Source organism: Daucus carota, chromosome 8 (genome assembly GCF_001625215.2).
Source record: "Daucus carota subsp. sativus chromosome 8, DH1 v3.0, whole genome shotgun sequence".
NCBI classification, from domain to species: Eukaryota; Viridiplantae; Streptophyta; class Magnoliopsida; order Apiales; family Apiaceae; genus Daucus; species Daucus carota.
The window spans coordinates 23,580,620-23,858,975 of NC_030388.2; the positions used below are offsets into that span (position 1 = coordinate 23,580,620).

At 33.2% G+C, this 278,356-nt stretch overlaps 25 protein-coding genes and 1 long non-coding RNA gene across 41 annotated transcripts; 18 read left to right on the forward strand and 8 right to left on the reverse strand.

Moving 5' to 3' along the window:
* The first annotated feature begins 7,208 nt into the window (after positions 1–7,208).
* On the forward strand, positions 7,209–10,030 carry LOC108197872 (laccase-12). Its single transcript, XM_017365604.2, has 6 exons — positions 7,209–7,367; positions 7,451–7,602; positions 7,702–7,946; positions 8,264–8,392; positions 8,484–9,440; positions 9,672–10,030. The coding sequence occupies exons 1-6, from the start codon at positions 7,266–7,268 to the stop codon at positions 9,800–9,802; spliced, it is 1,716 nt and encodes a 571-aa protein (XP_017221093.1). The 5' UTR covers positions 7,209–7,265; the 3' UTR covers positions 9,803–10,030.
* A 3,420-nt stretch (positions 10,031–13,450) lies between these two features.
* On the forward strand, positions 13,451–14,526 carry LOC108198394 (dehydration-responsive element-binding protein 2C). The gene has a single exon (XM_017366145.2). It carries the CDS (start codon positions 13,451–13,453, stop codon positions 14,408–14,410), a length of 960 nt encoding a protein of 319 aa, XP_017221634.1. The 3' UTR covers positions 14,411–14,526.
* Positions 14,527–18,946: 4,420 nt separating this feature from the next.
* Positions 18,947–23,272, reverse strand: LOC108197486 (uncharacterized). Its single transcript, XM_017365120.2, has 6 exons — positions 22,871–23,272; positions 21,801–21,996; positions 21,609–21,681; positions 19,924–19,973; positions 19,460–19,573; positions 18,947–19,359 (listed from the first exon to the last, which is right to left on the reverse strand). Exons 1-6 carry the CDS (start codon positions 23,106–23,108, stop codon positions 19,230–19,232), a joined length of 801 nt encoding a protein of 266 aa, XP_017220609.1. The 5' UTR covers positions 23,109–23,272; the 3' UTR covers positions 18,947–19,229.
* A 1,227-nt stretch (positions 23,273–24,499) lies between these two features.
* LOC108197047 (uncharacterized) lies at positions 24,500–44,544 on the forward strand. Of its 4 annotated transcripts, none has more exons than XM_064083081.1 (12): positions 24,502–24,666; positions 24,923–25,073; positions 25,597–26,116; positions 27,042–27,201; positions 28,066–28,176; positions 32,068–32,157; positions 35,908–36,244; positions 39,167–39,433; positions 41,133–41,202; positions 42,197–42,378; positions 43,077–43,143; positions 44,205–44,544. In XM_064083081.1, the coding sequence occupies exons 2-12, from the start codon at positions 24,930–24,932 to the stop codon at positions 44,357–44,359; spliced, it is 2,103 nt and encodes a 700-aa protein (XP_063939151.1). In that variant the 5' UTR covers positions 24,502–24,666; positions 24,923–24,929; the 3' UTR covers positions 44,360–44,544. The 4 variants fall into 4 exon arrangements, with proteins under 4 accessions (XP_063939153.1, XP_063939151.1, XP_017220014.1 ...); XM_017364525.2 differs by having other exon boundaries at positions 35,932–36,244; XM_064083082.1 differs by lacking the exon at positions 32,068–32,157 and having other exon boundaries at positions 35,932–36,244.
* Positions 44,545–45,953: 1,409 nt separating this feature from the next.
* Positions 45,954–49,926, reverse strand: LOC108197857 (uncharacterized). Its single transcript, XM_017365582.1, has 4 exons — positions 49,830–49,926; positions 48,623–48,834; positions 46,411–46,573; positions 45,954–46,304 (listed from the first exon to the last, which is right to left on the reverse strand). The coding sequence occupies exons 1-4, from the start codon at positions 49,867–49,869 to the stop codon at positions 46,192–46,194; spliced, it is 528 nt and encodes a 175-aa protein (XP_017221071.1). The 5' UTR covers positions 49,870–49,926; the 3' UTR covers positions 45,954–46,191.
* A 2,329-nt stretch (positions 49,927–52,255) lies between these two features.
* On the forward strand, positions 52,256–59,387 carry LOC108199765 (phosphoglycolate phosphatase 1A, chloroplastic). Its single transcript, XM_017367730.2, has 11 exons — positions 52,256–52,710; positions 53,475–53,542; positions 53,756–53,848; positions 53,943–54,014; positions 55,404–55,475; positions 57,406–57,465; positions 57,639–57,691; positions 57,822–57,919; positions 58,654–58,753; positions 58,923–59,026; positions 59,115–59,387. The coding sequence occupies exons 1-11, from the start codon at positions 52,434–52,436 to the stop codon at positions 59,219–59,221; spliced, it is 1,104 nt and encodes a 367-aa protein (XP_017223219.1). The 5' UTR covers positions 52,256–52,433; the 3' UTR covers positions 59,222–59,387.
* A 3,078-nt stretch (positions 59,388–62,465) lies between these two features.
* On the forward strand, positions 62,466–71,567 carry LOC108202055 (protease Do-like 10, mitochondrial). Of its 2 annotated transcripts, none has more exons than XM_017370430.2 (8): positions 62,466–62,845; positions 62,968–63,213; positions 63,523–63,718; positions 64,176–64,435; positions 68,248–68,375; positions 69,568–69,771; positions 70,510–70,560; positions 71,125–71,567. In XM_017370430.2, the coding sequence occupies exons 1-8, from the start codon at positions 62,512–62,514 to the stop codon at positions 71,344–71,346; spliced, it is 1,641 nt and encodes a 546-aa protein (XP_017225919.1). In that variant the 5' UTR covers positions 62,466–62,511; the 3' UTR covers positions 71,347–71,567. The 2 variants fall into 2 exon arrangements, with proteins under 2 accessions (XP_017225919.1, XP_017225926.1); XM_017370437.2 differs by having other exon boundaries at positions 62,482–62,845; positions 71,229–71,567.
* Positions 71,568–72,152: 585 nt separating this feature from the next.
* LOC108202009 (L-ascorbate oxidase homolog) lies at positions 72,153–74,618 on the reverse strand. Its single transcript, XM_017370371.2, has 2 exons — positions 73,140–74,618; positions 72,153–72,787 (listed from the first exon to the last, which is right to left on the reverse strand). Exons 1-2 carry the CDS (start codon positions 74,504–74,506, stop codon positions 72,481–72,483), a joined length of 1,674 nt encoding a protein of 557 aa, XP_017225860.1. The 5' UTR covers positions 74,507–74,618; the 3' UTR covers positions 72,153–72,480.
* Positions 74,619–75,508: 890 nt separating this feature from the next.
* LOC108202019 (signal peptide peptidase-like 3) lies at positions 75,509–88,667 on the reverse strand. 6 transcript variants are annotated; one of them, XM_017370419.2, is made up of 14 exons: positions 88,415–88,667; positions 87,799–87,957; positions 86,825–86,936; positions 86,146–86,265; positions 85,184–85,341; positions 84,407–84,574; positions 83,375–83,409; positions 83,124–83,280; positions 80,923–80,976; positions 80,757–80,849; positions 79,735–79,877; positions 77,095–77,165; positions 75,985–76,068; positions 75,509–75,855 (listed from the first exon to the last, which is right to left on the reverse strand). In XM_017370419.2, exons 1-14 carry the CDS (start codon positions 88,517–88,519, stop codon positions 75,686–75,688), a joined length of 1,629 nt encoding a protein of 542 aa, XP_017225908.1. In that variant the 5' UTR covers positions 88,520–88,667; the 3' UTR covers positions 75,509–75,685. The 6 variants fall into 6 exon arrangements, with proteins under 6 accessions (XP_017225908.1, XP_017225894.1, XP_017225879.1 ...); XM_017370405.2 differs by having other exon boundaries at positions 86,825–86,939; positions 88,415–88,652; XM_017370390.2 differs by having other exon boundaries at positions 87,784–87,957; positions 88,415–88,652.
* A 3,828-nt stretch (positions 88,668–92,495) lies between these two features.
* Positions 92,496–104,904, forward strand: LOC108199796 (plant UBX domain-containing protein 11). The gene is made up of 10 exons (XM_017367773.2): positions 92,496–92,667; positions 93,762–93,861; positions 95,907–95,959; positions 96,057–96,138; positions 97,926–97,991; positions 98,077–98,144; positions 100,755–100,967; positions 101,047–101,515; positions 104,016–104,291; positions 104,486–104,904. The coding sequence occupies exons 2-10, from the start codon at positions 93,762–93,764 to the stop codon at positions 104,701–104,703; spliced, it is 1,545 nt and encodes a 514-aa protein (XP_017223262.1). The 5' UTR covers positions 92,496–92,667; the 3' UTR covers positions 104,704–104,904.
* Positions 104,905–105,875: 971 nt separating this feature from the next.
* On the reverse strand, positions 105,876–111,936 carry LOC108197122 (AUGMIN subunit 1-like). 4 transcript variants are annotated; one of them, XM_064083546.1, is made up of 10 exons: positions 111,658–111,936; positions 111,354–111,486; positions 111,138–111,272; positions 110,838–110,961; positions 109,593–109,730; positions 109,025–109,488; positions 108,275–108,770; positions 107,408–107,584; positions 106,393–106,506; positions 105,876–106,251 (listed from the first exon to the last, which is right to left on the reverse strand). In XM_064083546.1, the coding sequence occupies exons 1-6, from the start codon at positions 111,881–111,883 to the stop codon at positions 109,381–109,383; spliced, it is 864 nt and encodes a 287-aa protein (XP_063939616.1). In that variant the 5' UTR covers positions 111,884–111,936; the 3' UTR covers positions 105,876–106,251; positions 106,393–106,506; positions 107,408–107,584; positions 108,275–108,770; positions 109,025–109,380. The 4 variants fall into 4 exon arrangements, with proteins under 4 accessions (XP_063939616.1, XP_063939618.1, XP_063939617.1 ...); XM_064083548.1 differs by lacking the exon at positions 108,275–108,770 and having other exon boundaries at positions 109,286–109,488; XM_064083547.1 differs by having other exon boundaries at positions 107,408–108,516; positions 109,286–109,488.
* A 1,027-nt stretch (positions 111,937–112,963) lies between these two features.
* On the forward strand, positions 112,964–138,556 carry LOC108199723 (uncharacterized). Its single transcript, XM_017367666.2, has 13 exons — positions 112,964–113,432; positions 113,838–114,009; positions 114,126–114,343; positions 116,732–116,792; positions 121,281–121,353; positions 121,958–122,035; positions 124,113–124,270; positions 130,300–130,468; positions 132,133–132,595; positions 132,697–133,077; positions 133,773–133,976; positions 136,321–136,454; positions 138,216–138,556. Exons 1-13 carry the CDS (start codon positions 113,079–113,081, stop codon positions 138,385–138,387), a joined length of 2,637 nt encoding a protein of 878 aa, XP_017223155.1. The 5' UTR covers positions 112,964–113,078; the 3' UTR covers positions 138,388–138,556.
* A 1,578-nt stretch (positions 138,557–140,134) lies between these two features.
* On the forward strand, positions 140,135–149,081 carry LOC108197059 (3beta-hydroxysteroid-dehydrogenase/decarboxylase). The gene is made up of 12 exons (XM_017364540.2): positions 140,135–140,556; positions 141,396–141,485; positions 141,572–141,705; positions 141,808–141,978; positions 142,358–142,474; positions 142,554–142,633; positions 143,316–143,514; positions 144,311–144,428; positions 145,736–145,910; positions 147,283–147,439; positions 147,901–147,967; positions 148,568–149,081. The coding sequence occupies exons 1-12, from the start codon at positions 140,337–140,339 to the stop codon at positions 148,780–148,782; spliced, it is 1,743 nt and encodes a 580-aa protein (XP_017220029.1). The 5' UTR covers positions 140,135–140,336; the 3' UTR covers positions 148,783–149,081.
* A 6,001-nt stretch (positions 149,082–155,082) lies between these two features.
* Positions 155,083–167,821, reverse strand: LOC108199896 (CMP-sialic acid transporter 2). Its single transcript, XM_017367918.2, has 16 exons — positions 167,556–167,821; positions 167,150–167,358; positions 165,420–165,536; positions 164,689–164,745; positions 163,634–163,711; positions 161,661–161,705; positions 160,203–160,262; positions 159,886–160,008; positions 159,610–159,687; positions 158,327–158,396; positions 156,925–157,032; positions 156,614–156,747; positions 156,456–156,535; positions 156,118–156,166; positions 155,928–155,990; positions 155,083–155,396 (listed from the first exon to the last, which is right to left on the reverse strand). Exons 2-15 carry the CDS (start codon positions 167,315–167,317, stop codon positions 155,940–155,942), a joined length of 1,218 nt encoding a protein of 405 aa, XP_017223407.1. The 5' UTR covers positions 167,318–167,358; positions 167,556–167,821; the 3' UTR covers positions 155,083–155,396; positions 155,928–155,939.
* Positions 167,822–170,726: 2,905 nt separating this feature from the next.
* On the forward strand, positions 170,727–179,909 carry LOC108199570 (eukaryotic translation initiation factor 2A). The gene is made up of 13 exons (XM_017367448.2): positions 170,727–170,883; positions 170,972–171,320; positions 171,715–171,901; positions 172,169–172,403; positions 172,490–172,558; positions 173,176–173,277; positions 173,429–173,469; positions 177,034–177,167; positions 177,641–177,704; positions 177,783–177,879; positions 177,959–178,077; positions 179,245–179,267; positions 179,467–179,909. Exons 1-13 carry the CDS (start codon positions 170,859–170,861, stop codon positions 179,555–179,557), a joined length of 1,536 nt encoding a protein of 511 aa, XP_017222937.1. The 5' UTR covers positions 170,727–170,858; the 3' UTR covers positions 179,558–179,909.
* Positions 179,910–187,539: 7,630 nt separating this feature from the next.
* Positions 187,540–192,663, forward strand: LOC108197156 (COP9 signalosome complex subunit 5a). The gene is made up of 6 exons (XM_017364678.2): positions 187,540–187,993; positions 190,543–190,824; positions 190,903–191,050; positions 191,177–191,259; positions 192,059–192,136; positions 192,255–192,663. The coding sequence occupies exons 1-6, from the start codon at positions 187,595–187,597 to the stop codon at positions 192,342–192,344; spliced, it is 1,080 nt and encodes a 359-aa protein (XP_017220167.1). The 5' UTR covers positions 187,540–187,594; the 3' UTR covers positions 192,345–192,663.
* A 548-nt stretch (positions 192,664–193,211) lies between these two features.
* On the forward strand, positions 193,212–196,306 carry LOC108197751 (uncharacterized). The gene is made up of 7 exons (XM_017365446.2): positions 193,212–193,553; positions 193,988–194,059; positions 194,149–194,216; positions 195,025–195,172; positions 195,285–195,368; positions 195,821–195,913; positions 196,069–196,306. The coding sequence occupies exons 1-7, from the start codon at positions 193,317–193,319 to the stop codon at positions 196,084–196,086; spliced, it is 720 nt and encodes a 239-aa protein (XP_017220935.1). The 5' UTR covers positions 193,212–193,316; the 3' UTR covers positions 196,087–196,306.
* A 1,985-nt stretch (positions 196,307–198,291) lies between these two features.
* On the forward strand, positions 198,292–202,729 carry LOC108197411 (transcription factor bHLH153-like). 2 transcript variants are annotated; one of them, XM_017365019.2, is made up of 6 exons: positions 198,292–198,489; positions 200,400–200,524; positions 201,211–201,276; positions 201,500–201,565; positions 202,115–202,162; positions 202,390–202,729. In XM_017365019.2, exons 2-6 carry the CDS (start codon positions 200,429–200,431, stop codon positions 202,516–202,518), a joined length of 405 nt encoding a protein of 134 aa, XP_017220508.1. In that variant the 5' UTR covers positions 198,292–198,489; positions 200,400–200,428; the 3' UTR covers positions 202,519–202,729. The 2 variants fall into 2 exon arrangements, with proteins under 2 accessions (XP_017220508.1, XP_017220509.1); XM_017365020.2 differs by having other exon boundaries at positions 198,349–198,489; positions 200,365–200,524.
* Positions 202,730–203,845: 1,116 nt separating this feature from the next.
* LOC108200096 (BAG-associated GRAM protein 1) lies at positions 203,846–222,714 on the reverse strand. The gene is made up of 18 exons (XM_017368160.2): positions 222,432–222,714; positions 221,948–221,998; positions 220,626–220,723; positions 218,804–218,879; positions 215,024–215,152; positions 214,897–214,943; positions 213,716–213,839; positions 213,460–213,576; positions 213,250–213,279; positions 213,046–213,145; positions 211,557–211,663; positions 210,634–210,765; positions 210,450–210,554; positions 209,760–209,906; positions 209,604–209,657; positions 207,578–207,641; positions 204,546–204,607; positions 203,846–204,373 (listed from the first exon to the last, which is right to left on the reverse strand). The coding sequence occupies exons 1-18, from the start codon at positions 222,594–222,596 to the stop codon at positions 204,257–204,259; spliced, it is 1,725 nt and encodes a 574-aa protein (XP_017223649.1). The 5' UTR covers positions 222,597–222,714; the 3' UTR covers positions 203,846–204,256.
* Positions 222,715–229,394: 6,680 nt separating this feature from the next.
* On the forward strand, positions 229,395–234,625 carry LOC108197026 (uncharacterized). Its single transcript, XM_017364498.2, has 6 exons — positions 229,395–229,523; positions 230,266–230,664; positions 230,898–231,208; positions 231,301–231,357; positions 233,150–233,613; positions 233,952–234,625. The coding sequence occupies exons 2-6, from the start codon at positions 230,294–230,296 to the stop codon at positions 234,276–234,278; spliced, it is 1,530 nt and encodes a 509-aa protein (XP_017219987.1). The 5' UTR covers positions 229,395–229,523; positions 230,266–230,293; the 3' UTR covers positions 234,279–234,625.
* Positions 234,626–235,427: 802 nt separating this feature from the next.
* LOC108197780 (uncharacterized) lies at positions 235,428–237,355 on the forward strand. Its single transcript, XM_017365478.2, has 2 exons — positions 235,428–235,717; positions 236,661–237,355. Exons 1-2 carry the CDS (start codon positions 235,680–235,682, stop codon positions 237,202–237,204), a joined length of 582 nt encoding a protein of 193 aa, XP_017220967.1. The 5' UTR covers positions 235,428–235,679; the 3' UTR covers positions 237,205–237,355.
* A 13,533-nt stretch (positions 237,356–250,888) lies between these two features.
* Positions 250,889–255,213, forward strand: LOC108199732 (protein IQ-DOMAIN 14). 2 transcript variants are annotated; one of them, XM_017367676.2, is made up of 6 exons: positions 250,889–251,232; positions 251,933–252,030; positions 252,551–253,000; positions 253,455–253,682; positions 253,923–254,054; positions 254,397–255,213. In XM_017367676.2, exons 2-6 carry the CDS (start codon positions 251,956–251,958, stop codon positions 255,120–255,122), a joined length of 1,611 nt encoding a protein of 536 aa, XP_017223165.1. In that variant the 5' UTR covers positions 250,889–251,232; positions 251,933–251,955; the 3' UTR covers positions 255,123–255,213. The 2 variants fall into 2 exon arrangements, with proteins under 2 accessions (XP_017223165.1, XP_063938945.1); XM_064082875.1 differs by having other exon boundaries at positions 251,100–251,222; positions 251,931–252,030.
* Positions 255,214–256,564: 1,351 nt separating this feature from the next.
* On the forward strand, positions 256,565–258,638 carry LOC108199880 (stearoyl-[acyl-carrier-protein] 9-desaturase, chloroplastic). Its single transcript, XM_017367889.2, has 3 exons — positions 256,565–256,778; positions 257,066–257,564; positions 257,891–258,638. The coding sequence occupies exons 1-3, from the start codon at positions 256,651–256,653 to the stop codon at positions 258,452–258,454; spliced, it is 1,191 nt and encodes a 396-aa protein (XP_017223378.1). The 5' UTR covers positions 256,565–256,650; the 3' UTR covers positions 258,455–258,638.
* Positions 258,639–261,463: 2,825 nt separating this feature from the next.
* LOC108199881 (shewanella-like protein phosphatase 2) lies at positions 261,464–262,999 on the reverse strand. Its single transcript, XM_017367890.2, has one exon. The coding sequence runs from the start codon at positions 262,881–262,883 to the stop codon at positions 261,711–261,713; it is 1,173 nt and encodes a 390-aa protein (XP_017223379.1). The 5' UTR covers positions 262,884–262,999; the 3' UTR covers positions 261,464–261,710.
* Positions 263,000–271,376: 8,377 nt separating this feature from the next.
* Positions 271,377–272,219, forward strand: LOC108199183 (uncharacterized). Its single transcript, XR_010286093.1, has 2 exons — positions 271,377–271,910; positions 272,009–272,219. It is a non-coding gene; the product is annotated as an uncharacterized LOC108199183 (long non-coding RNA).
* A 2,352-nt stretch (positions 272,220–274,571) lies between these two features.
* Positions 274,572–277,140, forward strand: LOC108197831 (uncharacterized). 2 transcript variants are annotated; one of them, XM_017365544.2, is made up of 4 exons: positions 274,572–274,859; positions 275,129–275,266; positions 276,731–276,937; positions 277,030–277,140. In XM_017365544.2, exons 1-3 carry the CDS (start codon positions 274,731–274,733, stop codon positions 276,926–276,928), a joined length of 465 nt encoding a protein of 154 aa, XP_017221033.1. In that variant the 5' UTR covers positions 274,572–274,730; the 3' UTR covers positions 276,929–276,937; positions 277,030–277,140. The 2 variants fall into 2 exon arrangements, with proteins under 2 accessions (XP_017221033.1, XP_017221031.1); XM_017365542.2 differs by having other exon boundaries at positions 276,731–277,140.
* The last annotated feature ends 1,216 nt before the right edge of the window (positions 277,141–278,356 follow it).

The window sequence follows — 278,356 nt, forward strand, 5'->3', positions numbered from 1 at the left end:
ACATTTTCAAAAATACACATTTTTTTAAGAAAAAATATGATAACCAAACAAATTCAAAATATTTATCAAATATATATGTTATCTTAAATTCGAGGTAAAAGTGCTTTTAGAACTTTTATCCATTAAATGTTATTTTATCGTAAGTTTCACTAGTAAATAATTTGAGAGCTCGGATGGAGAACAATGTATTGAGCACTATGCTGATAATATCATATTTATTTAAGTTAGAAACACTAATTTCATCTAACAGCTAGAATTAAAATAAATCTATGAAATCTTTGGATAATTTTTTTCTGTTTTCAAAAGAAAATATATGCGTACTTTTATTTATGTCCCAAAATATATGCGTAATTGATTTTACTAGTAGGGGGGGATCTGTATTGACAGGGAGAAAGAAGGTCTCTTATATGCGCTTTGCTCCTGAAAGCATAATATTGTCTGTGCCCCGTCAGTCAGCCGTAAGCACGCAATTCTACTAATTTCAAAACATAATCACGTTTATCACGAGTACGGAACATACATATTTTCCGCATAAATGCTGCTTCACTAAAGTATGGGACATAGATGGTAATGTGTTTGCTTTAAATTTTACATATATCAATATATGGTAATGTGTTAGCTTCACATGAGCAGGTAGTCCGTGTTCAGAGTTATTAATTACATCAACTGATATTGAATCAACAAATAACTCCAAAACATGAACAACGATATAAAAGACGAGTTATTGCGATATTCACCATGGTATCATATTTGATACAAGTCTTACGGATCATCCAAAATATCATGTAAATCCTTCTAAGAAAACATTATCGAGACTCATAACAAAACACACAAAAACATCAAAACAAAAACAAACATCATTTTGAATAATTTAAGTTTTATTTACATAAAATATTAATATCAAATATCATATGAATCATATAATTACTTAACAATCACCTCTAATCGGCGTAACATCAAATCCAAACTCCTCCCTAATCAAGTTATGATATCACGAGAAATAATTAATCTAAAAGTTTATAATTATAAACTATTTGAAAGAGAGTCTCAAATAAATCATATATTATTTGACTTGCGAAATTAAATTTTGTTAGAAACCTATGAGATGAATTGTACGCATCATCACATGCAACTCGACACGTGGAATATAATTAGGCTAGGCTAATTTAAGCGAACAAGTGGTAAACTATCAAAGAAAGTTAAAAAAAAATTGCATGGATTGAAAACTTATGGGCGTAGCTTAATATATAGTTTTAGATATGTATATATGCCCGTTAAAAATGAATGGTAGACAACTAGGTTGAACTGTAGTGGAGTTTGAGTACGAATCAGAAATTGTTCCTTGCTTGAACAAGGCGATTACAATATCGAATCGATCTTCAAGGTACCATTCCTTTTCACGCAGGTGCTCCATGTTAGCTTCCAATCAATTTTGACAGCGACGGCCTATCTATCTGCACAATCAGCCTGACCTATTTTTATAGAAATTTTATTTAAATTAATAAAATGATTTTTAAGCAAAAATTCTGAGTATACCGCAATCTGCTTCTATTTTTTTTTTTTTTTTTCTCTGTTGTGTACTCCCTCCTTCCCAAAAATAGTGAGCTGGTTTGACTTTCAAGGAGATTAAGAAAAAGATAATAAGTTTAGTTAAAAAATAGGTAAAGTTGTGAGACCTATCAATATTTAAGTCGAGCAAAATAGTGGGTGTAATAGTGTTTATTTAATAAAGAGAGTGTTTAAAAATAATAAGTATGATAGTTCATTCTTTTTGGACGTCTTAAAAAAGAATAATGATATAAAATGGGACGGAGGGAGTATATATTTTTACTTTCCCTCGTGAGCTGTTTTCTGCGAGTACCACCAAACATATCATTTCATTCAATTTGTTTGATTCATGTCTTTCTTTTCCCTTTTTGTTTTTTCAATAATCAATTGATCGACCGGATATCCAACCCTACGTCCGGCGACTAAGTAGGTACCTTATCTATATAAATGTTTGTAGAAAGCACTGCAAGTTGAATTATATCTAAATATGTTATAATTGGGTATATAAGTTTCCAGTACCTACAAGAGTAGAGACTCCTAGACTAAATTATTCACATATTTTAAAATTTATGAATATCATACCATCCGAACACTCAAAAGAATATTGTTGAGAAATTCTCCCAATTTTATTAACAAAAAACTTAATCAATCAGATTTTATTAGATATAATTATCGAATCAGCATTCTTCATTCTTATAATTATACCTAATAAATATTATAACTAAGTGATACTAATAGACAATATTTTTGGTTATTATTAAAATAATTATATAAAAAACTATCTGCAGAACCAGATTTACCAGCCTGACCTAAATTCCATTTTTAGTTAATAAACTGATTTTTAAGAGATAAAAAATCTGGGGTATATCACAATTATTCAAAAAATCTCCCCCAGTTCTAAAGAATTTCTAAATTTCTCTCATAATTTCTTTTAGAGCCGTCATACGGTTAGAGAATCATGACTACGCTATAAGTATATGCTATTGTGTGTTTTCTTTGTTCGCTTATTTTGTAAAAAATATTGAATAAAAAACATGTTCAATTCGGATGCATTAAATTTGCATCCTCAAGAAAAATGAGATGTTCACTTGGGATGCATGAAATTTGCTCGTGAAGAAGATTTTGAATGTGATGAGAAAGCCTGTGAATTCATTTGCCTAGAAGAGGCAGCTCTGCAAACAATGTCGTGTGGATGATACAGGGTCCCTATCATGCAATCTGCTATTCCTTAATTTGCTATTGTATTTATATATGTACTTACCCTCATGAGCTGTTTTTGCGAGTACCACCAAACATATCGTTTCATTCAATTTGTTTGATTCATGTCATCACTTTCCTTTTTGTCTTTTGCATGATCAATTCATTCGGTAAAGGTACAGGATCCTTCCTCTAAGTATTTTAAAAGTACAGATTTCAGTGCTACAACTCGAGTCTGAGTCTCTCCATCCCATATGTGAGGGAGAACTCGAGTCCGAGTCTCTCCGTACCAAATTACGACAATTTACGACATGTGAGTGAGAACTCGAGTCCGAGTCTCTTCATCCCATTTATTCAATTTAAATATATATTACTCTGTGTCCCATTTAATCTATATAGATTTTTTTTAATATTCGACACGCATTTTAAGGTGAAAATAAAATTTACTTCCATAATTTTTTAATTTTTATTAAAATTTTAAACATTAACTTTTTATTTTAAAAAACTAAAAATAATTAATGGAACTATAATTTTACGGACCGTTAAGATGCGTGCCGAGTCCCCATCCTGAATGTATTCTTTGGAATGCGATGGAGAGCGTAATGGTTGTACATAGAGTATATAATCTATTTCAATATTAATATTTAGAAGAACATATTAAAACTGAATATTCATTTGTACTACTACGAAAAGTCTCACTAAGCTTAGCTATATATATCTTACGTTTATTTATAATTATGATCCTCCCCTTTTAGTTACTACTTTGAATTTGGTTTGGCCAGAAAAGTGGGACAATTATATCAAAATTTTATATAACGGTTTTTCTATGGTGTGCCCATGGGCACATGCTAAGCGCGGAAAATTTTATGTTTAGATCATTTTGATTGGCTCATTTCTCTTGATAATGGTGGACCCCCCTGCAAATACACCAACCACACCAATCAAAATCTCCCAATTACAAAAATTTCCGCGCTTAGCATGTGCCCATGGGCACACACTAGACAAACCGTTTATATAAAAGGAAAATGATTCTTTCTTGTAAGCCACGACTGCACTTCGAATTCTTCTACTTTATGGATTAGGCTAATTACACTAATTCCCCAGATTGTAAAAGGCTACAAGGTTCCACCTAATCCACACTTTGGATGCAAAGCAAATCCAGCTCAATGGCTGATTAAAAGCACAAACTTATATGCACGATGATATATATACCTAATTCTCTTTGAGCAAACCATAAATATACATAATATTCGATCTGGGAAACTTGATCTGGTGGATTACATGTCACATTCAGCCATTCAGTTTGAGATTGGGACATGATTGATTCTATTAGTAGAAACAATATTGATATATTATGGTGTTATTTGATCACCGGCCTACAGCCTAGACCCTACCTCTACGAAAACAAGGGCTCTCGCTGATATACTGGCAGGTTTCTGCGCTGAGAATCGACAATTTAAGCTTGAGTTTTTTTATATAACAAAAGGTAATAATACTTCTCAAGAATGTGAAAATCAGTTACATATTTGACATTATTAGGATTTTTTGTTTTTAATTTATAAATTTATAGTTGTTATATACATACAACACATGGCTTCATTGCAAGAAATATCAATGTAAGAAAAGCCGCTAAATTCGACCGGCGGCTAATTTCGACCATTTATGATTGAAAATAAAAATAGTCGAAATTAGCCGATCAAAATAATTAAAAGCGACTAAAATTGGTTGAATTTAGTAACGGTCGAGAAATGGCGGTCGAATTTATCTTCCAAGTTTTCCCGTCCGCTAATTCGATTAAAATTATTTTCATAATTCCCCCGCATTTTCCAATTATTTTTTTTTTTGCAATAGTATCCGACCTTTTCTTAATTTCGATCAGGAATGATCGAAAAATGTATTTTTAAATAGTCAACAATATATATTCAACTAGGTCAAGTTGATCAAATGCAGTCGACTGGTTTCAGTCAAATATACATTTTTTCCACCGGTTCTAGTTGAAAATACATTTTCGACCGTTTCTAGTCAAAAATAGTTGTATAAAATCAATTGCCCTGGTCTCCTTTCCTTTACGTCCTTAACAGTAGCCTTTCTTTCCCATATCTGTTCTTCCTTTTACCCTCATTTTCTCATTTTTTGCCTCTTTCCTTCCACCACAAATTCGTGATTGACGCATATGAAATCTTCATAAAATATCAAGAAAATACATTTTTTTGTCATTCATGATGTGTGTATATATGTATGTATGTATCTTGTTGACAGAAATGCACTTGCTCGTAACGAGATACATCAATACTCCGACGAGTTCTTTTTCATTCAAAAAACTCATTATCTAACTGAAAAACATGAAAATGTCTCCGGAAGTTTAGACAATAATAAAACCTAATGTCCGAAAAGAGAATGTCCCAACTTGTAAGACCACACTACCTAAAACAAATACAATCCATTAATAACAAAAAATTAATAAGGTATTTAATTATTAAAAACAGTAAAGTCCGTCAAAAGAAGATAGTTTGGATGAAATAATAAATATTAAAACAATTTGTCAAAAAAAGAAGATAATTATAAAAGAAAACACAAAAAATATATCTAACCAAAAGGAGACCCTTTGGCTAGATATATAACAAGCTAAATGATTACTAAGAATATAAGTAATAAGAAAAGTATTAAATTACATATTTATAACTTTTTCATGTTTTGGGTGCTTTGACCATATAGCAAATATTAATATTTTTGTAATTTTCTTTTCCTGAATAAAAATATAACATAAATATTTTTATTCAGAAAAAGAAAATTTGAAAAATATTAATTTTAAGCATGTGGTCAAACTTTCTAAAGATGCGTGTAAAAAGTCAAACACACTATATAATAGAACAGGAGGAGTATTATTTTTTGTAAGAGATGAGTCGATATTTAAATATTATATGTTTTCAAATTATAATAAAATATGTTGATCGTATTTTTAATAATAGGACTCTAATAATAACATAAATTATTAAATAACAATTTATTATTAATTAAAAATTAGTGGATTGAAAATAATAATAAATGTTAATCAAAATTTTGATATTTTTGACTTCAATTCAACTCTGAAAAATTCAAAAAATCTTATTTGAAAAAGAGAGAATGAGTATGTATCAAAGTGATACTAGTGCTTAAATTATATACTAAAAGCTATATAAACTGATATCTCATATATGAGAAAGAAACCAAAAAATTATTATTAGAAAGAGGTTATTGCTAAGTGTATATAATTTTGAATAAATAGATGGGGTAAGAAAAAGAAATTTAGTTATTATAAGATACTCCCTCCGTTTCAATTTACATGTCCACTTTCAAGAAAATTTTTTGTTCCAAATTACTTGTCCACTTCAACTTTCAATGCAAAATCATATTTCCAAAGTCAATTCCCCTCCACATATCTCTTATTTATATTTCCTAGATCAATCTCACTCCACATATTTTGATCATTTAATGCAATTAATTTGTGAACAACCACTTTTCTTAAACTGTGTGATTTTTTTAAAGTGGACATCTAATTTGAAACGGAGGGAGTATCTATTCTGCTCAGGAGATATTAGTGTATTAAATTATTCACGGAAAAATAGGGTTTGAGTCTGACACCAATCCATAAAAAATGGGCGACATAATTCTGACAACAATTAGAGTCTCGATAATTCTGACACCAATCCACTAAAACTCTGACACAATTAGAGTCTCGATAATTCTGACTCCAATCCAGTGTAACTGTAAGGCTTTAGCAGTGTTTTGGCTGTATACATCAACCTTTGACTCTAGATTATAAAAATCAGTGCTATAATCTGTTGTTTGCACATTGAAACTGTTCTTCTAATACAATTTCATAAACTGATGAATTTCACCGAGTAGAACTTGTGACTAGACTCTCGGGAAGAATTATAGAGTACGTTAAATGATCAAATTTCTCTTGCGTGTGCTGACTTCGCTTTGAAGAGGTATGCAGCTCTAGAACTAGAGTGGTTGTGGGGTTTTTATATATGGGCTTTTGACCAATGTACTTGACAAGATCAAGAGAATAGAAGGTCATGATGAATGTGTCTTCGCAGATGAATATTCATGCAATTCGAGTATCTTTCTCTGTTGAGAAAAATAAGTCCAAAGTTTAAATATCGATCCACCAAAATATGTAGTAAGAATTAGAATTTGGTTATCTGATGATTTTAATCTTTAAAATCATCAAACCTATGATACATTTCTAGACGAAATTATTTTTTGAAATAAATCACTCTAATTTGGAAGACTTGTAGAGCAAGCATTCATGAAAGTTTTGATCATTTTGATAGCCCAGTTGTTGAACAAACATCTGAATAATTTTACAATGTTTGCCTTCCAATCTGGCCATCTTGCTAAATCAAAACCGAATCTGCCAACTTTAAACCACCTTCACAAACAATTTCTTGTGTTATAAAAGTAAATCCCATCTCTCACTGTCTAACACGACCTAATCACTTAATTAGCCCCAATTCACTAAAACTGAGCAAAACATGGAGGCTATGAGCTCCAGCCTATTGCACTCTTTCTTCTTCCTAAGCTTGTTGTTTTCACTCGCCAATGCGGTCCCAAGAATTCACTACCATGACTTCATTGTACGTCCTAGTTTCATTTTTTGATTGTTTTTTTTTAAATTTCTTATTCGGTACTAATTAAGGGAATGTTGGGCTTGTAATAGGTTCAATCAACCCCAGTGAAGAGATTGTGCAATACTCACAGCTCCATTACTGTGAATGGGCAATTTCCAGGACCGACCTTGGAAGTAAACAACGGTGACACTCTTGTCGTGAAAGTTGTTAACAGGGCTCGATACAATGTCACCATTCACTGGTAAGTGCTTCAATGCACGGTCTTAGAAGATTTGAAGTCTCTTAAGAGAATGTAACTTTTTTTTAAACTAGATTTGAGCATGTTGTGATAAAATTGCAGGCATGGGATTCGACAAATCAGGACAGGATGGGCGGATGGACCCGAATTTGTGACACAATGCCCCATTAGACCAGGGGGGAGTTACAAGTACCGGTTTACTGTACAAGGGCAGGAAGGGACACTATGGTGGCATGCACACAGTTCATGGCTTAGAGCCACTGTCTATGGAGCTCTCATTATTCATCCGAAAGAAGGAAATTCCTATCCATTCCCAAAGCCAAAGCGCCAAACACCCTTACTTCTTGGTACTTTTCCACTTCTTAGTATTCTACTCCCTCTGTTTATATAAGTCGTTTGACTTTTACCGTGCTTTAACCATATAGCAAAAATTAATATTTTTGTTAATTCTCTGAATAGAAATATAACATAAATATTTTTATTTAGAAAAGGAAAATTTCAAGAACACCAGTTTTAGATATATGGTCAAATCTCCTAGAGATACGTGTAAAAAGTCAAACGACTTATATAATGGACGAGATCGAGTAGTAACAAAATAGTTCAATTCGAGAAATTTCTCTCAGTCAATTGATGTACGTATAATGACTCTTATACTAATGATCAGGTGAATGGTGGGATGCAAACCCGATCGACGTTATTAGAGAAGCCACAAGAACTGGTGGAGCTCCTAATGTGTCTGATGCATATACCATCAATGGCCAACCGGGTGACCTCTACAATTGCTCTAGTAAAGGTTTGTTTCGATAACTTCAAATATTCGGCCAACTAATATCAATTTTCTCATGAAACAATCTGCTAATTAATCACAACTTTTACCCTAACAGAAACTGTGATAGTTCCAGTAGATTCAGGGGAAACCAACCTTCTGCGAGTCATCAACTCAGCACTAAACCAACAACTATTTTTCAGCATCGCGAACCACAAAATGACTGTTGTTGGAGCTGATGCTTCCTATGTTAAACCCTTCACTACAAACACACTTATGCTCGGACCAGGACAAACAACTGATGTACTAATAACAGGTGATCAAATACCGGCTCGATACTACATTGCAGCACGTGCCTACGCCAGTGCACAAAATGCACCTTTTGACAACACGACCACCACAGCCATTCTTGAATACAAAAGTGCACCTTGTCCTGCAAAAGGCGCCTCCATTAGGCCTGTCTTGCCTTCTCTTCCCGCGTTTAATGACACCGCGACAGCCACAGCATTCTCCACCAGCTTCAGAAGCCCGGGAAAAGTTGAAGTGCCTAAAGAGATCGATGAGAGCCTCTTCTTTACAGTTGGTTTAGGCCTCAACAGATGCCCCTCAGGTGCCATGTCTAGTACATGTCAAGCTCCAAACGGAACACGCTTCACAGCGAGCATGAACAATGTTTCATTTGTGCTACCATCAAGCTTTTCCCTTTTAGAAGCACATCATCAAGGAATTCCAGGTGTCTTCACTACTGATTTTCCAGCAGCTCCACCTGTGAAATTCGATTACACCGGCAATGTCAGTAGCTCATTGTGGCAGCCTACTCGGGGAACTAAAGTGTACAGGTTAGAGTATGGATCCAAAGTGCAAGTAGTATTACAGGGGACAAGTATAGTCACAGCTGAAAATCACCCAATTCATCTCCATGGATACGACTTTTATGTGATAGCAGAGGGATTCGGAAACTTCAATCCTGAAACAGATACATCCAAATTTAATCTGGATGATCCACCTCTTCGTAACACAGTTAGTCTACCGCTCAAAGGATGGGCTGTCATAAGATTTGTTGCTGACAATCCTGGTAAGAATTACTCCTCAGTACGTCCCAACCATTTCTGTACGGTTTACTCCAATTCTTTACATTTCAAAATTTACTAAATATAGTCCATGAGTCCTATCACTTTCCCACTTTTCCTCTCTTTACGCACTAATTTTACTCCACTGTCAATTTCTGTAATATTATAATTATCTACAGCATTAAATAATAAAAAAATAACAATTTTTGTAATATTTTAATTATTTGGTGTGACAGGAGTTTGGATCATGCATTGTCACTTGGATGTTCACATAAGTTGGGGTTTAGCTATGGCTTTCTTGGTTGACAATGGAGTTGGGGAACTAGAATCGCTGGAGCATGCTCCTGAAGATTTGCCTCTTTGCTAATAATCACAGGCTCACTGCTCATGCATTCATGCTGTTGGCTTAATAAGGCCTATGTTAGTTGAGCCATATTGGGGCTCTTTCCTTCTTAATTTCCAGTAATCTGTATTTTTGGTAGGCAAACAAACAAGTCAATAAATATTAATATGAAATTTTTTTGCTATATAACATATTATTATATTGTATTTTCATATTTGAAATATGAAATCATAAAATTACTTTTATTTCATACATACTTTGCACATCTATTTATATGCAATTCCAAAGAGCTGATCATCTGTGAATAAAAATTTATAGTTGTTTGTCCTCATAATGTAGCGATGCTAAACATTATCTAATACTATGGATATTGGATAAGGTAACTTTTGCAAAATGTGTAAATGAAAATAAATCAAATAATCAAAAACATTACTTAGTTGTTTCTAATAATTTTTTTTTAAATAATTAAAATAATATTATTCATATATTATTATACAATTGAAATTTTATGTTATATCAATATAATATTTGATATTTAATATAAAATCCTAAATTATGAGCCATTTTCAAATTAAGAGCTTGTGTGTTGGAGCATTTAGAGCATTTCCAATGAAACTCTTAAACAAGCTCTTAAGTTCTATCTTTAATTTAAAGAGCAAATCAAAAAATTGTGCTCCAATGAGTTCCTAGACTAGAAGTTCTTTAAAGATTTAAGAGTCTATTATCTCTCTTCTCTTTTAAGGAGCATCTTATAGCTCTTAACTTCTTTCCGTCAAAAAAAAAATAGCTCTTAACTTCTTATTCATGAATATTATATTAATTTTTTACCCACTTCACATCCAACCTTTCTCTCTTTTCACTATTCTCTCTCATTTATACGAATAAAACCCGCTTCACATCCAACCTTTCTCTCTTTTGACTATTCTCTCTCATTTATATGAATAAAATATGAATAGAGAGTAGGTATAAAAAAAAGGATCAGAGTTGTCATCATTTTTAATGTCCTAACTCATTAAGAGCCACATATTATATAATATTTTAAAAAGTGATTTCATAGCACATTGAAGATGCTCTTAGTACTAGAGCATTTGTGACTTCACGACAAATAACTTTGGGTATCAGTGTCTAAGGAACAGAAGGACATCACTTTTTGAAAAATATTTGTAAAAATACCATACTGAAGGATGTAATTTCAGTTAATTGTCCGAGTTTGCGAATATAGTTAAATGTGGTTACAACAGGTTACATACAATATTTTTACGAATATTTTTAAAATTTTGGTATATATTTTTGCAAATATATTAACAAGATGTAGTATTTTTGCAAATATATTTTGAACTGGGATATTTATGAGAAAACCCCTTTATAATTTTGTTTTAAGTATATATATATGTGTGTGGGGGGGGGGGTAATAAATTTGCATATCAAGATGTATTCTCAAATTTCAAATATTTAATTTAAATTTTATTTATTATTAAAAGTTTTCTATATAGCTAAGTTTATCAAATAATTTAATAATATATAAATACAATTTACTATATAACTTATAAATTTATATTTACCGAACACTCTATTTGTAAATAAACTTATCCAAATATTTGAATAACTTAAAAAAATCTATAAATATGGACTAATCTCTTTTATAAGCTATTTATTATTTAAAATATAATGAATAATTTCTTTAAATATAAACCAAACTCACATAATTTTATCAAGGATGTTGATTGAGGAGTTTATGACCCACAAACCTTTTAATGTGTGTGACTCTTGGTTAAAAAATTTATATAGTAACCTAGCTAAGAAAACTCAGGTCGTTTAAAACTTTTTAGCTTTCTTGGATACTGTGCTTTTGATTTAAAAACTTGTACTCCCTCCGTCTCTTAATACTTTTCCTGTTTCTCCTTTTCACGCTTGCCAACACACTATTTTGATCATTAATATCTTTAATTTCGTATCAATATTAAATATAAAAACTTCACCGTATTAAAGTATTCATAAATACGAATCCAACAAGATCACTCATGACTATATTTAGTCTTATAGATTAGATGTAAATGAGTAATTTGTCTCATGTTATGAACAGTCCCGACATATCAAATGAGAAAAGCTTTTAGAGACGGAGGGAGTAATATTTTTATTCATATAAGAGAGCTCAGATGACGTCAAAACTTTTGGAGGCAAGTATGTGTTGTGTTTGTGTATGTTCGTACTAGTTTCCTCGAACTGCACGGAGTATTCATCGTTATATCTCCACCGCATGATACTTCAAGGGCAAACATTTAGTGACGTTGTGCATGGGTTTGTCCGACACGTGGCAGCTAGACATGCACGTGAATAGGCATGCACGACCGTAAGTATTCTAGATCTTCCATTTTAAAATGATAAATCAGGATTATATTAAATTCATCAGGGGAGAGTTCCTTCAAGATGAAGGTGAAAGAACCATAATTGGTTACATTGAATACCCATGAGTGTAAAAGGGTAGACTTTTTATTTTCAAGACTAATATTGAACTAAATTGAATTTTGAGGATCACTAGTCATGAAAAACTCTCTTTTTGTCTTTGTTATATAGTATTTCATATCATTATTTACTAAATCAATTATAAATTGGTTAAGTATATATTTAATTCCGAATACACAGGTTCGACTCCCGAAGGGAGCAATATTTGTGATTATGCTTCCGGGACCAACTACTACGTGAGCTCGTGGGTGTGCGCACTCGAATGGTAGCGCTGCGATCAGTTTTTGTATACTCATTTCTTTTCATTTTATTGTCTTAATTGTAGAAAAAGAAAAGTTCATAATATAATTTGTTCTCTTATTTACCCAATATAAATTTTATACAAGTTATCGTATTAATTATTATTTACTAATGCCACCTTTATAAATGGAAAAATATTAGGTATACTCCAAAAAATTATGCCAAATATAATATTTTTTCAAAATGATATGTCGCAGTCTAGCTTCATCCACTCCAATAATAATGAGACTCCTTGTAATACGTCAATCACCCAATTGCAATTTTCCACATGCAAATGAGTGTTGAGTTTAAGTATTAATGGGTCTAAATTAGTATGAAATAACATGATCATTGAAATGAGTGTAAATCATTGATATGAGATGTTTTAATTTGACTATTATATGAATACATAACTCATTTCATTCAAAATTTAACGCATATCATTTTATAAAAAAGAATTGTATTCCATTTTATGCCCGAAACAAATTCGGAGGAGAAGGAAATGATGCAGGGTACATAGACCGCCTTGGGGAAAATGCAAGAACCCATGAGAGTCTAGGGTAAGTTGACAGACACGTCACTCCTGTGGCTCCCCCTCCAAATTTGTCCATATTTTATGAACAGCCCATATATACCTCAAGTACAACCTAGAGCCACGAAGCCTCAACCATTTCAGTGTTAGAAAACTTACACTATCTCGTCTCATTCCATTCACAAAGTTACACAATCCTCGGTAACTGAAAGGTGCGTGTTTTTGTATTTATTATCTGTACTCCTATGTGATATTGTTAGGGCACTGTATAGTAAAGGCCAGAGTAAATGGTCTGGTCTCTTTCAATATTTTAGTTAGTAGAATCCAGAGATTTTGTATCAATCTATGAGTAGTTTTTGTATTAATTGAAACTCATGTGAAGTTGCAGAAACTTTGAGATGGCTTATAGTGGTGAAGGCTCTAGCTCTCATATTCATTATCACTCCATTGTGCAAGAGAACAAGTCCGGATTCAAGCGCACGGATGTCGCAGAGACTATTGCTAAGTGGAGGGCTTCCAATGATGAACTGAATGCTTTATATGGTGCGGGTATTCGAGGACCTAGAGTCCCTGGCATAGGATCAAAGAAAGGTTGTATGAAAGGTAAGGGAGGACCGCACAATGGATGCGTCGGATATAGAGGTGTTCGACAAAGGACTTGGGGGAAATGGGTGGCTGAGATTCGAGAACCAAACAGGAATAAGAGGATCTGGCTTGGTACCTATGAAACTGCTGAAGAAGCGGCTGAAGCTTATGATAGAGCTGCCCTTGCTATGTATGGAACTTCTGCACGAATTAATAACGTGGAGGGGTACAATTTATTGAACCAATCTTCTATTGGATTGCCTTCAATTGCTAGTATGTATGCGGCCTCACAAGACGGGAGGTCAGACTTTGGTGGTTCATATGATGGATATGGTGGCTGGGACGATCTTGTAATAGTAGACAGTAGTGTGCCATTTTTGACAGCCGAGGGTATGGCGATAGAGGCACCCAAGGAGTTTGCAGTAAGCAACAAAGACGGAAATGGAGAAGAAGAACCAGAACAAGAATTAAGTTTGTCGGACATAGAGGATATATTGAATATCTTGTATTCCAGTACAGATACTGATGGCTCCGGCCCCAAACCTTTTGTAGAGAATCAGGGGAGTGAAGTTTGTCACATGGAGCCAAATGTTGAAAACGTAGTGTACCCTGCCGCAATATCTGAGCAGCTAATTAACAATAATGCAGATGCCACAGGACTACTCCATGGCAATAGCGAATTTGATTTTCTGAAACCAGGCCGGCAAGAAGATCTGAATTATTCCTTGGATGAAATGGGGATGCTCGAGTTCTACTACAACATGGAGGGCTGAAGTACGTCGGTTCTTGTAGCTACCAAAATGCTGCCGGAGATGATAATTACTAATTACTAATGAATCAGTGGCTCTTTGATTGTCTTTCTTTTAGATGTCTGTTTAATCTTTGTTATGAGTGTAATATGCTAAATGACTTTGGTACGGTGGAATGAAGTACTAGTGTGTTTTGGTTGTGAGCTAGCCCAACTAGTGTCAAATAGCTGCGGCTATAAATGATGTAGTAGTTGTCACCAGGTTAGAACTTTGAGTGTGACTAGAGTCATGTGTTGCTATGTCTCCGTCTCTAATATCCTATGTATTTCTATGGTCAATGAAACATCTTCAGTTGCTTCACTCGGATCAGTCGGATGGATAGACATATTGACTCGAATATTATACTCACTCCTCCATTATGTCTGATCTCGGGCTTGGAGATCCTTATCTCACCCCAAACAAGAGGCAAGAGGCGTGAACATTAAAATAAAGATTTAAATGTTTAGTTTTCGGATGTTGATGTTACTTAATCCCGGAGAGAATTGACGGAAGATATTCTATATTTAGATAGCATGTTGAAAGTAAAACTCACAAAACGGTGAAATATGAAAATATCATTACTCCGTTAATAAAATAACTACTTATAGTTGTAGGTAATCATTACGTTTGGCTAAATAACGGAAGTATGTACTAAATTTTCATGTATCTATATTATTATTATACTATAAAAAGCCAACATGGGTATAATTTGTAGTCGTACAGAATTTTGGTTTGGTACTCTCCTCTAAAACTAAAAGTCTACATGTAGATATCTATCAAACAATTTCATATACTAAAAACACTCTTTATGTATATTAATATCTTTTTAAATATAATTTATAATTAGTTGAATAAAGGTGAAAACTACTGTTAATAACATATATTAATATTAAAAAAATACTTATAAATAAATGTATAACTAATTATAAATATACAATTTTGAATATCCTTTGTCTAAAATACATATAAATAATTGAAGACGCTACTTTTTAATTATAACGTATTCTACTAGAAATTTAACTCCAACGTGTTCAAATTCATTACAAACACGAACCATTACGTAACATATGACGATATATGAGATACGAAAAATTTGATTTAAAATTAATTGAATAATAAACTGTCACATATTAATATCAGAAAAATATTTATCAAATAGATAATAAATTGTAAAAGCTAAATTTCAGTTAGAAGATATATAATTAGTTGGTTAATATAATTTAATTAAAATCCAATTTATTAATACTAAAATACTAATAAGATGGTGTTAAGATCTAAATTATAATTAATAAATATGAATTATATACCCGCCCGTGCTTTGCACGGGTTAAAGGCTAGTTTATTATAATAATGAAATAATATATATTATTTATAATATTTATAAATAATAAATTATTATTTTAAAATATATATCAATAACACTAATATAATTAATCTTATCAGGCAATTCAACAGATACTAGTCTATAACTAATTTATATCAGTATAGCTAAACAATCTAATCTAGTGGTATTTTTCTCACTTTGGTCATTCAATACCACTCCATCCCTTCCATCATTTATATATTCTACACATTCTTTTTCCCTTTCTCAATTATTTACATTTTAAAATCTTTTAGAAATAATAAATATATATAATATTAAACTAATCTCACCCACTATTTTCATCAACTTTCCCAATCTTTCAATTAAATATTAAGTGATCCCCGCTTTACTCGTTTTCTTTGCTCTTTCATGTTATTTTTATTATGTTTATACGGTCACAAGTATATATTTAATATAAAATTAAATCAGCAATTTTAAAATGTAAAAAATTAATATTTTAAATTAATTAGAATGATTGATGCCATGAAGCCGGGATATGTGGACAACTTGAATTGATGTCATGTGTCTAGATGATGCATATATTTACCTAAACTCAGGTATGTGGATAACTCGAATTAATGTCACGTGTTTGGATGATGCATACGTTTATCTAGGCTCGGATACCTGGACAACTCAAATTGATGCCATGTGTTTAGATGATGCATAGATTTACCTACGTCGTATACCCGTGTGTCTGAAGTGTCATTGTGTTCGGAATCATTTAGTAGGTGTATATTAATCTCGAAATATTCTACTTATTTTATTCTCATAAATAATTATTATACGAATATTAATATTCTTTTACGTTGATGTGCCTCCAAGTACCACTTTAGGATCACGTGTGTTGGATTCATGGGTTGTTCCTGTTTTCGAGTTCACCTCTGTTATATACTCCCTCCGTCCCTCCCATTTCTTAATATGTATAAAATAATGAAAAAGAGAAAGAAAAGTGGGTGTAGTGGTGGGACTCATTGATTTTTAATGTATTAAAAGAAGATAGTGGAGTAAAAGTAGTGTGAAAATGAAAGAAAAGTGAAGAAGTGGTGGGACTCATGGACTATTTTGGGTAAGTTTTGAAATGTAAAGAATTGGATGGGACACCCCAAAAAAGAAAGTGTAAAGAAATGGAAGGGACGGAGGGAGTATCATATCATTTGTCTTCCGCTCTCTTGTGAGGATTTCTCCTATAGGGGAATAGTGTTGTCCAAGTAAAATATGATCTTCCCAAACTGTCACGATTATGTACAATCTTCTTAAAAGCTTGATCTGTAACTACTGTTATTTCTCGGTCTTGTAAGTATTAACTTCTTTGTGGAGTTCACAAGTGCATAAATGAATTTCTCCAGATCAGGTACGTGATTTCGGCATTTTTTTGGTATTTGTCTCACATAGTAAACTAGGATCTGATGTCCATTGCTTTCTCAAAACATTTCTTTATGTTAAACTCCATATTGTTCTTCCTGATATTTTCAAAACATTCTTTTGATCCTTGATATGATCTCGGATGGTTTATACTTTGATATCATATCATAAACTTATGATTCCATATTACTCCCGAGTTGGCTACCGACTATTTTCTTTGTCATCCTCTAATAAGTTATCCCGATATTAATGAGTCCGAAACGGTAGGTACAGCTGGCATAATTTGGAAATCGTAAACTGCCTGGTAGGTGATGAACATCGTCTTAGAAATATTTTTCGACTTCATTTTGACTTGATTGTATTTGGAGCATGTCTCGCGGCTGCGTTAATAAGTTGGTAATAGAAGTCGATGGGTACGAGTCATTTATATAGGCCAAGTTCAGGCATGTGCAGTCAATTAAACCACATATGACATTCCCCATTCGGCTTCTTGACTAAGACAACGTTCGCTATCCATCCCACGTACTTTATTTTACATATGATACTTGTCTTTAGTAAATTCTATATTTTGGTGTCATTAACTTGTTGTCTTTTCGGGGTAAAGTTTCTTCACTTATGCTTGATTAGTTTTTACTAGAGACCGAAATCTAGGGAACACATTGCTACAGATTTATCAATTTCGGGCATATCCTCTGGATTCTATGCAAAAACATATGCATATTCTTACAACAACTCAGTTATTTTGGGAAACAGTTTCGAGCCCCTTACCAGTTCTGACTTTTTTATTTGAGTTCTCAAGCTCAAGATCTATTTCTATCCTTTGAACTACATGTTCCACTTTCTTCCTCTTTTTTGCCTTTCTAGGGTCTGTTTTGCAGCTTGACTCTGATGTAAGCTCTATGGTAATCTGGATTCAACTTTAACAATCAATATACTTATACAAATGAAAAGCGAGGGGCGTTTAGGTGTCGTCTCTCACAATCGCTCCGTTCTATTTTTTTAATATTCTGGAATTTTCGGATAAAAAATATCAAAAATTAGAACTATTTTTTTTAGTTTCAGATATATTAGAAGCAAGTTTCAGAATCTGATTTTCTTTCAGATTATTTATGGAATACAGCAGCTTAAAAATTTTAATCTGATTTTGTTTCGGATTATTTAATTATGGGAAAGAGTAGCGCACAAGTCTTCTTGCACCTATATTTTCTAGTTTTGTGGAATTTTCGGATGAAAAATATCAAAAATTAGAATTATCTTTTTTAGTTTTCTGATATATTAGAAGCAAGTTTCAGTATTTCATCCTACAAATATTAATTTTTAATCAATAATATACTTTTTATAGACAGTCACAAAATTATTGCATTTTACAAATATTAATATTAAATTATTAATATATTTTTTGGAGGCCGCCGCAACGCGCGGTTTCTCAACTAGTTATTAATTAAAATCATTATTCCAACTCTTAACAATTATTAATCAAAATAATTATTCCTCTTATTAATTATATTATATGTGAAACCTAGCGTCTTACGATTTATAAAAATAATTGTAGAAAATGTTGATCACATTCTACAACATTATCTTCAAATTTTCACATGAAAGAAATTAAATTTTAAATAATTAAATTATATTTTACTATTTTTAAAAAAAGCAAGACTCCAAGAGTCCACCTTTCAGGTGACAGACACTATATAACTTTTTTAATACTTGAAATCTTATATGAAAAGTGAATATAATTATAGTTAAATAGTGTAAACCAAATACGTGTTTTATCCATGAAAGGCTATCCAGCAACCTAGTTTCAAGAAATTTCTGGTTACCTATTCAACCACAAAACTGGTGAACCAAACAAAGTCAAAGTATCAAGGTAACGACAGGGCCCAAGTCTGCCTCTTCAAGACATACCTAGAAACAAATCTCCTTGCAAGAATATGAATGTCTGCCTCTAAAAAGGGAAGACAAGTAACAAAGACATTTCACTTGCTATACAAGATCCTGTCAAGAATAATATCACTTTTGCAACACTACTAGGCCTGCCTGGGGTGGGGGATCATGCAACGTTAGCTACTTTTAGTGTCTTCAGTGATCATTAATAATTTTCTTCTTTCCCCTGGGAATGACTGGTGTTGGACCATAGAGGCAGATACGAAGATCACCTTCCAGTACTCTTTGGTGAAAGTAGCTTTTGTACAAGTCCCAGAACTCGTCTCTGTTTTTCATAAATTAGAAGTAAATACAAAAATACACACACACACACACAATATCTGTAAAGACTAACGAGATGAAGATGAGAATCAGAAACATCAAACCTGATTTGAGGAAGTGAAAGTAATGAATAGCCCTTTACATCTGTGTGCATGTCAAGCACGATAACTTTCAATCGCGACAATCCTAAAACCTCCATATCAATTAGCTTCTTGATCCTATAAGCATGTGACAAATTATCAGTATCTAAAGTGTTGAACTCTTTTGAGGAGTTTCATGGAAAAAAACATGTCCCTGCTAAAAAGTTAAAAAATAATACCCCATATATACTGTTATTATTATTTGATTCAGATTGAACATTTTTTAGCTATATTCAGATTAAATATTTATTAGCAATAAATTTCAACCGCTAGAATATTTTCCTCAATTTCATACTAAGTATTAAACTTTTTCATAAATATTATTTGTATATTCAAAGGCCTAACTTTTCCTATTAAAAGTTTGATCATTCAAAAACTGTGTTCGAGCTTTTTCCAGTTTAAATTACACAAAATAATTACGTCCATACCTGCTTGGTGTGCCAGTCGCAATATTAACACGATTCTTCAAGGTAGACACCTGTTGTCCACCGGTTAGAGTAAATAATTAGTAAACAGATGTTCTGAACTTAAGAAAATGTAAATCTAAAACTATAATTAAGTTGATCCTGGCTAGTCAATTGATCTAGACCCAGCAACTTTATGCACAAAATGAATATGTAGTGTTTGTTTTTCAAGTTGAGTATACGACACGAAAAGTACAAAAAGTACATGACCCTGATACAGGGTAGTGTTTGCGTTTACCCTCTGAGACCACGACATACATATATATACATTTCAATAACAGAATTTATAATAGATATATGTATATTTATAGTAAACATAAATAATTCTTTAATATTGTATGTAATTTAGCTAAAAAATTAAAAATAAGCCAAAAGAAATAATTTAAATATGTACAATTAATGTATATATCTATAAAACAACCTTAAAATATATTTTTTTCCCACATGTATAATTATTTATTAATATACTATATTTATATAGTGTCAAAATTACAAGACAAAGGTATACAAACACAGAAGTACATGACCCCTAAATGGGTTGTGTTTGGGTTTAAGCATTGAATACGCAAAACATAAAAGTACACAACATGAACGAATTACCAGGTCTACTTGATTCTAGGCTCTGGATCTACACCAAATTATAGAATCAGAATTATTTCAGGAAATCTTGGACCTGACAAAATCATAATTCCTATATCCCAAGTAATTTAAAAGATATTTAAGTAATCCGATTATTCAGCAGTGCAAATTTTACTTTCAAGTATGCAAGTATTTACAATATTTGGCTTGTTGTGCCTGTCAAAAGCTCAGATTACACAAATATCATGATTTGCTCATTCAATTAAATTTACCAGATTTTTAAGCTCTTAACTCTAAACTTGTTCGGGGATAGTTAAGTAACATTATGCGAAATATTAAAATGGCTTAAACCCTCAAAGAGATCACCATCAAGGCTCTCAGCAACACTTCTCTAGGTGCCAAGAGATTTTTAACAGAATGATCTACATGTCTGACAGTGATTACATCAAATATAAATTTCCGAACATCCATCAATCTTAAAGTCCCCTCTTTTAAATCTTAATAATTTCAAAAATGTAACAAGTTAAATGATGATATTCTAGATCATGAAATCCATGACACTCCTCTAAACAGGAACTTCAAAAATCAAACAACATTCTGTCTCAATGGGCTAGTGCTACTGATACAAAGAACAGTTAATCTCAGCTTATTCATCTATATGCCCGATGTTTACACATTCTAACTTGATTTCTAGAACTCGTCTTAGAATGACAACTGAAATGACGACTAACTTGATCAGTTTTACTTCTCCCAAATCCAGATTATTCAATTTAGTAAGCAAGCATTATCTTTAATTTCAACATTCACATGAAGCATGTCAGTAATCATTCTTCTGCTTCTAAGTGAAAGATAAACATTACAATATGAAGTTTCCTCCTCTTACATGACATTCTTCTTATAAAAATTTTCTTCTAAGATTAATCTATGCTTGCTAATCAACTGCAAGGATATATTCAAAAGTCACTTAATATGTTTGCATTGAAACACCACATAACCAAAAAAAAACAGTCACCACACAGTAAGAACTTTCCAGCTTCAATATCTTTTACAACTAAGAATATATAATATACCTGGTCTTCGACCTTCATATGCTTTGAGAAAAGCTTTACGATAGGACATTCCTTACTGAACGGTCTTAATCCCCTACAGTAGCAAAAGGACCACAAACAAGCTACTCAAATTGAATTTTCTTTTTTTAATTTGTCAAAAAATATAGAGTTGCATACAATATTATTATGAGAAAAATAGGAGAAGCATGAAACCTGTATAGTTCCAATGATCTCAAGGCAGACAAACTAATTACAAGGAGTGCTGGATTCCCAGGTTCAATCTTTCCTTCTAAGATCTGTTTTTCACAAAGCTGGTGTCTCCAAGATTGTCCAAAGGCAGCCTTCATATGTTCACATATAGTAGAGGCATCCTGAGCTAGTCCCTGAGGTAGTTCCAGAATACAAGTATCTGCAAGTATCAAACAATGTTACCACTTACTCACAATAAGATGTTTCTTTTATTTCCTTTTTGATACATAAAAAAATATGCAATCTGAAAACTGAAAGATATATAGCCACTAGATAAGCCTTTGTTGACAGATCAAGAAAATAGAGGAAAATATTTTGAAATCCTGAAAGGAACAAACATATACTAGTTAAAACTCACCACTAAATAAGGGATGTATATCTATTTGGACAATCCTTTTTAACAAAGATAAAATAAGAAGTAATTAAGTCTAAAACCATATACTAACTCATAATCACAAATGTCCATATCTATGAACATGCTTTACTTTAACAACTCTCACAACGAGTTGAAAGGTTGTAACTTGAAAAACAGCATAAGATCAGTTTGTAAGCACGGGAGGTGCCACAAGTTGAACATAAATAGATTCCCAACTGAACCCTTAACAGACATAGAATATAAACTGATGGTCATAAACAAATTATCAGGACGCACAAAAACTAAACAAAGGAGCACCCCGAATTCAAGAACATAAAGGAGATGCTGACTTTTAACTTAGTAAAAACCATACTTAGAACTTATTCTTCAACTAAAAAAATCTTTTTTTTGTCTCCTTACACAATACAAAACCTTGAGGCAAACAAGCTTTTGTTTCGCCACAAATACAATCAACTAATTCTTTGTTCACAAAATATTGCCAGAGCTAAAACAAATATAAGAGAAGATGCGAATTTAACTTGATTCAAAGGAAAACTAAACAAATATAATAGCAGTTCATAACTAGCAAACCCAGAATAAAATCATACAAATTATCACCATTCAATTAGTGCAAAACCATAAAAAAATAAATTGACCCAAGAACCCAATAATATCGGACCTTTAATAGATTCGAGCTCAAGAGAAGAGAGTTGAATTCTGTTCGTTGACTGGTACTCGTTAATGAAGAAAGACAGTTGCTGTGGAGGCGTGATTGCTTCTGGTTGTGGTGCTGCTCCATTGTTTTTGTGAGCTGGTTTGGTTTGGTTTTTGTTTGGTTTTTTGAATTTGGGTTTTTTGGGGGCGACTGGATGTTTGTTTTGTTTCCCGGTTTTGGAATGTTGTTTGCCGCTCACCATTTTTCTCGGCTGCTACCTGGGTTTTAGTTTCTTATGAGCTTCTAGGGTTGCCCACAGATTCCCTGCTTCTTCGCCTCCGTCACAGCGTGGGATGATGTTAGCATAACATGGGATTAATCGGATTATTTTTTGTAAATAGTTAAATAATTACATACATATTATTTCCGACTCAACAGTCTTTTTTACGTTGATATGTAGTCGCCTTAATATTATTATTTACATGTATCTATATATGTAAATTGAATAAAGATATAAAATCAAACCAAATAAAAAACTTATATTATAAATGGGTTCCAATCCTCGACACGACACGTGTATGCTATAATGTACGAGTATTTTATGAATATCTAACGATCTCGATTATAACATTTTTTTTAAACATGTTGAACGTTTTCTAATCAATGGACGAGTAAGTGATTATATGTCACTCCAACAATATTTTTAGCTAAACGATCGAAATGAGTATTTTACCCGTCTAACGATTTAAGAGCATCAAAAATATTTAAAAAAATGTTATAATCGTGATCACCACATATTTATCCCCAGTAAGGATGACAGTTTTACCCGACATGATGGTTACCCTACCCGTTCCGACCTGATTAGATCTACCCGAATTCGATTTTTTTGGATCTGGATTCGGGTTTGGATCTTACTTTTAGACCCGAAAAAGTTTGGATCTGGATCTGGATCTTCTATGTTCCGAACTGAGACCCGACCCGAAACCCGATCTAAACTCTAAACCCGAAAAATACCCCCGTACAAATATATATATATATATATATATATATATATATATATATATATATTATACGTTAAATGTAAAGTATATATATAAATATTATGAATTATTATGTATGCATATTAACATCTTACTTAATTTTATATGCACAATACAAGATTTATATTTATTTTATCAATATTTTATTTTTCTCAATTATTGTGCATTAAAAAATTTAAATATAATAAAATATAAATGATAAGTTGAATAATTGTATATAATTAAATTAACATGTTTCAAGTGTTTATTATAGTAAATGAAACCTGTAAAATCCTTTTTTATATCCCTAAATTAAAAATAAAATAAAATAAGGCATCACATTTTTTTATAGATATATAAATTTAATTTTTATTTTACTTTTTAAAATATCCAAATTAGACCTAAACCCGAACCAAAACCCGGAAAAATCTGACGGATCGGATCTGGATCTTCATTTTCCAGACCCGGATCCAGACCCGAACCAAAATATAATAAATCGGATTTGGGTCTCAAGAAACCCGACCCAAACCATCCGCAAGTATGTCACAGAAGGAGTTCGAGCGGACACGGGTGACGGGACCCACAAAACATATATTAATGGGACCCACAATACATATAGCAATAAATATTTTTTTATATGTAACCCCGACAGCAGCGAAGAACAAATTTAGTCTGAGAGTAGACACCGCCTTTATACTCTCACAAGCTCCGCAGAACATGCTCACTGTCTGACTCCTTGTTCAGGGTTTAGGGTTTGTGGGCGCAAACACTCAGAGAGACACATTACACATACTATACCAGGTCTCATTGCTTTTATTTCGATTTCTTACTTGTTTTTATCTTCCGATTAAGCCCCTTGTCATTTTAATTGCTTATATATTGCCCCTTATGATTCTGTGTTGTGTCGCCGTTCTATATGATATGATCATATGATATGATAATGATTGGCCAATGCTGCACTGTTAATTCATCTATTCTCACTTGTTGTGTCTCTTTGCTTTCGTAAATCATGCTTATTGCAAAACTATTGATATCTAACCAGCCACCCTGAATTCAGAGTTGGAATGGAAATGCCGTCGAGCCCAGAACCGGCGATTACAACGGAGGGTTCTATTGCAGCATTCATGGAAATGATTCTTTACACTGCTTTGCCCTTGAAGCCGCTTGATGATCCTCCGATTGAAATGCAGCAGTTAATTGCCAAACAGGTGGTGATTGCAGTTCTTTTTTTTTCAATACGTACTTTATTTGAAGATATTTTTTGATAATTATGTTATCAAGCACATTTGCAGTAAGTTAAGGTTGTGGCTGCATGCAGCATATATGTCTTTTTTGATAATTTTAATTATCTCTTGTTTGGCAAAGTGTGTTTAATGGAGAACTAGAATTTGAATAAACCTTATTTGGGATCCACAATTTGTAGGTCATATCTGTTCAATGGAAGACTTTATCATGTTTAGTAATTTTAATTTAGCTTACAAAAGCCTTCTCTCCTTAAACTATATTTTCTTACTTACATATGGAGGATATAGTAAAGAAGAGAGTAAGATGTATGCAGTAAAATTCAGTAAAATTAGATTAGATTAAAAGTTAGCAAGATAAAGATTATTACTTGATGTGTGACCTAATGATAATTAATTGATCATATTCCTATAGGCTGTAGAGTAACAAGTTTTTTACTTTTATCTTCTATATCTCGAATTAACTTGGTATAAATAATGATATGCTTAGACTCACGCTGTGGTGGTGCTATACAACTACTACCAGAGGAAAAGACATCCAGACCTCAGGTTTCTTGATTTTGAGTCATTTTGCAAGCTAGCAGCGACTCTGCAACCTGAATTGGTCCCATATATGAAAAACATGCATCAGTCTGATTACAAGTCCTCAGATGTCCCTGAGGATCAACTTTCATTAACCGAGAAGGCCATAAAGGATGCATGTAACACATGTTTGGCTCTGGATGATGTTCCTGAAGATATGCCGATCAAGGAGGATTGGCCGATTTCCAAAATCGTGGTTATGTTAGTTGATCCCACTAAAGAAAATTGTCTCTATATCTTTGGTTCTGTAACTAGAGGGGTCTGGTCGTTTCTGGAGCAAACTATTGACAATCATAAGCTCAGTTCAGATGGTGCAGTTGCGAGAAAGAAAAGAAGAAGAATTAATAAAAAAGATCTGGTGGAGGAGCAATATACTACTGAAGCTGGATATGAGCAACTTGCGGTTCCTGCTATAATGAATTTTACAGGTTTACGTCCTAAAGCATATATGAAATGTCTAATAATTTAAGATCATCTGAGGGCATGTTTGTTTTACCTTAAGCGTAATTTATTACTTGTTATGTTTGTTTTACCTTAAGCGTATTTTAAAGATAAAGGTAGGTTACAATTGTTCTTAAAGCTGGATTTTGAGATGTAGATTATAGGTACATTAATTACTCATTTGTTATTTGTACTCGAAGTTGACAAAAACTAGTGTCACTACTTCAGCTTATAAGTTCCATTTTTGAATTTAAGTAACAAGTAACATTGTTTAAGGTAACAATGTTACTCTTTTGGACCAAATTATCTCCTGTCATGTATTTACAGTCTCATCTGTTGGGCGACACTTATCAATTCAGTTCTTATAAATAGGTTGCCATAATCTACTGGTATCAAATGTCCTAAGATTTTGGGTGACACTTATCAATTCAGTGTAGGGGCGTTTCTTTCTTTCTTTTTTTTTTCTGTGGACAAACAACATTCTGCCTTCAGGATAAAATAAAGCCTATTTAAACTTGCAAAGACTGTGTTGTATTTATCGTTTCATCATATATTTAATTTGCATTCTCTTATTTATGTTGTGTTTCGCTTCTATATGAATTCTGTCGATTATACGGTGCTGTAGCACCTTGTTAACAGGTTTAGTTCGTGCAATACAAGAATTGTTTTTACAGTCCTAATTGAAATCTTACTGGACCATCAAATATAAACATACATATATATATATATATATATATATATATATATATATGTATGTATATATAATTCTGACTAAGGCTTTCTCAGGCTTATATCTTTTTTGCTATCCATATTTTAAATCTTATTATTAATATAATGAAATATGACATTATATCTTTTTTTTCTTTACTTTTAGGATTTATTATACCTTTTACTGTCTCACAACTGGTACAGGTTTGAAGAAGACTGATCTTGTGCTCTTGGAGAGCCATGTTGTGTACTCTGTAAGCAAAGAAAAGACTGCTGCAAACTTTTTTATCGTGAAGTGTGCAGTGAAATTCCAAGAAAAACTCAACATAACGTATTGGGTTCCTATGAAAGAAGTTGTTGAAAGGTCTGGCTGGGCATTTTTTTTTTCCAGTTTTACTTTGGCAGATAAGTAGACATTCACGTGTTATATATGCTTGCAGTGGATCTTGAATTTTGTTTGGTTATGTTTTTCTTTTTCTCCCTAACAAAGCAAAAAATCTAGTATGAGTGGGGTACAATTACAAAAGCAACAATAGTAATAGCAATAGTGACAATACTAATAATACATTTTTTCCTTCCCGATAAGCAAAAAATCTAGTATGAGAGCAGAGTGCAATTTACTAATACTATATTATGGTTGCTATTGCTGTTTTTAATATAATACTATTGTTGTTGTGATTATGATCCTCCTGATTGATCTTGCTATTGCTGTTGATAAATAATTTTATTGTTGTTGTTGTTGACTTAGTTAGCCTGTTAACTATACTGATTACCTCAAGCTGCAGCACACATCGACACATTTGGAATTTAATTAATTCATTAGAGAAAAAGTTGCATTAGTCATCATGATTGCATGCATTCCTGAACCTTACAATTAATTTAGGTTTTTGTTTCACCATATCCCTGGCATTGGTATGAATGTTAAAATGCTAGTCAAGGGTTGTGCACACCCGTGTGTGTATGTATACACAGTTATTTGTGTACGCACACACGGACAAGTTTGGTGATGTACGTGCTTATGCTTACTTTGTATGATTTAATAATTATGAGTACCCGGCAATCTCTTTTGCAGTTGTGCTAAATTCGAATTCAAACTGTGTTTTCATTATTTTATTAATCTTCTATTTATTATAATCTTTCGGACTAGTTTTGCGCTATGTTAGTTGGGTCTAGAACATTTATGTGATATAGTAATGATTACCTGATACCATACTCATTGCTATGGTAGCTTGCAAGGTCCATTGGCTAATTGGCTTATAGGAAGTTGGACACCGACTTCTGTGACTCAGAGTTATCATTTGCTTCCTTACTCAGAGATATTGTCAAACTATTTTTCCAGGTAAACTTATATAATTATACTCTTTTTGCTTTTAGTCAGTTCCTGTTTTGCATTTGTTGTATGCAATTGTTTGCGTGTTGATGCTAACAAGTTAATAAGTTATGTGGTCTGTGATCTGGTTGTTCATGTCTCCTAATTTTTTTTATTGTATAAAGTATAATAATGGTTCTAACAGCTCTGAACCCCTCAAAAACCTAGACTCATATAAATTACCAACACAAAATAATGATCAGGGGGAGAAAATACGGTAGTTTTGTAAACGTATACTTATATCCATATTAAAGGAGATGGACAGAATATAAAAAGAAAATGGAGCACCCGTCATCCCCATGGTCTCATCCACAAGCAAACAACTTGGAACTGTCTGAACTAAACTTGACTTTTCTTGCTTCTAAAGCTTTCCTTTAGTGATGCAAACTTTTTCTTGCACTGATGTACAGTTTTCCCTGGAACTGCAGTTGCCCCTCACTCCCAATGCTGCGTAGTTTCCTTGGGAAATGTTTTCAGTGCTTGCACCAGCGCGTCTCTTGAACAGAAGACCGAACATCCTGGTCTGTATCTGCAGCATCCCTTCCCCTCTATTGCAACTCTAAATCCAACTGCTAACATATACCTACACCTTACATATATACCCCTGCCTCCCTCCATCTTTCCCTGCGCCCCCTGCACCTGCCAACACCGACAAACCCCAACATCATCTCTCTCTCTCTGCGCATCTCTCCCAGCTTTCTACTCTGCCTCCCCTCCTCTCTCTCTGCCGTTGCACGTACATCCCGACACCACCCACAACTTCACTCTTTCCTCTCTCCATTCACTCTCCCCTCGTGTTGCCAACCACCGTCGCCCCTCCATCAAACTTCCATCTCTGCCTCTTCTGTACCCTACCCTCACAAGTGATTGACATTAATAAAACACATGGCAAACATAAAACTTAATAACTCAACTATATAACTTTGAAACCTTTAGGACAGTAAAACTATCAATGATTCATATTCAATGAATATGACAGGAAGTAGATTAGTTATTGGCATAGAGTCCGTTTGGATAAACTTATAATTTTGACTTGTGACTTATCGTTGCTTAATAGTGCAAAGTGAAAGTAAAAAAAGTTTAAGTTAGTATCTGTTTAGGTAATTTTTTTATTTCATCTGACTCGTTAGTTACAAAAAAATGTGAAAATATAAATAAAATCTATAAGTTGTATATGTGAATGATAATATTAACATTTAGCAAATAAAATTACAAAATAAAAGAAGTTGTTCAAAAAACTCATACTTCCGGCTTTAAGCTGTTTTCTCAACTATAAGTCGCTTTTTAAATTATTACACAAGCACACATTTTCTTAAACTTAAAGTCATCACTTTAAGCCGTGGAAGACTTCCGCAAACTGGCTCATAGTGAATGCTTTTGTCATATTTACTGTGTCAATATATCATTGTAGGTACAACTCCTTATCATCTCATTTACCAAATCATATGCCATCTCATTTACCTCAAGTGCGTCTACTATAACCCAGTCTTGACACTATCATGTACAGAATTAGTGTTTTCTAGCGACAGCTTATACCTTAATATTATAGATATATCCTATTTAGTTGTTAAGCATTCAATCCTAATTAGAATTATAAATGCAAGGAATCGTTGACACAACTACGTTAAGTTGATCGTAGAGATTAATTAAAAAACCTACTATAACTATATTAATTTGGTCCGATTTAGGGCACTTAATGAACAGTTATGAAACATTTATCATCTATCCGAGCAATCTATTAAATAACCCTAAACTCCAAGCTCTCTCTTAGGCTCTACACGCACACAAACAAGTAATAAATCCTTGACACCTAGTCATGAAAACAACATTAAACATTTGGCTTGCCACAAAAGGGAATGTGCATAGAAATCTCAGACAAAAGCATACAGGTCCTAACTAAATAAATCTTTGCATAACTAATAACAAAAATTGAATAAAAACCAATATTCCAATTCCTCCTTTCTCATCGACGGAAACAAGAACTTACTTGAATATTTTTTAAATGGGACGTACAAGATTCACTCCTCAATGAGGGCTTCCTTGTAAGTAGATCACGGCGAATATGACACGGAAAAAATAGGTCCCAACCTATGTTACCCGGACTCTTCATTTTGTGTCGAGTACCCGTGTCGGACACTCGACACCCGGACATGGGTATGGACACTCAGACACTTATTTTAAGCCAAAAACATGTAACATTTTCAAATTATTGTCGAGTCCAACACTCGGACACGTATCCATGTTGGACACTTTTAGCCGAGTCCGGGTAACATAGGTCCCAACTTGTATTATTAATCAAAACCGTTATCAATAATACAATCAATCAAACTTGGATACTCAAACCAAACAATACTCAAGCATCCGCAAGCGATGCCGTTCAGCCTAATACAATTTCATAATAGAAACATCGGTGGCCACCAAGACATGGACGTCCATCCACCAATGCCTCCCCTCGAACAAGAATCTCCTCTATCTCGTTCTTCCAAACTTTGAGTATCAACAAATTCCACTTTAATGAGCTCCCGACCACCATTCTTCATCATAACAATATATCCATCTACAAAATCACGTGCATCAACCACGAGTGCCCTATTGAATCACCCGATCCTTGCTTTCACAGTCCAAATAATTCACCTGGTTGATCAAACCATTAAAACCATTGTGATGATCCCTTTGATCTTCTTATACCTCGTATCCATCATGATTGATTTATGGTGCAAACCAACTGTCATACCTGTCATACCGCACGTAACTCTCTAACCACTTTCGTAGCTTATTGTTAACAATACCTTTATCGTACTTTACATTCTCAATGAAATCCCGAATTTTCTTCCAACCTCATCAATCATGATCATGACCTCGACTCTTGATACCACTTGTTAGGAATAAAATACGAAATTCAACTTCTAATGCAAAGAGCACACACAAAGATATATGACATGGAAAATCCACGTCCCAACTTGTGTTATTAATCAAAACCATTATCAATAATACAATCAATCAAACTTGGATATTTAGGCCAAACAATACTCAAGCATCCGCTCTCAAGCGATACCTAAGTCTACTAGATCTTGAGCACACATAACAAACACAATATGAGTATGTATCTTCTACATACTTCCGATACGTTTTTGTTGTCTCAATGTCAATATCTGATTATTACGATCTCTTTGTGTATGCAAGATGCATATTCAACATAAAAGTTACTAGGAATTTAACTATTTATTTTTTATTTTTAGGTTTACTCTATGAAATATTCACATTAATTTATAACAACCCTTTAATTTTTTATTATACTATTGTTATTATCAATATCTAATCTTTTAGTATTATGTTACATCAAATGAATATTATGTAATTCTAATGCTGTGATATTAAATTTTAGACGTGCTTTAATCTTTTAAATTACTATAACATAAATAATTTCATATAAATATAACATCAGCTAATTGCTATTAGACCGACAGCCTAGAATGTTTCTTTGTCCCTTAAACTAAATCCACCCTTATTTTAAGCCCTGATTAACGAACTCTAATTGTATGGGCCATATTAAGCCTTCATCTTAAATATTATGACAAGATATTAAGGGTTTATTTGAGCTATTGTATATCATAGGGACTTATTCTGTTATAAAAAAGACATTGGCTTTTACCCTTTAACCTCTACTAAGTTAAATAAAATGTGTTCATTTTGCTTTGGAATGACTACTGCCATGTCGTCCTATAGTAGATTTAGGACTTAGCTCAACTTGTTATCGTATATAACAATGTTCTGTGCTTTTTATTAATTTCTGAATTCTCATGCATCTCAACATATATTAATAGTTCATATTAGTAATATATACATTTTTTCCCCATGAAGACTCAAGCACTCGTCACATGAAGGAGAACATCAAAGGACAATTGGTGACAAATCCCAATCATCTCAAGAACTTCGCCCTGAAACAGATAAGTGAGTATGGAGAAAGTTAGTTGTATATCCTTTTCTCCTTGTGCTCTTTAAGAAGGCAACATATAAGTGAAAATATTACATGTGAACATATTAGTAGATGTTTTGTGAAGCAGTTTCAATTGGACTGATGTTCAAACTGAGTTCAAGTGCGAGATTATATCCTGCTCGCAACTAGATTACAGATGTAACTATGATAATACTGATGTAACATCTATTGCATATTTGTCATCATTTAGCTCTGTAGGATATGTATGTGTGTATCCTAACTTATCTGTCAAGGATGATCTAATACCTAACCCGGACTTCTGGATCTTCATTTTTTTAGTAGGTCCATTGGGCAACAACAATAGTCTGTTTCTTGCTAAGTTAATAAGTTGATAGCAAGAAACAGATTGTTGAGTAACCATACATCCATCTCCATACACATAATAGTTATTAACTCTGGATGCTTATATCATGTATTCATGTTTTATAAGCAGTAGTCCGTCTCAGGTTAGCCTTTTTCACTGTGTGATTTTTCAATGCCCTACATTCGCTTTAACTATTTTACCGAGTATCCGTTATATAGTATGCGTGCCAATCCTTGTTGTCTATCTTTTTAGATCAAATCATGTACTCCACAGCCTTCAGTAGTACTGGCACTTACAGGTACAGTTATCATTTTTGAAATGTTGTGGTATCCTTCTTTTGTCCAAGAAATTTGCTAAAATGTTGCCTGGAAACCTCAATTCTGGAAAAGGCTTTGGTATGTTAAGTCGTAAGCTTTACTGAAGATGAGAAACAGGAAAGGGAAAGAAACTAAAAGGAGTCTTATATTTATATTACTAAATAGTTTCATACTATTTATATTATGGGAATTAGTGTATTTATTTATTTTGTTCTATGTGTGGCTTGTAGTTTATAAAATAGGTTATTTAATATAAGCCCAAGTGCTAACGGGCCATAGTCTATTAGGTTATGTTTCAAGGTTCTGATCCCTATATAAGTCATGTAACCCCACATATAATAATTAGACATGATTTTTCAGATATATGTCGAATATTGGATTGGGTATTTTATGGGTTGCCATCCATAGTTTTTATCCCTTCTGCGGCTGGGATGTCTCGGGGTAGTGGGTCTTTTGTGGTTTATCTAGCCATGTTTAATCTTCGTTATTGTTTTTATTATATCATAATTGTTCTTTTTATAAGTTGTACTGCATCAACTGAGATGCAAGTTATTACTTGATTTCTCATGTGTCATTCAAAGTTGCAGCAACATTGTGTACTGAGATGGTAAATCACTGTGATATCATTGTAACCAAACTTTGGTGTTGCTTTGTGGATCAAACCTCTTCTTTTTTTTTTTGGTCATAGGATCAAACCTCTTTGGTGTAACATAATTTATATACATATATTTATCTTTAAACTTGCACACCTTTCAGTTGGTCACATGTGATTCGAAGATCTTAGAGAAGATCAATGGGTACCTCATTTTATATGTCTCCGTGTAGAAAATTTTTATGTAACCCTTTTTCCTCTAGGAATAGTTAATATGCTTTTCAGTGAGTGTGTGCCCCGGCACTAGTGTGTCCGTGTCTCGTGTGTGGCAAATATGTAATTAACATCTGGAAAGCTGTAAGTATAGATTGTAAAGATTGCATGTTTTGCATCATATATATTTATAGATTGTAGCAGATTCTTTGTGAATTGAAGTATTGAACTGTCTATGATGGTATATGATCAGATATATTGTCTATATACAGATGTGATATAAATTATCGGTATATACTTGTAAGTAAGTAAGAACAAACTAATTATGTTAATATGTATACATAAATCTATATATTAACCAGATCATTTGTGTGAATGTACCTCAACTTATATGACTATTGTGACTACATGATATTATGCATTAGGAAATGACTACCAGTAATAGTGATTTAAATAAGGGTATATACTTTGGTAAGAAAGTATAGCCTTAAATCTCTTGGCTTAGTGGTAATTTACCTGCAACCTGTTAATTTTCCTCCCAATGGGACGAGGTTCGCTAAGAAACTGCCGGGTCCTTTTTTCTTCAAAACACTATTTTCTTTATCATTGCTTCCATCTATTTGGGACTGCACAGTGTTTTTGTGTTGTTAGCTGTTAAAGGCGCAGTAAGGAGCACGAAATTCTACCTTTTTGCTTGAGGAGTGGTGACTTGAGAGAGGTGCGCACCTCACCTAACTCAGGTTAAAGGTGCGAAGACACGCAAGGGGCGCCTCATTACGACACGTAGTTTGACCTATGTCAAGGAATATATCATGGACCTATCCAGTTCTCGGATTCTATTTAACTATGTGCGATTCGTTAACTATAAGTATATATATATATCTATCAAAGATGCAAAACTTTTTAGTTAACTTCTGTTTATAAACCATTGCAACCATACATTTTACATATATATATGTACTAAACAACCCTGAGTATTTTTGCTGATAATTCATGTGACAGAAGTGTACCAATTGTAATAATTACAAAATCCTACAATGTTTTTAATTATTAGATACCATAAGCACACATAGTTTTTTTTATATTTTTTTGGTGCGTGTTTGCCTTCTATATAATATCTTACTTCAAGTTCCTTTTTTTCAGTAATACTTCTGTTATCAGGATTATTATGAGTTAAGGTGATCAATTTCATTATACTATTAATCATGTTTATAATATAGAATCATGTTAATACTCCTGATATGATATGCATTTGGTTTGTATATAGCTTATACATATGCCTCATTTGGTGGTTGCTCGGCTTATTTATTGATTAGTCTAAATGCGTATACTATGTTATTCAGACTCGGTTAAAAGTATCCGACATGGATACGTGTCTGAGTGTTGGACTCGGCAATAATTTGAATATTTTACATGTTTTTGGCGTAAAACAGGGCCTCAAAAATTTGAGGGGCCCCAAAATTTTCAAGCCCATAATATTTATACACTTATATAATTAATTTTATTTTTCATCATGTGTTGATTAGAATCTTTTATTTATATATTTTTTTGATAGTTAGTCGATTGTCATTAATATTATCATTATATATAAACTGATATAGTGATATTATATATTCTTATGTCAGTATTTTATTTTAAATTTAAGTATTGTGTATTAAATTATTTTTTGACCATCTTATATTTATTTACTAAATATTCTTAGTGAATAATTAATATATAATTGTTATTTCTTATCACAAAATATATATTATATTATTTATTTTTAGTGTTAAATAAATTAATATATTTAACCTAAAAAAATTAATACGGCTCAGATAATGTACATGTTTTATTAAATACTTTTCTTGTTTCAAGTTCTAAATTAATTTAAAATAAAATAAATCTATATGGTGTGCATTTTATTAATAAAAGGGTCCATATTTAAATTTAGCACAGGGCCTCCTTTCTCATTAAGCCGGGCCTGCTGTCCGGAGCCTTAGTGAGGCTCCAGTGAGCTCAAGGTGGATTGAGTGGGGTCTGGGGTGGCCCTTGGGTGGGTGATGTCATCAAGGGGGTGGGTGATGTCATATTGGCCTAGTTTTTCTTGGTTTGTATTTGATCACTGGCACACACACACATTCATATAAAATTATTTATGTTTCAGATCCAGGCACTGCGATAATAGTTCCAACTTCCTTTGATTTGTACATGTTCATAATATTTGATTGTGCAGTTAATTTTTTGATGCACCTAATCATTGTACAATTTTTGCTGGACTCCACTAATTAACACATTTTAGTATCTGCACTATCACCTGCTGCAGCGATCTATCTTTTGGTTGTTTAAACAACTTCAAAGTGATGGTGAGCACCTCTAGTTTCAATACAAATGAAGCAAATGATGCAACTATCATATCTCCAAATATGGAAGATAATATTGAAACTGGCATGGCTGGACCGACCTGTTCTTTAAGTAGTCTGCACACTGTGGATAGTGATGAAACTGATGCAGTTTCAATCTGTAAAGAGGACAAAACCAAGAACAATGTCTCATCAGGAAAGATTTATCAGCAATACAGAAAGAGAACATCGACAAGGAGAGATGTTACTGTTTCAACCTTGAGTGTCAAGGACAAGGTTAGAGGCATTAGTGCTATATATAAATCTATAATTAGTTTCTTGTTTTATTTTGAATTTTGTTACTATTCTGCATGTCCGACATTTGACAATATAAAATTTTTGTGCTAGACTTGCTACATGGGTGGTAAAATGAGTCTGTCAATTATTTTGATAGTTCATAGTGCTTAAAGTGCAATTGACTTACGTGTGTGCATATAATTGGAATGTATATTCAGATATAATAATCAAACTAGGATTAAGATTTTACATATATTCTGTCTACCGACGTGATATTTTTAATAATTAAAGTTAATAGAGTTTTACAGGCGAGCCACACAAGTATATTGATATGGGGGCCCATCATGGCATGATATTGCCCTCTTAACGTTGATATATGAACATTAAATAAGGCACGGCTCAGGTTCTTAAAAAGACAACCGAGAGAACCAGCTACAAAAATCAGCTTTAAAAATTGATTTCTAATTCAGAAAAAAAAAAACTTCATTGCTAGGCAAAAATTGAGTAGTTGATATATATATATATATATATATATATATATAGGGGATAGTTCAATGAGTAACTCGTTTGTTTGGGTAACTTGGTAACTTTTGATCCTAGCCATACAACTCAGCATGCAGGCTCCAGACGCTCGAGTATAAGAATAACTGTAATACCTAAACACCTAGTCATGTGTTTTATGTTCTGTATTTTCAAAACTCTTAATATATAACTGTAATACCTATCCACGTGTTTACACAGTAGTCCATATAATCTGTATTTTAAAAACTTTCAACATATTTTAGTACAAACATAAAACATAAAAAATGTTATTTTACTCTTTGAACACACAACAAAAACTCAAATATATAACAAATATAATACAGAACATGTGAAAACATATAAAATAAAATATTTAAACAAATAAAAATACAGCACAAGCTAAAAATAAAAAATAAATGAAATAAACAATTCCATATTTATATATATGAAAACAAATAAAATACTAAATATGTGAGAAAATACAGTACAAAAATACAGGACATTGTATTATAAATTAAAGAACAAACATGTTAAGAAATGTATAATATAAAAATACAGGATATTATATTTGTTGTATCCTGTATTTTCATTATTCTTTCAATTTTTTTTATTTTTTAACTAGTAATATGAACAATATTTATTTGATATGTGTCTGCATAACTTGTAGTACATATTACTAAAATAAATCAAATCTACACTAAAATGGTACACATTTATTTTTATTTTTGAAAAACTTATGTCCTGTATTTTATATAATTTAAATTCTTTATTTACAAAATAATCTTTAAGAAAGTAGAGAAATATATGTTCTGTATTGAAAATACTTATAACTAATTTAAAATATAAATAAATATTATAAATCAAAGAACAAACATGTCAATAAAATTTAGAGTAAAATAATACAGGACATTGTATTTCTGTATTAAATATTTTTTTGTTCTTCACTTTTTATTTTTGTTAGTACGTGTCTACACAACTGTGCGTGTTTACAGAACCGTGTACCAACAGAACTTGACTAGGTTTGAAGAGAAGAAACTGTTTTTCTTATATTTGCGCCGTGTCCTTTTTAAGTCTTAGAATAGTTCCTAGGTTACCATTTTATGGGTTACTCAAGGAGAAGGCCCCTATATATATATATATATTTGTAAATATGACTTGTAACACATTAAATAATCTGTTTTAGAATCTCGGGCATAAATCTTTTCTTAAATTAATTAATGATAGTATTGATTTAAATTATAAAGCAATTATGGTGGAAATGAATATATGTAGTTTATAAAAACAATCATATAATATCTTACAATTTATTTTAAACATCGTTCTTAGATTCTCTTTTTGGACACACACACACACACACACACACACACACACACACACACATTTACCATGAAATATTTGGAACAATTTTCTTGTTTGTGCTTCCACTGAAGTATAGTATGTTATCATTAAATAAAAGTATGAATAAAATTTTAACATAAAAGTATGAATAAAATTAGCACCTATGGTATAAGTGAAATGTAAATAGTGAACTTTATAACATATTATATTTTTTTTATCAGATTATTATATTATCTATGTGATACACTATTAACAATGACGGTTTTTCTATGTTAAGAACTAAAATTTATAAGTTTGACTCATTTTGATTGGCTCATATTTCTTAATAATGGTGGACCCCCCGGCATATACAACCACCACACCAATTAAAATGAACCAAATATATAAAATTTAGTGCTTAGCATGTGCCCATGGGTACATGCTAGACAAACTCTACCAATGATAATGATCATTAATTATACAAGACACAGTAATTGCATATGCCTATATGAGTCGGATTTAGTGGCAAATCACCTTAGCGCGAGAATTCGTGAAAACTGTCAACTACACACTTGTTTTATAATGTATTCTGCAATCAATTTATATTAAAGTATATATTGAGGAATAATATTACAATTTTGATAAAATTTAGTAACAAATTTTGCAGAATCAGTGATTCGGCACCCTTTTAAATTTTTAATAACAGTGATTCTACATATTTAATGCCAGCAATTTTTGCTAGATTTATGTTTTCGAGGATACAGAGGATATGGGATTTGTAGTAATTAGAATGTAATAATAAGCATAAAGGCTGTTCTAGTACTAGTTAATAGTTAGTATGTACCTTTGAGAGTACAAGACTGGGGAACTAATTAATTTATGAGAATGCAATAAAGTTAAGTGTACTTGCGGTGCTATATTTATTGGCATAATCTTAATTTTCTTTGATCTAACTCTACATATTTTGATCTGGGATAAAGAATTACTTTAGACAGCTTTCATACTTGCTTAAGATATACATAGTGTTAAGTTATTATGTGTATACTATCATGTACCTGGTATAACACCTTACTTGATATACAGGAGGCAGCTGACCTTGAGGTTAAGCGGAATGTACCGGATTTCAAAGCTGACAAGCTGGATACAGTGAAGAATACAGTTACTGGTTTGGAAGTTGACAATGTGGGTACTCTGAACAAGAGCTTCAACAATAACTCAGTGAAAACAAACTCCCCAGAAAAGGTTGAGCCTACATCTTTTGCAAACGAGAAGGAGTTGTATGTGGCTGATAAGGAGAAGGAGTTATCTGTGGCTGCTTTTAGGGTTCTTCTCAGCAAAAGAGAGAGATTGGTATCACTAATTTGGCTTTTAAGTTTTAAAATGTGATTTCTGTCCCTTGCTTTTCTTTTTATTCAGATCGGTTATTCTTTTAGTTTAGTAGTGTCACTGTATCCATTATTTAGGAATTGCTCCCCATATGCATGTTTTCTAAAATTTAATTGAAGTACATTATGCAAACTGAGAAGACATACTACCTATCTGAACTCACAACCCAATGTGGACTATACATTATCTGAAATATATCAAGGCGTCATTTTGAGGAAATATATTCCCGGTAAAGAAGTTTTAGGACGGGTATATCTTAGTCACAGCACCGTAGGGCTATTACTAATATACAGACCTGGGAAAGAGGCGGTAAGTGGGGGTACCAATTGATTGTGATGGTAGTGCATTTCAGGTATATCAGTTCCTTCATTAATTGAAAGCCTGGAAATGTTTCTTTTAGAACTTTCGCCACGTCTTCACGACCCTAGGGTTTTATCCTATTTTAGTTTCTCTCTTCCTTTTATTACTTTCGTCTTCTTTCTTTTTCCCTATTTAATTTTCATTATTGTTTAGGATACTTGTAAAGGTTTTATTGGAAGAAACTTCTATTGAATCAGATCGCAAGCTAAGGATTTAGATCTCTATGCGTCAGCTTGAGGGAAAACGGGTGTAGAATATATATGATTTGTGTTCATTTAAAATCTCCGTAGAATATTAAATCGAACTGTATGTTTGTTTTAGTTATATATTTGCATTATGTTGGGTGACTTGCGTGCATAGAATATTCTGCTTTTGCTCCTATATATCTGGTATATATTACTATATATAGCCTATTTGAAGGATTTACTGTCTACTATATAAATCTATTAAGCCTAATTTTCTACGTGTCAAGGAACAATATAAAGTATATCATCATATTACCTTTAATAATTAGCCCATTTGATTATATATATTAATCTTTATGACTTTTGAGTCATGCACAGAAAGAGAGCACCTTGTGCTCCTCATAAGTACAGCTATGTTTGCTTACACTACTCTCTGTGCAAAATCCTCTTACTCAAAGTGAGGGTGCGAATTGTTAGTGCCCCCTTCTTCGACATACTTCTGCAGGTCTAGACAGGGAAGTAGAGATCTAGTGACTGACCATATTTCGTTTTTTTAATGGCACTTTTCAACTGTTATACACAGCTGGCTGCCTAGTATCATGCAAATTACCCAAACTTTCCTCTTAGCCAAACATCTCCTGATTTTAATGAATGGGAGGTTATATAAATTTACAAAGTTTGCGGCTCTACGACTGAAATAGACATCTTGACACTACCAATATGACAATAGAAACTCTTCTACTATGTTGATGTAATGAACTCCGTATTATGTGATGCTTAAACCAAATATGATAGTCCTTACCTCCTTTTAGTATGTTATTTTATGCCACCAAAAAGAAGATTAAAGCATACACCTTAAAAAGGTTGATCAAAATCTGATGCTACTGAAGACTAATTATGTTCCTAATTTGTATTAGGATGTAGTGCCGCTGTTTTTGGCCAGTGATGAGTGTAAATAGTATAGTTAATGGCATGTGGCTCCACAAAGACATGTTGGTTAGATTTATAAGAATGTATTGTTCGTTATATCTAATATCTTACTCAATAAAAGCACCTCTTTTTTTTGGCTCCTTCAAATGTCGATTGATTTTAATTTTGTAGTTCATTTGTGTTTGCAGACTCATCAATTGCGGAATTTAGGAGATGAGATTGCTATATGTGATAAAAACATCCAGACAAAATCAGATGGTGTGCTATCTCTAATTTTCTTCTTTTCTATTTATGCATGCTCTAAACTATCATTTAAAAGAATACTTCAATCTATATAAAGTGGAGAAGCTGTCCGGTTACAAATTTATCTGATGTTGGTGCTCCGATTTTTGCTCATTGTTTATTTAGACACTGCATGTACTTCCATGTCAAATCTTCGATCAGGGTCCCCATCACCTTAACCATTCTGTTCATGTCTACTATTTGTTTGAATGAAACATATATGTACCAGATTCGTAGAAAGCACTCTCCTTAGCCTTTGCGTGAGGTTTGTTAACTTTAAGCTGCTCTTCTCCATATTAGGGCTAGTAGCTATACTTTGGAGAAAGTTATCGTGACTCAAGTCTCACATAATATTTTTTGGTTTTCTGGGGTTTTGGTTAATCACCCATATTATTTCAGAATGGTGATGGTATGATATTCTTTTTGAAGTTAAACAGTATGTTACTACTATTGTGGAGTAAGAGGAATTGGCCAAGGACATTATGTTACACAGTGAATAAAAATATAAAACTGTTAATAGTGGATCTCCACTATTGTTTTACAGATGCTCAGAGGTAGAGTAGAGGTGTTCCTAATTGGTGATAAAAAGCTATAGAGCTTCCACAGATCAGCCAGTAATAACTTTCTAGAAGCATTACTGCCAGTTGGACTGAAAATATGTCAAAGGTCACAATCTGTCCTGAGTTTCAAAGCTATGAGATGCAATGTCATTTTAGTTAAAAAGCAAATGGTGATAAGTTAGTGTATGTAAAGTATCTTACTCCTAAAAAACCACTAAGCATAAACTTAGAATGTAGATTATATTAAACAATATATTTTTACCACTGATAAACTTTATAAATCGCTATCAGTATCAACGTAGTCATCTAGAATTTAGATACCCGGTACGGTACGTTTGCCATTTTCTATGCACTGGTAGGATTCCGAGTATATATTTTATTCTGCTAATAAATTATTGCACTTGTAATAGGTGGTAAAGATTCCTTTCCCCAGAAGACAGACACTTCTATTGATTTTCGCACTGAAGTATGTGTACAAAGAGAAGCATTTCAAGACAGCACTTGTCAGCATGCAAAAGATCAAGTTTCCTCTCAACAGGTGAAAGGGAAGAGCATTATTGAGGCTATGATTCCTGATCAAATATTTTGTCAGGCAAGTTCCTGCCTTTAATATTTTTATGTTTTTTCTTCATATATTTATTTAGAAGTCCTCTGAAATTTGATTTTGCACATGGTGATTTAACATCTTTCTCGGAGAACTATATGTTACCATCTTAATACGATTGGAAAGAAAGTATTCTTCTATATTTACCATGGAGTTGGAGGGATAGTATTTTCTTGTTTGATCAGTCATAGTCTCTTAGAAATTGGAAATGAAATGACGACAAGTTTTTTCGTATCAGTTTCTTCTCTTTCTAGTGTCTTATGAGGGGGCATTGTTTATTGCCCTCAATGGCCTATGATATGTAGAAGTGTAGACTGTAAACGCATAAGGTGTTTGGTGATTCATCGTCATTGTATTATTGTAAAGGATATAAATTTATGATGTGTTTTTCACTCACTCTCTCTCTCTCTCTAAATATGACTTGGTAATTCTGCATCTTTGTTTTATATTGTAAAGGATGGTAATTCCTCGTTCCATAGTGTATCAGTACGACCACGTTAAAACAGAGTAAAACAAAAGTGTAAGAAATAGAAGAGGGAAACAGTTTACTCAGACTATTATGTTTCTCAATGACACTACTTTCAACAATTATTGTTGTGCACAAAGTTTGGATCTCTTTGATTGATCTCTTGATGCTTTACCATGAACTTTCCTAATCATTTTATTAATCTATACCATCTCTACAGGTTCTGGATCGGATATGCCATGACAACAAATGGACTTCGCCAACATATTCAGTATCTACATGTGATGGTGAGATAGACATAGCTAGTACATGTCTAATTGACACACTTCTCTTAAAATTGCTAATTCTGGCAGTTGTACTATCTTTATTTCAGTTGTGCATATACAAAGAGTGGTCTTGAGCTAAATACTGATCCGCAAACTGTTTTTGAAGAATTTATGTTTCAAATAGGGAAACCTTATCCTAAATATAATTTGCTGGTCTCCGAAAGGCAAATTTTGCCTCACTGGGAAATAATTTTGCCCTGGGTGGATTGAGTGGGATCATGGGTGGGTCTCTGGCGGGGATGTCATTTTAGGGGTGGGTGATGACCGATGACATTTAGGGGGTGGGTGATGTCATATAGGGGAGGTTTATGTTGGTCACCCTTTTGTTCTATTTTAATTGTTCCTCTTTGATCATCTACATATACATATACACACACATATATATATATATAGGCTAGTGATCCAATACAAACCAAACATTAAATAAAAAATAAAAATCAATATAATTTAGTGATATTCTCAATACAATTTAGTGATATTTTTTTTAGAATTTAGTGATTTCAGATTGATGATAATCTGCGGATCTGTTGGACAGGCCCCAAAAGATCATGATTTGTTGGTGCAATTGATAGTGATACTTATGCTTATAAACTGAACTAAAGTTTTCACACTCAATGTGGGACTGGGATGTTACATTATGAGCTTTGATAGTTGAAACCGCAACTTTCTGGAAAATAACTTTAGGTTCTGATTCTAAAAGTAGTAATTTACATTGCCAACAGCCACGAGATGCCAGACCCCTGGTACTAAATGATCATTCCTACCCTCCTTTGTTAGTCAAACTAGGCTGGAAGTGTCTACCATGATACGCGCCCAAGTGGTGGACTTATTTCCTTTCCTACTCTCCCTACATTCCTATTATATCTTATATAGGGTTCCCAGAACATTCATTACATTTGTGGCTCTTTTCCATTCTGATAATTATAGTTTTAATTAATTGTGTTGTCGACGGTATATGTTGTAGGTAAAAAGTCAAAAGCTAATATGAAGCATCTTCACCTATTGTTGAACTTTTCTTTCAGGTGGCTATACTGCAAGTGTAACTGTGAAAGGGGAGGATTTCGAGTTGTCAGTAAATGTCAATGATACTGTGCATCCAAGTCCGGGTGCAGCAAAAGACTCGGCTGCTGTTCAAATGATCGATAAACTACGTCGTTTTGTGGGCCCGAACAAGTAGTTATATAGAATTATCATGTGTGATATCAGCAGCATCTAACTGTTAAGTCCAAACATGGATTGTGATATCCATTGTAATATCCCCTTCCAATACTTTGTTGCCTGTAACTTGTAAGTATTTATTAACAATCACAATCTGTTTTTACATGAATGAAAAAAAAAAAGGGAAAAGGAATATTCTCTCTATTCAAGCCGATAAGATAAGGCGGTTACTTGTGCAGCTCCCCCTAGGCTCAAGATATGGGGTGTTGCCCCAGTTAAAAGAAATCTATATCTTAATGACCTGAATCTCACGATCCAGATAAAATGGTCTTTACTATTATTTAGTGACGATTTATCCAGATAAAAAGGTTCTTACTATCATTCATTGAAGTGTTTTGTATTCGAGGACAAAAGCTACATCGTGTAGCGTCTTAAACCAAAATGAAAATATTAACACTGTATTTATGTAGCATTTTTAGGTAAAATGCTGCATTATGTGGCGTTTTTTATTATTCCATAAATATTAAACTAGTTTCTTAGTTTTAGGGTCTTGAGGGTTTAGGGTCTGAAGGTCCTAAACTCTAACCGTCAGCCAATTTATTTTTTAAGCATAAATAAATCATTCTAAAACCCAAATATGACCCTAAAATATTAATTACCCGTTAATTTACGTTCCAGTTATTATCTTACTAAACTCGTTCCTCGACTTTAGGAGTTAGGATCTCACGGTCCTAAAGCCATAAATTAATTAGAGTTTGGACTCTAGGGTTTAGGGCTAGAGGCTTTAAACCCTCAAACCTAGACTCTAACCGTCAATAATTAATTTCTAAGTATAAATAAATAATTCTAAAACCCTCAGAAAATATATTATAATCTCACAAAAATAAATGAATCCAATCCCATAAGATTATAATTTAAAAAATAATATATTTATCTCTTCAAACAACCACAAGCCCATAACCCTATAGTTCAGCCTTGATCAATCATTTCAAAAAAGCTGTATCTATAAAATATTTCGACATCAGATTTTGTAGTGCAAATATGAAAGCCCATCACTGAATGTCCGCGTATCAAACAGGTACATGTTACCTTGAAAGACCGGGAGCCGTATTAAAATTTAAAAACAAATTTATTCACTGCTCTGCTTCTAACAGGGATTCATGCTTACGAAAAGAAGAAATGCAAGTTACACACTTCACTCTCAAGTACTGCCACCTGTCAATTTATACTGAAAGAGTGGCTTCCTGGACTTGAGACAGACATGCTAGTGTTTATACTGGAAGAGTGGCTTACTGGACTTGAGACAGACATGCTAGTGAATTAGACGGATACTCCCTCCGTTTTGAAATATAAGTCACTTGACTTTTTGACACACATTTCTAAATCGTTTGAACGCATAGTTATAATAATTATTTTTAAAATTTTGTTTTTTTAAATTATAAAATTCATCGTATATTTTTATTCAGAAATTTTTTTTAAAAAAATAATGATTTTAACTATGCGATCAAAAGACTTAGAAGTGTGTGTCAAAAAGTCCAACAACTTATATTTCAAAATAGAGGGAGTACTTATTTATTACTATTAGGCTACAAAGATGAACCAAACACTAAAAATGTCTAAAACCAATAAATTTATAGCTCAAAGCACAATGCAACTCCAGGTAAAAACAGTTAGAAATGACTATTTCACACAATACAAAGATTGTGATGAGCTAGGAAGCATGACTTCCCATAGTACAGTGCCCAACTAAATATCTAGCTTGAGCAATACAACTACTAGAGACTGTCCTTGACAGATTCTCCAAGACATCAGTTCAAAGCTTAATTATACCGATTGCTTGTATCACTAAAGCTATCTAGAGCGGGTGATAGTATCCAATGCTGCCCCAAAAACTCTTCCCCTGTTGTTATATCCACTGCCTTGATAACGTGATGATTGATATGCACTAGATTGGTTTAATGGAGCTGGCATTGAAAGAAAAGGAAAAGTTAAGCAAATGAATCCACGAAAACCCAAGGCTTCCAAGAGAAACAATAATAAACAAATCAAAATACAAGAAAACTGCATCACCTTGTGCATAATTTGCCTGTTGTGCTGACGAATTAAATGGTGGTGGTGATCTCATTGAGTGAGGAGATAACCCCATATCATTACAGGGTACAGGTTGAGATCTTGCATTGAAAGTCGGCCTTACTGTGGATGTGCTTGACGAGGACTTGTCTTGCCCAGAGAACTGTATTTATAAATACACGAGTCAATATACATAAAAAAGTATAAGAAACTAGGCCAGTCAATGTCAAAGTTGCTACAGTGTATTCTACAACGTAAACAAGAGTTCTAGCCACTTCCAGATCATAAGCAATAAACAGAATCCAACAAGACGAGTATCCTAAAAGCAAGTTAACGCCCTAGCTTCCATATAATGATCGAATTGTCCAACACAGTGGCACCAAGACAGTTAGAGATGTATTCAATAAATAAACATTTATAAGAATGCAGCCCTTGGAAGAATGCAAGAATTTGGTGAAGTTGGTTATATGGATTGATTAAGATATATTATGATGTAATAGATTCATCGAATATTGTTTACCTTTTTAGATGCAGTTTCAATATTGCGTTTTAGAAGAGATTTGACTTCCATTCTTCTTGCCAAGGGTTAGAAGCTTTAATCATTCCTTGTATTTACTGATTTTATCCTTATTTTTCTATCTCTCCTTTAGGAAAGAAGATCTATTATGAATAAAATTTGGAGTTTTGGACAAGCAGATCTTCACGCTAAAAGGTATATCCTAGTTAGAGACTTGGTCAAGGACATCTCTTTTACGCTGAAACATAGGCCTTTCCAGCAGGCTGGGAATATTAACAAAGGAAACACAAAAGAATTTACAGTCCAGCAGCCCATATTGAGATCCTTGACTCAGGCACTTGATGAATTGGTAGCACAACCAATAGTTGTGGGAAAATGACTAGAACATAAAGGAAAGGCTCAATACCTTCTTTCAACAAACAAAAATCCAATTCAAAGAACCAAGAGAAAGAGAAGTGACATCTTGAAATTTCCCATATTATCAAATTATAACATTCACTTAGGGTGATGGATGCTGTGGTCAATCTAAACAATATGGGTCCACTGAAAAATATAAACAGCAGTTCCAGACATCAAGAGAGAGGGTAGCCTTAGTTTAGGTGAGTTTGCTTACTGCAGTGTTATAAGAACTACTGTTGAAGTGCAAACGCATCCCAATCATATAACCACCGGCTCAACACAACACTTCGAGAAGAATGTTTCTTAAATAATGTTTCCTTTAGGAGAAGATTTCAATATCCCTCCAGTAGAGGGGAGATGACTTTTATTCTTCCAGCGGGTTGAGAAATTTTTTATCTATTGTCAAAATTTAGGGTTTAAAACTACTTTCCAACTCTCCTCAAGAGAGAATCTCAATTACACAAAGGACAAGAAGAACTTAACTCCTAGGAGTATTTCTCCGCTAGAGACTTGTGGGGGTGTATTCAATTCGGATTCTTAAGGATATTTTTTGTACATGAAATCTAGATGTATTCAATTCAGATTTTAAGAAATGCATTAGAATATTGGGGTATTCTTAACTATGATATTTTAACCTCAACTCTGCTAGACTCCGCATAAAACCATAAAACCAAAATCAGGTACAATCCATTAAAATTCAAAAAAAAATTATTAATCCATTAAAAACCGAATTGAATACACCCCTTAGCACCAGATAATTTTCTACGATTTCGCATGTGAGTGGTTGTAATTAATAACTTGATTGTTCAACAACACTTTCGGGGAGCCTATTATAGCAAAAAGATTAGAGGGCTGCCAGCAAATTCCAAAATAAATAGAAATAAATAGAGGACTAGAGGTCGGGGCTTATAAGTAAGGAACATACTTGTATGTGTAGGGTTTGGGGCAGGAAGAAATTAGATCGAACTGTGTGTGTGGAGAGTGGGTGGTCTCTTGAATACCACCTACGGTTGTGTTTTCAAGAGTGCCAATAATCTGATTTTAGTCAAAGTCCTGTACTCTTTTTAGGCTAATATAACTATAAAGTACTTCTATTTTATCAGTATATTCCGGTTCCTAACAGAAGGAAATATTGTATCCTTCATATTCTCATATGTTATCGATTTTGGTGCATATATCAAATATAGATTTTATATTCAACATGCATTAATACTCATTTTCCAACTTCTATTTCTAACCCCATTATGATAAAAACTAGTTGCCGAACATCAATTAATCAAGTGTGACGAAGGTTACCCCAAATCTTAGAGTACGGTTGTAGAGAGTGACAAGACCAGAGAACAGCCTGATAGCATAGTCAGCAATCTCCTCACTTTCATATTCAGCAAAGGCAAAACCTTTTGGCCTATCCGTTTCCCTGTCCTTAGGGATAATCAGATCAACAACACGCCCAGCTTGAATCAGAATATCATACAGAACCCTGTCTGTCACCCTCTCATCCAAGTTCCCTGCACGTAAGGTATATAAAAGGCAGTTAAGAGAAGATATTATATTGCAGCTATGAGATGTAGCACCCTGTATGCTCTAATTCTTCATACAAAATACATATATTCAAAGGAAGATATATTGTGATTGTAGTCGAGCAAACATGGATTGTATACTCTATGACCAAGCAGAAATGAACTACAGATATTTAAATCCAGTAAAGTTCACGTACTCTCAATTATCCACATAATTGTCAAGCTCTAAAGGTGAGATTAAGGAAATTTCAAAGAAGCTAGGGAAGGTAAAAGATAGATTTAATCAAAAATCACAAAAAAGGAAATATAAGATAAATAATCTAAAGAGGAACAAACAAAATCAATCAATTAATAGAGATAAACTGAGACACTTAAGAGAGACGGCTTCCATATACACATTCCATCATAAAGGGAATGACAATTACATTCGAGTTTAGGTTTCCCTAGCTTCACTCTTACTCCTAATACAACTAGAAAGACATAGGTATTTTAATTTGTTTTCCTTTAATGAGATAATCTAACAAATTTACTATTAGTTAAGCTAGGAGCCTCAGACAAATTTAGTGTGCATCTTATCGTATTAGGCACCAAAATGAAAAACTAACACCGGGAATTGTCAACTAATGTACATTCCTTTTTTGTTAGTAATAAAATGTCGGGGAATGGGACACAAACGACCGCGCCTGAAGCCTAGGCCGGCACAACCCCCTCCTTCTCTACCATTGCGCAGAGAAGACGAATGTGAATACGTATTTAAATTCACTTAATTGCCGGTTAACAAAAGAAACCCTCATCAACATCTTCTTTTACTCGGGCACAAACATACTAAGTTTTGCAAAACCATTCTAAAACATCAGATTTAACACCATTAACAATCTTGAAATCACTAAACTGTGTCTACAATTCGAAGTAAGAGTCAATTATAAATCAACCAAACAAAACTGAGTGGGCGAATGAATCAAAAGAGGGCAGAGTGAAATTACCGATGTAAACAGTGCGACTCCGAGCTTGGTTTCCGGACATGGTGATTTCCAGGTGACTAGCCAACTGTGTGTGTGTGAAATGAGTTTACCACTTATATCGGGGCCGGAAACGGAATGAAAAATTATATGATTTTTTTTATATTTGATTTTTTTTAAAATTCAAAAAGGTCTCAAGAGTCAAATATATTTATGTTTATAATTCGATATATTTTATTGTTTAAAAATTTCATTAATTTTATAAATATCATTACTTATAAATTATATTAAAATAATTTTTAATATGTAAAAACTAAATTAAAATTTATTTTTTGATCTTCAAAAATATTTCACATATTACTTTTTAATATTAATGATTTCTAAAACAAATTATAAATGAAAATAAAAAAGAAATTCAGGAAAGGGAAAAGAAATACCTGATGGGGAGTGGGGAATGGACTATGAGGCATTTGGGGTAAACTTTAAACTAAAAAAAGGGAAAGGGAATGACAGATTTTATCAAACAAACAGCAACAAAGGGAATGAAACTGGTTGTTTCCCTTTCCCTTTGTTAGTATTAAATAAGAACAGTCGGATCTTATTATTTAATAAACGATCGATATTATAATATAAAAGTAATAAATATTTATTTAACTCTTACGTATAATGTATAAATATAAAAATTTATATATTAATATTTTATATCAAATAGAAGCAGTGTTCTAAAAATCCTCGATTCAACCGATTAATCCCCTGCAAGGTCGGCCACCGATTCGATTTTTGAAATCCGATTAATCCTTATATATATTTCTTAATCGAAGTATATATGATAAATTATTAAAATTAAAATACTATATTACTTTAAATATGAATAATTATAGAATTTATGAATATAGCAAATATATTAGTTACTAAATAGCTAATATAATAATAATTAAGTATTAAATAATATTTTTATATTAAAATAAATCCGATTTTTTACTCCGATTAATCCTTCCGATTAATACTTGAATCGGTAGCTCAACCGATTAGGTCCGATTCCCGATTTCTGTAACACTGAATAGAAGTAGATTTTGCAAATAAAATATATTCATTATTCATTATTTTTATTATATTCTAAATACAATAGAGGTAGGCTTTATAAAATAATAGAAGCAAGTTTTGTAAAATTCAAATGCGACCAAGTCTTCGGATTAGAATATTATTTTTATTTTTCATATGTTTAAAATATCATAGTATAAATATGAATTGTCAGATATTATTATTTGATAGACGAATATATTCATAAAAATAAAGATATATTTGTATAATATTTGAATATGAAAAAATATTTTTATTTTTGATGATCTAAATCAATTAGAAAAAGTTTTAGCAAATATATTATTTCTTGTAAGTTTTTTTTTTTATAATTTTACTATCTTCTGAAAATAAGTGTGAATATATTACACTATATAATCCTAACGACTTTCTCTTCTCCGTTTTAACATCACCCTATTTCTTTTTCTCCTTCGAGCTGCAACGACTTTCACCACCATCCCCTGTCAACTCTTCCACCTCCGTCAACCACCTTTACCAGCTCTCACTCTTAAACACCTACCTCCATTTTCAACTCACATCTCCACCTTCCTCGTTCACCATTACAAATTTCGCCTCGATCTCCTAACTTTTCATCCATTTCCACCCCCTCCAAAGCCTATCTATGTAGACGTAGAATATAATAACCGCCTAATGAACACATTGATGACAGATGGTGTTGATAAATTTGATCTTATGAAGAGTATAGACATGGGATAAAAATGGATGCTTTTAATTGATTTATAGTTGTTTTTAATTGATTTTCGTATTGTTTTCGTGATATTAGTATTGGCTCGAAAATCACTCATTTTTCCATTTTTGAAATCAGTTGTAATTTATTATTTAATTAAATGTAACTTTCAACAGATTTTTGATGTGAGGTTGCTGTCAATTGCACTGTATTTTTGCAAAATGTTTGAGAAAAATTGTTTTTTTGCTATTTTTCAGCTGGGAGATTGTATTTATATAATTTTTCTCAAAAAATTATAGTATCTTTGCAAAAATCTTTTTAAGTTTGGGTATTTATGAGAAAATCCATGTTCTTTTTATAATTTATATAATAGAAGAAGATTTTGTTAAAATCAAATAGAAGAAAGATTTGTAATTAGAATATGATTTTTATTCTTCCTATGTGTAAAACCAAATAAAAGAAAGTTTTGTAAATAATATGATTTTTATTATAAAATTCATAATCATTTTTTCACTTTTTATTTATTGTTTTAATTAAAATATGATTGTAAAATTATCATTAAATTATTTTACATAAAATCAATCAAATAATTTTCGTTCCGTTTCCGTATCATACCAAACGAAGTAAAAAAATTCTTGATCAATCCTTTCATTTTTTTCTCCTTTCCGGTTACAACTGAGTTGTTGGGTCAGACTGTCAGACAGGGTCCACCAAGTCCTCAGTTTCCTATAAATGATGGAGTTGGTTCTCTGCCACTGAAATGAAGGTGCCCTTGACGTCCACTCAAATGTGGATAAAATAAAAGCAGTTCGATCCCTTAAAAAAGAGAAAAAAATGAAAAACAGAATCATTAAATACACAAAATGCTGAGCAAAGCTGCCGCAGTGGTCTCTGTATCAGCATATCTCTTCAACCCACAACCCAAAACTCCTAAATTTCAGGGGAAGCTGTCTCTACAATCCAACCCTTTAACACACTCCAATTCTTTAACTCATACATGGGGAAACAATTATTCTAGTAATATACTCAAAATGGATAATGGGTCATCTTCTGCTTTTGTTACTCGTGCTTCTGCAAATCCTCTGCAGAATGCTGATGAGTTGATTGACTCTGTAGAGACTTTTATTTTTGATTGCGATGGTATATATTTTTACTACTTCTCTTTGTGTTTTTGTATAAATTTTAGGCCACATATCAGTTGATCATGTCATTTGGAGCTAGTCAGTTTCCTATTTTCTTTGTTATCTCCTCTAGTAGATGTATTTTGTCAAGCTGTTATAAGGATTGTGTAGTTTCAAGTGGTTTAAGACAAGTTATTTTGAGTTCACATCTTGTCTGATTGTCCTTTGACTTCAGATTTTTGGTAATTTGGTATGAATGCCACACCCAAGTGTAAGGCACTCGAATTGTGATGGATTACTGGAAGGTCTGGGGCGGGACTACATTTATGTTATGTGGGTTGCTGTGAGCTGTGGCAGCCATATATCGTGAAAAACTAAGGAGGGCAGTTGTCACTCGACGTATTTTATGATACTATATGTCAGACTTTGATATTACAAGTTAATCAAATACCAATCTAATGATCATGATGATATTGCTTTCGTTATATGGTATGTGTATATTACCAATCAAAGTTGTATAGGTGCTCTGCATATGATTACAATGTCTTTTGGGAGGACTGTACGGAGCAATTTATTGGAAATCAGTATGAAAACAGTGTTAAGGCTATGAATGCTTAAACCTATATGTAGTACATTAAGTCCATTGTGCTAAAAAGAACTTATTGCTACAATTACCAAAAACGAGATGTCAATTTCTGTTTGAATTTGGATGGAGGGGTGTGGTTTGGGTATATCATTTATGTTACTCGAAAGAACTTATCATTGCTTGAAACTCCTTCACAGGCGTCATATGGAAAGGGGATTCACTGATTGATGGAGTCCCAGAAACTCTTGATATGCTTCGGGCAAAGGTCTGTCTTTGTGATCTCAATACATGCCAACATAAATAACGACAAATAACATTACTTATCTATACATTTTAATTATGTTATATCTTTCTGTATATTTCTTTACTTCGTTTTTTTTACTTTAAACTGTATAAATGACCTGTGTGATGTAAAGGTTTATGTATACATGGCAACTTGTGATCACCACTCTTTACATCTCATTTTTCTTTCCTCCAGGGTAAACGATTAGTATTTGTAACGAACAATTCAACAAAGTCTAGGAAACAGTACGGGAAAAAATTTGAGACTCTGGGTCTTTCTGTCAATGAGGTTGATTATATTCTACTCCGACAATTTTTCGACACTTTTCATATAACACGCAACATGTGTAACAAGTCTGCTAACTAGCTAAGCACTTTTCTAGGAGGAGATTTTTGCATCATCTTTTGCAGCTGCTGCCTACTTGACTTCAATCAATTTTCCGAAAGATAAAAAGGTATGCACCTAAGGATCTCGCGTGTCTTTCAATTTGGATGAGTAAATGATGAATTCACGTCGCAGTATTAGACATGATCACTTGTGTTCTCTTTTTTTTTTTCCCGATTATTTCAAGGTGTATGCTCCTTGGTCCGATTCTTCTTATTTTCTCTTCAAATCCTTTGCAAAATATTTTATTAATATACAAGATACATTAATTCCCGAATGTATATTGTTATATCCATATGCCTAGTATCTACCAATTCTACTTAAAAGAATAGCATGCTTCACAATTCAAACAGATATAACAAAATTCAGAACGAATCGACTGGAATTTATTATTTTTAATTACAAATCAAACTACAACTTTAGATTAGTAAATTCGAACCAAAATTCTAGTTTGATTGGTTGGGTTAAGAGTGTTGGTCGGACTGGCAAATTTATCTTAAATCTCACAAGTTTAAAAACTAAAAGACTAAATTATAGCAGCATCTTGTGTCCAATCTTCATAACATTATAATCTTATAACACTCCAAATTAGTAATTATGTTTGAACTAGTTCTTCTTACAATTAATATAATTTCAATTAAATATTTGTAAATAGAGTATTGTCTAAGTCACATTCCGTACTCCATGTGCTCAACCATCAGAATGCTATACCGCTAGTCTAGTATGGAAATTTCTTCAAATATAGATCATATGCAGACTTATCTGCAGACACTCAATAGTCATTTTTCTTTTTTATTCTCTACTCGCTATTTTTCCTATCATTTTATCAAAAGGAAATACAGTTACCATATGATAACTTGTAGCAATGTGTGTTGTACTGCTGCTTTGGGTGGGAGCCTTTATTTTTTAAATGCAAATTAGAACCATACCTTAACCACCAGATATTCCAAATACTCGTACTTAAATAAACTATTATCGCTATAATTCCTTTTTGTACTCGGTGTAACCAGACTAATCTATCTTATAAAGCATCAGCTTGCTCAGCCTTTTCTAGTTCAATAATATAGAATGCATGAACCTTTATCTGCTCTATTAGTGCAATTATATAAAAAAATTCACAGCCTTGTTGTCACAAATATGCTGTATTGCTTGCTCTTAGGTCATGTACATGTTAAACCAACATATGGTGAATCTTTTTGTTTTGATGAACTAGGTGCATATAAAAAAAGAAAACTGTTACGACTTTTGGCTTCAGTTGTCATACTTTTCCATGTCTATGGTGATGAAGAGTTGTCTTAAGAGTTTCTGTTTTTCTTGCTTAATAGGTCTGGCATTGATGTAAATGTTGTATATGCAATGTATTGTGAATCTTTCTGGTAGTATTCGCTTGACTACATATTGATTTGATCCAACTAATCAATAAAGAACTGGCTTATATTGACTGCTTCATTTTTTCAAGGTTTATGTGATTGGCGAGGAAGGCATTTTGAAGGAGCTTGAGCTTGCTGGCTTTCAGCATCTGGGGGGACCGGTATGTATAAAGGCATCATTAGGTCAACATTCATACTTATTTTTTATCTCACATTGTGTATTTGTCTAATACAGCAGTCAACTTTATAGTAAGGATATGGACAGACTCTGATTTCCAACATATTGAAAATAAACTCGGAGTCCAGTTAATTTTTTACGTGTCATCTGTTATGAATTCTTATCGTATATGTATGTGGGATAGGGGGAACGCGTGTATCTGCAGTGGCTAGCACAAATGCTTAATTTACTTCTGTACTAAGTCACTGGACTTCACGAGAAGTGTCTAACTTGAATAAGTGTCAAATTTTCAGATTCGGAAATATTTTGCAAATATTTCATGCTTTGGGCTCAAAATAAAGTGTTAAGTGTCCATACTCATGTCCAAGTGTCGAGTGTCCGACATGGGCTACTCAAGGTGAAGTAAAGACTCGAGGTTATAAAGCTTCTGTTACGATCTTAAGAATTTTAATGTACATAAGTACAAAGTTATTATTGTTTAAAATATGCTACCAAATAATTTAAGGTGGTACCCCTGTTACTAGTTCAGTCGTTCTTATGTATCCATGTTGGACACTTTTAGCTGAGCCCGGGTAACATAGGTGTTACAATTTACTGATATTGATTACGCATAATGTGTGTTTGTGGTTTCATTGTATAAATCCATGCACTGCAAACTAAACTAGCAGACAGTGTACCAAATTAGATTTATGTCTTAAGTTACTGGTTAATTCAAAAGCTTTTGGTGCTTGGATTATGATGTGTCTCTAACTTCTGACTTCACCACCTATTAAACTCCACAAATTCTATTGACTTTTCAGCAAAGTGACCTAAACAAAGCAGATATAAATAGTGATGTAAACAAAATTTCAACTTCAGCATGAAATGCTGAACACATGATACAATAAAATGAGCTCTTAGATAATGGATCCATTATTGTTTTGAAATCTGACGCTGTTAGAATATAATATGATCCTGGTAAGCCCTCCTCCCAACACCTTGAGGTTTTGGGAGAATTGGTCACTAAATATGTTATCATAAGCCCTCTCAATCTATAGTACTGTGAGAGAAAGAAATAAGTTGCATTTACTTAATTGTATTATAGAGGAATCTGTTGAAAATTGTTCTCGTCTCGTGTAAACAAAAGACATAAAAAAAGCTGTAAAGTTTTTTAATTTTGTCATCTGAAATTTACAAATTGCCAAAAACAGGCTGGATTTAATTCTTCGTGGAATCTATGTTACAACAATTAAACAAAAAAGTGCAGAAGACTTTGAATATATGGTTGTGGGGGTTGGGGGGGGGGGGGGGGGGGGGGGGGGTAATAGTAAAGTACAACAGGATTACATGCTAAACTAAGTTTCAGTCATAATTCTCAAAAGTTCACATGTTCCAGAAAAGGCAATTCTGCATTTCAGATAGATAGACGATCAATATTCTGTCTTGAGAAATTATATTAAGGTCATCCCAAAGGAACATAAAGGAGGTATATTGTGATTTTTTTTTTTATCTTTAAAATCTGTGTTCATCTTTAGGCCATTGCAATTCAAATACAAATATTTTTTCATGTTAGCATAGTAGACGCTGCAGAACAAACTTCTAAAGTGGTCTAACATTTGCAAACATTCTTCACATGACTATATAAATCGACTTATATGATTTTAAAATTTAAAAAAAGGATAACAATGATGCATCTGAAATGAACTCCCATTTTGGGTTTCATCATTGAATGATGCTTATTTCTGGTGTTGGTGTTTAAACTTTCTTGTGATGTATATGTTTTTTATTATTAAATATTTTCGTAACTACTAATATCTTCATATCTTGTCTGAAATAAAATGTTGCAGAACTTTATATGTCACACTATCTAGCATTTGCTAGTTATCCTTAATCAAAAATGCAACTCTTATAGGCTTCAGGTTTCTGTTTCGCAGGATGATGGTGGAAAAAAGATAGAGCTTAAGCCTGGATTTTATATGGAGCATGACGAAAATGTCAGTTATTTCTTTGTGTACATGCTGCTATTTTAAGTGTATCTGGAATTTACAAATTGTCCCGAAGAAAAATTAATTACATGTTCCTCATGTAAAAGAAATTTACAGCTTGTATCAGAAGTTATGTGGTTCCCACTGGTCCCTTGCTCAAACCAATTCTTTGTCCTATACAGGTCGGGGCCGTTGTTGTTGGATTTGATCGTTATTTTAACTATTACAAAGTCCAGTAAGTTCGCCCACCATTCATATTTTTACCGTGAAAGAAATTTTTTTAAGCTATCATGAATAACTTAATCATTTGACTAATCTATTTAATTTGAGGTGAATAACTTTTTTTTTTGCCGATTAAATCGTAGGTATGGTACATTATGCATACGTGAAAACCCAGGTTGCCTTTTCATTGCTACAAATCGTGATGCTGTCACTCATCTCACAGATGCACAGGAGTGGGCAGGTCTATTTCTCTTTTGATAATGTTTAATGGTGTTTACTAACTTATCTCTGCTACAAGCGTCAAAATTATTTTCTTCTAAGTTTGTCTAATTTCACGAGTCCGTAATATAATAAAAGCCAGTACTCATTAAATATTATCAGTATCTGTGTATTTTTTTTAGGACAAGAACAAAGATTATATATTATCCTGATCCTCTTGGCCCTCCATTTTGTTCCTCGAGTACTTTTTTCGATCTATCTTCAAAATTCTGATTTAGTGTTGGATTGTTTTTTAAGAGGTTGCATCTCCCTCTCAATTCAATCCTCCACAACTTTGAAACTCTTAGGTCAGAAGTCATGGCAATGCACTCACACACCTGCACTCACAGATCTTTAAGATCATTGAAGCTCTGAGATCATGTTGGTTTTTTCATAAAAAAAGTAAAAGATATAATATTATTAGGTAAATGTTTATAATTTTATTAATTATAATACTCCTTATTGAGTTCATTTCAGACAAACTTGCATGATTAGTGCCATCTAAATAACCTAATCAATTAAAAATATTTTACGATCGAACCACATTACAACACAATCAAACAATACTAAAACACAGTCAACCTATTTAATTATTCAGTTACAATTTCAAATCAAAGTTTCCAACAATCTACCTGTATATATCATTTCATCTTATAGAATTAGTTGTTTCTAGCATATTTATATATCTAAAATTTCTTTTGCTGTTTGATGCGTCAGGTGGTGGTTCTATGGTTGGTGCACTTTGTGGATCTACCCAACAGGAGCCGCTTGTTGTTGGGAAACCATCAACCTTTATGATGGACTATGTATCGGACAAGTATGTTAGCATGTTTCCTTTTCTATTTCATTGATCATGTTCGTTATTGCAGTATAGAATCCACAATTATGCCTGGTTCTCTGTCAAAAATCAAGTAACGTAAGTGATTGAATAGATGTGTAAGATATGACATACGATTCTGAATAGCATGGTATTTGAATGACAACAGATTTGGAATCACAAAATCCCAAATATGCATGGTTGGTGATAGACTAGATACAGATATTCTCTTCGGACAGAATGGTGGTTGCAAAACCCTTCTTGTTCTCTCAGGTGACCGTTTTTTGCAAACTCGTCTGTATGATTTCAAGCTTCAACATATTACATTTTCTGACAAAGATCTCCTATTATCATGATGTAGGTGTTACGAGTTTGTCTATGCTTGAAAATCCGAACAACTCCATTCAACCAGACTTTTACACCGGCAAGATTTCTGACTTCCTATCTCTAAAAGCTGCCACCGTGTGAGTACGCAAGGAGTCGATGTGTATTTTAATCCTCCTCCATTCTTTATCATGCAAGTATTATCACGAATTCATAATGTTATAAGATATCACATATGTAACTGAGTTGTTTTTCTGAAGTGTATGTATGGTCGACAAATTGATAGAAAAGAACTGCTCTTCTTACTGTACTTTCTGCCACATTGCGATGACCACATTTTTTCGGTGTTACAGAACTTGAAAGAGAAGAGGACAAGTGTTATAGCCTAAAATATCTTCTATCTATACTGTTACTAAACGGCAACTGCTGTTGCGCCAAAAAAATGTCCGGGAAATCTCACAAAATCTAGAAATAATGCTCAGAATGACGGAGTTGTGAAAAATGGTCCCAAATACTAGTTATTAACACCGGATAATTTAGCGTTTTCAATTTGGAAAGAAAACGTCAGATCATTTAGCGTTTTTGTAACATCCCGACTTTTCGGAATATTAAAACTAAATCCAAAACTAAATTACAACGAATTTATTAATCTAAAATTCTATTACAAAGATGACTATTACAAAGGCGCAGCTAAAATCTATAAATCCACGTGTCAAACTTATCCGAAATCTCATATCATCGAACTCCAATTTCAATGCACATCAACTCGCTTTTAAATCAAACCTGAAAAACTGTAAAAGGGGATGAGCTACACAGCTCAGCAAGTAACAATTTGACCAACAATTAATCTCGAAATCAGTGGGTGTTTTTATAAAACATTGCTCCTCAAAACAATAATAATTTTAAAAACACTTGTAAAAGCAAATCCAACCCACAGTTTATATTTTAAAAGCAAACATAATTTAAAACAGATCAGAAACAAAAATCTTATCAATACCACAGTCTTGCTCTACGGTCACACTTTCCCAGTGACCGGGATCTTATTCTTATTCTTTTGCCACACTTACCCAGTGACCGGGATCTAAAGTTCAATAATCACGCGCCCTTAGCAGGTATCTAAAGTTGCACACTTGTGCGCCTACTAAGGGTATCTAAGGCTAGTTCCGGAACTATAGCGTAAATTACGAACAGGTTCGAAACGTAGAGACTGGGTCTTCAAAGATTCTCATATCTTATATCTTATAAGCTTCGAAACAAAATTCTTATATCTTATAACAAAAATCTGAAATTTGCGAAATCAAAATATCTTTTCGAAAATAAAAGTAAGTCAAAAAGTACTTACCTCAAAGTCGACACTTAAAATCCGAAATTAATAACCCGAACAAAGCCTATACATTTAATTAATAAACAAAACATAATTAACATGTAGTACTCCTTAAACAATCAAGAGCAAGGCACATAACAAGACTTAACAAAATTCAAACTTTAACAACTAAACACAATTCAATTATCGAATAAAGCAAATAACAATACATGCTGTTACAAATCTTAATATTAACCAAATATAGCTTCAGAATATGAGAAAATAGTCAACTGGAGAATTAAAGTACATTCAACAAGGATTCCAAAATGTCCATATTCATAATAAACCGACAGATAACGAATTAGTTATGAATTTTAGAAGTTCAAGTAACAGAGCAGAATTTTACTCAGGAGCAGTTTACATTCAAAGCAGATTTTCACAAAGCAAACAAACTGATATCAATTAGACTATAACTAAACACTTAAAGAGCATTCTCCGAGGTTTCAGAATTGGTAAAGATCACAATTTTATGACAAATAACGAGGGAAATACAAATTTTTAAACACGGAACAACTCAGCAGAAAGGTATAAACAGCCCTGAATCTTTGTAAGTCAGTTTAGACAATTAGATAAATTAAAAAAACAAATGGGTATGACTGATAACGAAAGAATATATCTCAAGCTTTTCAGATTGGTATCAGGAGTAAATTTTCGACATACGATCAATTTATAGCGAATTTTTGAACATGGGAAAAAGTCTCGCGACTAAGAACAGAAGGGTAACAAAGAATGTGATTTTTAGCATAGATACACTGCTAATTTCGAAATAAGTCCTGAGACAAAAGTTGTAGATAACGAAAGGAGCTTTTCAGAATGTCCAGAATCAACAAAATCCGATCAATTTTCAATTTACTACGATTTTTACAACCCAACTGATTCACAGAAATTGCTATGTACGAATTTCAGCATAAACAAATAGGCAAACAAGATATATTCACATCAAATACACATGACAAGAAACAAGAAATCAATATCTCAAATCAACATATACTTGCAAAGATCGAAGAGAAAAGAAAACATACCCGTCCACGTAAAGTACTGTACGACTTATTCGGATTCCAGAAGGATTCTTATATAGCACATAAAACCAAATTGCAAATAGTAATTTCCAAACTTGGGTCACAATTTTCTCCACCTCATAAACCAATTTCCAAATATAAGGTCTTCTCAAAAAGATTTCAATTTTCGAAAATAATTCCACACTTCTTTCCATCAATAAAGAATCTTCTCTACTTTATTATTCAAAATAACTAACACGAAAATAAATTCTAGAAACTTCCAATTAATACTAAAATTTAAATATATAAATACAAACAATCTAAATCTAATATCTAACTCATAATAACAATACTAATTAAATAGAAATATTTAAATAAATAAATAAAATCACAGGATTTTACAGTTTTGTTGTTTTAATCCCAACAAATTCTTTTCACCCTACCACAAGCATTACGTTCTTTTAACCCTAAGAGAACTCCACGATATGATTTTTGTTGAATATCTAAAACGTTATATGATAAAGAGTTAATAAATCGTATTTGAGAGTATTTTTTCGGATTATGATGTTCACGGCATTAACGATGAATATAGTGATAACTGGAGCCAACGCAGTCATCACACAGAGTCTATGCTTAATATACAGGTGACCAACCATTTCTATTATCACTAAATTTTTATTAACCAACTCATTGTAATTTCATTTTCTTTAGATAAAATAGTAGAACCAGACTATATATATCTTATCAAATAAAATAATAGGGACAAAAAAATTATTTCTCAGTCTTGCAATATCATAAAGAAAACATGAATATCGGTGAACTTTACTAATCCAAACAATAAGTGCTTAACTAATATTAGTTTATTTTAATATCAACACGCATATATTTATTTTAATTAATATACATATTCAAAAAAAATCCAAAATAAATAACTGATTTTTCAAAAACGAGATAAACCAAACGACATCAAAAAAAAAAAAAAATTACTCGCAATGTGTAGCCGTAGCCCCGTAAAATGATCTACATTTAAATATCCATCTATTTATTTATTTACAGTAAAATCAATACAGAAGATGTTCAAGTCTATAGTTATTCGCAGTGTTCGCAAGCTTCAATTCACTTCATCTCTCAAACTCACACCTCATTATCATCATCATCATCATCGTCCCACTAGCTCATTTACCAGCAATCACATTCAATCTCCAAAAAAACCGCGTCGTTGTAATTACAGCACTAAAACAACACTAGCTCCTAGTGCTGCCAGAGCTGGTGTGATAGTCGATAATGATGTTTATGCCGCTGTAGAGCTCGCGCTTGATTCCGTCGTTAAAATTTTCACGGTTGCGAGCAGTCCGAATTATACTCTTCCGTGGCAGAATAAGTCTCAGCGAGAGTCTACTGGTTCGGGTTAGTCAGCTTAGTGCCGCTCTTGTGTTTGTGAAAATGCGTCAATCAATTTCTGATTTTTTTTTTTTTGTTTTTTTGATTGCTCGTATGATTTTGAATTTATTTGAGTTGTGCATTCGTAGGCTTTGTTATACCTGGGAGGAGGATTCTTACGAATGCTCATGTTGTGGCTGATCATACTTTTGTGCTCGTGAGGAAGCACGGTTCTCCAAGAAAACATAGAGCCACGGTCCATGCCATTGGCCATGAATGTGACCTGGCTATTCTGGTTGTTGAAAGTGAAGAGTTTTGGGAGGGGATGAATCCGTTGGATCTTGGTGATGTTCCGTTTTTGCAAGAAGGTGTAGCCGTTGTTGGTTACCCTCAAGGTAACATCCTACACAACTCGCATAACTCAAGCAGAACACATAATTGTTTACCCTTGAATTTATACATTCATCAAGTAAGAAGAAATGTTGCACGAAGTAAAAGTATATGTGAAACGCTTTTTAGTTCGCCTTAGATTGGGAAGTCATCATTTAAAAATTCTAGTCAATTCACAATTGTATGCATTCAGGTCATTTGCAATTTTTTCTCACACAGCAAATATGATATAATGCATATATTGTCATTACGAATCAGCGTGATGAGTTACATAATGTCTGCTAATGTATTAAAGATTTGACTCAATTTTGCAGGTGGAGACAATATCTCCGTTACAAAAGGGGTTGTTTCCAGAGTTGAACCTACGCAATATGTACATGGCGCTACACAACTCCTAGCAATACAGATCGATGCTGCTATCAACCCAGGAAATAGTGGAGGGCCAGCAATCATGGGCAATAAGGTTGCTGGTGTAGCTTTTCAAAACCTTTCTGGTGCAGAGAACATAGGGTGGGTATTGTACCTGGTCTCCTTTTGCCTGTCTCTACTATTTGAGAGGATGCCTGTATAATATTGTGCATGATAAGTCACAGTACAGTTCAAGTTCCACTATTAGTTAGCAAGAAACCTACCCATGCACCATTTGTGAAATAATCATTTATGCTTAACACCAAGTATATATTTAAACACAATCAAACCATAAATGAGCTTGTTATACCTAACTATGTAAGATATTGACAGTCACAAACTGAGAGATTAATAAAAACCCCTAGCCGATCGTGTTTAAAAACCCCTAGCCGACCCACACGATCACACCAAAGACTCCAAGATGTATTTTATCTTGCATCATTTACTCTCTTGTTTAGTTTTATTTCCACATTCTATGTCCTACTTTTTCCATATTCATTTTTCTAATTTTGTTATTCCTGACTAGGTATACACATCTTTAATGACTTTGTAATTGCAGTTATATTATACCAATCCCCGTCGTTGAACATTTCTTGGCCGGTGTAGAAGAAAGTGGAAATTATGTTGGATTTTGTTCCCTGGGTTTGTCGTGCCAGCCAACTGAAAATGTTCAACTTCGTGAATACTTCCGAATGCGTCCTGACTTGACTGGGGTGCTTGTGAGTAAAATCAACCCACTCTCTGATGCACATAAGATCTTAAAAAAGGATGACATTGTGCTTGCATTTGATAGTATACCCATAGCAAATGATGGAACAGGTGCACCTTTCTTTTAATAATTTACGGGTCTTTAATTTAATTTTAGTATGTCAAGGATAATGACTAAGCACATTTTACTGTTTTTTTTTAAAACTTAAATTGACTTTGGAAATGAGGAACTATAGTTGATTTCTACATATTTGTAAAAGTCTCTTCACAAATTCAACCAGTTAATTGGTAAACTTTTAGTAATAAAAACGAGAAAAAAATTATAAGAAGTTAGAAGAAACCAATAGAAAATATAATAATACAGATGAAGAGCTATCCATTACACACCGTACACATGTATAAGAAGCTATAAATAATGGATAACAAATTCTAAGACACTGGGGTCAAGATAAAGGAGTATGGCAAGCTGACTGTGAGCATAGCTATCTCTAATCTATCATATGATACTTGGAAACCTAGAAAACAGGGGTAATTAGGTATCCTAGTGCTTGTTGGACGGTTGCACAATCTCAGTTTTAGTTTTTATTTTTACAAACTGAACTCGAAATTGGTAGCAAGCAACTACTTCACATAAGCAAAGTATTGATGTTAATTAGCAAATAAGATAGTATTAGTTCTTATATTCACGTCCGCCAAAACGAGAATTGTGACTTGAATTCTTGTGTTTTAGACGATTGAGTTTTGTAAATTGCATCAGTTTTAGTTTTGTTAATATGTTCTTTTTATCATATATAACATCGTATTATAAATTTTACGTATGCCATGACCCACCACTCCCCCACCACCAGCGGCTCCGTACCCTTGTTACTTAGTCAGAAACTGTAAATACATGTTTTTTTAAAGTTAAAGGTTTTGTGTTGTCGCTGGTTGATACTACAGACATGTACAGTATTGTTATCATTTTTTTGGAGTTGTTTACTTATCATTCAATCATAGTAGAGTTGTACATACAATTTTATCATACTAGGTTTTATGTGGAATTACTTAGGACTATGATAAGTCGAATTTTCATCTCTTAGTACGTCCATGTCCGTGTAGTTGCTTGGTTTAAATACCTCACATTTTGCAAGCTTTATCCACACAAGGCTACTTCTATAAGAATAGAGGTAAAGAAACCATTATACGGGTAAGAATCACTTGTTTATATTTAGGTTATACTAAACACTCTCTATAAATTGCTGTAGACACATTAACTGCGGGGTCAAGATCCAATTCGAGACACTAGGCAGAAATGCACAGAAAACAAACACACACTGCAGTGTTTATCACATGACATGATAGAACAGGGAAATAACTAAATAAGATCTATAGTTTGAACTCTATTTTGATACAAGAGTGCAGGAGTACAATCTACTTTTATATATAGTAGCCCAACACGTTCGTGTCAAGCCTCCCTCCTGAGCAAATAAATTACCTAGCTCCGAACCTGAGCCTATAACTCCGAACCTAACTCTTCCTCATACATATAAAAAAAATGTTATTAATGGGACTCGAACCCAAGCCCTCTTCATTACAAGTGCACCTCTCAAACCATTTGAGCTACACATGCAATTAATTTTTTTATTCAAAAGCATTAAACTCATACATTAAAACTGTTGTATTTATATTTTTTTTCAATATCATATTTATTTGAGATAAGTTATTATTTCAGGTAAGTCTCATATGTTTTTTACATGATAGATTAATATCCATAAATTAATTACTTACGTAATGAATTTAAATTTGAAAAAGAATTTGAACAATTGGGCTCGAGCCATGTTACAGACTTCAAAAAATGGATATAATTCATATTTGAATAAAATTGGACGAATTCAAATCTAACTTAATGCTTTAAACGAGTACTGATACAATATTAGAAAATTTTAAGCCATGAATGTGAGAAATAAGCACAAAAACTAAGATTTCGGTGAGCATCTTTGAAAGGAAAAATTGATGGACTTTCAACATGGACTATGTCATATTTTTCTTTTAATTATAAAAAGTGACTTATAAAAAGATTACAATATTTTGAAGAACATAAAATAAGATAACTGAAAGAATATTTTTATTTAGATTACTTTTTTATTTTAAACTTATGATGAATTCAGAATTCGACGTGTAACCAAATCTTTTCAAAATTTTTTTTATAGATATAAGAATAACGACAAAGACATCAAATTTGGTGTTAGAATGTCTAAATGATGTGATTTTGGTGATATATGAATTTGAAATATTATAACTTGTGATACAAAGGTGAATTTGGGGAATTTCTATATTGTTAATCAAAAGTCAACCAAATAATAATAAAACGCGTTTACGAGACCTGCTAAAAAAATTGAGTTATAAATTTTACTTGTTTAAAATAAAATAACACAGAGAAATAAGTTATATATATATAAAAATCTTAAAACTATAATTTTAATATGCCATCCATCAATGTATAACATACGAGTTAAATAAAATGATTCGAAGTATAATTAAATTAATTAATCAATTACAAATTAAACTAATAAAATATAATTAATTCTGAAATGGATAATCCGACGTTATAAGGTGAAAACTAATATCTGATTAAACGGGAATAGAACAAGAATAGTTTTTCATAAGCCAGAATATCGAACACCTGATTTGATCTTTAACAATTGAACATGATATGCTACATTGCTCACCCCTAAGAAATAAGAGTATCAAAATATTTAAAAATGTGAGTTTGCACAAAGCTAAAAAAGTAACTATGCGGCTAATTAAACTAAATATTTCTTATTTTTATAAACTTCATGGTGCCTAACTGACATCTACTCTATTTTTGCTATTTGAGATCTGGTTTATTACAATTACATGAAAAATCATTAAAAACCTAAATCAACAAGCTCAGAAAACTAATGATAAAAAATTAATATTTTATAACAAGACAATATTATAACACGCGGTATCAAAGTAATAATCATCTAATATTTTAAATTAACAAAAAAAAAATATAAGACATTGAAATACTATATAATTGATATGAAAATTAAAAGGGTAAGCCAAATCAAACGTGTCGAAATTTTTCGGGTACAATTATAAGGTTAATAGTTCAATGGATGCTTTTATAATAAAGTAAGGTAGGGTCTTTTACATACAATATATATTTCAATTATTATTTATATAAGGTGTGTGCAACATATGATAAAAAAGAATGTGTTGATGGTATGTCCATCATATATCACTTAACTATTACACAAACGTACGCTCAAAAAAAAGAGAAATAAATATAAAACAACGCGGACCACACATCTTCATCTAATCATGATTTAGGATATCGTAATTCACATAAAGAACAAGTTTTCATATTGGATGAAATTATTTAATAATTTTCAACAATAAATTACAGATCTTTTTAATGAGGTATAATATATTTAAATTCTAAAAGTTTCAGTATTAATTTCGAGTATAATTTTGAACATGTAGATAATATGGTAGTGGCTTCTATATCCTAACGAATTTGAATATAGAAAAATCAGTTCAAATGTTGTTTTTGATCCATAATTTTTTTACTATCAATGCTATTAGATTGCAAATGTTACATTTCATATTTACACATTCTGTTAAAAAATAAGACGTAATAGTTATGCTTGAAATAATATGATGACACACGAATATTATTTAAAATACAACAAAAACTAGAGTCCCGTGCCTCGCACGGGTTTTTATGCTAGTTTGTACTAATAGCTGAACATTCAAGATACTTTACGAGATTCATGTGTGTAGTTAGATTCTAAGTATTAATATTAAATGCAAATACATATTCATAAAATTTCTGATGCATGAACCTGCAATGCTTGATTGACTTAGAGAAGTTTGTACAATCTATTAACACTTACTCCATTTTTTGAATTAAACAGTTCATTTTCGAAACAGAGAGCGGATAACATTTGATCATCTGGTTTCCATGAAGAAACCGAACGAAAAGGCTGCAGTTAAAGTATTAAGGAACGGTGAAGAGCATGAATTCACCATTACCCTTCGTCCAGTAAGTTATTAGTGTCATAGATTCATTACCTTCCCAGTCGTATTTTTGTGTATCATTTGCATGAACAATTACTGAAGAGTAACTGCAATGATCTAAATAAATCTACTAACAGCTCATCTGTAGACGCACTATCTTTTTATTTTTATGAGAACCTTCTGTTAGCAAGTCAAACAATGTCCTAGTGTGTTCCTTATAGATAAAATAAACAATTGTGTCTTGGTGATTGAGAACATTGTTTTTGTATATCAACTATGACGATACTTGTTAGGAATCTGATGTTAGTAGTGCAAAATACATGTTAAGAGTATTAGTAGCATTTAATAGCATAAAGTTACTAGCTGAAGTAAGGGTAAACTAGTCATTATAGACTAGTGTAGGTCTGAATCATCATCTGGGATGGGAGAATGTTTTTCCACCATCTCTCTTTCTTTAAACTCTCAGCAGTTTCTCTCTCTATAACAAACTTCTCTCTCTGAACTTCATCTCTTTGTTTAGTTTTACTCTAAATATATCAATTCTTACTGTTTTTAGCCTAAACCCTAGCTTTACTTTTCAGTTTAACTACTGTGTTCTAAGTCTGTGATTGGTGTTTTATTGCTACAAGGTCCTCTACTTTTTTGACTTTTATGATGCACAAGTGTCTGCCTAAGCAATGTTCCCAGCTTAGATCAAACTAAGTCTTGATAAAATGTGAGTCACGCTCCTGATGCGTAGGTCCACCTTGCAATAAATGCTGGGGTTTCCGCAACATTTAACATGCTTGAGGATTTATCTATCATAGTAGTGTAATATTGTTTTTCTGAACCTTAAGAAAGTGATCGCCTTTAGTAAATATTCAGCAAGGTACAGGGAATTCATGAGAATAAACTCTCAGGTATATGGACTGCCATTGGCTTTTGGATCTTTAGTGAAAGGGAATTTGGTGGCTGCAATGTGGTTGAAAATTGTATTTCAGTAGGTGTTGTCACCACATCAATGTAATTAATTTCTTTTATAATCTTGGGACTAATATCAAGAGCAGTTTTGATTGGACATGCTGAAACTATACTTATGCCCATTAGTATCACAACCTCATTTTACTTTTTTCTCAACTCATTGTGAATGTTTACACTTTATTTTTGAAATTTTAGATGCAGAATTCATTTATGTTTGCAATTATTATCACCTTAATAGTTGACCTTTGCTTTTACAGTTGGGTTCGCTTGTCCCAGTACATCAATTTGATAAACTTCCTAGTTATTTCATCTTTGCCGGTCTAGTATTTATTCCATTGACCCAACCATACCTTCATGAATATGGAGAAGACTGGTACAATACTTCACCTCGTCGACTATGTGAACGAGCGCTAAGGGAACTTCCTAAGAAGGCCGGAGAACAGCTTGTTATACTATCACAGGTTTCATATCAACAGACCTGTGCTTCTTTTCCTTTATTATACTAGAAGTGCTAGGTGCATATCCAGTGACTGGCTGTTTGAATTAATTTGAATGATAAAAAGAACACAAGATAGTTCTGTTTTGGAAAAACTCTTACACCATCTGTTTGAACAGATTGCTTTTAATGCACTACTAGAATATAGTTATTAGTCTGATTTGGGAATTTTATTTTTTTTTAAAACTTAAGACCACTGCTTGGATCAAATTTATAGATATAGGAGAGTAGGGATTGCTGCTGTTTGGAAGCTTGGGGAAGAGGTTATCAAGCTTCTCATTGACCATCTGGTGGAGGAATGCTTTATTCTATGGATTCACTTTTAATTCTTTACTCCTCTACAACCAGTGCGATTCACGAATTTTCTTTAATATTTTATTATTTGTGTTTTAATATTTGATTTTTATATATATATATATATATATATATATATATATATATATATATATTTGATTTTGTTAGCCAATAATGTTATTAATTGAAAAAGGCTGTTGATTGCAATCACTTAATAATCATATGTAGAATAGTAATATATTGTTAATCATATATAGACGCTATTCTTAAATGTTGTAATGTTATGTTATATTAAAAAATTATATTTTCTGAGAGAATATTTAATCTTCACTTCTAAAAATAACATTATTTACTCTTGGCATGATAATTATTAGTACCTTTCTAATAGTGGGTTCCATCATTTGCTTAGGTGCTAATGGATGATATCAATGCGGGTTACGAGCGTCTAGCTGAATTACAGGTACAGTTGCTCAACCTTAATATTAACCGTAGACATTAATCTTAATTTAATAGTGTGGGAGATTGATATTAATGGACTTGCACAGAATCTGCCTTGTTCTTTTGTCTTTATATGTTCCTACAGTTCTTCCTTCTGTTTCCTATATTTGTTCTGTTCTTACAGTGTACACTTGTTTTTTTTTAAAATCAAAATCAAGAAACAATGAAAACTTTTGTTTCACAAGTTCTTTAGTATGCAAAATGCCTAAAATTTGTCGCTTGGCGAAGAATTAAATTACAAAACACTTTAACTTTTTGCATTGGGGAATATTTGAATATAGGGAAAAAGGCAGTTCTATAACACTCAAATCCAGGATTAAAAAAGAAGCAGCAATTTTACATCCTAGCTTAGACCATAACAAGAATAAGGTATAATGTGGTGCATCACATAAAGCCATGCTGTATTTTTGCTTTCCAGGTGGTGTGGACTTTGCAAATACTATGTATATTTTGTTGCAGTTAAGTTATTTTATTCTTGTGCGGTACTACATTTGTCCTCTGACTCTGGAAAACTTTATGTGAACAGGTAAAAAAAGTTAATGGGGTCGAAATTGAGAATTTGGCACAGTTATGCCAGCTTGTTGGTAAATGCAAGGAAGAGAGTATAAGGTTTGATCTCGATGATGACAGGGTTATTGTTTTAAATTATGATCGAGCGAAAGTAGCCACTTCCCAAATCTTGAAACGCCACAGAATATCTTCTGCCCTGTCGGTCGACCTTATTAGTCAGCAAGATGTCATCAGATAAATTAAGATGTTTAGTTGCTGCAAGTGTTCTATAGTTACCAGAAGTCACTTTACACCAGGAACTCCGATGTAGAACGATCTACAAGCAACGATGTAGACTAATAGTGATTTCCTATAGCCAAAAACTATTGATTAGCAGCATCCTTGTAACTTTTCCTGTTTTGTTTACATTTAATTCATTTGGTAGTTAATCTCTTAGTGATGCCTAAAGACATCATTTTCGAAGTAAAGAAGTGAACTTAGAAGTTTGAAGTAAATTAAGACTTATAAGTGATTAAACTGTTTGGGAAAGATGTAGAAGTCCTGAAACAGAAGTTAGCATTCTCAGCTAGCTTTTCGTGATTCTCAAATATATTTTCAAGAAAATTATGGAACATGGAACCGAGAACAACGGGCTTCAGTCGGACCTTTTCATCATCTACCGTCGGTGGGTCACCTGATAGGATACTGTTTCGCAGATAATTTATGCGGGTCACCTGATAGGATACTGTTTCGCAGATAATTTATGGAAATATAAAATGATAAATAATTTTTAAGAGGAGTTTTCAAGTATCACTTTTCGTGATTTTAGAAATTTAATAATGTTTATAACAATCAATTTTAAATTAAATAATAGATTTTTATTGTTTCTGATCTCATAAATAAAATAATGATACCTACTGTATAAAATATCTCAATCTGACAACTAAATAAAAAATTATTATTGTGTGTGCATGGGGCACATACTATAAGAATCACTTATCAATATATGAAACTGCATTGTTTAGAGAATCACTTAACAATATATGAAACTGCATTGTTCAGAGGGAGGGGAAAAAATTTATGTCATAAGTTTAAGTTAGAGTACAAGAAAAACAAGAAATAGAGTGGATCACACATTTATATAAGTAGGAAAAAAGTTGATGACCTTACAAAAATGAGAAACAAAAATAGTTCCATCACAACCTAAAATACAGGCATAATGCTTTTGCCCTTCAAAGCTTGCTCAAACATTTATTCAAACTTGTCACGTTTGTGCAAGCACCATAAAATCTTTTTTTTGTTCCCTATATGCTTGAAAAATGCTAGAACTATGTCCATCAGTGTACTCTGTTTTGGGATTTTTTTATTGAAGGAGCACCAAAGGTATCATAATTTAGGTGCCGCTGTAACGTGGTGGTGGCAATGGCATGGTCTTGACTATACCACATAAGGGGAAGTTTTCGGGCAAGTTGTATTCGTCTCGGAGAGATCTCTCTGGGGAGAGAACGCTTATGTAGAACTGCTGGCCTAGGTATGATCTTTCCAGCGCCATATTTCTCACATTCCACATTCCAGCATTGTCTAACGTTAACATGATTGCGGCCCATCCTTTTGGATATACTTGTATTGTTGTCCTGCTTAGTGCATCAAGAAGATTGTAGTTCTTCCTCTTGTCTGGAGACCATTTCCCTGCTTCAATGCTGCATAAGTATGTAGATTAGCGTCATTGATTAATTATTAATAGCTGTATATATTACAAGTACTCCCTCCGTCCCACCCAAAACATTTGGGTTGGCACGGAGGTTAAAAAATATATATAAAGTAAGAGTAAATAGTAAGAAAAGTGAAGATAGTGGCGGGATTCATGCATATTTAATATATAAAGTAAGTATAGTGGAGAAAAGTAGATGGGTATTTGAGTTTTATATTATAAGATTTTACTATATTTGGTCAGTTTTGAAAAATAAAGAATTGGATGAGACATCCGAAAAGAAAAGAAAAGTGTGAAGAATTGGTTGAGACGGAGAGAGTAGATGTTATCTGGGTACTTACCCGACGGCAAAGAAGGAGTAACCAGACAAGTGAAATGTCTGAGTGCTCTTCTCATGATTCTCAAATATGATTTCCACAAAATTACGGAAAGTGGAATTGAGAACAACGGGCTCGATTTTGACGTTTTCATCGTCGACTGCTGGGGGGTCATCCTTGATGTTATCGTATTGGAATACCTTGTCAGGAACATCAAAGTACTCAGCAAGCTTGAGCGGAGTCTCTGGGTCAGTATGCGACAAGCCATTGAAGGCATACCTTAGCTTGCCATCGGCTTTTCCAGCTGTGCTTGCCAGCTTGATAGTCCGGGTAATGTTAATACCTCCATAGTGGTAGGAGCCCTGTGGGTTAGGCCTGGCAGCACTGGCTGTCAGGTTCCACCGGAAAGACCTGAACTGGTTGAGTGACCAGGCCCAGCCTGTTGGAGCTTGGGGGAGGTCTGTCGAGGCTGGTCCATTCCCACCTACATACCGGATAGTGGCTGTGGAGGTGAGCACGGACTTTGAAAACCTTGTGGACACCACCATGAAGTAATCTTTCGGTTCCTGATCCATGGTGACCAGAACTGAATAACATTGTCCCACGTGAACATCAAGTGAATCATACATGTTTTGCACGGTGTGGGAGCCTTCAACTTCCACCAACTTCATCTTATGGTTCTGTATCCTGACGTTTAGACTGTACTTAAATCCAACATTACAGAATCTGAAGCGATAGATTTTGCCTGGTTGCAAGTTAAACATAGGCTCATCTTTGTTATCCCCTTTACCCGCCTTACCATTGATGAGAACACCGTCAGGTTTTGCCAAAGTACGCCCCCCATCAAGCTGTTTCTTCAACTCAACATGGCTTTTGCTGTACCAATCTCCAATCATGACCGCGAACTCTGCCTCAGGAGGGTCAAAAGGAATGGGGATAAGGTCACGGCTGTGGATTCGGATGCTGCCATACCCTCCAGCCGCCTTGTGCAGCGCAGTGGAGGGATAGTAAAAGTAGCTCCCAATCTGATCCTTCACTTGGAACTTATAAGTATAATTTGTCCCAGGTGGAATAGGACACGTAGTCCCTGGCAATCCTTCTTGCCAAGAATTCTTCCTTTGCTGAATGCCATGCCAGTGGAACGAGATAGGCTCGTCTATATTATTAAAAACATTCACCCAAACATTATTGTTGGAGGTACCATTGATCATAGGACCCGGGAACTCACCATTGATTGTAATAACCTGTTGGGGAACACCCAGAGGAGAAAGATTTGCATAGGCCACATTCCATGTATAGAACAAGTAAGGATCCTCACCGTGAACGCGACGAAGGAAGAGGCATGATATTAGTAGTAAGCCAAGAACAAGCTCAAATTTCACTCTGCTCATCTTCCTGTGGAAGTAGAAGAACCATATAAAAGGGTTTGTGTAAAAGTATGATCAACAACAACTTATACTTGTGAAAAGTTGTCTGGTGAGTGAATAAAATGGTATTATGGATGAGTGGTAATAAGCTAATAGCCTTATATAATACTTATTCTTGAATCACAGGTTCCCTTGCATTCCGCTCTTCCTTAATTAACCCCGAATTTACTGGTTCCCATACACATATACCATAGACAGACCAACTCACAGATCCTTGTCTTGCTCCTGATTAATCTTTTTGAAACAGTCATCTTGTCTATATTTCACTCATCTAATTATTAGCTCTACTTGCATCATAATATTACCTTGTGTTATTACATGGTTCTAATCTGATATGCAATTTTAATTGAAACAAAACCAAAAATACAAACAATTAGAGACAAAAATGAGGAAAAAAGGGAAATGTAAAACACAAATGCATCAATAAAACAACTATAAAACAGAAAACAGAACATAACATTCACGGATAAAAGTGTTGGACATAAAAAATTTATAACATTAGACAATTTTCCGTTAAATAATATTGTAGCACCATTATATACATATAAAAAAATAGAATTAAAATTGTTCAACACTTTTTTTTCCTTTTTCCCGATGAACATATGCTACTAACATATGTATGCCAAAAAGCCTTTATCATCAACGCAAATATATGCATGTATTATATATCGTTGGAAAACTAGGAAAACTTAATTTAAAATCCTTTTTTTTTCTGACAGGAATTTAAAATCCTTTAATTTCCCTACTTTGGCCTTCCATTTACTTTAGCTATTTAATTGCCAGTTTAAAATGTTACTGATTACTGAAAAACAATTTGATTAACTTCTGAAAGATCATAGTAAAGAGTATATAACAGAGAACATTTTACTGAATACTTGTTTATGAACATACGATATAACATGTTACCGATTACATGTTTATAAACATAAGAGAGACAATATAGTGAGCATATGTTTGAGAACACAGTAAACATACTAATAGTATCAATAATATATATGGTTCTCCAAAGTTGCCTTATAAATAGTTTGCTTAATACAGGGTCAGGCTACAATGGAAGTCCAAGCTGTAAATCGTGCTTCTTTGTCTTACATTGTTCTCTACTCTATTCAGCTTTGGTGTATGCCAAAGATATAACAAACATTTTTACATAGATAAAGGACTCTGCACCTCGATATCATTCGTCTCAGAGACACCATCAACCTTATCTGTCGAGCTTCTTCCCGAACTATTATTAGTTGGCGACTGATCCTCTACGTTGTAATTCCAGAGGTCTTTTAATTCACCTCTTACCCAACCCAATATCACAATCGTTCCTAGGTACACATACAAACACCAGAAAGCAGAAAATAAGAAAATGGAAAACAATAAATCCAAGGTAAAAATTTACTTGTGTAGAAAGCATAGATTATGCCGTCGAAGCAGTATATATGTGTATATCTTACCTAGAGTACATGGAACGAGATACAAAAGAGCTGGTTGGCCTTGGCCGTTCATTAAATACAAAGCTAGGTAAGTGAAAAGAAGGCCTGCAGTAGGAAATCATTATTCGTAACATATGCTTGTAATAAATTTTTGACACTGGAGCTACCCATCCAGTTCAAATACATACATATTTGTGGAGCTGAAATGAACCTCAGCTTTATATCAAGTAATCATGAAGAAAAGTTAACTACAATCAATAATCAGATGATAGATTTTTTCCAGAAAATATATATATAATAATTACTCCAACAGTTTAGATTAGTACGACTAAGAATTCATTTTTCTTCTTGGGACAGCAAATCAAAATCGTAAGTACCAATTTTGGGTGACCACAACTCACAGCTGCTCATCAACCACAACGATAACACAACTCTTGGGATACCAGACTTATGCGGGGTGGTCAGGTACGGAACCCAGCATTTTTAACTAGCCGAATAATACATTCTCTACAATCTTGGTTTTAAACTTCTTTCTCCCACATTGACTTTCTTAATGTCCTCGTACCAGAGTCGAGCGACATAACATGGGTCTGGGTATTGGATCTGAGTCAGATCCTTCATACTAAAATCAGTCACTTCACCTTGCACAAATCTAGTTCAAAATTAAATTTAAGGCATCCTAACAAGTTTATAAAAGCAAGGTTTCAGGAAGACTTGTTTTTATATTATCAATTTTGACTTTATGCTATGAATTTAACATATACAGTTAAGCTTTATACAATATAGTGACAGTCACTATATATACAATATAGTGACAGTCACTATATATACAATATAGTGACTGTCACTATATTGTATATATAGTGACTCTTGTTCAGCATACTTGTATATATGTCCAATTTCGGATCCATATCTAAGAATCCTAAACTCTTTAAAACAAGAGTCTGACACTTCCACTAATGCAATACTTTAGTAGAATGTTCAAACGTCGTCGATGATTTATCCATGTCATGTTTTATAAGAAGCCTACTAGTAATTTATCATTAGATTAAGATGAGAAGCAAATGTACTTGACTCTACTTCAAGTATTTACCAAGAAGACATGAAGCACAATAGTGCGAGAATACACACCTAGTCCATAGCCAGCAATCAACCATAGAAAATATCCATTTGCCAGACCTTTCTTCTTTTCATTGTCATACCTGCACAAATCACACCCGAAAGAGTAATGTTAAAAAAGGAGGAAACAAGAAGCTTCAAATTTTACCAAATGCTTTTTACGGAAAACAGTGAAAGATGAGGAGAATATGTGAGAACCCAAACAGAAGATGTACAATGCAAGAGGTAGATAATATCACCTAACCAAATCATTAAAAATGGGGAATAAATAAGAAGTAGATAGAATGCTTGACCTTTATCCCACACACAACAATCAGGGGCATCACGAGTATAAATAACATGACAAACACCAAAAGAGCAAAAGATAGGAAACATTACAAAAGCAAATTAAATACCGTGCTCAATAGTGATTACACACTGAGGAACACACTTTATGTGGTTGTAAACAACCTCTATGACTTAAGTTTCTGATCCTAGTGTGGTTCCCACTGCGCAGGTATCCAAATTATTGTCTTGGTGGTGGTTCAAGCTTTGATGTTAGATGAAGATGTATGACTGCAGTAAAGAACATAATAAGTCGTTCCTTCGACTAATTTACTTCTCAACCTAGAGCAGAAGGAAAAAGTTGGGTACACGATAATAGACCGCAAGTAGCAAGGACTACTTATTACTTTGGACCATAAATTACCTCCATGAAAAAATCACAAACCATAACTTACTCATTCAAGTATATTTGGCTAGAATGATGACATCAAATTCATTTATGTGCGCTATGTTAGTATAACTATATTGGCTTTTGATTTAAATTTTTCCTTACCCATTCCTTGTCAAGATTTTGTTCTTATCCATACGTTTCTAAATCTGATCAAACTAATGACGACATCCACTAATACACGATGTTTGGCTATTTTCCATCAGACGTTTTATCAGCCACTATCGGTCACCTGGCTGGATTGGACGCAACTCCATAATTATTTTCGTTTTTAGATACTAGATACACATATTACTTGCATCTACCAAAGTACAGAATACCGATGTCATAATAGTTACAAAATAGACAAATCCAAAATAAATTAATATGTAAAACAGGGTAAATGGTAATGCTATGGGTACATATAGTACAATAACATATCTTGTAGAATATATATCAATACATAATCATTCGTGTTCTATTTACAACACGTAGTAACAAAGAATAGAAAAACCTAAAAAAAAAAAAAATGTTTGAGATCCCACAAAAGAAGATAAAATTTGGAAGGCTGTATAAGTACAAGTGAACCAGTTCATTTCTATGTGGGTCATCATGCAATTTTTATATGATGAAAAAAGGGAGGGCAAAGGGAAAGCTGGAAATCCACCTTGCAAATGGTCTAAGCATACAGTGATATCTACGGCAAAGGTAGAAACCTCATTCACAAAGGGGATAAGCATATAGTCTAGTGCAGTACCAAGAAACAAAAAATTCTCAAGTGTAGGCCCGAGAACCCTCAAAATAAATCTCTTATATATCCAAGGGGTTAAATAGCATTTTCGTCACTCAACTGACGCCCAACTTGCAAGTGGGTCATTGAACTCAAAAAACTTTCAAACGAATCATTAAATTCATTATAACTTTCAATCCGGTCACTAAACATTTACAAATTTTCACGGCCGTTAAGTCTCCTTTGACTTTAACAGAATCTGTTAAATTGTTAAATGATCAGATCCAAATAAGCAACCACCTCAGCAGATACCTAAATAACTTGACCTAATCCACACCATTAAATCAGGTGCCAAACTCTAAACCATCAGATACTATAGTCTCATCCGAACTAAAACTATACTGCCTTAATTACTATCCCGATCATAATGAGCCAAACCATATATCATCAAATTCCAAAAAACAATATACTCAAAAACAATATCCACAAAACCTCAAAAACAATATCCACAAACACAAGATAAAACAAAACAACAAAAGTTAAAGATGATGAACCCCGAAACCCCCTTCTTCCCCACCCATCATCCTCGCTCACCCCGAACACCTTCAAAATCTCCGCAATCTTACTCTCATCCAGCACCGTACTTCTCATCTCTAGCAACATACAAGTCTTTGTCGATTCTTTCACTGAAATTTTTGGGGCCGTGGGATCGGTCTTCATGATCTCAAGCTTCTTGGAGGCTTCACATAGGATGGTTGTACAAATTCAAGGCCATTTATTTGTAAGTGTGAAGATGATGATGGTGTAGATGTATATTAATTAATTTTAGTTTACTATGTGTTGTTAATTAGGAAAAGGGTTCATATATAAATAATTGGGTTATGGGTCGGGTGAAAATACATAACTGATGTGTACATGACATTTGTACTGATTTGGACAACTCATCATGCCAACTCATCTTTCCGTCGAGTTTTTAACGTTACTAACGGCAAGTGACCTAATTGAAAGTTTTAAAGAGTTTAGTTATTTGACTGAAAGCTTTTTCAGTTGGATGACCCAATTGCAAGTTCGTGGTCAGTTGAATGACCAAACTGCCATTTAACCCTATATCCAAGTTTCACACATTCAGACATGTTTATGGCCACTGTAGAAATTATATACAAAATTAATGATCAAAATATTGGATCTTATGCCAATGAAAGAGGTTAAGGCACTTTAGTTTACAGTTTACCTCAGAGAAAATGCAACAAGCAAACCGGGGAACACAAGGTCCCCAAATCCAATCATGTTATATCCACCAAAAGGATCAAAAAACCGAGGGACTCTCAAAAGCATTGGAATAGATTCCCCGCCACTATTATCACCTTCAGCAACCTACAAACAAAAGATGAGAGCAAATGAGGGATTTGCTTACATAAGCGGGGCACTAACTATAGAAAATCGAAGTGAGACACAGGTTCCTAAGAATTATAAATAAGTTATAAATTTCAGAATATAAATCCCCTAGTCGCACACAGATGATCTGACTCTACGCTATCTTTGGCACATTTCATGTTTTCCCTTCTCTTATGCAGGTTTCATTTTCAAGTGTGTGTGTGTGTGTGTAGTCCCAAAATTAATGCCTACAGCTCAACTTTGCAAGACGATTAACTTCACTATAATTATTTTCAAAATTTCAACTAAAACTTGTTGTTTAAAGTATTTTTCCCTTGTTACAGCTTTTGGTTAGAAAATGTTGGTGCCACCTACTGATGATTATTAAATAAGATCTTTCAACCTTATTAATGAGACCGTGAAAGCATATTCTGGTGACATGTTAATCATAAGACTCAATAAGGCAGAGAGTCGTTAAGCACGCTCTTAGAGGCATACAAAGTGTTGAGGCATCACAAGATGATTCTTAGTCTCACTAATTGTTTTTTTTGGTGTAGGTTCTGGAAAGTTTTTAGACATTGAAGCATCTAGAATCTGGAAAGTTTTTAGGCATAGAGGCACCGAAGCCAACAATGATAAGCTCTGGGCTATCCTAACATCATCAATAACTTAATTTATGCCTAGCCAATTTGATTGTCTTAAAAACTATAAAGGCGAACTTAAAAATCTGACACTTTGAAATTCTTTCTCACTGTGGACAAAAGATGATAAGTCACTAAATAGCAACAGAAAGTATTTTAATAAATTAAGGAAACGTACATGGATAGCATGAATGTCAATAAAATCAAAAAAGCCAAAGTAGAGGAAAACAAAACTTACTGCAATCATAACACTGTTGCCGAATATTTCAGGAGACAGAAAAACCCAAAAGATGTCATAAAGGAAAGCACAGCAAAGAAGCACAGTAGCGACCTGAAGACAATAAAATAATATAAGAATAATGTGACGCCGTTTAGCTGATATACGTCATGAATTACTATGCTACCTTTATATTTGGTAACTGAGCCAATTGCAGAACTGTTATGATCAAAAAGATACCCTGACAACAGATCAAGTCATATTAATTATTTGAGAAGTATAGATATAGAAAACAAAGTAAAATAAGGTCAAAATAATTTGAAATCATTGATTCAGTATCAATAATCAGATTTGGATGAGAATCAAAACACAATTGACACTCAATAGCTCTGTCTGCTATCCATAAAGAAAATTTATATAATATTAGTGTTTCCAGATTATGATCTTTTGCTTCCAACATCTCATAGTGTGTTTACCAAGGGACACCAACCAAAACAAGTCAAATGAATATCATTCGTCACAACTTTTATTGACCGGTAAGCATTGCTGTTAAAAATTAAATTATAAATTTCGAACTACATACTAGTACGTGCTTCGCACGGGTTTAAGACTAGTATATATAATTCAAGAAGACACTTTATAACGAAAATGCATAGTAATTAAAGTAATTCAATTATCAAACTTATTATAGAAATAATAATAAATATGTAAAAGAAACAAGCAGCTTGTAGAAATATATAAGGAAACGTATTCAGTGTTTGTGCTCAAAATTCACTAATCACATAAACAAATCAGACACACACACATGCTGCATATGTTTACATATATAACATACAGTACACATCTTAATCAATACATCGGCAACGAGAACTGGTAATCGGTAACAGAAAAGGAGATAGAATGGCGATTCTCCTTCCTTTCTCAGTCGTCTCTTCAGATTAATGCAAGCCTGAATTAACTTAACTGGTAGGGCAAAGTTAACCATGTAATTACAAACTATGCTATTCCTGCATCCCCACAAATCTGATCCGTAAAAGGCAGGGATACGCCGGGTGGCGCACCACGTACGTATTTGGCTGCGTCCCCGTACCCAAACGTAGCCGGTGCGTGGTGCGATGGGTAAGTGGCGCGCCCTACTTTCTAGGTTATAAGTGATACATGGCAATAGGCTATTAGGAAAGAAAGAATCGGAAAGAGAAAGAAAAGAAAGAGCACAACCAAAAGTACAAGAATATAGAACTAACCAGTGGGAGGATAAAAACAAGACAGTCAGCGAGGGAAAAAGCTATACAGTTTGAAGTCATTTACAATGTTACATACTGAACTAGGGTTCATTTTCGTAAATCGTAACACATCTTAAACTGGTCAGCATCTATAAATTTGGGCACGAGTTGCTCCTTTCCTGCACCATAATGCCATGTTGTTGACTCCTTCATGCCATGATAACAATTTCATACGAGTTCAATAAACACCTAAGTATATTATAATAAACTATATCTTTTGTTTGGATGTTTGACGATTTTAATTTGGTATATAGTGCTAATACACGATTGTCTTTCAGTTAGTAGAGTGTGAACTGAGCTTTAGGCATGTTCATGGTTCTAGGTGAAATTACATTTACTCCTCGATCAACTCAGGGATAGTTCAACTTATTGCCAAAGCAGTGTAGTTGTTATACAATGGCACTCTTCTCTAGTGCATCGTATCTCCAACCTCATTCCATAAGGGAAAAAAAAATCATACGGAACCTTTAAGAACCAGTCGTCCAAAAAATTTGTTCTGCCAATGGACACTGAAAAACAGCACCAGGCATGTGCTCTTCATACTCCCTACAAATCCTACAGAATAAGCCTCAAGGAAAGATATTTGTAACCCTTCAGAACAAAAGAGCTCAGTCTAGCATCACAATCATACCGATTCCCTGAATGAAGCAAGAATGAGCCCCTCCTCGGAACCTTACCGACCACCATTTTTATTTTTTTCTATCTCGTGCACAGGTTTAGGTTCGGAACTTAATTTGAAAGCCATATTCTGACCCGGTGGTATTTTTGCACCCATGTATGTGCCAAGAAATGGTTTGACACAATATAAGAGAGAAGATTTCCACCGATACTATTTTCAAACACAAAATATAACAAAGAAACTATTGTAATTTACAAAAAACGTGCAAATATAGTACGGAGATCATCAAAGAATGGTAAAATACACCACCAATAACAGTCCTCGATGGCAAAATACTGTTAGTAGCTCCTTTTGTTTAGACATATTATTTATAACTACTTATAGCAACTTTGCCAAACTACATGTTTAGATAAGTAACTGAATCACGTCTCATATAGGATGTAGTTAACCAATCTAGAATAGAATAGTAGTAATGATTAGGCTTACAAGAATGTCTTGTCCAATCCAAGAATATGATGCCTTCCGATGTGCAGCCCAGAAAACCGTAAATGCAAAGCAGCAGACCAAAACAATTAAAGAGAAAATAGAGACATTTCCGAATACCGGAACATTCACTTTTCTTTTCCCCAAGTTTCTCCATTTACTAATCAACAAGCAACAAGAAAAACAAGAAAGCACAAGTCAAAAGCAGACAATTAGGTGTTTGATCAAACTAAACCAATAGAATTCAAGTATACCTTAACACAAGAGATACTACACAATTATGCATTCCCTGATAACAAAAGAAAAGTTATTGTCACAAATTTTATTGAGACTTAAGTTATATTTTGAACTAAAGCAGGCAACTGGCTTGCACACAAAACTGGATGGTTAATTCCATATAAAACTATATCTGCACACAAAGCAGATAATTAAGTGTTTGATAACATGAAAACAATAGAACTCTTAACACAAGAGATACTACACAATTATGCATTCCCTGATAACAAAAATATTTATTGTTACAAATTTTATTGAGACTTCAGGTTATAATTCAAACTAAACCAGGCAACTGGTTTGCACGCAAAACAGGATGTTTAATCCACATATAAAACCATAAGTTCCCTTTTTAATCTCCTCAGTTTAGGAAATTAGTTATTTATTAACTAGAGATATCCTTCTTAACAATAAGAAGTTTTCTAGGCTGATATGTTATATAACATAGTAAATTTCTAGAGCTGAAAGGCAATATGTTATAGGGTTTACTTCCTCATAACTGGCCCATGTTGACCACAATGCAAGGAAAAGATCAAAGATAGTTTGTAAACTATATAAAATAAAAACACTGAAAGAGAAACTGGGTGGGCATATAACAGTAAACCGTTTTGCTCAATAACAACAAATATGAGGAACTTCGTACCTAGGACCAAAAAAATAGGTCAAAGTACCTGAAACTATACCATTGCCATCAAAGGTGTCTCCAAAGAACTTTAAGAATGCCATCTCGCAAGTCTCTTACTTTTTCTCAACTATATAGAACGCCAACAAAGGGTATATATACATCCATTAAGTGTATGTCCACTAATGCAGAGTTTACTGGGTTTAGTGTTTAAGGTTCAGAAATTACTTGGAATCTTGTTCGTCTAGAAAACACACTTTCTAAATGCAGATTGTTAAAATGAGAAATCCCTATGACCAAAAACACTTCACATATGCACACAGCCAAACATTTGCTCTAGAGCCATGATCAACAAAATTTCTAAAGATAAAACCATTATGACCAACAATACCTGGATACCACCAATGCAGAAAAGTACAATCAGCAACCACACAAACCAAGATGACATAAAATAATACAGCAGAAGCAGAAATGTGGATGCTGTGATGACGAAAACAACGGCACTCATCACATTAATTTCAACAACTTCTTCATCATCTTCATCGGTCTCTGAGGATTCCTGGTAAAAAAAAAGAGGGGAAAAATGTAAGCCAGATAGCCATAATCGTTTATTGTATGTACTCATTTAGATCGATCATGACGCGAACAAACACAAGACCAAAAAGAACCTAAAGCTATTAATCTTTCTTCTCAACCCAAGTTCACACTTGTTCAACTTTTCATGGGATCATTCACTTTTTTCAATAATTTTTTAGGTATAACTGGATATATGTTGCAATAATATTGCTAGTTACCGCTAGAGGATTTCTGATATATCCCAAAAGCATAAAGAGGACCTTCTAATTTGGTAGGGAATATGGTTTTTGGGTATCCATAAAAACCAAAATATATTTTCCTGTTGAGACCAAAACGTTAAAAGCCTGTAATCCAACAATATTTAGTAGTTGAACCTGTTGTGGTGTAGTTTAAGCCCAATGGGGCCCAGGGGATCCATTGTGATGTCCACCAATTCTAATCTCTAGATGTGTCCTCGTTCTCTATCAGTCTATCTAATCCTTTATTATATCTCTCCAAATACTCTCTAATCACTATCTACATTACTGATCACTTATTTTGTGCCAATATCCTTTATAAAATAAAAGGCAAACTAATAAATTAAATTAAAAACCTTCTGTGACAGTTGGCTATAGCTCCCCTCAATTTTATCGCATACTGTTAAGCCTTTCCAAAGTGAAGCACAAGTTACGGTCCCAACAGCCATAAACCATAAAAATAGCACTGACATATCCAGCACTGGACGAACAGGTGCATAAAGTAGTAATTCCACTACATTTGAAATGAAGAGATCATCAGTAACAAACCAAATAAAGGTAGATACCCAAGACTAGAGAACAACAATCTAAATGTACAGGAGTCCTTTTACAGTTCCAACTATTGTTCTACTTAAGAACAGGAGTATAGAATGTTAGCATGCTGTCTAAATTATGATACTCAAATTAAAAATGCAGTTAAAAAGTCGACAAGTAGCAGGTACACTAAGGTTTGATAGAACTGGTATAAGTATAACTAAGATAGTTTACCACTTAACCTTACCTTTTTAGGTATGCATTGCAGCCACTACGAGAAGAAACATGTACGAGGGTATAAAATAACTTCGTACCAGGTTTATGTCAATTCATGCTCTGTTATTCCGTAAATGCCCGAATACAACCCATAAGCAAGCAAGAGCTACACGCTTGGTTTAATTACATGGTCATTAGCAACTTAAAAAGGGAAGGGGGGGGGGGGGGGGGGGACTTCGATCTGCCAGAGCCACAGAAGACGATCTCAGAGAAATAATGTGATGTACCGAATAATATTATATTATTATGATTGCATAATACAATTTTGGTAAACTACTAAAGAAAATCAAAGTCAATAGAACAATTCTATTTGGTTTAGACCTCTCCCGGAAGAACTATATATACTGACTGGGTGCATATTTAATGCTACTCATCAAAAGTCCAAGATACTTTCCAATGATTAAGGAAATGCTACTACAGAATTTAGACTAAATATCTTGGTAGTCTAATAGCCAAAAAAGATGACTAACAGCATTCAAATTCCTTTATCCTAAAATTCAAAGCTTACCACTGCTTCCACCAGCCAAAGCCTTGCTTAGAACCTCCCCATCCGACTTTGTGACGACCACAGATGGAATACTGATATTAAGGGTTTTAGTGTGGGGACAATCCATCACAGGTAGCCCATCTGAGAAGTGTGGTAATTAGTAAAGACATGATATATTTCAATAAGCTGGTCAAAAATAATTATAATAAAATATCAAGTTAAAGCTCCGTTTCTTTGACGGGAATAACTTGATTTTATAAAATATTCACTGGGAAGATAATTTCCCGGAAAATGATTTCTCAGAATTATACTTGTCCAAAAATTATTTTCAGGGAAAATATTTTTTCGGAAATTATTTTCCAGGATACGATTTTCCATGATTTGACTGTCATGAAAAAAAAACGAAATATTGTTAGAAACTCTTCAAATTGGAAAATGTTTTCCTTTTTAAAGAGGGGAAGTCATTTCCAGAAATTAATAGCATTTTTAAAAGGAATCTTCCTCCGGAAAACATTTTATGCCAAAAACCAAACAAACGCTGGAATTTTTTTTCCATATTTCTAATTTTCCAGCATTTGTATGACTTCTGGAAAATGTTTTCCAGAAGCTAAACAAACACCAGAAAAACAGGAAAATATTTTCCAGAAAAACAAATGGAGCCTAAGTTAGTCAAAAATACATTCAGGAGTTCAAAAGCTACCTGCTTCACTATTTATCACCAACATTCCAGATGCACCTCCTGATTGTGCCACTTCAGCTTTTGTTGAGAAATCACAGACCCCGCGTTGACATACTGCAATAGATCCAGATAACTGCTAACATATAAGGAGAAGTATATTTCAACCAGTTGTTATACACGAACCTATGTGTGTGAATTATTTTATCTTCAAACTTTTATATCTATAGAGAGTGCATGTGCAGATACACACAATATGCTCATAGTATCCGTCCATGAAGTTCTATCAAGCATTTTTTGCATCGAGTGATAGTCAAGCCTCTAAAGCATTTTCTGTTCAGGAGAATTGAGATTTAAAACTTAGCATTAGGTTCAAGCACAGTACTGAAAACAAAGTGCAAATTACATCTTGATAAGCTCAATGTATACCTTTTTCACATCAAACTTATAAACTCGTTATAAACCTTATTATACACAAAACTTTATGATTTTTAAGTTTTTAACTACAGTCAGCTCCTAATAAATACAAATTATGATATCTAAGGATTTTTATTGGAAATCAACTCATAAAATCTAGACAACAATATATATGTGTCAAGTGATAATGAGCACCAGAAGAAAATAATAGAACCTAAACAATTAATAGGCATAAAACTGGAATTGATAATAAGACGCAAAGTTTTCGAGAGATTCGTTCGCTCCCACAACTATACTACACTTTACAATTCTCAATGCCTGGATCTCTCAAGAGTCAAGACCCTCTCCTGCATTTACTTCTTTCTCACGAGGAATATCAGAGGAGTTAAACAGATGTTTTCAGATACAAAGATGCATAGATGGAAATGGCTTTAAAAATGGCCACACATTTGCAACACTATTAGACACAGTAACACACATTTGCATCACTACTGTAAAATACCAGGACAAAAAAAACACATTTGTCAAAAATGACAAGAAATAAATATGACATGACATGTGTTTACGTGTTGAGTAAAAACCTCTGAAGAAAGGTTGGAACAGCAGTCTACGGGTTGCGGAATAATAGCAGGTAGTCTAATCCCTTCTTTCTCATGTACAGGTAATGTGCCACCAAATAATGCACCTAGGCCTTGAATATTCTCGCCTTCAGTTCCATTAACCCAAATCCTAATTATGACCTGAATAAGATTCATCAAAATAGCCACAGCATTAGCAAAACTATAACCACGTGTCAAAATAAAAGATTCTACCGAGCTAAAATATAGCAACAACACAAAACCGACCAGTTCCATCCAACACTCATCGTAGCATGTGAAAATTGAAGTAGCCTCATACAAAACAAGTCAAACTATAAACAATAATGAACAGCAAAAACCAATTGTAACCTTCGATTAGGTTTTTACACGTTTCGTATATAACATCCCAATATAAATTCGAACCCTAACCGTTAGTGCCACTAGTCTATCAAAAAATCATACTATTAAAATTCCCATCTAGAATTGCTTTTCTCTGTGTTAATTAGTACTATAGTTATCATTCTGGCCATATCATTATCTTTATGTTCGTCTTTATCATGTCGTTTGATAATTAGAAATTCATCGAATAATGACGAATTCAAGAAACGAGTAAATTAACCTCTTGTGCAGCGGTGCGGCAAGCAGAAGAAGAATCGGAAGCGGCACAAAAAGCAGTGGAGAGTGAACATAATAAGAAGAAGAGTATCGTGTATGATGCCGCCATTAGCCCAGACTGGCTTGGATCTCAATCTGGAGGATGAGTCTGTATATAAGTCAACTCCCGCCGAACTGCTTACTCAATCCCATTTTACCGGGACGGCGTTATCTCAAAGAAAAAAAAACAAGACTTTCTTTTTTTTTTCATGCCGAACCGACCGACAGAACGGAAATAATTTTAAGATCTTAAAGCAAGTCCAAAAGTGTCTTAATAAATGTTTTATAAAAATAATAAAATATGATGTTCTGATAGTTTAAGACATTATTTGTAGGGATGGCAGAAAAAACCGATCCGAATGGATACCCGACCTTTTCGATCCGAATGGATTTTACCGAACCCGATATTTTGAATTTGGATTTGGATTTGGATTTGATTTTTAGACCCGAACGAGTTTGGATTTGGATTTGGATATTAGGTATTCCGTATCGAAACCCGACCCGAAATCCGAACCCGATCCAAACCCGAAATCCGAAAAAAAATCCGAATAATATCAATTATAAATTATATATTATTTATAATCTTTTGGTCCATGATATCTATAAATACTTATAATTTCAATTTACAGTATTATTTAATAATATTATATATTATAGTAAATTACTAAATAGTAAATAAATACAGTATCTACCTTTTCAATTACCAGGCTTATTAGGGTTTGTCTTCTTCTAGAATCCATTGTATCTCTATCCATCCATCTCTTCATCTATCTTAGCGTTTCAATTCACATCGACAAACCCTAGTCTTGAATTTTAATTCAATTATTATGTGTGAAGATGATGCAAGAGAGTGGAGTAATTCCACCACAGATGGCTCCGATGGCGATCGAACCCCAGCAACAACAACAATACCAGCACGCGCCGCCGCCGATGAATTAAGAGCAGTGGATGATGATGTAGGCTCACGCCCAGGCTCAACAGTCTCCTCAGGCCGTCGTCCCGCCGCCGTACTACTCGGCGTCTCCTGCGTCTGCCTCGGATGAGATTCACTCGCTTTGGTGTTTGGATAATTCGGGTTTGGATAAACCCGAACCCGATCCGAAAGCCGTTGGATCGGGTTCGGGTTTTGTTTTTCAAATCCAAACGGGTTCGGATCGGGTTCGAGTTTGGTAAAAATTTTCGGGTTCGGGTTCGGATATCACAGATATCCGAACCGACCCGACCCGTTGTCATCCCTAATTATTTGTATACATTCACTCTAACAAAAAGTCTTATCCACAAGTCCTATTATTAATATATTAATATTAATATTTTGAATGAAAAAATAGAGGGAAAAGTAAAGGGGAGAGAATGATAATATTTTATTATTAAAAGTGAAATGAGGCTCAAGTAGGTGAGCCCTAAAAATAGGGCTGGAGTAAGTTGTCCTAGTGATTTAGGGCATCACTAGGACATTGTTGGAGTAATATTTTTAATCAAATGATTCAAATTATGACTTAGGACATCATTTGAGTCAGCTGTTGGACTTGCTCTAATGTCGGAACCGAAATAATTTTAATCATGTGATTATAAAAATTAAATAAAGAAGCCCATTTTCAACGAGGGTTGTCCATTTTCAAGTAAATCGAGGAGCTTCTACTGGTTTTCTTCGGTGGAAAGCCCCAACTCCTTCATTATTTTTTGCTCTCGTTAATTTCTTTTCAAATAAACCCAATTTTTTTGGATATTTGTGTGTCTCTCCTTTTGGAGTGTGTGTTTTGTCTCTCCTTTTGGAGTGTTTAATTATGTTTTTTGTATAGTTATGATTGCGTTTATTTCGTATTGGATCTGTTGAGAACGAGTTTATTGATATTTTTGGTGATCTGCAAAGATTGTATCGAATCTGAGATGGTGGTGATTATCGCAAGAGCTCACATTTCACGGTCAAAGATTGTTCATCCATCATTGGTTTACACTTTCGGCATGTTTATAGCTGATATCCGGCATATAGATAGCTGGGGTGGCTTCGGCAGGTCTATAGCTGGTGTCTAGCATGTAGATAGCTGTGATGCCGCTTTTCCGATCTCAATTTATGTGATTGGTGTTTCTGAACATCGGGCTAGCAATGGTTTTTATGTGATATGGTCAATTGGGATAATAATATTTCCAGAGATGTTGGTGCAATTTAGATCACTTGGAATGTCTGTGATTTCGTTTTTAGCTTCAAGAATTTTTAAATTCATTGTCTTAAACGATCAGGAAACAAATCATCTAATTGATTTTAGTATGTTATTTGCTAAATTTGTTTTAGCACCTGATTGTATCAACGGTTGGAGGTTTGTTCCAGCTGTATTATATTCAAGTTAATGAAATCTTCTTGCATTTGTCAAAAAAAAATTAAATGACCAAAATTTCAAAATACAAAAAATATAAATAAAATTAGAAGTGTTTTAATAATTATAGTTTTAAAAACTATTTTGCAATTAAAGTAAATTTTTGAATAATTAATAAATATACTTTAATTAATATTTCTATATTGAGTGTGTTGTTTAATATGTTGAATGATTTCTTAATAGTTATCTCGTATAAAATTTTACTAAAAGGTGGCGCAAAGTAATATGTTGATAAAAACATTTAATAAATTTTGATAATATTCATAAAAAGATTCGTTATAAATTAAAGAGGCCGGTAATTCCAAATACCTACTTAGCCACGACCACATGTCTTTAACTTTAATAATTATAGTCTTAAACGCGTGAGAACTGAGAACACGAATAATTATATATAGTTCAAATTTTATTATTTATAATTTAATTTTCAATAATATTTAATTATTTGTTTAGTATTGTTGGATGTCGTGGTTTTTTTTAATTGACAATCCTAAGATAGTGAATTGGAATTTGATCAAATTATATGATGGCCATGTTTTCTCTTACAAAATTAATTTTTATAATATTTTTTTATATTGCCAATCGGTAGCTTATATAATATATATATATTTTTTCTATAAATGTTTTTCTAATATTAAAATATGGTAATGCGTTTTTGATTAATTTTAAATCATATTTTTCATATTTTATTTTTCTTCGCTTGTAAGGAGAAATATATTATTTGTACAGGAACAAAATACGCCAGAGTTAGAGCCGAGAGAAATTACGTGATATCACCTGTTTTTGTTTTTAAGTAGAATACATTATAACTAAGAAAAAGATATTGTTTAATTTTCCATATTTGTATAGGGGTAAAATAAGTTAGTTAGAGTTGAGAAAGTTATATGATGTTTTGTGTTTGTTTTCAAGCAAAATACGTTATAGTCGGGGAAAAATCGTTTATCTCTTTTTTTCTTAAAAATGGAGGAAAATATAATTTGAACATGACAAAAAATATGTCGTCAAAGCAAACTAATTTTAGTATTGATGTTAACTTTTATAATTACAAATCACTACTATATTGGCTTATTATAATATATATTATATATTATTATATTATAATAATTTCATATAACTCTTGTTAACTTAACGTGTTCTATCATAATACAAATAATTATTACATAATAATTTTTAACTCTAATTTCTTACACGACAAATATCTTTTTTCATACACGTGAGAATACACAGGTTATCACGGGTTAAAGGCTAGATGATATAATGTTCAACTTTTTAAAATATTGATAACAACTAATTTTATAATACTGTAATTATTAATTGTCATGAGAATTTATCAAAAATATCACATTTTTCAACTTTTTTTGCGACTTTACTATCTTTTGACAAAATTACAAAAATACTAACTTTTCAAAAAATATTTTCAAAAACACGGTATGCAACCAGATGCAATTTTAATTAATTGGTCCCCATGGGTTGCGAGTATGGTTACATCTAGTTGCGAATATGGTTGCATACAACATTTTTGCAAATATTTTCAAAAATTTGATATTTTTACAAAATATTTAAATATAACGTAGTATTTTGCAAAAACAATTTTGACTTAGATATTTATGAAAAAACACCTAAAATAAATTACAAATTTAATTCCTTTTCCTTAAAAAAAACACTAGTATAGTGTTTAATTAAAGATGACGTGAAAAGAGTGTTCTGTCACTTCCGTGTAGTCGGTCTCCATGTACAAGTCAATAAATTAGGGTGCCGTGAGTCGCAATTGTACAGCTATCAGATAGACAGAGTTGTTATAACTACTGCACAAGACTGATTTTCTTCTTCATCTGCGCGAAACAAAAAGGTATTAGCATCCTATTTTGTGTGTACTAGGGTTTTGTTTTGTTGATATTCAATCGTGATGCTATTAGTTTTTAACTAGAAATTCATCATCACTTTTTACCATACGACTTTGTTTAATGTTTGATTCATTAGTTCATTGTAATTTGATATTGTAGAGATGAATTTTGTTATGCTTATTATATGTATATGTTTCCATGTGTATATGCGCCACTTGTTAATTCTGGAACTAAATTATTATAAGTAGCTGACGTACGGTCAGCGGAGAGTATGTAAAACTGAAGAGTGTTGTTTCTGATGATAATACATGTTTCCGTTGTATCTTCACAGTCTACGGTCAAACGAGAACTAAAAAAAGGTTTAATTCAGTCTTTTGTAGTCTTTGGTAAATGTGATGTCGGGTTTCCCCAACCTTAAACATTACTACAGTAGAAACTCTTTAAATTAATACTCAGTAAATTAATAAACTCTCTAAAATAATAAATTTGTCCGGTCCCGACTTGGGCCAATGTAAAAAATTGAAAAACTCGATAAAATAATAAGATAATAATTTTTCGGGAGATCCCTTTATAATTTTCGGTCCCAATAAAATCATAAATTAATAATTCACAGAAACTGAAAAAAATATATTATACTCTATTAAAATATATTACATTTACTATACAGTACTTCAAAAGTCATTATTGATTTCTTATACATTTGAACACAGTAGTTGCTAATTTAAGTTGTCATTATTGATTTCCAATAAATATGAACAGAGTAGTTACTAATTTACATTGAGTCTCAAGGTTCGCTGTAAGTTAATTCTAAGAGGTATAGACTAATTTGTCTTTTTGTTTGGTATGTACGGTGTAATCGGTTAAAAACTCTTTAAATTAATAATTATTAATTTATCGATAAATTAATAACTCTCTAAATTAATAAATTTCTCCGGTCCCGACATTATTAATTTATAGAGTTTTTACTGTACTTACTAGTCGAGGTTTAGGAGTTCTATCATATTATGGTGGGTTGCGGTTGTGATGTTTATGTTGGTTATATGCTTTTTGCTTTTAAAATCTGACTTGTTGATTGGATCCTGGTGATTTTTGGAGACAGATGGAACAGTCAGTATTATCTCTTGCATTTAAAGGTTCTGTTATTGATGCAATTTTGGAGGCCAAAAGGAAGAAAAAGCTTTTCGTAGTTTACGTATCAGGTATATGCATTGTATATAATTTATAGTCATCTGTTTAGTACTAATTAGAACCGATTTGTAGGTTGTCTATGACGATAACGTACTTCTTTTCTAGAATAGGTGAAACATACCTATCTTGTGGATTGCTTGATATGCATCAACATGATTTCATTTGTTTATTTTTTCTTGTATCAACTTCTATGTTACTTCTATTTTGCATGTATCAGTATTCAATATGTTTGTAAAAGTATTCTGTAATGATATTCAAATTAGTGAAACAAGAACTCTAGAAGGAGAAAAGAAACTAACTGGTCGGTGCAACAGCTGCACAGACCGACCATTAGCTAATTGACTTGGAGTTATGTCAGGCCTTCTACGGTATTGGGAGAAAATTTAGAAGCCCTTTTAAAATGATACTTAAAAACAAGATGAGAAATTTAGTTGGAAACTCTGAGATGAGGGATGTTCTAATAGACATGAACATAATAACTAATGCAGATATTGAGTAATTACAATACAACAGTAGGTTTAAACGAGCAAAACGCTCCAATGCACTAGGAAACAATTTGCAGAATCCAATTTACCCACTCCACTTTCCTTCTAACTCTTATGAAACAATACTGCTAATCCTAATATACCAAGTGATTCTGGATACTATATGTGCTTCCGAGAATAATTTTCCCTTGCTTGTAAAGTATCCAAGGAGCTAGGTTTCACAAAGGTCCAAAACCGGACCGGACGGAGGACTGAATTTTATGAATTCATGGACCAGGGACCGAACCTATCATTTTTGGTCTTTGGACTGTACCATAAAAAATAAAACCGGACCAGAACTGGACCGATATGGACCAGTTAATTGATATTTTTAGATTTTTTTTTTAAATTTTACTTTTGTATTATTTGAATCTTAAAATATAAAAATTACTTTTTAGATTAATATAGATTAAGGAATACTACACATCTGATTCCTTTTAAAAAATATAAAACAAATTTGTAAGCATATGAGCTTCAATTACTAATATAAGAAGTATTAAATATATTCATTTAACTTATTGTATTCATCATTATTAATCAAATAATTTATTCCCTTAATGTGGATTACTAAAAAATGACGGAAATCAATTTTTTCATCACTAAGATATGTAAATTAAGGAGTGAAATAATGAAAATATATAATATATAAAATGTGGTTCGGTCCGGTTTTTACCAGGTTTGGACCGTAGTGAAGACCAGTTTCTTTGATATTGAGGATTGTTAGTCCAGTCTTGGACTGATAGACCTGATCGGGTCCAATCTACAGGTCCATCTTGGAATGTTGTTGCAGCCTCCTGCATTGGTGTTCTTGCTAAAAAATTGCAGAATTCACTTTGTTATCCTCAATGTGGTTTTAATTGGTCCGTGTCGATGTTTAATCTATTGAACTTGTCTCACTACTTTGACAGGTTTAAGATTAGGTTTTCTAATCTTCTCATATTTAGCGTCATTGACTTTCAAACATACCAATTATGTATGTCTGAGGTACCCTTGTGCACTAGCAAAGATTTATGAAGCAGTAGGACTTTTCTTGGTGAACTTGTATGAACTGTAGGTTGCTTTGTATTGACATTTTTTTTAATTATACCCGACTCAAATGAACAAAACATCATGCCATAAATCATAATCTAGTATATATACATAGGCTAGTGATCAGATACAAACCACTATATACAAACCTTAGTTAGAAACCAAGAGAAACTATCCTATATGATATATCCCACCCAATCCACTCAATCCACCTTGGGTCCACTAAAGCCTCATCAAGGCTCCGAACAGGCCTCCCAAGGCCCACTTTGGGATCCATCCTCCAGGTCCACAAGCCTTCTTATTCTCTTAATAGCGATGGTTTCTATATTAGTTTTTATTTAGTGGTTTCCGTTAGAGTAAGACTCTATATACATATATGTATTATTAAGGGGTATAGTTTAAATTATGTCATAGATTGTTTAAGTATTAATCTTATTTTTCTTGATGCTATTTTTTTAATCCAAATTTGTCGAGAGAATGTTTACACAACGAAAAATCTTCAGGTAACAATCCAGAATCAAGTAATCTTGAGAAGTCTACATGGCTGGACTTAAGTGTATGATTTCTTTGTTTCCTTTTTCTCATTTAAATTGATGTAATGTTGTTTAACTTTCTCCTTCTCCCCCCCTTAACTTGTGGTCAAATATATTCAGCTTGCAGAGGTGTTCTCAAAGTACTGCATTTTGTTGCAAATTTCAGAAGAAAGTGCTGATGCCGCTAACCTGTCTGCAATATGTATCCTTTTTTCTACTATCTTTATGAACTGTAATAGGGGTGGCAAGTACTGCACATTATTGAGTTTACATGTGGCTAATAAGCAATTTAAATGTATGTCCTTCGTGCGCAATGCTATCAATAGATTCTATGCTTTCTCTAATCATGATATAATTTGGCATCCTTGTGTTACTTCTTTTGCTGATTTATTGGCTCTACAATACATGACATGCTTCTCTGAACTATATAGTTTCTCAAATTGTTTTATATAACATGTATTGCCCATGTAAGGAGTATGACTTTTACTACATCTGATATTTTGATACAAACAATGCATACAAAACCACCCATAACTACTAGAAGAAGCTTGTGCTTGTCCGTATGTGAAATAGACAGGCAAACTATTATCTGCGCCTTTTGATGCAGGACATAATACTAGTACTTTAATGAAAATAAGGATAGACCAAGATGATTAATCTTCACAACAATTATCAGACAAAAAAAGTAGGTGAGCTTTGCAGAAAATGTAATTATGACTACGGTATAGTTCAATTATGAGCTAATTGGCTAATGTGTACAAGTACAGATGTTGAGGAAACAGAGAGAAATTACAGATAGAACAGCAATTGCAGCAACTGTGAGTCTGTGACTACTTTAGTTCGAGCTCATGAGCTAATGAGCCAGTGTGTGCAGGCACATAAATTGGAACCAGAGAAATCACATATACGAGAATTCGGCACAGTGATCATGGCAAATTCACATATTTAAGTAGATTTTGATGAGAGACTAATTTGTTTGTGGTTTTTTGTAAGATAAATGGAACTAGAGTAGGTTGAAAGGAGTGCTCTAGATCATCTCGAAGAAGGATCAGATTGCTCAAACATGAAAATTTAGAAATTTTTCGGAATTTAACACAACTGAGCATTGACACCAAATTTTCCATAATTCTGCTCAATTGTTGTAGCAGTTGCGCTATAAAAAGCAATACAAGCAAATTTAACTGAACTTGAGCTTAATCTATGAGGCTGAAATGTAATTATGAATTTCCGGAATCTGACGAATTTGATGAACAGAAGTTAAAGGGATGAAGTAGTTTGGGACCTTTGGGTGAGGTAGCGAGTTCCGGTATTAAATTTGTCTGGAACAGAATTTATAGTAAATAACTAGAGGGGTAGAGATCAGATTTAGAGGCAGAAAATTTCAGGAATTAGTTTAGTAGTTCTCTAGTATGAGGTAACAGTATTAGAAAAGGGAAACAGATCCATTTACTGTTCTGGAGTTTGTTACAGAGTTCATGGTTATATATAGTTTTTAAGCCATGTACTTTCAGATTATGTTGAATATATGAGATGGAACAATTTCCATCAATTCTCTTTGTCACTCTATAACTTATATTAACTCTCTCTTTCTAGGGTTTCTAACCCCATTCTATGTCTGCTCAATCTCTGTCTTTTCAGTCTCTTATCTCTTTTCACTTCTCTCTGGATTATCTCTTAACTCTCTCTCTCCCCCTCCCTCCCTCTCTCTCTGGTGTTTGTTACAACTAGAAGACTTTATTTAGGTACAGTAGAAGCTATACGATAAGTTTACTAAGATTGACATGCTTCCACTTATGAAGTTAGACTTTGTTGACTATGTTTTGAGTTTTCCTGGCTAGAAAATTCTATTGTTCAATAGGTAATTACAGATTAATATTCCTTGATGAACCACTGCTATATGTAGCTTCAAACAGAAAATGCAAGTAGTCATTATTTTACAACTCTATTTGTGAATTAAATCAACAATGTAGCCTTACATAAATTGTACAGACCCACAGAAATGTTCTCCCTGTATAACAGTTATTGGATACAATGGTCTACAACTGTGGCAAAATGGTATGGCATGTTATTTTGACTTGAACTTCTTCTGTTTGTTTTATATCATAGTGGAGTATGGCAAACTTTTTATTCTTCTTTACAGAGGGTTTTTGCACTGCTGAAGTCTTAACATCCAGTCTTGAGAAGGCATGGTTAAATCTTCATCTTCAGGTAGATATATGATTATTGAGGCTTACTCTGGTGTCCTGTAATCAGACATAACTTTTAGACTGTTGGCAATGCTACTCATAATATCTATTTAAGTCATTCTTAGATTTGGATACCAAATACCTTGTTTGTAAATTGTATTTAAATTGTTCTCAATTAAGTACAACTTACCTGCAATTTATAATTATTAAAAAACATATTTGAGATGGGTAATTGTGCAAGCATCAATGAGCAATATTACAGTAAAGCATCCAAACTACCAAAAATACAATACATGCCAACAAAGTGCAAAATATTCTATATTAATTGCATGAGTGTGTTTAGAATTTTTACAAATACTAAACAAATGCATCATTTGCCAACAACCTTGTGTCCTTGGAGCGTCAAAGCTTTTGTGAAGACATCAACTGCTTGAAGATTAGTCAAGGAAGTTTGATAACACTACGAGTAAATGAATCTATAATATATATAATATAATGGCAATTGACTTTGTTCATGATATTCCGGATTTGCATGAATGACACTATTACAAAAACCTACCTTTTTTGTCTGGCACTCTGTCTTTCTTAATTATTTTCCACAGAAGCTCTACTGTTCAAGGAGAAGATATGATCTATGTTCGCGTGTTGTCTCTATTAATGTGTGTTACGAGTTTGTGATGATCCACTTTAATCCACTTTTTTCTTTTGCTAAATCACTTTAATCCACTTTAACTGTTAGATTATAAAGATCCACTCTTGCAAGTGTTTACACACATAGATGTATCTATATATTGTAATTATGTGTATTTGTTGGTATTTCGGAGTTAATATGTATATTATTTTACTTTAGATTTATGTTAATTATTAAGTGCACTATATACGTGCCATTGTTGTTTTCCAAGACTTAATTTACTTGCTTAGAAATAATATAGATATATATAATTTTAAAGTATATGTACTTTCATTATTATTAATTTATCTACTAGTTGACGATTACTCGACTAGTCGGACCTCTGTCGACTCGACTCGCCTTGACTTACTGTCGCGACGGACCCAATTAAATATCAAATATATGCTTTCAACATGAAGATCGCGAGGTGATTGCATGAATTTGCTAGCTACTATGTCACTCTGACTCTTCTTTTTAGGTAGTTGTACCCGTGTCCGACTCTTAGACACTAAGACACAACACTTATTCCGTGTCGGATCTTTTGACTACAATGTAAATACCTGATTAAGTAGACCATTTAGTTGAATATACAAAGCAAAGCAGAAAAAAGCAAAAAAGGAAGAAGTAAAACAAAAAAAAGCACAGGAGATCCCTAATTTGCAATATTCCTTACAACTATGCGAACTTAATAGTTACATTTTTTTAAGGTATCTACGTACAATGCTTGTTTATTAATGTATTATGCCATGTTCCCGTACCCTTGTCCAGAAAATAGTACAGTTTTCCTGTGTCCCAAATTTAAAGTTTTTTGGAGTTCGACACTCGGATATTAGACACTTCATACCAGAGTCAGAGTAACATAGGCTAGCTATATGAACTAGAGAAGCCTTAAAGTAGTCAGGTAGATAAGGCTACCACCTAATTGTCTGTATTAATAAATAAGGTTTATGCAGAAGATCATTTTCATCTTCTCGATATTTGACATTCAACTCTATTGGTATATCAGCAGTAACCTTCCTAATACCAGTTAACTCAATAAGATCTTTGAAGTATTTATGCTGAAATAATAATACTCCTTGATAAGGAGAATTAGATTTGAAATGTAGTTTGATCTGATATAGTTTGTGAAGGTGAAATTAGTAGTATATATAATTACGTATCTAGATAATTAAATATTAAACATAACTTCATCCTAACTTGGACACGCCATCTCGCTCCCTCCTAAAGATAATTAAATATTAAACATAACTTAATCCTAAGTTCCTAACTTAGACACTCTTTGTTGTGGACATTATTTACTTTTCTTGTAAAATCTTTTGTCATTTTCCAACCTTACTGCACAATCTACTATTGCCTGATGGAGGTCATATAATATTCCCTCTCACCCTTTTTGTTGGATGTGTTGTGTCCCAGTGGTGAATTGGTCTGTGTTCATACTGACTACTACATATATTAGGACTGACCCTAGAAAATTGTATGCATCCTTAGCTGATCCTTGGGTTTGAAATGTAGTTTGATCAGATTTATATGATGTGAAGATTGATTTTTTGTATTTTTGTCATATGAACATTCTTCTTCAATTTTTTAAGGCAGATAATATTTAGATATTATGCAAAATGAATCAGCAAAGCCTATCTATATTAAGTAGTTTCTTTGTTTACATCTGGACAAGGAATCTAAGTTGGTGTGTAGTAGTCTTTGTTACAAAAATATAGTGAAAACTTGAGATATGAATAGCTAGAAGTTCGAAGGTAACTTATAATCTGTATTATTTTCTTTTTTCCATCATTAATGTGACCATGTCATTAGAACCTTGCACAGTTAAAAGTTATGACTCATCATTCATAGTACATCACTGTCTACCACTATTAGTTTTAATTTCCATTACTTGCTCCCCGATAACTATGATTGCTATTATTTTGTTGTACTCGACATGAAATTATGTTGTAATTCTTAATGCAGGAGACAGCAGCTGGTGTCTTGACTGCAGCACTTGCCGCACAGAAAACTGAACTACCTGTTCAGGGAAATTCTGGTTACAATTTACTTGGTCAAGGAACTTCCTCAACTTCAGATACTCCATCAACTTTGATGGATAATCACATCCCTTACCAGGATGTCAGAACTCACAATAATTTTAATACAGTAGATAAAAAGGAGCATCTTCCTGTCAAGGTGATTTTTAGCTATAGTATTTAGGATCCCAAATATCTATGAACGTAATAACCAACTTTTTCTTTGTTTATGTGGACAGAAAGTCAATCTCGAGGTGGGTGATAACTTATACCCGGAACCAGTAAATGATCCTGGACGTGCTAATGCTGAACAGGCTTCTTCTTCAAATGTGAATGAATCACTTGATCCGGAACCAGAAAATATCATCAATGACGACATTGGATGTCGTCCTGTTCAGGAGACAAACTTGATTAGTCTACGATCAGAGGGTAAAAGGGTCGCTTCAACATCAGTTGATAGGGAATCAAAATCTGCTGTTCAGGGTGAAAGTTCCAGTGATAACAAGAATGACGATAGAGATTTCTCTTTAGATAAATCTGATGTTCATTTGAATATCCGACTGCCTGACTGTACTAGTCTACAGGAAAAGTTCTCTTTAACGAGTACTTTAAGAGAGGTCAAGAATTATGTTGATAAAAAACAAGATATCAGCTTACCTTCCTATGATCTAGCCATACCGTATCCTCGGAAAGTATTTGGTAATGAAGGTATGAACTTTCTTCACTATGTTCATATATTTATGATAATTAGCAAGCCGACAGCTTAATGCTAAAGCCTTCTAGACAGTTTTTCTTGTCAACCTAAGCTTGAGTGACCACCCTAGTTTCTCTGAAAGATGTTACTTTGATGACAATATATGGACTTCTCAGAGATGTAACTTGATTGCTACTCTCCCTTCCTTCCTCTCCCCCTCTCCCCCTAAACCCTAAACCCCTAAGCTCTGATTGTGTTGAGATGTTACTTGATTAGCAAGACGACAACTTAATGCTAAAGCCTTCTAGACAGTTTTTCTTGTCAACCTAAGCTTTAGTGACCACTCCAGTTTCTATGAAAGATGTTACTTTGATGACTACGGACTTCTTGGAGATGTTACTGGATTGCTCACTTATCTACAGTGTATATATAAATAAAGTTTACTTCTATGTAAGTCGGAATGAGTTGAAGCCGACAAAAACTGATAACAATATGACCATATACAACTAACTAAAACTAAATACTAAACTTCTATTTAATGCGGTTTTAGGTTTGAAATATGACCTTATAAATATGAACATCTTAAGCCCCCAACTAGATGCATACCGGACCTAACAATCCACCACAAGTCGTCCCAAAAGTGTCAGCAAATTGGTATGCATTAGTTATTTGCTTGTGCTTATAAAGACCTAAATACTCTTTATCTAACCGATGTGGAATGTTACAAACACCCCCTCTTATATGCTCGACGTCCTCGTGGAGCCAACAATCAAACTTACGAAACCCGGACAGACGGACAGTGTTTTTGCACTTTCGATATCATTTATAACATCGTAAGTTCGCAACTAGATGCAACAAGCCACCAAAGGTCGGCCCAAAAGTGCTAGCGAATTGGTTGGCTTTAGTTATTTGTTTGTGTTTATGGCTGGTAGTATTATCCCACAATGGCAAGAGTCTAGAGGTGGGGACACGAAGCCAGCCAGTATTATCCCACAATGACTAGAGAGTTGCGATCTGGACCTATATACTATTCATTTCGACCTGACGAGGATGTCAAGAAGAATTTAAGTGGGGACTTTGCAAAACCTCAGTCGTTGAGGAGTGTGGAGACTTTAGTTGAATTTATAGGCATAAGTACTACTACCAATTGCACCAACAGATCATGATCTCTTGGGGCCTGTGGTGGGCTTGTGAATAACCCAAGTTGCATATGGGCCAGTGTATTTGGGCTTATTTTCAGATTTGTAGTTCGGGACTTTTTTCGATTTTCTATAGAGACTCAAGATTTGACCCGAGTTGTCACATATGATATTCAGAGCCAACTCTTGAAAGCTAAATTAGTCAAGTTGCCGGAGGTGGGGACACAAAGTTTGGTGATACTACCTCACAATGACAAGAGTCTGGAGGTGGGGACATGAAGCTAGCCAGTATTATCCTGCAATGGCTAAAGAGGTATGATTTGGGCCTATGGACTATCTTTTTCGGCCTGACAAGGACGTCAGGAAGAATTTAAGTTGGGGAGTTTGTAACACTCCAGTCCCACATCGAGGAATGTGGAGACTTTAGTTTAGTTTATAAGCATAGTACTACTACCAATTGCACCAACAAATCATGATCTTTTTGGGGGCTGTGGTGGGCTTGTGTATAACCCAAGTTGTTGCATTTGGGCTAGTGTGTTCGGCTTATTTTCAGATTTGGAGTTCGGGATTTGACCCTATTTTCGAAAAAGACTCGGGATATAACCTGGGTTGGCACATATGGTATTCAGAGCCAACTCTCGGAAGCTTGATTAGTCAAGTTGCCGAAGGTGGAGACAGAAAGGCTAGTGGTATTATCCCACAATGGCAAGTGTTGGAGGTGGAGACACGAAGCTAGTCGGTATTATCTCACGGTACGATTTGGGCCTATGGACTATCTATTTAGGCCTGACAAGGACGTTAGGAAGAATTTAAGTGGGGAAGTTTGTAACATCTTTGTCCCACATCGAGGAGTGTGATGACTTAAGTTAAATTTTAGGCATAAGAGCAAGTCCAATAAGTTACATAAATGAGCTCGTAAACTCATATTTAGGTAATGTATCAAGAAAGAGGTATTCCAACACTATTCTAGTGGTTACCTAAATCACTAGCACATCCTCAAATCTCCTGGCCATTACCTATTTTTAGGTAAGCTATAGCCATTACCCATGTCCAAGTGTCGAGTGTCCGACACGTGTACGGTGTACTCGAGGCAAAATGAAGAGTCTGGGTAACATAGGTATACTTTGCTAATATATTTGTAAATTTTTTTCTCCTAAATAAAAGTTTGACGTTTAAACTTTTATTCAAAAAAAGAAAAAATTAAAAATATGTTATAGAACTATACTTTACGAGAACCTCAAAATGCGCGCAAACAATGTACGTAAACAATGAGGCGGGACGGTGGGAGTATTGTTTTGTCAAAATTACTATTTTGTGCTATTTAAAGTTCTTATTTAACCTCTAGTTTGCCTGTGTTTATCCTATTTATTTGCAGATTTGGATAAGACTTTTTTAGAGTTGGGTCTTTTTGATAGGCAAGCTCTGATATTGATTCCACATAGCAAATTTGGTGGTTACCCTAAAGAAGGATCTATTTTCCGGAACCAGACAAGTGAAATTAATAATACAGGTTCTTCAAGTGGAAGCAGCGAAGGATATTTTTCATCTCTTAGAAGGATTATCTCGTACATGAACCCTTTCTCATATATTGGACGTGGAACCAATTCCCCAAGTTCAGTTCTTGAGCCTCAAAGCAGTACTTGGCAATACAGTAAGTTCTGCTTCGGTACCATCAATACAGAAAAATCCATGTTACGTTATTTAATTATCATGAAGTTTGTCCAATGTTTTGGTTATTGAAGTTTGCTTGTTTTCTTGTATTACTGGTTAGTGATTAGGACTTGTTAAAATGGAAGAAGAATGATGTATAATTGTTCATTTATTGCTGCCATGTCGACATTGTAGGGCCAAGTGCGACCCCACAGAATAGCCTCAGGAATGCTGGACCAAACCAACATGCTTCTTCAGCGTCTAACGGAAATAGGAATCGTCCAACATTCTCCGGATTTGGAAGCAATATTCACACACTAAAACATGACGAAGATGATAACAAAACTAGGGACAAAAATGCTTTCTGGAATGGGAATTCTACACAATATGGTGGCGATAGTGATGGAAAATGAGATTTGATGGCATACTTCTAAAGGTCATCGTCATGTTTATATTTGCAGTGCATTTTGTTTCCTTTATCCAACTTTTGATGACCAGCAAGTAATTTACTGAGTGTACTGGACAACTTGTATCAACAGCAAGGGGATCTGTTGCTACTTCCTTTCGTGTTTTTTTTATAAATGACTAAAAAATAAATAACTTCATTGCTTTCCCATGCACTTGTTCCCATGATTGACTAAGAATTATAATTTGTGGGATAAAACATAGGAAAGGAAAGATCCTTTATATGAATTATGAAAGCATTTTCCATGTCCCTTTAACCAGAGAGAATTAATCAGATGACTTGGCCTTCTTAATCACTGGTCTGCCGTTATGGCTTCACTTCTTTCCACCCTTTCTTCCAATTGAAAACTGATAGTCCCGGTTTTTTTTTATGTCACTTTTGATTTGGGCACGTAACTTTAGGTGGGTTGACCGGATAGTAAAAATTATTATTTTTAAATGATTTTCGTTGTGAATTAAAGTTTTGATTACATATTTTTATTCAGAAAAAAAAAATTTAAAAATAATATTTTTAACTACCCGGTCAAAGCACTTAAAAGTTTATGCCAAAAAGTTAAACATCATATATTAAAAAACAGAGGGAGTATTAGTCATGAGAGATGAGTTTTCTCTTTGAACAAGATAATTTCAATTTTCTTCTACATCCATTTTCTGTTTCATTTATATGCAATTATTCCGAATTTCCCTCCCAGAAAAAATTGCCGGATGATTTGTCTTGAAGACATTAACCAGAAACGAATACCTACAAATGTTTCACAGAACAAGGAATGCTGCGAATTGCGATCATCAGGCAGAATCCTTAATGTTCGTAAACATATTTATTACACCCATTTCACATTTATATTCAAAAAAATTACTTTAAAAAAGAATAAGGGCTTATTTTCTTAGAATAATTGGTCGCCAAACAGGCACTTGGTTAACATCCATCCCAGCTCCTGCTGCAATGGACCCAACTAACAAGAAACCAACAAGAAATAATCTCATGCCATGACCAAACCAACAAGAAAACCACGCCACATGAAAATTTGACACTCCATTAGAATTGGGAAACTCCATCAGCAGTTAGTTTCTGCGTGCCATATAAGACCTTATTTTCGGGTATTTTATTGATTGGTCAAGGTTATGAAATCAAAAGATTAATGAAATTTAGAATACCAAATATAAAAAACCTTAAAATTTTCAGTGCACCAACTCTACAATTACAAGTGCAACTCCACTTGTGTCTTAAACGACACAAGTATCCAGCACAGTCTAAAAACAGCATTAGCGTAGAAACCAAACTACCCTCTTTGCATCCAGAACAGGAACTGACACAACTCCTAACCTCACAAAGGGATGATACCTACGACAGTACATTACACACATGGACATCACCAAACACAGCGATAAGTAACATAAACTCAGCTAATCTCGCCATTGTATGTTATTTCCAACACCTGCCCCTTCTCAAGGGCATAATATCGGGCAATAGCATCTTTTACTGTTCTACGAGAAAGCTGTAAAGATCAACGATTAAAACTTGATCAGATCGATTGACAACACAAAAGCTTAGGTAACAAATTCATCTCAAATTTATTTAGAAAAAAAAACACAAAACTTCATCTCAGTAATTAGTTATTAGTGAATTAAACTTTCACCTGCTTTTTGTCCACACTGTACTTTTTTAGGAGCTCCTCTTTTTCTTCGTTTGTTAGCACCCGATGCTTTGGCTTTAGCTCATGCTTTGTGATATTAACTAGTAAGTCGGTAATCTGTAAATATAACAAAGCAAAATGAATTGTATAAACTCCAAAACTCTGGTGGAAAGTAAAAAAAATTACGACCAAATGTACAATCTACATCAAAGTGGAGTAACAAGAAGACCCAAGAAGGTTATAATAAGTTGATAACATATAGAATGTTTAAAACAAAAACTTGTAAGCTTTAAAAATATCAAATTTAGCTTAGTTAAAAAAACCATAGGTCTTAAGGACTGTAGAGAAAGAGAAGACCAAAGAAAAAGTATAACCACCTAATGAAATATAAAAAAAAGAAGTACAAAACTCTAATAAGCTTTATGTCAGAAATATATTTATAAAGAGATATGCTTAGTAGATCATTCAAATTTTAGCTAATCATATCTCTGCTTCTTCACCGCATACAAAAAATGTGTTATGTGCAGGGAGTTAGAATTGGAACCAATGAAGAGTTGTCTGAAGTTCAAACAAGTTTCAGAAAAGACAACTAAATCTGGACGTTGAATGTGGTCCTATATTACTACCACTATTACTTTATTTGTACAGTATTTAAAGAATAAACAACGGGTGATACATTGTGCATACACAAATACAAATAGGTCTGGTATTTTTAGCAGCTCTTTCCTTCATATCTATGAATGGCAGTAAACTCTCAGAAATTTTCACATTCTCCTCATGCAGCCTATAAAAGAGTAAAGTCGGCGTAAGTATTTTAAAGCTTGGTGAAACACAACCTATCTGAATTCATTACAGTGATACCATTAGATATGTATTGCGTAAACTGTAAACTTGAGCAAATCAGGCCTCTTCCATTAGAGAAACACTTCAAAAAAGGATTCTTTCCACCAAGGAATTAAGAATATAGCATTGGAGGAGAGCTGAGAAAGGCAAATCAGAACAAGATAAGAAGACTTACTTGAAATATTTCAACTTTGAAGGAAAACAGATCCCAACTTTTCATAGTCTGGTCTGTTATTCTGTTCTGAATTACTACAATTAACCGACTCAATGACTCCTTGTTCGTTATCTGCCCTGCAATGCTACGGACTTGACTCACTTTAACGATTCCCTGGTCACAGAAAACTACTAAAATCTGCGGTTGACATCACAAAAAACATTAACACAAAGCATTGTATACCAGTACATTTTTTTTGTGTGTGACTAATATGGCTTATAGCCTTACAATTTGAGTATCTAGTATACCAGTACATAAGAAGCACATAATAAGCACGAGTCAGGCATATTAAAATCAATCAAACCATCTTAAATCAGAAAGCACATCAACCATGGCAAACAAAACCAAATCCAAAAAAATCCATGCATCTCACCGGGAAGCAAAAAATAAAAAATAAAAATCAATAATGCAAAAGACACAGGGAAAAATATTTCCAAATAAGCATGACAGTAATCTAAATTTAAATGGCACATTAAAAACTCAAGGCACATTTATGTAACTACATATTACAATATAATACCTTTCATATGTTTCAGGCAAATAAAAGCTATACAAGCGTAATATTATACATGCAGTAGCGCTGAAACAGTAAACAACGAAATTATGGACACCAGAAACAGAAACACTATCAGGTTGAATTTATTCTAGTTCTAGAAGTTAAAATCTTAACCACAGAAAAGTCACAATCCAACCAAAATTTAACAATATCCCCAACCTTTAATATCCAAAAACTCACAAGTAGACCAAACAGATCAAACATAGATTACAAACACAACTACAGCAATGCAAAAAGGGGTCAGAGCAATCCAACAAAGATTCAAACTTTACCAACAAATAACAATACAGAGACACATGGAGTCATTGCAGCTTGGTCTTACACTATGCCACAGGTTAATGTGGCCGTCGATGCTGTCTTCAAACCGTACTACGCTGTTGATGTTGAACCTTGCTGGGATCCAGCGCGTAAGAAGGTGGATAATGAGTATAGAAGCATTGATTTCCCTTTTGAGCATGTGGAAGGGTTGGATGATACAGGTCCATTTCAGTTCAAGACAGAGAGCTTGATGAGCCTGGATGAATAGGTCATGGTCCTCATATCAGACGGCTAAAGATAAAGGTGTCGAGCTCTTGAATGACAGAGTAATTGAAGAGTTTGCTAGAGCTTGGAATGAAGATGGAACACAAAGCAAAACTGTGGTGTTTCCTGTTCATTTAAGGATTGGTAAAGTGGAAAGTCTCGACAGTTGAGGGTCAGGCACAATAACTGAAAACAACAGGACAAGCTTTCTTTTCTGTTGAATTCTCTTCTGTTTCTGTGTACTCCCTCTGTCCCATTTAATTGTATATGTTTCTTTTCAACTGCTCGACAAGCATTTCAATGCTCTTATAAAATATAGTTCCGTAACTTATTTTTGAGATTTTCTTTTTCTGAATAAAAATATAACATACAAACTTTAATTCAGAAAAAAAAAAAATTTAAAAATAAATTACACAACTACACTTTACAGGAGCATTAAAGTCCGTGCCGCGTCCCCGTCCCCCAATGTATACAACTCAGGGGGACGGAGGGAGTAATACATATGCAGATTTCTTTGCTACTAGATAGAGCTTCGGTTATTTGGGAAAAAGAAAAAGACCATCGGTCATGCAGCAGTAAAGTAAAGCACACATGTCATGTATTTGTAACAATGATTAATATAACAGTTCCATTGGCTTTAAAACTAGAACTACAAGCTTCACAGAACTGGATCGATATTTTTAAACATTCATATAATTGTTTCACTTTGGTACAATGAAACAACAAATATTACTAGATAAAAAGCATTAATGTGATATTACCAGCCAGCTGGCCCAATAAATTAACACATATTGGCTGAAAGGTGGTGTGTACAGGAGGTTCAACCACAAAACTTCCAACTTCAACCACTAGCACATTACTCTGAAGTGGCAAGTGCCGACTGCAATACATCTTCAAGATACTTCTCAGCAGCTGCATATTGCCTCTTCTTGTCCTCAATCGCCAATGCAGCCAAAGCTTTATCCTGCAAGGAAAGAAGAGATTAGAACTTTCAAAAAGCCGTGCCAGAGAGAAAGAAAACTGTTTAAAAAGGAGGGGGGGGGGGGGGGGGGTTGATTATGAAATTACAGGAGGCAAGTCTTGGTAGCTTCGCAGTGTATCCATGATAGGCTTCGTCGTCTTCTCTAACTCCTTCCTATGCTCAGCCATCTGAACCAACACTCCGTGACTTATATCCGGGGTGTAACCTCTTCGATTGAGCATTGCCTTCTCCAAAGTGAAAGTACTATGGTCAGCAAAAAATTCAAAAAAAAAGTGCATACACAGAAATAAATTCTTTCATCAGAACCTAGTAAAAAAACAATTTAACCGCTTGAAGAAATAAATTCTTTCATCAGAACCTAGTAAATTGTTATACGGCAAACATCCTTAGAAATAAATATCTTTGAACTTCTGAGTTCTGAATGATCCACATCTGTATAATCTTTCTACTTTTAAACATGTTTATCTGTAATTCATACCATGTCTACTCCATTTATTTTACTTGAGATAGAAAGAATACATCACCTGTTCATCGGCATATGGAATCTTCGTTGACGCATTCTATAATCTTAAGAAGTCCTGATTGCCTTGATAAGTAAATTTCCATTATTTGCAAGAAGGTTCACTAGAATTCACACAGATATAGAGCTTACATATACACTTTGTTTATATCACATGTGATAATGTCATTTGCAGTCAACTGTCAATCACTTTGAAGAATGATAGCACGAAAGTCACACACCATAAAACAATACCAAAAGAAATCAAAAATTGCACAATTACATTCTAATATTTCTTTGTCCTGTTGGCAATAGTGCATCAATGGGCTAGCAAAAATGTTGAGCTTGTAATTCTATAACTTCTGAGCAGTAGACTTAAGCTATGTGTTCATTTATCGTGCTGGCGGAGGCTTTATAACCAAAAACATATGCAAGCAAGCATGAACTTGAAACATGATTAATAAATTAAACACAAGAAATTTACTTATAATTTAATTGAAAAGGACTTTGAGTAACAAGTAATATATCTAATAGCAAACATGTTTTAAGATTGATGATCCAGATATGAGTTCAAGATACAACTCATAGTTCGTCAAAGCCAAGTTAGAACAGTTAAACCATTTTAGGTATACCAACAATTGATAAACTTTATCATTGATTAACTTATCGATCAATTAAAGGTCTTGCAGGATTATAATAAAGTCCAAGTCTCAGAATGTCAAATGTAGCCAAGACAGATGCGTATTCGGGTGGTTGCATGCTTATAAGAAAGACCCTCTGACAATCAAAAAGTTCAAATTTAACTACAATTAATATCTTAAATTGACAATACCTTGTAGTTGGCATGTTGTTGCAGGTACTGCTGCTCTTTCGATGCAATGACATGCAAGTTAGTGTTCCAGTTCTCCATTTGAGCCTCACAAGGAGCTACATCATCTTCCAGCTGTGCAAGTGTTCTGCCGACACAAATAAAATATAGAAAACGCATTAATATATTATTCACGTCCTCTTGGCAATGAAATGTATACTGGTAAAACAGAAGAATAAAAAACAAATATAAAAGAGCGATTAATCCAAATTAAGCTTGAGCATCACATACTAAAATATCCATAAAATGCTTCCATAAATTTACCTTTTCAAATATGTCAACCTGGCAATCGCCTTCCGCGTAAAATCAAGAAGAACCTTAAACTCTTTCTGTACTTTAGCCCTCTTCTCCTCTACTCCAGTCTTTCTTAAAGATATATCCCCCATTGCTACAAGAAAACTAACCATCCACCACCTAGTTAAAACAGCCACCATAGAAAACACATATACTACAAAAGGCCAGAGAGTCTATTTTTCTAACCTACTCGACTCGGTATCTCTAACATTCAACAAATTCGCAACATTAGCAAGCACTTGGGCTGATGCCACAACATTCGCCTGTAAACTCTCTTGCGCTAATCCAGCATTTTCGAGTATCTCCCTAATTCTCGCAGCTACAAATATTACAAAGAAAAAAAAAACAAAAACAAAACCAGCCCACATACTTAAATATCGAACCTCACAAAAATGAACAATCATATGAATCACATTACATTACGCCCTAATTATAAAATAGTATTATCACTCCTAAAAAGAAGACTTGGAAAAACATAAAAAGGATTGACCTTGGGATCGATACTCAGAAGCTTTGATGCGAAAATCATTGGCAACGATTGAAGAAGCGTGAGTTTTGGATTGAGAGAGAGTGGCAAGATTGTGTAAATAAGCAACGGCGCGAGGGGTATATTCGAATTCGGGTACATCTTTACCCACTGCGTCGAATTGAGAGGAGAGCCATGCTTTCACTTCTGCTATTCGGGTCGGGTCGGACGCCGCCGGGAGATCGGCCATGGGACAATATTGCAGCTCTTTAATTATTTTTTGGCCTCGGTGGGAGTTTGAAATTTAACCGCGCTTCGTAACTATAAAATATTTAATATCAAATAAATATTATCCACCATAAATTTTTTTTAATATTATTATTTTTCGATTTGAAACTTACCTCGTATCTCTCCAACTATTTGGAAATTTTCGATCATAAAATATTTTTTTAATATTGACAATTTTTTTGAAACAATTTAGAATTTCTTTTCAATCATCTCGAAATCGAAAGATGTTGTTTTAGAATTTTGTTCCGATGTATTCGAAACTGATTGAAACTTCATTTCAATAATTTCAAAATCAGGAAACGTAATTTTAAAATTTTCTTCCGATATATCAAATTAAAAAGTAATTTTATTTTAAACATTTATAATTCAGAAATTGGAGAAATTTAGGAAAATATTCTCCGAGGGGTGTCACACCTGGAAAGCGAGGGAAACTTTATTTAGAAGGTGTTGGCCCCCATTATCACAATAGCCATCACGGTCCGAAAAATGATATCGGATATCATTTATCAACATTGCATCGTGCAGCGTTTTAGATATTCATAAAACACGCTACATTGTCTAGCAATATGAATTTATGTAATATAACGTTTTGGATATTCATAAAATACGCTACATTATCTAGCACTATGAATTCATGTAATATAGCGCTTTGCTAAGCTTAAAAAACATAACAATATTTTGTGTTGCGTTTTGCTATGATTAAAAGAATAAAATACTACACTATCTAGCGTTTTCTTATAAAATTAAAAATATTATTCATCCGGCATTAGTAAATGATGTTTGAGACCATTTTATATAAATCTAAATGGGTTTCTATAGTGTGTGCCCATTGGCATATGCTAAGCAAGAAAACTCTTTGGCGTGTTTTTATTGGTGTAGTTGGTGTGAATGCAGGGAGACCATCAAGTGTAATCCAATCAAAATATTGAAAACTATCGAATTTTGTGCTTATTGTGTGCCCACAACCACCGGAAAAACTAAATCTAAATATGTGTTTTGTATGATTGGCCTTTTAATCTAGAAAAGGGAGCAAATTTTTTAAAATTGGCAAACAGGCCCTAAGTTTCCACTTCCCCCTGCGGAAACACTCCCCTAGTCCCTAGTTGTGTTTTCTCCTTATCCGTTAAAACATCCAAGCAAATTGTTGGTAAATTTCGATGTCAAATCTATTAAGTATCTCTTCTACATGTCTCACTTACACCACCACTCGCACAGCGTTTCCACCTCGGCGCTCCTTAATTACCCCTTGCGCTGTGTTATCACCGGCCAAGAAACTACGGCGGAAGAAGAAACGGCAGCTTCTTGTGCCGGAAGACGAAATTGTGAGCGTGGCGGAGAAAGGGCTGAGATTAGTCTTCATGGAGGAGCTAATGGCGCGTGTGAGAAGCCGTGATGTTGCTGGGGTTTCTGACGTCATGTATGACATGATCGCCGCCGGGATTTCTCCCGGTCCTAGGTCTTTTCACGGTTTGGTTGTGTCTCATGTGCTTAATAGTGATGAACGTGGCGCTGTAAGACTTGTACTCTTTGTTTTTAATCTAATTTATACGAGAAAAGGCCCTGAATATCATAATTTAGAGTTGAAATGCTCGAAATATCACATCCTGAAAATATGGTTCTGGATAGCACGTTAAAACGCTAAATAGTTTATAATAATAAATTGCTACATGATGTCTGTTGTCAGGGTTTGTAGGTATTTTCTTATGGACTTGGGCTAAAAAAAATTGGTAAACGCCATGGAGCTTTCTGTTTTTAAAAAATAATCACAAGCGCTAAACGATGTAACGGAATAAAGTGATATTCGAGACTATATTTTCTGGACGTGAAATTTGAGGCATTAATACTTGAAATTGTGATAAAGGGAGCCAACACTTAATTCATACTATGTAGACTAATTTCTTTTTATTTGATTTTAGATGCATGCTCTGAGAAGGGAATTGAGTGAAGGCCTTTGTCCTCTTCACGAAACATTTGTTGCGTTGATACGATTGTTTGGCTCCAAGGGACAAGCCACCAGAGGCTTAGAAATTCTTGCTGCAATGGAAAAACTAAATTACGATGTTCGCCAAGCTTGGCTAGTTCTTACTGGTACTTTTTTACTATCACTTAAAAAGAACACTATTACTATGATTATGTTCTCATTTATCTACGGCACTCTGTCTTTTCTTCAAAATCTAATCTGTGCTGGCTATTTAATTGACTAGAGGAGCTTGTCAGAAGCAATTATTTGGAAGATGCAAATAAAGTTTTCTTAAAAGGTGCTGGTGGCGGGCTGCGAGCTACTGATGAACTTTATGATATTCTGATTGAGGAAGACTGTAAAGCAGGTGATCATTCCAATGCACTGACCATATCGTATGAAATGGAGGCAGCTGGAAGGATGGCAACTACTTTTCATTTCAATTGTCTCCTTAGTGTACAGGTAAGGTAGTTGCCATTGCTTATAACTCTCTGCTTACTAAGTATGTTTATGAGTTTTTTGTTATGTAAAAACTGATCTCTGTGACATGTTAATATGAGTACGAGGACCAATGATTGATGTTTGCTCTACACCGTACATAATAGTATGTCAATCCATTGCCACCCTTAGATGCAATAGCAAATTGCCATATATAATTCCAGCAAGTGCTGGAGTTGAAGTTGATAGTTTGACACTCAAATGGTCAAAGCATAAATCTGTCTATTACTCCTTTGTCCCAACCAATTCTTTACAATTTCCTTTTTTATATGTGCCTCTCAATACTTATCAAATAGAAATAAGTTTTAGGAATAAACATGAATATTGATTTAATTTCTAAACTCTAAAATTCTTTTTTAGGACTTAATTAGATTAATAGCTGTGTTATATTCATTTAAGTTTACACACACACACACACACATATAGGGTCCTACTCCAATGGAAACTACTAGAATAGAAACTAAATGGAAACCAATGCGATTAAGTAGAATGATGCGGTTTTTGGGACCAGGTATGGACCCCGAGATGGGCCTAGACGGGGTCCAAGTGGGGCCTAATAGGGCCGGGTCGGGGCCTAGTGGAACCATGGTGGGGCCAAAGTTTGGCTCTTTAAGATTGTTTGGAGCCTGTCCAGGGCCTGTGAGGAGCCTTGACGAGGCCCTAGCGGGCCCGGGGTGGATTGAGTGGGGGTGAGGGTGGGCTTTAGTTGGGTGATGACATATAGGGGGTGTGTGAGGTCATTTAGGTATAGTTTCCCTTGATTTCCATTTTAGTTTTTATTTTAGTGGTTTCTATTTGAGCAATTGCCTATATATATATATGTATGTATATAATAACACACATATATATTGTCTTGGTCAAATGAGAACTATATGAGATTGGTGATTAGTCCTTAGTATGGCTAGTATTGGGGGTGATCTCGTAGTTCTTGATCCGTGAAGATGCGTTGTTAGGTGCTCCATTTTATTTTCCCATTAAGACCGAACCTAAACCTATGCTCGAGAGATAGTTGTCCATACATTGATAAGGGATGTATGGATTCTCGAGAAGAGAGGAGCCATGGTGGTCCCCCCGGACCGCCCTGATCCCACTAGTGAATCGAAAGTTGGATCTACATTGGATCTCACCTGAATCGCCCCATGATTTTTAGTTTATCCCGACCATTTTCTGTCGATTTTTGAATGATTTGGTGGTAATGGAGGCAAGGCGAGGCGGGGGGGGGGGGGGGGGGGGGGGGGCGGCGGCGGCGGCGGTATGGTGGTTTTATTCTTTGTGATGGTTTTTGTTTGGTGATGATTTCTGGAACTAATGGTTATTTCTCTAATCACCGGAGAAAGTCGTCAAGATCGCCATGACACTTGCAATGATATACAATCAGATCACCACCACAAATGACATAAATCTTCAGTTTTAATTTAGTTATCATTTTAAAGATTCTCATTTACGGACCACCTATAGGTCTTACAAACTTTTTCCTTCATGTAAATCATTACTTGTATAGAGTATTCATTTTAAAAATAATTGAAAAAACAACACCATTTCATGATTAAAACACGTAAATAAATTATTCATATAGTGTGTGTTCTAACACACTTATACTTGTAACTGGGGTTGAACATCGTGTATTGAACACTAATTATCATTATGTTAAAAATGTTATGTTATGCAGAACTATAGCTTGTATAGTTGGGTATCTTTTCTTTTTGTTACATGTTGCAATTTTGAGCTATAAGAATAATAGGTTTTTCGGGTTAATTATCAAGTTGGTCACTGAAGTGGGCTTAATGTATCAAGTTGGTCACTGAACTCAAAACGGTATCAAGATGGTCACTGAAGTGGCCATAAATATCAAACAAGTACCTTGAAATATAAGTTCAAACAGTAAAAATATTATTTATAAAGTTTTACACATTATTTTTGAATGTTACCAAAACCAAGTAAAAGGTTATGACTTCTAATATTTATGATAATATATTTAGATTTTATCAAGTTTATTTATTATTTATTTTTAATTAATACGAAAAAATAACTATATAATAAAATATAAATAATAAATAAACTTGATAAAATCTAAATATATTATTTTAAATACTAGAAGTCATAACTTTTTAGTTGGTTGTGGTAACATTTTAAAATAATGTGTAAAACTTTATAAATAATATTTTTACTACTTGAACTCATATTTCAAGGTACTTGTTTGATATTTATGATGACTTTAGTGACCATCTTGATACCGTTTTGAGTTCAGTGACCAACTTGATACATTAAGCCCACTTCAGTGACCAATTTGATAATTAACCCTAGGTTTTTCTAACTACTGATGTTTCATTTTTCTATTTTACCTAATGATAGGCTACGTGTGGCATACCTGAAATTTCACAAGCTACGTTTGATAACATGGAATATGGAGAAGGTTTGCAGCAATTATTCCTATTTCTGTTTATTGTATGTGTGTGAATAGTCTTTTTGTTCAATGGAATAACTTAAAATCATTCCATTTAATAGCTCCCTTGGACCTTTGAGTCTGCATATTTTTGCTTAAGAGCTTTCAATTTGCATACCAAATGACATATTAAGTAACTAATGCTCATATACCTCTATTGGCCACTGCAACGTGATGAAATTGGAATTTATATTCTTCAATTTGGTTGGTTTCTTTTCCAGATGCACTGGAATGTTGTATGTAGGTAGAAAAACTAATAAGCCGTCTTGAAAGCAGAGAAGACATAATTAGTTAAGTCTAAACTGCAGAGAATTCATTAGAGGAAAATGTTATTTTGTTTGAGAAAAAAAAGGAATATAATATTTATACTATTTAAATTTCAAAATTTGTTGAACTTCTGGAAAGAGTGTACACGAATTCTGTAGTTAATTACGAGAGCCAATTCTATTATTTTTTTGCTCCAGGTGCTTAAATTTGCTGTAAGTAAATTGTGATTCTCTTTTATGGGTCAATGAAACTGTGAAATGGCTCTTGTTTCTGGCAAGAATATTATCCATTATGTTTTAATAATTTAGAATTTTAGTAGGTGAATAAATTAGGTTTGTAGCCCATTTTTTTTCTATATCCTCTTACAAATATTTGGCTAATGAGCTACTGAATAGAAACATCAAATTTTTGGGGAATGAGCTACTGAAAAGAGACATCATTACCTCAATGGTTTAGTTGGTATGAGTGTGAAATAGTCAGTACTGACTGAACTCGACCCTCGTATTATTGGCTATAAGCTTGTATATATGTGTGTGTGTGTGTATAGGCAATTGCTCAACTATAAATCACTAAAATACAATTAAAATACAAACTAAGAGAAACCACCTTAAACGACATCATCCACCCCCTATATGTCATCAGCCCCCTGTATGACATCACCCATGTAGGGCCACCCCCGCCCCCACTCAATCCATCCCGGGCCCACTAGAGCCTTGTCAAGGCTCCGGACAGCCCTAAGACCCCATCCCGACCCTACGAGGCCCTATGTAGGGCCTATGTTCTTGTACTTGATTCTGGTGGTGGTGGAGGTGGAGATAAAGGTGGTAGACATGAAAGGCGTTAATGGAACAATAGTTTCGATTTATTAGTGGGTGTCGCAAAACTGGTGTTGTAGCTGTAGAGAAACTGGTGCTACTGGTGTTGTGGATGATTAAAGGATATCAGATGGCTGTGATGGGTGTGTATGATGAATTTCACTGTCGATGCCGAGATTACTGGAGATGGAAGCTACCGGGATAAAACATGCATTAATGTATGTGTATATATTTAGGCGGTATGTTGGGGTGGTGATGTTGTCAACGGAAAAGAGAAGGATGTGGTGGAGCCGTGGAGGGGGACTGTGGAGATGGTAGAGATGGGGGCGGCGAATATGGAGGAGCGGCAGACTTGGCAGGGGTGAAGCTGCCGAAAGTAAGGTGGAGGCAGAGGCTGACTTGGAGAAGGAGAAGTGGGGTTGTTGGAGAATTTAGTGATATTCTCTTAGGAATTTAGTGATAGTTTTTAGTTTGTAGAATAAGGAGATTTGTATTAGAGTAAGAGCAAATCCAAGAGATGCCTTATAATATGTCCTAAGTCATAATTTAAGCCATTTGATGTAAAATGTTGATCCAACAATGTCCTAGTGATGTCTTATATCACTAGGACAAGCTCTTCAAGCCTTATTAATAGGGCACCTCTCTCCTTGCGCTATCCTATATTTTAATATAAAATATTATACCCACTCTCTTTCTCTCTTTCTCTACTTTATATTTTGTTTTAATGATGGAAGAGAATCTTTAATAATAAAATATTAAACATATATTAAAAATAAGGCACATTGTTGGAGTTGAACTTAGATAAACATGCCCTAAATCACTGGGACATCATATTTTATACTATATTCGGGGCTCTAACTAGGACACTGTTGGACTTGCTCTACGACTATATATATATATATATATATATATATATATATATATATATATATATATATATATATAGGGGCTTACTCCACTAGAAACTAAAATAGCCTAGAAACTAGAAACTAGTATCTGACCAATTTTTTATCACTATTTTTAACTGCAAATGTCACTCGTTTGTACACCACAAATCACTATTTCCTATACAAGAAATCTCAGAAATATAGATATATAAATATACATATATACAACATATATCATCATTATCTTCACTCATACCACATTGATGAACCTCCGGGCATCATTATCAACCCATTCCACTGCTACCGCGGTCACCTATACCCACGATTGACCTACCACCACTTGTCACCATAACTTGCCATTACTAGTGATTATTTACCACCACCACACACCTCATCTCATCATTTTTTTACCATCATAGACCTCCTACAACTATAATTGATCATCAATGATCGATAACCAATAGCAAACATAAGTAAATTTTCTCAATTATCAATAATAAAAATTGCTAATTTAACTGCATAAAATAGTGATAACTAGCGTATAATGAGTGATATTAGTAGTTATAAACAGTGATCATGGGAGTGGTTTCTAGTTTCTAGAATAACATTAGTTTCTATTTGATCACTTGCCTATATATATATATATATATATATATATATATATATATATGGGTCCTGGTCCCTGACAACCGTTTGTCAGGGACCGTTTATATAACACACACTACCAGGGCCGTCGGATTTCTATTTGAAGGGTCCAGATTGAAACATTTTTTTTACCGATCCGCTATAATTTTCCGCGGATCAGAGTTTTTCCCTTCCGCGGATATTTTCCGCAGAAGGGAAAAGCTCCGATCCGCGGAAAATTATAACGGATCGGTAAAAAAAAAAGCTTTCATCCCCACCATTAAAATACAGATCTAAGGGCTCTTAAGCTGTGTGTTGGATAAGGGCTCCATAACAATCGCCTGTTATGGACCAAAACCCTATATATATATATATATATATATATATGGTCTTGCTCCAATGCAAACCTTCTTAAAATACAAACTACAAACTAAAATAAAAGGTTTCTAAATCACATCGAAATCTAGCACATATGGTATGCAAATTGATCGTTGGGAGAAGAAAAATACAGTGAAGTCAGATTTAAAAAAAAGTTCACCGATTGACAAGAAAAATTAAATTAAAAAGGAGGGGATTATGTGGGAGAGGGTGTCTTTTAATTGTGTGTGGCGACTTATAGGGGACCATATATTAGATTCAATAATTAACAATAAAGATGATTTAATAGTTAAGCAGAAGTGGTTGAGGTGATTTTACTTTTCATGATCGTCATCAGAACATTCTTCATCATAATGTTACATCTCAATTTAACTAATATACACAAAATTTTTCATGATTATTATGAACCATTCCGTTGACGTTTTCAAGTTGTTTATGTCTTCTTTTACATTTGGACACATGGCTTCTATATGACCCAATTCTTCTTGATAAAAGCACTTTATATGTAATGGAAATAGATCTAGATTCGAAACCCTAATTAGCAAATTGAACACAACAGCACAGAATCGACAGTACAAATCAAGTTACACTCTCCCAAATGTTTAACAAACTCACTAACTCGATAGCAGAACAGAAGCAATACACTCCTGGGCGATTCGAGAGCCCCAGTATCTCTCCCAAATGTTTAACAAACTCACTAACTCGATAAGATCCCCATTCTCCCTTTTCCTCCCCTTTTCTATCACCTCTCCTGGTCCCCACCTTCTAGCAGCTTCTTTCTATTGTTTAATTACCAAAAGAGCCCCCAACGGCTGTGTTCCCTTTCTTTCTAGTATATACTTGTATCCCCTTTGACCGTTGACCTGCATGCATGACATTATATCAGGGTCATGTTTATTAAAAACTTGTTTTTTCTTGTCACGTGCATCTCTTAGAGAAGTAACTTGTTAGCTAAAGAGTTTGGCTAATATATTTATGTAACATCTCCCACAAATCACAATTTTTTTGAGTTATCCTCCTCCTAAACTTTATTAATATCATACTTGATTCTGATGTGAGTGACAACCAGATAGTCGATGATGCACTTAATTTCATATCTCCATGCTTTCACGTGAGTATTGTCTTCAAGTGTTGCATATAACCCCTCCAAATCAACAAATGACACCCTAATGGTTTTTCAAATGACCTCTCTCGAATGATACACAAGTCCGCATATGACCAAGACTTACCATACATATTATCTGATTTTTCTATGATTATTGCACAAAATTTGTAGCTGATACACTATTAATTCACAACCCTTATTTGTCTTTGATCATCCGAGACCCATACTACCATATTGGGTTTAATCTCATCATATATTTAGGCATCACAATATTATTTTTCTGTCAATAATCTGTATCTGCTGGTATGCTGTACCTTAAAGTTATATTTAATAATTATAATTGTTGATGATGTTCACCACATCTGATTGAATTTTATGACAGATTATATGAAACCAGATACAGAGACTTATAACTGGGTGATTCAAGCATATACCAGAGCTGAGTCTTATGACAGGTGAGTTCTGCATGAATTTAACGAGGCCACAATATTTTTGTTGATACAAGTGATAATTTTTGTTAACCAAATAATGAGAGAGGTTGTGATGTGTGTAAAGGGAGAAGGTGAAGAATGTGTGTATGGAGAGAACGGTAACCTAATTTTGCAATTGACCTAGTATAGGTCATCATAAGTTATCTGTTAGATGGCATAAAAAACCTTGTTAGATGTATCCAACTTCATATTCTGAAATAGTCCTCTATCTCTTTACCACAAGGTTCCTGTAAATTTTGGCCATAATTAAGTAAGCTGCCTACCGTGCAGAAACAATATTATTTAACTTTGTTAAATCTGTTGAATCTTTTTGTGTGAGTCTGTGACCCATACGTGTGCCCTTTACTAACTTGAAACTAGTCATAGATGTTCCCAACTGAAGGTCATTGTGCTAAAATTTTATCGATCCCACATAAAGTTTTCAGTTCATTTTATAAAAATGCATAAAATATTATCTTTTCTCTAATTTTCAGTTTTGTCATATAATTTTTTCAGATCTTGTTTTGTTTTATATTTTAAATTCCTATATAATGCTCATTTGTTGATTGTGCTTTTGCTTGCTGTGCAGGGTACAAGATGTTGCTGAGCTTCTTGGTATGATGATTGAAGATCGTAGACGGCTGCAACCTAACGTAAAAACATATGCGTAAGAATAACACTTTTTTAAAAGCAAATAAAATCCATTTTTTATGATTTCGTCTTCATTGCTTGGGTTGTTCCAATATAAGGTGGCAGTCTCTTCAGCAAAATACACCAGTTTTTTTTTTTGTGTGTTCTCATTAATATTCTTGCCTGCCTTTGTACAGCTATGACAGTTGATTCAGCACTGTATGTGTATTTTCATGAATATAAGCATTAGAAAGATCATGTCTATTTAATGCTGGATATATCTCATATTCCTTTAACTTCTATATTCCGCAGGTAGTCATGAAATGATCTTGTGTGCCAACTGATTTTATTCTATATACTTTCAGTTGACTACTTAAGAGTCAACAGCCAGCCTCTCAACTTCAAAACTATAAAGTAACAAAGTCCTATATCTAATGACATGGGATGGTTTTGTTTGAAACAAAATTGCTTGGAGAACTATTTATATATAATATAAATATAATATAATTTATGTAATCTATTTAGGTTACAGAATAATTTCATGGAAACCCTGTTAGGGGATAGGAGAGAAAAAGGCAGTGATCTGGAATTTGAGCCCATTATTACAAGGCTACAAGCCAACCAGTTTTCATTATTTGCATAGATATATGGGTTATATCATATCTGAGATTAAACTGTTACATATATGATTAGCTGTAACAATTGTTACAATGCTGATAATCAACTAGCAGCTTTTCCCTTTTAAAGTACCAGGGGAGAAGGGGGGGTAACGATGCTCACCCATGACCTTGTCATTAGGGGAAGGGGGTGGGATGAACGTAGCTACTAGACTATTTCTGAATCGTCAGTTTGCAGAGATTTCTATTAATATACAAATACAACAAGTTTGTCATTGCACCTTGGCGAGTTAAAGTGCTCAGAGCCTAGGTGTCCACAAGGAGATAATTTATGTTTATTGTGCTTTAGTAGTATATAGGAGTACTTTTATTTCCGACTGATATTAATTGCCAAACAAATGTACATACCCTTTTTGTAATAATGAAATATAGTTCTAATTCATTTACAATAATAATAGTCATTTCATATCTTTGATTAATGTAACAGAAAAAGGTTTATATTAACAAGTATATACATTGATATTTGCCTAGTCATGTAAACATATTCCTACTTCATAGTACAACTCTAAAAAGTATAACTACAAGTAACAAGCTTGTTGAACTTGACAGCTGTAAGCCAGAAAAGGAAGGCTACTTGACTTTATACTAGTATCGAGTTTTGGATCGGAATACAGTAGATCTAATACAATATACATATCACCTAGTGCAACCAAGTTTCTCTCTTTATATTTTAACATTCTTTTATTGTGATTATTGAATGGGTGAACTCTAAAGTTCGAGGTTATTTTGTGAACTAATTTTGGAGTTCGACAATACAAAATTTTAGGTGGACCAACTCTTTTTAGGTAATGCAGGTGTTGCGACTTGCCCTAAATGCGGGCTTGTCACCAACTATGCCTACCAAGCCAAATTTATTCGTATAATATCCTATTTAAATCTAAATGCTCCCTCCAAGAGTGCAAGTCCTTTTGTAATGGAAAATAATTTAGAAAAAAGTCACCCACTTGTTTGTTTCATTTGAGGAAATATACAAATGAAGCTACATCTTTGTCATTAAATTCCTATTGGTGTGGAGATATTTTTGATTTGTCATGAAAGGGGATACTATGCATCTCAATCCTAGGAGTTTGAAAAGAAATTTATAAATCATTAGAACTATTGCAGATATGATTTTTTGATGATAATCGGTTCTATGGGGGAAGCCAAATTAAAAAAATAATGAACTCCAGAATGTTAATGAAACCCCCCAAGCTTTTCTATCGACCAATCTAAGAATCTGAAGGTTTTACACTATTAGTAATTTATATTATTTTTTGGTCAGATTTTGCTTTAAGAAGGTTCTAGAACTAGTGTATGTCAAATAGTGCACATCTTTAATGACATATATCTTTTGTGAGTAAACCACGAAGCTCCCTTGCATTTATTAGTTTACAAAATCGAGTAAAGTTGGATGTTTGCGTTAAGCTTCTATTAAACAATGACATTATCTTTTGTTAGGTTGTTGGTTGAGTGCTTCACTAAATACTGTGTCGTGGGAGAAGCAATTCGACATTTTCGTGGGCTTAAAACTTTTGAGGGAGGAACAAAAGTTTTACATCATGAGGGAAGACACGGGGATCCGCTATCTTTGTATCTGCGTGCACTATGCGGAGAAGGTATGTTTTATTTAAGGATGTTTAAAGATTGTTTTATTCACCACAAGCAAAACATTATTTTTATTAGTGTCTACTTAAACAAAGGCTTTTATCTAAAATTAAACAAATTTGTTCATACTTACTTCTATAATGGTGATATGTTATAACCAAGTTCAACACAGAGCCTATATTATTAGTTGTCTAATATTGGACTTGGCAGTCTGAGGAACTATATATGTGTTATAATCTTGAAAGAGAAACTTATTGTATGCACTTTTATGTGTGCGCGTGAGAGTATTAATAAATGGATAGTTATAGTATCTATATAAAATTTGAAAGATAAGTTGTATAACTCAGTGGCCCTGTTTGGTAATTAGCAGTTAGTTGTTAGTGGATTAAATTAGTTGTTTTGACTAGCTGATTAAGGGGCCATTTGTTAACAAGTGAATGAAGCGGAATGTGCTGAACGACTCACTCTTTTTTGATTAAGATTGTTTGGCAAGTTTTTTTTTTATCTGGACGACGCCAAAAGTAGCTGGACGAGTTAGCTTAGAAAATGTAGCGTGTGTCGTTCAGAAGTCTATTGTAACCCTAAAACCTGGCTGTGATCATGACACTGGCATATAATTTCTTTAAAAATTATTTTAAAACATGTAATTGTTTTTTTTTTATTATATTGTTTTATCATATATTATAATTTACGCCATCTTTTGTCAATAATAATATTATTAATATGAAATTAGTATATTATTATTGAAAATATCAAAATAATAGAAATTAGATATAAATATTATTAATATCAATTTTGTATCAGAATTATTTTTAATATTATGCAAAAAGAAGGTTCACTATTTTTTTTATAAAAATATTTAAAATTTGGACAACAACATAAATTTGAATTATAAATATAATTAAAAAAATATTTAAAATAATAAAATTTTGAAATAGTAAACTTGAATTTTTTTAAATAATTAAATAATCCAACTAACCTTACATCCAATTAAATTAAAGATATATTTTTCTCAAATACTTTTATTAATATATAACTATGTGCAACTATAACAATATATAAAATACTAGAAAAGTCTATATCTTATCATTCAGATAATTTTAAATTTTGTTTAACAAATGATATTATTCTTTTCCATCCAGGTTTATTACTCATCCAGAATCTTAACTGTTCAGAAAATTTCATTCAGATTTAACAAATGGCCCCTAAGTTAGCTATTTTGACTAGCGGATTGAGTTTTTTTTTTTTTAAAAGAAAATTGTTTGGTTAATAACTGTTGAATTAGTTTTTTCTGCTCTAAGTAGACACATGACAATCCTCTAATTGAAAAAGCTCATCTAAGTTGCTTTTCAAATCAGCTTTTTGAGTCCAAATTGCTCTTTCAATCCGCTAACTACCAAACACTTATATTAGATGATTCATTTGGTTAAACCTCTAATATTGGTCATACCTCTAATATGGCCCTAACCTCTAATTTTTTTCTCAAAACTCTAACTTCCAAACAGGGTCATTGTGTTCACATAAAAATTTTCAAAGGAACTTGGGGCTGATGAGTTTTTGGATTGGAAAATAGATGCTGATAGATTCTTCGATGTTATGGGTGTTCTTGAAACTAATCAAGTTAAGATGGTAGCAATCACGCTAAATAGTGTTGCTTCTATGTGGTGGAATAAACTTGTTATACAGAGCAAAGGGACCCATTACAACATGGTGGTAGATGAAACAATTGATGTTACCGGAGAGCTGTGAGATGTATAAGATACATACTAAGTGTAAGTAAGAGGATGATGTTGTTGAATATTATAAACTTTTTCATGTTACTAACGTGCTTGATTTAAGTCGTCAACCAAAACAATTTAGTTTGTTGGGTGTGGGATTGGTTATTTGATGCTGAAATTTACTTAAAAGATGTGTAAGGTGCAGAGATAGTTAATAAAAGGCGTTTAATGACAAGGATGCAGACGAACACGACGAAGAGAGGTTTAAGGACGTCCACAGAGAAGAGAAAGATGCGGTGAAGAACTCATATGAAGTCATATTACCGATACAAGTTTAAACTTTAAACTCTCCTACATTGGTGTTCTCCCTCTTTAAAAAACTCGACCCACATCTGGTGTTGCTTATTGCTCCATGGTCGTATTCTCGTTGGAAAACTTCTTGATGAAATTTCATACTTCAAACCACCTAGAAAGTCATTATATCGTAGGTATGATTCACGAATTAATCAAACTAAATTTTGATTAACCATTGTCAACACAGAAATTGAATTAGCTTTAATAACTTTAACCTCGTTAGTTGTACAAAAGACACAGCAGATATGGACGATGAATATACTATCGCTTGCCCTTTTCGCTCTCAAAACAAGGCCCTCTCTTCTATAAAGCGAAGCAAAGCACATGGCGCTGAAGTAAAGAAAGCTGAATAAAGACACATGGCGCGCATAACATAAATAAAACTGTTGACCTCCTAATTCCCCTTGTTTTTGAAATGGGAAATAGTTGTGAATATGCAGGATGAATATGTTGTGAATATGCAAGATAATTGTTATTTCATTCTATCATAAGACTTACCTATAAATAGGCAGATTACAGTACATACATAGCTACATACATATTTGTAAACTCCTTAAATCAGGGATATAGTACTAAAGTCCTGAGCAATAGTAAATTCGTAGGAATCAGGTATATACATTGTCAAAGATGTTGACATTTCTCTCCTATAGTTCACACCTAGTATGTACACCATAATTCTACACTCCTTCAAGTTGGGTTATGCATATCAAACATTCCCAACTTGCATATTAATTCATTAAAAACAGTCCTTGGAAGGGCTTTGGTAAGATTATCCGCTGTTTGAAGTCTTGATGGAGTATAGATAGTCTCGATAATTGCATTTTCGATCTTCTCTGTGATGAAATGGCTGTCCCTGAATCTCAGAATTGTTATAAGCATGATTTTCAAAAAAAGGTGACATCCATGGACTTATATATCTTTCGATTTAAAGGAGAATAACATTTATATACATTTGATAGATTTAGGATCAAGCTTACTACAATTTTGAGAATGATCGTGCACAAATGCCGTGCAACCAAAGATCTTTGGATCAAGGAGATTAATGAACCTTGTTTCTAGGGTTGATTGCAAAACTTAATCACATGGAGTTTAAAAGTTGAGTACCCTAGAAGTTAGTCGATTGATAAGATATGTAGCTGTAAGGACAGCCTCCCCCCAAAATTATTTCGGAACTTTGGTAGAAAACATAGGTGAACGAGCAACTTCTAAAAGATGCCTATTTTTTTCGTTCAGCAATCCCGTTTGTTGAGGAGTATCAACACACGAGCTCAAGTGAATGATACCTTTTTGTGTGAGGTAAGAAGCAAAAATAAAATTGAAATAATCTTTGGCATTGTCGGTCTTGAGAATCTGAATATTTGTGTGAAATTAAGTTTGAATCATGGAATGAAATTTTTTAAATAGTTCACTAACTTCAAATTTACTTTTCATAAGAAACACCCATGTTAGTCTAGTATGATTATCACTAAAAGATACAAACCATCTTTGTCCATTCATTTATACGTGAGGGTCTCCACACATCACCATGAATAAATGTAAATGGTTTGGAGGATTTATATGGTAATCTAGAATAGCAACTTCGTGTGTGTTTCGCAAACTGACAAATTTCACAGGAAAAAGTGTTTGGTTTTTTATTGATGAACAAAGAAGGAAACATTTTTGACAAATACATGAAATTTAGATCACATTTTAGCACTGCCAATCTTCCCCGAATCCAAATCCTGAAACACATAAAGATTTGGAGAAAACTTAATCTCACAATTAAGATCACGAGTAAATTTACTAATAGATAGTAAATTACAGTTCAACTTAGGGACATAAAGTACTGAATCGAGAGTTAGGTTCTTATTCAGTCTTATTGAACCTAAACCCTCAACCTTTTCCACCGATAAACATCATCACAGACTGAGACCATTGGAGATAGTTATGGCCATTGAATTTGTGGCTGGTAACAGTAGAAATGGCCTCAACACCGTGAGAGGAAATACCCGTAGATATAACTGGATTATGGAGGGTGGAGGTATGAGAGGATGCATCTGAAGTTTGGGTTTGCTTCTCAGCAGCCATGATGACAAATGCGTGAGAAGAATAGGATGAGATGAACAAGAAACAAAAAAAAGAACAATTACGGATCAGAGATGCTCTGATACCATGTAAATATGCAGAATGAATATGCAAGATAATTGTTATTTCATTCTGTCATAAGACTTACCTATAAATAGGCAGATTACAATCCATACATAGCTGTAAACTCCTTAAATCAGGGATGTAGTACTAAACTCCTAAGCAGTAGTAAATTCCTAGGAATCAAGTATATACATTGTCAAAAATGTTGACATTTCTCTCCTATAGTTCACCCCTAATATGTAAACCATAATTCTACAATAGTTAATAAAGGGGGTTAATGACAAGGATGCGGACGAACATAAATAAGAGAGGTTAAAGGACGTCCATGAAGAAGAGAGAAATGTGATGAAGAACTCATATGAACTCACATTACCTACAACTAAAAATAAACTAGCATGAAGATGCAAACTTGAGCATGATCATGCACCATATTTACTCTTTAATTGATTGCTATTGTGATGTTTTCTTGTTTGGGCATGATCATGCACCATATTTACTCTTTAATTGATTGCTATTGTGATGTTTTCTTGTTTGGGCATGATCATGCTGCAGTCCTCCACATAATTATGCAGTCCTATGAAAGCCCTTCTCCTATCCAAGCCAAAAATCTCCTACATCACACTAGTTACAAGTGGTTTATTACAAAATAATTATATTTGTCTTTTTAGGGAAGTAGTGATGTAACAATTATAAATGTTAGAGCATGTCCAATGGTGTTATATCTATATTATAGCACCACTAACAAAATCTACCAATCCAATGGTGCTAAACATTGTGCTTAAATTGCACAATGCTACAGTTTGTGCTATATATACAACAAAATATAGATATGCATAAATATGCATAAGGTTACTGCTTTCACAGTTTCTTCAAATCATTCAGAAATTTCATTAACAAATTCACACAGAATGAAGTTTTCAAACGATGGAATCCCTGACTGCGGTTGACCTTATATGTGTTTATAATACACATTTATCTACCAAGAGCATGTACAATGGTGGTACTAAAATAGATGAAGCTATTCGTATGATTGCACTAAAAAGGTGATATTTGGTGCTAAAATAGCACTATGTCTCCAATGGTTGGTTTCGAATCTTGTTTCAATTTTAACTAACTTTCAAATACATTCACTTTTGTGTATAAATTTAACCGACTTCCAAGAACCCCACACTTCAAGTACTTTTTTATCCATTTCTCTCACTTTTTTCACTTTAGCAACTATAGTTCTATCTATCTTTTGTTCCAAATATAGCACAAATTATAGCATTGTTCTATTTTAGCACAAGATATTAAACACCATTGGAATTTTGAAGTTTAGTTTTTGTTCCATTATATATATACAGAACAACATATAGCACACCATTAGACTTGCCCTAATAGAAGCAATCATACACATTAAATAAGAACTGTCACTATTTTATGATAAATGTACCGTTCATAGTGGAAACAGTTAATTGTTTCTGCAAATATAACTTTGTAAAATATACAGAAATGTTATAATACTTGAATTTGTATTTTGAAAACACAAAAAACTTTAGAATCCAATATTTTCTCAAAGATTATTTGACATGTGATAAATTCTGAAGACGCTCAAATTCTCTTATCATGTTGTGATACACCAAGCCATATGCCTTCTTTTTCACAAATTGTTTTTTATGCATCATGTTGGTTTTAATGTTTAACGACAGGGGATGCTATATAGAGGTCTAATATGTCATTTTAAATACACCTATTTTCCCAAGTATCGTTATGAAATCCAGAACGACCATTGACTCGAGATGAATTTAATGCATCTTTAGTACTTACTTCAATTAATAGCTTGTCATGCTTTTCCAAATCAGGAAGGATTGAGGAGCTGCTGGAAGCTTTAGAAGCTATGGCCGAAGACAACCAAATGATTCCGCCCAGAGCCATGATCTTGAGCAAAAAATACCGGACATTAGTTAGCTCTTGGATTGAACCTTTACAAGAAGAAGCTGATCTTGGTTATGAGATTGATTATTTTGCAAGGTAGGCATCCATCACATTCACCCTTGTAGAATAATGTACTGGAGTAACATTCACTTTATTAATTAATTTGGTTTGATTATATATATATATATATATATATATATATATATATATATATATATATATATATATATATATATATATCAGCGTTTTAGTCGATATTGAATACAAAGACAAATAATGAGAATCTAGTGGGACATATATATGGTTTGTTTGTTCTGGGCTGTAGATACAAAATTGTTATAGCTTTGATAGTACCTTTGTAAAGGTACTCAGTTATTACAAGTTTCTGCATAACAACCTAATTATTCCTCAGGTTAGTGCATTGATGTCATTCATGCCCAACTTGCCAGCAACAACAGAGGGAAATAGTTTTTCACCTACACCTTTAGTCACAGTAACAGTATTTGATAATCTTATTTGACGAACTGAATGCTAATAATATCACTGTCGTTTTTTTTTTTTACTTGCTTTCTTAGCTTATATGTTGAATAGTCTGAACAACTTACCTTCTGTCATATTGGACTGCTGAGAAATGCCTCAACAGCTCTTGAAGTGATCTAGTATAACCTATCCCCCCCCCCCCCCCCCCCCCCCCCCATGGTCATATTTAGTCAAGGTTTCTCAGATAGCAAATAGGTAAGAGCCTTAGCTCCTGATGCCTGCATCACTGAATCAGGAAAGTGCAAGCTTTACGTCACTAAGTCTCCTACAGAACTGAATCTTAAAGAAGTGGCTTGGTTCCTTGAGAATATATGAACATGCTCAACAGGACTATGTTGATGTGTTTACCTATATTACTATTAATTAAATTAAAACAGGAATAACTCGATGAAGATGATTAGGGCTCTTTTCTGATTTGCTCATTGCATCTCTCGCACAGGAATTTTATGATTCTGTATTTAATGGTGGACATCATAAGCCACACAATAATAAGTTTTATGTAAATTTATGATTGCTTGAAGCACTGTTTTCATAGTAAAAGTTAAAAACTTGAGTCGCTAATGGCTTGACTGTTAGATGAATGAAGTTTACAGATGGTTAAGACTTAAATCTGGACTCTGTTCTGAATAGGTAGTGATGTTAATTTTTTCACTGGTCTAGTAAGGTGAAGTATGAGGGATATTGTTACTCTATTAAGAATAAAGGAAATAAAGCTGAACTGGATTCATATTCAGCTCTGTGGTGAAAGGAAATGATGATGATGTTGAACGGAGAGTTCTTTCTTATTGTCTGGTAATTTGTTATTTACTTCTCTGCATAACCATGTAGCTTGCTCTATACTTAATAACTGATACACATTGATTGTTGAATATTAAGATTACTCTATCAAATTTTGGCTTTGATCAAAATAACTTTTATAGTTTGTGGTTGATAAACCTTATAGAGGTAGCGGTCTTTACAGTTTTGCTGTTGAACCTATTTATAGCTTTCAATCTTGTTACTAACATGCATTTTATAAATTTCCTGCATCACATGACTTCAATTAAGACTTGAACCATACTCTGTAATTGTTGCTTATAATGGAATTATATCGTACAGTCTGTATGTAATTGGTCTGCATCATATCATGCTAATTGTTTTACATTAATTCTTTTATGATTGTCTTGATGTAAGACTTAACAAAAAGCTACAATTAAGTACTAACTTTGTATAGCATACAGGTATGTTGAAGAGGGTGGATTGACTGGTGAACGTAAGCGATGGGTTCCTCGAAGAGGAAAAACTCCTCTGGATCCTGACGCTGTTGGTTTCATATATTCTAACCCTATGGAAACTTCCTTTAAGCAAAGATGCCTTGAAGATTGGAAAATACATCACAGGAAGCTTTTAAGAACCTTGCGTAATGAAGGACCTTCGATATTAGGTGATGTATCTGAAGCTGATTACATCCGTGTCGTGGAGTGCCTACGAAAGACTATCAAAGGCCCCGACCAGAATGCTTTAAAGCCTAAAGCTGCTAGCAAAATGTTAGTGTCCGAACTAAAAGAGGAACTAGAAGCGCAAGATCTGCCTACTGATGGAACCAGAAATGTACTTTACCAGCGTGTACAGAAAGCAAGGAGAATTAATCGCTCTAGAGGTCGGCCCCTTTGGGTTCCAACTGTGGAAGAGGAAGAAGAAGAGGTTCAGAATTTTTAAGTTCTTGTCCTGTATAGTGTTTGAGAATTTCTCATAATTTGTATATTACATCCAAGTGTATAAGTAAAATATTATACAATGAACAGATCGATGAAGAGCTAGATGAAATGATATCACGGATTAAGCTCGAGGAAGGAAATACAGAATTCTGGAGACGTCGATTTCTCGGAGAAGGCTTAAATGGCGATTCCGAAAATTCTGTGGATGTAGTTGAGTCTGAACCTCTTGATGTCTTGGACGATATAGATGAAGATGTTGCTATAGAGGTTGAAGATGAGGAGGCAGATGAAGAGGAGGAAGAAGTTGAACAACCTGAAAATCAAGTAGGTGAGAGGGCTAAGGAAAAGGAAGCTGAAGCATCAAAACCGCTTCAGATGATTGGTGTGCAATTGCTGAAAGATTCTGACATGATAACAAGAACATCAAGGAAATCAAGAAGACGACGAACTTCACGAACATCAGTGGAGGTATGCAAGTTAATGGTTGCCAGTGTCTTGTTCTTTATCAGTTTGCATTTATGATTTAAGTAATTTAGAATTTGTTGTTAAAGATATCTGCTATTACATCTTGAGACATCTAAGCTTATCGTATTTCTTGGGAAATTATCTTTTGATCAAATGTTTGAATATATTGGCGTTCTTATTTGTTTGTAGAATTGTTTGCAAAAAGAAGACTTAAAATTGTTAAATTGTTATGAAGCAATGTATACAATTATATATCGTATGTTTCTGTTCTCTGTGTGTGTATGTTTATACGTCCATACTAGCTGAAGGAGATGATGGTGGGAGAAATGCCTGAGTGTTCTATATTACTTTCAGCACTGTTATTATCCAATGACAATCAAGCTGAACATCCTTGTCTCCCTTGTATTCCCTTGTGAAAGATAAAATGGTGATCAATGTAAGAATTTGGCCTCGGCGTTGAAGTAATGACATATCTTTGAAAAGCAATATTGCCTTATGCTGCTAAAATCTTATTATATTTAGAGGTTGAATAATAATATGTTAAGTTTTAGGTTGTGTACTATTAGGATCAGTAGTTTGTGTAACTGTAGCTGGAATTGTTGATTGGTATCTGGTTTTTAGAGTTTCGAGGATAAGATGGTTTTAGTGTAAGTGTGAAACATAAACCATATTTTCTATATATATATAATACAATGCAGGATGATATTGACGATGACTGGTTTCCAGAGAATATTCATGAAGCATTTAAAGAGATGAGGAAGAGGAAAGTTTTTGACGTATCTGATATGTACACAATTGCTGACGCTTGGGGCTGGACATGGGAAAGAGAATTGAAAAATAGAAGTCCTCGAAGATGGTCTCAGGAATGGGAAGTTGAGCTGGCCATTAAACTAATGTTAAAAGTATGCTTCTATCTTCTTTAATACCTTATACTTGCCACAGTATTACGATAATCCATATGATTTAATTATTTAAGGAATTCCCTTTTTTGGTTTTGCTACATGAATAAGCTGGAATAGCAAAATTACAACTAAGGAAGTAGATGGAAGGGGAATTTTTTTTTAATGAAAATCAGGTCTTCCTTTTTCAATAAACATCACACCGCCACCATTCACATTCACATTCACATATATTTAGTACTAAAACTTATGACTTGTCTGCTCAAGTGTTTACAACATTTTTAAAGGGGCTAAATGCACATGCAAATAATGTTTGATTGGACAAGAATGCCTTGTGAAGGCAGCTTATTTTGCATTTGAACTCGGCCACACTCAAAACACAAGGCCACAAATCACTGCACTTACAAACATCACGCAATTTGTGAAAGATTGTCAGACCTTTGGTAAGACGATCAGCAATTAACAGTCCACTGGTGCTGCCAAATAGGAGTGAGATGGTGTTCTGCCGAACCAAGCACATTTAATAAAATGTACCAAAACCATTTAGTATATTACTACCGTAACCCTAAATGACCGGTAAAAATTCGGTTCGTTCACCTCAGTTCAGTGACGATTAAAAATGAAAATTAGCATTAACTTCTTCTCAGTATAGTGGGCACTGGGCAGACCTTTCAAATTAGCAGCCGGACAAGTAGAAAGTGGCATTAGTTAAATGGAAAAATGAGTCTATCAACTTCAAACCGGAATGTATTTGGTTGAAATTACTCAGCCTTGTATCTCTTTCAAGATTTATTAGCACATGACAAGTGGTACTCGTGGTGGTAGACTAGAAATTAATTTTGTATCTTATTTCTCGTATTTTAAATAAAATTAGAAGTAGAATCTTTGCGAAATAATAGAAAGTTATGAGAGGAGGTTTATTCAGTTTAAACCAAGCTTATTCTTTTTTTAAAACAAACTGATCCCAAAATAATTCCAGTTTTTCAAAAGAATAAGCATATGAAGCCAAGCCCTACAGTTTTTCAAATAAAATTTTCAAGAAAAACAAATCAAACCGGATTCTGCAGTTTTGTATGATTGGTTCTATCACCCCTACAGCCCTACTGCCTAGATCGCTTTTATCAATCACAACCCAAGCCCCACAGTAGCTCTATCTAAAAGCCACCACCCACCACTATAGCCGATTTTTTCCATCAAGTTTAACACAGAACCACTCTCTTATGCTACTCAATATCTCTATCTCATGGAAACCCGTGATCTGGTATTAATCTTTTAGACTGTCGTTGGGAATTTTATCACTGATGATCAATTTCTAGGAGGGGACAATTTATAAATCTTAGTCAATTTCAGTAATAGACTATTATTTTAAATAGTCAGCTTAGAAGTCATTTTGTTTTGCTGAACAATTTATTACAAAATGGAGTTCATTTCCACCAATACTTTCTCTCTCTAGATTTCTGTTTTACTCTCTCTATAATTGATTTTTGTGCTTTGTGTTCATTTCTCTCTGAATTTTCTATCTCTTTAGCTTGTATCTTTTTCTGAATCACTGTTTCTCTGTGATTTCTACATCTGATCTGCTATATCTCTGTGTATTAAACCAAAAATGGGAAGCACAATGTTAATTTGGCAGCAATTCAGTGACTAAATATCCCTTAACCGTAGAGCCGTATATTGTATGACCTTTTTTTCTTTTCTTTTGTTTGTTTGAACTTTAATGTAATTATATAAAGCCTCTTTGGAGTTTGAACTAAAAAAATTTAACTATATCGAGTTGTAAATGAAAAATTCTGCTTGTGTTAGCTATTGGTGGTCATTTTTGATGGTCAATTATAGTGTTTGGAGTTTGATGGTTGCGGCAATGAGAGGAGGTGTGTGATGGTGGTAAGTAGTTGCTAGTGGCGGCAAGTGACTGTGGCAAGTGGCGGTGGCTAATAGTGGAACATGGCGGTGATGGTGGTAGGAGGTCCATGGTAGCAGTAGGGGTGAAGATGATTTTGATATATGGTGTATAGATATGAATGTATATAATACATATTTGACTGATTTGTGTATACAAAATAGTGATTTGTGGTGTGCAAACGCATGATTTTTGTATAAATTAGTGATTAAAAATTAGTCTGGAATTAGTTTCCAGTTTCTTAGCATAATTTGATTTTAAGTGGAGTAAGTCCTATTTGTGTTATATATGACTTTTTTTTTTCCATATCAAGATGTCAACAACAAATGATCCATAAATGTTTGTTTGTGTTACAAACACCGAGTATAGTTTTAAAGATGTCTTCTATTTAGCCGTCCTAATGTTTTTTGTTACTACATGCTTAGAGTCATGATTTGTATATTTCAGGTGATAGAGTTGGGTGGTTTGCCTACTATCGGAGATTGTGCAATGATTTTGCGTGCAGCCATACGAGCTCCTGCCCCTTCAGCCTTCTTGAAAATTTTGCAAACGACACACAGTTTAGGTTACTCTTTTGGAAGGTATTTTGCATGATGCTAGTTAGAGATATGGTTTGTAGGTTTCCTTCGTTGTTATCTCATCGCAGTGAGGATAATAAAATTAGAAATTATTCTTCATATGGTTTCTGTGTACGTTTGTTTTGAATACTATAGATTATCATTGGTCTTGAAAGTGTTAACAAATTCTCAGATTGGTAGGTTCAGAACTGTGATAGGAAAAATTGAAGTGCATGTTCATAGTACAAGGGTCAGGGGGGAGGAAGGACATGGGTTTATATCACAGGTGTAAATTAGTAAAATTTATTGTGCAAGTTATATTCAATATCATCTCCGTTAACCCTGGTGTCAGACTTTACAATATCTGTAAAAGTTTGCATGTTTCCTGGCCTAATATGAAGTGTGTGATGTCCATATTCCTGGGTAAATATTTATCGGTATTTTTGTGAATTTTTTTAAATTTAATGATTGATCAATTACATAATTAGGTGGTTTGTGGTAACTATGGGGGAGCTGAGTAACCAAGTTACAACTTTTCGGTGTAACTACAAGTACACAGGAACTCCAAGTCTTCTTGTCCAATTTAAAAATAATTAAACCAAAAGCTGTTTTAAAAGTTTAAAGGAACATCTAGTTAGTCCATGGGGTTACGGACGAGGTCATATCTGTAACTAGTTTTTAAGCCCACCCTGTTGAGCCTTTGCAGAATTTTATTTGTTGCCAAGTTTTATTTTTTTTACTTAAAAGCAGAGCTTAACCCTGGTCATTTCGTCCACTTTATATTAATGATTTTTGTTAAGTAAAAATGCAAATATGTTGGTCAGACGATACATAGATAACGAAAGCCTGTGCTAGACGTGAAGTGTACAAAACAAAACAAAGTAGATATTCTGATAGATCAAAGCAAAATTACAAATTCTGAATACATTAATTTTAAAAACAGCAAAAGACAGCAATGCAATACTGCTTAGATTTGCAAGTTAGAGCTTAAGTTGATATCCGAGATTCCTTGAGTGTTGTAGGTTGATGAGTTACCTGTGACACATGAAATTTGGTTTTAGATTAGGAAACCAAACAAAGAGATATAATGTTTTGTGTTATAGATTAGCACCTGTGATGTTTGTGCTTCGTTGTTGGAAACACCCTCGCTTGTTTCTTTTGGAATGCTGACAAAACCTTTGCAAATTTTAGTAGCCCAGTAGACTTTGAAATTGTTGATTTTGTAAGTAACTACATATACCAGTTACGAAAGAAAGAAAAAGTATGATGATCTTACCTGTGAGTCAGGCTGTTGGCTGCTGATTGTGGTTTAACATATAGGGTTTCTTAAAAAATAAAATAAAATATGTTATTCAACCATTCGGTGACCTGAACCAACCAGGCGACCGAAATATTGACATTCACCTAGTCGACGGACTCTAGTCAACCTCTCTTAACCCTTAGTCGACTAGCCGCCGACTAGTCCTGAGAGCAACATGACAAACGGGTGATACTTCTATGACTTTTCAGTTTAGGTTGTTATTGAAATAACATCCTATTCAATTAATGGAATTTACTCCAGCTTTAGTTTTGCATTTCAGTTATATATTTTCAGCATTATGGACTAGAGTTAGATTAATTGGAAGTTAGTTTCAGTCTCATGAAGAGTTTTAGTGTGCACTTCATATTGTATGCATTGTTTACTTAGCCTGTGTTGCGGATATATAATTGGACCTTGGTAATATGTTTTGGAAATCAGGTTATGACTCTGAATCTATTTCTGATTGTGCATATGTGTCTTTGCAGTCCTTTGTATGATGAAGTTATCACCCTATGCCTTGACCTTGGGGAGCTTGATGCGTCTCTTGCTATAGTTGCAGATATGGAAACTACAGGCATTACAGTTCCAGACCAAACATTGGACAGGGTCATTTCAGCTAGGCAGATTAGTAATAATGCTGCAAATTCAGAGTTGTGATAGTTATAGAAGCATTTTTTCACCATTTTGTACTGATTCATTTTTGTTGGTCTGGTGAAGGGAATTGCATCTCTTTCATGCTGCGACTGAGAAATGGTTGTAGAACTTTTTAGGGCGTAGGAGGCAGAGCACATTTTTGTTGGTTAATGCTAAGAACATTTCAGTGTTCTCTTTTCGTAGCCGCCTGGGGCTTCCATCGGTTTTTCACCGGTGAAAAGCCCCGAATCAGTAAATTACTTTTCTTATTCTTAGTTTTTGAATAATATTTCTTCTCGAGAAACTTAGATCGAAAACCATCGGAGATTTTGTTGTCTCTCTTCCAAGCGGGTGGGTTTCAGTCCGATTTCTCTTGTTTTTGTGATTCTGCTCCGTATCTATTCTCAGTAGAATTCTTAGACCTAAAATTATCGGAGATTTCGCTGTCTTTCTTTTTTGTTTCAAGCGGGTGGATTTTCAATCCGATTTCTCTTGTTTCCATGGTTCGGATCCAAGGTTTATTTATCTTTAGTTATTATTTTGGTTTGGTGTAGTCTTTCCTTGATGAGAGTTAGGTTGTTTCTCTCCTTGGTGAGACTTTTGGTTTTTCTCTTCTTTGTTTGTATGATCTTTGATTTAGTGATAAAAGCTGATAAGGAATTGCAATTATGATCGATAGCTCAAAAAGGATTAACTACAACCTGAAGAAGAGGGTGCTTGTAAATATCTATCTTCAACAAGTCGCGTGATTCTGTGAAGAATGGATTAATCAACGATTGTTTCTGTTTTATGTTTGTTCGACGCGACTGTTTTTTAGATGTCGTATGGCTTTTTCATGATTTTCCTATTCAAAAAAAGAAAAAGAAACAAAGGTTGTTGGTTAAAATAATATAATATAATTATCAGATATAATTTACTAAATCTTATATCACGGCTATATATTTTAAAAATAGTAAGTTATGATTATTTTTAAATATTATAGAGAATATGTTATTTAAATATGGTTTGAGAAAATTTGAAATTTTGATACATGTAACCTGGGTCTTTATGTTGAACTAGTTTGGCCTGTGTATGCTGTTGAATAAACAAAGAAAAGGTCATGGATATCATAAAAAATAAAATGACAAGAAAAGAAAATCCAAAATCAAGTTAAAAAAATTAATATAATGAAAAAGATGAAGAAAAAGATTGACGCAGAAAATGAAATAAACAAAGAAAGAAGTGAGGTGCAAGTACGGTGTGAACGTAGAAAGTTTAATATCCAAAAAACAGAGTTGGGGGTTGGATAATATATAACGCTTCCAATTTTGGATTTTTTAAAAAATGTAAAATAATTATTTTGAAAATTTTTCACTTTTCACATATTATATTTTCTGTTACAGGAGAATAATAGTGTTCTCATGCTAAAAATTGTCCTCCACCGCACATGATCTTAATATTTATTATTAAAATTGAAATGAGATTTGAATAGGATGGTCTTAGAAATAAGACACTAGATAGTATAACATTTTGTTATTTTAATTCTGAACGCTAAGCGGAGCATGGTTCTATTCTTTTAACCTTAACAAACGTTATGCGATGTTATAAATATCCAAAATACTAATGTTAAAAAAACTATATTTAAATTTTTTTTTCGGATGTTGATATTCTGAACATTAATAATGGATACTGTGATAAGCAAGACCTACACGAGTAAAAATAAGTGCTCCTGGAGATAACTTTAGCCGAACAAATACGATGTTTTATCATACCGGCTTTTCAAACAACAAAAAAAGTTTAACGGAGTGTGATAATTTTATTAGAAGAAAATAGAAGAGGGCCCAGCAGTACTTAATTTTTCTTAGTTTCGGCGCCAAGCCAAGCAGTGCGCCTCTCGGTCGGAGTTGTTAGCACTCACTCTTCACTGCGCCTTTTATACATACATTATACATTATACACACACGCCCTCTCTCTCTCGATCTATCTGGATCCAGATGGAATTAAGAACCTGCGTCGTACTCGGCGGCCGAACTGTTATCGGAAAAGCACTCGTCTCACGTCTCTTATCGCTCGATCACTGGGTTGTCCGAGTTGCCGATTCCGCTCAGCAACTCGATCTGGACGATGGCGACTCGCTCCTCTCCAAATCCATCTCTAATGGCCGCGCTTCCTATTTCTCTGTTGATCTACGCAATACAGACCGATTGATCCAAGGTATCTGCTATCGATATGTATTTACATCTTTAAATTCATATTTACTTTCTGTATTGTAATGTCGATTGCTGTAACAGCTTCTCTGTTTTACTGCTGACTGTTGTACTTATACTTTTAGCTAGGGCTGTAACCTCTCTCTCTCTCTCTCTCTCTCTCCCACTCTCCCCCTCCCCCCCTCTCCCTCTCTCACTCTCCCACCCTCACCCTCCCTCTCTCTCTCTCTCTCTGACTCTCTCTCCCCCTCTCCCTCTCTCCCTCCCTCTCCCTCGCTCCCTCTGTATCTCAATTCTAGCTCGCTCGCTCCCTCTGAATTTCAATTCTAGTAGTGTGTATAAGAAACTACATATTCTAATCAGTTATAGTAATTGTGTTGTAATTTGGAGTGTCCACTGGGACTTTGCAGTTTTTAATTTCAGAACTTGCGGTCGTGTCTTCAGTTTCATTTATGCTAGGAATGTTTAGGGCAAACAAGCTTATTCTTAAATGGAAAAAGCAGCTAGTACATTTGTAATAGTAACTGTTTATAGTGCATTGAGATGCTTGTACTCGATGTGTCTATTTGATTATATCTGAACATTTTGATTCTAGTGATGTCTCCAATATGCATTCATTGTATCAGTTTTAGCCTAAACTGATTGATTGATGCTTGCTAATCAACTGATACATTTCAGCCTTGAAATATATGTTATATCTTGCAATTTCATGTTGCTCACAAATGAATTATGAGGCATTGTTTTTTTTGGTATCTTCTACTATTTTGTTGTGCATATCGCAATTTCTCACATATGATGCAATTTTTATGAGAGCCATTGACTACATGTATGACGACGTTTATGCAGCTATCAATGGCTCGTCCGTTGTATTTCACGTGGATGATGTGGACTTATACAGTGATAACTTCTTTCTCTCTTACACACTCATTGTTCAAGGTACATATCTTTGTTTTACGAAGTAAAGCTATATTTTTCTCATTCCTTTAAAGAACACATTAATGGTTGAATTCTGACTTCGGCAGGAGCAAAAAATGTTGTAAATGCTTGTCGGGAGTGTAAAGTCAAAAAACTTGTCTACCAAAGTACTGCAGATGTTGTTTCTGATGGGTCGCGTGATATAGACAATGGGGACGAGTCACTCCCATATGCTTGGAAAGTATGTCTAATCTTCATCATGTGTATGTACAGGTTTTAAATTGTTTTTTAGTCATTTTCGTTCTTGTTTAGTTCTTTCTAAGACATGTTTGCTCTAATACAGTTTGAGAACATGTGCACTGACCTTAGGGCCCAGGCAGAGGCTCTTGTCCTCTTTGCTAATGATATCGATGGCCTTTTAACTTGTGCTGTTCGTCCTTGCAATGTCTTTGGACCTGGAGAAAAGCAACTTGTACCATCTGTAATAGATATAGCAAAATCTGGATGGGCGAAGGTATTTATATATTAATTATTTTGTCTATCATTTGTAGATATTCGGCAACAACTACATGAAGTTAACTGTAAATAATAATGATGCTATGGTATTTATAAAGTATCAATTTGTATCGTAGCAATAACAGTAAGCTTATATTCTTAAATGTGTATATATGACTATTTTGTTTTCCTTGTATTTGTGCTGCATCGCAGTTATTATGCTATTGGTTTCTCTTGCCAAGATAAAAGAAGCTGTTTAGGGGTTTTATGGATTTAATTCAATCACCTTTGTATACTTTGATTTTTGTCTTATAGAGTCTCCTGATATTATTCTTACGTAAATACAGTTTTCTTACTTGCATCATATATGATTAAGTGATATAATTTTTTCATTTCAGTTCATTATAGGATGTGGTGCACATATTTCTGACTTCACATACATGGAGAATGTTGCACATGCACTTGTCTGTGCCGAAGAAGCATTAGGTTCTCAGATGGTTGCTGTATCTGGGAAGGTATAGTTAGTGCCTAATGACCATAAATCAAATATTTTATTGTGACAAATTGACTTTGATGGTATACAATGTTTCATAGGCTTTTTTTGTCACTAATCTAGAGCCAACGAGGTTCTGGGATTTTGTCTCTCTCATTTCAGAGGGCTTGGGATACCAAAGGTAAGTAAAGATTTTTTCTTTTGTTTCTAGGCTATTCACGTGGTAAAATAGATCAGGCATACTTGCATTGCTTGACTTAAGACTGGAGCATGTCATTGTTGGACCTACATGTATGAGTAAATTTTTTCTAGAGCTGATCACTGTGATCTTGTTAATATTCTTCCAGTAGGTCAGCCGCAACCTTGAAATCCCCTACCCTTCTGGTTATCAAATTTAGATTATTAGTTATTGACTTTTTACTATCTTCATCTGTGTGTTCTATTGACTAATTCTTACTTTCATCTTTATGACGATTCCTGTGAAGTCTCTCGCGGTGAAGTTCTACTTGGTTGTAATAATGTTGGATATTTTGTCTTGTATTACATGTCCGCTTTCTCTACTCCTGTACTCTTGTTCTTTTGCTGGCTTAAAACTAGTTGCATGTTTGAGGTTACTTGGTAATATTAAGATAGTTTCATGTATAAATAGTTCCTTTTTTCTCTTTCTTAGTACTTGGAAAAGGACCGACTGTTTTGAATGTTCATGCATAATTTTACCTGTTTACTTTGCGCCTACACATGTACCACTGAATAAAGGTGAATTCATAATGAGAAGTGTGTTCTTATATAATCCTCATTATACTACTTCCCCAATCTGTTTAAGTTGTCTTCTGATTGAAGTTCGCATTGCTTTCTGATTACAGACCTATGATACAGCTTCCTGCTGGGATGTTAAAGTATATCTTTGTGTATGTTCGATGGGTGCATGCACAGTTGAACTCCGTTAAGCTGAGACATCTAAAGGGAATTCATTATGTTGTTCGCTTAGCTACTTCCAACAAAACATTTGACTGCTCTTCAGCTCAGAAGCATATCGGATACTCGCCAGTAGTCTCGATGGAAGTAAGCCTTACATACTTTCATAACTATATACCGGCTAGTTTTTCTGGCTTTTCTACCATTTAAAACTTGGGAGTTCATGTTATCGGATAATTAACATTCCATAAAAATATTACTTATATAGGTTGTTTAGCAAAAGCATATCTATCTGGGCCTCTAAGAAGTCTTTTTATGAAGCTTTTCGAGGATGATGTGTGACTAAAATAGAGTACTAGACTTAGCTATATTGTCAATCATCTTTATTGACTTAATTAGTTTGCGTCCCTTACGTCTTTTTAAATCCTTCCTTACTGGAAGCTGAATTGCCTTTCCTTTTTCTGGCTAGATATGGTGCAGTGTTATCTATTTTTGTAATATAGTAAGGTGAATGTTCTAATATATATGTGTGTGTGTGTGTGTGTGTAAACATATGCATACAGACAGTGTACCTTTTTTATTTTATTTGCAGTATCAATGGTAATACAGCTTGACCTGCTAGAATAGGAATTCAGAGCATGATTTTATATATGTGTATATGCCGAATGGAGTAATTTAACCTTCTTATCTCATATGATTTGGCAATTTACCTTCAGAGACCTATATTTTTCTCACTGTGCCATTATGGTTGTCCGTGGAGTAACGAGTGCTGCACAAGTTTGATTTTAAGTGCACTCGGCTCTCAGTAAAGCATTTCATTGAATAACTCTATTCTTGGAGTAAATAAGTTGATGCTGTGCTGTTTATTAATTTGACTGAATGTAGTTATGACAATTCTGAAATGTACTACTTATTTGTGCATTATTTACTCTGAAACATACAGGATGGTGTTGCACTAACGGTTCAATCGTTCTCCAGTTTTGCAAAAGCCTCTTCCTATAGTGTGTATAGAGATTTTGATGAGCAATCAAAGGTAGACAAACTACTAGGTGGCGGGAGAGGTAGGAATATATCTCATGTTGTGTAGTAATATATAATCTGCAAACATATTAAAGATGGAAGTCCTATATCCTATAAGTAACATGTGTATACTTGACAGAGGAATATTTAGTCATCTTTGCTGCTTTAAATTTTTGGCTGGAACCTTGAAATAAATATTTCAGCTCAATCAACATTTGTTGGCATCATCCGAGTCCATTATTTTGTGACTAAATCTATGTTAATACTGCAAGTTTACTTAATGTTAATGTCATTTTAATATACCAATATTGACCGGGGGATGTTTTAGCTAGCTTCCCCTTGCACATTTTTCATCAGCATGGTTATTAAGAAGACAACCATTGATGACTGACTAGTGAGTAGCTGACATAGTCGGTATTATATAATAAGTCGAGCAGCAACTTGTAGTTTCTGGCGACTACGGGTTTTACCCAGAACCTGACCCAGTACCGCATTCATAAGAACTCAAGCGCTTTGTGCTTCACTCCTCTTCTACTCCATTTACTTTTCTCCTCTGACATTCCTGGGGTTTCTGAGTAAATAGGGTCTCGGTGTTCCTCTTGTCCTATTTGAGTGATGTCTGTCTGCAGGAGCCCTTCTTCAATATACATCCCATGTGATATATATAATCTATATCTGTAGTATCTTATATATATGTTTACCTTTATACATAATAGTTATTCACTTCTTTTTTCTATTTCTTCCGCTGTTTATATGAAAATTAAATTGTTTTTATTTATTTACTTTCTAATACAACTATTAGAGACTAATTAGTTTTATTTGACTTCATTACTATTTTGCACAAAAACAGATACAACATGGTCTTCTCACACTTGTGTTTTTTATATGCTTGGAGGTACTTGATTTGGTATTTAAAATATTACTTTTGACCTGCACCATGAAACTGATGTGTGCTTAGTTATACTATATATTAAATCTAGTATGAATGCATGATTTTTCGACCATCTACTAGTTAATTAGTGGTCTAGAGGGTACTCGGTATTGAGGCTCAGTTTGGCGTCGTGATAACCATGTTTACTAGTAAGGTACATGCCACGATAACATTGTCCAACTAGAGTCAAATTATTGAAGTATGTCAAATGTAGTGGTGGTTGACATATTGAAGTTAACGCTCTACATTACACTTGATGCTTGTTACACCCAGAAATAGTTGAATAAAACATGGTCTTTATGACTTTGGTTTCCAGTGATCACCTGCAAAATGTGCATCTATATGTGATGTTAAATTTATTTTGCATATCTTGAGTTGTTCTAGTAGAATGCTAATGTATATACATTTTTGCTGCAGTTGCCGATGTTTTACTTTGGAAAGATGAGAGGAAATCATTTGCATGTTTTGGTGTGCTTGTTCTGGCATACTACTGGCTTTTTCTTTGTGGAAATACTTTCATCTCATCTGCTGCCCAACTTTTAGTACTGTTTACATTTGTGCTATACGGATATGGTGAACTGCCTTCAAATATGTAAGTGCACATTAATGCTGGGAAAATTCACAAGGGTAGCTTAGAGTTAATCAATCATTATACTAAAATGCTCTGCCATATTGTGTGAAGGACATTATCTTAAGATTATCGAGGTTTTGCTTGATCTTTTTTCACTTTTTTATTAAGAAGACGAGTTACCATATTGTATATGATAGTTCTGGAAGGATTGTGTTTGAAATTCATTACTTTTAGGCAGTCGGTGACAAAGGAATTTAACTGTCCAGTCTTTGATTTAAAAACTGGAGGATAACTTTTGGCTTCCAAAAAGGGAAGACTTCAAATATCAAGTATATTTGATGATTCATAGTTAAATTGTCAGTGGCAATGTTATTAAAAGTGCACATATGTGAGAGGCGATGTGATGCGCACCTGAAGCGCATCGCTTTGGATGTGCCTTCGGTGATGCGCTTGCTTTTATGTGCCTCGAGTGCTTATACGCAGTTCAAAAAGCGCAAGATAAGCCGGCTTCTATAAAGATGGGTCATTCTTAAAGGAAATGGTTAAAAAAAAACCTTACGGACCTTATAGCAACTGACACTAATAGATACAAACCAGATATACATACTAGACGAGAGACATTGAACGGGAGACAAAATTAAACTCGTCTTATATGATTCTTTGATATAGATACACACATATATAAGATACACATTTCTCGTTTATACTGATATAATTATACATACAATTGTTGTATATACACCTATGACTTGAGGATGATGAAAAAGACTTTTGTTGAGGATCTGAATCATATTAGTGAAGATGTTTATTTTGTGAATATTGATGACGAAGAATGGACCAACTTTGCAATTCTTTGTTACTTTGACTTTAAATTGTTCTACTTTGGATCTATATGATGATGCATTTGGTTGTTTTATCAATGAAAATTCTTCTTATCTATGAAGTAACAAATTCTACTTACATATCGTTTATGTATGTCTATTTGTTTGTCTTCGATAAATCCGTGCATTTCGCATTGAGTGTTGCGCTTATGCTCCGGGGGCCTTTGCGCTTCTGTGTGCATATTGCGATTAATAATACTGGTCTGTGCAAACCTTGTTATAACTTATATGGAAAGGTTAACACACAAGGGGAAACACGAAAAACCGATGATTATGTCATTCCATGGACATTATTCAGTTAAATGTACATCAATTGAGGATATATGAATTTCTTTGTTAGCTTGCAACACACTAGAATATCTATCTTGGGAAGTAGGGAGCATAATGTCTGCTTTACTAAAAAAATTCAAGGTTTAAATTGTTATCAGCTTAAAATATACACTTTTTAGTAATTGAAACACATCCTTTCCACAATTATTTCAGGTTTATTTATTATGATGCCTTTGCAACAGATCTGGTGTAAAATTTCCGAAGATGTCAGCATCTTCTTTTGAGATTTCAGAAGTGGATATGAAAACGTTTTCTGGAGCTATAGCACATATTTGGAAGAGAATAGGTGATGTGATTAGAATACTGGCCCAAGGACAGGACTGGAATACGTTCTTTAAGGTATGCTTTGTTGTAGTTTTACCTTAATGTTGACAAGTCTAGCGTAATGTATGCAGTTGTGTTTTTCATGTTGCCAGTGATTCTGGACAATTTCTCACCCATCTTAGTTCAATACTTACACATGGAGAGAGCAATTTCTGCTCTGTAGATGATGAGAAGTATTTGGTTGAGAGTTATTTTGTCCACTCTAGTACTCCATTGTTATTAGCAAAAATATATGCTTTTCCTCTGTGTTGGATTTCTATCGAGTTTAATCTTTGTGATATAATACATTCTAGCTATTCTTGTATTTTATATATTTGTAAGCATCATTACATTAGTGTTATTATTTGTATTGATTAAGCAATATTAGTATTAATGATAAACACGAAAAAACTAATATCAATAGATATTGGTGTGAGTTGTTTAGCTACTTTCTACTTATTGAGAGTTTCTAATATCTGGCAACTTGACTAGCACAGGTTGTAGCTTTGTTGTACCTGTTCAAGTGGTATGTGTTTCATTCCTTGACAACATCTATTGGTGTAGGTAAGAAATATATTCCGTTTTGATTTTATTACATTTAAATAAACCACATGAGCCCCGCATATACTATATTTCATGACTCTTGTACTTCTTTATTTTGTATAGTGAGATATGTATGGGACTCCCTTAAAAAGAATATTCTAATGACTTTTTTTTCCCAACGTTAAAAGACTAAAATTTATAGTATATCATTGTTCTGCTTGTTTACAACATTGCATGCTACATTGCAGAACACGATGTTTTGCATCTATAAAAATAACGTTTGTGCTTGTTGACTACAATACAAAACATAATGTTTAGATGTTTTAAAAGTTTGCCGAACTAGATAATTTTAAAATCTGAACTATTAGATTAGATGTTATCCAATGTTGTAGAATGGGTCTCTTGGTCTCCAACTTCATATGGTCTTGGAAGAAATTTTCTCTAAATGAGTTGGGTTAAAGAAATTCGTTGGTAAAACTTATATCTAAATTTCTTTTATAACCTATGTAAAAGAAATTCATTTGAAACTATCATTTAACGTATTCAATGTCGAGTACTTATATTTGTTTCCATCCTGTTAACCTCAAGCATTGTTTGACAACCTCACAAAATGAAATGCAGCAATTGTCCTTGCATTCACTTTGTTCTTCGTCTATGAGCAATATGAAGAGGAGATTGATGGAATAGCAGAGATTTTGTTAAACTTAACAAGGGCACTCACAGGATTCATGCTGAAAAACCTACCTGTGTCGGTAGCATATATACTTGGTACTCATGAAATTATGCATGAAAACAATGAAAACGATGATCCTGCACATTTTAAAGATCATATGTAAGTGGCCTCTTATCAGGATGTAAATATTTTACGAGATAGCTGAACTTTTTGTTGTATGAGCTCATGCTTCCAGTTGTGACTATCTTTACAAATTTCAAGAGTTAAGACCACTCATATGTTAGCAGAAAATATCTTATAAGTTGCAGCGATGATTTTATCAGGAGAAAAGCAATAGCCAGTAGTTATAATAGTGTTGTTGTCTAACTTGCTACTTGGCGCGATGAAGCCTAAAAAGTCCCTTACATGTATACTTTACATTTCTGATTCCATGTTTTCAATTTTTGAAAGTATTTCACAGTATGTACTATGTTGTAGCAAATATGATTTTTGAGGTCCAAATATTTGGGGGGGAAAAAAGACCTTCAATATCGTAATTTAGAATTAAAATTCTCTAAATATATAATCTGAAAATGTGATTTTTTCAGAGATGGATCCTGAGATGGGGACTTGGTGTGGTCTAATGTGGACTTTTGTGCCTGCCTCAAGTATGTTTGATGTCTATTGGCCTATTGGGAGGTTTGGAGGCACACTTGAGGCATGGACAAGAGCCTCTCCAAACCTCCCAATGAGAGTTTTACATGACATTATCTATTTGAGACACACTCTCAACCCCACTCAATTCACGTCACATCAATTAGAGTTTTATCAAACTTTCGAACAGAAATTGGAGAGGCTCTCAACACCCAAAGAGTCCAAATTTGACACCACCGTGTTTTCAATAAGCCCCACCATATTAGTTCTCATTTAGATCCAACTAGGGGTTGATTTCCGGGTTGTATAACCTTTCCAACCTCTTTAATTGCATTAGTTTATATTTAGCTTTAATTTCAGTGATTTGTACTAAAATTTGACCAAAGAACTATCTTGTATAAAATCCCATAAAAACTTATTTGTTTCTAATTTAAAATCTTCTAAATTTCAAAATTAATCATAGTTATGTATAAATTAGATTCCAATGCACAATAAAATTTCGAACAGACAATAGAGAGGCTCCGAAAGTCAAAGAGCCCAAATCTGACACCACCGTGTTTTCACTAGGCCCCATCATATTAGTTCTCACTTAGACCCAACTAGGGCTCATCTCCGGGTAGCATAACCCTTCCAACCTCTTTAATTGCATTAGTTTATATTTAGTTTTTATTTTAGTGATTTGTACTAAAATTTGATCAAAGAACCATCTTATATAAAGCCCCGTAAAAAATCACTTGTTTTTATTTTAAAATTTTCTAAATTTCAGAATTAATCATACTTATGTATAAATTTGATTCTAACGTACAATACTAACTATACATAACATACACAAACAATTTAGCACTTACAACTCAAGTATAAAATTTGATTTTGATATTTGGTTCTATTGTAGAGCCGCTTTGAACAAATATGATTCTACTGTAAAATCAGGTTAGATATTATAATCAATTTTCAATAATTTTTAGAAAAAATTAATGACTAATTAAATATTAAATAAATAATACGCTTAATTTGTATATTTTGCATGTTTATAAAGGTGTTTTCTATTATACTCTATATTATTAATGGAGCGTGACTATAACATGCAACATCGATTAGTTAATGAGTATTTGTTTATAAGTACAAATAAATAACTAATGTATACCAATTTGCTAGCACCACATGCCCCCCTCCCCCCAAAATATCATGATTTGTTGGTGCAATTAATAGCAGTATTTATGCTTATAAACTAAATTAAAGTTTCCACACTTCTCGACGTGGGACTAAGGTGTTACAAATTCCTCACTTAAATTCCTGACGCTGGCTTTGTGTCCTCGCCTCTAGACCTATAGTTCTTGTGTCCCCACCTCCGGCAACTTGACGAATCAAGTTTTTGAAATCTGGCTCTGATACCATATGTGACAACCCAAGTCAAATTCCGAGTTTTTTCAAAAATCAAGTCAAGTCCCAAATTTTGAATCCGAAAATAAGTTGAAATAAACTGACACAACTACAACAATTTGGGTAATCTATAAGCCCACCACAAGGCCCCAAAAGATCATGATTTGTTGGTGCAATTGGTAGTAGTACTTATGCTTATAAGCTGAACTAAATTCTCCGCACTCCTCGATGTGAGACTAGGGTGTTACGGTGACCATATGTTTGTGTATATATATTTTAGTGGGTCGCGCTCTAGAGAGAACCAAGGCTTAAAATAGAACCATAGAACCAATTCTCAACCGTTGGATTTATTTGGATTTAATGGCTCAAGATTAACGTAGGGAATCTTTAAAAATAATATGACAATCAGTATAAAATATGTACAATCAATTATAAGGATAGTGGTGTAATTTTACATATATTGTCATTTATTGAAAATCAATCAAAATCAATCATAAACAACAGTTACAACTTAGCTGTATGTATTACTTTCAGATTGTTTTTCATATTTTTCCATACACTACATTCCGTGTTCTTTCATTTGGTACTCAATGGAGGGCGTTCATGAAGAAACACGAATGTATACTCACGTCTCTTTATTTTAGGTTCTGCTGCCGCACACCAATTCTTATATATTTTGACAATCTACGTGTTTATCTTACATTATATCTGTTGAAAATAACGGATCACAATCTGCTACTCAGCATTCCATGGGAGACTAATGAGCTCAATGAAGATATTTATGTGGATTCGTACAAGTACACATCACCTGACGGAGAAGAATATTGGATACCGAAATGTGATAAGAAGTCCAAGCCATATGTTAATCAGATGTTTCCAGATGTTGAAGCTGTATTTGAATTTTATACTGAATATGGGCGACTATGCGGGCTTGTTGTACGTAAGAGCTCTGCAAAATACAAAGGTGGAGTCATGACACATAAATATGTAGAGTGTAGTAGCGCCGGAAAGTTTGAGGGGAAAACGATTAAACGTAGAAGGACTAATACTCGTAAGTGTGAATGTGAGGCTAAGATAATTCTCAAGAATTGTCCAACTGGTTACTATATAGGGACTTTTCTACATGACAACTATATTTTTATACATCAGGACTTTGAGGTTCTGCATTAGATTTTAACGGTTGATGGACCTTCAACTACAATAACCTCTCGTACTATAATTCTTACAAAATGAACTCCGCTAATCTTGGCAGCTCTATTATTCTTACACATTTCCTCTTCACGTTTATAATCTCAGTGTACTTTAATTTTACCTTTACTTGATTTCTTTTTTAAAGTGAATATACACAAAGGTTCTGCTATAGAACCCTTTTTTAAAGTGAATATACACAAAGGTTCTGCTACAGAACCCTTTTTTTAAAAGTGAATATACACAAAGGTTCTGCTACAGAACCCTTTTTTAAAGTGAATATAGACAAAGGTTCTGCTACAGAACCCTTTTTTAAAGTGAATATACACAAAAGTTCTGCTACAGAACGCTTTTTTTAAGTGAATATACACAAAGGTTCTGCTACAGAACACTTATTAATACTTGAAGATTTAAAGGTTCCTAGACCAAGGTTTCTAAGAGGAACATGACTCCTTGTACCACGATTAGGTAATGAGGAATAAAATAAAAATCTCCAAACATAATCATCCAACTATATCTATGATTCACAAGATCGAAGATACAAAAATTAATAAAAGTAGCTAATAGAAACTTGTAAGTTTCGCATCGAAAATTTAGCTTTGGTGATGATATTTCATTCAAATGATCTGTAATGTACCACTTTTTTCCCAATGAACACAAATAATCAATCCATCATAACTATGCTTAGTTATTTCGAACAACCAAATTGCAAACTTGGTGGATTTGACTTCTTATAGACAGAGGTTCAGCATATGAACTTCAATGTTTGTACCATTTTTTTCCAATTCCACACATATACTCATCCCACCATAAGTATGCTCAGTCATTTCAAACAACCAAATTGTAATCTTGTTGGATTTGACTTCCTATATACAGAGGTTCAACATATGAACCTTTATGTGCCGCTTCAGAATTTTAGAATTATACTAACACTTCAAATTGAACGCTCTCTACATTACAACCTTCTTTTTCATATCAACACCAAAACTTGTTGGTGTTGACTTCCAATAGATAGAGGTTCGTACTATGAACTTTAGTGTTTGTGCCACTTTTTCCCCAATTCACACAAATACTCCTTCCACCATAACTATTCTCAGTCATTTCAAACAACCAAATTGTAATCTTGTTGGATTTGACTTCCCATATACAGAGGTTCTGCATATGAACCTTTATGTAGCGGTTCAGTTAAGGTGGAATTTTATGTGCCGCTTTATGTGCCACTTCAGTTATGGTGGAATTTTATATTTGTAATAACAATTCAATTCGAACGCTCTCTACTGTACAACATTCTTTTTCATATCAACATCAATACTCATTCCACGATAATTGTTTTTAATCACCTCCGACAACACACTTGAAAACATGGTGGATACGACTTCCTCTAGACAGAGGTTCAACATGTGAACCTCAATATCCCCACTTGTAACTTTAGCTTTGTGATAAGACTTTCAATCGAACACCAACAAGTTTTGGTAAAAAATCTAGTCTTAATCTTATCCATTGTGTTGTTATCGCACAATCTTCGTTTGCACTGTTCTTCGTGCACTGCAAGTATAATCAATGGTTTCGTTAGTTCATCAACGAGTGTATGTATATATATGTATAAAATTGTTCTCACCTTCTACAGAGAAGCTTGATTTAAAGATGCTGAAGATTTGATGATTCGAGAATGATTCGATGCTGCTGATGTAGTAGCGCCGGTGAATTTTGGAAAGTTGTCAATCAAATCAAAATTGAGCGCTGATTTTTATCTTAAATATTTTGGGTCTATAGTGCCATTGACTATGTAACAAATATATTATATATTTTTTAATTTTAAAAAATTATGGTTCTATGGTTCTATGGTTAGTGGTTCTCTCTAGAACATGACCCATATTTTAGTATTTAATATTTTAAACTATCATTTAAACTTTAGCTTTTATGAAATTTCTAGTGAAATTCAAGATGTAGCTTGTTAAAAAAAATTGAAAATTAAATTTCGATAAACCCGGACTTAGTAAATTGGATATCAAATTGCAGAATTTAATTATATCTGGATTGGAAGATGGTTTGAATTTACTTGTCATTTACCCATAATTCACGATGAGAAACCCAGAAGTTGGATTGGATTTGGATATCAAAGATCAAAACTTAGTCATATTTGGATATAATCTGGATTTGAATTATAATCATCCCTTATCCATAAAAAGACAAATTTCACTATAAGACACTATATAAGACAAATTTCACTAAAAAAACACCTAATCCTTGCGGAACGAATATAAGACAAATTTCACTGCACAGAAAACATTTCCTTTTCATGATTCGGCAACTCAATAGTTAAAATATTCAATAATATCTACTTTCGTTTCTTTTTCTGCTATTCAATTCAATTGTTACTCCCTTGTTTATCCGTTTTGCCTTCATGTTTGACTTCCTCCGGATCTGAACTGAACGCCTAACCGACACATAAACTTGCAAAACTTCCTCATTTATATATGATAATCACAGATCCAATTTATGGTAATACCACTCTGATAAATTTCCACAACAGTCTGCATTTTGTCTGCCATACTAATAACAATAGCAGTCTCGCAATAATAGAAAGCGTGCGACTCATCAAAACTCTAAGAAATCAAAAACAAAACGATAGCAGTAAGCCAGTAACTGTAACTTCATGCATCAAAGCCATATAAAAACAAAACCAAAACCGTCTCAGTAACAAACTTGTGCATTAAAGCTAATTAATAATCTCATAAAAAAAAATGAACTTGAATAGAACCGATCCTTATAATTGATATGAAAATAAGCAATCATAAATGAACAAACAGAAACAATTAATTGCAAAACTTTACCATAGTTTATCCGCATTAATGCTCTGTTGGTTGGAAGTAACCTAATGAGGAATCAACTGAACGGAAAATTGGGTAAAAATTAAAACGTTAAAGAAATGCTATTACAGGAAAGAGTATAGTGCAAATTTCACGATCACAGTTGTGAAGAAAATGGGTTAAAAGTGAGATTGAACATCAGCCCCTAAATTGACTAATTCCAGCCGCTCCAAGCATACAAGTTGCAGATTATAATTCACTAAACCCAAGCATATCATATAACTTGGAATACTTGATACCTAGCTACAGAACTAGTAAACCATTTCAAGGGGAAAGGAAGCACAAGTCAACTTACGTGTACAATATGCTTCACAGGAACTTTCACAGTGTCACTTGCAGAATACTGTATCAGTACTCGAAAATGATACTCATGGTAAAACGAAAGCACAAAATAGAATTTGTAACAAAATCCTTTTTCTCAAGTTTTTATGTATGTGTATATTATATATTTTGGGCACCCCTCACCCATCAAAAAGGAGATAATGTAATCTATAATTGGTCTAGTAAAAGAATACAAATGAATTTATCAAATCTGAAATTTTCGTATATCTAGCTTGGCATAGATCTCAAAAGACACCTATGAATGTCGATGTGATCCAACCTTTTCCGCAAGCAGAAAATCATTTTTCCATCATCATCCGTATCCATCTCAAGTCATCTCACTTTCCAAAATCATATACGAACAGCTTTACAAAACATAAAAATCCTGCATACATAACAATTTTAAACTTGTAAAAATTTACAAAATAATAAAAAAGCAGCAGAAAGCACATTTACTATAAAGTCAAAATATGTGTAACTATAGTCCATCTCTCCTCTGCACATGTTATTAGTACAAGTGAACAGTGAACTGTGGTGCATAATGTATGTAGTTATGGAGTGTTGAAGTCTCTGATAAGAAGGAATAACATGTGTATTTACAGGTGTCACAGTTTGTGCCAAATCTGTAGGAAATCTCTCCTCTGCACATTGTGCACTGGTAACTGTTAAAGGGTGTGTGCCATATGAGAGGGCCGAGTAAAAAAATCAGGGGGGCCAAGACAATTTTAGAGACAAAACAAATATATTGAAGCTTATAAACAAACTTATAGCCTTCTGAGCAAATCTTTTTTTCAGAGAGGAAATTAGAACAAACAAGTGATATTATAATGATAACTACGATCACATGAGCTACAGTAGCTATAACCTAATCGGAGCAAGCAAACAGATACCAGCAATACAATTTTGAGAAACATACTCCTGTCTGACTTCATCTAGGAAGCAGTGGTTCTCTTTCATCTGGTCCTACACGGTGACTCGCCTGAGTAATAAAGGAATACAAGTAACCATGATCATATTTTCCACTATATAATACCACATATATTGAAATTCAGCAAAAAAAAGCCAGATATTGCATCTCCAAGAAATGTTAAAGAATATTGAAGTACCTCTTCATTTGCCCCCGCTGCCATGTTAATAAAGGATGAATCCTTTGACCTGAATAGGGAAAAAGAATGTTAAATTTTAAATCTGAATGACATTTAGCAGTTGATAATGTTGACAGAAAGGATATGAATAGCCATAATTTTTTGGGCAAGGATGTCCATATTGTACTCTAAAACTATAAATTCATAAAAGTACGCTTCAGAAACTTTTGAACTAACAGAGATACCGATCTTGAAAATATATACACATCAAACGAGGTATGCTTTATATGCATTCCTAAAATGAGCTTCAACTTTTTCAAGGTACGGTTAACATCGAGCAAAATCATAAAAGAAGGTACCTATGATCTTTCTGAAGTTCTATTTGCTCCAAAACACCATTTTCTTGCTCATCTTTGGCTTTCGAAAGAGGTGAAAAGAACTGATGGAAAAATGCATCAAAACATAAGTTTCCAATTAAACGGGTAAGAATTTAGGAGAATTATATTACTTGTAATACCTGATGCATTGAGATAAAAACTACTGTAATGCCTAAAACAAAGTTAACAGTCAGAGTATGACCAAACAAAGCAGCAGACCCGATCCCTGTAAATATTGTGGCAACAGTCGAGGAATATTTCTTCAAAATAGTATCTGTATGCAACAAATAAAGCTCAGTGTAAATAACATGTACTGCAATGTATTACAAAAAGATATGCCCTCTTAAAAATAATATATACGCATCACACATTATTATGTTATGAATTTTATAATATTAGATAAAAAGTGCCTGAAGGTAAGGAGGGATTCTCTATGAAAATAAATGTTCACCAGCATATTTGAAGAAAAATGAGGACAGAATTCCTTGTGCTGCATTGTTCAATATCAAAAGCATTGTAGCTTTTGAATGCCCTTCCAAAATATTAAAGCTATCAGGACCTGAAATATTCAAAGGTATATTCCAGAGTCAAAGATTAAGTTTTACATTATTCCAAAATAGAGTAACAAATCATTTTAGAAGATTCTATATTAGCCATATCTTAGTTTATACAGTAATAATTTACAGCTAAAGGCTCTGATCATTTCAAAGGATTCCACTACACGAATACCTTTTGATCTATATAAAATATTAAATTTGTCTTATATTCATTATTACTATATACTACCACTTTAACATGAGCTGAAGTCCCTGAGAGCACATATTGGCCACAGAACACCAAAAGACCAGGATTGGCTGTCAGATTTATTAGAATTTTAATGGATTAGGAGCTACATCTAACCTCCTAGGACAAGCAATTAACCAAGAGAAGTAGGCTTCTCCAATACGAACATATATGACAAGCTTGTGCCCAAAATTATCAAGGCAAATAAGTAACTAGGAGGTGAGCAATCGCATAAATGGCTTAAATCACATCTTTCCTACCCGCCATGTTTGTTTGAAGGGATTATAATCCTCGAATAAATACATTATTTTCTCCAAATTTAAAGGATAATAATCCCATGGGATTCTGTTGCAATCACTTTTCTGATTCATTCATATGGAATAAAATACCTTCTCTCACAAGGTATTAAAATCTCATGGAAATGAACTAAAACAATGCTTGAAATATGAGTTCATGGGATTATAATCCTTTATATTTTAGATATATAAGGTAATAATCCAGGGATTATAATCCCATCAAACAAACATGGTTTTGTGTCTTATCAGTTCATGCCAAGTATTGGTAAAAAGCACATATCCATGCGGTCAGATTTATGCATACTCAGCTTATTACCAATATAACGAACAACAAAAACAAGGTAAGCGTGTACAGGCAAAAATGACTCAATATGTTTTTTTTTGGCCTCATACCATTAATTAAAGCCAGAATATCAAGTGTTTGACACTATCATCTAGCCTTGAACCTAAGTTTTATCTGTCTCATCAATTCACATCCAAACAAGTGGTCACATAGTATGCATACTCAACATAAACAACAAACCAACGTATATTTACCCATTGGGTATACTATGACAGCCAAGATGACTAAATTTACCGACTCAACTGGTGAATAAAAAACCAGTTACAAACGCATATTCAGGTGCAGGTCGTTACATCGTAGATCAAATATAATAACATAAAACAGATAAAAAGAAGATACAGGTTTCACCAAGAGAGCATTATATCAAAATAAATTAAATAATCTGTAGTGAAAAATTTGCAGAACTGGCCAATAAAGCTTTAATTTAGTACCTTTATAGATGACAGTTCCAAGAATAAATAGGAAGTTGAATATGGCACCATATCCATATAGGAACAAATTCTGAGAATGGAGGGGAGGGGGTCAGATATTAGATGATACATATAAAACCCAAACAGGAAAATATGATTACTTCAAGAAATATGCTCTGAGCAATGTCGAATAGCTGCTCAACATCAGTTATCACAAATTCAATAGAATTGTGTAAAAGAAATAAGATTCCAAGTTACTAAGAGAATTTCAAAGTCTCAAGGTGACAAGGTACAAGTAATCTTTAAGAAGTTGAAATCCAGTAATAAGTTAAGAAGCATCAGAGGGAAGAACTTGAGGATGGTTCCGCTTATGCTATCATATATTCCAAATTTGAACTCCTAGACATGTGTTCACCTTCACATGTTAGGAATCCTAAAATAACATTAAATAAGATGACAGGACTGCAATCATATAACAGCCCCACCATCAGTTTCCGCCAAATCAAACAAAGCATTGTTATAAATAACTATATATAATAGCCATAGGACTTCACATAATTGATTAAGCGGAGAATAGACTACCAGTTGAGCACACAAACCATTACCACTGTCCAGCTCTGAATTTAGTGAGAGGAAATTCAACCTAAAACACTTTTTCATCATACATAACATGTTACTTATAGGACCAACTCATTGTATGGTAAATCAATATTATCCAAATTCTGGACACGAATGTACATATCAATGATTCTATAAAAGCAAGTCCAATGCTAGATGCTAACCTATTGCTATTGCTATAACATAGCATCAAAAAGTATTTATTGATGCTAAAATAGAAGTGGCACTCCAATGCTAGTTCTATAACTAGTTTTAAATTTAGCCAACTTTTTTAACTTCTGTCCAATTCAATGTGTTTTTGGTATTGAGTGATGTACAATGTAACAATTGTTTAATTTCAACCTTCATTCATAGTTGTTGCTTATGTGGCAAGTGTGGATGGATCCATCTTGGTTTCAGATATAAAACCGACGATGCATTTATGCGTGGATGCATTCAATCATAAAACCCCTTTGGAGTTCAGATTTTTTGCATTTGGTGCTATAACATAGCAACAGGACCAAGTAAGCATTGTATTGGACTTGCTCTTAAGATAGATTATCGGGTATTTCTCTTGAATTATATCTCAAAATTACATATTCAGTAAACAACTACTGAGATTTAATCTTTCTACTAAATATGCAACAGCTGAATGTCATATATATATCTAACGCAGGAGAAAAGTTAGTCATACAGAATGAAATAACCTGAAGATAAATGCTTGTATCATATTGGCTCTTCAAAGCGTATTCATTGTATACTGAAGCCAGAGATGGAACAGTCACCTGTACATTAAATATATAACTTGAGGAAAGTCTACTGAAGACCTATTTAACAGATACGAACATTAGATAAATTAAATTAAATGCCAAGTCAAATGAACATTTTAAGGTAAATGAACCAATTCCAGGAAAAACACACAGGTTTGAACAGCTTCGCTCTTGACAAAGCCATAAAACAAGGAGAATAACAGACTCACTTACGAATATACATGTATAGATATATGCACCCGTCGCTACCGGAAGACCCAAAGCAGATGAACCCTCAGGCAGGGAACGCATTTGGTTTATACTAATGCCAATGAGCAAAAGTGCAAGAGCCTCCCACTGTGACAGGCAAAAAATCAGAATGCAGAAGTCAAAAACTAATTATTTCAAGTGTCAGACCTATAATAATTGCTTCACATTAATTATGATCTGGTCATGTAGAATATATTAAAGTTGATAATACAATTGACTATCTTGACAGCACTAATAGCCAAATAAGATCATGTAAGACCTTACTGAGTTTAGCAACTGACCTGAATAATAGAAAATCGCCGCTTCATTATCATCCTCAACAAAATAGCAATTACCAGGACCTGCAATATTTTAACTTTACCCTCATCAAAAAAGAATAGATTACGAGGTCCATGTACATAAATAGGTGACAAGTCAATCACAATTAATCTTATGTAACTATATTTAATTACTCATCAAGTATATTAGCACGTGAAAGAGTTTCCTTGTAAAAACTTACGTAGTTGCGCATTTAACCATTTAAGTTTTCGGGATTTAACATATAGTTCCTGGTTGCACTTCTTTTGAGAACTTGGACTTTGAAGAATATTATACTACTATTCAGAAATTGATGTCAGCATTCTAATATACATTCACATTAAAGATATATCTTGTATCTTTACAAATCCACCCACTTATGGATAACAAAATCATCCTTGCGTTCAACTGGCAATTACGTGAATGGAAACAAGGGTGCATTTGAGTTGTGCTAAGACCAACATTTATTGTAGAGAATTGGTCATCCTGCCATGTCCTTATTGAGATCTTGTGCATTTTACTAAATACAAGGTAACTGCTAAGGGCAGGAAGATGATATGAAAATGTGCACACTCCACTCCTGCATTATGGAATATGAATCAAACTTTAAGTAAAAAAAACTCACTCATTATCATGCACTATCAGTATGTTCACTTAAATTATGGAAAAATTTCATCACCAACACTACATGAAGATGGTAAGTTTGCTATTGCTCATTTACAGTCTTCCATTCCTTTTGCTCTGACTACATACTGACTTAACCTTCCGAGTCCCCCTGGCAGGCGGTGCCATTGGCCAAAGTTGTTATTATCTCTCCCAGTCACAGCAGATTTTGCCATCTATACTTGTGCATACATTTTCATGTATCCATTCTAAAAATATCATTCCCTCTAAAACGCATCAAATTTCACAGACTTGAGTTCTACCAAGGTTGCTACTTTATTCTCTAGCCATCAAGATTTCAAACACTCAAATCTCATCAGACTTATTATCAATTGGCTAAATTTTGCTATGTCCAGGTTACAATGTATATCGGAATTTGTAATGGCTAAGATTGCCACTTGGGATGCTATAAATGAAAGAAGGATGTAAACAAAACAAAGTTCACGTAAGAGTAAGGTAGTTCTCCTGCAGGGTAAAATTTAACTCATTTGGAGTTAAAATCCATTATATACTATTATCAAAGTTCCAAATCAAAACAACTTGCTCCACACATCTCAATGTCTTTAGCCATGACATGATTTCTTATTAATTGTCAGCTTGATTATAGTACTATTGTCAGTTAGATTTTCGAAAAAACTGCAACTGTAGATAACGTGCCTAGTTGTTTACTGATAATAATACTCTTAAGAAATCATAATGTCACATGCAGATGCAAGCAAAAATGAGGGCACCATCATCAAAGAACAAGCTCTAAAAGTGAAAAAACATATCAGACTTACTTTTAGATTACTCAACATCTTCACAGTGGCAGGATTGAAGTAGAGCTGCAAAGGAATTTTGAGTCAAGATGCTGTTTATCGACAATACAATTAATTACTCCAAGAGGATGAATAACTGGACATGGAAGGCAAAACTCTTGGCAAGAACAGACCCCAGCTTCATAGCAAGGAGTCCGCCAGTTTCCAGACGTCTGATGTATACATCATACAATATAACAAAAACATATATAACATGACTTTTTCATATAACATAATTTACTCGTCTTTCGAATATTATTCTCTTCCCTCACCAAAACTTATAAGAGTTATCATTTTAAAAATGTATATAGCAGAAGTGTTACTTCCTTAAATAGAAACTTAGCGCATATCAAAAGAACCAGCAAAATTTATATTTGCAAGTAACTAAGTATTCACAGTCTTCTGTGACAAAAAAAAAAGTATTCGTAGTCTTCTAAAAAGTAAAAATAAGAATGCAGTGCTTGCCTACCTTCAGTGACACCAATTTTTTAGGTGTTCTATCTAAGTAACTTAATCCATAAAGTTGAATAAAAGAATCAAATACCTCTTCCTCTTTTAGCCCCATAGCATATTTTACATTAAACATACAAGCATTAAGAAATATATTTACTAGTAGGAGCACCCTATGCTGAGATCAAAAAACCCACCAGCAGAGTTCTTGAGTGTACACAAAAATAGATTGATGCCTTAAAAATACAAAAGAATCTTGGCAACCTGATAATGGCATACTTACATAAATATAGGAAGGGGAACCGGAAACAACCTTTATTAGCACTAACTTTTTTCCAGTATCTTAATTGAATGAACTTCTGTAATGCTTACCAAAAACCCCGCAAAGTTTAATCGAGATTTTATTACATCACTAGTTTAACATATGTACATGTAAGACGCTAATCCATATAGTTACAAAAAATTCTTAGGGAGTTTGGTCTTTTGTGTGTTTTTTCATGTAAGATATATTTTTTTTAATTCTTACCTTGAGTCTATAATGTTTATTTATTTTGTCCAATCCAATGATATATTCGTTAAGACCGTGTTAATAACTAGGGAGTCAAGGAACTAAAGATATATTTATATCATCATTAGGGAGTCTGGAAACGGAAGTAAACACAAGGAGATTTATTACATATTTTATTAATTAGGTTAAACATATTAAGTGTAGAGGGAAATACTTTTTGTATCTACTTATCTACATAATATGTGGGTTCTATCATGCAGGTTATATATAATAAGCCCATTTCTTCCTAGCCTTATTTAATTAGGTTAATTTTAAGGTTTCTACTCCCTGCATAAATTATGTAACTATCACAAATTATTTTAGAATTAATTATTGAAATATCATCAAATGTTATATTGAGCCTCTTCATACATAGGCTGCAATCTATCTTAATTTCTCCCTTGTGTGGTTCGAAAACCCTTGGGGCAATGTATTTATGCCAACAATCCACCGTAGTTCATCTTTTATTGCATTGAATACATATATTTATGTTTCTCGATTTCGAATTCTGACTTTGCCAACTACTGATGGCTAACAATTTTATGTCTGTTTTAATCAATTCAATTATGGCTAGAGTTGGACTTAAATAGTTCAAATATTCTTAATTTACATCTAATGGTCTATACTTACTAGTATCATATTAATGTCACCATAATATCCAGAATATGAACATCTTTTTAAGAAGAGTCAAACTTACATTGAATCCTAAAATTGCCTACTGCCTGCATTACAAGTTTTGGAATATGATGAATCTCTAAAAATAAATTAAAGCAGTCTAGACTCTAGACTGGTCTTGTAGACAGAAGCATATGCACTAATAACATATGATGTCTTGCCATGAGTTGATAATGGATAATTATGATGAATATCTTAGCATCATTCTTCTGTCCTGAACAACATAATATATAAGGCGACAACAGCCATTGAAAGTATACAAAATTCAGAAAAAACGTATTACCTGCATAGTGAACTTTAAATAGTTATTGATAGCATAAAGAAATGCTGGGACAGCTAGAAGCATATTGCTGCGAGCGGCCTGCAGTTAATTCGAATTAATTATTAGGTCAAGACACAAAAATCAACCTACAGAGTAGGCTTCATTTTTAAACTAATACTGAAGGGGGAAAATCCATCAAGCATGTAAAAACATATAGATTCATAGATGTTCATACATAACTCGGACCCTTATAGGACCAAAATTGAAAATGTAGCACAGATAAACAAAAAATGTTAACATGGTTAAAATTACCGCATTCCTTGCCCCTAAGCATTGTTATCAAGTCGACGACTAGTTGACAAGTTGTTTTATAGAAAAAGTCAAGCAACGACTTATTTAGTCTGGCGACTTATTTTCAACATATCAGTGTCTCCCTAATCTTTGTATCATTTCAACTTCACATTATTATTTCCTTCCTGTCACTACTTTTTGGCTTCATGCTATGTAATATTTGTATCATTTTCAACATATAAGTACATCCCTAATCTTTGTATCATTTCAACTTCACATTATTATTTCTTTCCTATCACTACTTTCTGGCTTCAATTTATATGTGAACTAACAATCTGCTACGTCGTACACATCTCACTGTTGCTTATTATCTTTTACTTTTGATTCAAACTATAAACTGATGTGTGTTCAACTATATTTTATATATTAAATCTAGTAAAAATATGTATAAGAATGACTTGTCGACTTTTTACGACTAGTCGGGCGACTTGTCGACTAGTTGATTCCAAGGTATCCGGGCGCCGAGGCTCGACTTGGCGCCGTAATAAGCTTGCCCCTAAGCCTGTAATATTATATACCATGCCTCGAACTAACAATATAGACATTTAATACAATACATACACGTTTAATACAATACAAAACTATTTTCACCATCAAGTCCTACTGTTCTAAAAAGACATTATTTTGTGCAAGGAAGCATCTTAATATATTAAGCATGGTGTCAGCATATAACGATTTGGCAACAGACAAAATCAACTAATGGATATTATTCCAAGAAGAATGACCTGCATAAATGTCGATATTGAGAGAAGTGGTTTTTCTCCAACTTTCTGATGCCTAGCCTGCAAAATCAGAATGAGAAATCAACACTTTCATACAACATATACATAGAAAATTTTAAAAGCAGATGGATGTCATCACAATGGCAAATATAGAGAAATGTAGCTTGTCAAAGAATGTACATGTGAACATGCTTATGTCTGTAATTCATCTTCCACAATATGAATAAATGGTGATAGCTGGTATCATCCTAGGCATAAAGGCATATTCTTATTCTTATAACAGACTAAAGCCTCAAATATCTACAACACAAAATAGTATCCCCTGCAACCTCCTCATCTTCTCATACTGTTTCTTTTTCCAATTTTAAAATTTCTAAGAAATTGCAAATTTTTTTACCATAATAAAATCAAAAATTCAAACATATTTTGTAAGTTATTAATAATGATCGTCCTCTTTTCCATGCTGGGGGTTTCGAGGAAACCTCTCAACTATTTCAGTTTTGGGGTTAGCTCTGACTCTTACCCTCTTCCGGATGGGATAATTTGGGTAATGTTTGGTTTAGGTACATGTGTAGTATTGTAATTACAATAAATTGCATTTTATACATGAATAATATTAACATCATATTCTCAAATCAGCTATTAATTAGTTCATATGAATTACCAAAACAATTCCAGAAACAATTACCAGACTAACTTGATGCAATATTGTAAGAACAAAAAATTATATGTACCTGAATCAAGAGCATAACAATTGCAAAGAGAACTTTTGCAATTTCTGTCAAAAAATTAACACTCACTGGACTAAACTTGAAACTTCCATCCACCTTAGACATGAAGACCAATATAGGCTGCAGAGTAACAAGAAAGTTTTAAGCTAGTATCAAACATATGCAACACTAAAGGCATGACATGTTCCACTGTATACGATGAAAGTAGTTACTTTTTCTTTGGTGATGTCATGAACTAAATTTTATACACACATGCAAGTCTTTATTGAGTTTCGAGCCTTCGAGCTCTCGGCATCAAGAGAAGGGACCATCCACTGGCCTCTAATGCTTAGGGATGAGGAAAGTAGTTATTTGGGGGAGAAACTCAAAAAAAAAAAAAAAATCATATAAATTACTAATAAAAAAATATACCTCTCTTCATGTACATGATAGTTTTGCAAGGAATTAGTGCTACACACATCAGAGGTTGGAGAGAACACTACTAGTCAGTGACAAGATTATTTAATATATTTTTCACCTTACCACAGCCTATATTTTCCATTCAGAACAGCCAGTGGAGACGGAGTACTTAATTTCAAATGGATCAATTTTAAGTCAACTGCTTATTATCCAGTAATCTGGAGGAGAGAGATCATTCAATTCTACAAATGTTTCAAGTCAAAACTTTACTTGCCTTGTTGGCTTGTTCATATACTAATCTTCAGTATCATCAACAAAGCTAGTTTATATACAAAGATCTCTCCATTTCTGAAGCACACCTAACTACCTAAGCAATATTCAGATGTTTTTTTACAGATCCAGTTCACATGTGGATAGCCGTAATATTTTAACTTCTATGTTTGCCTTCATGCTTAAATATCAAATTTGTGGAGCCAATTTGCAGTATCAGTGGCTCGTGTAATGATATTATTGACATATGTTGCGATTATATTGGATGAAATAGAATATAACTCCATACTTCCAGAAACTAACCAAGTTGTTATACCGTGGTTTGTATTTTGAATGTTTAATGTGGTTGAAGCTAGAACCCAGCTTCTTAATGTATTTTGAGAGAGAGAGAGAGAGAGAGAGAGAGGTTTTTAGCTTAATGCTTATTGCTCAGATCCACCACACAATTTCCAAACATCACTTCATTCAAAGGGAAAAGAATGCTAAATCCAGGTTGGGCTGTTATGGTTTGAAGTCAACTAACTTATTCCTGTTCATTTGGCAATGATGCATCAAAATGAAGTTATGTTGGTCCGTGATGTACTAATACATGTTTAGGGTAATCATATCGGTTTTCCCCCTCCTTTATGGCTTTACAGTTAACTCAATTAAATGTCCACACATGAAAATGATATAGCATTAAGTTTTTGTTCTCATTATTCTTTTGCTCCCGATGGTCCCACTTTGTAACAGCAGAGCATGTTCAAAATTAGAAAATTCAAAAAACTAACGGTAGTATATGCTTATCTAGTCTTCCTTATTTCCATCTACAATATATTTTTTAAAAAACACATTGATCATAATTTACAAAATATCACTATTTATTTGAAATTCAAAGATTAATTATTGCTTAAAATACAAACGCTTAAAAGTGAAACCGAATTTAAAATGTTAAATGTAGTGGCAATCGTATGCCTATATCTAAATCAAGCAACCGCCAGTAAACTCTGTGAAAATTACAATCTTGAATTAAGCTAATCACAAGTTTGCAATTTACAAATGAAGCAAAAGAAAGGAAGCTTTACCTGTAAACCGACAAGCATACAATCACCAACGACCAACAAAACATTAAGAACCCGCTGCTTGGACGACACTTTGCTCCGATAGCGATCATATGCCTTGGACACCGCCTTGGTAGGTGGATAAACCAATTGGGAATGACAGACACTGCATTCCACCATTCCTTTCTTCATTCGACTTTCGCGTAAATCCTCTCACTCTCTCACTGTCAAATCTGTCAATCCAAACACCTCACAATTATCAACACGAACATTTTCAATACATCCAATTCAAAATCACACGCCCGCAAATAACACACGCATTCGAAACGAAAACTGAACATAATCAGATCTCATCACGAAAAACAAATAATTGAAGCCGTGTGAAACATAGATCTTGCAACAATAGATACAAATTTGAGATGAAACTAACCTTGACTATAGGTATTGAATGACAGCGAGATCTGTTGAGACGAGAATTAGACAGGAAAGAGAGGGAGAGAGAGCTGTGTGTATAGATATAAGCAGCCAGAGAGAGGGAGAGAGATGGAGAGAGAGAGTCGGTGAAGAGTCTTTGCTTGCTTAAACTTGCATCATGCTCTTTGTAATTCAGCAGGAAAGTGACTTTTCCGCCAGCTTATTCTTATTTTTATAAGCCAGCACCGGTGATTTGGCTTGTAATTACCACTTTCATTTATCGACTCTCTTTTTGTAACTGTATTTGGAAACATATATTATTCCGGATCGGTTACGTTATTCCGGATCGGTAAATAAATGCACAAATTATCTTGGTGTGTATTCCATATCGTTTTTTATGCATAACAGATATTATTTCATGTGTTTATACTGCTATATAATCTCATTATTATTACTTAGCGTAATCTATCTATAATCTATAATAATCTATAATAATAGATTAATAAGTCAAAAAACATTTTTTTATTAAAAGAGGTATATTCGATAGGGATTTTAATTCATTGTTTTTAGTTTATGGATTTTGAGTGATTGTATGTGATTTTAATTTCGTGCGGATTCTTGATAAAATGTCACATACTTAATAGGTTTTAAGCACAATACTTCAAAATCCCATTCATTTTGGTGGAATTTCAAAAAATTTAAAATTCACTGAAAAATACCATAAAATCTATCATTTTGTGAAATCCAAAAAAATCCATCAGCATTTGAATACCATCAGATTTTAAACAATCTCAATTGAATACGATCGGATTTTAAAGCATAATTTAAAATGCCAACAGAATACCACCAGATTTTGTAGCATAATTTAAAATCTCAATTGAATAGCTCTGGATTTTAATAAATTTCAAACAATCTCAATCGAATACCTTCGGATTTCATGAATGCAAAAAAACGCTTTAAAATCTCAATCCAATACCCCCCTCTAAGTTATTGATACAAAAAAAAATATTTATACATGAAACTGAGGGGTGTAATCAATTGAGATTTTAAAAGATTTCTTTATTTGTGAAATATGAAGATATTCAACTTGAATTTTAAAAAGTGTATCAAAATCTCGGGATATTCAATTGAGATTTTAAATTATTCTACATAATCTGATGATATCCAGTCAGATTCTTAAATTATGTTTAATAATCTGATGGTATTCAACTAGGATTGTTTATAATCCATAAAAATCTGATAATATTTAAATACTAGAGGATTTTTTTTTGGACTTCATAAATAATAGATTTTGTGAGATTATCCCGTGTATTTTGAGATACTTGAAATCTCACCAAAATCCATTAGATTTTTGAACATTTTACTTAAATCCTAAAAACTCTGCACCAACTCCGCGGCATTTTATCTAAAATCCGCATAAAAACAAATCAAATACAATACATTAAAATGTGAAGGGAAAATTAAATTGCAGGTCCCTGAACTATTGACGTTTTATAGTCTAGGTCCCTGAATTAAAGATTCCGTATTTCAGGTCACTTAACTTTTTTGGTTTCTGATCTAAGTCCTTCCGTCAAAAAGATTCTAACGGTGTTAACTAGGGTTCTTGAGTTTCATACAGATCAAAGCAATTTTGAAGGTGTTAGTGATATTCAAATTCAAAGTTCAAGTAGTCAAATTGAAGCTTGAGTCGCTGGCGACACTCATATGACACCAATTTTCAAAAATTATGTTCAATTTAAAATTTTATAAATTTAGGTCACTAAATTCGATAAAGAACCCTAAATTTATGGTCCAATTTGGGATTTTTTAAAATTAAATCTAATTTGTGAAAATTGTTGTCATTTAAGTGTCACCAGTGATTCAAGCTTCAATTTGGCTATTTGAACTTTGAGTTTGGATATCACTAACACCTTTAAAATTGCTTTGATCTGTATGAAACTCAAGAACCCTAGTTAACACCGTTAGAATCTTTTTGACGGAAGGATTTAGATCAGAAAATAGAAAAGTTAAGTGACTTAAAATACGGAATCTTTAGTTCAGGGACCTAGACAATAAAACGTCAATAGTTCAAGGACTTATAAATTAATTTGCCCAAATGTGAATTGGTAGAGTTTAAAGCCCAACTTAAAAGAAAAAAACGTATGAGAAAAAAAAAACACATTACGACTTCTTTCAATTTTTAGAAGTTAGAACAATACAAAAAATCAGAAATAAATCGATTGGCTTCTTGATCCAAACACACCGATAAAAATACAAGCCAAATTTTTGAGGAAAAAATGGTTGCCCCAACCACCCTATCATATGATACCGGTCTTTTAATATAGAAGAACACTCAACATAAGTATTTCATATCGCACTATTATATAATATTGTTCGAAAGCAATTTCATTTTATGATAAAGTTATATGTTGGAAGTTTTTTAGAGATCGATTATATATTTATCAAATACACACATATATACACCATTAATATATACATATGTACACATCATTGACACAATCTTTTTATTAACTATTAAATAAGAATAATGAATTGGAGCGAACACAATGTATAGTCACATGTTCAAAAACTAAATTTAAACTCGAAAATGAAGATACTACAATTATATTGATATTTGTAATGATTATAGTTGAAAATTAATAGATTAACATGATATATCATATTCATGTCTGAAACTAAATTAGCATGTATAAGTTTACGAGTCATATAATTTTCATGCACATATTCTAATATGATAAGATAAGATATGTATTGTTAAAATTATTATCATTATTTTATTAGTCTGAAATAAATTTGCGGTTGCATACCTCTACAAATATTAGAATATTCTAAGATAAGACCGTGACAATAGTGTGAGAAGGATTAAAAGCATGTTTAAACAGATTTAAAGTCCTTAACTTATAAATTTGAAATAATATATGTACATCGTTAGAATTATTACTCAACTTTTGACTTAAAAGTCAGAAAATGAGAAGTTTAAAATTTTGAAATATTTTAATAATTTATATTTATTTTTCAATTTTGACTTTATATAAATGTATTAATCATTTTAAAAGATGATGTAAATTTTATTATTATATTAACTTTTTTATACCTAACAAACTATAAAGAAATTCAAACACATAATTACTCATCATATTTCCATTTATTTCACTTATAAATAACCATTTTACTCTGCATCTCTTTCAATTTAACTCGAACGGTCTATAATTCTCGTAAAACAGAAAAGGGTGAAAATTTTGGGCATTAGGTTTCATAGTGAGAGTTTGGATTGAAGAAAACAGCCTAATTTCAAACATAAACCCTCTTCAGGTTTTCCATGGCACCCCAGTTGGAAATTTCAGGTAAATTTGAATTGGGTTTTGTCTGAATAAATCATTCATCTTCTATCTCACTTATCTCACTTGTATCTTTTTATTTGTTTTTGTATAGTTAGAGAACCTGGGGGCTTAACTATATGGACTGGACCACCTTTCAACAATTCAATACCAAGTGTGAAGCTTGAAAAAATCCCTTGTAGCAGTGCAAGTTTTTGTGAAAATGGAGCGAGAATTATGGTGATAAACCCTGGTTCTGGTATATGTATTTATGATGCTACAAGTTTTGAGCAAGTCAGGACTTTTGATGTGGTGGATACACTTGCAGCTACATTGTCTCCTTGTGGGACTTATCTGCAGACTTTTCAGAAACCCGTTAATCCGAAAAATGTTACTTTGTGGGATATTGGGTCAGGGGATGCTGTTTATCAGTTGTTCCAGAAGAATATGACCAAGAGTACATGGTATATTTTGATTTTATTTTAGCTAAATTTTTTGGGTGTGTGATATTTTTTTTTTTGCTAAGCGGGTGTGTGATATTTGCTTGCTATTGTAAGTGTAGCTTTGTTATTAGTAGTATTAGTTTGGGGTTGTATTGATCTTTTGTTGATTTCTGATAATGAATCGAATTGTTGAGTAGGAAATTGATCTCTCTTTCACTCCTTTATTTCACAAAATACGTGTTTTTGATCAAGGCCTGGCATCCGTGTGGCTCTATGATATTCTCCACCGATGTTCAAATTTTCAGTCTAGGAATTGTTGAATTATTAATTTTATATATTTTTTATATTAGAATCGGGTAAAATATATATACATGCTGTTGAAGTATGTTTTGATTATTTATTGATGTTCATGAAGGCCTTGCATAAGATTTAGTTCTGATGAAGCTGTGGCATGCCGTTTGGCTACGAATGAAGTGCAATTATTTGATGCCATGGATTTTACGAAAGGGATTGTGAAGAGGATTAGAATTCCTGGTATTGCTGGAGTAGAAATTTCTAAGAGACCAGGGTCTCATGTTGCAGCTTTTGTTCCAGAATCAAAGGTTTGATAATACAGGGGAAATAAGTAAAATAAAGTGATACATATTAATTTGTATAAATATGGATGTGGATTACATGCAGGTTTTATCGTGCTTCATGTTTGATCGCAGAAGTTGTCACTTTCTAACTGTGTTTAAACTGCAGATGATAATTACACTGCTGATATCTTAGAATTTAAAGCACTTGAAAACTCTAAAGTTTTAGACGAAAGATGATATGTCATAGTCAATCTTCCATTTGACTATGCTTTTTGTTAAATGATTCTGTAGGGAATGCCTGCTAGTGTACAAATATTTACATGTGGAAAGGATACTCTGAGTGAACCTGTTGCCAGACGTAGTTTCTTCCGATGTTCAACTGTGCAATTAAATTGGAATCATGGTTCTACAGGGCTTTTGGTTTTGGTTCAGTCAGATGTTGATAAAACTAATCAGAGTTACTACGGAGAAACAAAGTTAAATTACTTAACAACAGATGGGACCCATGATGGACTTGTACCTCTTCGTATGTTTTCTTTATAATTATTAAAACACATTATATTGGATATAGAGTTTTTTTTTTATATAATATATTGCTTAAGACACTTTCAGGTAAAGAAGGTCCTGTGCATGATGTTCGTTGGTCATTTTCGGGAAAGGAATTTGCTGTTGTTTATGGGTGTATCCTTCACTGCCTTTCTGGCACCTTAGTGGTAATCATAGACATTAGAAAAATTCAATGAAATATTTTTGTAATGAAAGGCTGATTTTTATCATAGTAGGTTAAACAAATAATCTTCTTAGCAAATACTGTTGGAAGTTGGAGGCTTCTGCAAGAATCTAGTCTTTGTGCACTTCACCTACCAATGAATTACAAGATTTTATTTTGGGTGTCGATCAATAAGAATATTGGTTCTGGGTGAAGTTCCATAAAGCTGATGTTTACCAAGTCTTGCCTGCAGTAATCATAATAATTTGGCATGTGCATGTGCCACTATTCAAAGTCTCAAACTTACTTATTCGAAGTTGGATGCCTATCATTGCACACCCTAAATATCTGCCTTGCATGTTGCGCAAACTGCATATTGTATTATATTGTAATGCACTTCAAGTCCGATATGCACTATTCCTCATATTTTCCAAAGTTGTGCTGATATTTGAGCACTTCTGATTAAAATTTGCATTCATGCCTGCCTTGCTGTACATGTACAATAATTATTTGCATATATTTATATGACTGCTTGCAAAATATTAGCTCTATGATTTTTGTAGTCCATGTTTTCCTCAACATATTTCAGTTATGCCTGCAATGGCAACTATATTTGACAAGAAGTGCAATCCACTACTAGAACTTGGGACAGGCCCATACAACACCATCCGGTGGAACCCGAAAGGGAAGTGTATCCTTTTGTACTCAATCCTAGTAACTTGTTTCCGCACGTATTGTAAAGGATACTAGTGATTTTTTTGAGGCTCGAGGTTCAGTTTTTAGGAATTTTTAATCGCATAGGTCATTGTTAGTACTTTTTTCCTTAATATTGTTTTATTCAGTTTTATGTTTGGCAGGTTTCGGCAATTTACCTGGTGATATGGTAAGTTTAATTTTATTAGTTTATATCGTAAAAATGACTATATATGAAAAAGAAAATGATCTGCTCCTCTGAATTTGATTCATACAAAATTTAAAAGGGTGTACATTAAATCTGATAACTTGTCCTTCCAAGTCTAGCTTAGAATTGGTGCAAATTATCCCTTCTGCATTTAGGTAATATTCCTCATTATTGGTTGTTCATATGTTTATAATGGATAAGTATATATGCACCTAGAGATGCACTTTGGAAAAATTTGTATTTTTGAAAATTGGACGGCCGGGCAAAAAACGGATCAGATGGGGCCGGGCTTCTGTAAAAAATACATAATCTGGTTTTGGGTTTTGGACCGGACCTGATGGGGCTGACTTTTTTTCCAAACACCTGAATATGATAGTATAATATTATATAGAAGTAAAAGAGAGAACATCACAAATGACAAAACATATATAAGCTAAAATATATTTCTATTTTACGCACGAGCTTGACTCAATTACAATTTAGCTACGCTCATCTTGTTCTTCCCCTTAAATTTTTGCTCAAGCTAGCTTTAGAGCAATATTACAGCCTTCGACATGGCCATTTAGTAACAACTAAAGACATCCCAAGGGGCATGGCTCAGTCTTTTCTTATAATCTCATTTTTCTTAAAGATAAGCAGATTAGCAGAGTATTTAGGCTCCTATTTAGCCTTTTTTCCAACCAGGTATATCTTTAGCCATGTGTATGATCTATAATAGGGATTGGGAATAAAGACATAAATTGGGGGTATTAGGTATGTGTATCTATCATATATGATCTGTCACATATTATCTATTTATTGTGCTTCGGGCTTATATCTGGATTAATTCGGGCTTTATCTGGTGTGATTCAGGCTTTAATCTGGATTGAACTGGGCTTTGATCAGGATCAGATTAAAAAGTTGTGTTTTTTTTGGGGATCGGATCTAACAGACTTTCCCAATTTAGATTTGTGTGCATCTCTATATGCACCTTTATAATTATGTATGCATGTTTCATTAGGAACTGGACTTTTTATTTTTTTTCGTTTATGAATGTTTTGGTATATGTTTAACCTAAGAACACAGCAGATCAAGGATAGAAATAAAAAATTACAGTGAGATTTAGGCTAATAACAGATAGAGAAGATAGTGAAGAGAGAATATAGAGTAAGACAAGTAGAAAAGATGAAGTTTAGAGAAAGGTGTTGTAGAGAGAGAGAGAGAGAGAGAGAGAGAGAGAGAGAGGGAGAGCAGAGAATTTAGAGCGAGAGAAGTGGTGGAAAAACATTTTGATTTTCTGTTAATGTATCCAGAGTTGAAGAATTACAACTTGTATTGGTATTTGTACTACCAGTTTACTAATAGTAATGACTAGTTTTCTTTTCCTTATACGCCTTACATTCCAGTAATATTACGCGTCAATACAGTCTAATATATATAATTATACTGTAGTATTTAATTGGCTTCCTAACAACCCCTCTTCTTGAAGTAGCACCAGGTCCTCATGTATGACAGAAAAAATAGGAAAATTGAGCTTGAGTAAGTCCTCATCCTCCCAAGTAGATTCATCTATACTGCATCCCTTCCACTGCACAGCACCTGGTACACCACCTTGTGATCTCAAACTACACTCCTGCTATCCAGTGCTCTCAAGGGGCTTGGGTCAATTATGCCCTGCTCTGTGACTTGAGGGAGTTGACGGTGAACCTTTGCTTGTCCCACAACCCTTTTTAGTGGGAAATATGGAACACTTTATGCACTTTTGAAGTATTAGGGAAATTTAATTTGTAGGCTACATTTCCAATCTTGTCCAGCCAAAATACTTTGCAGAAGTTTAAGTTCTTCCTTATAGCCACTGTGACTTGTCTATAAGGTTGTAACTTCCCTTTCTGTCCTTTTGCTGTTAGACTAAATCTTCATACTTGCGTGTGATGTCTTCATTCTTGGCCGTGGATGGTATGCTGTACTCATGCACAATCTGGTGCCTGTGATTCTAAACAGGGCTTGCCAAAACTCACTCAAGAAGAAGCTGTCCCTTTCACATACAATGGACTCAGATTCTGGCAGTCCATGGAGTCTATAGATATGCTCAAAGAAAGAAATAGCTAAGCTCTTTGTTGAGATAGGGTGCTGCAAGGAACAAAATCAGCATACTTGCTGAATCTGTCAACCACAACCCCAATGAATTCAAATCCTCTGGACTTTAGAAGACTTGTGGTTAAGTCCATAGCAATATCTCTCCATATTTCATTAGGTATAACCAGTGGTTGCAACAACCCTGGTTTCTTGACAGTTTCCCCTTTTACCTCTTGACAGACTTTACATTGTTTGACCCGTACATCTATATTTTATCATATAGTTGGCAAGCAAAGCACTCACTAATTCTTTTATAGGTAGCCCTTTTGTGATAATGGCTCCCAACTCCATTACTATGCAATTATGTTAAACTCTGACCTTGAACTGTTAGAGGAAGTTTGATGGTTGTGTTAAAATAGATGGAGTTATTGCTATAATGTAGCACCAAAAAGTGGTTTTTGGTGCTAAAGTAACACCATGTCTTCAATTGTTGGTTCTATATCTTGTTTCAAAATAAACTTATTCTCAGTACCCCAATATTTCAAATACAAAATTAATTTTTCTACCTAACTTTACACCAAGTACCCCACTATTTTTACCTTTCGGATGACCTGGCAATTATAGTTCCATCTATCTTTTGTTCTATATTTAAAACAAACTATAACATTGTTCTACTTTAGCACAAGATATAGAGCACCATTCGAGTGGTAATTTTTAGTTTCTTTTCTATAATATAGAGAAAGAACAAGATATAGCACACCATTGGACTTGCTCTTAAGCAACCCTTTTTTATTATTTTATCATACAAAGACTTTTAAACTTTAACCTCCTCTCTCTAACCCCCAAAATTCAGCTGAAACGTCTCAAGTTTATTTGTGAATTCCCTCTATATCCGTTAGTTTACTGATGTTTGGGGAGGGGGCAGCATGATTTTAAGTCCATGTTTTATTGAAAACCATTGAGTATAGAGTTTATCAAGAATGTTGTATTGAAAAAACCATAGAGTATAATGTTGTAGGATGTTATAGTTGGTCTTACTTTTGATCATTCCATGTCGGCGAGAATGACAAATGTAGAGTGGACAGTTTTATGTAGGTGGACATTCTTTAACACTGCAAGTGTCCCTTTCGTAGAGGTCTAAAGTCTAATTTTTAAAATTCAATGCAACGAGGGTGGCCAGGTAGGAGGACAGAGTACAGTAGTTTGGAGTTGGGGGAAAGAAGATACAAGGGAAGAGCCTTAAGAGTAACCTTTCTTTTTTGTTTCTCTGGACTTATAATGCATAGATTAACTTTTAAAACCCATATGTTTGATAAAATTGAAGTGTTTGCCTAAATGACTTCATGTTTAGTTATATCTTTCTTCAGAGGTTTCTTCCTGCACACAATTTTCAGCGAAGTTAGGACACCACAAATTTATATTTAGTCACGTTCTCTTTATGTGCATTTATGTTTTCTTAAATAATATGCGATTTGTTGACTATTTGACCAGGTGTTCTGGGACTATGTTGAGAAAAAGAAGCTTGGAACTACGAAGGCCGAATGGTCGGTGACAAGTGAATGGTCTCCAGATGGATGCTACTTTCTGACTGCAACAACAGCCCCTAGAATGCAGGTTGACAACGGGTACGTTATAATAGGGGAAGCGCTGGGGTTTAGATCTTAATAATGAAAGCATGCAAGCACAATTCTTTGTGCATAATTGTAGTATGAAAGTTGAATTTTTCGCTGCTTGTAACTTTAATTAATTGTTCACTATTTCTTATACACTTGATTAATTGGTAAAGTTTTAATGTCTTGGCAGATGTGATAGTATAGCTATTCAAAATTTAAAAGTATATTAGTATTTTGATGTATGCTAAAGATATATGACCATTAATTTACGAATAGTTACATACTGTATTTACAACCATTAGAGCATTTATCATTATAAAGCTATTGTTTTGTATATAGAAGATAGGAGGCACTCGACTTTTAAGTAATATCGTGCTAATGTAAGTGTCATTTTATCTTCTTTCATACTATTTAGTCTGCATTTTAACAGTGTTAAGTTGTTCGGAGCTTAAGTAATGACGTTTATGTTTCTATTCTCTTTGTAGAATAAAAATATTCCACTACAATGGATCAATGTATTTCAGAAAGACGTTTGACAAATTGTATCAGGTCAGTGTTTTGATTATAGTTTTTTGATCTTATTTTATTTGCTGTTGTCATCTTCTAATATGGCATGCTTGTTTATAGGTTGACTGGAAACCTGAATCAGCTGATAAGTTTGGTGAGATTTCGGAACTTGTGGAGTCTATAGATTCCTTAAATGTTGGAGAAGCCAAGACACAAGGTTTTTACTGATATTTGGACGTTCTGAAAGTTTCACATCTTCTGATTATATCGCTTATTCTAATAGTTCCTTTTTGCAGTCAAAGGACCAAAATCTTCTCAAACATCCACGAAATCTGCATCCACTAATCCTCCTGCACAAAAACCTGCAGCATATCGCCCACCTCATGCTAAGAATGCAGCTGCAGTTCAAGCAGAGGTATTGAGTTCTGAACTGCGTTTCTTTGATGATTTTATTTATAACTGGAAAATCCCTCGGATTATTCCTAGAAGTCTGTGGCTTGGCTTGTAGCTATTACAGTAGTAGTACAAGTAGCAAGAGTAATAGAATAATTAAATCATCAAGGGTAATTGAGTTGTTTCATCTATCAGTCTATAGGTAGAGAAAAACACTATAATTTCTGTTGTGTTGCTTGTTATGAAAAGGTATTCTATTTCCACTAACTGTCTCTCTCTCTTGTTTACTCTGCACTTTCTCTTTCTGTAGCAAACTCTGTGGAATCATGTCTTCTCTCTAGATAATCTCTGTTCTCTCAAGTATTTCTGCAAGATAACGCTCTTCCTACTTGTTTTATTGCATTCATAAAACAAAGGAAATACTAGTAACAAACCATTTACATATAGATAAAATGATGTCAATTGTGCATGTCTTTATTTTGTAGTCAAAACCTGTTTTGTAATCTGTAAGTACAAATACTGGATAGTTGCGCACGATCCTTGATATTAAAGTGTTATACATATATATGGGATGTATGCATTCTACCTGCTTTCGATATATCGTTCTACATCAAATTGGTATCAGAGCTGAAGTCCAACTATTACTGTTCATACCCACACCCAGATCATGTCCAGTGGACATGGGTATAAGGGTAAAAATGGAGAGTTCGGGTAACAGACTCATAGTCTAATGGATGATGCAAATATTCATAAATTTTTGCTCAGCTATTACCTCATTGCGTGGGTTATATACTAATTTAATATGAAAGTATGCAATGCCTTTTGATGGCTGATTGGCCTTCCGAGTAAACATCCAGTGCTACCTCAAACTAATTTTAAGTATTTAGCAATTGCTTCGTGCTATGTAGTCAACAGAGTTTAGAGAGTCTTAGTCTAGTCGGCCCATTTGATTGGATAAAATTTTTTCCAGATACATGGTCGAAAATTTGAATTTTCTGATTGTCATTCTAAAAGCGCAAAGCAACGGATTTTGAAATAACACTATTCCATAAACTTTGTTGTGTTCTTATATGTGAACGCTATTTGATTCTAAATGTCTTCATATACAAGTTTTTTTAGCTGTTATGAGTTTTCGGTAGTAGTGTTTTTCATTTGTTGCTGACGAGTTCCCTTTTTCCTCAACTGACAGCTGTTTGGAGGCGGCCCTTCTGCGTAAGTAAACTTCATCCATGTTTTCTGTCTTCTATGATCTGAAGTATATAATAACAATACTTTAACTCATAGGTGAAGATAAATATAGATTGGCTTATAAAGTTGGTAAACATTGAAAAAACTGAAATGGTTAGGCAGCAAAAGGGTTCCTGTCATTGTTAAAAGCTGTTCATGTTGCTTCTCTCATTCATTGTAACAGTGAGCTGAGCAAAAATGCATTGAAAAACAAGAAAAAGAGAGAGAAACAGAGGGAAAAAAAGGCTGCTGAAGCTGGTGGCAGTGGTACATAATTGAATCGCTGGCTTGTGATATTTGTATATTGCTTGCCTGAATCCCTGTCCTTATCTGGATTCTCTTAGGCTTCGGGTTGTCAAGAAATGACTTGAAACTTCAAATCCCCTATGATGGCCTCAGGCTGTATCTGGTTTACATAAATATTATGTCCAGCAGAATTTTTGATCTTTCCATCTTTCTTTGTCTCTTTGCACGATTACATTTAAGGAAGGTAATTGTAAACGCTTGTTTTGTATTTGTGAAATTTGTTGCAGTAACTTTTATTGTTTTACCGAAAAGAGACTAAGTTTGTAACAGTACATTTATCGCAACAAGTTGAAATCAGGAACAAGATGAGATATTTCTGAATTTGGTGATTCCAGGCATTCTGCATGATCCAGGCATGCATTTTCAGGTTCTCATAAGTTTTCGTTTGACCCGGGATTTTGACATTTGAATTAGTAAAGAATTAATGTTGCTTCGTTGCTCATTAGTTATGAAACAAATATTACAGTTACGGCCTCTGTTTTGAAATATAGCATAGCTTGCGTGATTTTTTTGCATAAATTTCTTGGGGGTGTATTCGATCGGGATTTTAATGGATTGTTTTTAGTATGTATTTTAATGGATTGAATGTGATTTTGATTTTGTGCGGATTGTTGATAAAATATCGTAGAGTTTGATATAGATTTTTTAGGATTTATTGATTTAAGCACAATGCTTCAAAATCTTATGGATTTTGGTGGGATCTCAGATTCTTTAGGATTTAAGTACAATGCTTCAAAATCTCATGAATTTTGGTGGGATTTTAAAAAACTTAAAATATATGGAAGAATCTCACAAAATTCATCATTTTATGAAATCAAAGAAAATCTATTAGCATTTGAATATTATCAGATTTTAATGGATTTTAAACAATCCTAATTGAATACTATTTTTAAACCATAATTTAAAATTTTAATTGAATACCACCATATTTTATAGCATAATTTAAAATCCCAATTGAATACTCCAAGATTTTAATGGATTTCAAACAATCCAATACACTCGGATTTAATGAATGAAAAAAATCCTTTAAAATCTCAATCCAATACTCTCTCCTAAGTTTTTTGACCGCATAGCTAAAATAAATATTTTTATAATATTTTTACTGAATTATAATTTCAATCATATATTTTTATTTTATATTTTAAAAAAAATAGTAATTCTGCTATGTAATCAGATAATTTAGAAATGTATGTCAAAAAGTCAAATTACATATTTTGCAATGGAGAGGAGTATAAATATATTACTTCATCGCTAAAATAAGTTTGTCAAGTATAATAATTATACTACTTATCATGACATAACTATTAACTAACTAGATGACAGATTGCTAGTTGTACTTGTTTATATCCAAGGGTCATGTTCAAAGAGAGAACCATGAGAGAGATAATCCATAGAACTCTCATCTTATTTCTAGTATTAGTTGGGGTCCAGCAGGAGAATTTCACATGTAAAAAATGTCAATATCTATGTATTGTATTTTAAATTATTTTTTAACACACACAACGATGAAAAAAACATGTATTTAGATTTAGATTTTAAAAGTCTATTTAAAATTTAGGGTTCCGCATCAGAACGTTAGTGGTTCTGTGGTTCTGTTTTAAGGAATGGTTCTCTCTTGAGCGCGATTCTTATAAGATGTACATGTAAATAAATTTATGAATTTATGACACATCTTTTACTGCGTGTAGAATTATATATATAAATAAATTTATTATACACATTTTACACTGTGTGTAAAGGAAGTTGTGACACTTTATTCATCTAGTATAATTGATTTTAGGAAAATTCCAAATAGTAGCATTGTACTATTGGCTTTTCCATTTGATCCCACAAGACATTTTGGTCTTCCATGCGGTACCACTGAGCTATTAAATTGTACCGTAAATGCCCTTCCGTCAGTTGAAACGTTACTTAGCCGTTTAAAAAAAACAAAAAAAAACTAAAATAACACGTAATACAGTTTTAAACATATAAACAAAAACGAAGTAAGTATAAAAACATAAAAACGAAATGTTGAGTGGAAGGGGACTAGGGTTTAAGCACGGTGATTTGGGAATCTGCTGAATCCATTGCAATCAACTGGAATCATCTCGTTTTGCAATCTCGACATTCTAAAGGTACGTTTTTTAATCCATTCGAAATAGTCCAATAACGAATGTAGGCAAATGCATTTTAACTGTTTGATATTTGAATGTGATGGTCGGTGTGTTTGCATACATTGGAACTATTAAATATCAATATGTGTTATGTTTGTGCATACATTGGTGTGTTTGTGTATATATATTGGTGTGTTTGTGATATGTTTGTCATGTGTGTGTTTGTGTGCTTCAATGTATGTGTGTGTTTGTATTTACAGATGGACGATGTTGAGAAAGTGTTAGAGGTTTGTTTGGAGGGCTACACGTGTTGACATTAGGGTTGATCCGGATAAGACATCAATGTTGGATGTTGTATTAGATTATGAGGAAGACAGCAAGAAACAAAGGCTGAAATTGAATTACCATTTCCTGGTTTTTACTATCCGTTTAAAATGGAAACTCAACCATTACTGAATGATGAGCATTTGATGAGAATGTTTAATAGGCTGAGTGATAGGGAGATTATACCCATTACTGTCGGGACTGTTATAAAGCCAACAGAATATTATAAGTTGGTTTTGAATTTTAGGAGGTCGAAGGAACAAAATAATAGTGTCGAAGGTGGTCATCAAGGGGGGAGGGGGGCTGGTGAGCAAGTGTGTGGGGGGGGGGGGGGGGGTGTCTGTTGGTGAGCAAGTGGAGGGGATTGCAACAACTAGTAGTTCAAGGCGACAAGTTAAAAAAAAAACCAAATATTTCGGTTTCGGCTTACCAAATGCATAGGCATGCTCATTAGCTATAACCTGGCATTGGAAATTCATAGAGAAAATTATTTTTGGTGCTTAAAAAAATTAGAGACATACACATATTACCCAATGTCATTATATTAAGAAATTAATATAATACATACAATTGGTCAAAAATGAAAAAAGGAAAAAAGTTTTAAAATCCCTATACAAACAAAAAGAACACTTAAATATGCAGCAACAGCTTTCACCAAGCCTTGAAAACCTAAGATTAAATAATAAGCTGACATTGCCTAGAAGCACCTGTAAATTTTAAGAAGTCTTGTGCTGAATCTAATTTCATCTTAATGTTTGGACAAAATACCACAACTTGGTACGAATGTTGCGATAAAACTTTCGAATGCTCAGTAACCGTAGCAATTAACTTGACATCAATCCCAGGCGACATATTAAGCTTCCTATTATTATATATAAATCCTTTAGGAAAATAAGCACCATCAGCAGCACTTGAAGAAACCATAGACATTTTCAAAGCACTATGATCACCTACATGTTGGTAGAAATTTGGGAGCATTGTGGCCCAAAGTATTTGATCACCGTAAAAACCGGAGATCGCAACATTTTCATAGAAAAATGTTGAATTATTGCTCCTGTTTGTCACATTGAACATTAGGTTCCATCCCGAATTGATCTTGTTATCTGTTGGTCGATCATAAGCAGCTGCAACAACGGAATCAATCGAGAATTCGTGTTTTCGGACTTGATCATTTCTGTGAAGGTAGACCTCTGAGCCGCAATATAACAGTAACAAGAAAAAGAAAATGATGGAAAAAATGTCTAGAAAAAGGTTCCAGTTGAATCTTTTTGATTCAACTCCAATCGGTTGTTGTGGAGTTAAAATTATGGGGGTGTCTGTGGTGTTTATTGTCGCATAGCCCTCCGCCGCTGAACGTTGAAGAGATGATCTGTCTCCATTCATGGCGAAGGACTTTTTTCTGCCGGGAAGGATTTTTACATGAAAGGTGTAAAAAACTGCACAAGAAGAAGGGAAATTGATGTCACTTTTCTCCCATGCTTTCTTTACCTTTAAAAGAAAACAAAAGAAAGGAGTTCAGAAATTAGTGGTTCGTTTAAACGGAATCTGAGAAATGCTAAACATAGCTTATTTGCATGCATAAATCGTATCACCTAAATAATTTACACACGTCCTTTTTCTTACCTTGTATAGAGTTGCAAGAAACACAACCATTATTATTAAGATTAGCGAAATAAAATAAAATCTGTCTCTACAGAAAAAAATGAAATCCATCAATTCACCACTATTATGCCAAGAAACAACATAGTTAATGTTTTGATAATTTAATAAAAGTATATTCATGAAAACTACGCACTACATTTAAAAGTTTAATTAATTAATTAGTCAACTGCTCTTATGATAAATTACAGGGGTTTTATAATAATTTTCTAAGTCCGAAACATTTTTTTTGCAAAATACTATATTTTTTCAAATATTTTGTAAACATACAAAACTTTTGAAAATATTCGCAAAAATACTGTATGCAACCTATTTCAACCACATGCAACTATACTTACAACTACATGCAACCATACTTGCAACCCCGCGTGACCAATTAACTGAAATTACATCTGGTTGCAAATCGTATCTTTACTAATATTTTATAAAAAGTTAGTATTTTCGAAAATATTTTTTAAAGATAGTAAAATCGCAAAAAAAAAAAACAACTTAGAAAAAGTGTTAGTTTTGATAAAAGCTAAGATGCAACCAGATGTAGTATTTTTGTAAAAAATATTTTAGACTTGATTATTTTGAGAAAACCTGTGTTGACTCAAACACTAAATTTCTGAGAGCTCTATGTAAGGAATGATAGATACTCAATCCTGGGTCATGAATCATCAACATCGGTATATCCAAATATTGTGTCTCTTGATGAAGTATATGAAATGATAAAACCCATAATCTAAATCTAAAATTTTATCTCTATTTATATCTAAAATAGAAAATAACGAAAATAATATATTGATATAAAATTATGTCTCAACACTATCATCGTTTTTGAATAAAAATATATAATCCGAATCTATAATTTTGTTACTATTTATAGTAAAAAGTTGCTTTTTTGTAAAATTTAAAATTCATAAGTATACTTTCATTTTCATTTTTCTGAATAAATTATTATAAGTAATTTCTCATTATAAATGATAAATATAAAGTTAATAATCATATTGTTGACCTTAATAAGAATTTATATTAGGGGTTTTTTCATATATACCCATATTTAAAAGATTTTATGAAAAAATACTATCATTTTTTTAAACAAATAGCAAAAATACTATCTTTCAGAAAAAATTTGCAAAAATACGGTGGTTGCATATGCAACCATACCTGCAACTGCTAGCAACACTATATGCAACCACAAATGCAACTTTGAAAAAATCTATTGAAAATTATATTTAGTTGTAAAATAAGTTGCAAGTGGTTGCAAATTGAGCGGCCCTGCGGGACCGATATTAATATAACAAAAGCAACTACAAAATCAACTCAAAACAACCATTATCCCTAATTTTTAAGAAAAACAACCACAAAATCAACTCAAAACAACCATTATCCCTAATTTTTAACAAAAGCAACGACAAAATCAACTCAAAACTACTATTTTCTCTAATTTTTAAATACTACTCAGCCTCCACCCAAACACAAACTCTACACACCCACCACTAGTCACCATCGTCACCACAGCCGAACCTACACAGTTCTTCCCACCTCCTCATAAATCAATTCTTTAAAAATCAGCCTTGGCGGAATTGCCGTCACTCTTTGTCTCGAATCCCACACAACTACTGCAATATGTTGTTCTTGAATCTAGTATCGTGATTTACATCGCGATCGAAAGAACTAGTGTTGGCATCGTGGTGATGAAAGGGGGAGCGCGAGGAGAGAGAGGATAGTAAGAGGAGAGTGGAGAGAAAATCGACCTTGATGAAAACGAAAGAAAAATGGCAAGAGAGGAGATGAAGATGCGCAAGATGGAACAAGTCTCATATATGTGCAAAGCTGTTAGTTGAATTTATAAAAGAAACGTATTTTTGCAATACTTTGAGTAGTTTTGCAAATAATTTGACAAAAAGGATCATTTTTGCCAAAGTCCCTTTATATTATACCCGTAGCAATAATAATTATTTATTACTTAGCAAAAAAAATAATTATTTATTCTTCTTATAAATAGTTGAGATCTTTTTAAAAATACCCATCTGTAAAATTATTTTTTTAAAAATACTACCATCTTTTTCATTGTTTTTAAAAATACCTTTTCATAAATTTTTTTTTTCAAAAATACGATTTGCAACTTTTGCAACCTTGGGCGGCGCAGCCGTAAAAGTTGCAAATGAGGTTGCAAAAATTGCAAATAAAAATGGAAAGTTGCAACTGCAATTGCAACTAGTTCAACTGAAAACTGTAAGTTGCAAAAGTTGCAAATGAGGTTGCAAATGAAGTTGCAACTGCAGTTGCAACTTTTGCAACTGCAATTGCAACTTCATTTGCAACCTCAGTTGCAACTAAATGCAACTGAAAACTATATATAGTTGTAAATGAGGTTGCAAAAGTTGTAAATGAGGTTGCAACTGCAGTTGCAACTTTTGCAACTTCATTTGCAACCTCAGTTGCAACTAAATGCAACTGAAAACTGTAAGTAACAACAGATGTATGGTGTGCCCCTGGCGGCGCCATTAGATTACAATAGAATCAACTGAATGCAACCATATGCAACTGAAAATGACATTTGAAAACTGGAATATATATATATATATATATATATATATATATATATAGAGAGAGAGGGTTACTCCAGTGAGAACTTCTTAAAATGAGAACCGTGAGAACTTCCTTAATTTATCATATATTGGCTAATCTAAACATCAAACTAGTGGGTGCCCAATATAAAAAATGTATATAAAACTAGTCTCTTCCTAGCTAGTCAAAAAAAAAAATTTCAAAAAAAATTTCAAAAAAAAGGTCCACTGCCACGTCATCAGTGATTTTTTTTTGATTTTTTTTATTTGTTTTTTTCGGCTAGCTAGGTGGAGACCTTAATGATATACATTTTTTGTGAAGGTGCCCCTGGCGGGGCCCTTCAAATGAATGAGATTTTGATAAATTAAGAAAGTTCTCACAGTTCTCATTTTAAGAAAGTTCTCATTTGAGCAAGTGCCTATATATATATATATATATATATATATATATATATATATATATATATATATATATATATATATATATATATAGAGGGTTACTCCAGTGAGAACTTCTTAAAATGAGAACCGTGAGAACTCCCTTAATTTATCATATTTTGACTAATCTAAACATCAAACTAGTGGGTACCCAATATAAAAAGTGTATATAAAACTAGTCTCTCCCTAACTAGTCAAAAAAAAAAAATTCAAAAAAAAAAGTCCACTGCCACGTCATCAGTGATTTTTTTTATTTTTTTTAATTTTTTTTTCGGATATACATTTTTTGTGAAGGTGCCCCTAGCGGGGCCCTTCAAATGAATGAGATATTGATAAATTAGAAAAGTTCTCACGGTTCTCATTTTAAGAAAGTTCTCATTTGAGCAAGTGCCTATATATATATATATATCGATTCCGAAAATGAGGTCGAAAATGACATTTGAAAACTGGAACTTGAAATCAGGAATTCAGCTGCATATGAAGTTGCAAAAGAGGTTGCAACACGGCTGGCGTCGCCTGTAGTTGCAAATAAGGTTGCAAAAGTTGCAAACAGTATTTTTGAATATTTTTTTTATGAAAAGGTATTTTTAAAAATAATTCTGAAAGGTAATATTTTTGAAAACAATAAAAGAAAAGGTAGGTAGTTTTGTAGATTTCCCTAAATAGTTTTAGATTAAAGGAATTTCTAGTTTCTACCAAACTTTTCCCTATTATTTGATTTGATAATCGTGATATTGAAAATATTAAAATAATTATACACTTCGAAATGAAAAAGAAATCCTAAAAGTTTAATATATAACAAGTTAACAACAATGATAATAAAATTGAATAGAAAATTATTTATGTGGGCGAAAAACAAATTGAAGGGCATGAAAACTATAAAACCTAGCAGAGGCTTGGGAAAAACTAAAAAAAATTGAATCACTACTTGACAATGGATCCAATTTCTTCTTCTTCCTCTTCGTCGATAGCTCAAAAGACATGGGAACTCGAAAACGACATCGTTCCGATGGAACCATCCCCACAAACAGACTCAATCTTCTACTACGACGAGTCGGTCCAAGCAAAGTTTCAACAAGAGAAGCCATGGGTGAATGACCCCCACTTCTTTAAAAGGGTCAAGGTGTCGGCACTCGCTTTGCTGAAGATGGTGGTGCACGCGCGCTCCGGTGGGACTATAGAGGTGATGGGGTTGATGCAAGGGAAGACGGATGGGGATGCAATTATAGTGATGGATGCTTTTGCATTGCCAGTTGAAGGGACGGAGACTAGGGTTAATGCTCAGGCTGATGCTTATGAGTATATGGTTGATTATTCTCAGACAAACAAGCAGGTACAGCCCTCTCTCCCTCTCTCTCTCTCTCACTCTCTCTCTCTCTCTCTCTCTCTCCCCCTCTCCCTCTCCCTCTCTCTCTCTCCCTTTCCCTCCCTTCCTCTCTCTCTCTCTCTCTCTCGCTCCCCCCCCCCTCCCTCTCTCTCCCTCCCTCTCTCTCTCTCTCTCTCCCCTTCTCCCCCCCCCTCTCATGGTGTCTGAATAAGCTTGACCCTCTTGAGGAGCAGAATTGTACAATAATTTAATTTTGTTACATAGTAATTCATCTTGTGTTCCCAAATCTATTGTGTATTATGTTTTAATTGTGTGTGTTCTGATGAATTTTTGGCTGACCCTTGTGGAAAAGATTGATATCTGATTAGGTCTGCTCTTTGTTTATTTGTTATGGGTGTTATTGATGTGGAAACTTAAAGCCCTTTTTGAGACCATCAAACCTTGTTTATGCATCACTAGTGACTTGAGTATTTTGTTATGATAAATGATTTTTGCAAGAGTTTAATGTCGGTGAATGAGTAAATAGAAAACATATACACGAGATAATAAAGCTTATAATTATGTGCAACTAATTATAGCACCAACATAACTACCTGGTATTATCTATTACATAATTGCCACCACTCGCAAAAGATCTTTATACCATTTTTGTCACAGTGATAAGTCAAGTCGATAGAGGTCTGGCTGGAGGTCCGGTTGGGCGACTAATCATTGACCAGTCGACAAATTAATACTTATAGGTTATACACTAAGTAATTATATATGGTTTCTCACAACAAAAGTTCAAAACTCCCATATATTATTATTTACAAAATACGCATTACAAACATTTTGTTTTTTTCCTTTCCATATACATACATATGTATCTACGTGCTGACTATAAATATATGTATACAGACATTGGACACACATGTTATGCATATTTATCAGTTTTAGTCAAGCCATACTTACACACACATTTATGTATTAATATCAGTTCTAGTTCAGCAAGGTATGTGATGCTGCTGATTGAGGTTTTATAAAAGAGTAAGTTCTTTTCCGCAATTTATCCAATCCAAACTATATTTTGACTAGGTATTGCACTAGTCGACTAACCAGTCAACAAGTCAACCACCTAGTCACCCAAGTCGGATCGACTTTCCAACAATGAACAATCACCAAGTTGAGCTCTTCAATTGAACTTAATTGCTTGAGTAGTTGCCACTAGTCAAGACATTTATGCTTTATGTGCTCATATTAATCTTTCTTCCTCAGGAGCCATATTGACTTCCCTTGTACTAACTTCATTGTAAATTTAATCCCCTGCACTGTTATTCATAGCCTATAGGTAGTACTAATATGTTATTTAACAACATAATCAGTAAATATATGGTATGTAAAACACTATTGCACATGGTTGACCCAACTATTCTATCTCCATTGCGCGCAAGTGGAGGAGGTAATCTTTCTGTATTGTTTTGGTTGATGGATGTTCGATCCTGTTTGTTGGTGTTCCTTTGTCAGCGACATGTTGATCACATGGGTTTTCTATTTTGTTTGAACAAGATAATCGTTTGTGATTGCAGAATGTGAGGTACATTCATCCCAAATGTTCTTTTAAAGACCTTCATAACATTGTGTATTCGAGACATTGCCCTCCCTTCTCTTTTGTAACATGTCTTTAATGGAGATGTCACAGATCAAACATGGTGAAAGCTGAGGGATTCAAAGCTAGGACTATATCATGACATTAAAAGGTCACAGAAAGTCTTGAAAAAGCATTATAGGGAGAATGTGTATTTGAAGTTCCATTATTAATTGGAAAATCCTTCTATAAATAAATTAAGTATTTAACATGATCAACAAAATCAACAAAAGAAGACACAGTACGAAATTATATGTCATCTCTCCATGGGGAGCAATATTTAATTGTTTACTTCTCCCTGATGCTATATATATTTTTTAGTTTGTTACTTCACATCCTTTTTACTACAACCAAGTACTACTGATATGGCGACAAGTTTGTCTCTTTTTGAACCTTGTTAAATAGAAAGCCATGACATCTTGCTAGTTTGCTGAAATTTGCAGAAATTCCCTAGTAGCTCTTACAATTTTTTACGTTGTATGTGAAACTATTTTGCTTCTTGGTACCTTATTTATAACTGTAGTAGCACATGTTTTATTTAGAGCTAGTTTAAGCATTCCTAGAAAATATTGATATCAGTAATAATTTGATTGGTGAGTTTGCATTACCAAAAGATAAATATGCAGTGCTTCTTCTCTAGTTTTATATAATCATGTGAGTGAAGAAGTTGAGTCCCTACTGTCTGGACACGTAATTCTTGATGTCTGTATATCAAAAATGGTATGCCATTGTTTTAGTCTCTATAGCATTAGTATTAGTTAAAGTGTGTATCAGTATCATTGTCAGTTTGTCAATCTATCAATATTCATGTATGCTTGTGAGATGTTCACTTTCTGGATGTCTTAGATTGTTGGAACGTGTAATAGTTTATTTGTTTCAATGTTTGAACCTTGAAGTATCTGTTGTATATTTACTTGAATCTTCTTATCAGGCCGGACGTTTGGAGAATGTTGTTGGATGGTACCATTCCCATCCTGGTTATGGATGCTGGCTTTCTGGTATCGATGTTTCAACACAAATGCTAAACCAACAGTTTCAGGAGCCTTTTTTAGCAGTTGTTATTGATCCGACAAGAACTGTTTCAGCTGGGAAAGTTGAAATAGGGGCTTTTCGTACATACCCTGAAGGCTATAAGCCAGCAGATGATCCTGTCTCGGAATACCAGACTATTCCTCTGAACAAGATTGAAGACTTTGGCGTGCACTGTAAACAGGTACCTATGTTTGCCCTGTGTTTGCTTTCTTGAAATTTTTGATTGTATTTGCTGACCTTTTCAAATTCTGGTGATCAGTACTATTCGTTGGACATAACATATTTTAAGTCATCACTTGATTCCCACCTATTGGATCTATTATGGAACAAGTATTGGGTGAATACTCTTTCTTCTTCCCCTTTGCTTGGAAATGCGGACTATGTTGCTGGTCAAATATCTGATTTAGGTACGTTACATAGTTTTTGGTGCATGGGAATTGTAGTCTTTAATTAAGATATGATAATTAGTATGCATGTCTACCCAGATTATAATAACATGTAGAACCCTGAATACTATGATCTTAATTATGCAGCTGACAAACTGGAGCATGCTGAGAGTCAATTGGCTCATTCACGAATTGCGCCATTTATAGCACCCCAACAGAGGAAAAAAGAGGTTAGCATGAACTTTCTTGTTCATAACTTACCTTCTCTTCATATCAGATTAGCAAGGCTATATTGTATACTACTTGGACAGTGTATGAACTGAAAATCTTTAATGTTGGCACTCCGAGCAGTGAGTAAGGTGTAAATAGTAACAATTGTTCATTTGAAGGAATAAACCAAATTGCATGAACTTAATTAGTTTTCTATAATATGACAGTTAAACATATTAAGGCTCCCTATTCTGCTATGAATTTTTTTGTTATCGGAGTTGATATGTATCTTTTTATATTTTGGGGGGAGGGGAGGGGAGAACTCTGTTCCTCTTTTAGCACTAGAGTACCTTTGCAACCAATTGTAGCCTTTGGGCATTACGTAATTTTCTGTGGTAGACTTAAATGTATTTGCTAAATTTTTCTTCCTTTACTCTTGTGGAAAGGAAAACCTCATGCCCTCGATCCCACTTCAGATTATATTACATAGAGTGAAATTGCCCGTAATCATGTTTATCTAAACCTTTGCCTACAAAAATTTGAAGTCAGTGCAAGTTTATACTGCAAATGAAGCTGTTATAGGTTTTGTTTGCATTTTAATTTTGCAATCTAGACAGGTGCACCTTTTCTTAAACTTTTGAAATCCTTATTAAACAAAATTTATGGTAGTTAACTTCTGTAGTCTTTTAAACTTTTGGGATCCTTATAAAACTTTATAGGTATTTTACTTGTATTGTCTTTTAATCTTTTAAAATACTTATAAAACAATATATGGTATTTACTTGTATTGTCGCCTTCCTTAAATGCTACTAATTTCAGGAAGAGTCTCAACTTGCGAAAATCACAAGGGATAGTGCAAAGATCACCGTGGAGCAAGTTCATGGTTTAATGTCACAGGTGAGTTTATTTTATTGTCTCAAAACAATAAACCTGCAGTCCTTTGGGACAATGCTGTGGGGCCTTTTTTCCTCGACCTATTTTTGCTTGTCTAACATATGCCTTCTCTTCTTTGCAGGTTATCAAGGACATACTTTTTAACACTGTTCGCCAATCCAACAAACTGCAGGCAGACTCTTCTGGCCCCGAACCTATGGTTGAAAGCTGAAACCTGATGTTGTTCTTTTTGTCATCTAAGAATGGTGAATGCTTACCCCTTCAAGTTATCCCGTGCCTTGTTTTATCAGTTTACTAGTGAGACCAATATTTACCTTTTCTTAGCACTAGATGTACTTGGAATTATGAGAAAAACACATTGAACATTTGTAGCTTGGTTTTGGTTTATGTAGACCCTCTTAACAAAAGAAAGTTCCCGACGTGTCCATTGATCGCTTGCTTGTTTGCCTGGACATTTAATATAAATTGTTTAGCCAAGTTTGATGAGATATTTAATCCATGATTTAATTAAGTGGAGTGAATTATTTAAATGGTCTGTTTGTGAATCGGGATTTTATTTGATCAATTCTAATATTTGACAACTACACGAGAATTTGGATCGGAACTGATGAATTTCATGTTAATTAAATTTTAAATATCTTTTGGGAACTTGCAATGACATACAAAAATTAAAATTCACAATCATTTTTTAAACTTTCTATCCTACGTCAATCTATAGAATCATACTTATCATTCTTTAGGGATTTTGTTTTTTAAATATTTATTTCTCAAATAATTTACTGTGAAAATTTTCTCGAGTGACATTTTTTTGGGATATTTTTTTTTCATCAGAAATAATATTTTGAGAATTTTTTAAAGAAAATTTCCATAAGAATTTTTTTCTCGCGATAAACTTACATCGAGAATTACCCAGACAAAAGGGCCTACTTGTCAAAAACAAAAGGGCCTAATTGTCAACATGCAAAATTAAGAGGACTATTTCGTAAACACAAGGACAATCTAAGGGCAAAAAAGATACTCCGTACTCCACACTCCGCAGCCTCCAGCAGTCAACGCAACACTCCCTCTCTCCTCAGCGACTTACATAAACAAAAACCCAAACTTTCCCTTTCTCCTTCTTTTACAATATACTCCGGAGAGAGATATAGGGGGAGAAAGAGAGAGAGAGAGAGAGAGAGAGAGAATGGATGAGTTGCTGGTGTGTGTAGATAGGATAATAGCGTCAGCTTGCTTTGATTCAGTTAGTGAAAGAGGTGAGAGGCTTTTGAGTGATGAAGCTAATCATCATGTTGTTCAAGTTGAAAAGTTGGAAGAAATGAAGAATGGGGAAGTGGGTTGTTGTTCAGAGTGTAGGATTTGTCAAGAAGAAGATGAACAACATCACATGGAAGCTCCTTGTGCTTGTAATGGAACTCTAAAGGTCCTTGCTTTATTATCTTTTCATTTTCTTTTGCTCACTATGTGGACTTTCTGTTATATGTATACACGAATTTTATATTGACGTGAAATTATCTGGGTTTTTCTTGTGAAGCTGTGATGTTGTATCTATTTGTATATGGATTTCGCAAAAATCCTGCTTCAGAAAATGGCCTTTTTCTCTTTTTATTTTTTTTTAATTTTTTTTTGTTAATTACGAATATTGTGAAAGCTGGATTCTGCTGTCATTAGTTTGATATACCAACTAATTACCTGCTCCGCTTGCACTTGGACTCGCAGACTCACTGTGTGTCGATTTCTTGCTTTGTGTTTTTTCTTGATTTACTCACTTCTAAAAAATATGTTAAATGAAAGACAAATCTTGTTATTGTATTGAATTATGCTTTTGGTTTTTAAACATGTGGTTCTTTAATGCAGTTTGCACATAGGAAGTGCATCCAGCTATGGTGCAACAAGAAGGGTGATATCACTTGCGAAATTTGCAATCAGGTATGAGGCTTTTTAGTTGCCTACTTTCTGTGAGACGGTGTATTAAATATTTCTTACCTAAAGTCGAATATATTGTTCCTTTTAATTAGGTCTTTTCACCAAATTATGATCTTCCGCCAGCAAAAAACAGTTCTGATGTCATGGCAATTGATATCAGGTAACTAACTACATGCCTTGCCACTTGCATACAGTGTTCTCTTTGCTAACTCGCGGTGCTGGATACAATTTAGGATGTACTATTGTAGTCCCTTATGGGATATCTATAAATTTTACATATACTAATTGATTGGTATCACTTATCAGCTTACTACCATTTTTTTTACCTTTTTTATTCAACTTCATCTTAGCTAAGTTGCATAGCTGGATCATATGTACTAATGTAGGGAGTGTATTCATCTTAGCTAAGTTGCATAGTTGGATCATATGTGCTAATGTAGGGGGTGTATTTAGTTCAGATTGTAATAAGTTTTAATGGAGTAATAATAATCTTTGGATTTTTATAATTGTAGCTGATTTTGATTCTACGTAGAGTCTAGCTCAGTTAATGTAAAATCTCGGAGAGTTGATGTGTAGTCTTTAAGATATATAAATCCTTTAAATTCCTTTTGATTTGGGGAGATTTCTTAAAACAGAAACACACTAATAAAATCCCTCACAATCCATGACTTTACAAGCCCAAAAAGTTCCATCAGTTTTTGATGCCATCAGATTTTATTGTATCTTCCACCCGATTTCTAAGGTTTATTTAAAAATTTGATTAAAATCCAAATGTTTTTTCTGCAAATTTAATAATGTCATTAGAAGCGTGCCATTATTCAAAATGAAATCCTTGTATCCAGACGTTTCAGTAATTAACTTAGACTTTTATCAATAGTTGAATAGCCATGTTGTATGCTGTATAAGTTAGAAGGAGGCTGAATGTTTTGTGTGACATCATAGCCTCATTCTCCTGCTGTTTCTCTCAGGCAAGCTTGGGGTGCAAACATTGATCTTCGGGACCCTCACTTTCTGGCTTTTGCTGCTGCTGACAGTCGGTTTCTGCAAGCCGAATATGAAGAGTATGCTGTTGCAAATTCTGCAAGCGTGGCGTGTTTCCGCCCCGTGGCCTTCATTGTAAGTGACAATTATAGTATAATGTCGGTCTGAACTAAGGGGGAAAAGATTATAAGATAAAATTGCTGATCAGATTGTTACATTGTGATCTTGTGTTTGCTAATGTTGGCAGTTGATGTTTATTTTGCTTTTACGCCAAGCCCTGATGTTAACAAGAGACTCCGGGATGATGCAGGAATCGTCAACATTCTTCAATGCAAGTCAATTTTATATCTCACTCCCTTTATGCTCATCAATAGTCTTTCTCAACCACATACGTCTAGTCCCAATAGTATACATGTCTGTTAATAGTCTAGGACTCTAGGTAAAAGAGATGGATGGGGAATTCCATATATTACTGAGTGGTCCATTAGTATTGTTCCTATCTGGTCTGGAAGCCCTCAAGTTCTTGTAAGCTGTTCAATTTAATTTCATGGCCGTATCTAGTAAATGATATAAGTGCTCCCCTGTCATGTTTCTTATTCAAGTCTCTTGGGTTCTTAAAAAGCTGTTTAATTTGAGAATCATTTGCTTCATCTAGTACTATAGAATTACTATACGAGCAGCATGAACATATCATGCTTCTATATTTACTTTTGCAATTATTGCATTACTAAATATCAAGCATCTATGGTTTTAAAACTTCTCAACTATTCATGTAAATTTCAGATCCAGATATCTCTTCTTCAGCTTGCTGGTTTTTTACTTCCATGCTATGCAATGGCCAGGTTGTGGTACATCGTCCGAAGCCGGAGGAGGCAGGTTGGTTAAATTATGGCTTGATATGGTCGTTGTATCCATTTTGCTTTTTTCTGCTGCACTTGTCTCTAATCTTATCAGTTTGCGTGTTATTCTTTTCTCATGTTCATTAGGTCTATGATACATTCTCAAGTAACCAAACTGTGCTACTTTTGCAGGGACAAATAGAATTTTAGTTGACGTTCAACATCAAATTTCCTATTGAGGCATCGGCAAGCTTCAAGGTTAAGCAGCTTCCGTGAACATATGATACAGTTAACTTGAGCTATTTTGCTGGTGAACTTGATAAGTAATTGTAAATATGAATATTGAGTTCACCAAGCATTTTCATTACTTTCTTGCGGTGTTGTAGTATTTAGATGCCCTAAAAAAATATCGAAGTACTTTTTCTGCTTATTTTTACTAATACTTGTTTTCTTCGTCATAGTCTGTGCTTTTAGATTGCTAAAGACTTGGGGTCATTTTGCTAAGCTTTTTATATACTATCTTATTCTAAAGTAAAATCCTCTTCATATAAATCTACCTAAATTTTCCTTCTGTTTGCTCTCTGCTGCCAAACTAAGCTTTTTCTCTGTCTATTTAAAATGTCAGAATTTTGAGTCATTTCAGCAAGTTTCTTTATACATTTGAGAGCTTGGTTCTTTAAATTGATTGTGTTAGTTAAGGTCTGGGGGCTCTATGCTTGGCCAGTATGTTGAGGAAATATTGGTTCCACCCCTTCTATATTATTTTTATTAGTATTATTTTTGTTTTCCCTCTGTTTAGAGCATCTCCAAAATTTGTCAAACTTGCAAGTGATTATACTTCGATGGGATTATATATATTGATCCACTATATTTTAAATAGAGTATGTTATAGCATCTATAATGAAATTGACTATTATGGTACACTTAGATGATACAAAAATATTGATTATGTAAAATTTGTTCAAACTCGTTATATATTATGCTTCGATGTTAGTGACTATATTGATTGACTAGTTTTAAAAGTAGTATGTTATACTTAGTTATATTAGATCATTATAAATAGAATATATGAGTTAAATATGATAATAAATAATTTGGAGTCAAGAACTTTGATATCAAATTGTAGACAAGATGAATTCTCAATTAGAGTTTGGTTTTTCTAAACATAAGAGCATCTTCAATGGTGCTCCTAAATCATTCCTTAAACAATAATATAAAATGTGACTCCTAGTAAGTTAATACACTAGAAAACGTGGGAACTCCAATGCTACTCTTTATACTTGACTTCTTATTCACATTTTATAAAAGTTAACTAAAAGAGAGAGAAGATTGAAGGGAAATTAATATAATATTGAGTTAAGAGCTACTAGATGCTCTTTAAAAGAAAGGAGAGAGAGTAGGCTCCTAAATTTTTAAAGAGCATCTAGGAGCCCATTGGAGCACTAAATTTTGATATACTCCTAAAATTTAGACTTAGGAGCTTGTTTAGAGAGCCCCTTGGAGTTGCTATAACCTTTATATATTTTTTATTCCTATCAGGTATTAATTATATATAGATAAGGGTTCGACATGGAGATGTTTTTATTATTGATTCTAATATGACAATAATGATTTGGACTAGTGTTACAGATTTCTAAAAAGTTTTTTCAAATATAGCTATCCGTTTGAGTGGCGATTTTTCAGCTATTAACGTATCAATTCCAAGCTAAACTTAATAAATGATCCGGCACTCGAATAAAAAGAGCATAAAAATACGTATATCTTCAGTACGAGTTTAAGCCTCTAAAACGATCCAATAGCCAATTATCTTTTATCTAACCGATTTGTAAATTATTTTATATGTTACATTATTTATCTTTTTCAATTAAAAAATTAAAAAAATGGATGATTTGTTAAATATATATTTTTTAAAAATATAATCAAACAAAAATTTAAAGTTTTTACACAGAATTTAAAGGAAAAATGTGATTTAAATTATAGACCCATGCCTTCAAATCTAGATCCAAATATTTTCAATCTAGATTCAAATTCAAAAATCAAATTTACAAAAATTCAATTTAATCGAAATGAATCGAATATTTATTTATTTACAAAAATTCAAATAAAAAATTTTCAATCTAAATTGAAATATTTATAAAATTGGATAAAATTGTCATCCCTACCCTTAGATGCTTATGGAATATTTCCGTTTAAAAAAAAAGGGACGAACCCGCCCAAAAGCGGTGATACCGAGTGATGGTAAAAAGGTAATATGAAGGAAAGTAAAGAGGCAACTGCTATATTTTCTATCCATCTCACTCACTCATAGTTGTATATTAGCTGTCCGAATACTGCTCAAAAATAATTAAAAAAAAATTAACATCCTACATGGCTACATCTTTGTTTAATCTATCTGCGTCATATCACTACTTACTCGTACTATTATAAACCTACACACTGCACTTTCAAACTCCCTTCCCTCCTCTCACCTTCCTCTCGCTCATCAAACTCTCCGCTTGCTTTCCGACCGACTTGTTATTCTCCGGTCAACTTTCCGATAATACTTCTACCTCATCGTTCAACTCAAAGCTTAGTTGTGTCAGCTTTTGTAATGCAAACTAGGCTTCTTTCAAGGTAACTTTCTGTTTACAAAACTTTATGTTTTGTTTGCTGATAAATTTTGTGGTAATGACTTTGTAGTTTCTTAAATCCCTCGTAGCATCTACTTGCCTACTTATATGTTAAATATAAACCAAAAGTAAAATAAATTACGAAGATCATACTTAACATTTTTTATTTAGTTAAGGTCCAGTCTCTGACATATTATGTTACTACCTTATCATGTTAAGCCCAGAAAACTAAATGGCTTAAGTCTAAGTTTTTGATATATATAGCGGGTTGCTACAATGTCATTCAGCAAAAAATTATCTTATTCTAGGACTTTTCACGTCCCAACATTTTTTCCCGCCAGATGTATGCCAGTATCATTCCTATGTTCTGGACTAGCCGTCTTTAGTTAATTGTATATTTTATGCATTACATGTTTCGGGTCCGTCTTGAATTTTATATGTATATCTAGTATGCATGTTCATTTTTGTAAATCTGGTGAAATTACATCGGTTATAATTCGGGGTGATATTGAGCCGTATTCATGTCATTATTAATTTATCTTTTAAGAACGATGTGTTTGAGTTTGAGCAAATAAACTTGAATTTTTTGGTATATGATGAACTGCTAAAATGATTAATTACTTTAATGAAAGCAGGTGTTTGAAATAAATAGGGAATCCGGTCCCACCCAATTTATGACATCTTTGATTAATGTAGCTCTCAATCTGATTCACATAGTCAGGAGAGGAAAAACTGGTTTGATGCATTTGTTACTTTAAGACTTGGATGGCCTCTGACAGATGGCAGGGCCATAATTTTGGATGGAGAAGAGACTTTATATGGATATAGGAAGACAATAATGAATTCATTTGACCACTTGATGTTTATGTTTATGCACTGTTATCTACTCTTTTTCTCATTTTCTACCTCTTTTTTCTAATCAACTTGGTCTACCAAATTATTGAATTTTTCTGTCTCTTCTGTTTCTGAGTTTCCAATCATTTTTATTGTGATATCATATTTCATTATTATATATTATACTTTTTCATTCACAATTCTATCAGAGTATCAGTTATGCCATGGATTGTGGGCTTTTTTAAGCCAGAGTCTTCGCGGAAAGAACCTCCATATGAGCCTGTTTGCTTGTGGGCTGTGGCTTTAAGTCGGGACTTTAAGCTAAAAAATGTATGTTTGTATAATATAAGATAATTTTATCTGGTTCGGACCTTATTATGGAGGGAGATATCCAGGGTATGCGTTTTGGACTTGTCTACTTCCCGTACTTGATAGTTGTTCTTTGACTAAATCAATGGATGATGTAAATTCCAAATATCATTTATTTAAATTATCCGATGGCTGTTTGTTGTGAGGTTTCTGAGGTTGGTTATTTGTGCCATATGTATTGATGATGACAGGATAAAAAAAATAGTTTGTTTCAGTTTATATTAATATACTTGTTATGCTAATTGTACGTATGATTGATTAAACTGAAAGCTATGAGTATAATAAGATTATAAGGAGGCCCTGGAACATGCACTGAAAGATGGCACAGTCCTGTCCGTGAACATTGAGTTGAAAGATACACAAACATATTAAATCAGTTGCTGTCGGGTTGTAATTCTGGTTCTACTACAGTTTGACATCGTATATTGATCTAATTATTACTAAAATCAATATGGTACCAGTGTTAATACGCTATGTACCAGAGGGGCTTCAGTTAAGCTTATATGTAGTAGGTGACATATATTAGTTTAATCACCGTTATAACTTGGTTAGGAAGATCTGATGAGGATTATGACATATAGTTCCTTATATGTTATGCTTCTCGAAAGAAATGCAGTTTAAAATTTGATTGTCTATTTGTTGTCATAATTGTTTTGAGTGTGTCTCTGCCATCTAGCCATTTCATTCATATGACTTCGAACACCTACACAGCTAGGAAAGAACATTGAAGGTGTGAGACGATGCAACATAAGAGAAGCCCCATTTCCATCAACCAAAGCAATCTCTCTTCTCTGACAGCAAAGCGTCATAAGACTTCTACATCATTATCCTCCAAGGTATCTCTCTCCCCCCCCCCCCCCCCCCCGGCTCTCTCCCTCTCCCTCTCCCTCCCTCTCTCCCCCCCTCACTCACTCTCTCACCCTCGCTTGGCTTCTTGCATACAAAGGTAACTTTAAAAGAATTTATAAATTCTGTTGTCAACATGAGGATTGAAAATTAAAGTTGGCATATAAAATCAAGTTGAATTTAATGCAGAAGAAATAATGTCAAGTCAGTTGGTATTTTGCAAAGCAAAATTTCCAAGAAAAGAGTATTTTAATACAACTCTTTTAAAACATCTCCGCAACACATTTTATGGACTATATCCTGTCAATATGAGGATTGAACATATAAGTTAAAATGTTGAATATGATGAAGAAGAAATAAGGCAAATCCCCTTAATATATATTTTATGAAGCAGAATCTCAGAGAAATATGTATTCTTACTTCACTACCTACACAATCTTAGCAACATGTTTGTATAAACTTGAGTTTGTTGGAAACTCATGTTTAACATTATGCAGAGAATTTGCCACCTCTCTAAACAATGCTAGGATTTGATAAATAACAGTCATACCAAGAGATTTCTGTGTTCTGTCCTATTACTATGATTCTCCTAAGCAAAAGGGAATATATGGTGGTAATTTTGCGTGTTTACAAGTAAATATCTTGTTAGAATAAGCAATATTTTTCTTGGTGACAGGATAGGAAAGAGAAGATTGGTGAACGAGTAATGGCTCTTCAGCAGCTTGTTTCACCGTTTGGGAAGGTACATGAATTTGAGAACTGTTAACTTATGAGTGAATCCCCGAGAATAGCAGAGTTCCTGCTTATTCTCTGGAAGAGTTACAAGCTAACCTTTTTGTGTCCGAGTTTGACCCCAAAATGTTTGTGTTTAAAACTCAACATCTGTGTATTTATAACATATTATATATATATGAAGTATCAAAAACACATCTTATAAGCAGAACTGTGTCTTACATTTCGTGCAGACAGATACAGCTTCAGTCCTGCTAGAGGCAATGGACTATATAAGCTTCCTACATGAACAAGTCAAGGTTTGGCCTTCTGCTTTGTTTTGTAAATTGTTATACATATTACCATACAGTCAGCAGAGTTCCCTGATCAAATCTGTCCATCTCCATTCTCCTCGTAATCACCTAGAAGGAGAAGTTCTAATCCCAGTGCTCGAATCTATATCCATAATATTCATGAATAAAACTGCCTATACTGATTCGTCTAAGTTTTAAAAATCGTATACACTTTACATATTCTCTTTCCTCTCTGGAAATATGTTCCCTGATAAAAATACCTTCCTTTTTTCCTTTTCAAAATGGTCGTCTACTTGTGCCTTGACTTCTTGAATAGTTTGAAGATAAGATATATGACTTCTGACATAATTTTTTTGATTGCCAGCAGCTACTTGCTTGGATTGTTTTCACTTTCTTCACGTAAACCTTTTAGGACCAATGCATGATTATTTGTTTGATAATTACAGTAATTATATGTTCATTCTTCTCAGATAACAGTTCTGCGCCTTTAATTTCTTGGATTTACAAAATATTAGTATTCTGATATATATCAGTGACACTTCTGATATGTTTCAGGTGCTGAGTGCTCCTTATCTCCATAGTACATCAGGTAGAAATATACAGGTAAGGCTTTACTAAATCCGCAGTTCGTTAAATAGCTACTAGAGTTCAAGTATTCCATTGAACATCTTTTGTTCTACTTTCTTGTCATGCCTTCTCTTTCATAACTGGTGATTTCATAATCTTAATCTTAACTTTAAATCCGGTAGGCTGTTATATATAAACCTAAACGTTCTCTAAACAGCTCATTTGAAGTGATCACATAGTACTTCCACTCTATATTTTTGAAGGAATTGGAAACAAACAATTTGCGAAGCAAAGGATTATGTATCGTGCCAGTATCATGTACTGCTGGGGTTGCTGGTACCAACGGTGCTGATATCTGGGCTCCAATCAAGAACTGTTCTCCGAAACACTAGTCTTTGCCTTGCATGAATTTTGAACAGTTGGATGAAGGAAGCACTAGGTTTCTTTTAGCAGAGGTTAAGTTATTAGTTATCTGATAGAAGTGAATAATTTCCTGGTGAACACTGTGAATGTCGACTGTGGAACTAGAAAGACCTCTCTAGTTCCCGGACCTTCAGAATTGGTCTGATGAGATTTATCTATATATATTTGGAACTGATTTCACTCAGAAACATATTTCTGTAACCATGTTTGATGCATATAATTGTAGGTGGGTCTGGCATCATCAAGTGTCAAAAAAATCCCAAAACTATCCTGAAAAATATATGTCAAATTATTAATTATTACTCCTTTATAAATAATGGATTTTATAATGTGTGTTCATGACTCACGTTAGCAATCATTTTCTGGTTTGCCGACAGATTTATGTTGGTTTTATTTGTTGCATTCAAATTTTCATTAATGAAAACTTTTTTATCTAAATAAAAAATAATTAGTCTGTACCCAGAAAGACCATGTAAATAAAACACTCTCCACATAATTCTTCCATTTTTAATACAATTTTTCCCGTCAATCGATAAGCTTTTTTTTTTAAATATGATTTCATTGTATTTTTCTTCATTTTTTAACGACCGATTTGGGCATCATATTTCAATGTGATTTAGAATTTTTTTAATTTTAATTTGTAATTTAGATTTTAAACATATTTGCATTAGAATAAGACCCAACTTAGAAAAAAAATATAAAAAACACTATTATAATAATTCATTTACATGAAATATGATTGGTTAAAAGACTGCAATCGCATAGATACAAAAGCTAAATTTAAGATATATAATCTACTGTTGAATCCCATTCAAAAATCAAATATTATAATCGCGAATAAAATTCATAATAAATTCATAAATCCTAAATCCAAGCCTCGACAAGCAGAACTTAACATATAAATGTGTTACGCCCATCATTGATAATTTGATAGGACATGAGTTCACTAACAAAAATCAGATTCTCATTTAGGCTGCAAACCCAGATGGAATAGAATAAAATTAATACTCTGTTTTTTGGGACGTTGAAAAAAATATTTATAACTTTCATTTCTTTCACCATTCCATTTTACTATTGTCTAATATATCGTTCTTTGGTTTTTAAATTTTCAGCAGGTGCTGCAAGGATCAGACAATTCAATATTTAACCAACGCATTCTTTTAAAAAGGGAAGGGCATGAATTCAAGGCCTTGCCGGCAAGTGTAAACTTTTATGTGGGCATCAAACTTAAAACACATACATTGTTTTAAGCTTTTATGCATTCACCACACGAGCAACTTCACAAGAACCTGAACAGATATAATACAAATATATATTAACCTATCTCAGGTCACCAAACAATTCATTTAAAAAATCTTGGATTGCTACAAGCCTACAACTAAAATTTAAAAAATATAACTAAACAGAAGTGCAGAATAGACTCACAAGTAAAGAAAACCACCAATTAGGCTTAAAGATGACCTGAGCCGACAGACATGGACTTCCAGGGAAAAAAAGTTTCTGCACAAGGATTACAAGAGCGCACCAGCTGTCCACTATTGATTGGCAAACTGATCAGATGATTACACTACATATTTTCCTAACCAAATACACAGTTTTTTTTTTTTTGTCAGGTAACCAAATACACAGTTGACTGGACTAAAAATATGTTACAGGAGGGTTTAACAATTGCTATACAAATAAACATAATGTTTCAGCATTACTACTTTATGTGTTCTCTTGAGTATTCGATTTAGGGGCCACAACAATGTTACTGTCACTAGTAGACTTCGACTGAATATAAGCAAGGCCCACCTTGACCATCAACTCAACCTCCTTTTTATACTGCATTTATACGCAGAAGATATATCAACTATTACTATTCCATAGGGGCTGAATAACAAAATTTATTTTATGATGATCACTGTTAAACTTGAGAAAAACGGTCGATGATCACTGTTAAACTCGAGAAAAACGGGCGATGATCACTGTTAAACTCGAGAAAAACGGTAGATACCTCAATGATAGCGCCAGCTTTGATTTTTGATTGCATAATCAACCATTTTTTAAAATGTACACCTGTTCAGTGGAAGGAGCATATATAAGATAACATCAGATTTCTATTTAAAACTCATGTATTTATGTTGTACTTGAAACTTTATCTGTTATAAATAAATCAGCCTACATGTACATGCTCTTTTACAGATCTATGTTTTCAATGTGTAAATTGATAAAACATATATTTATCTATGCTTTTATATGATTTTTAATTTTAGTATTCTGTAAATAATTGGGGTATTACTAATTGATTTTAAGTGTTTAATGGCAGGAAAATATATATTCCTAAAGTTGGAATAAATTGAGCTGCTATGGACTTAATTAGATGGAAATTCAGATTTTATGAACAGCCTGCGAAACAAATCTTGTTTGGGCCTTGGCCATAACTGGAGTTCTATATATCAGAATTGGACGACCCACGCGAAGATAATAGAATTTTCTACAAGTCAAAGGTGGCCCATTACTTAAAATCCAACTGGAGCAGCCTAGAAACAAGCCTGAAAATCAGCATGCAAATTTCTTTTTAGAATCCAACTTGTTTAGGAAATTGGATTTGTTTTTCATGGAAACCATTAAAAACACTAATATTATTAGGTTTTGTATTATTATTGAGGAGAGATCGCATATTGCGTGTATTAAGAGAGAGCGAGAAAGCTTTGTGAGAGAACTTGAGCAAGGATTAAAGGGATTCACTCCAACTTCGAGAGATTTCGTCAAGTTGTATTTTATTAACTCTACACTCTTGTGACATGGTTTCGATTATTATATATATTTTTTCTTTAATTGTTGTGGGTAATTAAAACTCTAATCCGACTCTAATCCGAGGATTAGGGAGTATTTGTCAGCTTAATATGTTTGTTTAATCTAATATTGTGATTTCTCTACATGTGCTAATTTGTCATTTGAGCGTGTCACACAATTATAGGAGTAGCGAACCTATAATGGAATTTATAGGATTTATAATTCTTGTTTATGATATGACAAACAAAACTCAATTAATTAATTGGGAGATTATTAGGCGAGTTATAAAACAGGAAATCCTTGGTTCGTAATAGCTTAAAATTTGATTTTGATTGATCATAGAAGTGACTTCAAGGTTAAATTATAGGTATTATTTTGTATCTTGGGAGAAAACATTATAAACAAAGGGTTGTTTTAGCAGAGTAGAGACCCGTAATACAATTATTCATATTCACTGCATCCAACAAAGAAACCTAATTCTTGGATTGCTTTTTATCATCGTTAAAATACTTTTAATTGCTCATTAGTTTAATTAAGTTAGTGAAAACAACTATTTATTTCTAAACTTCTAAATAGAAAGGATTTATATAATTGATTTGATATTATATTCAGTCCCAAAGATGAGTAATTTGGTCCATAACATAGAGCTCGTTTGGCTGAGCTTAAAATTGTGACTTATGACTAAATGTGACTTAATGTGATAAGCCGGAAGCTTAAAATATTTGTTTGGGTAATTTCGACTTATTAATGACTCATGTGTTGTTAAAAATGTACTAATTAAAATAAAAGTGATTTATGGGTTACTTATGACTTATGGGTAACTTTTATAAAAAAAAAAAATAAAAAAATCAAAAATTTAAATCAGTGAAAAAAGTATCTCAAACTAACTTGTGGCTTTAAGTTAGTTTTTGGCTTATTTCTAACATACATACATTTTTCTGCTTAAAGTTCGAAACAACTTTAAGCCCCGACTTCAAACAGGCTCATAGTTATAACTAGGTTTCTGGTGATTATTCATGTTCTTATAATCATCATATATTTAGTTGAATACAACATGTGAGTAATGTGTTTTATTTTGGCATTTGTCCATTTTTGTTTTTAGCCAGCAGCTGACTTGAATGTTTTGTATTTAACAATTAACCATATGTAGCTGTAAGAATCGAACTTTTGATTTTTAAATATAGAGGGGTAAAAATTAAATATTGTACTATAGTGACATGCCATTGAAAGGGGCTTTCTCTAACATTAGTCATAGTCTCATAGATAAGAAACTGTAAGAAACTGATCATGTAGGAGCATTATGGACTGATCACATTGATTTCAGGGAGAGAAACATGGCTTTGGACTTAATTACATTCTATGATATCCATAAGAATTGGTTAGACATATTACAAGGCCCATAGGCATCTTACTTAACATGGGCTGCGTTGTTGGACGAGGTTAATTATTGTATATTTATTAAACTAGATTTTTGGCTTACAAATTTTTAACCTGAAAGGGTATTTCTAATTTCAAGCACTTGGAATTTATTTTTCGAGTTGGGATTGGTTTTTATGTAGTTTTCTAACTGGATTATACTTTTCTTTTGTTTGGTTCAAATATTAGCCAATTACTAGCTGATAGAATTTGGTTTGGGTTCCTAAGGGTTTAGGTCATTTGCCTAGCCTATATATACCCATACATTGCATTTTAATGTTTTACTAGAGACCAGAATTTTATTTGAATAAATCTTATGTTTATACCTGCAAAACCCTGGAAAGTTGGTGGTTAATTTCTTTATACTTTCTTATCAAGATTTCGTTTAGCTCGTGGGTGATTCAACTCTTTAGGCAGTCTAAACAAATCAATCCTTTCATTTTGTTGCTTGGTCATTAAAGTCTTTATAGATTTAAGCTAAACTTTATATTTCTGGAGAAAAATTTGATCTACATCAAATATACGTATCAGACAATAGTTATTATAACAATAGACATTGTTCCGGGATCTAACTTTCTTAAACATTGTTTATATTATAAATATGCTTTTGTTCTATTCATAAAGTATACATGCAAAGGGGTAATGGTCGAGGGGGTTTAGCCCAACAAGAAGTTACGAGCCTGGAAAAACTAAGGAAAAGACTCTTATGCATATTGCAAGTAAAATAAAATCCAGTTACCATTTGTCAAAGGCACTAGCAAAATGTACCTTACTACTGCAATTGATGATGACAATTAACAAAACTAATTGTTTGCATTTCTAGAAGATACTTACCAACTTTCACATTAACATTGCTTGAGGAATCAGAGTTGGTAGAAACGGACCATCTACAATGTATCTGATGCAGCAAATAAATCTATTAGTAAAGAAGGAAAAAAGACAGACCCATATGAGGTTTACGAAAATAATATTATGCTACACTTGATACCACTTCATTATATGTCCATCATTTTAGTTATAGGTAAAGATGGGGGAAAATCTATTTCCATCACACTCACCAAAATGAATTCATTTGCTACAGCTCTTATTAAATGATAAAGTTTTTTTAAGATAGAAACAAGGTAACACAAAGAATCTTTTATTAAGTTATATACAGCCATGTCAATAACATATATAAATAAATATTATATAATAAAACAATTCATTTCTTTGTAAGGTACTCTAACCAATTCTTTGCATCAACAATGAGAGGAGAGAGTGTGCGCCCGCAGATTTAAGAGTGAGGAAAAATTATTTCACAACTGCATGTTTTATTCAATAACTAACAAAATGAAAATGAATTAAGATATTAGATACTGGCTACCAAGCAGATTGAGACAACAGGGGACTAGAGGTACACATGCAAAGATCATTAATGTCAAATTTTTCAGCAGCGCTAAAAAATTATGACAAAGAAGATAGAAACATGTACATATCAAAGTGTAGTGCTGATCCTTGAGAATATTGCATTAAATTAAAAAAAAAAAATCAAAAGTAATCAATTCTACAGTATTCCCATTTTCCGAAAAGTCTAAAGGTGTAAACTGATAAATTTTTAGAAACAAAGAAACCAAGAGTCCATTGTATCTTTGAAATAACATGGTTAGCATGCAAAGATACCTCAATTTGAATATAAATTATTATTCTACCTACCGAAAGAAATTTTTATCTGATTTATATATCTAACCTTAAATTCATTTAACTCCGTTCCTAGTAAAATGAAGATGTTGATAACAGCTAAAATAGAGCAGTCAGAACGTAGCAAATGTTTAGTACAAGTTCACAACTCAATATTGCCTTGCTATCTAGAATTCTCCTCATCGAACATGACATAACATCTACCTTCACGGGAGGAGAGAGGGGAATCGTATGCACAGATTCCCCCAAAAGTTTTATTATACATGGTAAAGGTATATTATTTTACAACTATTCATATTTTCAAATCCAATTTTTTGTAGTTTATTCAAAATTTACTTTAAAATATAGGAAAATTGATATCTTAAATATGTTTTAAAATTTATCATATTCTAACCATTTATCTGTGACTTGGTAATTATATAAAATTTAACCTTTTTCTTCATGTTTACAGCTGTTCAGAAACGTTATAATTGCCATTACTTTTACATGGCATTCTTGTTTGAGACCATTTAACAAATCATTGCACCGATATTTAACAAATATGGAAAATGTTTGATGATAGCTGTTTTGATTAATTGTATGTATATCTATCAACTAGGCAGAGCTGCAAACTGAGTTTCATATAACTAAAAGCTAGCCAGCTAGGCTTGTTGTTTATAGGTATACTTTTACATGATGTTGTAGCACTAGGAAAGGGCATTTGTAAGCAGTAATAAGGCATTAAGAGGCGACCCTGTGCCATGGTCCACCCTGAACCCTCTCCCAACTGTAGCATGCAATATTTTTGATTATCCAAACATTAGCTACTTAAAATTATCCCAAATTAATTATTAACTCTATTTTTGTGCCATGTGTAATAGAGAAGAACAGAAATAACTTAAAATTGATGACTCTGGCAGAACTCAGTACAATACATGTATCTAGCAAGTATCTAAATCTATCTTTGTTTTTTTGTAATATTTTTTTTATTAATTATTGCTCAACCTTAACTTATAGTCTGGCTACGCCACTGTAGGTTGTCCATCCGTAATGATCAAGGATCAGACTGAAACAAAAACTTGCCTATTTTTCTTAACAAAATGGTTACACGTATAATTAACTTCACTTGGGAGTTATAATAAGAACTTTTATATCACTTCCTAAATGATACTGCAACTCCGCATGAAAATAAAACACCATGTACCTCAAAAGATGATCCAAATGGAACATCATGCGCCTGTTGTACAGTTTCAAACACCTGCCATGGAAAATATTGACCATGAGGAGATTCAACTTGTGGAGATAGCTTAAATTAAAAGAGGGGGGAGATTCAATAAATAAAGTATCAAAGCACATGAACCAGATTTTTATTATCCGGGGAGAAAACAGCATGTTGCCATTCAGTCATTGCAGTGTCTGGAGGGCACATAGGATTGTTGCATAGGGACCTGAATTTAATTTCTCTGACTTGACCGTCATATTCTGCTGCAGCATGCCACTGACCTATCTAAAAATAGCATAAGAAGATTACAAACCTCAGATCACTCTGCAGTCAATCAGGCAACAAGATAGCTTTACGTGGTGCGCACACACACACACACACATAAATATCAATAAATTTTTTAGGTACATACTTTGCAAATTTTTTGCTGCGCACACACACACACACACATGTGTGTGTGTGTGCAGCAAAAAAAAATTGCAAAGTGTATACCTAATTTTTTTTTTAATATTTACCATCATGCTCGGAAATAATTTAAACAGCTTAAAAGCTTTTGTTATATAAATTGACAAGTATTTGACTTGTCAATATTTATGTCTCTGTTAGTGATACAGCATGGCATGTCAGAACTGGCATCTGGCTTGTAGCTGCAAGCCTTTTCCATTTTTATCTTTCTCAGAGAAATAAAGTATTATATGAATAAAAGTACTCAAGCTTCAGACAAGGTGCTTCCAGAGTATATTATGCAGCATCATATTTGACCACAACAATGAGATAATAAAAGTAAAAGATATTGATGCATGATGCATGGCAAAGTCCATAACTTACAGAAAGATGAGCATCCTTTCTGGCTGCCCGATATTCATTTGTAAAATTTGAATCATCATTGAGCAGTAATTTAAAGAATAACTCAGCGGTGGTAGGGTAAACACCCTGAAGAAAATACATGTATTAGAAGCAAATAACAGATGTATTACTATATTCTAGACAAAGACAACAGATTAATACATACATCGTATATGCTACTAAGAACTTCTTCTTTGACGAAAGGCTGTAACTTCCCAACTGTGGGCTCTATTTGCTCAGGAGCCTTGGCGCTTTTAATTGAAGTACTGTGCGCGCGAACTTCTGACTGCACTTTGTCCTGCCAACGAATAGATAAACATCAAGTAATAAGGAAGTAGTACCCCAGTCACAACCTCTAGATTTGCATATAATGGTTATTGTTCATGTCTAATGTACCATAAGATATATGATTTGTTAAGTAAATTTTTTATCTTATCGTTTAGAAGATTAGAAGCACATTATTGGTTACTATATCAGTTTAATTATTAAATTTCATATTGGTATGAGTACAGCACCATTGCCGGGCATAGGCCCTTCAATGTACACATGTAACAGTGTAAGTGTTACTAATATTAACCACTAGAGGGCTAATAATCAAAAAAGACCATCAGTATGTTGATCATCATGTCACAAGAGTATCTGTTGGTGAATACCTCCCGAATCCTTTCATCTGTTTCTTTATTAAAAAATATACAATAGGGTGCTGAATCCTACAAAATTAAAATTTTCTAATTATTGGTGCTAAATTAAAATTTAAATTACGCGACAAAACTAGATCCTTAAAATGAATATCCCTTGACCCCTCTGTAATTTACAGGTTTACAGTAATATATTAGATCTAAAGCCGAATAAAATTAGGTGAAAATGGCCTACAGTTAAAAATATCATATTCCTTCACAGAATAGGACCAATCACTCATTACGATAAACATGCACAAATAATATATAGAGAAAATAGCAACTCAAGTAGTCAAATCATAGAACGCAAAAGTAGATACAGGCTTCTAAGTATATAAAAGTTTTCTTTTCAACAAAGAATTGTTTAAACCATAGGTGTTTAGGGAATTCAATCAAAAGCACAAGGTCAGACCTTGCTTTCTGCTTCTAGCATTTCATGGTAGTTCCTTACAGCCCGTTGTAAACCTCGTAGTGAATTGTTTCTGTTCCAAAATGATGCAAATTTATATCTGACCCTGCCTGAAATTGTAGAAAAGAATATTGAAACGGAACATAACCAAAAAGTCGGAATATATTTTTACAAATTCATGTGTAACATACTATCTGTCATTTACAGTAATCTATTGAGCCAGACCGCTTTACAGCTCAATGCACCTGTCCACTCAATAGGTGGCACAAAGGTGTAAGAAGCAGCTAGAACACTGGAAAAATGTTAGTTTAACATTTTAAGTGAGTACAGCAAGAACAAAGAAAGATAACTCACACTGCTTTATTTTAGCATTGCAAGTAAGATGAACAAGTTGGACAGTTCAATACTATAGACTAATGATGCGGAGATATTTCCTCCTCAAATCACCCCATCACATCGGGAACTTTGCGATTCTTCACTCTCCTCGTCTAGGAAACATGGGTGCGGGTGCGGGATAAGAGAATTCGGCATTTCAAAATATAGGGGTATGGCTGCGGCCTCAGATACATTATTAACAAAAATATTATTAATACATATAAGCGCGCGCGCGCGCACTCACACACACATATATATATTATATATATAGTTGATTAACAAAATCAAATATTACATTTGATTAAACCAAATATTCAGACATACCATATTCTTTTTTAGCAAACATACAGATTTTCAATCAGTTGAATAATTGATACTCCCTCCAGCCCAGTCAATTCTATACAGTTTCCTTTTTGGGATGTCCCGTCATTTCTATACATTCCTAAAATAGCAACTTTTAATAATATAAAACACTATTACACCCACTACTTTCTCCCACTATCTCCATTCTATAATAATAAAAACACTATTACACCCACTACTTTCCTTCACTATCTCAAATCTATTATTAAAAATAAATGGGTCCACCACTTTACCCACTTTTCATCTAACTTTACTCATTTCTTACACTTTTTCTTGGTCTCCGTGTCCAATCCCAATGTATATTATTCATTGGGACGGAGGGAGTAATTCCTAATGGAAATGAATAGATAAATTAAAAAATTTAACATGTAAAGATGTATTATTATATTGTAATTATTAATGTCTGAGTGGTGACCTGCCTAACACAGTTACACGTCTACAATATTACATACAGTGTGTGTGTGTGTGTGTGTGTGTGTGTGTATTGATCTGAGATGTGGTGAAGAGTCATAATGTTTCCCTTTCTCTTACAAAAGCAGTGACTTTGATTGAAAATTACAAAACAGGCCACTTTCACACCATACATAGGGTGGTGCACTCCATATGCACCCAGCTGCACTCTCTAAGTATCCCTAAGTATCACTTTGAGCATATAAGTTTGTAAGATAAACTGCATTCATCATGGGTCATAATGTCAACTAGTCTGGCATATAGTCCAGGAAACACAGCTAGTTTTATTGCATCAGTAACTAACCATCAGGACTTCCTAAAGGAGGGACACCATGACCGCCAGCACCCATGCGAAGAATTATCGTAATTGCGGGATTGATGAGTGCATGTTGGCTTCTTCTTATCTGAAGATTAGAAATGACAATAAAGATATCCGGGCAATCCAGAAATATCGACTAATAATAAACAAAGATGAAGATCATATAGAAATCCATATAAAATTGCATACCTCATCTATATCTCCAATTGGGATAATTACCTGTCAGGAATAAGATAATAGTTGCATATTAGCAATCTTATCGATAGAACCAATTGCATTGATATAAATACTAAATCAACGCAAGACAATTCACTAATGACTCAGTTGAAATTGTGATATATTGATCATTCTAAGCGGACTCCTTAATTTAGATGAAGGATAAAAAGAATTTTAACTGACCTTCATTTGCTTTGAAAACACATTAGAGTGAAAGCAGATATGCCATGCTGAGACATACAAACGGCCATGGTACAAAAAGGACCTTTCAAGTGCACATGAATAGCTGTGTTCAACAATCTGAAAGCATTATGCTTATTAAAATAGCAGGAATGTACATAAAGGTACTTATGAGCCCATGTATACGAGATTTGACAAAAAGAAAACCAAACTATTAAAAAATTTAGACGCCAGATATATAATGCTTTAGAAAGCTCACCTCGTCTGGAAGAAGATCAAATATTGTTTGCAGTGGCCCAGGTTTCTGATGAACTACAACAGGTCCTTGCTCATCCAAAGATAACCTTCTTCGGGCATTAGCACCAGCATAACCACTCCGACCCCTAACATTAAGGATAAGTTTCTTTCAGAAAAAATAAAAAAATAAGCAAAAAATAATGTACGCCTTGAAAATGACTATCTACGTTTATAACTCAAGCAACACTCAAGAAGCACACACATATAGAAGAAAGAGCGCAAGACAAAATCTTACACTTCATCATTGTTGTAGTATTAATATTTCACCAAAGTTGAGAAGTTGAAAACTAACAGCAGCAGCATGCATGAACCAACAAAAAATGTTTTTATATTAAAGCACGTAAAGATCTTATCAAACTTAAATATTTTGTTAAAGACGATAAGCCCCTGATAAATATTAATACTATGTAGACATAATTTAGTTAATGCTTAGGGCAACAATACATTTCCACAGCAATCAAGCTGATACTTTTCGATCAGTAAGAGCACGTACATCACCAAGAAAGTAACGCATTAACTTTTATCTTACTATGTATATGCATAATTTCTAAAGATATAACTACATTCATAAGAGGTCTTACCTAAGTCAGAGTACAGCTATCTACATTATATTTACTTGGATTGAACACCTACGACTATCATTCTATGTCAACGAGGAAATACTTAATTTAAATCTAAATACTTGCAAACAAATCTCATACTGAACAAAATGCCCTCACGAAAACTCGGACTCATTTCTATATTACTTAAAATATAACGTTATGTTTAAGGTAAGAAAATTAGTAAATATATTAGGTAAAATTACTGCAGAAATGACGGTCAAAAATGTACTAGCACTTCTTTAGATTATATGGGAGGAGAAAGGAATGGCAAGGGAAGGTAAATTTAATGACAAGAAAAACTGTGGAGACCAGTACATTTTTTTGCAATTTTCCACCAACTTTTAGTTTATTCATTAAATTAAAGGTTTCTCTAGATCTCAGGTATAAACTTCACCCAAGTTAATTAGCTTAAACAGAAGTTAAAATAATACTACAGCCTTTTATGTATTACAGGTGGAAGAGGAGTTGGTACACCTAAAGTAAAACATATAGCTCAAGTAGCTCAAGAACAAAAATATTGAAACCAGCAAGTCGATATTACCTAGTAGAGTCTACAGGAACACTGATTGTTCTGATATCGAGACAAACCTGTCATATAGATAGTTCTGTAAGTAAATATCCAAAATTTGACGCTATGAAAGTGTAGTAAAGTTTGTAACTAGAGGTACCTGCCCTGATGTACTATCCAAAGTATGCCATACTGCACCAGTTTGTCCTTCACTTTCAACAGGAACCACCACCGAACCCAACACTGTGCTTCTCCAAACTATATCCCAATCATATATCGTTACATTAATCTGCCAAAACATTAATGATATTTTAAACATACTCAACACTCATACTATATAATGCTACTTTATGATAAGCATAGATATCAATGCTCATCGCAAACTGTTATGATAAAAAGGATTCCTGGGTTAAGTACAGACGTACACAGTACACACTACTCTAACATTTAATTAAAAAACATCACTATGTAATTTGTCTACACAGACATAAAAATGTCCCAAGACATTATTATAAAATTTGGTATAATACTTTGATTATGATATAAATTAATCAATTCTAGCGCTTATATTAAGCAACCAAAGATGAAACACCTTTATGTAGTTAACTAAAGGCAAAATAATAATATTCAAAAGTGCTCGGGGCTAGTAGATCAAGGAGATAGGTAAACTCCCCACCGATGGTTGTTGGATATAGAAAGTAGGGGAGCTTTATAAAGTAGTGCTGGTGCTACATGGCACAAAAAGCATGAACCAGGTGATATGGGAACTAATTCTTAGAGCAAAGGGTGATAGTTATGACCCAAAAAACAACTGAATACACGCCAATTCGGGTTCTCGGATAATGACAACAAACATTTCAATATTTCAACATAATCAAAGTCCAAATAATGTCCTTGGAGACTATATAACTGCCATAAAGTCTATACCGATATTTCATCCTCTTTTCTGTTATTTTACCAAAGAACATAGATATAGCACTAAAATAAGGTATTTGAATTCTTGTACATAAATCTTCTCTTCATTTGTAAGCGGTCAATAAATCTTTTCAGAGCAGACTCATATCAGACAAGATTAATTAACCTTTACAGCAATCTACTACCAGCAATCTAATATAATATTTCCATATTTTTTTATATAAAGTGTATACCATTGCCTCTGCAACAAACAAAATGGGTTCCTCAAATCTAAAGCCTTCTTATATGTTGAAAATATTTCATTAGTATCATATTTTCTTCCTAATCCTCAGTCATCCTCTTACTTATCATTATTTAGAATATGTTCCTCCGTGCTTCAGCCTTGTGTTCATGTGTTTTACTTTACTTATAAGCACCTATCTTCTGATCTCTAGTTTGTCCGGTGGTTGTCTATACTCCTACAATTATGGTCATTCTAATAATTATGCTTGGTGTTATTGCTTGTCTTCACATAGTTATCTTTTCTGTTTCCCCCCTTTGTTGTCGTGGTATGCTGCTTCTGTTCATTTGCATAAGCCGACAAATTCACTAGATCAGTTGCAGCCAAATTTTGTGACAAAATTCAATTCAAAATGTACATTTTGCATAGTTGTGAAGTATGAGAAATGATGTGGACTGGACTTCTAAATATATTTGTATATGCCATGGACAACACCTAGACTAGTTGTGTACAAATATTTTGTTACTGGGAATATTGTGAACAGTTGGCAAACAAAACATCTAAGCACCCTTGTTTTTAGAAAAAACAAGGGTCCACTTGCACAACATTAGTACACCTATTATGTCGATACGGGGCTCGCCGTGGCATTTATATGGCACCCCCCGCATTACGAATGTAAATTTGTTATTACACACATATAATATATATCATTGCAAGTCATTTAAACCAACTCTCCTGTTTATGATTTCGCTTCCCGGCAAACAGCACCATCAAATATATTACCAAATGGTATACAAAAAGAAAATATACCATGAAATCTTCTACCAAATTAGTGTGATCATTAGGGAAAAACAATATGGCTTTCTGAGGGAGGGCTATGAGAATTTCAGAAATATTCGGACAGCATAGAAATATAAAAATGAAGAGTGCTTTTAAATTTAACCCAACATTAAAAAAACTACAAACCATCTTAACTACTCAACATTTTGATCAAAATTTACAGCCTCTAGTATTAATTATAAAATAAAGCTAGGGCATTATTTTATTTTTAATATCCAAAACATCAGATACAAACTATAAAAGCTAACGAAGGGCAAGTGCCACCCTGCACCATCTACATCTACCACTTCTTATATATGTGTGTGTATTATAAGATAATCAAATTATTACCGTCACGACACTTTTTAATAACACTTAATCATATACAATATATAGTTTGACAACATATGTGTAATTATATTATAATACATATTATTACAACATATATAATATATATACTAGCTAATAACCCGTGCAATGCACAGGTGACTTATAATATTTTTTTAAATATATATTTTAATATTTAATTTTTTATTGAAAACCCATTTATATAATAGAATAATATGCGTCTTTCAATTAAAATAGGTTTTTATAATAATTAATTGGCGAGTTTGGATTAAAATATTTTATTGGGTATATTCGATAAGTTTCGAATTATTAAACCCATCAAAAAGACTTATCAATATATAGGCCCGAGAGATATGTTTTAATGAGGTTGTTTAAATGTGTTCTAGTTATAATAAAAAAGATTCTTTAAAATATTTCAAAAAATAAAGAAGCACGATGGCCCAAATACCGACCAACCACAACTTTTATTTGTTTCAATTTTAATATTACAGTACTAGCTTATAACCAGTCTGTAGCTTATAATATTATTTTTTAATATAAGGGTATATTTTTTATTATATATTTTAGTATTGTTTAATTAAAATAGATTTTTAAATTATTAATAAACTTATTTGGGTTAATATATTTTATTGAATATATTAAATAAGTATTCTTATTGGACATGTTAAATAAGTTTTTTTAATATTTAAACCCACCAAAAGACTTATAAACAATTAGGCCCGATATGTGTGTGTGTGTGTCATTGTTGTCACGGCGCTCGACTAGTCAAGACTAGTCGGGTTGAGAAAATCGACTAGAGAGGTCGACTTGCAAATTGTCGACTAGTCGGTGGATTATTCGGTCGACAAGTGTAAAATTCAATCAAAAACTTTTAGTTTCAGTTTTAATAGCACAGTAATAATATATATGCAGGGTCCTGCTCCAATACAAACAAATAAAAACTATGATACTAAAATTAAAAAAAATCTAAATCAAATTGAAATATAGCATACATATGGTATGCCAGTTGATTGTACGAGATGAAAAAAATATGATGAAGTCAAATTTCAAAAAAAGCTTACCAATTGACGAGAAAAATCAAATTAGAAATGGAGAGGATTATGTGGGATCATGTGTGGATGTGTGGGAGGGTGTATTTTTATTGTATGTGGTGACTTCTTGTGGGTCATTAGATTCAATTCATCTAAGGGCTCAGATTAGTTTTTAGTTTTCATTATAATCTTAATATGTATATGAGCAATTGCGTGCGCGCGCGCACACACACACACACATATATATTGAAACAAATATCTATGCATTATTTATATGTGATCAGATGATATATGCATCAGAAAATATATGCACGCTTGAAAGAATAATTACAGATTATATTATATTTAAGCAGTAGGTAAATTACGCATCCCCACATCATTGAAGCCATAATAACTATGCCTAAAAGCATAAAACTTATAAGCTACTAGAAAATGAATTAAAATGTCAAACGAAATAAATGAGACAGTGAGACACGATTGCAATACAAGATACCCCAAAAAAGTATTTGCATCAATGAAACAGAGGTCTAATCAACAAAGCAATAAGCAATAATGGTCTCAAAAATTAATCACATATTCAACAGTCATTGCACATCAAATTAACTACCTCAACAGGAAGCTGATCTATTATAAAATTGAACTCCTCTCCCCACATAGGATTTCGTGAACCAGGAACCATAGAGCTGCAGGTCATAAAGCAACAATTTATCAGTTTGTAGGGCAGACATTTTCCAATTTAAATAAGTCTTTCAGTGAACGATAACATATGTAGCAAAATATGTCAAAAAATCTATTCAACTAAGAAATATTTTAAAATCAACTTTAATATATTCCAAAGACAATAGTATAGCTAGTAGCAACACAAGGTCATACATGTAATCACTATATAAATATATATATACACATACACATACACTCACACACACACACACACACACACACACATATATATCTTGACTACCTCTTTCAGTTCCAAAAAAATAACCCTCTTCTGTAAATGTAATGATTAAAAAATTAGTGAATTGTGATCATCTTTTTTTAATTAAAATTACTTTTAACAATATGAATAGAACTCTTGTTTATTGTCACTATCAGATGTTTCAAAACACAAAATGCAAAGAAAATACATTTTTATTCGACTTAGAAGATGGGTTTACAGTCCCCGCTAAATTCAGTTTACGACCATGCACTGATGTTGTGTAAATGGAAAGAAATCTAGCACATAGTCTACTTCTAACCAAGTGCCATATAGACCTGATATATAATGGAAGAACAAATTATTTAACTGAGGTAGTTAAATAATTTTAAATAAAAGAAAGATTTGAATAGTTAGTGCGACACTCTCAAATTTGACTAACGAAAATGCCAAGGATAAACACACGACTAGGAACGAAGACCTTACCAAACCCATACCACCCTACAAACCAAACAACCCTGAATTGTGTCGAGCAATCTACCACAAACATATACCAAAAAAATCAAACATAACAGAACACCCAAATAATAAATTTAACATCTGATTAACCATACTAATTGCATAATGCCTGCAATTATTTATGTAACAAAAATATAAATAAAGGAGAAGTTTATTCACATGGAGCGAAACTCTCAAAATTTAACCCGATTTTAAAGAAAATGCAAATAATAGACTCGCGACTTGCGATTGAAGAGCTTCAAAAGCCGAGGGATGAGATTTTGTGTTGTGGTCCCGATCTCTTCGCAAGGAGGCATCTCGTCCATTCCTTCGAATATTTTGCACTAACAAACTTAAACTCTAAAACCTTTTTAATGCTTCGTTATCATCTGACAATAAGTTCATATAGCTATGCTTCTAGAAATAGATTGGAGAGTGATAAAAATATTTTGTAAATCCATTTTGTCTGTACTTGATTTGAATAAATGAGAGCACAAGTGCTTGCAAGAGAAAGCAAGAACTTGGTACCTGAGTTGTGTAGCTTCTAGACAAATGTTAAATTAAAAAACTACAATAACATGTAATCTTATCACCTGGCAATAGATAGGTGATAAGTTAACACATTAGAATGTCAAGGCTGAAATTTGTGACAAGTTACTGACATTGAAATGACTTCTGAACCCTGACTCAATATGAAGATAACTCAGTGTTGCAGTACTAGCACTAGAGTACTGCTGTATAATAGTGCACCTTCCGAGATACACTATATTTTCTTATTTCTTACGTGTTTAATATAGCATATACTTACTATAAAAATTATACTATAAAACCAGATATCAATTATATACTGAAATTTTGATCGAGATGTATCTTACCATTATTAACAGAAAAGACAATTATTATATATTCTCAAGATATAATGTACACATAGGTAATAGGTTTAACTGATAATATCTGCTGTATGGATTCACATGCACTAAAATTAATAAATGTTAAAAGGAAAAAAAAAAATCACCTGAACCGCTTTTCTGTACCACAGGTGATGATTGCATACGGATCTGATGTGCCATTCAGGTTTGCAGCAATTAGATTCTTGGCTGCCAGTAATTCTACCTAAATATTTAAACATGTTCCGTCATTCATTGACAAGGAACTGATGAAATAAATGAAAGAAAAATTCACATAATACAATTAATTAAAACATATTGTAATAAACAATAGATTTATAATTATATATTATGTTGAACAAATTCCTGCTTTACATATTGTTTTTGTATTTGATTGTGTCCCATATATTTGTACAAATAAGACCAACATCCCTCATTATTTGCACGGTTACAGATATACCTACCACAGACCCAAATCATGCACAAAAATGTATATTGGAAAAAAGAAGATCTGAAGAAATTTTACTAATATTCACATAAACTGACTACGGATTGCTGCAGAAGGTGAAGCTCTTACCCAAACACAAAAAGAAAGAAGTGTATAACCACAGTGTCCATTAAAGCACCGCACCTTTTGAGTGCAAGGACAAAAACAGGGACTTTTACATGGCAGGTCTCGAAGTTCTACTAATGAAAAACTAACTTCATCTAAATTCTAAAAAATAGAGGAGCGCAGTTGGGTTTAAACACAATAACAAAAATGGGCCAGCTAAAATTACTCGTTCCAGACAGTACATTTGTCAAACTGCTTAATGTATTTCATTCTTTGCCACTAAAAATAGTTTTTAAGATTAAAATCTTAGGATAAAACTTTTGTTGAATGAAATTTTGGAAATGCTTTGCAGTGAACTGGTGAATATTCCAAAGGATGCCACAGAATTACGATACAAAAATTATAAGGAGTAGATAATCCAGAACTTGATTACTTGTCTATGTTATCTTTCTGTTACAGTAGGACTATACAAAACTAAAAATTTTAGATACTGGCTTGAGCAGGTAATTCTAGAATAAGGATGTTAAGATCTATTATCTCAAATGTGCTCCTGTACTGTCGATCAAAGTTAAGTGCATTGGTTTTAAATGTATAAATAAATCCTTTGGGTAGTATTTGGCCCCTCTATATCTTTTCACCCATATCGTTCATTTCCTTGAACCTGAATACACATCCTGCAGCACCACTAACCCACTATTGTGGTTATCAATCGATCATCACACTACACACTGTTGTGTAGATCACCCATATCACTGGCAGAAATAATATTTTCATAAAAAAATTCTGAGGTATGCATAACTCCAAAAATTCATACTATTGTCAAATCTGACATCATTACTATAATCTGAGAGTAAGGTTAACTACATCTAAATATAAGATTGAGACTTTTTCAGTTACCTTGATATCATATGCAAAATTGTACTGATGTTCTCCTTTCGGCTGGCCTATCTACAAAATAAGTGCAGAACTGCATGTCAAAGAAGTGGAAATTACTTGATGAAACACATAAAATCCAATCTACAAAAGTAATGCAAATAATTAAGCATCCTTATTCGAAGAAGGTGCCACAACATCATATACAAAAAAAGAACACTATGCTGATTAATTGACTTAAAAAAATTATGAGATCATAAGGTGTTGTAATCTCGAAGCTACTAAATTCCATCAAGCAAGTTCATAGAGATCGAAATCACGAATCCTAACATAATTACTTCCAATATTTTACTTGTTCACACTCATTATGCACACAAATCGAATTAAAGTTGGAATTGGACTAAAATAAGCATCGATATCGAACAGTAGAAATCAATTAATTAATCAGTGTTTCCAATAAATGCAAGCCAAAACACAAATGAAATCGAAATGATAAGTGTGAGTAGACCTTTTGCTTATCGGCGGAATCTCCGGTGACCTTGCGATCGTCGGCGACACAATTCTGATAACTAAAAAAGCAGTAAACACAAATAATGAAGGCGGCGGCGGCGAGACTGACTTGAATCTCCCACCACGACGGCACCAGGAGTTTCTTCGCGAAATCGACCATCATTTTTCCGATCAATTAACCGGCAAGCCTTGTGTGTATCTGTATGTATAGTAGGGTTTTATATTTCTAAATCTAAACTGCCGTTGGCGTTGGAGAATATTATTAGCAGTAGTGTGTAGAATGTTACTTTAAAAAACGTGATGAATTATTAAACTGGAGTACTTTACAGTAATTGTTGTAATCATACAATTTTTTTTTCATAATAATCATACAACTTTTTAAATATATTCCCATTACCGTTTCTCTTTTTTTTTAGTGTCACGTCCCGAAGTTTTGTCTCAGTATTATTCTGATTTTGATTCTCTTGGTCATAATTTTATAAAATAATATTTTAAATATTATATTCTACAAAAACGATCATAAATATATTTTCAAAACACTGTTTTAAATTGTATTTATACAAAACACCGCATCGTCTAGCGTTTTGGGCTAACAAGCCGGTGATTTCAGAGTCAATACAAGCCGAACGCTTGCTTCCGGGAGTCGAACAAAGTCAAATTCGAAAGCGACCCCAAAGATTCAAACTTATATATATATATATATATATATATAGGCTCATGATCAAATAGAAACCAATTTTAAAATAAAAACTAGAAACCAATACAAGTTAGTGATATTCTCAGTACAATTTAGTGATTATCTCTTTAGGATTTAGTGATCTGTGCTGCAGAATTTAGTGAAAACTCAATCTCCAGATATTAACCAGCTTAGAATCTCCAGATCTGTTCATGTTTTCGATTCAGATGGTGGTGATAGTGGTGGAGATGGTGGAGGTGAAGGTGGAGATGGAGGAAAGATGATTGTAGCGGCTTGAAGTAGGGGGTTGGAGCGTTGCCGGAATAGTGGCGGCTCCGCCTTTGAAGTTGAGTCGAGGTGGAGAAAGAAGTATGAACGAATCTGAAGGAGGTTGAAGCGGCGATTAAGATGGGCCTGGTGAAGATGGAGGTGTGGAGGTTGTGTTGTTAAAGAAATAATGGAGGTGGAGGTGAAGATGGAGATGGAGGTGGTGGTTATGGAGGGGGTGGGCGGCATAGAGGTGGTAGTGGTTATGAAGGAGGCGACGACGGAGGTGGTGGTAGTGGAGGTGGGGTTGGTGAAGATGGAGGTGGGTTTGATGAAGATGGAGGTGGAGATGGGGTTGTTTAAAAATTTAGTGGTATTTGCTTTAGGATTTAGTGATATTTCAGTTTGGTTTTTAGTTTCTAGGATAAGGAGGTTTCTATTGGAGTAAAACTCTATATATATATATATATATATACACACACACCAAGTCAATGTGGTACCAAGTGAACTAAAATATATAATATATAGGATCAGAGCCTTCTTAATCATAGTATATATAACATATGGTATTAAGAAAAGTGATTAACACTTTGCACCCCTTATGTTTAGGCGCTTTTTTGATTTGGTCTCAAACAATTTTTTTGACAATATGCACTTTCAAGTTTGAAAAACGCTTCGTTTTGCAACCTTTTGACCACTCTCCGTTTAAATGACCGTTAAAGTTAACAGATTTCAGGTTTTCATTTTGCACCCCGCAATTTAAATTTTTTTCAATGAGTATTTTGAATTTTTTTCCCCCCAAGGCTGCTCCCGGAGCTTACAAAAATGTTGAGATCAATGGTGATGGTGGAGTAGGAACTAGTTCGCTGTGCTTGACTTTGAATTCTCCTCCTGCTTCACAGACTATGAAACCGAAGCAACATGCAGTTGTTAGAAACCCAAGAAGGTCTCCTTGCAAAAACGAATTGGATCATGGTTCGAACAGATCGTGCAAGATAACAAGACCAAGCAACAAACATGTATCGTCAGCACATGATGTCAACACCACTCAACAGGTCAATATGGATTATATAGTCATCCCTGGTAGGAGACCTAGGCAAGGTGCACATAATGGTAGTTCCAGTTTACACGTGGATCAAGATGGATATATTGTGGTTCTGTTATGGCTGTAGACGATTTTAATCATGTAAATAGGAGAGATTGTCGTAATACTCACATACCTTGATGACTGGGTTGTGATTAGTCTTCAAATATATATATTTCTAATGTGATATATAGGTGCTAAGTGGTAATGTGTCTGACAAATATAAAATATTATGAATATGAATTCCATTTGCACGGTGGAATTTTCTTGTATAGCATTGATTACACTTTATATAATTTTCTGGGACTTAGTTTTAATGCTTCTGCAGTGTAAAGTAGGGATGAGCAATACCGAACCAAAAATCGGAACCGAAACCATAAAAAACCGAATGAAACCGCACCACTAAAAACCGAACCAACTAATAACCAAACCGAATAAAAACCGAACCAATAATATGGTTGCGGTTTGGTTTTCAATTTTTTAAAACCGAATACAAACCGAACCGAACCGAATAAAGTTATTTATATATATATATATATATTAAATTATTTAATATATATTAAATCTATTTTTGTTAATATTATTCTCTGCATTCTATTTTATAACTATTCAGGGGCTAATCTATTTCTTGGACTTGTGTAGTTGTTTATATGCATATCTGCCACTAGCCATTTAATTCTGTATATTGTCCAAGGTTACCTAAGATGTTGTGTTCTGTGATTTTTACATTAGGAATTATATTTCATGTCATCACAGTATGTCTAGCAGGAGTTCCACACACCAGGGGAGTGCTAATTCTCATGATGCATCATATGTGTTAATGTATAATGTACTCCCTCCGTCCCTCCCATTTCTTATCGAATGGGTTGGGCACGGAGGTTAAGAAATATAAATGAAGTAGTTGAAAAGAGAAAGAAAAGTGGGTGAAGTGGTGGGACCTACTGATTTTTAATGTATAAAAGGGAGATAGTGGAGTAAAAGTAGTGTGAAAAGGAAAGAAAAGTGGAGAAGTGGTGGGACCCATTGACCATATTTGGTAAGTTTTGAAATGTAAAGAATTGGATGTGACACCCCAAAAAGGAAAGTGTAAAGAAATGGAAGGGACGGAGGGAGTATAATGACTAAGAACTTTTTTGATAGTCAGTGCGACTTCCTAAGCTCTGGTACACTAAATGTAATGTTAGTCACTTCCTATGCATATTCTTAGGTTAATGTTTATTAATGTTCACTGTATTGTTAGTGCTAGTCTTACTAAAATTAAAATATAACAAAAAACATTTTATTTATTTGGTTTTGAAACCGAAACCGCACCATGTAAAACCGAAACCGAATTTAAAAAACCGAACCGCACCATTTATATATGGTTTGATTTTGATTTTTGATTTTAGAAACCGAATTAATATGGTTACGGTCCGGTTTTTAGTCAAAACCGAACCGAACGGCACCATGCTCATGCCTAGTGTAAAGCATGCATACGATATTCCAATATTTGGTGACTTATGTTAGTTTGCACAACCAATTTCTATTGGTCAATCAAGCTTCATATGATGGATTACAAATCTTGATAGTTCTTATAGAATATAAGAGTCTTGGGGAAAATTCAAAATACTCATGAAAAAAAATTAAAATTGTGGGGTGTAAAGTGAAAACTTGATATCTGTTAACTTTAACGGTCAATTAACGGAGAGTGGTTAAAGGGGTGCAAAACGAAGCGTTTTTCAAACTTTGGGGTGCATACTATCAAAAAAAATTGTTTGAGACCAAATTGAAAAAGCGCCTAAACATAAGGGGTGCAAAGTAGGGGTGAACATCGGGCGGTTTGGGCGGTTTGGAGGGTCTAAACCAAACCAAACCGAAATAATCGGTTTTTCAAAATCTCAATCCAAAACCAAACCATTATGTTTAAAATCCAAACCAAACCAATCCGTTTAAAACGATTCGGTTCGGTTTGGTTTCGGTTTAAACCGTTTTTTATATATAAAACAAAGTTAGCAACAAAATTAAATTTTAACATGAAAACTAAGGAATGAAAAATTCAATTATATTTTCTATTTAATCATATTTAAAGAGGATACAAGAATATATTAGCTTGACAAATAAAAAGAGACGGAAGAAAATAAAAAAAATGTGATTCGTATACTTTTATATAAAATATAAATAAAAATAATGGAAACATAATACATACATCAAAATTAATATCATAAAATAGAATAAATAATATTTTTATAGAAAATCTTTACTAGGATACCTTTTATATGTTTAAGATTTTACATTTTTCTGTAGATTATAATTTTATTTTTAATAATACATTATTAGTACATGTATATTAATGTTTAAATCTACACATTCGGTTCGGTTCGGATTTATCGGTTGGTTTGGAGGTAAAAACCGAAACCAAACCGAAATAATTCGGTTTTTATAATTTGAAACCATAACCAAACCAAACCGTTATTAAACCGTTAAATTCGGTTTGGACGGATTGGATCGGCCGGTTTCGGTCGGTTTGGAGAATTTTTGCTCACCCCTAGTGCAAAGTGTCAATCACTCTATTAGGAACTCAAAATCTTTCCAAGACATTAAGTTAATGCCTCGATACACTGCCTGGAGGAGTCACCGAGTATACATACAAGGGAAAAGAGTAGCTAACTGGTTTAAAAGCTTAGAAATCTTCTAATTAAGTTAAGGGAGTTGGCTTTCTCATTACATATCAAAACGCCAACTGAAGTATATTATGAATTTAGCTAAGTAAAAAAGCAAGTGACGCCTCTGCATATGATAAGTAGAGGCATCAACTGATCCTTGTAGTGGACACGGTGAATAAATATGACACCATATGAAACATTGTTGAAATAATCTAAGTCATTGGCGTCGACCACACACATATATACATTCAAGCATCAATGAAACAACTACCTTAACCAGACATGGTTCTTAATGGAAGTCTATAGAGCAAGTCCAAGAGTGTCCTAATTCAAGCCTTAAATATAATATAAAATATCATGTCTTAGTAACTTAGGACATATTTTACTAACTTGAACTCCAACAATGTGCCTTATTCTCACAATATGTCTAATGTTTTATTATTAAAGACTCTCTTTCATCATTAAAGCATAATATAAAAGTAGAGAGAGAAAGAGAGTGTTCCTTAGAATTTATAATAAAATATAGAATAGGGCAAGGAGAGATGTGCCCCAAAAACAGGGCTTAAGGAGCTTGTCCTACTGATATAAGGCATCACTAGGACATTGTTGGATCAAGTTTTTTTTATCAATTGCCCTAAATTATAACTTAGGACATGATACAGGGCATCTCTTGGACTTGCTCTTCATTTGAAAACTAACAACACACAAATCATCTGTGCACTGCTCTTCATATACACTTAGTAAAGCTAGAGAGATAGAACTGTAGAAAGTCAAGAGCTTGTGATCCGTAGTATTGTTGTCATTATAACTAACCGTCACAATTTGTTTCACTAGCCGCACTCAATTGGCCAAGTCAACAGCGAATATATCAGTTTAAAAACACATTAGTGCACTGTATAAATATTTCGTCAGCTCCGTTAAAAAATTTACGATGGTCGCTCGATTGCTAATTTTAAATAAAAGAAAGTTGACTCAAAGATTTTTCAGTTTAATAATCCACTTACAAATTAGGTACGAGTTCAATTATGTTTAAGTCACTTGACTCCGGATTTAATCATACAACATCTCACTTGATTGTTGTAAAGAGAATCTTCAAATACTCGTGGATTCTAAATCTTGGTCTATGATATTCCAAAGACATGAGATTTGACTTTAATTTCTTAAATGTGGGTATTGCTGGATGTAGGATATATAGAAATAACACATCTCATAGTTCATAATTTGTAGTTTAACTTACCAAACACAAGTTGGATATGTACATGATCTGATGTACTTAAATTGTTCAGATTGAAAACTAGCCAAGAGATTATGATCTTGCATCGAAAAGAATTGTTATGTGTGATAAAACAAGTCTGTCTTTTATAATTACAAATATTGTTGATCACATTTAAACAAATACATCATTGCAAAGCACTATTTTTGTAAAGGAACATGCTGTAAATGATAGTAATGAGTCACGTTACATTTTAAGAGGCAAACAATTAGCTGATATATTTACTAATCCTCGAAGTGAAGTAATCTTCACAATAATGGTCAATAAAATTATTTTGTTGTATTCTTAATTTTAAGATTTAGTCTAAATACTAATTTAATTCTTCTCAATTTTTTACATCGGGGACAAATTATATCAAAATATTTTTATTAATAAAAATTCGATATATTTAAATTTATAAAAATAGAAAAATTATAAAAAATAAATCACAAACATCTTAAAATGAGTGTCTAAGCAGTGAATAAAAACCGGAAAAAACGAAATGGACTGAGAGAATATATGTTAGGTAATTGTAGCAATAATTTTTTATTTCATTCTCAAAATTAAATTTCTTAAACGAGAAGTAGTTGACATGTGTTTATAATTATTTCACTACTTTGCACTTGAAATAAAAAATTGAGTACATACATACATACATACATATATATATGATTTTCTTGTATTGATTTATGTCTTGTTTTGTTTGTTTCCTTTTTCAGGATCGGAGCAAAGGAATCGGAGGATGTTTCTAGAAGATGGGGTTCATCTCTTCAATCATTAAAGTCTTATTTTCTAAATTTATGGGGACATCTTGCATAACCTTTAGTTAGAAAATAAACTTTCTTCAATAAAAAAGTTTCCTTGATGCAGCTATTGTATTCGATACAATTCATGTACGTATATGTAGATTCTGATAAAAAAAATAAAAATAAAAATTTGAGTGTATTGAATATTGATAGGAAAGTGAGGAGAAATAAAGGAACAATTTAAAATAAAAAAAATTTAGGGAACTCTAAAATGAATTTTGTAGTCGTTTAAAAAAATACAGAAGTGTAGTGCCTGTGTATAATTAGGTTCCATTACCATACCATCCTAACAGCAGCCGCCAAACTACACAGCAACAGCAATAGCCGCAGCTCTCTCCTCTCTCAATTTCATTGCTCGTTACAGTAATTCATTTTCTCCTCTCTTAGTTCATATTGCGTTGTTAAGTTTAATTATCATCTGGGTTTTCTTTTTAATCACTGTTCTTTTCACTTAATTGTAGTGTTGATCGAATTTTATGTTTGGCATCTTATTTCATGCTTATTGAATTATGGGTTTGTAGTTTGTGTTAAGGTGTTTATCTTTGTTTAAATTACTGGATAATAAGTTGATACGCATCTTGTGTTTAAGTTTTATTGATTATCAGCTTTTCATTGTTGTTTTGCTCTTTTGAAGAAGTAAATTGAAGACAATTGGTTCGAGTTTGATGTTGTTTGGTGTATTGGCTTTATGTGTATTCACATTTTATACTTCGTTTCGGGACATGGTATATTACGTAAATGATACATTTGGGATTGATATTTCAATTCTTTGATTCGAATTATCTGCTTCAAGAACTGGTTCACATTTTTTTTGGTGGAGGGTAAGTGATAATTTGAATTCATGACGTTTGGTCATGGGAGAGTGGGGAGCGTGGGTTGCTACTAGACTAAGAATGAATTATCGGAAATTATTTTTAGGCGTCATTTGGTTTTGTTGCTGCTGATAGCATGACAGCAACACAATAACTACTTTTTCCTGAAATTATTTAGGTGAAAAAGTGTTACTGTTTATCCAACTCAGTTGGAGATACTCTAAGTGGGTGCCCGGAAAGAGTGAATGACTTTATACTCTGTATTTAAATTTAAAATCATTTTTTTGTTACAGTTTGATTCACTGGGTGAAAAAGCTCTGCATGGCTCCTCCTGCTCAACTATCATCAGAATTTGCTCCCGATAGTAAAAAGAATTTAGGCTCCAATATGGAAACAGTTAGGGGAAACTCTGGTCTATTGACAAATCCCCGTGGGAAAGGTTTGAGGTGCATAAAGTCTGAAGATTCTGTCCTAATGGATGATCCGCCCACAGGTCAGGATACTGAAGAGGATGTTGCAGTAAATATAAATGATTCTACGGATGGAACTGAGTATTCAAGTTCATTTGCTGATAGTGCATCTGGAAATGAGATTTGTTCTGGAATGAGTGACGCTGAAGTTCAGTCACAATTCTTTTCTGATGATGGATTGGCTTCTACGTTCGATGACTTTGGTGCAATGTTCCCGATGAGGTCTGATATATTTTTGTCAGACCACTATTTCCTATTTTTCCAGACAAAATTCTTAAATTGTTCAGAATATGTAGTGATACAAATCGAGTCAATAACACCTATTTTTTTGTGATTGCGATATTTGATTACTAATATATTGTTCTCATACAACTTCTATGCATCTGATTTTGTACTAGGCTACTAATCTATTGTTTTCCACTGTTTGTTTATGTTGATGGGTTTGAATCTTTTAGGAAAAAGAAACTCACTTGTCACTGGAGGACTTATATAAGACCCCTTATGTGGCGCTGTAAATGGGCAGAACTAAAAATAAAGGAATTCGGGTCTCAGGCAATCAAGTGTGACCGAGAAATTCTCGCACTTAATCAGAGAAAACATACGAGTTTGCATCAATATCCAGCAGAAGAATCTGGTTCGAGATCTTTGCCTTATACATTACAAGAGCAAAAACAAAAGGTCTTGAAAAGGAGGAAACGAGAAAGAGTTGAAGATAAAGTTGATACCAAGTCGTATATGTCAAATCACAACCTTTTTTCCTATCTTGGTAAAATTCCACCTGAGCCCTGTGCAAAATTTCTTGTTCCTTACTCCAGGCATTGTAATAACATTTTATGTCATGCATCTGACCTGTTGCAGGTGATAAGAGGTCCTATCAAGATGGAACTTTAATAGCTGATGATTTATGTAACACAGGTAATATTTTGCTCAACAGCGTGTAAGTTTTTTTAGTATGAATTGGCCGACTACCTCTGTGTTCATCCTCATCCTCGGTGTAGCCTAAAAATCTTTAGGATGTTGCACAGGAGTTGACTCCATATTTGTAACTTTGTGCAATGTAAACCAAACAGTATCAGGATGGTGATGGTGCCTTGTGACCTCATCTTATAGGGTTGACGTGATATCTTTAACTTGGTAGTGTCCGTAGGTCAATGTAGGGCTGTGCAATATTATAAGATATCCTCATTAGCAACTATATATGCTCTATCTTCTCAACAGTAGAATTCAAATGTATTAATGTTCCATCTTCATGTGTTCACAGTAGGATTCAACACTTAATTATTGGTTAATGAACTAGTTTCAGCACTCAAGTCCGCATCAACTTGCAAGTGGATCAGAAAACCTTTCAAACACATCATTTAATTAATTATCACTTGCAATCTAGTTATTGAACAAAACATTTCACGTTCATTAACGACTTTAACGGAATTATTTATCCATATCTATGACATTAGACGAGTCCTTGTAGGTACTACTATATTCGCATACGAAATGGCGACGGTTAAACTGTATCAGGGTTCTAGTTTTTTTGTAAAAGTTGACAGGGTTAATGGAGAAAATTTATACAAAATGTTTGGAGTATCCAATGCGTTGACTGAAAGGTTTTTTAATTTGGTGATTCATTCGCAAGCTGGTACTTTCTTGAGTGATGAATCAGCATATTAAGCCTAATAGTTATCCATTCTTATTTTTTAGCTTGCCCACCTTTGAATACACTGAAGTTTGGAATGCAAAATCTTCTGTTTTCCTTTTCAAGTGTAAACTTTGTAGATTCATACAAATAAGATTGTGAAGCTATTCCAGAACAGTGGTGCATTCTCTTGGATTACAGGGATAGGTGTAACACAAAATAGGTTAGCCCCCCCCCCCCCCCCCCCCCACACACACACACACACAAATGTGCTTGCACTTTGGACGTGACATAATTATAATACTAGAGTGTAAAAACATTCAATTGAAATATTGAACTCTGTAAGTCGTCACAGAATGTGCTATTCTGTCTATGTTAATAAATTTCGTTAGTTTTTTTTGGGGTATTTGTGTCTGTTTCTTCTTCTAATGGCTCTCCGGGCTATTTAATAGAGCAAACAATCCCAAAGTGTTACGCAAATCCTAATTTTTCTGTTGTTTACACCTATAGGCTATACTAACGAGTGAGTCGCTCTCTTAAACAACGGAAAAATTAGGGTTTGCGTAACATTTTGGGGCTGTCTGCTCTATTAAATAGCCCATAAAATCGTTATTAGAGGAAAATTATGCAAATATCCCAAAAAAAAACTAACGGAGTTGATGGGGTAGACGGAATGGCACTATCCGTGATGACTTTCAAAATTTGGTATTTCAATTGAGCTTTTTTAAACACCAGCATTGTAAGTGGTGTCATGCCCAAAATACAGGTACACAAGGTGCTCTTTACTCCTATAAAAAACTGTCTTTTATAATCACCAAAAAAATGCAAGTTATTAAACAATTGTTCGCCAGAAAAGGAAAAATGGAAAGTAAAATGTATCCTTACGGCGTGATGTGTCTGTACACACTACTTACACTCATCATGTGTGACTCTCATTCTATGTTGCACAATCATCGCATAATGTGAAGGAGAGACAATTATACATTTTATCTGTTTAGTTATTACATAATCATGCTGCTTGTGTATTTATTGTTAATTGCTTCTTTAAATCTTAACTGTGGCTTTTGCGGTTTGCAGAGCAAACTACAACTGGCAAGAATGAGTTTGGCCTTAGTAATGAATGGTCATTTCTTGAAGATAAAGACACTTCGTTAGAACAGATATTTCAGAAGATTGAAGTAGTGCATTCTCGAGTAAAGAAGCTGAAGTCTCAACTTAATCTGATTATGTCAAAAAATGCGGCAAAGTTCCCATCCTCAGAAAATTTGAGCCATCTTGTTCCATGTGATGTGCAAACAAGCTCTGTACGAAGTCCTACTTTTTCAGCTTGCAACGGAGATACAATGTTGATGGGAGGTCTATATGATCCAATTCACAGTATATCCGAATATGATCTTGGAGACTTAATGCTGCCTGATAGCGCCGTTTCAAGTTTTGGAGAGGCTATACATATTCCAGATATAATAGAAAGCACTGTAGGAATGTTATCGTCTGTTGATGTCACTCAACATTATTCTCAGATGGGAGATTCGGGCGAAGATGTAAGCCTTCTTAAAGTACTTAGTCCTTTTACTTGCATGCCTATCTATTTACTCTTTGAATATTATTACTAATATTTTGGCTGTCCCATATTTTTCAATGCAATACATTTCAAGTATGCGGGTTTTGGGGGGGAGCCTCTGTATTTTAATCTGATCATATCGTAAGCTTTTACTTGCATGAACATAATGACTTGTGAAATGACAGGCACAACTTTAAAAAATAGAGAACTCTTTCATCTTAGGTGTTCAAAGCTTATAGTTCTGTTTTACTAGTCTGTGCTACTGCTATTATTGATAATACACCTAGTTTTATTTTCATTTCTGCCGATTATATGCAGATTGTGGATAACATCCCAATACATAACCAAGCAGCTGAAGCTGATGAGGCATACACTTCCATAACAAGCAAGAATCAGCAATCTAAAGGCACAGTGAAGCACCAAGAGCCTGTGAAAATTAAGATCGAAGAAAGCAGTATTAATCCAGCCCTTCAGGCTTCTGGAGCTGAAGTAGTGCCAGAAGCTGTCATGCCCCAAGAGCAATTGACTCTGAAATCACAATTACCCTCAGATTTCCATTTTCCTAAGAATAAAAGAAAAAGAGGAGAGCGTAAAGCTGGTATGGGGAATTGGAGCCGGCAATGCCCAGGTGATTCTGGTAACTAGTGAGCAGCTTCGATAGACTTTATTATGATCTTACAAATCTTCAACACACAAACTTAGAGAAACTAGGCAAGTATCCGAACCGCAGAGCCTTCGTCAGACTCATTGTTTGCTTCATCAGGAAATGCAAGGTATGTGCGGTACAAAGTCCACAAAGGTCGGAGATGGCCGGTCTCTGGTGTAACATTTGCTCTTCCCTTTTCAATTAGCCACTAGACTGTATCGAGGATATGATGAATAATGCATCATCAGGATCATTTAGTTTATGTTTACCGTCTCTCTCGCAATACTTTCAAAACGCAAACGGATTACATTTTTAACTCTCAAAGGTCTTTGCATACGTTCTACCCTCTCAAGTCCCTACTTTTACGAGACATTTTTTATGTACGTAGGAATGCTGATGTGTTTGAGGTAATTTTTCTCGATATTACAGCCAGCGAGGGGGCATTGAAACTGCATGCCCCAGAGTTAAGTTGTTAACAATAAAAAAAAAACAAGATGTGTGTACATCTGATCTCATTGTTGTGGTTTGGGCAAATTGTATGAATCATGAGATGAGCAGTTGAGTAAATTAGCGTGCATGACAGGCATAAAGGATGAAGCATAATTGTGTAAACTGAAAGATCAATAGATATCTAATCACACATGCCCACAATCATATCATATGATATCAAACCGATATAAATCTACAATTTAGCAGAGACAACATGTTATGGTGGGGTTTGGATTCAAATTTTGAACTTGTATGAACATTGCCTTTTAGCTTTGCTCTCATTTCCGCACACTGCTTGTGTATTTGCAGCCCATACGTCCACACGTGTGTAAATGAATACTACATTATTTTATCACGAGACTTGGACTTTGGGTCATTAGCAAATGAGTATTCACACTTTGAAACGTGGTAGTTCGTACCCCAAAGTTTGTAGTTGCTTTCAATTTGTAACTCTAACTCACCATTCCATTAAAAACCAACGTTAACATCAAGTATTTGAGTGGTAATAATGTGTATATCAGTTTCCAACAGCTACTTTATCCCGTGACCCCTCAAAATTTATGTATCATATTTTAAAAATTCTGAACACACTAAAATAAATTTTAAATAATTATCACCTTAAACATGGTTTTCTTATCATTATGAAAAAATTAAAGAAAATCTCTCTCATGCATTTAAAACAGCAGTAGGAGGTGATGGGTGGTGGCAAAGTGGCAAAGCAAAAGGGGAGAGGCGTAATAAAGAAAGGAGAAGAAAAAGAAAGAAAAAGGTTTCTTGCCAGCCAATGTGATGGTTTTAATTCATCAACACCACTAACTCACACTACTCAAATCTCTCCTTCCCAGATCAGATGAAATCTCTTCTTCCTCCTCATCTCCTCTCATTTTCTTATTCTTCTTCCTCCTCTTCCTATGTTCAAGCAACATCCAAATACCTCTCAAAAGCCCAGGTACAATTTCTCGTTTTTATTTTCTTTTATTCTTCTTGTCCCAATTTGATGCACTTATTTTCTACTGCGTCAGATTTTTCTCACCGATTTATATATCATATTCGTATTTCTTAAGGGCAGGGAAACCATAATCGAATCCAATTAACTCTATATCAAATAATTATGTTTGAGATTATGTGTATTGTGTAGATGAAAATCATTATCTTAGATATTTGTATGATGTAGTATCTTTATCATAATTCATAAAGCATGGAAACAAGTGGAAAGCAAATACTGTAATAGTGTAATGTTTGGGAGAAAGCAAATTCTGTTACTAATGGAAAATGACAGTAACCAGCAAATTCGACAAAAGCAGAGTGCTTTTTGTTTTTTATTCAAATTGTATTATTATTGAATTTTGACACACTATATCACTTCATATTGATATGGGGGACAATAAAGTTTAGCACTCAACTCAACGGAGATACTTGAAAATACATGTCGTTTGACTTTTTGACACACATTTCTAAAAATGTCTTGATCGTGTAGTTAAAATCATTATTTTTTCTAAAATTTTGTTATAAATAAAAGCATATGATCAATATTATATTTCAAGAAAGGAAAATTATAAAAATAATGATTCTAACAATATGATAAAAATCTTAGAAATGAGTGCTGAAAGGTCAAGTTATCTGTATTTCAAAATGGTAATGGAGGGAGTACATTTTTTTTCCTGTAAAACCTTTAGAACAGAACAGAAAATATGATTACTATTAGGCCCGAGTAAATTGTTTTTTCTCTTCCAGTATGATTTGTATTTGCAGAACATTTGATGGTGAATGCTGGTTATAAAAATCAAAATTTAAATTAATGATCAAGCTCGGTTAGTTTGGAATCAGAAAAATGAATAAATCGTTTTTAAGTGAGATGCTTGTCGAATTTGACATGGACATTTCTTGTGAAGGAAACCTTGGTATCAAAGAGCAATGGAAATGGCATCACTATGGAAAACCTTTTCCAGATCATCCGATATTCCTTCCACAAACGCCACATTGTGGAAAACCATCTCAACCACGGCAGTCACAGCCTCAGCCTCGGCTCCTAACAAGCAGAAGCTGAGGAAATGCACTTCTCTGAGAGTGGCCTCCTCGTTCACCAGGGTCTGTTTATGTGCACCAATCTCTTCCTACACGGAAGTCTTCCAGTCCGACCTTCCACCAAGGAGAAGCTTCAGTTACCCGCGATCAAAGGCGTTCCCCTCAGCACCCGAACCATCATTCATAACTGCAAGACCTAGTATGGAAGCAAGAAGAATATTTCGCGGAAAGTCTCTCAAGGATGATGTTTTGATGAAGAGATTTGTTTTGGAGGAGGAAGCGATGATGCAGATTAAACGGAGGAATGAGATGGAAGTTATTAGGAAAAGGAATGCGAAGAGAAGGAAAAGACTTGGTCCAAGTCCACTTAGTAGAATGGTATTGGCAGAGGAGGAGGAGGAGGAGGAATGAAGCCACTCTGATCTTGCTTATGAAAATTTTCTTGTTCAAGTGCTAAATTATGTATATTTGATTTCAGCTTGAGAATGAGATTGTCTCATGTCGAATTGTAACTCTTGATGGGCATGCCATTTTCCAAATTCTTTTCAGGCTTGGAATTTAACACCTCTGTTAGGTCCAAAGGTACGTATCTTTTGAAGATGACTATTTTTCCAAAACTTTCAAACGTGACAGGAACTGGGAAGAGGGACTTTGGTGCCTATTTGCCATCTTGTTCTTCTTTTTCTTCTTTTTTTTTCCTCATGTCTTTTAAGAAAAGAAAGATAAAGATTTAATTTAACATATTTTTTAGAAATATTTCCAAAATTCAAGCACAAATATATGGCCTTCAGACTCCACGGTCAACAATGAATGTATAATATTTCAAACTCATAACTAGATGCATGCCAGAATCAACAACCCATCATAGGTCGGCCAAAAAATGCTAACAAATTGGTATACATTAGTTATTTGTTTGTGCTTACAGAGGACCAGAGTATCTAACCGATGTGAGATTTTACAAACATCCCTTCTTATATGCTCGACGTCCTCGTCGAGCCGACAATCAAACTTACGAAACTCACGCAGCGCATTGGCACTTCCGGTCGGAAAGAGCTCTGATATCATTTATAATATCTCAAGTTCATAATTAGATGAATATTGAATCCAACAACCCATCACACGTCAGCCCAAAAATATTAACAAATTAGTATACATTAATTATCAAAATACTCTTTATCCAATTTCAAGTTAAATCCGGCCCGCCCGGACCAGCTCTATTTATCAAACAATGCGACTCCCCGCAGCCATTTTTGAGCCGGAGTAGCCTGAAATCCAACGCAACCCGATCACTTGACACTCGATGAATTTTATGCCACATGCTACTGTATGATCACTACACGACAGTTTAAGTGTTGATGCAAACAGTGATGGGCTACATTGCTCCTACAAGTACAAATTAAGTTACAGGAACCCTTCAGCCTAAATCTTACTTATAATTTTGGTACACGATAATATAATTTATTTTTGATACCTATGGTCTGAAAATTGACCAATACGAAAGTATATTATACGTTTAGGACCGAAAACATAGTATACGAGTAAATAGTCTTAACAAATAATTATATTGTAATATATATTTAATAAAATTATATATATAAATGTATTTTAGTTAAATTATATTAATACAATCATCAATCAATCAATCAATCATCAATATATATATATAAAGGAGGATGCGGGCGTCTCTAGAATTGGTCGATTCAGTCTTCTGATTTTTCTTGAATTTTGGAGAGAAAATATAATTATAATTCAAAAAATCATGTTCAAGAATTCTAAAAGTAATACAATTCTTTTCTTATTGAGTTCCAAATGTAATACAATTCTAAAAAATCATATTGAAGAATTCTAAAGGTAATATAATTCTTTTCTTATTGGATAGAAAATATAATCATAACTTAAAAAATAGGTTTAAGAATTCTAAAGCTAATACAATTCTTTTCTTATTGAGTTCCAAATGTAATACAATTCTAAAAAATCATATTGAAGAATTCTAAAGGTAATATAATTTTTTTCTTATTGGATATAAAATATAATCATAACTTAAAAAATCAGGTTCAAAAATTGCTATAAAAGATTTCACTATCCACGGAATATACTCCTAAGAACATCTCCAAACAAAAGGCGCAAGATTTCTTTGTGTAAATTAATCTTCAATCTTATCTTCGTGAGAATGTTAGTTTGGACTTTGCGGTAAAATTATGATTCAAAAAATCAGGTTCAAGGATTCAAAAAGATTGTAATACAATTTATATATCAAAAAAATAATATTCTTAAATTTCATATAGAAAATATTATTAAGAATTGTTCAATTTCGTCTTATAATTTCTTTAAATTTCAAATTGAAAATAAAATTATCATCTAAAAATTAGGTTCAAGTATTATAAAGATGAAAAGATTGTAAAGATAATACAATTCTTTTTCTTATTTGGGAATGATAAAAGGAATAGGATTTTATTTATTCAAAATAGGTTACGTGGAATTGTTCAAACTAATATCTAAATTATAATATTTTGTTATTAGTATTGTGTTTGATAAGAGAGAGGCTCAAACTAATTTTGATATATTATAATATTTAATTTTGTCATAAAATTAATAATTATGGGTTAATATTGTCTTTGACGGGTGGGCGGTTCAAACTAATTTTATTATTAGCATTGTGTTTGACGGGATGACCACTTAAACAAGTTTTTATACTAATTGTAATATTTTTTTATTAGTGATATGTTTAACCGGAATATGACTCAACATAATTTTTATTCTATTATAATACTAATTCGTATCAAAATTTATAACGCCGCCGCGAAGCGCGACTTTATTCACTATAATCCAAAAAATCAAGTTCAAGAATTCTAAAAGTAATACAATTATTTTCTTATTGAATTCTAAATATGATAAAATTCTTTTCTTATTGAGTAATTCTAAAAGAAATATGATTATATTTATTTAAAATAGCAATAATAGATAAAATATAATTTATATTTAAAATTTGTAAGGTAATATGTACAATTCTTATTTTCTATAAGATATAAGATATATAAAATTATTATTATTATTTTCATTTTCGATTTAGTCTTATAATTTTCTTAAATTTCGAATAGAAAATAAAGGATTGTAAAGATAATAATCATTAAAAAAACTCATAGCAAAAAAATTAGAAACATAAAAGAATAATAATTTTTAACTAATAAATAGGAATAAAAATAAAAATAAATAACAAATAAAATAATATATATAAAACAGGAATCATATATTGATTTTTTTATTTTTTTAACGTAATTGATTTTATGTTAATGTAAATAATTCTTGATTAGTATTGTGTTTGACGGGCACGGGAGGCGGCCCAAACTATTTTTTATCTAAATAATAATAAATTTTCTATTAGTATTATGTTTGACGTGAAAGTAGCTAAAATAATTTTTTATCTATGTTATAATATTATTATTTTTTGTTAAAACGGGACCACAGTTTAAAATACTTTTTATCCAATTATAATCTTTAATTTTATCATAATTAGAATAATTTTTATTACTATTGTGTTTGACAGTAAGGCGACTCAAACTAATATCTAAATTATTATGTTTTCTTATTAATATTGTGTTTGACAAGGTAGCGGCTCAAACTAATTTCGATCTAAATTATAATATTTAATTTTATCATAAAAATAATAATTATGGATTAATATTGTTTTTGACGGGAGGATGTTCGAACTAATTTTATTATTAATATTGTGTTTGATAGAATGACCACTTAAAAAAATTTTATGCCAATTATAATATTTTTTATTTGTGATATGTTTAACGGGAAGATGACTCAAAATAATTTTTATGCTATTATAATACGGATTCATATCAAAATTTATCACGCCGCCGCGAAGCGCGGCTTTTTTAACTAGTATATATATATAAAGGAGGATGCGGACGTCTCTACAATCGCTCGATTCATTCTTCTGATTTTTCTTAAATTTCGGAGAGAAAATATAGAAAATATAGTTATAATTCAAAAAATAAGGTTCAAGAATTCTAAAGATGATACAATTCTTTTCTCATTGAATTCCAAATAATTCTAAAGATGATACAATAGTATTTCTTATTGAATTCTAAAGATGATACAATTCTTTTTATATTTAGTAATCCTAAAAAAATAGGATTATATTTATTTAAACTAATAATAATAGATAAAATACAATTTATAGTTACTATTTGTTAAGTAATATATACAATTTTTATTTTCAATACGATATATTGAAAATGTAGTTGAATTTTATAAAATAACAATTATAGAACAAATATAATTAAAAAATACAATTTTTATTTTCAAAAGTTATTAAATTTTTCTTTCAAAAAAAATTGTTAAATTTATAATCTTATTTTATTAATTTTTTTCAAATAATATATTTAAAAATAAAAATAAAAATCAGCATCTTCCAGAATTTCACATTGTCTAAACAGGTTCGTAGCGCTAAACTCACGTCGTTCCATAATGATCAACAAGAAAATAACATAAAACAACATCTTCGCAACCTCATTCAAATAATATGCATGGACTTGCGACCAATTTCGACAATAGTTCGATTCAATCTTATAATTTTCTTGAATTTCGAATAGAAAATAAAATTATAATTCAAAAAATCAAATTCAAGGATCTTCTTATTTAGAAATTCTAAAAGAAATAGGATTTTATTCATCTAAACTAACAATCATAGATAAAATATAATTTATATTTAAAATTTATAAGGTAATACGTACAATTTTTATTTTCGATTAGTCTTATAATTTTCTTAAATTTCGAGTAGAAAATTAAGGATTATAAAGATAATAATCATTTATTCAAAAAAAAGATAATAATCATTAAAAAAAACTAATAGCACAAAAATTAGAATAATAAAAGAATAATATTTTTTAACTAATAAATAGGAATCATTAAATAAAAATAATAATAAATAAATAGGATATATAAAATAAGAATCATATATTGATTTTATGATAATCAAAATGATTCTTGATTAGTATTATGTTTGATGGGCACGGGAGGCGGTCCAAACTAATTTTTATCTAAATAGTAATAATTTTTCTATTAGTATTGTGTTTGACGGGCACGGGAGGCGGCCCAAACTAATTTTTATCTAAATAATAATAATTTTTCTATTAGTATTATGTTTGACGGGAAGTGGCGAAAATAAATTTTTTATCAATGTTATAATATATTTTTTTGTTAAAACAGGACCACGGTTCAAAATAATTTTTATCCAATTATAATCTTTAATATTACAAGTTTCATATATTATTCTATTTCATAATTTATGAATAGATATTACACGCCGCCGCGAAGTAATCACACCTTATATCAAACGGCTTTTATGAAGCAAACAAAGTTTTACGATAATACACCTTAATATATCATACATCCAAGGATTCTTGATAGTTTGATAGAATATTAAATGAAAGCCACTTAAGCAAATTTTTATACTAATTATAATATTTTTAATTAGTGCTATGTTTAACGGGGAGATGACTCAAAAGAATTTTTATGCTATTATAACATTAGTTCATATCAGAATTTAAAAAAAAGATCATGACACCGCCGCGAAGCGCGGCTTTTTTCACTAGTATATATATATAAAGGAGGATGCGGGCGTCTCTAGAATTGTTCGATTCAGTCTTCTGATTTTTCTTAAATTTCGGATAGAAAATATAGTTATAATTCAAAAATTCAGGTTTAAGAATTCTAAAAGTAATTCAACTCTTTTCTTATCGAATTCTAAAGATGATACAATTCTTTTCTTATTTAGTATTTCTTATTGAATTCTAAAGATAAGACAATTCTTTTCTTATTTAGTAATCCTAATAGAAATAGGATTATATTTATTCAAACTAACAAAATCATAGATAAAATACAATTTATATTTAAGATTTGTAAGGTAATACGTACAATTTATATTATCGATTTACTCTTATAATTTTCTTAAATTTCGAATAGAAAATAAAGGATTGTAAAGATAATAATCATTAAAAAAACTGATAGCAACAAAAATTAGAACCATAAAAGAATAATAACTTTTAACTAATAAATAGGCATCAAAAAATAAAAAAAATTAACAAATAAAATAATATATAAAAAATAGGAATCATATATTAATTTTATGATAATGTAAATGGGTCTTGATTAGTATTGTGTTTGACGGACACGGGAGGCGGCCCAAACTAATTTTTATCTAAATAATAATAATTTTTTTATTAGTATTATGTTTGACGGGAAAGTCGCTAAAATAATTTTTATAAAAGAATAATAATTTTTAACTAATAAATTGGATTCAAAAAATAAAAATAATTAACAAATAAAATAATATATAAAAAATAGGTATCATATATTGATTTTATGATAATGTAAATGGTTCTTGATTAGTATATCGTTTGACGGGCACGGGAGGCGGCCCAAACTAATTTTTATCCAAATAATAATAAATTTTCTATTAGTATTATGTTTGACGGTAAAGTCGCTAAAATAATTTTTTATCTATGTTATAATATATTTTTTTGTTACACAATTTAAAATAATCTCTAATTTTGTCATAATTAGAATAATTTTTATTAGTATTGTGTTTGACACTAAAACGACTCAAACTAATATCTAAATTATACTTCCTCCATCCCATTTTAAGTGTCCTGTTTAACTTTTGAATGGTTAAATTGACCAAATTTTAACTGAGATTTACACATATAATATAATTTTTAAAAGTAAAAAAAATTATGTCATTATAAAATACATACAATATACTATAAAATGTAATTTTTAGTTTTTCTAAATAATAATGAATTTGTTTTTTCTGCTTGGTCAAATTTGGTCAATTTGACCGTTATAAGTCAAAACAGGACGCTTAAAATGGGATGGAGGGAGTAATGTTTTGTTATAAGTATTGTGTTTGACAAGAGAGCGACTCAAACAAATTTTGATCTAAATTATAATATTTAATTTATCATAAAAATAATAATTATGGATTAATATTGTCTTTTACGGGAGTGGGGTTCGAACTAATTTTATTATTAGTATTGTGTTTGACAGGATGATCACTTAAACAAATTTTTATATCAATTATAATATTTTTTATTTGTGATATGTTTAATGGGAAGATGACTCAAAATAATTTTTATCCTATTATAATTCTAATTCATATCAAAATTTATCACGCCGCCGCGAAGCGCGATATATAAAGGAGGATGCGAGCGTCCTATAATTGCTCGATTCAGTCTTCTGAATTTTCTTAAATTTCGGATAGAAAATATAGTTGTAATTCAAAAAATCAGATTCAAGAATTCTAAAGATGATACAATTCTTTTCTTATTGAATTCTAAAGATGATACAATTCTTTTCTTTTTTATTTAATATTTCTTATTGAATTCTAAAGATGACATAATTCTTTTCTTATTTAGTAATCCTAAAATAAATAAGATTATGTTTAAAAGAAATCAACTTGAAGGATTTCAAAAGTTAATATAATTCTTTTTTTTTTCGGATTCTAGAGGTAATACAATTTTTTTATTATCTAGGAATGCCAAAAGGAATATGATTATATTTATTTAAACTAATAATCATAGATAAAATACAATTTATATTTAAGATTTGTAAGGTAATACGTACAATTTTTATTTCCGATTTAGTCTTATAATTTTCTTAAATTTCGAATAGAAAATAAAAGATTGTAAAGATAATAATCATTAAAAAACTAATACCAAAAATATTAGAACCATAAAAGAATAATAATTTTAAACTAATAAATAGGAGTCAAAAAATAAAAATAATTAACATATAAAATAATACATATAAAATAGGAATCATATATTGATTTTATGATAATGTTGATTAGTATTGTGTTTGACGGGCACGGGAGGCGGCCCAAACTAATTTTTATCTAAATAATAATAAATTTTCTATTAGTATTATGTTTGACAGGAAAGTGGCTAAAATAATTTTTTATCTATGTTATAGTATATATTTTTGTTAAAACGGGACCACAGTTCAAAATACTTTTTGTCCAATTATAATCTTTAATTTTATCATAATTAGAATAATTTTTATTAGTATGTGTTTGGCAGTAAGGCGACTCAAACTAATATCTAAATTATAATGTTTTGTTATTGGTATTGTGTTTGATAAGAGAGCGGCTCAAACTAATTTTGATCTAAATTATAGTATTTAATTTTATCATAAAAATAATAATTATGGATTAATATTGTCTTTGACGGGAAGGAGGTTCAAACTAATTTTATTATTAGTATTGTGTTTGACAGGATGACCACTTAAACAAATATTTATAACAATTATAATATTTTTCATTTGTGATATGTTTAACGGAAAGATGACTCAAATAATTTCTATGTTATTATAATACTTATTCATAATATAAAGGAGGATGCGAGCGTCTCTAGGATTGTTCGATTCAGTCTTCTAAATTTTCTTGAATTTCGGAGATAAAATATAATTATAATTCAAAAAATCAGGTCCAAGAATTCTAAAAGTAATACAATTCTTTTCTTATTTAATTCTAAAGATGATACAGTTCTTTTGTTATTTGGTATTTCTTATTAAATTCTAAAGATGATACAATAGTATCAATTATCAATATATTCAATATATAAAGGAGGATGCGAGCGTCTCTAGAATTGTTCGATTCAGTCTTCTGATTTTTCTTAAATTTCGGATAAAAAATATAATTATAATTCAAAAATTCATGTTTAAGAATTCTAAAGGTAATATAATTCTTTTTTTATTGAGTTCCAGAAGTAATACAATTCTTCTTCTTATTTAGGAATCATAAGGGTAACACAATTCTTATTGTTAACTATATATTAATATATGAATTATTAAAAAAGTACAATTCTTATTTTCAAAAGTTATAAAATTTATAATTTTACTTTATTATATTTTTTAAAAAGGAGGATGCAGGGCGTCTATAGAATTGCTCGATTCAGTCTTATAATTTTATTAAATTTCAGATAAAAAATTTAATTATAATTCAAAAAATCATGTTTAAAAATTTCAAAGTTAATACAATTCCTTTTTGATTGGAATCTAAAATAATACAATTCTTTTTCTTATTTAGGAATCATACCTCTTTTTTTACGAATCGACCTTCTTATTCAGGAATCATAAGGGTAACACAATTCTTATTGTTAACTATATATTAATATATGAATTATTAAAAAAGTACAATTCTTATTTTCAAAAGTTATAAAATTTATAATTTTACTTTATTATATTTTTTCAAAAGGAGGATGCAGGGCGTCTATAGAATTGTTCGATTCAGTCTTATAATTTTATTAAATTTCGGATAAAAAATATAATTATAATTCAAAAAATCATGTTTAAAAATTTCAAAATTAATACAATTCCTTTTTGATTGGGTTTTAAAATAATACAATTCTTTTTCTTATTTAGAAATCATACCTCTTTTTTTACGAATCGACGGACTACAGAGTGAATGAGAATGCATGTGAATGGCCATCTGATTAAGAACGATAATACTGGGTCATCAAGATCACCTAAGACTACCATATCGAGTAATCTGTTCATCTCCCATCTCGAACCTAAGGCAGGACTAACATGAAAGATGGTCAGGCTTTAAATTCCAAATATTCTGAAAAACTTCTACTCGGACGGATGATACTGATACACTGATGATGCTGAAAGAAGATGCTATAATGTAAATGAGCCGCGCTTCGCGGCGGCGTTATGAATTTTTTATAAATTCTAATACGAATTAATATTATAATTGCATAAAAGTTATTTTGAGTCATGTTCCCATTAAACATATCATTAATAAAAAAATATTATAATTAATATAAAAATTTGTTTAAGTGGCCCTCCTATCAAACACAATACTAATAAAAAAAATTATTTGGTCAGGCTTTAAAATCCAAATATTCCGAAAAACTTCTACTCAGACGGATGATACTTGATACACTGATGCTGAAAGAAGCTGCTATAATGTAAATGATTCTCGAGAGTACGAGGGAGGTTACGTAGTTAACGGGAACATGACTCAAAATAACTTTTATGCGATTATAATATTGATTCGTATCAAAATTTCTAAAAAAAATTCTTAATTAGTTTTGTGTTTGAGGGGAAGGCGGCCCAAATTTATTTTTATCATAAATTTTCTATTAGTATTTTGTTTGACAAGAACGCGGCTAAAATAATTCTTTATCTAAGTTATAATGTATTTTTTTATTAACTCAAACTAATATCTATATTATAATTTTTTGTTATTAGCATTGTGTTTGACAAAAGAGCGCCTCAAACTAATTATTTTTATCTATATTCCTATATTTAATTTTATCATAATTATAATTATTATTGATTAATACTATATTTGATGGGAGAACGGTTCAAACAATTTTTTTTATTAGTATTGTGTTTGACACGAGAGTCACTTAAACAAATTTTATATTAATTTTAATATTTTCTATTAATGATATGTTTAACGGTAACACGACTCAAAATAACTTTTATGCAATTATAATATTAATTCGTATCAAAATTTATAAAAAAGATTCTTTATTAGTATTGTGTTTGAGGAGAGGGCGATCCAAATTAATTTTTATCTAAATAATAATAAAATTTTCAATTAGTATTATGTTTGACGGGAAAGTAGCTAAAACAAGTTTTTGTCTAAATTTATAAAAAAAAACATAGCGCCGCCGCCGCGAAGCGCGGCTTTATTCACTAGTATACTTATATAAAGGAGAAGCGGGGGGCGTGTAGGTGGCGCCTCTCACATTGCTCCGTTCTATTTTTCTAATTTTCTGGAATTTTTGGAACTTATATAAAGGAGAAGCGGGGGGCGTGTAGGTGGCGCCTCTCACATTGCTCCGTTCTATTTTTCTAATTTTCTGGAATTTTTGGATGAAAATTATCAAAAATTAGAACTACCTTTTTTAGTTTCGGATATATTAGAAGTAAGTTTCAGAATCTGATTTTGTTTCAGATTATTTATGGGATATAGTAACTTGAAAATTTTAATCTGATTTTGTTAAAAAATTTGTTTCAGATTAATTGATATGGTATATATCTTGGCATAAATTAATCTGATTCTGTTTCAGGTTATTTATGGAATATAATAAATTGCAAGTATTAATCTGATTTTGTTTCAGATTATTTATGGAATATAGTATGTTGCAAGTTTTTTAATCTGATTCTATTTAAGATTATTTAATTATGGAAAAGAGTAGCACACAAGTCTCTCTACACCTATAAATACCCCTGTAGGTTGTAGGGTTTTGGATCATCTAAACACAACCTACATTCTCTCTCAATATCAGAGTTAGAGGTGTGCATTCGGTTCGGTTAACCGAAAACCGAACCGAATAACCGAAATAATTTCGGTTCAGTTAATCGAAATTTATATTTCGGTTCGGTTTTCAGTAGTTAAATTTTCATTTTTCAGTTATTCGGTTTTTTAACGCGGTTAACCGAAAATCGAACGGTTAACTGAAGTTTTAAGTGGTAATTTTTAAGTAACAAATTATCTTAATGCTTGATGTAATGATGTTTCTTTCAAATTATTTTCATAGTTTTCACTTTTCAGAGTTTTTCTAAAAATTTCGGTTAATAATTTCAGTTTTCGGTATTAACCAAAATTTAAATTTCGGTTCGGTTACAAAATCGAAATTAATTCGGTTCGGTATTTGGTAGAGTTTTTCATAGAATTTCAGTTTCAGTTTACCAAAATAAATTTCGGTTTCAGTTAACCGAATACACACCCCTAATCACAGTGATATATGTTTGTTAGTTATTCCTTTATACTCCCTCTGTCCCTCTCATTTCTTTACAGTTACTATTTTGGGATGTCCCTCTCATTTCTTTACGTTACTATAAATAGTAAGTTTTTCCCATCATTACACCCACTATCTTCCCCTACTATCTCATATTTAACAATAAAAACTACTATTACACCCACTACTTTCTTCCACTATCTCAAATCTATTATTAAATATTGGTAGGTCCCACCACTTTACCCACTTTTCATCTAACTTTACTCATTTTTCATACATTGTCTTGGTCTCCGTGTCCCCCTCCAATGTAAACAATTGAGGGGGACGGAGGGAGTAATATTTGTTTTGGTCGTCGGACGTAGTTGTTGTTGTTTGCAAGTTTAATGTCTGTTTTATTGGGCGATCGATGTATATGGCTAGATGTCATCAATCAGTTCTGTTAAAGAGCCGTATGCTTTTTATATGCAGGAAGTGGTGTATATGTCTAAAAAGTGTTTGGAAAAGTTAATGACAATGTTAATCAAGAACATGATTACTTTTTTATATGCAGGAAGTGGTGTATGTCTAAGAAGCAGTGTTTGGAAAAGTTAATAACAATGTTAGTCAAGAACATGATTACTTTTAAAAAAACACAAGTAGAAAAGTTAATGATAATGTTAGTCAAGAACATGATTACTTTTCAAAAAAAAAAAACACAATTAAAATTAAGATTCGTCGTGCTTTAAATCGTTAATTACATGTAGAAATTTATTATCATTTTTTCACTCATGAATCATAGTCCAATTTTGCAATTTTAAATATTAATATTCGTATTGCATCAAGATGTTTAATATAAAATTTATTTTATTCTCCAAATATTAATTTTGAATCATCAATATAATTTTTATAAGTCGACGCAAATTGATTTTTATTATACAAATATTAATTTTGAATCATTAATATAATTTTTATAGACCGCCGCAACGCGCGGTTTTTCAACTAGTTATATTAAACATAGAAATGACAAGAACATGTGAAACATATTTAAAAATAATCATACTAGATATTCCAATTATTTTTAAAACAGAATTTTAAATAAATGATGTGTCAATATGAGATTTTGTTGGCAAGGATGATTATACTTATTTAATTTTGACAAAAAGGTATCATCTCTCATGAAAAGATGCCAAATTTATTTGAAATAGTTGTGGAATTTTCAGTTTAAATAGCTGACAATTTCCTTTCAAAAAACTTGAGCCCCGACTACACGAATAGTTAACAAATCACAGAAGAAACAGGTGAAGAAAAACAAAATCCAGAAACACAAATTGTTTCTCGTTCTCAAACAGACCCATAGTATAATAATTTAGCTTCACTCAAAACGCGGCACAAATTACTTGGTCTAGAAATATCCTGGGCGTGGTCCTTACGCGGCAAACAGTGCACTTTGGTTGAACAATTATTTGGTAAGAAAGAATGATTATCATCATAGACTTGCATTTTACCTAGTAAAAATGATGATAAATTATAGTAGCGTAGAAACAACAAAGATTAGATTAGTACCGGCCTAACAGCTGTTACCAAAGTGCTACATCAATGTTCTAGATGATGTAATGCGTCTCCCGTCAGGCCTCTAAAATGATCGAAGAGAACTTGACATACTTCTATTCGAGTATTATATTGTTTTACTTTTAATATATTTAAATTTGAGTTTGAGATAATATTGTTCGGATATATTTATGATTCGGATTCAAATGGAGTATAATTAAAATATTGTTATTTTATAATCTATCAAATATGATGCACTTATATTAAATATTTATTCTATCTCATTTTAACTTAATTTTGTTTTTTTTGACACATATACTAAGGTGTAAAAAATAATAGTTATGTGCTAAAGAAAATCAATTCTTATACTATATTAAACTAGATACTAAACTTTTCTCTTATATATAAATGTTATAAGAAATAATTATATTTAGATATGATATATTTAGCACCTTAGATTGCATATCAAAAAGTTAAACATTTAATAGGATAGAGAATTCACTTTCAAAAAAAAAAATAGGATAGAGAACATTTATAATTATTACATATATTACGCTATATGATTCTACACTAAAAATAACAAATATTTTCTTTAAGGTAAAAAATGTTATGAACTGTAAATTTGTTGTTGCCTATATTTAACAAAACAAAAATAAAAATAGTCTTCCCATTTAAGTAAAGTTAGTTGAAGGTGGACACAACCATTGAGTGAGAAGGTGGCCAACCTCTTCTCACCCTTTCAAAATCAATGATGTTCAACCAAAAGAATTTTTAAAAAAGCATAAAAGGTTTAAAGGTGGTGGTGGTAGGAAGAAGAAGAATAAAAGTAAAGTAAAATTCTTACCAAGCTATTCAATTTTATTTCCAACAACATGATTTAAAGTTTTGCACACATATATAAATATTACAAAGAAAAACAAAAACAAAGGCCACTATTATTGAACAAGGATTCCTGTTATTCTCTTCTTACTCACTTTCCTTTCCAAAAAGTTGGTATGAAAGAAAGAAGCCAGGCTGATTACATACACTTATACATATAAATATATATTTAACCACCCAGATCATCTTTTTTCTTGCTAAGCTTTTTCTTGGTGAAGGCAGTCAGGCTTTCTGGTAGCCTTATTTTTCACTCTAAGCCTCTAAGGTAGGTTTCTTCCTTGATCATGGATATTTACTACACAATTCTGTGTTTAATTTAGCTAAAAGTTGGTTTTTTAAAGACCCCAGTTGCTTTAAAATTTCTGAAGGCTGTTATATGTTTTTATATTTCTGGGTTGTTTTTTTCCTTGAAGATCAATTCTTGATCTGATTCATGGTGTGAATTTTGGAGTTGTATGTATATATTTTGAAGTATCTGTTCTTGTTTCTCTTTGTTTTCCCCAAAAGAGAAAGCTACAGTTCTTGTGATGATATCTTAGTTGATGTTATTACATGATTCTGTGACTTATCTTAATATATATGGTATGTGTCCTAACTTCCTGTTCAGTTTTGTTTTTTACTTAATAATTAAATTGATTCTATAGTTAAAAGTTCACCTGCTATTTTGTTCCCTGTCTGTTTGTTTCTGTTTTCCAATTCCAACAGCTGATTCTGAGCCAGAATTAAGATATTTTTGTACACAGTCTTTTGTGGAGATTTTAGTTTGGCTGCACTTTTTAGTGGCTCAATTTATGTTGTCTTTTGTTTTTGTCTCGAGTTCTGTGAGTTTGGTGACACATAGTTTTTGGGATATGCGGTTGCTCTAGTATCATATATGATGTTTAATTTCATAACGTCGGGATGAAAACAATTTTGTGTTGTTGGATCGGGACATACCCAATTGTCTAAGATTTCTTACTTTACAGGTTAATATAGTAATGCTACGAACATGGGAAGGAAAGGGAGTTGGTTTTCTGCTATCAAAAGGGTTTTCGTCCCCAACTCCAAGGAGAAACTAGAAAAAGTATGTGAATTTTTTTTTATTTTCTTTTGCATAGATGAGATTCTAACATCTGCAGGTCAGATATAAATCGGCACAAACTTAAATATGACTATTAATGAGTTTTGTCTTGAAACTACTGAACTGCAGATCTGTTAATTGCAACTTATAGATTATTATCTTACAATATGTCATTCGATATAAATATGTTATGACAGTGTTGTACTGCCCCGAGTTGTGACTTCCCTTTGTTGCCAGCCCACGTAGTTACAGATATTGAAGTATGCAAATTAATCGAATGGGATAAGCTGTACATATTGCACATGAATTGGAGTTCTGTTTTTGATAGAAGTGCATACAGAAGGAATAAAACACCTACACTCCAAGAGGCACTTGCACTAAATTTCATAATAATTTGGATAAAGTTTTATTAGGAATTGTTCAGCTAAGATGCAATTCAGCAACTTGCTCGACCAATCAGATATACTTCCAAGTACTACTGGTTCATCTATTTGCTTCTCCTAATCAGCAATCAATATTACAGGGATCAGAGAAAAGAAGTTCCAAGGAAAAGAAGGGACGGGGAATATTGAAGCATGCAGAAACCAAATCGTTTATTCCTCTCTTTAGAGAGCCAAGCAGTATTGAAAAAATATTGGGTGAAGTAGACCAACAGCAACTACAATTTCGGCCTCCCACGCCTTATGAGCTACCGAAACCACCGCCTTCATTACCTGCAAGGCCAGCTTCTCCAAGGAGTGCGTCTTTGCGGGTTACTTCGCCCAGAAATGCTTCTCAAAGGATCACTTCTCCTAGGGCAGCTACCTCTCGAAGGGTCACCTCCCCGAGGGCTGCTTCTCCAAGTGTCACGTCACCTAGAGCTGCTACTCCAAGGGCTGCTTCCCCCAGAGGTTATCGCCCTAGACCAGAACCAACTCTAAGAAACCATCATCTTTCCGCCACCAAGATCCAAGCAGCTTATAGAGGTTATATGGTAAGCTTACAACATTTTTTTGTTGTTTCAGATTGTTGATTATTAACAACCCTTTCAAGTCAATAAAGATTATAGCAACAATAACCATCACAGATATCTTCAGTTAATTTCCATATTTATTTTCCGTATCTTATGTAGTAGAACTGTATAACTTAGCTATTATAGAGAAACCACAACATAGATCGATATTCTTTGACAGAGACCTTCGTTGCAACATGTCTTGGTGAAGTAGCCAATTTGCATTAAAATAATCTCTTTGAATAGCACAACAAAATGTTTCAGACAAAATAAATTAAGTTTTTTGTTTACAGACAATATCTCGTCACTGTCTTCATTCCTATTTAGTTATTTTTGGCACCTTTTAAATGTTGGGGAAAAATCACCTGGAAAAAGTAAATATTTTGTGATTGGCAGTGTGATGGCCTTAAAGACATAACTTGTTAATATTCAACAGGCAAGGAGAAGCTTTCGAGCTTTGAGGGGACTTGTAAGACTTCAAGGGGTTGTAAGAGGACAGAATGTGAAACGTCAGACAAGTAATGCCATGAAACATATGCAGCTCCTTGTTAGGGTTCAAACTCAAATTCAGTCACGAAGGATCCAAATGCTAGAGAACCAGGCAATCCAACGCCAAGCCAACAAGAATGAGAGGGAAACAGAGAGTACCTTGGGCAAATGGAATGTAAGTTAACATGTTTGATCTTCTAAAATCGTGTCAAATTGCATGTATAGCAGGTATTCTATGTTGATGATATATGTTCTTAGCATTTACCTGATGAAGTTTTCTTATCAACATACACAAGATGTGTATCTTGTAAGGCTGAACCAATATTACAGGAATACTTCTCTGGTTTTTTTACAAGCTTTACGATATATATATATAGTACAAGAAGCAATTCATAATTTGTGATATCATCTATAGTCTGAGGCAGGTGACAATGAAAACTGGGATGATAGCTTGCTAACAAAAGAGGAAGTAGAGGCAAGAATGCAGAAAAAGGTGGAGGCCATCGTCAAGAGAGAGAGGGCTATGGCATATGCATATTCCCACCAGGTATCATTTACTTTTTTGCTGGCCAACGGTCACTTTAATGCCCATTGAAAATTGTTACTTCGAGGGTTACGCTAATTTTGTACATTTTATTGTTTGTCATTTATGTATATATGCACCTACACAGGACATAAATTAGTATGTTAACTAGACAATGTTTCCTTTTGGCAAATATTGAACTATAGACAAACAGCAGGATACAAATTTGCTATTGCAAGATAATATCATTTAATTTTGTTATCCTGACATCTAATTTCGAACACTGCAAAGACTTTTAGGTATCATTTTGGTCCATATTTTGACTTGGTCTCTGCTTCTTACTCTTGATTTTTTGTCCATGATCAGCTGTGGAAAGGCAATTCGAAGCCCGGTCAATCACCTCCAGGAGATATTGTATCAGGTGGATTCCCCTGGTGGTGGACCTGGTTGGAACGTCAGGCCCCTTCCTCGAAACCACCAGAAAATCAAACCATGAAGACTTTCCTTCAAGCACCTATGAGGATGACCCCTGAGCACAAGCCAAGCCCGCGATCACATACCAGTAACTACAAGCCACAGAATTTTGGCTACGACAATCTTGAGACGCCCACACCTAAATCATCAAGATCAGCTGCACCTGTGCGAACAAGGCAAATGTTTACCCCTACTAGAACCCCACCATCAACCAGCTCCAACATGACGAAGTATTCAAGATCAAGAAATTTTGCTGCTAATTCACCTTACGATGTTCCACTAAAAGACGATGACAGCTTGGTAAGCTGCCCGCCGTTTTCTGTTCCAAACTACATGTCTCCAACTGTTTCAGCAATAGCGAAAGTAAGACCAACTAGCAACCTGAAGGACAGTGCACCAGGGACTCCCGGAAGCCAGACGTCGAAGAGGAGGTTTTCATTTCCTCTGGCACCAAGCATGGGCTCTTTCAAGTGGAATAAAGGGTCTAGCAAGGATTCAGCTAGTCAGAAGGTGATGGAGAAGCCCCGAGCTCCGCCATCAATAGGGGATCGAAGTGTGGATTCAACAGTGTCTATGCCTGCTGCATTTGGGAGGAAGCCATTTAACAGATTTGTGTGATTGATTTTTACTTGTTTTTTTTTTTTTTAATATTTCTCTTGGAAAATACCACTTCTTGGCTCGTGGGTTATGATTTCACTTTCTTATTGTATACCTTTTTCTTCTTCCCGTGTTGGTAAACACCGAGTGTATTGATATGTAATGGAACAAAACTGATGTAATTAATAACGAAAAAATGAATATATAGTAGGATTGATTGTTGGCTTGTATGAAAAGCTGGATCAGAAGGTAAACAAAACAAAACATTCCTAATTTTTTTTTTCAAATTTCACGTGTTGTGTGGATCTTCTTGTCGACTATGTGAGTAATAACCAAAATCATCTTATATTGACAAATCACTACTCCATATTAGAGGAGAAATTTTTTTAGATATTTGAAGGGAGCTTTTTGGTTGATTACCAAAAACAAAGACTTTATTGGTTGATGTAAAAGTTTTGATATAATAACAGCAATTAAAGCATGCAGGCTGCACCATTTTCTTGCTCAAAGCAGGTTTTTATGGTATGCACACCTTCCTTAGGAATGCCTTTTACCAAGGTGAACTCGGTTATAATCACTTAACTGGAATTACCAATAGCTTGTATTTCTCCAACTAGTCCATTCACCAACCATCAGCCGGCCATTAGCAGTTAGCACTGAGCAAGTCAGCAGGAATGGATACAAGACTCGGTGATTCTAAGAAGCTATGATAAACAAGTTTATAGACTTATGATGAAGTGTTTTGATTTTTAATGCCAGGATTTATTTGAATTCATGACTTGTAAATTTATAATTTCTGTGCTTGTTTTCTATAATTCAGAATTTTTGGCAAATTTCAGTTTTCAGTAATAACCGAAATATAAATTTCGGTTCGATTTTCGATAGGGATCTTTCAGTTATTTCGTTTTCACTTAACCGAATTTAAATTTGGTTCGGTTCCGTTTTTACCGAATGCTCACCCCTAATTAAATTATATCTTTCAAACCTTTTTGTTTATAAGACTTTTGCCGAGTTTAATTATTAGAAATTTACTTTATATGTGTCTAATGAAAATATTTATTTAGCACACTCACTTAAAATATACAGCACCAAGCAAATTACTAGTTATTTAAGAAAGTTGCAATTAAAACATAAATATTATTCTAAGATAAAAAATTTTCAAAATAAATTAAATATTAAAATATATGAAATAAAATAACAAATATCAATCACTAGTGCTTATAATATTCTGTATATTTAAATAAAAAATATTAAATATAAATATACACCCTTAAAAACCAGCCCACAGTAAACAGAAACCTTGAGGCGTGGTGAAAACAGTTGGTAATATATCTGTTGAGAACATATAGTACAAAAAAGAAAGTTGTAGAAAGTTGTATATTTACTGAAACAGTGGGTAGTTTGCTGGTATATTCATATCAGTGTGCCTGTGTGAGCATCTATATATACTGTCACTTTCTATGTACTGTACCATGTTGTATACATCTACTGACAAATCTAGTTCAAGTTGTTTCTAGAGGAGACACACACTAACAATTGTCACTGAAGAATGGGTGTCAGTGTGATGATGAATCCTGCTATTCAATCTCAGAGATGCCCTGCTTTTCATCTGCCTAGATTGCCCAGTTCAGGATGTTTTAAGGTTTCCATGGCTTCCACTCTACACTCCCCCTCCAAGTAATTTCACTGCTCTCCGTCCCTCCGTCCTACTCGTTTTTATACAGTTTTAAAATAATTTATTGAACTATACTACTTTATAAGAGTACGTTGAGCCCTCCGTCCCAGACATATACAACTCGGTGGGACGGAGGGAATATATATCAAGTTTTTTGTATTTTGATATTTTATAAGAGCATGTTGAGCCCTCCGTCCCAAAAATATACAACTCTGTGGGACGGAGGAAAGATATGTTAAGTTTTTTGTATTTTGAGTTGCTGATGAAGTGCAGTGTTATTGTGAAACAGGGTTGCTGTGAAGAAGCCATTTAGCCCTCCAAGAGAAATACCTTTCCAGGTGAAACACTCCATGCCTGAGGAAAAGATCGAGATGTTCAAATCCTTGGAGCCTTGGGCTGAGCGCAACATTCTGCCTCTCCTTAAGCCAGTAGAGTCCTGTTGGCAACCTCAGGACTTTCTGCCCAATCCAGCATCCGAAGGCTTTGATGATCAAGTCGAGGAGCTTCGACAGAGGGCAAAGGAGCTTCCAGACGACTACTTCGTTGTATTGGTGGGAGACATGATCACAGAAGAAGCTCTGCCCACATATCAAACAATGATCAATACTCTGGATGGAGTTAGAGATGAAACAGGGGCAAGCACTACACCTTGGGGGATCTGGACCAGGGCTTGGACTGCTGAGGAAAACAGGCATGGGGATCTTCTCAATAAGTATCTTTACCTTTCGGGTCGAGTTGATATGAGGCAAATTGAGAAGACAATTCAGTATCTAATCGGAACAGGAATGGTAAGATTGCTTTCCTCATGTTCAGTGGCATATCTAGTAAGAGGCACGTGGAACACGTGTTCCCCTAAAAAATGTTTTGACATTTTTTCACCATTCTAAAGTTTACAAAATTATAGAAGTTTCCTCTAAAAATTTCCAAGATTTGAATCATAGATCCGCCCCTGCTCATGTTTAGCTTTTATTGTAATCGCATCATACATCACTTTTTCAAAGCAATCTTTATGTAGAATCTAGGATGTTACAATAACACTCATATGCAATCTCACGATGGCTTTTAGTTCTTACATTTCTGTTCAAGTGTCATAATTGAATTCCTGTCTTGTCAGAATCCAAAAACAGAGAATAATCCCTATCTGGGATTCATCTTCACATCCTTCCAAGAGAGGGCAACTTTTATTTCGCATGGAAACACAGCCAGGCATGCCAAGGAGCACGGGAATCTGAAGCTGGCTCAACTGTGTGGCATGATTGCCTCTGATGAAAAACGCCATGAAACGGCTTACACCAAGATAGTTGAGAAGCTTTTCGAGGTTGACCCTGACGGGACTATTCAGGCTTTGGCGGACATGATGCAGAAGAAAATCAGCATGCCGGCTCATTTGATGTATGATGGCAGAAACGAAAACCTTTTCGACCACTTCTCAGCTGTTGCTCAGAGGCTTCAAGTCTACACAGCCAAGGACTATGCAGATATACTAGAATTTCTCGTCGGTAGGTGGAAAGTGGCTGATTTGACAACGGGATTAACCGGAGAAGGCCGGAAAGCTCAGGACTATGTTTGCGGGTTGGCTACAAGAATCAGGAGGATTCAAGAGCGAGCTGAAGGAAGAGCCAAGGAAGCAGGAACTGCGCGAATCAGTTGGATCTTTGACAAAGAAGTGAAGCTCTAAATGCACAAAGGCGCCAAATTTTCACAATGCAAGTGGAAACTAGTATTGTTGATAGGCATTCCATATGTTCGTTTAACAATGTAGATACAATTGTGCTCTTTCTTCTCCTTGTGTGCTGTCTGTAGGTTTTGACTGCACATTGGTTTCAGGATTTGTGTTTTCTTAATCGGATTTGGTTTCAGGATCTTTGTTTTGTTTTCTTAATACTCAACTTAAATTCAGGGAACAAACCTTAATCTGAGCATAAAATCTAGACATACAATCAGTTGTATCATAACAAGCCTAGATTTGACCAACTGAAGAACATCTTTCATCTATATCCTTGTCAAAATCACAAAATTCTGCTTCAGGGCAATCACACGTCTTTGGCTCTGTCGTAGAACTTGAGCCTACATAATATCTCGTGTCATCACTTGTTGACAAGTTTTTTGCACGGTGCTCTTCCTCGCAACTGCTGTACTTGGAGCTTCCTACAGCAAATTCACTTTTATATCTTTTGGTTTCATCTGTATCAACTTCTGTAGCTCAAGAAACATACGTAACTGCAACTGCTTGTAGGGCTGCAGTTTTAATATACCCAGTCACTAACTTGAAGTGAAGCCTCAGTACGCTTCTTATCAGCATAAAACTTGTATTTGCTCTGAGCTGAGAAGATGGCATCTTTAAGAAGGTGAGCCATAAACATCTTTACATAATGTCGAATATTTCACTAAATGAGGACTGAAAAGATCAAATGTTTCTCAGAATGCAGAAAATGTTCAAGCTTTCCTTATTCCTTGCATTGTAAAAGAAATAAAAGTAAAAAACGAAAGATTGTCCAAAGTTGTTACCAGAGAACCTAAGAGCTTATTGTTCAATGGCAAAAGCCTAAGTTGTACCAACTACAGAACAAAAAAACAGGATATGTGAATAGCTTAAAAACAACATTGTGAGAACTCCAGCTAGACATCTCTTTACAGAATACTTTCCGAACTCCAGCTACAACTCCTTAATGAAATAGGCTAATATAAGTATTCAGATAAGATAAATAAGTTCAAATCTTTGTCATTACTTATTAGTCTGGAATTGATCATCCTAACTTTGCTAGAAGGCACTTGAAGTTGAGACCTGAACTTCAGGTTCCATCAATCTCTAAAACCTAATCATCAACACACTTCCATAACATACCGAGATGAATGAGAAACCTCAACTACCTCGAGTCTTGACAATATGAGTACACATCATGATTCAACCCCTGATGTTATTTCAGATTACTCGCAGAAAGAAAGAAAACTCAGATTACTAACAACATATCTGCATATACATGTGAACTAATATGAAAATATAAAACACACACAAAAAGAAAGAGAGAGGTTGCAGCCATAATCACCTTAATATGAGATAATCTTCTGACCTATCTTCCTACTATAAACAATAATCATGTTTCAAAAGTAGCCATTTCTTTCCAACTTTTCCACACTATAAGAGCTGTTACAAAAAGATTATAAAAAAAAAACTTGTTCAAATGATTAAAACATCAGTAGGGATACTAATGTTATCATTAACAAGAGGACCTAAAAATTAGTGCAGACATAGGATCTTTAGTCAGCAGACAATGTGTATTTTTACTGTGAGTGCAGTTTGAGAATTTTAAAAGGGTACATGAGATGATCTCTTAACGTCAAGGACTCTACTACTACAGCTTGCAAAAAATTTAGTGTGAGAAACCACAGTAAGAAATCTACCTAAAATGTACATCCTATTAACTCCTTCAAAAAACTGCAGACTCTAAACATAAATGAGTACAGTAGTAATCTTCCTGTGAACCAAATATAAAGATGCAATTGCTGAGAAGAAGATAAGTAAATCAAAATTTAAGAAGCTAAAACAAATATCTAGATCTCTAGCGACTTGCGACACTTTTAGCGAAGTGATAGATGTTGGGGGGTAAATATTTTGTTTATTAACGTAAATTGCAATATAAAAAAATAGAATAAGTTACATATTTTACGTCAATTGTGAAGCTTAGTTGATTTAAGATTATTATTTCCTAATACATCTATATTTAATTAATCATCAAGCATCCAGCTCTTTCCATACTTGTTTATCTCACTATATTAGGCAACTACTAATGCACATATGTGAAAGCTATACAAAGGTATCATACCAGGACACACCTATATAGTGCAGAGTCTTTACTTTACCTAAAGAACTCAGTGTCCTCGAAACTCGATACTCAAACAAGGCATGATGAATACGCTAGGCACTTCATTTTAGTTATATATTTAGCAAAACCGAGCAAAATGGGTGATACTCTTCAAAGTACACTTTTCACAACCACTTAGTAAGGGCTACAGCCGCCATACTGAAGGTTATAGTAGCTTCTGCTTGATTTCCATGATTTCAGTCAAATTAAGATTTTTCAGATTGTTACAACAGGTTTTGGCATATAACTACGTTCGAAAAAGGAAAGGGTCCAAACTGGTAACTCAATGCTTGCCCAACTCATGTCAAAGAAAATAATGTTTGCCCACTTTGCTATGAGCACAAATTCATGTTTGTATAATGTAACTACAATACAGAGTAAGACGTTATTCTTACCTGAGTATCATTGTGATTCAAGAATGGACATTCAATCAGTAAGAAGATAGCATGACATTATAGGGTATTAGAAACATCAATAGAAATTTACTTTGCACTGCAGTTGACAAAGCCAAATCCTGTAATAAAGTTAGATACATAAAGTTTTGACCAAAATGGCTTACTTAATTCAATCAAGGATAAACTACAAACAGCCAAGGTGGCAAGGCTATATAGTTCAAGCCCCCCACCCCCAACACACACACAGAGCTCATGATCCTAGCATGATTGAAAAGCCTTAATAACCTAACACAGTGACTGGGATTCAGAGTACAATAAAGAATCTAGCTTTCCTTAATTTTCACTTGGAACTAGAATGAATATAAAAAGTCTGGTGGAGGAAAGTAAAAGCAAATCGCGTTAAAGCCACAGGCTAAGCAAAATTCAGTATAAAAGAACACAAAACAGAAAATCAGATTCATAATAACACAATAGTGTCCTAACTTTAATCATGAAGCACTATTGGATGAAATTGTGACAAGTACACAGTAGTTCACACATTTGTCAACACTACATAGTATGAGAGAAATAATAAATTCACAATGATGTTCTAACAAATCCAATCCTATTGTCTGTCTAGTGTGGATTTGATTAAATAAAAATCCACAAAAGGGTGTCATTGTGTTTTTAACAATAATTATGCCTTCACCTCTACTTGTTTAGGTCCATGCTGAGGAATTCCAAAACCAATACCTTTCATAACATCTGTCTCAATTGAAGATTTATACCCATTGCGATACAAGGCGTTAGATGTCAAGATCCGAACTTCAGACTTCCCATTGATCTCTAAAACCTCCGGTAACCCATTTGTACACCCTCTTGACATCCCAACATCAATTCGTATTGCCTTATTATTACAAACCCCATTAATCCCCTTCTCCTGAATAGTATGTCCCATAATCATCCTCTTAGCTCCCGGGATTGTTGCAAGGACATGCTCAAGAGTAGAACAATCACAATTCTTGGCCAACTCATCAGAAAACCTCCTCAACCAAACAAGTGAATTCCTACCCCTAACCAACTCCGACGAAACCCTTTCCTTGAACCCACCAATCCAATCCCTCACCTCCTCATTAATCCTTTCAAGACCATAACTCACATGATGAGGCAATAACCCCCCATGAACAAACACAGAATCACCTATGACAAGCACAGTCACATTAGTCGTCAAAAATCTTTTCGCAATCGGCCCATTAGGCCTCAATGCAGCAACCCTAGCTCTAACACCATCAACAATCTCCGCCTTAACACCCGGAAAATCCAAAGGCACCCCATCATACAAATCCCTCACACCACCCTCCAAAACCCCATTACACAAACTTTTCATCACATTCCCCACACAATACCAATCAGCCCAAACCCTAAATTCATTCAACCCCATCTTAGTAACATACCTAAAATCCCCATCCACATTCATAATCTCATGATTCCCATTCATAGTAATCAAATTCCCCCCACTCCTCCCAGCCTCTCTCTTCAACTTCTCAAGAAAATACAAGATCTTAATCTCATCACCACCCCTATCAAGAACATCACCCACCTGAACAACAGTAGCATCCCCACCACACCAACGATCATTCAAATCAATCAGCCCCGCAAGCCGAAAAGCCTGCTTCGATTTGTCCAAATCACCATGAAGATCACCAATGGCTATAAGTCTATTTGGGGATGTGTATATAGTTTTCTGCGGCGGAGATATGGTGGGCTTTGGTGGTAAGAAAAGACCACTTACAGAGAAATCAACGAAGGTGTCTACGAATGACGAAAAAAGAGCTGGGATGTTATCACACAAGGTTTTAGGTTCTTCCATTGGTTTAAGAAAAAACGAGGAAGATGAATAACGACGACGACCACGATATTCGATGTTTAATGATGTTATTAATTGGTGTTAAAAAGGTCGCCAAAAGCGACTCGGTCTGGGATTAGAGATTAAAATCAGGGTTCTGAAAATCGATTACCTCCCGAGTACTCGTTTTTAACACCACGTCTGATCCGAATTCCGAGTACTCGCATCCAAAAACGATTTTGTAAAAATTGAGTCAAAATTCGGTTTGACTCTGAGTACTCTGAGTCAAACTCGGATTTGACTTTTGCAATAAAGTATAGATAATAATTGGAAATACGGATGTATCAATTATTAAAACTTAATTTTTTTTATATTGTAAGATAGTATTAATGACAAAAGTTGTTATACTTAAGTTTCAAGTTTAGACACTTGTAATTTGTATACTAAAATTTGATTGAAAATGAATTTAGAGCATAAAAAAAATATTAATATTCGAGTAACTGTCCGAGTACTCGTTTCCGAGTACTCATTTTTTCAGCACAAAACTGAGTCGATCCGAATTCCGATTTTTACAACCTTGATTAAAATTGTTATTGTCTTTGATGAAAAATTTTATTTGTAAAACTAAAAACTCTGTGAAATAATGGGTCCGCTAGATATTACAGTTGTAGTATGAAAAATTTTGATTAAACTATCAAGTCATTTTGTGTAAAATTTTTGTAGGAGTTAGAGTATCTCCAAGAAATTCTCTATTCAAGTTCTCAAAGTGAAAAAAGAAAAAAGAAAGAGTCATATATTAATTAGAGTTCCCAGAGATTCTTAGTGGCTCTTAAAAAAGTTAAGAGCACATTCTTTCTCCTCTCTTTTAGGAGCCACGACTAGGGGCCGTTTGGGTGAGCTTAAAATAAGTGCTTCTTACTTAAAATAAAAAAATGAAGTAAAAGTTAGAAGTTAGTTAAGACTTATAAGTGATTAAAGTGTTTGGGAAAAAAGTAGAAGTCGTGAAACAAAAGCTAAGAATTCTAGCTATTTATAAGTGCTCCTCGACTTTTTACACAAACGGTACGAATAAGTGCTTCTAACTTAAAACTTCAGAAGCGGGGCTTAAAAGCCCCCGCCAAACACCCACTAGGTTCTTAACTTATTTTTATCAATAAAATAATTTCTCCTCCAACTCATCCCCACTTTTGAATTTGAATCTTTGTTATAGTGGAGTCCAACATGAATAAAATATGACATATAAAAAAAATATAGAGAGCGTTGTTAAAGCTCACGCTCTTAACTTTGTACTAAATTAGTAAGAGTCATATTTTTCATATCTATACTATACTATTAAAGCCGAAACATTAAAAGTTTGGTCGGTCGGTACGCGGGCTTTTATACGGACTTTTGTAATTAACGGGCTCTAAACAGTCGGTACGCGGGCTTTTATATGGACTTTTATAATTAACGGGCTCTTATAATTAACGGGCTCTAAACAAAATTAGTGGGCTTCAAACAAAATATAAACAAATACAAACATAAAACAAATATACAATCGCTTTTATACTATACTATTGAAGCCGGTCGGTCACGCGGGCTTTTATACGGACTTTTATAATTAGCGGGCTTCAAACAAAATTAGTGGGCTTCAAAAAAAATATAAACAAATCAAAATATAAAACAAATATAAGATCAAAACATAAAACAAATATAAAACCTATTTGACTATACCAAAACTAAATTCAAATCTTAAAAAAATACTATACTATTAAAGCCGAAACATTATAAATTTGATCGGTCGATACACGGGCTTTTATACGGACTTTTATAATTAGCTGGTTTCAAAAAAAATTAGTGGGCTTCAAACAAAATATACACAAATCAAAACATAAAACAAATATAATATCAAATCAGAAAATCAATATAGGACCTATTTGACTATACTAAAAACTAAAGTCAAATATTAAAAAATATATACCCATCCAATATCCATACTATAATATTATTAAAATCGAAAAATTGAAAGTTTCCTCAGTTGGTACTTGAGCCAATACAGACCTATCTATATACCGACTTTTATAATTAACAGGTTCTAAACAAAATTAGTGGGCTTAAAACAAAATATAAACAAATACAAATATAAAACAAATATACAATCGCTTTTATACTATACTATTGAAGTCGGTCGGTCACCCGGGCTTTTATACGGACTTTTATAATTAGCGGGTTTCAAACAAAATTAGTGGGTTTCAAAAAAAAAAATAAACAAATCAAAAACATAAAACAAATATACGATCAAAACATAAAACAAATATAAAACCTATTTGACTATACCAAAACTAAATTCAAATCTTAAAAAAATACTATACTATTAAAGCCGAAACATTAAAAATTTGATCGGTCGATACACGGGCTTTTATACGGATTTTTATAATTAGCCGGTTTCAAACAAAATTAATGGGCTTCAAGCAAAATATACATAAATCAAAACATAAAATAAATAGAATATCAAAACAGAAAACCAATATAGGACCTATTTGACTATACCAAAAACTAAAGTCAAACTTTAAAAAATATATACCCAATCATACTATATTATTAAAATCGAAACAGTGAAAGTTTGCTCAGTCGGTACTTAAGCCAAAATACAGGCCTATTTATATACCAATTATTCTTTTCAATTAAAACATGTTTTTTATATATATTTTCTAACAAATAAAACTCCATTATGTAAAATAACATCGAAAAACTCATTAATTACCTTTTTAACTAAAACACATTATCTTTTTAATATATTTCGACTAAAAAAACGGATCTTCTACAATTAACACGGGCTACATATATCATAATTTTATTCTCACAATAATATTAGTTTACTATACTATTAAAGCCGAAACATTAAAAATTTGATCGGTCGCTACTTGGGCCAAATTATGAGCCTACTTATATAATCAATTATCTTTTTAACTAAATCTATTATCTTTTTTTATATTTTTTAACTAAAAAAACTCAATTTTCTAAAATTAATATTGGACAACATGGCAACTACTTTTTTTAACTAAAGCACGTTATCTTTTTCAGAATCCTAATTTAAAAATCGATTTTCCAAAAATAACACATGCAACATTCACATAAAAAAGATATTATATATCTATATTATTATACTATTAAAGCCGAAACATTGAAAGTTTGATCAGTCGGTACTTAGGCCAAAATACGGGCCTATCTATATACCAATTATTCTTTTTAATTAAAATATGTTATCTTTTTTATATATTTTCTAACTAAAAAAATTCCATCATTTAAAATAACATCGAGAAACATAGTAATTACCTTTTTTAACTAAAACACGTTATCTTTTTTAAATTTCTTAACTAAAAAACGGATCTTCTACAATTAACACGAGCTACATATTTACTATAATATTGTTAAATCCGAAACGAAAAGTTCAGTTAGTCGGTAGGTCAGTCGAGTTCGGTGAGCCGGTTGGTATTCGACCACAAACCTCCTTAATTTATAACATGTTATAATATATATTTTATTATCTATTAAACCAAACATTTAGATTAGTATGATGGATTGATATTTGGTTTGACGTGTCTTTTTTAACTTAATATGTTCCATACTATATTATTAATTACTAATAATGAAATATTAAAAGATTGATCGGTTGATTTATATCTGATTTTATAGATCTTCTTAAATTATAACATGAAAAAAACCGTATTTTAACATTCTCAGTAAAATATATATACTCGACCTAATTTTTAATTAGCCATTTGACGAAATTAACTATTAAGAATTTTGTCATTAGTTAAATAAAAAATTTATTTAATCATATTATTCTATCATAATTTTATTCTCACAATAATATTAATTTAAGTTAAAATATATACGATAAAATAGCAAATATTATAACCGCCCGTGCATTGCACGGGTTATAAGCTAGTTATATTTAAAAGTCAATTATGAAACTTTTGGAGATAGCTCTTACGTGCCTAAAGAGTAATGATCTTTAGCATCAAGCCAAGATACTCATCTCATGAAAGGGCCTAATATACATGCTAGCCGATCAATCTCATCTCAGTCTATGAGAGTTTGAACCGAAACCAAACCAAACACCTTAGGCACATCATACTTATGCATGAACATATAGAGTCGCAACTTGCTAGTCATGTGGTTGGCGTCCTGAGACTTCTAGTTACTCTTGTATAGTTAATTTCTCCTGAAGCTTAAAAGCAAATATATCACAGATCGACTACGTAAGGCACATGCATCAAAATGGTGAATTCACAATCAATCAACCCACATTTCACTTACCAACTGTTAGTTAAAGTTGATTAGGGCCGGATCAAGGATTCAAACTTTGGGGGCCACCAAGCAAATTTTTGAAAAACACCTATATATTTTTAAATTTTGTAGGGCACTTCTATACTTTTACAAAATTAAGAATGGTGAAAAAATGTTAAAAGAAAATTGAGGGGAACACGTATCCTCATGCCTCTTCTTATATCCGCCCCTGCCCGTGATCATCCTATAAATACTACCTTGTCTATCTGCAGAACCTATCCTATACATTTGTGTTCACAGAGATATATACTAATGGCTAGAATTTGTTACTTGGTGATACTGTTGGTGGTGACAGCCCATATCATGGTGAAGAAAGGGGAGGCTTCTATATGCGGTGAACCCGCGGTGCAACAAACAGGAGCCGAGTGCAATAGTTTTATTGCAGGGCATCAGCCGGAGCCATCTGGTCAGTGCTGCGACGCGTATAGAGCTGTGTATTCGTAGCTCAAGACGAGGGCGTAAAGGAGGGAATACTGTTCGTGCGCCCATAGTGTGATTTCTCAGTATCCTGATTCTGCTGCTCGTATTCCACGAATCGATTCTCTCCCTGAAAAATGTGGACTTCCTTTCCTGTTTTCTGGTGATCCTAAATTTGACTGCAATACGTAAGTCTATCTCTCATTATTTGTGATCAATTTCCATTCAAAATACATAAATAAACTTGACGTTACTAATTTCTTCTTGAATAATACTGCAGCATAAACTGATGTCCGAGTTGGATCGCGAGGTCGGAGGGCAAACAATAATGTTATGGCTAATTGTATGAGGGTTATTAATAAATAAATAAATAATAAATATGATAATGCCACAAGGACGTGGATTCGGAATAAAAGGAGTGTAACACTCGATCCGATGTGTAACTTTTATTTTTTTTGATAATATCTAAGTATGTTGACATGGGTTGCTAGTAATGCAGTATACATCTTGATGTGTTATTTAATCATTTTCATAGAGTATATAATTGACAACTCGAAGTTGCACACTCGACGGCATGATTTGAGATCTTTTTCATCCGGATTATAGTAGCATATAACTCAATGGTCTATATTTGATTCTATTGAAAACGATTACAAATCTTCTAGGATTGTGAATGCTTGATAAAAAAAAGTAACTTTGAGCCGTGTATTCAAACGAATTTTATAATTCTTTAAAAACTACGTGAAGGAAAATATTAGGTACCTAGAAAATATTTCCATATATTTTTTCAAATTTAGTTAGTAATGTATGATTGATTTTACTTATACTAATAATAATGAGATTTTATGCATATAAACTTTTCTTGTTATTTGAAATAAAAAAGTACTTACACAAAAAGAAAATATTAATACACGATAAAAACTAATATGAGAGATAAGCCAACCCGAGCTTTGTTAACGACATGTACAGTCGTACAAAGCAGTTGTTAACCATCTATACGCTCACGATCTATACGCTCTTTCATATATGAAAAGAAAACATTCCACGGTCTCTGTCTAAACGAGTCATAGATCATGCACATAAAATTTCTAGAATTGATATTTTTATATTATAAAAAAATAGTCGATATCAATCACTTGTCAAGAATCCTGATCCAGTCAATATATATATATATATATATATATATATATATATATATATATATATATATATATATATATATATATATATATATATTCTTTTTTACGGAAATGGCTTATAACCTTATAAATTAGTAGCAGGGACGACAAAGAATAAACTCTTAAACATTTGAGCTATCCAACCCTGCTCATCAATATATATTCATTTAATTCTATTTTTCTTGTTTCATACGAATAAAATAAATCGAAAGTGGTATTACTTTATCCCATTGATATTGTTTGGGTTTCATATTTATATCCTACTACATATTATATATAGGAGTAGTTTGGTGTAACTTAAAAAAAAGTGTTTATTATTTGTGGAAGTGGGACATAACTTTATTATATAATGATAAATTATTATAAATTATTTTTTAAAGTGATCCTCTACGTACTTGAAAAATTAAATTTAAAAAATAAAAATAAGTCATTAAAAAAATTAGAATTTTCAATTTCTCAGATTTTGACTTATAAGTCGGAAATTAACTTATATGTTCGTTACACAAACGATTCGAGTAAGCTGCTTTTAGGCTTATAAACCCAGCCAAACACCTTTAAATTGTTTGTTAATATCTAGAAAAATATTTATGGGTTGGGAAACGATTGCATCCAATTAATTCGGAGACGAAATTATCATATATAGTGAGGACTGTCAGGCAAGTTTACTCTTATCATTATCTTGATGTGATGAATTTTGTGTTGATTAAATTATGAATGTGATTTATCCGAATATTTAATTCTCAAAAGAAGTCTCGACGTTGGAAACCGATAGACTATCCTTGAAGATTTAAATAGATTTTGACGTCGATATCATCAGTATTTTTTTGGAATTTGATGGAAGAAGTATTTAAAATTGTCGAATATCAAAGGATTTTTTAGAAGTATCTAAAATCTCTCAGTTCTGGTCTAACATAAACTTGGTATAATTTTAGAAGAACTGCAAAATAGCAAGCTCAAATATACACATTTTGTATAGCACTATAAAATGAAAAAGGATGATGGAGAGAGGCGTACCTTAAAATCTTACAATATGATCATCAATTCTTTTAAGTGAAAGATTCCTTACCACAAGAAAATCTTCGAAAGAGAATTGATAAATACCTTTAATATCGAAAGAACAATTTACACTTCGTAGCGAAATAAGTCCCCACCGATCCATCCATCAAAATTTTATAAACCATGATCCTCTTAAATATAAGGTACACCAACAGAGGAACAAAGAAAAAAACGAGGTGTGCAATATATGACAACACGTAAAGCGAGATATAAAAAAAAAAAAAAGCAAGTCGTGCTGATAACATATTATGTAATAATATATGTAGAAAGAAAGTTGAGAGAGCTAGACGAGAGAAAATAAGTAGACATGATTGTATTATTCATCTCATCACATTGCAAGCTCAAGAAAAGTCAAAAGTCACATACATTATTGATAGGTCAATCGAAGAGCCAAAAGTCAACAGTTAGATAATATTTGACATAATTTGTTAGTAACACACAAATATTTAATAAGGATATATATATATATATATATATATATATATATATGCTTATTTTGGTTTAAAATATATATACATACATTTATTTTGGATTAATGAAATCTGGTTAATTAATGAGTAAGTACGTATCTAATTAACTTTTTAAAGAGAGTAAGCTAAAGTTTAAAAAATCAAATTTTAAACTTTAAACTGATCGAGTTGACAAATGGGAAACGTGACTTTCAAGTTTCAAGTCATCGATTTAGAACAGAAAGTTAATTTATGCAAAGGAATATGCGAGAACTGCTGTCAAGAGCTAGGATCCCTCACAAAAGCTAAAAAGGAAGAGTTAGGATCCCTCACAAAAGCCGAAAAGAACTCGTTTCGCTGAACTTATAACTTAACGTGATTTATTTGATAAGTTGAAAGTTTAAAATGTTTGTTTGTGTAATTTTAACTTATTAATGATTTATGAGTTATTAAAAATATAATAATAATAATAATAATAATAATAATAATAATAATAATAATAATAAAATGATTTATGGGTAAATACTAAATAATGATTTATGGTTAATTTTTATCAAAAAAAATTCAAAATAATTAAGTCACCGAAAAATGTATCTCAAACTAACTTTTGGCTTCCCGTTTTGCTAAACTTATGACTTACGACTTGACTTATGAGATAGGCCGGGAGTTGTAATCTTAACTTATTTTATATAACATATCAATATAACCATTATATGTTTACATCAAGATCGGTGCAGCTTACAACAAGCCAGGCCATAAATATTCAATGGTTTCATGTAATCTTAAGCATCAAGCCAAGAACTCATACACATATACGTGAACTTATCTCATGAAAGGGCCTAATATACATGTCTTCAACCCTAGCCGATCAATCTCATCTTATTCGAGTTTAAACCGAAATCAAACCAAACACCATAGCCACATCATACTCATGCATCAGTACATATACAGTCGCAACTTGCTAGTCATGTGGTTGGCGTCCTAACTTCTATTTACTCTTGTATACTTAATTTCTCCTCAAGCCTAAAAGCAAATATATAACAGATCGACTACGTAAGGCACATGCATCAAAATGGTGATTTCACAATTAATCAACCCACATTTCACTTAACCAACTGTTAGTTAAAGTTGATATACAACACATGACCAAAAAAATAAAAAAAGTTGAAATAGAACAAATTATTTCCCCTGCTCATCCTATAAATACTACCTTGTCTATCTGCATTACCTATCCTCCACATTTGTATTCACACAGATATATACTAATGGCTAGAATTTGTTACTTGGCGATACTGTTGGTGGTGACAGCCCATATCATGGTCAAGAAAGGGGAGGCTTCTATATGCGATGAACCTGCGGGTGCAACAAACAGGAGCCGAGTGCAATAGTTTTACTGGAGGGCATCAGCCGGAGCCATCTGGTCAGTGCTGCGACGCGTATAGAGCAGTGCGTTCGCAGCTCAAGACGAGGGCAGAAAGGAGGGAATACTGTTCGTGCGCCCATAGTGTGATTGCTCAGTATCCTGATTCGGCTGCTCGTATTCCACGAATTGATTCTCTCCCTGGAAAATGTGGAGTTCCTTTTCTGTTTTCGGGTGATCCTAAATTTGACTGCAATACGTAAGTCTGTCTCTCATTATTTGTGATAAATTTCCATTCGAAATACATAAGTAAACTTAAACTTGACGTTACTAATTTCTTCTTGAATAATACTGCAGCTTAAACTGATGCACGAGTTGTATTGAGTTGGATCGAACAATAATGTTATGGCTAATTGTATGAGCGTTATTTATAAATAGGATATTGAATAAAATGAGTGTAACACTCCGATGTGTAACTTATATTTTTTTCTGATAATATCTAAGTATGTTGACATGTGTTGCTCGTAATGCAATATACATCTTGATGTGTCGCTTAATCATTTTCAAAGAGTATATTATTGACAACTGGAAATACCACATTCGACTGAATGATTTGAGATTTTTTCCATGCGGATTATAGTAGCATATAATTCAATGGTCCAGATCTGATTCTGTTGAAAACGATCACGAATCTTCTAGGATTGTGAACGCTAGATAGAAAAAAGTAACTTCAGCTATGTATTGAAACAAATGTTATAAATTTTCAAAAATTACATGAAAAGGAACGGCGGAAATCTGTATGTGCTAAGAAGTTCCACTCATCTGATCATAGGTGAAATCAAATCCCTTCGCGCCAGAAATTTCGCCTTGGCTTCAGTTCCGGAAGGAACGGAAAATGTTAGGTACGCCTAGAAAATATTTTTTCAAATTTAGTTAGTAATGTTTGATTAATTCTACTTATATTAATAATAATAAGATTTTATGCATATAAACTTGTCTTGTCATTTGAATAGAAAAATTTGACGCAGAAAGAAAATATTAATACACAAAAAAAACTAATATAGGAGATAAGCAAAGCCAAGCTGTTGTTAACGATCTGCACTGAACAGTTGTCAACGATCTATACGCTCTTTCATACACGAAAAGAAAATATTCCAGAGTCTCTGTCTAAACGAGCCATAGATCATGCACATAAAACCTCTAGAATTGATGTTTTTCTATTATAAAAAAAATAGTCGATATCGATCACTTGTCAAGAATCCTCATCCAGTTAATATATATTCTTTTTCTTTTTTTACAAGTATGACTACCTTACAAATTAGTACCTGGGACGACAGATTATACACTCTTAACCATTTGAGTTATCCAACCATCCTCTTCAATATATATATTCTTGTAATTTCATTTTTCTTGTTTCTGACTGGTTAGGATGCTTACACATACGAATAAAATAAATCGAAAGTGGTATTACTTTCCCCATCGATATTGTTTGGGTTCCATATTTATATCCTAATTCAGAAACGAAGTTATCATATTGAGGATTGGCAAGCAGGTTTACACTTATCTTATCTTGATGTGATGAATTTTGTGTTGATTAAATTACAAATGTGATTTATTCGAATATTTAATTCTCGAAGGAAGTCTCGACATTGTAAACTGTTCGACTATCATTGAAGATTTAAATAGATTTTGACGCCGATATAATCAGTATTTTTTTTTTTTGGAATTTGACGGAAGAACTCTAGCTCACAACTCGGGTCAATCTATCATTCCTGATGACTTCTGACTTAAAAAAAAACTGATTTTGTTCTATTCATTTGAAATTCTGCTAAGTTCCATTTCAGATTCTCAACACCATGATAAACCTTGAGAGAAAATTACTCTTTATCCCACGAACTTCATTGAGAAGAAAAATTCAGAATTAAGTACAATTATTCAAGATTCTGGGTCGTTTTTTTTTTATTTAAGTTGTTTCGTGTATTTTAATTTATTTTTCAAAAGACTTCCACTTATCATATATATGTTCTAAAGCAGCTTAATTTCAATTTAACGTTGTATATTTTTCTTAATTTATCCAAGGTCTCTAATTATCAACATTAGCATTATTCAGTTTTATTATGTATAAAATACTCTTTAAATATGAAATGAGTAATGCATTGTTCGCGCATCTGGTGGAAGAGAAAGACATTTATTTGTTTGAGAAAAGAATATTTTGTACTCTGGGAAAATTCTTGCATATGGTCAACAAGAATAATAATATTCATCGTACAGAAGAGAAATATTTTATTATATATAAAGTTAGGCAATTTAAGGGTAAAAAGTGATAATGTTTATGCTAGCACAAGAATAAGAAGGCACGCTAAGTAGGCTTGGATGAGGATTAGCTCGAGTGTTACCGTTATGAGGATTGATTCAGTGATCTTTGTAATATATGATTATGTACATTTTATTAATAATAACTCAGGCAGAGTTATCATTAGATATCGACCCTAAACTTGTATTGCGAGAATAAACAAGTTGTTACAAGTATGTCAGAGATGATGTGACAACCGAATTCTTTAGAGGCGGGTTTGGGAATATCACATTGAAATTTTATGTTGAAAATAAATATTATTATTTTACATCTTAATATACGTGTTCAAAAATTAAACATTAATCAAAATGAAACAGAAAGAATATATATCTATTCATTTCCTTCGCTCCTTCATGAAATAATCTAGTATTATAATAAATATTAGTTTCTTTATTAAAAACAACTTGTACTATCGAGTTTTATCATGATTTAATTAAATCTTTCTTTTAATAATTTAAACTTACACATTTTTCTATTTTTCTTAAACAATACATTTTTTTTTGAAGAAAAACAAACAATACATTTTTCTATTCTAATATCTTTAGGATGAGCCATAATTAATTGGGAATTTGGGATATTCTGATGTGATCAGTTTCCAATCCTTAAACCCTGGGCCAAGAGAAGCTTCACTCAATGTACCTAAAACCCTAGCTGTCGTCGTGTGTCTCTTATCATATCCAATTTAATTGAAGCACAAAGTTCAATTTTAGTGAAGGAAAGACAGAGATGGATGCCATAGCGGCGGCCCAAGAGCGATTAATGCAAGAGAGATTGAAACACAAAATTGACCAAATCAACTCTGCTGCTCAAACCCAACTTGAGCCGGTTCACCATCATATCAATTTCACTCTCCAGGTTATATACCCTCCCTCCTCCTTCCATATATTATCAGATTTGTTAAAGGGTGTTTGGATAATGAGCCCGGTTAACGGGAATCGAAACCTCAAACTCACATATTGGTGTTTGAATTAGCAAATTTATTGTATGGAATGGGAATCTCATTCCCATTTAGTGGGTAAATCATTCTCTTCACAGCATATGGGATACCCATTCTCGTACCCCTCATTCCGCCTCCTTAGTTGTTTTGAGTATTTTGACTAATGGGTTATGTTCTGTGAATGCAGAAAGCGTACTTCAAGTGTGCCTATGAGTGTTTTGACAGGAGGAGGAAACAGGAAGACATCGGAATGTGTACCGAAAACTGCAGTGTACCTGTACTTACTGCTCACCATATGGTTGAGGATGAAATGGCTCGCTTCCAGGTCTGTATCTTTATATCCATTTTACACTTATTACTGCCTTAAAATGCTATGTGATCCGTTGAATCACATTAATCATGCCCTAATGAAACTAATCGCCCACTTTGTTCGAAAGATAAAAACGATATTTTTAGTGGTGTTAGGGATGGTAACACGTTGGCTTTGGATGGGTTTTGTGAAATCCAAATTCAAATATTTTGGGTTTTAAATGAAATCCAAGTTCAAAAGTTAATATCCAAATCCAAATCTAAACCCATAGAATTAGATTGATCGGTTTTTTCACGTATCCAAAAATTGAAATTAATGTAGTAATTTCCTAAACTAAGTTGGATTCTAAGTGTGAATTTCGTAGGCCGACTTCCGGCATGATTTTAAGATACTCCTGTTGGAATTTTGATGTTGGACAATCTCTGAATTGTAGAGTATTCCATTGTCTTCAAGTGGTCTATAAAATTGTCCAGTTGTGATTTATGGAACTCCAATTATGGCCGGAAAGTAAATCTGGTTTTTCTTCTAATTCAGTTTAACTCCAAATCAAGCCCTGCATGCTCATTCCTCTCAACTTTGGATTCTTTTCTTGTAATAATATTAAACTCTAATTAATAATACTGGATTACTTACAAACTACAATAAATAAATATGAGAATAAAATCATTTAATTATGAGAATATTACACACACACACACACACACTCTAATACTCTATACATCTATCTATCGATAAGCTGAATAGCTCTCCTGTTCATTTGGAAGGGTCCTGTAAATTTTGGTCATATGTCCATTTAGTACGTCCTGAATATTTCCAACTCTTATATAATACCTGGAACTGAGCTGCCTCTTCAGCTGTTAAATTCAAAAGGGAAAGCCCGCAGGGGTGTTTTTTTGTAATGATATCTCCAAGAGCATCCTAGTAGTTCCCCAAATATATAATAAACAATTCAATTTCTTGTAAGTTAGTACATTATATTGAATGTCAGGTCCAACAACTGTCCGTTTTTGTATTCCCTATTATTATTATAGTATAAATTTAAATTCAATTAGTAAGTAAATCATGTAAAAAAGGTGGGAAAAAGGGTGAAAAAGGTGGGAAGCGAATATTTAATCATCAAAAACATAATGAGGGAATGATTAGCCATTACCTATGGATGAGGAATGAAATGGAGATCCTGACTTTTTGGGAATGTTTAGGACTCTCTTGGAGTGACGTTTTATACCATAATCCTCAAAATTATAGTTTAGGACATCACATAGCTAATCTTTTGAAGATGCTCTAATCTTTCGATGAATAGATACTCTGTACACACCTACCTTTGGCATTCTGGAGGGTTTTGTTCTTGTCAAAAATCATGTTTTGAATATTATTATGAACTTGACTCATAGATTTCTTTTTGCTTTTTTTTTTTTTTAAATGTCACTAGGATGTAGTCGTAAATACAACATATTCCGACACTTGGTGTAATTGGTACAGGAAAAGTTAAATAGGTCGCTGATGGTTTGTCGAGATAAATTTGAGACAGCTAAGCTCCAAAAGACCGGTACAGACCCCATTGTTGATTTGGAGTCTTGTGTTGACCAGTCAGTCCAGGAAAACATCAACTCACTTCCATTTCTTGTTCAAAAAATGAAGACATCTTTATCCATCAACAATCAATCCGACAATCAGTAAAATCATCCTGTAATAGTAGTCTCTTCATTTGATATATGTTTGGTGTATATCGTTGGCTTAAAGCACAAATATAGTAAATCATGTTTGTGGTAACTTTGCAGCCTTGATATGCAAGAAGCAGGCAAGAGATGCAAGAATTATGTGAGAGTTTTTATAACAGGATTTTGTATGACAACGTAAAGAGGAATTTTGTATTGTCCGTTTTCCGGTTTTGTGCTTTAGCAACATTAAAAAGAAAAATGTTTTATGGATGAGGTAGAGATGTTCTCCATTTCAAAAGCCTTTGGCTGGCTAATGATAATTAATCACAATATGATCAATAAAACTTACTGCAAGTCATTTTGGCATTTTAACATAACCACCTCGAGCTTTGTTGATTGCAGGAAGAATTTAAATTTGGCTTTTCAAATTAACAATGTGCTCCTGTGTACAATTGGGCGAAACTTTTTATCTACTATATGATCGTTTATAGCCTCTATATAGAGACATACAGTTCTGAAATTAGTTTTAATCTTACATCAGAAAAATGTCTAAAGAATGAACAGTTGTTTATATGACATTTGAAAACAATTTATGTGGAAGTGAGAGTAATCATGTTTCTGTTAACAGCCACAAATAGATTAATATGATATTTTCTTTGGGCATTCCATATAGAAGGTATACATATCCACTCATAGCCTTATTTTCTCTGAATACAAACCTTTGCATGTATTCCGCTAGCTACTGCTTTGTTATATTGCTTGAGATTGAAGTTGTTAAAATAACTTGTCTTTGATAATTAAGTGGCATGTTTTTCTTTCGAAATTTTGCCTTCATTTTTTGCCAAGTAGATTGTCTGAATCTTCTTATATCACCTTCAAAATCGTTCGACCACACCTTCGCTGGGCTCACTAGCTTCATATTGACAAACCGAACCCGCCACTCATATGATACCCAAGGTTATTATGGCCCCAAGTGGAGACTCGGCTTCCAGATATCTTTTAATCAACTAGTTAACAAGTGGCCTGATTAGTCGTAAGAAGGCATATACATATTTTTACTAGTTTTAATAAATATAATATAGTTGAACACACATCAATTTATAGTTTGAATCAAAAGTAAAAGATAATAAGTAATAGTGAGATATAGCAGATTCTTAGCTCATATGTAAAGTGAAGCCAGAAAGTAAGGAGAAGGGAAATAATATGTGAAGTTGAAATTATACAAAGACTAAGGATATAGTAATATGTTGAAAATGATACAAAGACTAGAGATATAATAATATTTTAAAAATGATATAAATATTATGTAGCGGAACAGATAATCAGAGCTTACAAGTCGACGATAAGATTATTAGTCGGGCCTAATGTAGCCGCCAATTATCTTTCTTTTCAAAACAAAATCGCATAAGATTTTGTCTATAAAAATCTAAGCCTGAAATTTCTGGTC

What these genes read in the sequence shown, in the direction of transcription:
- LOC108197872 (XM_017365604.2), top strand. Translation starts at nt 7,266, where the DNA reads ATGGAGGCTATGAGCTCCAGCCTATTGCACTCTTTCTTCTTCCTAAGC. An exon ending in TTCACTACCATGACTTCATT is followed by an intron (nt 7,368 to 7,450) that starts GTACGTCCTAGT and finishes GGCTTGTAATAG; the next exon opens with GTTCAATCAACCCCAGTGAA. An exon ending in ATTTGTTGCTGACAATCCTG is followed by an intron (nt 9,441 to 9,671) that starts GTAAGAATTACT and finishes TTGGTGTGACAG; the next exon opens with GAGTTTGGATCATGCATTGT.
- LOC108198394 (XM_017366145.2), top strand. Translation starts at nt 13,451, where the DNA reads ATGGCTTATAGTGGTGAAGGCTCTAGCTCTCATATTCATTATCACTCC.
- LOC108197486 (XM_017365120.2), bottom strand. Translation starts at nt 23,108, where the DNA reads ATGGTGAGCGGCAAACAACATTCCAAAACCGGGAAACAAAACAAACAT. An exon ending in AGATCATTGGAACTATACAG is followed by an intron (nt 21,682 to 21,800) that starts GTTTCATGCTTC and finishes TTGCTACTGTAG; the next exon opens with GGGATTAAGACCGTTCAGTA. An exon ending in CTTTCACTTCCTCAAATCAG is followed by an intron (nt 19,360 to 19,459) that starts GTTTGATGTTTC and finishes TATGAAAAACAG; the next exon opens with AGACGAGTTCTGGGACTTGT.
- LOC108197047 (XM_064083081.1), top strand. Translation starts at nt 24,930, where the DNA reads ATGGAAATGCCGTCGAGCCCAGAACCGGCGATTACAACGGAGGGTTCT. An exon ending in AGCAGTTAATTGCCAAACAG is followed by an intron (nt 25,074 to 25,596) that starts GTGGTGATTGCA and finishes TGATATGCTTAG; the next exon opens with ACTCACGCTGTGGTGGTGCT. An exon ending in CATCCAGACAAAATCAGATG is followed by an intron (nt 41,203 to 42,196) that starts GTGTGCTATCTC and finishes CACTTGTAATAG; the next exon opens with GTGGTAAAGATTCCTTTCCC.
- LOC108197857 (XM_017365582.1), bottom strand. Translation starts at nt 49,869, where the DNA reads ATGTCCGGAAACCAAGCTCGGAGTCGCACTGTTTACATCG. An exon ending in GAGTCGCACTGTTTACATCG is followed by an intron (nt 48,835 to 49,829) that starts GTAATTTCACTC and finishes CCTTACGTGCAG; the next exon opens with GGAACTTGGATGAGAGGGTG. An exon ending in ACAGGCAAATTATGCACAAG is followed by an intron (nt 46,305 to 46,410) that starts GTGATGCAGTTT and finishes TTTCAATGCCAG; the next exon opens with CTCCATTAAACCAATCTAGT.
- LOC108199765 (XM_017367730.2), top strand. Translation starts at nt 52,434, where the DNA reads ATGCTGAGCAAAGCTGCCGCAGTGGTCTCTGTATCAGCATATCTCTTC. An exon ending in TTCAGCATCTGGGGGGACCG is followed by an intron (nt 55,476 to 57,405) that starts GTATGTATAAAG and finishes TCTGTTTCGCAG; the next exon opens with GATGATGGTGGAAAAAAGAT. An exon ending in AACCCTTCTTGTTCTCTCAG is followed by an intron (nt 59,027 to 59,114) that starts GTGACCGTTTTT and finishes ATCATGATGTAG; the next exon opens with GTGTTACGAGTTTGTCTATG.
- LOC108202055 (XM_017370430.2), top strand. Translation starts at nt 62,512, where the DNA reads ATGTTCAAGTCTATAGTTATTCGCAGTGTTCGCAAGCTTCAATTCACT. An exon ending in CATAGCAAATGATGGAACAG is followed by an intron (nt 64,436 to 68,247) that starts GTGCACCTTTCT and finishes TGAATTAAACAG; the next exon opens with TTCATTTTCGAAACAGAGAG. An exon ending in AGCGTCTAGCTGAATTACAG is followed by an intron (nt 70,561 to 71,124) that starts GTACAGTTGCTC and finishes TTATGTGAACAG; the next exon opens with GTAAAAAAAGTTAATGGGGT.
- LOC108202009 (XM_017370371.2), bottom strand. Translation starts at nt 74,506, where the DNA reads ATGAGCAGAGTGAAATTTGAGCTTGTTCTTGGCTTACTACTAATATCA. An exon ending in TACTCCTTCTTTGCCGTCGG is followed by an intron (nt 72,788 to 73,139) that starts GTAAGTACCCAG and finishes ATACTTATGCAG; the next exon opens with CATTGAAGCAGGGAAATGGT.
- LOC108202019 (XM_064083012.1), bottom strand. Translation starts at nt 88,519, where the DNA reads ATGGCGGCATCATACACGATACTCTTCTTCTTATTATGTTCACTCTCC. An exon ending in GCCGCACCGCTGCACAAGAG is followed by an intron (nt 87,958 to 88,414) that starts GTTAATTTACTC and finishes AATCTTATTCAG; the next exon opens with GTCATAATTAGGATTTGGGT. An exon ending in CAGAGGTTTTTACTCAACAC is followed by an intron (nt 86,940 to 87,783) that starts GTAAACACATGT and finishes CTTATATGTTAG; the next exon opens with CAGTTATCTGGATCTATTGC.
- LOC108199796 (XM_017367773.2), top strand. Translation starts at nt 93,762, where the DNA reads ATGGAACAGTCAGTATTATCTCTTGCATTTAAAGGTTCTGTTATTGAT. An exon ending in TTTCGTAGTTTACGTATCAG is followed by an intron (nt 93,862 to 95,906) that starts GTATATGCATTG and finishes AAAAATCTTCAG; the next exon opens with GTAACAATCCAGAATCAAGT. An exon ending in AGGAGCATCTTCCTGTCAAG is followed by an intron (nt 100,968 to 101,046) that starts GTGATTTTTAGC and finishes TTATGTGGACAG; the next exon opens with AAAGTCAATCTCGAGGTGGG.
- LOC108197122 (XM_064083548.1), bottom strand. Translation starts at nt 111,883, where the DNA reads ATGGCCGATCTCCCGGCGGCGTCCGACCCGACCCGAATAGCAGAAGTG. An exon ending in AGAGATACCGAGTCGAGTAG is followed by an intron (nt 111,273 to 111,353) that starts GTTAGAAAAATA and finishes GTGGATGGTTAG; the next exon opens with TTTTCTTGTAGCAATGGGGG. An exon ending in AACAACATGCCAACTACAAG is followed by an intron (nt 109,731 to 110,837) that starts GTATTGTCAATT and finishes ACTTTGGAGAAG; the next exon opens with GCAATGCTCAATCGAAGAGG.
- LOC108199723 (XM_017367666.2), top strand. Translation starts at nt 113,079, where the DNA reads ATGTCAAATCTATTAAGTATCTCTTCTACATGTCTCACTTACACCACC. An exon ending in ATTGTCTCCTTAGTGTACAG is followed by an intron (nt 114,344 to 116,731) that starts GTAAGGTAGTTG and finishes ACCTAATGATAG; the next exon opens with GCTACGTGTGGCATACCTGA. An exon ending in CCTAACGTAAAAACATATGC is followed by an intron (nt 122,036 to 124,112) that starts GTAAGAATAACA and finishes ATCTTTTGTTAG; the next exon opens with GTTGTTGGTTGAGTGCTTCA.
- LOC108197059 (XM_017364540.2), top strand. Translation starts at nt 140,337, where the DNA reads ATGGAATTAAGAACCTGCGTCGTACTCGGCGGCCGAACTGTTATCGGA. An exon ending in CAAAATCTGGATGGGCGAAG is followed by an intron (nt 141,979 to 142,357) that starts GTATTTATATAT and finishes TTTTCATTTCAG; the next exon opens with TTCATTATAGGATGTGGTGC. An exon ending in ACTACTAGGTGGCGGGAGAG is followed by an intron (nt 144,429 to 145,735) that starts GTAGGAATATAT and finishes TTTTTGCTGCAG; the next exon opens with TTGCCGATGTTTTACTTTGG.
- LOC108199896 (XM_017367918.2), bottom strand. Translation starts at nt 167,317, where the DNA reads ATGAAGAAAGGAATGGTGGAATGCAGTGTCTGTCATTCCCAATTGGTT. An exon ending in CAATATCGACATTTATGCAG is followed by an intron (nt 163,712 to 164,688) that starts GTCATTCTTCTT and finishes AATTAACTGCAG; the next exon opens with GCCGCTCGCAGCAATATGCT. An exon ending in AGATGTTGAGTAATCTAAAA is followed by an intron (nt 160,263 to 161,660) that starts GTAAGTCTGATA and finishes AAAATATTGCAG; the next exon opens with GTCCTGGTAATTGCTATTTT.
- LOC108199570 (XM_017367448.2), top strand. Translation starts at nt 170,859, where the DNA reads ATGGCACCCCAGTTGGAAATTTCAG. An exon ending in AATATGACCAAGAGTACATG is followed by an intron (nt 171,321 to 171,714) that starts GTATATTTTGAT and finishes ATGTTCATGAAG; the next exon opens with GCCTTGCATAAGATTTAGTT. An exon ending in ATTTGCTGTTGTTTATGGGT is followed by an intron (nt 172,559 to 173,175) that starts GTATCCTTCACT and finishes AACATATTTCAG; the next exon opens with TTATGCCTGCAATGGCAACT.
- LOC108197156 (XM_017364678.2), top strand. Translation starts at nt 187,595, where the DNA reads ATGGATCCAATTTCTTCTTCTTCCTCTTCGTCGATAGCTCAAAAGACA. An exon ending in TTGGCGTGCACTGTAAACAG is followed by an intron (nt 190,825 to 190,902) that starts GTACCTATGTTT and finishes TCTGGTGATCAG; the next exon opens with TACTATTCGTTGGACATAAC. An exon ending in CCCAACAGAGGAAAAAAGAG is followed by an intron (nt 191,260 to 192,058) that starts GTTAGCATGAAC and finishes TACTAATTTCAG; the next exon opens with GAAGAGTCTCAACTTGCGAA.
- LOC108197751 (XM_017365446.2), top strand. Translation starts at nt 193,317, where the DNA reads ATGGATGAGTTGCTGGTGTGTGTAGATAGGATAATAGCGTCAGCTTGC. An exon ending in CTTGTAATGGAACTCTAAAG is followed by an intron (nt 193,554 to 193,987) that starts GTCCTTGCTTTA and finishes TCTTTAATGCAG; the next exon opens with TTTGCACATAGGAAGTGCAT. An exon ending in AATCGTCAACATTCTTCAAT is followed by an intron (nt 195,369 to 195,820) that starts GCAAGTCAATTT and finishes TGTAAATTTCAG; the next exon opens with ATCCAGATATCTCTTCTTCA.
- LOC108197411 (XM_017365019.2), top strand. Translation starts at nt 200,429, where the DNA reads ATGCAACATAAGAGAAGCCCCATTTCCATCAACCAAAGCAATCTCTCT. An exon ending in TTGTTTCACCGTTTGGGAAG is followed by an intron (nt 201,277 to 201,499) that starts GTACATGAATTT and finishes CATTTCGTGCAG; the next exon opens with ACAGATACAGCTTCAGTCCT. An exon ending in CATCAGGTAGAAATATACAG is followed by an intron (nt 202,163 to 202,389) that starts GTAAGGCTTTAC and finishes ATATTTTTGAAG; the next exon opens with GAATTGGAAACAAACAATTT.
- LOC108200096 (XM_017368160.2), bottom strand. Translation starts at nt 222,596, where the DNA reads ATGATGGTCGATTTCGCGAAGAAACTCCTGGTGCCGTCGTGGTGGGAG. An exon ending in TGCTAGAAGCAGAAAGCAAG is followed by an intron (nt 210,766 to 211,556) that starts GTCTGACCTTGT and finishes ATTCGTTGGCAG; the next exon opens with GACAAAGTGCAGTCAGAAGT. An exon ending in CATTTGGATCATCTTTTGAG is followed by an intron (nt 207,642 to 209,603) that starts GTACATGGTGTT and finishes TTGCTGCATCAG; the next exon opens with ATACATTGTAGATGGTCCGT.
- LOC108197026 (XM_017364498.2), top strand. Translation starts at nt 230,294, where the DNA reads ATGGCTCCTCCTGCTCAACTATCATCAGAATTTGCTCCCGATAGTAAA. An exon ending in GGTGCAATGTTCCCGATGAG is followed by an intron (nt 230,665 to 230,897) that starts GTCTGATATATT and finishes TGAATCTTTTAG; the next exon opens with GAAAAAGAAACTCACTTGTC. An exon ending in TGGGAGATTCGGGCGAAGAT is followed by an intron (nt 233,614 to 233,951) that starts GTAAGCCTTCTT and finishes GATTATATGCAG; the next exon opens with ATTGTGGATAACATCCCAAT.
- LOC108197780 (XM_017365478.2), top strand. Translation starts at nt 235,680, where the DNA reads ATGTTCAAGCAACATCCAAATACCTCTCAAAAGCCCAG. An exon ending in AATACCTCTCAAAAGCCCAG is followed by an intron (nt 235,718 to 236,660) that starts GTACAATTTCTC and finishes TTTCTTGTGAAG; the next exon opens with GAAACCTTGGTATCAAAGAG.
- LOC108199732 (XM_017367676.2), top strand. Translation starts at nt 251,956, where the DNA reads ATGGGAAGGAAAGGGAGTTGGTTTTCTGCTATCAAAAGGGTTTTCGTC. An exon ending in CCAAGGAGAAACTAGAAAAA is followed by an intron (nt 252,031 to 252,550) that starts GTATGTGAATTT and finishes TCAATATTACAG; the next exon opens with GGATCAGAGAAAAGAAGTTC. An exon ending in CAGCTTATAGAGGTTATATG is followed by an intron (nt 253,001 to 253,454) that starts GTAAGCTTACAA and finishes AATATTCAACAG; the next exon opens with GCAAGGAGAAGCTTTCGAGC.
- LOC108199880 (XM_017367889.2), top strand. Translation starts at nt 256,651, where the DNA reads ATGGGTGTCAGTGTGATGATGAATCCTGCTATTCAATCTCAGAGATGC. An exon ending in ACTCTACACTCCCCCTCCAA is followed by an intron (nt 256,779 to 257,065) that starts GTAATTTCACTG and finishes ATTGTGAAACAG; the next exon opens with GGTTGCTGTGAAGAAGCCAT. An exon ending in ATCTAATCGGAACAGGAATG is followed by an intron (nt 257,565 to 257,890) that starts GTAAGATTGCTT and finishes CTGTCTTGTCAG; the next exon opens with AATCCAAAAACAGAGAATAA.
- LOC108199881 (XM_017367890.2), bottom strand. Translation starts at nt 262,883, where the DNA reads ATGGAAGAACCTAAAACCTTGTGTGATAACATCCCAGCTCTTTTTTCG.
- LOC108197831 (XM_017365542.2), top strand. Translation starts at nt 274,731, where the DNA reads ATGGATGCCATAGCGGCGGCCCAAGAGCGATTAATGCAAGAGAGATTG. An exon ending in ATATCAATTTCACTCTCCAG is followed by an intron (nt 274,860 to 275,128) that starts GTTATATACCCT and finishes CTGTGAATGCAG; the next exon opens with AAAGCGTACTTCAAGTGTGC. An exon ending in ATGAAATGGCTCGCTTCCAG is followed by an intron (nt 275,267 to 276,730) that starts GTCTGTATCTTT and finishes TAATTGGTACAG; the next exon opens with GAAAAGTTAAATAGGTCGCT.